The 281,810-nt window shown below is 44.8% G+C and overlaps 4 protein-coding genes and 1 pseudogene across 4 annotated transcripts in view; 2 read left to right on the top strand and 3 right to left on the bottom strand.

Annotated features, from left to right (window-relative positions):
- Positions 1–32,878: 32,878 nt before the first annotated feature.
- Positions 32,879–34,967, bottom strand: hes2.1 (hes family bHLH transcription factor 2, tandem duplicate 1). Its single transcript, XM_078559236.1, has 4 exons — positions 34,584–34,967; positions 34,375–34,470; positions 34,157–34,244; positions 32,879–33,548 (listed from the first exon to the last, which is right to left on the bottom strand). Exons 1-4 carry the CDS (start codon positions 34,680–34,682, stop codon positions 33,214–33,216), a joined length of 618 nt encoding a protein of 205 aa, XP_078415362.1. The 5' UTR covers positions 34,683–34,967; the 3' UTR covers positions 32,879–33,213.
- Positions 34,968–99,548: 64,581 nt separating this feature from the next.
- On the top strand, positions 99,549–265,651 carry espn (espin). The gene is made up of 14 exons (XM_078557879.1): positions 99,549–99,979; positions 111,139–111,332; positions 150,423–150,609; positions 152,566–152,748; positions 164,002–164,133; positions 170,348–170,585; positions 174,853–175,103; positions 193,315–193,467; positions 204,329–204,524; positions 227,217–227,353; positions 227,464–227,673; positions 258,510–258,589; positions 258,698–258,709; positions 263,939–265,651. The coding sequence occupies exons 1-14, from the start codon at positions 99,686–99,688 to the stop codon at positions 264,087–264,089; spliced, it is 2,418 nt and encodes an 805-aa protein (XP_078414005.1). The 5' UTR covers positions 99,549–99,685; the 3' UTR covers positions 264,090–265,651.
- Positions 245,555–249,544, top strand: LOC144690320 (espin-like protein). The gene is made up of 2 exons (XM_078557674.1): positions 245,555–247,269; positions 249,526–249,544. Exons 1-2 carry the CDS (start codon positions 245,555–245,557, stop codon positions 249,542–249,544), a joined length of 1,734 nt encoding a protein of 577 aa, XP_078413800.1.
- A 1,304-nt stretch (positions 265,652–266,955) lies between the features above and the next one.
- Positions 266,956–267,103, bottom strand: LOC144691307 (U1 spliceosomal RNA; annotated as a pseudogene).
- Positions 267,104–277,198: 10,095 nt separating this feature from the next.
- Positions 277,199–281,810, bottom strand: part of LOC144691135 (tumor necrosis factor receptor superfamily member 1B-like) — a 20,596-nt gene continuing 15,984 nt past the window's right edge. The window contains exon 4 of the mRNA XM_078559203.1: positions 277,199–280,548. Within this exon, the coding sequence (XP_078415329.1) occupies positions 280,406–280,548 (143 nt within the window). The 3' untranslated portion in view covers positions 277,199–280,405. The remainder of the gene's footprint in view (positions 280,549–281,810) is intronic.

The raw sequence follows: 281,810 nt of genomic DNA, 5'->3' as shown, positions 1-281,810 counted from the left end.
CAGTATATAGCTTCACTTGGAGAGACGCGGATTAACCAGGGATAGTCAGCATGGATTTGTTAAAGGAAGGTCGTGCATGACAGAATATAGCTGCACTTGGAGAGACGCGGATTAACCAGGGATAGTCAGCATGGATTTGTTAAGGGAAGGTCGTGCATGACAAATTTGATTCAATTTTTTGAAGAGGTAACCAGGCGTTTTGATTGAGGGTAATGCATTTGATGTGGTCTACGTGGACTTTAGCAAGGCTTTTGATAAGGTCCCTCATGGCAGACTGGTCAAGAAAGTAAGCCCATGGGGTCCAAGGCAAAGTGGCACGTTGGACCTAAAATGGGCTGAGAGGCGGGAAGCAGGGGATGATGGCAGAGGGATATTTCTGTGACTGGAAGTCTCTTTATAAGACTATAAGACGTAGGAGCAGAAGTAGGCCATTCGGCCCTTCGAGTCTGCTCTGCCATTCAATGGCTGATCTCAAGCCTCAACTCTACTTTCCTGCCTTCTCCCATAACCCTTGATTCCCTTACTGATTAAAAATCTGTCTATCTCAACCTTGAATATGCTTAACGACCCAGCATCTACAGCCCTCAGTGGTAAATAATTCCACAGATTGACTACCCTCAGAGAAGAAATTCCTCCTCATCTCTGCTTTAAATGGGCGGCCTCTTCCCCTGAGATTATGCCCTCTGGTCCTACACCTGCCCACAAGGGGAAACAACCTCTCAGCATCTACTCTGTCAAGCCTCCTAAGAATCTTATATGTTTCAATAAGGTCGTCTCTAATTCTTCTAAACTCCAATGAGTACAGGCACAACCTACTCAACCTCTTCTCATAAGAAAATCCCTCCATACCTGGGTTTCAACCTAGTGAGCCTTGTATGGACTGCCTCCAAAGACAGATAAGGTGACCAAAATTGTTCACAGTATTCAAGGTGTGGTCCAATGGGATTCCACAGGGCTCGGTGCTGGAGCCCTTGCTGTTTGTGGAGTACATAAATGATTTGGACTTAAATGTAGGGGGTATGATCAAGGAGTTCATGGATGACATAAAAATTGGTAGGGTGGTAAATAGTGAGAAGGATAGCCGTAAACTGCAGGAGGATATCAATGGACTGGTCAGGTGGGCAGAGCAGTGGCAAATGGAATTCAACCCGGAAAAGTGTGAGGTAATGCACTTGGGGAGGGTTAACAAGGCAAGGGATTACACTATGAATGGTAGGACCCTGGATCAGAGGGACCTTGGTGTGCATGTCCACAGATCCCTGAAGATAGCACAGCAGGTAGATAAGGTGGTTAAGAAGGCATATGGGATGCTTGCCTTTAGTAGCCGAGGTATAAAATACAAGAGCAAGGATGTTATTCTGGAACTGTATAAAATGCTGGTTAGGCCACAACTGGAGTACTGCGTGCAGTTTTGGTCACCACATTATAGGAAGGATGTGATTGCACTGGAGAGGGTGCAGAAGAGTTTTACCATGATGCTACCGGGGTTGGAGGGTCTGAACTATGAGGAAAGATTGCATAGGCTGGGGTTATTTTCCTTGGAGCAGCGAAAGTTGAGAGGGGACCTGAAAGAGGTGTATAAGTTTATGTGGGGCATAGATAGGGTGGATAGGAAGGCATTTTTTCCATTAGTAGAGGGGTCAATAACCAGGGGGCATAGATTCAAGATAGAAGACTAAGAGGGGAGTTGAGAAATATTTTCACCCAGAGGGTGGTGGGAGTCTGGAACTCACTGCCTGAAAGGGTAGAGTCAGAAACTCTCACAACATTTAAGAAGTATTAAGATATTCACTTGTGTTGCCATAGCCTCCAGGGCTATGGGCCAAGGGCTGGAAAATGGGATTAATGTCGTCAGGTATTTGTTGACCGGCGTGGACATGATGGCTGAAGGCCTCCTTCTGTGCTGTATATGTCTGAGTCTATGAGAAGCCAAACGGAGTCTCAGTTTAACATCCCATCTGACAACTCAGTACTCCCTCAGTACCGCACAGAAGTTTTAACCTAGATGGTGGTGAGCCACCTTCTTGAAGTGCTGCAGCCTATATGATGAGGGTACTTCCACAGTGCTTTTAGGCAAGGAGCTTTAGGGTTTTAACCCAGTGACAATAAAGGAACGGCAATATATGTCCAGGGCGAATGGCTTGTGACTTGGAGGAGAACTTGTGATGTTGTTCCCATGAACCTGCTGCCTCCTCCTAGATAAGGATGGTTTGGAGATGCTGTTAAAGAATCCTTGGCATGTTGCTGCAGTACATCCTGTACATAATATATGCTGCAGCCTTAATTCAGGAAGTAAATGTTTAAGGTGAACAGCCTGCTGATCAAGTGGATTGCTTTATCCTGCATAGTTTTGAGCTTTTTGAATATTGTTGGAGCTGCACCCATCCAGGTAAGTGGAGAGTATTCTATCACACTCCTGACTTGCACCTTGTAGGTTGTTGTCAGGAGATGGGACACATTGCAGGCTGTACGACCTCTGACCTGCCCTAGTAGCCACAGGATTTATAATGACTTGTCCATATGAGTTTCTGGTTAACGGCAAGCTCCCCTACCCCGCCCCCTCCTTTCCAGAATGTTGAGGGGGGTTCAATGATGCCATTGAACTTTAAAGGAGGGAGGTGGCTGCACTTACACTTTCCATGTCATAGAATTTTTACGTATACCAATATGAAAAAGCATAATTCCATTTGTCTAAATGACTTTGTGATCTGACTAGCTGTTTAGATCACTCCACAAATTGTATTTATTTAGCGCTTTTCACATAGTAAGATCCTGAAGTTTCCCAATTTGATTGATGTTCGGTGGGCTTTCCAGTTTCTAGCATCAATGTACAGTGCATGGCAAACCATTAGCTGCTTCCTGTAACTAATGAGCACTGCATGATCTATGGTTGTGAAACCTAAATCAGGGGCTAGAGCAGATAATGCAGGACAATATGAATGCTGAAAAAAGCCTCGCCGATCATGTGAGTAATATAATTGGGGCCTGATGTTTTACTCGTCTCTCAGTTAGGTCTCATGCTGCTTTAGATTAACATTTCAAACACTTTTCTAATTTGCATAATTAGCTGTTCTGACAGTATTGTCACTATGTACCTTAGGCTATTGTGATATAATTCAGGAACAGTTCAATCCCATACATAAAGCCCCACAACATGCCAGAGCTCGCATCCAGACACATTGTCTGCTTCTGTGCAAATTGTTTTACTCTGTCGATTATACCAGTCTATTTTTATTACACTTTCCCAATGTCAGATCTCTCCATACTGCCCCCAGGGCCACACACATCCTGCAGCTGTGAGATCAGCCAACCAACCTGTTCCTGGATCTCTACTAATTCGGCCATAAACTAATCTAAAAGGTGCATGACAGCAATTGGACATGGTTTACCTTTCAACAATTGCTGATCCCTGCAATGATGCTGCCCTACAGCGAAGCAGCCTAGATTGGCAACTCACGAGCAGCCAGAAATAGGACCTGCATCCCCTACTGCTATGGCTCAAATGTACATTACATTGTCCAAGTCCTAATCAAGGAGTTTCATGCATTATCTACGATGATATAGCAGTCCACTGAAGGAAAGCTGCATTGTTGGAGGTACTGTTATGATTCCCATACAGACTGATAACTTTTAAAAAGAAATTAATTTCCCAGCAACTGATGGAAAGAGCTTAAGGACAAAATTTCATACTTTAAGACTTTTACTGTAACGAACCAACTAAAATCAACTGATTAAATATTAATTAACAGGCAACTAATTCATCAGATGAAAAAGATACTTTCTCATGAACTAACTAAGGTAACCAAAATATATCTCAAGAAATACTTTCTATGCAATGCCTTGCTTCTAGCAGATATGTAGCATTACAGAAATAGTCCCTTCCAGCTCTCCAGCAGGCTCACTTCTCCCTGCCATGATAGGTCAAAACTTTGAGTGTCCTTTGACAATCATTCCACTCAGCCCGAGTTTTCTGAATCAAATTATCACCAGCAAGACATATCTCAACAACTTTCCATTCCTTAAATCTCCAAGAGCATCCTCTACTGTTCCCTTCCTTTGTAACAGAATCCGAATTCTCACAAGCATCCTGCTTGGTTGTTAACACAAAGTAATTCACCTGCTTACCCACAGCAGTAGCTTCTTTGTTTCCTGCACCTCAAACAGCAGCTGTTCTTTTTCTGTGAATTTTTGTGAAAGTTCTTAAATCTGACGCCTGATACTCCAGTGGGCTCCTGTTTTGAGTTTCCCTCCCCATGACAACTGGACCACACAGGCGTCTCTCTGAGTGAAATGCAGAAATCTCTGTTTTACGTTGAGTTGAAGGTACGTTTCAAAACGTAACTGCCTTGTAAACTTTTTCCTTCATGACAGTACCATCCTTCAGATGAATTGGCTTTCGCACCCACTTGCTCTGTGATCCAGGTGCATGTCAAAGATCCCATGATACTGTGTGAGGAGGGAGTCCTCCTGATATTCAGGGGGGGGAGAAATTCTTCCCTCAAACAGCATCAAACACAAGCAGATAAACTAGACATTCTATCTCATTGAACTTTTGTGGCGTGTTTCTGGCCACCTTTGTCACTGAACTCTTTTATATTAGAGGATATTTTCCATTTTAGTGCTCTTATTAGCCAGATAATCTCAGATAAGTTATCATGTATCATCATATATTATCAGTTCGAGCTGCTGTTCCTGTGCGGAAATTGTCTTCCCCTTTTACTACTTTAAAATAGTGAATGAACTTCAAAACAAAAACGTATTTCACTGGCTCTAAAGCGCTTTCGAGATTTCCTGTGATCATGAAAGACACTACAATAAGTGTGAGTTTATGTTCTTTCTTCCAGCACATGTCAGGTGTGCATATCAGAAAATCACACCCAGCGTGTGATGTTTCCATTCATTAAAATGTTGGTCAGAGGCTTGGGGTGCTATTTTGCCAATGTGTTCTGTCGGTGTACATTGTTCATTGAAACACAGTCTCCCTTTAACTCAGTGTGAAAAATATTTTGAGATGTTTCAGGTGCTATATGAATGCAAGTGTTAATGTTGTATTATGTTCACCTCTTTACGGGTGATGCTATCCTGGCAAAGTACGTTGCTAGCTAGTTTTCGCGTGACTCAAATGTTGTTATTAAATAGATTCCACCAAACAATTTTAACGCACTCAGGTAGCTAATACAAACCACTGTGAAATCTATCCCTTAGCTCTAATGTAGGAGCACCCAATTGTAAATGCAAAACTGCCCACTGGCATATTGTGCATCTAACGTGTCCTGAGAGTTGGGATAATTTCCTCAGCCTTGAGCTCAGAAAAAAATTTTGCACCCTAAATTGCCGGAACAGGATTTCTAAGATCTTGCTTAATGACAGAACCAACAGCCTATCTCCTTCGCCTATGAAATTTAAAGATAGAGAAAGAAACAAAGGAATGACAATGGGGAAAAAAGGGAAAACTAGAGTCAAGTTAGATGCAGAAAGAGGAATAAAGAGAGGGGGAAATTATATTAATAGAAGACGGAAATGACGAGTCAAGAAAACAAATTACATTTTCAAATTTAAAAAGACTCAGGAACAATTTACTACCTGCAGGAATTAGATTCTGCAGCTTCAGTGATTTCCTCTCTAAGCTTCCGAGATTGAGTGGTATAAATCGGGACGATAAATTTTGCCATTAACCAGGTACAATTGCAATGTTTTTTGAACCTCGGTTTGAGGGACCTGCTATTTACATGAGGCTGACTTCCAGCAATTTGTACATTTTGCAACTCCTGGGGTATCTTTTCCTCACCTCAAATTGCTGGGGATTTTTTTTACACACTAATAAAGCCATGAGCATTAAACTTGCCATTATTTTTCCAGCTACTTCTGGGCCATTGAAATGTTCAATAGTCTTTAATCAGAGAACTGATGAGAAAACAAGAGTCTGGTAAACTCTATGCTGCTATTTATATTTTGACCACAAGATGTCACTGTTCTTTCCAAAGTACAGAACTTGCATTTCAGTACCTCAGAATTCGCAGTGTCAATGAAGAGCCCTTGTAGTGTAAGGAAACGCTGCAGCTAATTTGCACCATAGCAACAGTCTGCTAGCAGCAATGAGATAATTGTCGGAAAATGTGTGAATGATGTTGGTTGGGAGAAATGACCCTGTTATTAATTGAATAGTTCAGTGGGATCTTCCATGTCCATCTGAGAGACCTGACAGAGCCTTGGTTTAACCTCTCATTCAAAGGATGATCCCTCCAAAAATGCAGCACTCCAGAACTGCACTGAAGCGCCAGTGTAAATTTTGTACTCAAGTCTCTAGAGTAAGGATTAAACCTATGATGTTCTGATTTTAGGTGTGTGTGTGTGTGCCACCATTGAGAAACGGTCAATTATGTTCTGTTTTTCTAGAAACTAGACAAAAAAAAACTATTTAAAAAAAATTGTAGTTGGCTTCTACCTGCTGTTCTTGCTTGTTAAATTTATATACATCAATATGGACATTTACAATTGATCCTCTGTGAGTTTCAGCATTTTTTTTAATGTGTTGCTGCCTGGATCTAAGCAAACTTCAAAAATGTAACATTTAATGTTATGACCTACATCTGGCATGGTATTAATGACCTCAATGCTTCCACAGCTTTTTTAAAAAATTATTCTTTCATGGGATGTGGGTGTCACTGGCAAGGCCAGCATTTGTTGCCCATCACGCCTGGCTGAGCACTGATTTGCTGCTGAGCTCCCTAGGTTACAACAGTGACCACATTTTCCAATGTACTTCAATGGCCTTAAAACTCTTTGGGATGTTCTGAGGCCATGAAAGGCTCCTCATAAATGCAAGTCTTTCTGTCTTAGCAGTTTTCTTTAAACTTAAGTTATTTTACTGACATCCCAGCACACGAAGATCAAGGTTTTAGATAAATTACTATGTTCAATTAGGTTTTCTTGCAAATATATTAATGTTTATGAAGAAGTTTTTTGATAGGTGTTTACGACATGTCATGAGTTTGCTTTTCATATTTATTGAAATCCTGCTTAAGGACATTTAAAGGGATTTTGTCATTTTTTAACAAAACTGAATTTATACTTGTAAAGAATATGTAAAAAATACATGTCTAGATCTGCCCTCTGTGCAAAGCAAAATAGTGACCCATCTCATCCATTGTTCAATGAATAATAGATACTCTGCGTGTCTTGATGTGCTTTGCTGGGACAAGCCCAAACATATTTCTGCTCTGTCATTGCAAATCTAACAGGGGCAGAACTCAAGGTAAACCACTTTTTCTCGACTATTTTTTAACTGATTCTCCCCTCCTGCCAGTTACCTGTTGCCAATCTCTTCAGAATTGTTTTCCCTGTTAACTGAATATGAATAACTGTTGGTGTCAGCCTTGCTTCAGTGGTAGCAGAGTCAGAAGATTGCGGGTTCAAGACCCAGTCCAGAGCCTTGAGCCCGTGATCTAGGCCAACACTCCCTGTGCTTTAGTGAGGGAGTGCTGGGCTGCTGGAGGCACTGTCTTTCAGACGAGATGTTAAACCCAATTTTTTCCTGCCCTCTCAAGGTGAACGTAGGCTGGTCGAGATATGTTGATAGGTTCAGATGAAGAGGGGTAGAAGGAGGCTTGTGTGGAGCATAAACATCTGCATGGACCAGTTAGGCTGAATCACATGTTTCTGTGCTGCAGACACTATATAATTTTCAGGTAATATAATCCATAGCACTATTTTAAAGAAGAGCTGGGGAATTCTACCTGGTGTACTGGACACCATTACCCCACAAAACAACTTCACTAAAACAGATTCTCTGGTAATGCATCGTAACGCTATTGTGAGGGACCTTGCTGTGCACATATTAGCTGTCACATTTCCCTACATTACAACACTGTGTAGCAAAGTAATTAATTGGTTGCAAAACACTTAGGGCTGTCCTGAGGTTGTGAAAGGTGCTATTAAACTGTAAGTCCTTTCCTTAACTCATTCGTTCTGTTTCTTTTATTTTCTCCCCACCTCTCCCTTTTATTGGATGACAATTCCAAGAGCATGGGAAGCCCTTCACCTGTGAGTCAAGACAGTGAATAACATCAGCCTATTTGGTCATGGAAGGCATCACATCTGACATCCGCACCCAAGATGCCAACGCAAATCGCTATGTGGCAATCACAAAGGTGGCTGATTTCATTTCCCTCACTGCCTTAGAGTGGGTCAGGTGTCAATTTTTGCACCTAACGCCTGTTTGAGGTGTGTGCCCTGGATGCCTAAGGAGAAGTCCGAACCAAAAAGATGTGTGGTACTTTTCAGTGCAGAATGGTTGCAGACCATTGCCCACTATATTAGACCTTTAGCCAACCAATCTGATTTCTAGGCCTGCAACATGCAATACTTCTCTCTTCCCGCGAAGTCTACCAAACTGCAACATCAGTAATCAACCACATGGACACTTTTCAGGCAAAGTCTCCATTCCTGTAGTGGACTTTCAGGCAGGGCAGTGTAGGTAAAAAAAAACCTTTGGCATCACTTAATGAACAGCTTGACTCTATCACGGGGGATTAACTTTATGGGTTTGCTCTGGATGTATGAGCTAGAATGGGCCAAATTACCTTCTTTCTCTGGATATATCTTGTGTCCTGAAGCCAGAAAGAGGGAAGGTTAAAGCAAATTTCCTGATTGCATACTTCTGGAATGGAGTCTCGCTTGAAGTGCACAACCTCTTGTATTCCATGCAATGGCTCCGAAATGCATTGATACTGGATAAAGCTTCCCACCAAGAGAATGCAACTGGAGAACTGTCCATAATTTTTAAGAAACCTCCTGATGACATTAGAATAGGATTTTTATTGCAGAATGATCAGAGGTGGTTCATCAGGTGAGGCACTGTAGCGCTTAAATTTTCAGCACAGAAGGTGTAGTTGTTTCTCACACTCAAATTGACTAATGGTTCTACATTGTATTATGTGGTATTTACAGCACTGAAACAGGCCATTTGGCCCAACATGCTTCACACAAACCTCCTCCCACCTTTCTTTATAAAACCAGATCAATATCTCCTATTCCTTTATTTTTTAAAATTCTTTCATGGGATGTGGGCATCGCTGCGTAGCTGACCTCCACCGAGCACAACCATCTTCCTTTGTGCTGCGTATGACTCCAACCAGTGGAGACTTCACAGAATCACAGAATCACACAGTGCAGAAGAGGCTCTTCAGCCCATCGAGTCTGCACCGACAGACGAGGTGAGAAACACCTGACCTACCTACCTAATCCCATTTACCAGCACTTGGCCCATAGCCTTGAATGTTATGACGTGCCAAGTGCTCATCCAGGTACTTTTTAAAGGATGTGAGGCAACCCGCCTCCACCACCCTCCCAGGCAGTGCATTCCAGACCATCACCACCCTCTGGGTAAAAAGGTTTTTCCTCACATCCCCCCTAAATCTCCTGTCCCTCACCTTGAACTTATGCCCCCTCATGACTGACCCTTCAACTAAGGGGAACAGCTGCTCCTTATCCACCCTGTCCATGCCCTTCATAATCTTGTGCACCTCGATCAGGTCGTCCCTCAGTCCTCTCTGCTCCAACAAAAACAATCTTAGTCTATCCAACCTTTCTTCATAACTTAAATGTTTCATCCCAGGCAACATCCTGGTGAATCTCCTCTGCACCCCCTCCAGTGCAATCACATCCTTCCTATAATGTGGTGACCAGAACTGCACACAGTACTCCAGCTGTGGCCTCACCAAGGTTCTATACAACTCCAACATGACCTCCCTACTTTTGTAATCTATGCCTCGATTGATAAAGGCAAGCCTCCCATATGCCTTTTTCATCACCACACTTACATGCCCCTCTGACTTTCCCCCTGATTCCCATTGACTCCAGTTTTGCTAGGGCTCCTTGATGCCGCACTCGGTCAAATGCTGCCTTGATGTCAAGGGCAGTCATTCTCACCTCACCTCTGGAGTTCAACTCTTTTGTGTATGTCTGAACCAATTTCTCCTTCATATGTATATTTACCTTCCCCACAAATGCATCAGGGTTACCACCACTCCAGGGATTGGTCAGGAGTTTTCTGAAGTGGGACATGGATCTCCTGAGCACTGCTTCAAGCTGTTAACAAGATGCTCACGTTTGAATTTCCCATCTCACTGCAACCCACCAGCTCCTCATCACCCGTCACTCTGAGAGGTCACTGGCTGATGCCACAGAGAGTCAGGACTGGCTGGTGTTCAGTAAACAGTTCAGAGGGGGAGAGAACTCAAGAGTTGGGAGGGGAATGAGGGGTCGGAGGGAGAGAGTGACTGGGGAATGGGGAGGTCGGAGGGAGAGGGCGACGGGGGAATGGGGGGTCGGAGGGAGAGGGCAGCCGGGGAATGGGGGGTCAGAGGGAGAGAGCGACTGGGGAATGGGGACTCGGGGGTGGGAGGATGACTGGAGAATGGAGAATGGGGACTCAGGGGAAGAGGGTGACTGGAGAATGGGGACTCAGGGGGGGAGAGGGTGATTGGAGAATGGGGACTCAGGGGGAGAGGGTGACTGGAGAATGAGGGCTCGGGGGGGGAGAGGGTGATTGGAGAATGGGGACTCGGATGGTAGAGGGCAGCCAGGGAATGGGGGCACGGAGAGAGTGGGCAGCCGGGGAATGGGGGCTCGGAGGGAGAAGATAACTGGGGAATGGGGGCTCGGGGCGGGGGGAGAGAGGGAATGGAGAATGTGGGCTCAGGGGGGAGAGGGAGAATGGCAACTCGGGGGGTAAAGGGCAGCCAGGGAATCAGGGCTCGGAGGGAGTGGGCAGCCGGGGAATGGAGGTTCGGAGGGAGAGGGTGACTGGGGAATGGGGGCTCAGGGGGGGGAGGGGGAATGGGGACTCGGGGGGTAGAGGGCAGCCAGGGAATGGGGGCTCGGAGGGAGTGGGCAGCCGGGGAATGGAGGGAATTTGGAGACCTGCATTTCCCACGGGTCAGTGAGCAGCAGTGACTACATAATGAGTGGGAGCAGCAAGGTGAGAGAAAGTCAGGAAAAGAGTGAAACGTGTGACATCTTACCCTGTGCAAAGTGTAAGATTGTTTCCATTGTTGGGTTAATGAGGGATAAGGTGATGGAGGCAGAGAGTTCACACAATGAGAACCAAAGGGAAGGGGAGGTTCTTGGTCTCAGGGTTCAGGAGATGCGTCACCTCAGACGGCCGTTGAAATAGACCAGAAGATTTATTTGAAAGGCAATGAGATAACAATTTGAAAAGGGGGAATGGGAGAGTACTTTTGGAAGAGTGAGGGTGCAGGAGAGAGTGCCAGCACCAGCACAAGGGACCGAATGGCTTCCTCCTGTGCTTCACTTTGTGCCATTGATGTGGGATTTAGCTGTAAAACCTACCCCACAACCAGTGTCCACAAGGTGGCCCATGGAAGCATGTGTAATGTTGACTGCAACAAGCAGTTTCAAATGCTCTAGGAGGGGATGAGAGATTGCACAGTACATTAGCTATACTGAGCTATAGATCAATGTCGAGCACTGAAGACTTGCTACGTGGCTGAGGTTAGTTTTACGTGAAATAATTATGACACTTCAAAATGAGATTAAGTGTCTTTCATAAACATGACCTACAGCTGCCTTATAATACGTAGCCATGTAAAAATACACTGAACAAAAACAAAAACAAAAATGCCTGGAAAAACTCAGCAGGTCTGGCAGCATCGGAGAGGAGCACAGTTGACATTTCGAGTCCGAATGACCCTTCAACAGAACTAAGTAAAAATAGAAAAGGGGTGAAATATAAACTGGTTTAAGGGGGTGGGGGGTTGGGACGAGAAGAGCTAGGTAGAGGGCCAGTGATAGGTGGAGATAACCAAAAGATGTCACAGATAAAGGGTCAAAGAGGTGTTGAAGGTGGTGATATTATCTAAAGGAATGTGCTAATTAAGGGTAGAAAGCAGGACAAGCAAGGTACAGATAGCCCTAGTGGGGGTGGGGTGGGGTGAAGGAATCTAAAAAGGCTAAAAGGTAGAGATAAAACAATGGATGGAAATACATTTAAAAATAATGGAAATAGGTGGGAAAAGAAAAATCTATATAAATTATTGGAAAAAACAAAAAGGAGGGGGAAAAAACGGAAAAGGGGTGGGGATGGAGGAGAGAGTTCATGATCTAAAATTGTTGAACTCAATATTCAGTCTGGAAGGCTGTAAAGTGCCTAGTCGGAAGATGAGGTGCTGTTCCTCCAGTTTGCGTTGAGCTTCACTGGAACAATGCAGCAAGCCAAGGACGGACACGTGGGCATGAGAGCAGGGTGGAGTGTTGAAATGGCAAGCGACAGGGAGGTCTGGGTAATGCTTGTGGACAGACCGAAGGTGTTCTGCAAAGCGGTCACCCAGTCTGCGTTTGGTCTCTCCAATGTAGAGGAAACCGCATTGGGAGAAACGAATGCAGTAGACTAGGTTGAGCTAAGTGCAAGTGAAATGCTGCTTCACTTGAAAAGAGTGTTTGGGCCCTTGGATGGTGAGGAGAGGGGAAGTGAAGGGGCACGTGTTGCATCTTCTGCGGTTGCATGGGAAGGTGCCGTGGGAGGGGGTTGAGGAGTAGGGGGTGATGCAGGAGTGGACCAGGGTGTCACGGAGGGAACGATCCCTACGGAATGCCACCGGGGGGGGGTGAAGGGAAGATGTGTTTGGTGGTGGCATCATGCTGGAGTTGGCGGAAATGGCGGAGGATGATCCTTTGAATGCGGAGGCTGGTGGGGTGATAAGTGAGGACAAGGGGGACCCTATCATGTTTCTGGGAAGGAGGAGAAGGCGTGAGGGCGGATGCGCGGGAGATGGGCCGGACACCGTTGAGGGCCCTGTCAACTACCGTGGGTGGAAAACCTCGGTTAAGGAAGAAGGAGGACATGTCAGAGGAACTGTTTTTGAAAGTTGCATCACCGGAACAGATGCGACGGAGGCGAAGGAACTGAGAGAATGGGATGGAGTCCTTACAGGAAGCGGGGTGTGAGGAGCTGTAGTCGAGGTAGCTGTGGGAGTCGGTAGGCTTGTAATGAATATTGGTGGACAGTCTTTCACCAGAAATTGAGACAGAGAGGTCAAGGAAGGGAAGGGAAGTGTCAGAGATGGACCATGTGAAAATGATGGAGGGGTGGAAATTGGAAGCAAAATTAATAAATTTTTCCAGGTCCCGACGAGAGCATGAAGCAGCACCGAAGCAATCATCGATGTACCGGAGAAAGAGTTGTGGGAGGGGGCCGGAGTAGGACTGGAACAAGGAATGTTTCACATACCCCATAAAGAGACAGGCATAGCTGGGGCCCGTGCGGGTACCCATAGCCACACCTTTTATTTAGAGTAAGTGAGAAGAGTTAAAGGAGAAATTGTTCAGTGTGAGAACAAGTTCAGCCAGACGGAGCAGAGTAGTGGTGGATGGGGATTGTTCGGGCCTCTGTTTGAGGAAAAAGCGGAGAGCCATCAGACCATCCTGGTGGGGGATGGAAGTGTAAAGGGATTGGATGTCCATGGTGAAGAGGAGGCGGTTGGGGCCAGCGAACTGGAAATTGTTGATGTGATGTAGGGTGTCAGAGGAATCACGGATGTAGGTGGGAAGGGAGTGGACAAGGGGAGAGAGAAGGGAGTCAAGATAGCGAGAAATATGATAGGGTTCCCCTTGTCCTCACTTATCACCCCACTAGCCTCCGCATTCAAAGGATCATCCTCCGCCATTTCCGCCAACTCCAGCATGATGCCACAACCAAACACATCTTCCCTTCACCCCCCCCGGTGGCATTCCGTAGGGATCGTTCCCTCCGTGACACCCTGGTCCACTCCTCCATCACCCCCTACTCCTCAACCCCCTCCCACGGCACCTTCCCATGCAACTGCAGAAGATGCAACACGTGCCCCTTCACTTCCCCTCTCCTCACCATCCAAGGGCCCAAACACTCTTTTCAAGTGAAGCAGCATTTCACTTGCACTTAGCTCAACCTAGTCTACTGCATTCGTTTCTCCCAATGCGGTTTCCTCTACATTGGAGAGACCAAACGCAGACTGGGTGACCGCTTTGCAGAACACCTTCGGTCTGTCCACAAGCATTACCCAGACCTCCCTGTCGCTTGCCATTTCAACACTCCACCCTGCCCTCATGCCCACATGCCCGTCCTTGGCCTGCAGCAATGTTCCAGTGAAGCTCAACGCAAACTGGAGGAACAGCACCTCATCTTCCGACTAGGCACTTTACAGCCTTCCAGACTGAATATTGAGTTCAACAATTTTAGATCATGAACTCTCTCCTCCATCCCCACCCCTTTTCCGTTTTCCCCCCTCCTTTTTGTTTTTTCCAATAATTTATATAGATTTTTCTTTTCCCACCTATTTCCATTATTTTTAAATGTATTTCCATCCATTGTTTTATCTTTACCTTTTAGCCTTTTTAGATTCCTTCACCCCCACCCCACCCCCACTAGGGCTATCTGTACCTTGCTTGTCCTGCTTTCTACCCTTAATTAGCACATTCCTTTAGATAATATCACTACCTTCAACACCTCTTTGACCTTTTGTCTGTGACATCTTTTGGTTGTCTCCATCACTGGCCCTCTATCCAGCTCTACCTGTCCCAACTACCCCCCTTAAACCAGCTTATATTTCACCCCATTTCTATTTTTACTTAGTTCTGTTGAAGGGTCATGAGGACTCGAAACATTAACTGTGTTCCTCTCCACCGATGCTGCCAGACCTGCTGTGTTTTTCCAGGTATTTTTGTTTTTGTTTTTGTTTTGGATTTCCAGCATCCGCAATTCTTTGCTTTTATAAAAATACACTGATATGCCTACTTTCCTGGAGATTGTGTTAAAATGCATTATCGGAGAGAGGAAGAAAGGCTACATTTAACATTTTCTTTTGCATAATTACATTTAGTTAACCTCGAAGTGCTGCAATGAACACGGGTAAAATGCTGCAAATCCACAGCAGCCATAACACCATCCAAAAAGGGAACATGTTATCACTTGGGAGGTAAGCAGAAACCCTATATGGGGGGCGGGGGATCAGAGTGAAGAGCAGAACAAATGAAAATCAAAACTCAAGCTCAAGTTCCCATCTATGGTGGGAACACAAGTAGTTGAATTGTCGGTTGCGCTCTCGTAGGAACAGAACTAGGCCATTCGGCCCTTCTAGTCTCTTCCGCCATATTTTCGTCCCGTTCACTTTGTTCATTCTCATGCTCCCACTTACCGCCCTGCTTCTAGCTATGACCCGGAATCTGCACTGAAATATTAACATGCCTTGTTTTTCTTTCGGGTGTTGACTGACCGGCTGTTATTCTGTGAGGGTTGTTGGGTGGAGGGGGCGGAATACGGTGGTGGGCGCGCAGTTGACCTCGGATTTCCATTATTTGCATTTTTTTTTTAAAAATCGTAGCAGAATAACCGAGAGAAGTCAAGTAGCATTTCTTTTTTCAAGATTTTCAAGTTTCTGTTTTGCAAATACATTCAAAATATTGGGGATAGAGACAGTTTGGACTTGTGCAAACTCGGCATGAGTGAAAGGACAACGACTTTGTTGAACCGATTCAAAACGTCGAAGAACTTGTTAAACTAAACTTTCAATAATAACAGTGATATATTTCATAGTGTAGGCTGCCTGACCACAGGGCTTAGTTAGGCTGCGTCTTAATAAGCGGTGGAAGCATTTTTGTTTTTGAACAGGAGGCGTTAATGATTAAATTTACCAAATGGTTTTAATTCAGCCTTTACGAGAATGGTGTGCTGGGGGATGGGGTGGCGATGTGTCGGTTTCTTTAAAATACTTGGCTGTGCTCCTCCTTAAAATGGGATCACAAGCCTGATGCTTGATTCAATTGAGTTTCCTTAAGCTATTTAAAAAGTGCTTGCGGTCTCGAAACTGTTAGTCCCGTTTCGTGTGTGGCTGCTGGGAGCAGTTCAATGAATCTTTGTCCGGCCCTGGGAAAGGTGCTGCAAGCAGGGGATGGATATGTTGCGACTTGCAAGGGAGCTTGAACCCACTTTATATCTCCCAAGCACCGGTTCAGCCCCTTTTATAGGTTTTAAATCAAACATCGTGGCGGCTGATTAAGAAATCTTTAAAATAGAGGCAACGTCCGTGCTGTCTGAAACACCTTAAATGGCACGGGTGAATCACTGACAACACTTTGCACATTTCCAACCCATGCATCAAGATATTAAACTCCACACAAGGAAGTTTGGTTTCGGTAACACGCCCTGTTGCTTTGAACAATATAAACCTGCTAACCTCTAAAGATGAGGAGTAACGCTGCTCTTTATCTTTTTCAGTATCTGAGAATTTCTGCAAGGTGAATGTTATTCAGTGTGGTGAAATATTATATGTATGTTAAGGATACTCGCCTGGTGCTGCTAACCTTGTTAAGTGCTTGCTTTCCGCTTCTAACGATCGACAGCAATTCCGTACCTTCCAAACCACAATAATTCTGCGCAAAGAATTAAATCCAACCAGACCTCCACTCATAAAACTAAACAGATCCCAATTCTCCCGATGGCCTGGTCCCACTTGGTATGATCCCGATTTTAACTCTATGGAATAGGAAGGATCTTGAATGAGTTCGATCTGGCCCACAAGCAGGAATCGCGGAATAACATTTACAGGTGGGAACCCTCCAGAGAATGTGAGTCATGGGGCAACTGTGGAGCATCCCCCTCTCTCTCTCTCGACTCATCAGTCCTGCCTCAGTTGGTAGCACTGACTTCAAATCCCACTGCAGAGAATTGAGCCCTGGAGAGGGAGCACACGGTGTCTGCCGGCACCTTCGAGGCCTTCTGTGCTTGGTGGGCGCCACAAGGACTGGGGTGTTTTATTGGCCCCTTTAATCACATTTTGATTTCATGTTCGTAAGTTTCTTTTAAAATTTGCCTTTGTTTTTGCAGTTTCCCTTTAAGGGGCTGCCTTTTACTTTATCCCTGATTTTGTTCATTCAGTTTATTTGTTTGTAACCAAAAGAGTTGTAGAGAATTGAGCACAAAATCCAGGTTGACACTGCAGTGCTGGTACTGAGAGGTTGCTGCACTCAGGTGCTGTCTTTCAAGTGAAGCCAAGGCCTTGTCTGCTCCCTCAGGTGGATGAAATTATCCCATGGCACTATTTCAAAGAAGCACAGTGGAACTTTCCCCGGTGTCCTGTTATCCTTCAACCAACTTCACTAAAACGGCTTTTAAAATAAAAACAGAGAGTAATAGACAACATTTAGTAGGTCAGGCGTCTGTGGAAGCAAAAACCAGAGTTAATTTTCAGGTCAATGACCTTTCGTCAGAACTGGGAAAAGTTAGAAGTGTAATAGGTTTTGAGCAAGTGAAATGAAGAGAGGGTGGTAAAAGTGCAAAGGGGAAGGTGTGATAGGGTGAAGGGCATAAAGGAGTTGGTTGTGTCGGACCAAAGGGAGTGGTAATTGGCCAAGTAAAAAAACACAATGTTCAGATTTGCTGCCACGTTGTCTCTCTCACGGCAGTGATGATACTTCAAAAGTATTGGCTGGAAAGCATTTTGACAGAGTCCTGAGGTTATGAAAGGCAGGACTCAATCTAAACTAAGGTGGTACATGGGATGCTGATCAAACCTAGACACCGCAAACAATAACAGCACACCCAGAGATAAAAACAAAAAAACTACTGCGGATGCTGGAAATCCAAAACAAGAACAGAATTACCTGGAAAAACTCAGCAGGTCTGGCAGCATCGGTGGAGAAGAAAAGAGTCGATGTTTCGAGTCCTCATGACCCTTCAACAGAACTGAGTGTAGTTAGGAGAGGGGTGAAATATAAGCTGGTTTAAGGCGGGGGGGGGGGGGGGGGGGGGTGGGGGGGAGGGGAGAGAAGTTGAGGATGGGGTGGTTGTAGGGACAAGCAAGCAGTGATAGGAGCAGACTTTGATTATCTGCTCCTATCACTGCTTGCTTGTCCCTACAACCACCCCACCCTCAACTTCTCTCCACCCTCCACCCCCCCCCCCCCCCCCGCCTTAAACCAGCTTATATTTCACCTCTCTCCTAACTATACTCAGTTCTGTTGAAGGGTCATGAGGACTCGAAACGTCAACTCTTTTCTTCTCCACCGATGCTGCCAGACCTGCTGAGCTTTTCCAGGTAATTCTGTTTTTGTTTTGTTAACAGCACACCCAGCCCTGTCGACCCTGCAAAGTCCTCTTTAGTAACATGTGGACAAGAGAGCTGAACTCCCGAGGTGAGGTGAGACCTCTGCCCTTGACATCAAGGCCACATTTGACTGAGTGTGGCCTCAAGGATCCCTAGCAAAACTGGAGTCAATGGGAATCATGGGGAAAACTCTCCGCTGGTTGGAGTCAGACCTAGCACAAAGGAAGATGATTGTGGTTGTTGGAGGTCAGTCATCTCAGCTCCAGGATATCAGTGCAGGAGTCCCTCAGGGTAGTATCCTAGGTAGAGTCATAGAAACGTTTAGTTGTTGGCTGTGGGATAATTGGTCAGGACAGCAGGGAGAACTCGGCTACTCTTCTTCAAACTAGCGCCATGAGATCTTCGATATCCACCGCAGAGAGTCGGCAGGACCTGGGTTTTAACATCTCATCCGATAGACAGCACAGCACCCGGCACTGAAGTGCCAACCTAGTTTGTGCGTTCAAATCCCCGAAGTGAAACTTAAACCCACAACCCCCTGACTCAAGAGGCGAGAGGGTTACCAACTAAGCCACAACTAACACCGAAGTGAATGCTCCCCCCCACCACCCCCCATTAATTTGCGTACACCACAAGTAGCGTTCTGACTTGTGATTGGTGAATTAACCAGGTAGCAGTGCTGAGGAAAGCCATAAAATTGAGGCAGAACTAAAAAACAAAGAGTGAGGCTGGATTGCGGGGGGGATTGGTATGACATATTGCATAGGCTGATTTGTAATTGATCGGTGGGAAGTAAGAGGGGCAAGAAATGTGAGAAGAGTTACAAATGGCAGCGAGTTAAGAACGACAGGAGGTGGCAAGTCAATCCTGTGGGTGGAGGTGCATGGCCTCTGGCCTTGTTTGGTGAGGTTTGGTTCCCTAACGTGTGGAGCCATGAACTCGGCTGCCTAGGCGTGCGTTTGCGATGCAGGTGTTGTAACATCTGGCAGCTCCTGTCTCTCCGGCGCGTGGGAAATTGCACCGAAACTGCTTACTCAATGCAAAAGAGTGTGGGCGGTGAGCTGGGCAGACTGCAGGCCCGGGCTCGTTCACACTAGTCAGGCTGCACAGGCCAGGGTGTATGAGTGTGTGTGAGTGTGTGTGTTTAGTTGTTGTTGTAACGCACCCATTGTTCATTGTTCCAGTCCCTCCGCCGCAACACTTCTTTTCTAACACTTTTTTTTTGGTTCCAAATCTCATTCCTATGTGGCACACGTAAGGCTGGCGAAGGCGTCTCCCCGTCTTAAAGGGATTATGCGTCCACACTGCAGAGTCAGCAGGTGAAGATATTGCCTTTCTTCAGCCCCGACACCCTCCATCTAAAAGCAAGGCCTCGCGAGTTTAACAAAGGAGTACTTTTTTTTTATATTTTAAAAAAAAGGGGACCCTAGTTAAAATGAAATTGTTCGCCCTGGACAATGCAGGACGTTGTGGAAAGGATATATTAAAATCCTAATTACCTGGCAAAACTACTATTTTTCCAGGTAATTCTGTTTTTGTTTTGGATTTCCAGCATCCGCAGTAGCTTTTTGTTTTTATATTAAAATCATAGCGGGATGTCGCCGAGGTTCACTGGAATTATACTGAGAGGTTAGGGATGAAAAATAAGGAGAAGCTGTTCGCCATGGCAGAAGGGTTCAGTGATCAGAGGACACCGATTTCAATATTGTCCACAAGGACAATATTTACACAGCGAATTATGACCTGGAATGCATGGCCTCAAAGGTTGGAGGAAGAAAGTTCAACCGGAGCTTTCAAAAGAGAATTGGTTAAATACTTCAAGTGAAAAAAATCACAGTGCCATGGGGAAAGAGGGGGGGTAGTGGATTGAACTATCAAAGAACCGACAGAGCCATGATAGGGCCAATGCAAATTGTTAATTCGTAGAACAGTACCAGTATGGTCTGCAGTAGAAGTTGTGTTTGCAGGCCAATCTCAGTCAGCTGCTAGATTTCTTCAATCCGGCCTCACCATTCACCTAACTGATGCAAACTCCATCTTACCCACAACTCTGCTATATACATCCTATTCCTTATCAAGTCTCACTTACCTATTACCCACCCTACTTGTGTTGACCTCAAGTGACTCTTCATTCTCCAATGTATTGATTTCGAAACTTCTGTTCCCATCTATAAACCTCCCCTTGGCTGCAATCTTCTCTGCACCCAACTTTGCTGTTGGAAGCCTGAACGACAATCTGGTTCCATCCCTCCATATGTCAGAGGCTTCTGACAGGTGTAGCATCAGGACAGGAACGCAAAATAGTAATATGAGAAATGAGGGTCAGAGAATGGCAGGAAGGGACAGAGAGAAGTAACCTAAGAATACATTAGCAGTCAAGACTAGATGTTACAAAGGTAACAAAAAGACAAAACTGAAGGCTCTCTATCTGAATCCACGGGGCATTCATAACCAAGTAAATGAATTGATGGCCCACATTGAAGTAAATAAATATGATCTGATAGCAATTATGGAGACATGTCTGCAGGATATTGAAGGATACATGACATTCAAGAAGAATAGGAAGCTAGGTAAATGTGGAGGGGTAGCACTGTTAATCAAAGAGGGCATTTGTGCAATATTTAGAGATTAACTTGGTTCAGGAGACCAGATGTAAAATTGGTTTGGGTGGAGATGAGGAATAGTAGGGGAAATAAGTCATTAGTGGGAGTAGTCTACAGGCCCCCTAACAGTAGCCACAGTATAGGAAAAAATATTCAAGAGAAAGTATTGTGTGCTTGTGATAAAGGGATGACAATAATCGTGGGTGATTTTAATCTACACACAAACTGGAAAAATCAGATTGGCAGTAGTAGCCTGGATGAGGAGTTCTTAGAACACTTTTGAGATAGTTTCTTAGAGCAGCATGTTCTGGAATCAACCAGAGAGCAGGCTATATTAGATTTGGTATTTTGTAACATGACAGGATTAATTAATGACCTCAGAGTAAAGGCCCCCCCTAGGAAGCAGAAACCACAATATGATTAAATTTTACATCCAGTTTGAAAGGAAGAAGAGTGGGTCTAAGACTAGTATCTTAAACTTAAATATGGGCAACTATGTGTGGATGAAAGCTGAGCTAGGTGAAGTGAACTGGGAAAATAGGCTAGAGGATAGATCAATAGAGAGGCAGTGGCAGACATTTAAGGGGATATTTCAGAGTATTCAGAATAAGTACATTCCTACTATAAGGAAAAATTCTAAGAGGAGGACCCACTATCCATGGTTAACTAAAGATGTTAAGGAAAGCATCAAACTTAAGAAAAAAACATACAACTCTGCAAATATGAGTGGCAGGACAGACGATTGGATAGAATATAAAGAACAGCAGAGAATGACTAAAAGGTCAATCAGGGGAAAGAAATTAGAGAATGAGAGGAAGGTAGCTGGAAATGTAAAAATGGATAGCAATTGTTTCTTAGGATATTTAAAAAAGAAAAGAGTAAGTGAAGTGAGTGTTTATCCTCTAGAGATTGGCAGTGGGAAGTTAATAGTAGAAATTAAGGAAATGACGGAAGAAATGAACAAATATTTTGCTTCTGTGTTCACTATAGAGGATACAAAAAACATTCCAGTAATAGCTGCAAATTAGGAGGTGAATGGGAGAAAGGAACTTGGTGAAATTGAAATCACTAGGGAAATGGTACTGAGCAAATTGATGGAGCTGAGGGCTGGCAAGTCTCCAAGTCCCAATGGACAACACCCTAGCATCTTAAAAGAGATGGCTCATGAGGTAGTTGATGCGCTGGTGTTAATCTTCCAAAATTTGCTAGATTCTGGAAAGGCTCTATCAGATTGGAAAGTAGCAAATATAACCCCTCTATTCAAGAAGGGAGGGGGGCAGAAAACAGGAAACTATAGGTCTGTCATGGAGAAGTTATTAGAATCGAACATTAAGGAGGTTATAGCTGGGCACTTAGAAGAGCTCAAGGCAATAGGGAAAAGTCAGCATGGTTTTGTGAAAGGGAAATCATTTTTAACCAATTTACTGGAGTTATTTGAAGGAGTAACATGTGCAATGGATAAAGGGGAGTCTGTAGATATACTGTACTTGGATTTCCAGAAGGCATTTGATAAGGTGCCACATCAAAGAGTATTACAGAAAATAAAAGTGCATGGTGTAGGGGGTAACATATTAGCATTGGCTGGCTGGCAGAGAGTATGCATAAATGGGTCTTTTTCTGATTGGCAGGATGTGACGAGCAGACTCCCACCGGGGTCCCTACTGGGGCCTCAACTTTTTACGACTTACATCAATGACTTAGATGAAGGGAGTGAAGACATGGTAGCTAAATTTGCAGATGAGACAAAGATAGGTAGGAATGCATGTTGTGAAGAGGACATGAGGAGGTTGCAGATCGATATAGATAGGTTGAGTGAGGGGGCAGAGTTTGAGCAAATGGAGCTTAATATGGGAAAATGTGAAGTTGTTCACTTTGGCAGGAAGAACAAAAAAGCAAAGTATTACTTAAATGGAGAACAGCCACATAATTCTGAGGTGCAGAGGGATCTAGGTGTTCCAGTACATGAGTCACAAAAGGTTAGTATGCAGGTACAGCAAGTAATTAAGAAGGCTAATGGAATGCTAACCTTTATTACGAGAGGGGTTGATGTTCTGCTTCAGTTATACAGGGCACTGGTGAGACTGCACCTCGAATACTGTGTGCAATTTTGGTCTCCTTAACTAAGGAAGGATGTAAATGCATTGGAGGTAGTTCAAAGGAGGCTGACTAGATTGATACCTGGAATGAGTGGGTTGTCTTATGAGGAAAGGTTGGACAGACTGGGTTTGTTTCCACTGGAGTTTAGAAGAGTGAGGGGTGATTTGATTGAAGTATACAAGATCCAGAATGGCCTTGACAAGGTGGACATTGAAAGGATGTTTCTTCTTGTGGGTGAGCCCAGAACTAGTTTAATAAAGAAAGAAAATCTTGCATTTATATGGTGCCTTGTATGGCCCCAGGAAATGCCAAAGCACTTACAGCCAATAAGATACTTCTGAAGGGTAATCACTGTAAGAAATCCATCAACTAATTTGTGCACAGTAAACTCCCATAAATAGCGATAAGATAATAATCAAATCATCTGTTTTGTAATGTTGGTTGAGGGATCGTTACTGGCCAGGATACCAGGGATTACCCCACTGTTCTTCTTTGAAAAAGTGACAAAGGACATTCTCCAATATCCTGAGAGGGCCATCTTATCCAAAAGACCGCACCCCCTAAAACACTAAGTTAAAAGCAAAATACTGCGGATGCTGGAAATCTGAAACAAAAACAAAAATAGCTGGAAAAACTCAGCTGGTCTGACAGCATCTGCGGAGAGGAACGCAGTTAATGTTTTGAGTCCGGATGACTCTTTATCACCCCTTAAAACACAACTGTCCCTCAGGACTGTGCTGGGGTGGCAACCTTAACTTTTGTGCTCAAGACTGGGGGCAGATCTTGAACCCACAATTCTCTGTCTCAAAGGTGAAAGTGTTATCAAATGAGCCATAGCTGATTAATAATTTTATTTATTCTTTCATGGGTTGTGAGAATCACTGACAAGGTCAGCATTTATTGCCCATTCCTAATTGCTCTTTGAGAGGTAGTAGTGAGGTACTTTCTTGAGCCATGAGTTTTTCTGTCCCCTGGGAGGGAAGAGGGTTTAACATTTCATCCAAAAGACAACATTCCAACAAATGCAGATCTCCTTCCATACTGCAGTGAAGTGTCAGCCTAGAATATGTGCTCAAGCCTCTGGAATGGAAGTTAGACCCTTAATTAACCAACTCAGAGGGGGTAACATTGACACCTTGCTCTTGTGATGTGGATTGCACTAGCAAGGCATTAATTTCAGCTACAAAACAAAAACAGAATTACCTGGAAAAACTCAGCAGGTCTGGCAGCATTGGTGGAGAAGAAAAGAGTTGACGTTTCGAGTCCACATGACCCTTCAACAGATGCTGCCAGACCTGCTGAGTTTTTCCAGGTAATTCTGTTTTTGTTTTGGATTTCCAGCATCCGCAGTAGTTTTTTGTTGTTATTAATTTCAGCTACTCTGATTACATGTAATGTGGTACTGGACTCATGTGTAGCCTGGGTCAAAATCTATACCTAACAGTATTGTGTTGGCACCTTCACAGCATGGATTGCAGTTTTCAAAAAGAATAAACTCAACACCTTTTCATGGGCAAACAGACATGTGCATTAGATGCCAACCTTATCAGCAATAACACAAACCCAATGGAAAGAAAGGAAAGACTTGCATTTATATCACACTGTTCAGGACCAGCAGATGTCTCAAAGTTCTTAACAGCCAGTCAAGTACTTTTGGAGTGTAGTCACTTTTATCATGTAGAAAATGTGACAGCCAATAGGTGCACAGCTAACTCCCACTGACAGCAATGTGATAATTACCAGATGATCTGTTTTCATGATGTTGATGGAGGGATAAATCAGCTCAGCCTTTGGCCGACCGAGGAAAAGAATATCTGAGGACCAGGATCTCAAACCCAAGACTAATTTCATTGTTTACTGGGCAGCAGTTATCCCCATGCTCCTATTTGTTTTGGAGGCTTGGACAACCCACAGGAGACACTGCAAAATGCTGGAGAGGTACCACCAGCAGTGCCCTTGCAGGATCCTCCACATCCAGTGGAAAGAAAGGAGGTCGAACAGCAACGGCCTCTCCCAAGCCAACTTACCCAGCATCGAGGTGCTAATCAATCAAAACCAGTTCCGCTGGGCAGGACATGTCATTCGTACGCCTGGCACCAGACTCCCGAGGCAACTGCTCTACTCAGAACTTAGTCACAGCAGGAGACTCCCAGTGGAAATGCTTTAGGGATGTTCTCAAAGCATCCCTGAAGAGATCAAAACCTCCCACCAACATGGGAGCTCCTGGCTTGTGGCCAATCAAAATGGTGGAAGTTCATTCGGGAAGGCACAGAACACACTGAGAGACTTCATCAGGAACATACAGAGGGGAAGTTGAGGCATTGGAGAGAGCGCACAAAGCTCCCAAACACCTCAGCTGTCCACCCTTCAAACACCACCTGCCCTGCATGTGGCAGAGTCTGCAGTTTGCACATTGGACTTCTCAACTATCTCAGAACACATTGAACTGGAGTGAAAGTGAGTCATCCTCCAGCCTGAGAGACTGCCTAAGAGGGAGAAAGGGACACTTATTGCCCTGGACACTGGGTTTAACTCCCCTGTTCTTCAGCATAGTGCCGTGGGATCTTTTACATCCACGGTCCAAGCAGGCAGATGGGGCCTCAGTTTAGCACCTCATCCAAAAGATGGCGCAGCCAGCAGTGCAGTGCTCCCTCAGCTCTGTACTGGAGTATTAGCCTAGACTTTTGTCCTCAAGTCCTCCAGCGGGCCCTTAACCTGGAATCTTGTGACTTAAGAGGCGAGACTGCTACCAGCTGAGACACAGCTGACAGTGGGGCGTGGGGGTATGCGGGTGGCATGTACCATTCCCTGAAAGAGACATTGGTGAACTCATTGGGTTTATTCAACAATTCACATTATTCATGATCTTGACGTTTTTTTCTCTGGTGCCAGACCACAAACTATCACGTTTATTCAATTCAGCTGAGTTATTGACGCAATGCCAAAACCGCGTGGCAAACCTCCCAGCTCTTTGTAAAAGGAAGGGAACGACTTCAATCTTCCGGCTTTTAAAAGTCAAGCAATCCTTCATCTTTTCCCTCTTTCACCCCCTTTTTGCTAAACTAGAGCAGCAATACTGTACGCACCGATACTCGAAGGGCTGGTGTCGCTCATTGTGGATTGTGTCAGATATATGCAAATGACATCCGCTGAACTGGAAATCATGTTACTTCAGGCAAATCTTACAAAACCCTTGCTCCCATAACGACATGTGCAGGTGTACTCCGAGTTAGTAACAGGCTGCTCAGCGCTAAGGGCGACCATTGCGGACGTGACACCTGTAACTCTTAACCTGCACTTCACCCTCATACAATTCGTTTCGCCCAGGAGCTCACGCATGGATAGTCTTGCTGAGCTGATTGCATAAAACTGGTCCTAAATCATAAAGCAGATTTCCAATCTTGCGAACTCACACATACACCGTGATGTCTGGCCGCAGAAAACAAGCGTCCCAGTGTATAATTTTAACATAGTTATCAATGAAGAAGAATTGAACTCCCCGAGATGTTATTCCCTGATTTTACATGTTCCTTGACTATATTTTCTTTCTCTGGTGAACTGCCTCTGTTTATCGTTGTTATTTGGCGTTGAATATTCTAAGTTGGGCTTTGAGGAAACCCATTGCGAACGTGGTTCTGAATTTGCACACCTGCCCTGTGCTGTTTCCCTCACTGAGACTAACGCTTGGAACTGTCTGCTCTTTATTTAATCAGTGAGATCAGTTATCAGACAGCACTCTGCTATCAGTACCCACAGTACAGGGCATCACTGTCGATCTACATGATATGCAAAATGAATTCATGCAGTTTAGGAATCCGATTCATTACCCCTCTATTCGACAATAACAAATATATATCATTCTAAGTGCCTCAGTGTGAATTTTAGTGACGTTTGTTGCTGGGGGTACCTGGTGACTGAAAAGTGTAAACCATAAAGATAATATTTGAAACTGAGTTGACGTTTAATTTACTCAGACTGACTATGGCCTGTGTAGAAACATTTGTGGTTTTTATTAATATAAATACTTAAATTATACACTAAAGATAATATATTGCCAGTTGACTTGTGTGTAGTGTCAGCAAACCAGACAGTCATATTGAAAGTTTCCCACACGAAATTATGTGTGAAATTAGCTTGGGGTTGATACAGTAAGTGTCAGCCTCCTTGCTAAGCAAGATACAAACGAAATTCTGACACCATCGCACACAACTATTTAGAGCCATCTGAAAACTATACATCTTTTAAAAGATAAAGGGTCCAGAGAGACCAGACGATCTGAATCTTATAATGCAATGTAAACCCGTCAAACCGAACTCTATATAGGGATGTGAATTCTAATACATTGCATTATACTCATAAAGTGCAATCACATCCAGCTATGCAGAGAGATTAAAAAAGTACACAGGGATTTCAATCCGTCCTCACCACACTTTACACTGAATCCAGTCTTACCAAAACAACATAAAGATTTTAGTGATGAGGATTACTTTAAGTACTTATATACATTTTAAAATGCTAGTATGGTGAACAATATATCAGGTTCAAACATCAATTTCTTATAAACATTTTAAGTCATATTTTGTGACTATATCTCTTTATTCTGCCATTTCTGCACTTTAAAGGTGCTATATAAAGGAATGGTGTTTTAGTTCATTGTGAAGTGGTGCCAGAATTAAAGCTCTCTCTCTTCACATCAATTGAACTTTCATAATAAACAAAAACACACACTCTTGTGATAGATATTTCTGGGGCAAGACCATTCCATATCATCTCTCCATCATGGAAAAGTTTGTGGAACCCCGCCCCCCCCCCGCCCCCCAAACCCCCCACACATCCATCAGGCACACACATCCTCAAGGCCCTGAGAGAAAAGATGGAAAATCCTGCCGGATGGTTCCCTGAGCAGCCTGCCAAGGTCATGGCCAGAACTTACAAGCAAGCACCAGGCAGTGCTTGTTCAGTGGTGAGAAAGGCTCTCCCTATCAGATCCTTCCTGCATGCTCAGAGTATCAGCCCTGCCCTGCACTGCCCTTGAGACAGTTGTGGTGGAGAAGAGACTGCCATTCACCTCCTTTAGAATGTGCCTTTGCAAAGAAAATTTGGAAAGAGATGCAGTGATTTTTTTAATGCTCTATGGGCTGTTCTCAAGCTGCACAGTGAGACTAATAGCTGCTGCTGGAGGACCACCAACTCAGTGAAAGATGCTCTTGATGGCCCAACTCTTGATGGCCTTCCAGTGCAAAGAACCGTACATGATCAAGTGTTCGGACTGGCACATTCCAAGGTGCAAGGCTACATGTTATGGGACATACTGAAGCTTGGAGCAGCCATTGCAATGGCTCAATGGGGAAAGGCCACAGCCTGAGGCCCTCCCACCATAATACACTGGGGATCTGGAACCTGTGCAAAACCCACTCAACCCGCATGCACTAGAGAATATTTCACATTAAATGCATATTGTAAATATAACCTGTAATTGTAAGGGTAGCGAGGTAATGCAGAGTTTGCCAAACTGTATTGAAAGAAACTTAACTGTATTGCATTATTTGTCATGTCAAATTTGAACTACTATATAATTTACTTTTGCAAATTTTATGAACAAAGCAATTTTTCTGAAAAAAATATCTTGCGGGACAAGATCCTTGCCATTAAAAAGTTAAAGATTTTGTTTTCCATTTCATTCAAAATGGGTGTTATATTGGATAATTTAGAATATATTTGCCAGAAAATTTGCTAGTTTTTAATAGAGAGAATGATGCAAATCAACCAAAGAAACGTTAAGGACTAGATTGAGTGAACACTTTCATGTTACAGCACTGATTGTCCATCACTCTTACAGTACTGTTGTACTCCTATGTTGTATTTAGCTGCTATGTTCCAGGGCACAAAATCACTGAAGTTCACTTGCAACAGGTTGTAGGTCAGTTCTTCCAGGCCTGCAAAGAGTTTGGACTGACAATCAGCATCAAGAAGACCAAAGTTATTGACCAGGACATAGAGGCTCCCACGTTCCAGCAATATTGACAAGCACACTCTGGATGCTGTCAAAGCTTGGATCAACAATTACCAGCAACCTGTCCCTTGGTTCGAAAATCAGCAGCAGGATTGCCAAGGCTGCAGCTGTCATGTCAAAGCTGAGAAGTTGAATGTGGACCAATAGCAAGCTAACTGAAAATGCAATGCTCTTCATGTATACCAGACTTGTGTTCTTAGCAATCTCCTTTACAGTCGTGAGGCATGGACAACTTATGCAAACCAAGAAAAGTGACTGAACAGCTTCCACCTCCGCTGCCTCAGATGAATATTGGGCATCTCAATATGGAAAATGGAGGTACATGGAATTGAATATGGAAGTACACCAGAGTCAGCAGTGACTCCATTGGCTGGGTCATGGTGAGCTGAATGGATGACAGCTGCATCCCCAGAGAAATGCTCTATCAGGAACTTTCTAATGGCACCAGAATAACAGGTCACCCACCGATACAGTCTGTGATACAAGGATGTCTACAAGCTAGTCTTCAAGTTGATCGGAGTCGGAGTCGATGCATGGAAAGTCCTTGCTGCTGACCGGAGTACCAGGAGGCAAACAGTCAGGAAGGGCATGGAAAGATTAGAGGGCAGAAGAAATAACCAGATGGTGGAAAAGGGAGCCCACAGGAAGGAAAAAAATGTCAGTCGCCCTCGGATCAACGCTATTCATCTGTGCCAGCTGCAGAAGGGGGTGCCATTCAGAAATTGGCTTCTCCAGCCACAACAGGTGATGTTGCATATAGAAGTGATGGACACCGTGGGCAGTTCATCATTTCCCGAGACGGAAGGATGCCATGGTCATTGATAACGAGTGCATCAACTATGTCAGTAACTTAGCAGTGAGTTGGGGGCGGGGGGATAATGGGGGCACGTCAGGTAGGAATGAAAAACAAATATTTAAAATCGTTTTTTTTTTAACCAGGATCTCAACTGAGTTTGTTCTTTACTGAGTATTAACTGCGATTAAATAATGGATCGCAAAAGTAGCCCAGTTGGCAATCCGGACATTGACTATCAAAGGCTGGATTCTGCTGCAAACGAACTCCCAAAGAAGATAACTGCAGAAATCGTTAGAAGACAATTTTGTTCGTGACTGTAATATTGAAATAAGCTTACATTCATTTAATATGTGTTTTAAAACCTAGGTTAATACAATGTAGTCCTGTACAGTCCATTCTCCATTTAACAAGGATATTAAAAGAAGTTTCTCATTTTGAAAAATGTGCATCCATTTTTGAAATTCCAGTAATCTAGGAGAGAACAGCTTACTGTAAAGTACATCTATTTTAGTGAGAAGCGAAATTTGTCTAATCGGTGCTGAAGGGCAAAGTCATTGATTATAATTGGGCTTGGGCCATGTGGCCTTCCATAGAATGTGTTAACCCTGCTGATATGAAGGCCGCAGAATCGTATTTAAAATATTCTGTACAATGTTATTAAAAATGGATCAATTGAGTTTCTAAACATAATAATGATGAGGAATATGAGTATAAATAGGCAGGTGTGACCCATCTTAGGAGATGCAACATTTACCAATCAAATGCAGACTATGTTGATGTGTACCGTGTGATAACAGCCGTGGAATAGGAATGAAAAATTGGTATGTCCAACATTGAAAGGTGTTGGTTATATCTAGTATTGAAGGGTAGAATATGCAGCATCTCCTTCTTCTTGAGTTCTCTTCTTGAACCACGACCTCTGCTACAGGTAGGGCAAGGTCCCAAATCCATCCCAGAATTGAACACCATGCTGCTGGTGCTAACCTGATCCAGACCAGCTGTCCAGCCAGCCAGCCCCACCAAGGAGTCTGAGTTGCTGTGAAACTTACACTTTTACATGCATGTTCTAGTCTGCAACTATGGATAGTGATAGTGGAGGCTCCTATTTCTTTCCATCACATGGCTGACCAGAAATCCCTCCCACTCTTACTGCCTGCCATTGGCGTACATTGGAAGGGTTTGCAAGCTGATAATCAACCTTTTGGGCCACATTATGAGCACACCTTCCATGGGCATCAAGCCCTAGAATGCAACTTGAACCTGGAGCTTCTGGGTCAGAGGCTGCGATGCTACCCGCTCCACCACAAGATCTCCTGGGTATCTCCTATAGTGAAGGATGTAGGATATGTGGGGAAATTCTGTATTGCTCTGTGCTGAAAGGGGTAGGATAAGTGGTATTGGTCTGTACTGAAGAGCATAGGATGATTGGGTATACCCTCTATTGAAGGGTATAGGATATGTGGGTACGTCCTATTTTAAAGGGTGTGGAAAGTGCATGTTCCTTGGAGAACAGGAGCCTGAAAGGAGGCTTGATAGAAGTATTTAAGATCCTGAGGGGTCTGGACAGGGTAACTAGTGAGAAACTGTTCCCACTCAAGAGAACATCAAGAACTGGACCAGTCAGCCTGACATCAGTAGTGGGGAAAATTATAGAGTCCATTACAAAAGATTTAATAGCTGAGCACTTGGAAAACAGTGGCAGAATCGGACAGAGTCAGCATGGATTTGCGAAAGTGAAATCATGCTTGACAAATCTACTGGAATTTTTTGAGGATGTAACTAGTAGAGTTGATGAGGGGCAGCCAGTGGATGTGGTTTATTTGGATTTTCAGAAGGCTTTCGACAAAGCCCCACATAAGAGATTAGCGTGTAAAATTAAAGCGCATGGGATTGGGGTAGTGTATTGAGATGGATAGAAAACTGGTTGGCAGACAGGAAACAAAGAGTAGGAATAAACAGGTATTTTTCAGAATGGCAGGCAGTGACTAGTGGGGTACTGCAGGGATCAGTGCTGGGACCCCAGCTATTCACAGTAGTTGAGTAGTTGAGGCCAAAAATTGTATGTTTTCAAGAAGGAGTTAGATATAGCTCTTGGGACAAAAGGTGTCAAAGGATATGGGGAGAAAGCAGGAGCAGGCTGTTGAGTTGGATGATCAGCCATGATCATGATGAGTGGCGGAGCAGGCTCCAAGAGCTGAATGGCCCACTCCTGCTCCTATTTTCTATGCTTCTAACTAAAGGGCAAAAGGAGTAAATGTGATGTGGGGAAAAATGTTTTCACCCAGAGGGTGTTTGGAGTCTGGAGCAAACTTCCTGACAGGGTGGTGGAGGCAGGTTCGATCGAGGTATTTAAAATGGAATTGGATTGTTACCTGAAAAGAGAGAGTGTGCAAGGTTACGGGGATAGGGCAGGGCAGTGGGACTAGGTAGAATGTTCTTTCAGAGAGAAAGTGCAGACTCGGGCCCAATGGCCTCCTTCTGCACTGTAAAGATTCTGCGATTCTATGTCCTGTATTGAAGGGTATAGGATATGCCTGTATGCCCTATACTGATGCTGCAGTATATGTGGATCTGCCTTGCATTGAATGGTATGAGATAGTCGGCTATGTCCCGTATTGAAGAGTATCGAATATGCGAGTATGTCCTATAATGATGCTGTAGTATAGGCGGCAATGCCCCGTATTGAATGGTGTAGAATAATCGAAAATGTCTTGTATCGATGTTATCACCTGTGACTCAGTTGGTGGCACTATCAACTCTTGAATCAGAGGTTGTGGGGTTAAATCCCAATCCAGAGATTTGAGTACAAAAATCTCGGCTGACGCTATATATAAATAATTATAACATAATGGAAGAGAATATACTGTTGGGAGCCTCTAGTTCTTGCTGCACTCTGCTTCTAGCCTCACATTTAAGAAACGAGTGTCCAGGTAATGATCCCAGGAACGGACAACTCTGAGTGAAGAGGCTTATCTCTCCTCTCGATTTTATGCTAACAATTTTAAATGATTAATGACAATTGCCTTTTTTGATGGACGTGTAAGGCGGGGGTGGGGGACACTGGGTTGTCCCGGGGTCTTAATGACACGCAGCAGAGGGACAACTTCTCCAGCCCGGTTGACACTCGGCTCTAACGCCAATGTGACTACTCCCGCGGTTCTGTCCTGGATCTTGAAGCTTCCTTGTCCCAGCCCCACGACTGGGTACACTCCCTTCACAAAGTGACAGGAATAAAATTGCTGGGAAAATCAGAACACCCGAAGCCATCTCGTTCATTTAGTGTTTCGGTTTATTTTCAGCAATCTCATACAATCATTAAACACCTTTTATATTATCTTTGAATTTTCATATTTAAAATATATTCCCTTATATTACAAAAAAGTCGGCATGCCACCATAACAAAGTGCCCAATTATGAATCGATATTTAATCGGATCGAGGTAAACAAAGGCTTCTGTTTTGCATAGAAACTACAATTCTCAAAACTGTCAATGCCATCATCATGCAATGTAATTCCATATGTACACATTTTCTTTACAGTTTAATTCTGTACAAGGTATTTATAAGTGTTAACAGTCCTTTTTTTTTAATTCATTGTTCACGCCCACTACCAGGGCCTCCAGATACAGTTCTCCTGGTGGACTGCGATGTCCTGTGGGTTGAGGCGGGGGCTGACGCTGGGCGGTGATGGTCGGCGATCCGCTGGGCCCCCAGTCGGGTTAGGTTGGACTAAGCTCCGTCGTCCCTCTCGCGAAACCTCTGCGCCGGCCGGGCTCCTGGTGTTGTGGGAGTAAGGATAATAGGAGACCGAAGGCATGCACCTCTCCAGGTAGTCCGTGAGGCGATCGCAAGCTTCTGTTCCCATGAGCTTTGAAGGCGGGAGGAGGTTGCCCAGCTGAAGGAGGCAGGCACGGTAACCCTCCCGGTAGCTATCCAGGCGATCTACAAGGAGGGCAGAGAGAACATTGGTTATTTCCCACCTCTCTGCCTCTTCATCGTGTTAAAAGTTTAAACTGACACCTGTCCATAAACTCACTAGCTGGTCCCTTCCCGCTTGCAAATTTGCATTTGGAAAGAGAAGACAGAATCAGTAATACAGATTAGAGGATGGTTTGTCTGTATTGTTTTGTGTGTAAAGTAGCCACTGTATTAGCCTAGACAATACTTCAAAGGAAAAGCATTGGTTATAAAGCGTCCTGGGATGTCGGAGGAGATGAAATGTGCTGTATAAATAGTGCTCCCCACCTCCCTATTTATCATTGTCCTCTTGCAATTAGGCAGTATTTTAAGAATTGAATGTTACAAAGGAATAAAATCATGTTAAATGAGCAAAGCTGAAAATAGTAACGTTTCATCAGCTATTCTGATTAATTCTGCAGACAGAATCGTTTCTGAGGTTACCGTCCAGCTACCGTTTGTGAAAAGGGTTAAACATGCCCAAATCCTATTGACTAACTTCGAAGTTCGCTTTCGTTTCTGTTACCCATTCCAGCAGGTCCAAATAATAGAAGCGTTTTCCATTTAAAACAAACCGAAGCAAATGCACTCACCGTAAAGTGGTGTTTTCGGCAAATCCTGAAGAAATCGAACAGTCATTTCCAGAATATCAGCCTTTTCCAATTTGGAATACCGTGGACTCTGCCGGAGGGAGAACAACAAAGTTTTATTAATATAAACTCGTCCTCTTGTAGAACCGGATTGGGATGCTCGTTATTGTTCAAGGGTTTAAAAATAACCAGCAAAAGAGAAAAAAGAAAATCGCACTTACATCTTTTCCAATTAGAGGCAGAATCAGAGTCTTTAACTGGTTCAGACTGTCATTGATCCGCGCACGTCTTCTCTTTTCCATCAGTGGTTTCAGAGTCTGTAAGAAAATCAAATCAGATTTCAGACGACACAAACAGAGTGACACGCACTGAAGCGACAATTGTGTCAGGGCCTCTGGCTCCAAGATTCAGTATCTGGGACCTAAGTTACCTTTCTTAACTCGCTGGCTTCTCTCTTTTTACTTTTGCTCCCTTGTGCAGGGAGTTGTCCGTGCTCGGTAGTGTTCGACTCGTAGAGATGAGGAGACATGCTTTGCGTGTGTGTGTGTGAGACGGGTTTCTTTCAGAAGATGTTGGGCTAGAGCGATAAAGACTGTGCGTCCTAGAGTTGCGAGTGTGGGAATGGCTGTGTGACTCGGCTGCTGAGTGAACTTATAGAGGCTGGGAGTGTCCGCGTCCTGCCCACTAGTCTTTGTGCAGTGAGACGGAGACGCCTCTGTTCTCCTCAGCCACCCACCGAACTCATTACAATAAAGTTACCATCTGTCTCGCGATTCTCGACTTTCAATGTGCAAATAAAATTCTCGCAAGAATCGCAATTTATAGTCAGTAAAAGCAGACCCGAATAACACTCCTGTTTCAACATGTGGTGCGTGGTGAGTCTAAATTGAAAAAAGCTGCAGAAATCCGTCATTAACCCCACCGAATTCTGGGTGTATAAGTCAGTAAAATGTCAGCGAATTCAAAATAACTCCCCGTATTTTTATAGTATTTTTAAAATGATCTCTTCAATATGCACAATCCCAAGCACCTGACTTGCAAGTACAGACAAGCTAAACGAAAGTTTAAAACTTTTCAGAAAGTTTTTTTAAAACAAAACGAATCATGATTCTTTTCTAAATCCTGGCTGGTATAATATATTGCACAGCGCAAGGCAGTGATGTTTGTTGCTTTTTGAATTGCAAACAGGTGCATGTTTTGTAACGCCGATCTGATGCGGTTTTCCAATACTTCCACGATCTCAGGTTGAAAGCAAACCGGTTCCTAATTGAAAAAGGACAGCTTCCCAAGCCGAAAGCTACGCCGCCTCACCTCCCCTCCCACCCCCAAAAAAACACCTGTCTCTTCGATCTGCAGACAATGATTTGGGCATTTAACACGAAATATTTGATTAATACTAATACGGACTGGGATGCAGGCTAAAGGAAACTGGGTCAACATCATCAGTTCGACGTTGCCTGTGTTTTCACAAGCTCTTGTTTGGCAGCTTCAATGCAAATGGTATAGTTTTATTTATACATTGAAAATTCTGGTTGTTGGTTGTCCCCCCCCCACCGCCCCATTTTCCCCCCAGAAACAGGAATTTGCCTAGCCAGAGTTAGAACTGAGTGAAAGGTGCAGACATGTGCTAAGTCCCAGTGTCTGGATTCACTTTGCAAAGTGCTGTTTAACTAGGGTAAAGATATATATATATATATAATGTGTGTATAATATATGTACAGGGTCAATCTGAAATATATCAGTTGGAATTGAGAGTCGAACACGTTTTCTCTCTCCCTCGAGGATTAATAGGCTTGAATTGAAGCCACGCGTCAGGCACATGCCAACAGCAACCCACCAGCCAGGCATCACCCGAATAGAACCATTTCCAACTACCTCAACACCAAAGACGCGTTTTAGTTAAAAAAAATCTAAAAGAAACATATAAACGTGTGGTGCATGCAGTCTTTACGCGCGCAGAATAGTTTCATTCTAGTTTTAAAACTTCTAGAACTTTGCACTTGATCTGTGACATTAACACGTTCAACTGGGGGAATTGGGGAGCGAATCGATTAAACTGCGGTTTAAAATATACATCAGGAAACATGTTTTATTTTAGTTCCACTTGTGACGCACAATTGTCTGTATTTTGATACCATGGGGCTGCAATGTGCGATACAATTAACCTAGACATAGTTGCTGGATCGTTGAGGATTGACTTAATATAATGGGAGATTTTCTATATATAACATTTTATATTGTGTAAGGATTTCTATAATCGTTTATACTGTGTAAGGACCCCTCTCTCAGAAACAATGCTCGACCAGCCATAAATTATATTCTCAAATGTTTAGCGTGTTGTAGGATTACTGAAATGGCATCCAATCTGTCCCAGAATTAAAAGGGCGCGTTTATTTTGGCTTGGGAAGCTGCCTTAGATGAAACATCTGCCCCCCCCCGCAACCCCTCCACCCCCAAACACCCAACCTCAGACAGAGAGATTTTCAATTTAGCGGAGGGTGAGCCGCAAAGAATCATGTGATGTTAAAAGTTTTTAAGTAGAAGTCAACAGCAAACAGCAGCAAATCCTGTGCTCAGAACCGTTGTCAGCGCATGTGGTCCAACACCAGCCTTGTCCAAGCCGCAAACGGGCTTTTTCATTCCTTTATTATTGTCCCGTGGTTGTTAAATTCGAAAAGTCATTTCTTCATTTCCATTAAACCCCAAATTTCCTAGCGCTCGCCCTTGTGGAGGCGACTGCTCAATAATGTGGCAGTTTGATTTCAACAGAAAAGGTGCGCTGAGTGTTGTCGGTGAATCCAGTACATTCTTGTACATTGCTCTCTGTTTCTCTCTCTCTCTCTCGGTTGGGTCTCTGCGGGATTAATTGAGTTGAATTGAAATCATGCACTCAGCACGCGTCAACATCAGCTCAAAGAGGCTTGTGACTGTGGACCCTGGGCGCTTAGCCAGAGGATGGGCGATTTGAAAAGGAGTTTGCAATCTAGGTCTAAATACTAAAATCAGATACATTTTTACGTTTGTAATCTGTCCAGCAGATGTATTGAAAGGTATGAGTAATATTCCCATCAATTGGTAAATCGACTCTCAGTAAACCCATATTGGTCGCGTCTGAAAATAGATTTTTAAAAATCATAGAATTACATTTAATTTACAACACATCCCAACTGGTCTATGTCGGTGTTTCTGCTCCACACGAGCCTCCTCCCGCCCGTCACTTGTCTAACTCCATCAGCATAACCTTCTGTCCCGTTCTCCTGAGGTGTCAGCTGTGGCTCAGTTCACAGCACCCTCGCCTTTGAATCAGAGGGTTGTGGGTTCATGTCCCACTCCTGGAAACCAAGAACTGTGATTGTACTCGAAAGAGTTGCAATCTGTGACTGTTGATAACTCGAAAGAGTTTCCCGGAAAAACCAAGAACTGTGATTGTACTCGAAAGAGTTGCAATCTGTGACTGTTGATAACTCGAAAGAGTTTCATGTGTTCTGTAGCTTTCCCTTCACTGGATAGTTATTTGAGAATATTTTATTTAAAGTGCCTATTGGAGTTTTAAAACGCCCCATTGCAGTATAAATAACCTATAAGTCATTAGAATTTATTTTATTTGCTTTGGTTATGGCAAAATGCCCTTTAGATATTTGCCCCGTTGTGCCGTTTCTTTGGGCTCTTTTCACAAGTCCAGGTTTTTTTCTTCACTCTGACGTTACGAAACAGGCGCCGACTCTCCACACTTTTACTAGTTGAGGTTATTTGGGGAGTGAAGAACTTTGTTAGTCCCCCCTCCCCTCCCGCCCCACCGTTGACGTCTTTCGATTGCAACGTTTTCATTTCATTCAATCTAACATCCAGACGCGTCCCAAAGCTCAAACGAACGCTATCCGGGTGAAACATCTGCCCCAAAATCTACACCCATACACAACTGGGGTTCTCCTTATTTACTGTTTCACAAACAACAACAGAAACCCTCTAACTGCACACATTGTGGGGGTGGAAAAACACATTAAAGTTCACTGCTTTTATCATTAAAGAGTTCTAGACAATGGGAACATTTAAAGAATCGAGAAATTATGAATTATTTGTAAAATTATAGTTTTGCATAAGGAGCAAATGACTTGTTTTAATTTTAAGCTGAAGTGTGATATTTTAAATCGAGACATACCCGAACAAATTGCTGACCCTGTACATTTAATTTTACTTATGGTGTTAATTTTACCCCTCATAATCGCTAAAGTATATTTCTGACGAGCAGTTTGGTGTCGGGAGTTGGATGCATTCTTTTGTACCTTGCCTCTGATCGGGGTCATTGGGGGATTAATTGAGATGAATCGATGCCACGCGTCTGACACGAGCCAGTGAACAGCTGGACCAGGCAGAGGGTCCGGGAATGAGCGAAAGCAGTCAGCGCAGGGAGCAGCCCCTCTCTGCAAGTTCATACCCCTCCCATCCTCTTCTGAAAAGTTCCTTATTCCCATTTCGTTTAGGGAGGTTGTTGTGTCCCAAACAATTTTGGCGTCAGGGTCCCATATGCTCACCTCTTTGGTTGACATGGTGTTTGGGGAACAATGAGACTGACCCGCACGTGATGTGCAGATTCGGAAGGAGTTCGGAGCTGGTGTCGCCAGTAGTCAGTCATCAGCAACTGCATCGAGGTAAGGGCTTCCTCCAAATAAACACAGATTCTTTCCTTTTAACAATAGGTTTGTAGCTTTAAACAGTTTTGTTACGCCATCATTACGATTATTTTGTGATATTTTAATTTTAGTGACTGTAAAGTATATCTTAAAGCCATATTAAAGCGCCTTTATATAAAGGGACACCAAACTGCAGGTGTGCACTGTGCTACACTTAAGATTGATTTTTGTAACTGCCCACTCTCTATGAGCATTGATATAGACCCATTTAATACTGTTAGAGGTCAAATTTATGACTTAAACTTACATTAGTATAACTTTAGTTTTCTAGCGCGATATACTGAGTGTGAACGTTATAATTTATGTCAATTCTATGCGGTAGAGCAACTGGGCGTTCTTTAATGCTGCATCATTATTATTTGTAGTATGTATTATATGTTCTCACAGAAGGTGGTGTGAATATCCAGTTAGACTATTACATACCAGAGGTTGCCAGCATAGAGTATTGAGTAAATTACATGCCCAGAATCAGACACTGTAGTGCACTGTACTAGGAGTGAATTGGCATCAGAATATATTGTCATTGTATGTCATCTAATCAGCCCTTGTGACTTAATTCAAACACTTGTTAGACTTAAGAAGTGCGTTATGTTTTGTGAAGAAATTATGAACTTATTATCGTTTGATGTATTTGCACTGTTATCGATGCCCAGAACACTCCGGAAATAGCATGATATATGCTTCTTTATTCTTATTCTGTTTCCAATTATTCGCATTGATTAGATTTTAAATCCGTTATGCGGCTTTGATTCAGTGGGTGATGTCCAGCGGTCAGATGTAGATGCCACACTTCAGGTAAGAAACGATGACAATGGGTGGGTTGAAGGATACATAAAGCAGCTTCTTCCTGTGAAAGGATAACAGTCAGAGGATGCTCTCGGTGTGTGATCGAGATGTACCGTGTAAATGTTTTTTTAATATAAAATAATCAATGCCAATCAAAATAATAGCTTATAGCCCCTTGAATCTTCTCAATAAATCACATTTACAAACTAATTAAAGTATCTTAGGAATAAATGGCGTTTCAAATCAATTCTTGCATTATCTCTCTCGGTCGATTAGATTTGAAATCCCACGTCAGATGTTTTTGAATAATGGGATCATTGAGAATGGTTTTCTAGTCCGCTTCCCCATTGCCCAATTCATTGTACTCTCTGTCCTAGCTCCTGACGGTAAGACAATCATTAACTCATGCTTGCTGGTTGACGCGTGCCGCTTTTTTTTCCCAAATATTGCTGAGCAGCAGCAGGCCTGGGGAAAGATTGCAGTCAGTGAATGATCTGCTTCCCTACCCGCCTCTCTCCGTCACTCGATCCTTGCCTATTCATCTCCGCCCTCAGTTGAAGTCCATTTCTTTGTCGGAGTTTATTAAGGTTAACACCAACGGTAGTATGACATTAACTGTAAGGTAACACTTGCTGCAGTTTAAAAGCGCCGGAACTCGTGCCAATGCGTGAACCCAGTGGGCCATGTGTGTGAGATGGAAAGTCGAAAGCGAACTTCTTTGTAGCTGCGGTTCCAACTTTACGATAATGCACAAATAGGAAGAGAGAGAGAGAGAAAACCGCAGAAGTGAAAAAAATAAGCACAACAGAAAGTGTGAAAAAACTGAATCATAGAAAGAGAGTGAGAAAGAAACTAAACCCAGGAACGGAAGAAGTAAACTGAGAGGGAGTGGGCAGGACAGAGAGAGAGAGAGAGAGCAAGGAAAATAACACGGAGAACTTCAGAAAGTGAAAAATCCTTAGAGAGAGAGAGAGACCGACAGACTGCGGGACATCCGGAATAAGGAGACAGTCAGGAAGACCTGAACAATCCCTGGAATAATTTGTTGGGAAGGGAGACCGAAAACTTAGTCAAGGTCGTGTTTTTTTTTTGTCCATTTAGGGGATGTGGGCATTGCTGGCAAGACCAGTATTTGTTGCCCATCCCTAATTGCCCTTGAACTGAATGTCTTGCTAGGCCATTTCGGAAGGCAGGTAAGAGTCAACCACATGGCTGTGGGTCTGGAGTCACATGTAGGCCAGACCAGGTAAAGGCAGCAGATTTCCTTCCCTAAAGGACATTAGTGAACCAGGTGGGTTTTTACAACAATCGATGGTGGTTTTCATAGTCACCATTACTGAGACTAGCTTTATATTCCAGGTTTATTAATTGAATTCAAATTTCACCAGCTGTGGTGGGATCTTACTCTGTCCCCCGAGCGTTTGCCTGGGCCTTGGAGCTAGCCCAGTGACATTAACACTACACCACTGCCCACTCCCACCCCACCCCCACCTCCCCCCTTAAAGAATAGTGGGTGGTGGAGAGGTTTAGGAGGGAGTTGCAGGGAATAGGCCTGGGCTGCTGAACTCACAATTCCCATGGTGGGTCAAGGCCGGGATTCAAAAGAGGCCAGGTTTAGAGTAGTGGGAAGTGGGGGTGGGTGCTGGTGAGAGTCTAGGGCTGGAGAATATTAAAGATGCAGATGGATGAGGCCATGATGAAAGGATGTAAACATGAAAATGAAAATTTTAAATTTGAGATACCAAGGGTATCAGAAACCAATGTCAGTCAGTGAGGTAAAATCAGGAAATACTGGGAATATTGATGACTGCACAATGTTCAGAACCATTCGCAACTTCTCAGATACTGAAGTAGTCTGTACCTGCATGCAACAAGACCTGGTTATTAACTCACCTCCTGACTCCCCAAAGCCTGTCTACCATCTATAAGGCACAAGTCAGGAATGTGATAGAATACCCTCCACTTGCCTGGATGAGTGCAGCTCCCAAAACAAGCTCAACACCATCCAGGACAAAGCAGCCCACTTGATTGGGACCCCATGCACCAACCTCAACATTCACTCCCTCCACCACCAAGGCACATTGGCAGCAGTGCACACCACTTATAGGATGCACTCCATCAACTCACCAAGGCTCCATCGACAGCACCTTCCAAACCCACGACCTCGACACCCCAGGACAAGGGGGAAGATGCATGGGAGCACCACCACCTGCAAGTTGCCCCTCCAAGTCACATACACCATCCCGACTTGGAAGTATATCGCCATTCCTTCACTGTCGCTGGGTCAAAATCCTGGAACCCCTTTTCTAACAGCACAGTGGATGTACCTACACCACCTGGACTGCAGCGGTTAAAAAAGGTGGCTCACTACCATCTTCTCAAGGGCAATTAGCCAGTGATGCTCACATTCCAATGAACATATAGCAAAATAAAACCTCAAGAGGCCTGGCAGAACCTGTGGAGAGGGAAACAGGCTTCCAGGCGATGACCTTCCATCAGGACTGACATTCTGAATTCTGACAAAGGGTCATCGACTGGAAACGTTTATTCTGCTTCTCCTCCCACATGTCCCGTCAGACTTGCTGAGTATTGTAGCATTTGCAGGTTATATTTCACTTTTTAATTCAGGTTTCTAGCATCTGCAGTATTTTATTTTAATGTTAGGCCAGTGAGGACTGGGACATTGGATTTAGGGTAACATGGGGCAGCAGAGATTGAGATGAGTTGAAGCTGGGGCGTGGAATGTTTGCCAGAGTGGCAGAGTTAAGTGTGGAGATGACATAGGCACGGAAGATCAGTGGTAAATAGACTCAGGCGGGCAATGTTGCAGAGATGGAAATAGGCCGCCTTAGCGGTGAAATGGATATGGGGCCAGAAGCTCTGACAGGGATCGAATGAAATGCTGAGGTGTGAACAGTGTAGCCATGGAGCCCAATGATATATCACAGAGTCATGGACTCAGATTTAAAACTGTTAAAGTCACACTAGCAGCTAGACGTGTTATACAGTGTTGTACACACATAACCGTGCTATATACAGTGTTATATACAGTTGCGCATTCCCACGTTGTGTCACACAGCCAGTGTTATACAGTATCACAGAATTAAATATGAAACAGTGTGGCCTGCTCAGATACAGAAGTGATAAAAGCCACACAATGGGATCTAACGGTGCCCTACAGTGTCGCACATTGGATACAGCAGAGTCTCACGATCAGTTGCACAGAAGTCATATTTCAGCAGCTGTAGCGGGAAATGAAGCAAGCATTTGTGAGCATGTTGCTGGAAGTGAAAAAGGGTTTTTTTTAGCTGAAAGTTAAGTCTGAAGACCCAATGCTTCAGAAAGGATTAAATGGCGCTGGAAAGAAAACCAAGGAAACTTTGGCCTCTTAAAACAAAAAAGAAACAGCCGTTTGACTAATTGAAAGTCCTGACATGAAGCAGGGTCTCCTCCAGTGTACAAGAGTGACACAAATATTTACAAAGCACCCGGTGCTTGCCCGCTGTCCCGATAGATTTAAATGAGAACACTCCAGGTGATGATCATGTGGAGAAGGAGAGGGAAGGGAGTGGAGTATCCATCACTTTGTACGAATTCTATTTACGTCCAATTGGTCTTACATTCCTAGGGTTATATTTATGCATTAAAATTAGTTTTTAGTTCAGTTCCTCCACCCCCCCCACCCCCAATGTACTCAGCGCCCTGGAGGAAACCGTTTGGTTTAACTGAAACACATACGAGCAGAAATTATTTGACTGACTTGAAAGGCGCAGGTTTGAAACATTAAAATGAATTTTTGCCTATGGGGAATGGAGTCTATTTGCGCCCCTTGTGGGATTCATTCGGGGCAACAGGAGCCACCCGTTTGACACGGGGAAGAAAACCTAATCAGAACCAGAGTCTAGTCACTCTGCCAGGCCAAAGGGAGGCCCGAATAAACCGGGGGCTTTGATTCCACAACCAAGGGGAGTTAACTATTACCAGCATTCGCGGTTACCTGACAACCGAAGGTAACGGAGAATAGCATCGCCCTATTCATAGCTTGTTTCAAACTGACATAGAACAAGCGAGAAGATTTCGATGACGAGGTTATATCACAATCTTTAGATGTCTGTTTTGTGAGATTAGAGTGAGATTCGAAAAGTAAACGCCTCCAGCTTTAAAAACAGGGAAACTACCGGGGGTTGGGTAGATACCGCAAGTTTGAAAAAGGGAGATCTTTCAAAGCTTCTCCCCAAAATAAAGAAGACACAATGTGCCCCGAACCTCTTGAAAATTGGTTTTCTGATTATGATGCGTGGCTGAGTATACGTGGATTGTAATGGGCAGTGCATTTATATCCCAAACAGTTGTGAAGTAGAGGGTCATTTTTTTCGATTACTTTTGGTTGAATCCAACTGACATCAAATCTGTCCCAGGATGGAAGGACGGCTTCCCAAGCTAAAATCCACGCTATCAGAGCAAAACATCTGCCCCTACAGCCTGCACACAACAGCTTTCTGACTTTACATATAGACCTGGATGTCAAAACAACACCAAATTATACCAAACTTGTACTGAGGGACATAATGCGAAGCTTCTTATAATTAATCGTGCCTTTCCCAATAGGGACAATTAAAATCAATTAGTTCAAGCATTAAGCCAAAATTTCAAAGCATTATGTGTCCATCTGACTCACTGGGTGATTTAATATCAACACATTAAATATTTAGGATGGTCGATTCATAGGATGCTTAATTCAAAACAGTTTAATAAAACAAAAAATCCCATTTAAAGTATTGCTACTGAATGATCCGATTTTGAAGTTATATAATGGAATTGGAGTTATCCCCAGATTGTGGTTTATTGAAAACGTTAAGAGTTGACGACATTCTTGTACATTCTCCCTCTCTCTCTCTCTCTCTCCCTCGGTCTCTCTGGGACTCATTGAAATGAAAAGCACGCGTCAGGCACGTGTCAGCCTCCGCCTTACCAGATGGGAGACCCGCAAGTCATCAGATGTCGGGAGCAACGGCCCAGCCGCTGGAAAGCAGGTTGAGCCCTTCCTGTAACCATATTGATTTTTAATTCGTTTCATATCACTCGATCCGCGCGAAGCTATTAAGTGCCAGGTCTGTCTGAAAGATTTCGGGAAAGATGGTGTGGCCACCCCAAGTGCATATCTGTCTTCCAGATTTGCAGTATCCACAGTTCTCTGTACTTGGACATATTCTGCAGTCCTTGTTTTCAGCCCATTCGTTCATTATTCATTTTTTAAAAACATGATCTAAAGTCTGGAGCTTCTTAAACCATTTGGCCTCTCTGCCCCTTTGTCCCTACTTTAGGGGAACTCTTAAAACCTACATCTTTGGGTTGTTGGTCACCAGTCCTAAAATTTCCTTTTGTGGCTCGGTGCCAATTTTTGTTTGACATCGCTCGGGTGAAGCGCCTGGGACGTGTTACTACGTTAAAGGCGCTATATAAATGTAAGTTGTTGATGGTGGATTTAATTTTTGTGCGTACCGAAAGCGAGATTTTTGATCACAACAAAAACAGAATTACCTGGAAAAACTCAGCAGGTCTGGCAGCATCGGTGGAGAAGAAATCAGTTGACGTTTCGAGTCCTCACGACCCTTCGGCAGAACTGAAGTATAGTTAGGAGAAAGGTGAAATATAAGCTGGTCTAAGGTGGGGGGCGGGGGGGGGAGAGAGAAGTTGAGGGTGGGGTGGAGTGGTTGTGGGGATAAGCAAGCAGTGATAGGAGAAGATAATCAAAAGATGTCACAGACAAAAGGATCAAAGAGGTGTTGAAGGTGGTGATATTATCTAAGAAAAGTGCTAATTAAGAATGGCTGGCAGGACACTCAAGGTACAGCTCTAGTGGGGGTGGGGTGGAAAGACTAACAAAGTTTTAGTTTTAGATTTAAAAATAATGGAATAGGTGGGAAAAGAAGAATCTATATAAATTATTGAAAAAAAAGGGGGAGGGGGAGAAACGGGGTGGGGATGGGGGGAGGGGGAGTTTAAGATCTAAAGTTGTTGAATTCAATATTCAGCCCGGAAGGCTGTAAAGTGCCTAGTCAGAAGATGAGGTGCTGTTCCTCCAGTTTGCGTTGGGCTTCACTGGAACAATGCAGCAAGCCAAGGACAGACATGTGGGCAAGAGAACAGGGTGGAGTGTTAAAATGGCAAGCGACAGGGAGGTTTGGGTCTTTCTTGCGGACAGACCGCAGGTGTTCTGCAAAGCGGTCGCCCAGTTTACGTTTGGTCTCTCCAATGTAGAGACCGCGTGGAGATTTTTGATGTCTTGTCACATCCTTCCAGTTCCCTTGAAATAAAAACTGGGTTCCCTCTGTGGACTTAAAGCGGGCGGCCTGCTTCAGCAAACCCGCCCTGGACCAAACCTGTCCACTTATCGAGTGTCGGCCCCAACTCCAGCATGATCTGAGTTTAGGAGAAACTCTGTGCATGTTGGAAATGTGAGCTAGAATCTGAGTTCTGGTCGAGACCCACAACCTCCAACACTTAACCCATCTCTTCTCTTTCCAGGCGCCAGTGGACAAACTGTGGTGTTTTCTGGTCTTGTCTCACCACCAAAAAGCTAACAGGCTTTGGAAAGCAGATGGTGTCCGAGTTCCCAAGGAAAAGGGGAAGCTTTTTTTTTCACCCTTTTCATGGGATGTGGGCGTCACAGGCAAGGCCAGCACTTTCTGCCCATCCCTAACTGCCCCTTGAACTGAGTGGCTCGCTCAGCCATTTCAAAAGGCAGATAAGAGTCAACCACATTTCTGTGGATCTGAAGTCACATGTAGGCCAGACAAGGTAAGGACGGCAGATTTCCTTCCCTCAAGGGCACTAATGAACCAGATGGGTTTTTATAACAATCAATGATAGTTTCATGGTCAACATTACTGAGGCTAGGCTTTACATTCCAACCGCCAGGCTGGGATTTGAACCCATGATTAATCCAATGATATTACCGCTACGCCACTGATGCACAGGGTTATCTTCCCCCCAATTCTATCCATTATCCACTAAAGGCCTGATGCTATTCTTATGATACTTCTTGAAAACTTTCCCATTTATACACATGGTGTCTGAAACTGAACACATCCAGGCAATATACTTGCACGGATATTCTGAGCTACAGCCCCAAGGGTGTTATTGCAGAGCCCAATGCTCAGCCTCTCAAGACCTTGGTTACATTGAGAGCATTGTGGTCCTCTAGACTTCCCTTTCTTGTCTAAATGGCAGCATCAAGGTGTGTTGTCTGTCTGTGTGTTGTTGTCTGTGTGGTGTGTGTGTGTTTTGTTGGGTGGGGGGCGGTGGATGCTTGTGTTCGAGTAATTATAATTACTCCAGCCCCTCATTCAGCGAGGCTAATGGCGCAAGCTCCAGGAATGTTTGGCGCGGAGTCAATAATGGCCTCAATTGCCTATGCCACCATTCTCGGAGACTTCCGCAACTGAGGGATAGATGAACCTGCAACGGCGTGAGCGTTCAAGAAATTCTGGGCCAGATGGTAACTTTCCTTACGTTAGGAAAGGCTGGTGTTTTAGCGTTTGCGAGGGAAGGTGGGTGATACTTGGGATGGGGGCTCTTCTTCCACAGGGTCCTCCATATGTTCAAACCTATGGTTGCATTTTAACTGTTCTTCTGAGGGATGATCTGAGGCATCGTTAACCATTGTTAACAGAGACATTCGTTTATTAATTTGCCACTTTGCGTTATTCCTTTCTCTGGGATCTGATTGGTTAATGTCGGCCCAATATTACCCCCCTTCCCTAATTTTAAGTCACACAATCGTTTCTCTTCGATAACATTTCAGCCCGCCTGCCTGACTGACTTTACACCAATACTTGGCAGAACAAACTCCCTTCTCTAACACGCGAGGAGTTTCCGATAAAGATTAAATTTAAGGTCACCCTATCATAGAAACACATTTCTCGCAGCACCTTGGTCCTTGACTGGGTTCTGTGAAAATACTACTAAAGTAACGAATGCAGAACAGCGATTCAGGCAGAGACTGTTCAGTCATTGCCCCAATGTCCTTTCTTCAGCTCAAGGTTAAAAGAAAAATATTGCAAATGTTGGAAACCGCAGATAAAAATAAAAAATACAGGAAATGCACAGGAAGCCAGTCAGCTCCTGAAAGGGAAAGAGACAGGTTAACAGCTCAGGTCCAAATGGGTTCTGACAAGACGCAAACCAGCTCAGTAAGGGAGGATATATTATCTGAATCCGTGCCCATTGCAAGTGTCTATTGCAAAATCACAGGCCCAATGGGTGTAATTTTCCTTTCACTGATTTCAAAAGAAACGAGAATCAGCTCACAGCCAAGTTTCCAATACTTCCACACCATGATTGTTATTCACAAGCTTCTCATTATTTGAATTGTAATCTTTAACAACCTCTCCCAGTTTTCACCCTACAGCAACTTTCACTGATTCTGCCTTACACTTGTGTGGGATCTGAACGTTTCATGCCTTAGTTACAAACTATTTATCCACTTCATGTTTTCCCTTCCTCACTGTTCTCCTGTCTTCATGATTAATGTGCCAGTATTCTACTTGCCACACATATTATCCCTTCGTGCTATTGTTGCATGTTCATCAAAATGCATCTCAATGGCTCAGCTATTAAATACACTGTTAAATGTAGTGTTCAATGTAGTTCTACAGTCCTGGAAAAACCTATTTTTCTTATTTTCTTCCCCAGTCTTCTGAGTTCGCAGATCTGAACCGGGACAGCAGTAAGAATGAAATCATTGGCTTCAATGGAGTGGCCATGGAATAAATTAAGATATGAAAATCCAGTGGCTCACTGATTTATTTTTCACTGTGTCAGCTTTCCAGTGACCCTCATATTTGCTATGTCTCGCTGGTTTTCACTGTGTCTGCTATCCAGTGGCTCATTGGTTTTTCCTGTGTCTGCTATCCAGTGGCTCTCTGGTTTTTGGTGCCCGTGCTATCCAGTGGCTCAATAGTTTTTGTTGTGTCTGCTATCCAGTGGCTGTCTGGTGTTTGATGCCCCTTCTATACAGTGGCTCACTGGTTTTTCAATGCCCCTGCTATCCAGTGGCTCAGTAGTTTTTCCATGTCCCTGCTAACCAGTGGTTCACTGGTTTTTGCTGCACCTGCTATCCACGTGTGAAGACACCAGGTGAGGAAAGGCTTGAACATTGATGCCTCCATGGTTGAATATCCTTTTGACAGTTAGGAGGTTGCTGAAGACAAATGACTCATTGTAAACACACCCCAGAATCAGTCAGTGTCTTCGTCACTGCAAGAACATGGAGAGGAAAATGGAAATGTATCACTGCATCATTCAAAGATGCTTGCATCAGCTAGAAAGCACCTGCATTTATATAGCACCTTTCACAACCTCAGGATGTCCCAGCCAAAGAAATTCTTTTGAGCTGAAGTCATTCTTGTAGTGCAAGAAACAGCAGCTAATTGCGCACTGCAATGTCCCACAAACAACAATAAAATAATGACAAGCTGATCTGCTTTACTGATTTTGGTTAAGGGATAAATGTTTGGCCAGGACACTGGGGAGAAGCCCTGGACTCTTTCCCTGAACTGTGCTATGGGATCTTTGACATCCCCCTGGGTGAACAGATGGAACCTCAGTTTAATTCACTGTATTGTCAGGCTAGATTTTCTACTCAAGCCTCTGAAGTGGAGCTTGAACCCATAATCTCCTAACTGAGAGGCAAGAATCCTAACAGCTACGGCCGAAACCAGTTGTATGTAGTACAGTCATAAAGGTTGCAAGGGACTGTTTCTCTATTCCCCCCCACCCCCCAATGACTAATGCGGTGCCTCTTAGAGTTGGCCCCCAACACACACCAGTCCTGGTCCCTATAGCCTTTTCCAATACTTTGTGTAATCTGAATCTAGGAGCTTCCCTGGGAGATGTCAGGGCAGTTTACCGTTACCTGCCCATCGTAAACAATTCCTTCCCTAAGTGAAAGTGGAAGCTTCCACTCAACATCTCCCTTGAAGATGTAGCAGAAATTACTAACTTGGTCTTTGGGAATATGCTGGCTTTCATTTTCTGTTTGAGTGAAAATGTTTTGTATTATTTAAGCACTTGTGTGGTGAACATTTCTTAACTGTTTGCAAAATGTAAAGTATTTTTCCTACAGAATTCTTGCTGAAGCTGTCGCCAGGCACTATCATTTGCAAACAACTTTGTTTACTTGGTGCCCCACTCAACTTTACTTTTCACTGAGAAAATTTTGCCCCCCACTTTGCCATTTCTCCCTTCTGTGACCTCCATGCGATCATTACACCTTGGTGCACCCATTGCTACCATACTCCTCGGTACAAGAGCCCCAACAGGAAATATCCATTGCGAGGAGACATGATGGATTATGAAGTATTTATTAGATAATAGCCCAGTTTGGTAATGAAAAGCCTTCGGGAAATGGATGGGGAGACACAGCAAAATAATACAGAACAAGTGGGGCAAATATTGGCTGGCACGGTGAAATTGGCCCAGAATGGAGATTTTAAGCTATTGAAATTAAAATAAATTCTAACCCTTAAATGGAGGCACAAATGTCATTTTATCGACAAATTTGATAATTCTAAAGTTCAAAATAAGCAGAACTAACCCAGCTGACATTTGAGATGCCATGTTATGATTCTTATTAAATATGTTATCTTCTTCCTCTTGGATTGAGTTAAGTGTAAATGTGCAGACACGCACTCTCTCCTCTCTCTCTCTCTGTGGGCTCATGGTCTCTCTATTGGAATAATTGAGTTCAATTGAAGCCACGTGCCCTGCACAAGCCAGGAGCAGCTGCACCAGATGGGGGTCCCAGGGAGCATCCAAACAGCCTCGACAGACTGGCTGAAATTACCATTGACAGTTCCCCTTGTTAATCGGAACTAATTTCTGTCTCCTGGCACGTGCCATTTCTTCTCATTGTCTGACAACAGATGGTTCCTGCCCCTGAAATTCAATGCAATAATCAGATCCGAGTCAATGTTACATTTCGTCTGAATCTCTTTGTTCATTCACTTATTTTCTTGCAACAAATAGAATGTTATTCTACATTGCCCCTCTTTCATTACTGTACATGACCTTCTGACTTAGCTTGGAGACTGCTACCCACTAAGCCACAGAAATCTTTTCCATTTGGCAGATGCTTTTTTTTTTTATGAAGAACATTTTCTGTTAAGATTCCCCCTTCCATGATTCCCACTGACATTTGTTTCATCAGAAAATCACTTGTCATTTGACTATTGCACTGCTGGAGGTATTTTGTGAATCGTGACCTCTAGTGGCAGAAAATGAGATTGCGGCATATCCTTGAATAGTTTCTATCTTGGGCTAGATTACAAGGAATGTACAGTGCAGAAACAGGCCATTCAGCCCACCTAGTTTGTGCTGGTAATTATCCTCCGTACGAGTCTGCGCCCATGTCTTCTACCTCATCTCTGCCTGTTGGTATATCTTTCTATTTCCTTTCGTTTCGTGTGTTGTCTCACTCATCATGCACCACTTGTGGGTAGCAAATTCCACATTCTAATCACTCTCTGAGCCAAGAAATTTCTCCTCATTTTCCTATGCCACCGGGGATGTGATGGTATAGTGGTATTGTCACTGGGCTAGTATTCCAGAGACCCAGGATAATGCTCTGGGGATCTGGGTTGGAATCCCACCATGGCAGATGGTGAAATTTGAATTCAATAAAAACCTGGAATTAAAAGCCTAATGGTGACCATGAAACCATTGTCGATTGTTGTAAAAACCCATCTGGTTCACTAATGTCCTTTAAAGAAGGAAATCTGCTGGCTTTACCTGGTCTGGCCTACATGTGACTCCAGACCCACAGCAATGTGGTTGACACTTAAAATGTCCTCTGAACAAGGACAATTAGTGATGGGCAATAAATGCTGGCCTAGCCAGCAATGCCTACATCCAATGAATGAATAAAAAAAAAAATAGATTCATTAGTAACTATACCATATATTTATGGCCCCTAGTTTTGGTTTTTCCTATAAATGAAAGCATTCTCTCCACATCTACCCCATCCAACATTCATAATTTTAAAGGCCTCTACCTCTTAACTTGTCTAAAGAAAAAAAGCCCCAACCTGTTCCATTGTTCCCAATAACTGTAATCTCTCAGTTCTAGGACCATCCTTGTAAATCTCTTTCACACCTTCTTGAGTACTTCAATGTCCTTTTTGTAGATTGGAGAACAGAACCATACACAGTACTCTGTGTTATCTAACTAGGGTCCTATACAAGTTAAGCATAACTTTACTGCTTATGAGTTCAATACGTCTAGAAATAAATCTGTATTTTGTCATCATGTTTAAATGCTTTGCTGACTTGCAATGCTGTTTTTAATCATTTGTTCATCTATGCCTCCAGATCCCTTTGCTCATCTATCCCATTAAGTTTCTAATTTTCTAAGGTATAGGCAATGTTTTTCCTACCAAAACATCACACCTCACCGTTATCAATGTTAAAGTTTGCTGGCTACTTAACTGCCCAATCTACAAATTTTCTAATGTCTTCATGTATTATGTTGCATTCTTCCACAGTGTGGGCTACCCATTAAACTAGGTCCTGTCCATTCCCTCAAGTCAATATTAAAGATTCCATGGCTCTTGGGGGCTTGCATGAGAAACGTAGGGAGTCTACAGAGGTGGTGAAGAAAGAGGAAATCATGGAGTAAATGACAATGCCATTATTTACACCATGCCTACATGTAAATGACGTGCAAATATATTTGCAGGTTGGATCTTTTTGAAAGGTAGGTTTGTAAGCCTCATCATTATCATGTCAAATAAAGTATCATTAACAATTCATTTCATTTAAGTACATTTTTAACTGTAATTGTTTTTAAGCATTAATTGTTGCTACAGTATAATCGTTTTGAGATTGAGGTCTTGTGTGGCTATACCTTCCCACACCACTGACATCGAGATGATATGGAGTATAAGGCAGGAAAATGGTGTTGAGTGCATATGAGCCATAATTTAATTGCACTGAGTAGGAGGCTGAGGGGCTGAATGGCCTACACTTGCTCCTCAATTTTGAAACCATGACACAAAAAACTGGGCTGCAGGGTGCAGCAAAAGCTGTTCCAAAGAATATCAGTGGAAGTCACAACATTGATGGACTCTTCGCCCGAACTTTCCTCTCATAGTTAGATTAATATATTCTATACTTGTATGGAATGTTGGTTTCATGGATTTATTAATATAACAACGTTTGCTACACTTTATATTCAACATTAGAAAAGGCCTGGAATTAATTGGAGCCCCAACCTGCTTATATCCAAGGTTTTATGTTGTCTCCAGTGGTAATTGTGAAGATAACATCACTGCCCCCAAGGTGATGAAATACTTGAATCAAATGAATCCATCAAATTGCTGGTTAAAATAAATGATTGCACTGCTTCCAATTCATGCTGTCATGCTTGCTATGGTGCATTCTAATTAGAAACGTAGGAAACGTAGGAAAGCATGGAGGAAGTTATCAGCGGTGAGATTGGCATGTTAGATGGCAAAATTTACTGTGTAATGCCACAGATCTCACCATCGCAAGCAAATCTGGGCCATAGTTCACAGACTTTCTGCAGACATTGTTGATACAGAGCAAGGAAATAAGGAGCTGCATTCATCTAATACTTTATCACATGCAAGAGTTATACTGCTGGCTCTGTACAACTCCCTGGACAGTCAAAACAGCATTCTGACCTTGTGTCATGCCCCAGTATATTCTGAACTTCAAACTATTTTTTATATTTTTAAACTGGCCACAAAAGGCAGCCAAAAGTACACCTGACTTCTTTTGTGGATTGAAACTCCTCCCCTGCCTCAAGGGGAAACAAAAATAGCCTTCCAGGCTGATGTTGACTCAATGCGCTTTCCTGAAACTGATTGAAAGGATATTATCAATTGAATAGATCTTTCAAATACAAAGACACTGGCTGTTTCAAACTCACAAGGTGTGAAATCCACAGCACAGGATGTATAGTCAAAATAATCACCCAACTTCTTTGGAAAAGGAGTTTGAACTTGTGGAAATCACATAATGAGGAAATCATTTGTTATGGTATTTTAAAAAAGAACAGCAAGAAGCTGTTCTCCAGACAGAGTTCCATTAGAAAGCCATCAAACTAGTTGCAAGTCAACTAAACAGCCAAAGTAATAAAGAGTAATATCTTGAAAGTGAGAGGGGGACTCCACCAATGTGTCCCAACTTCAAGTTCACCTGAGAAGCAACCTCCTAGAAATTCAGCCACAAGAAGTCTTGCAGCTTACTGAGAATCCTGTTTTACAAGACCTTTACTTCAATCAAAGTGTCAACTCATCCAAGAAACTATAGGCCTACCAAGAAAGAGACTGAGATAATCTAAATTGCAACAGGATTGTTTTACCTTCATTTGTATGTAATCTTTGCGTGTGTGATAGTGTGCATGAGTCGAGTGAGTGAGGCATCGCATTTTAAACATCCGGGGTACGTGTGTGATAATAAATAACCTTTAAAACTTACAAACATCTTGCTTCTGGAATAATTTAATTGGGACAATCAATCTGAGGGTAAGAAAACACACATTGCTTATATGCAAACATATTGATCACGGGCACTAAAATGGAACATATAAATTCTGCCCATGACTCTTGTGACTGTGAAAAACATTCAGGGCTACACTCACTAGCTCTGAATCCCAGAGGACTCTTTAATATTGGCAGAAACGTCAATCCTGTTGGCTCTTTATGAATATTAATAAGATTTATTTATACCCTTCTTAAACCCAGTCTGGGTCTTAGGAGAGGAATACTTGTCCAACAAATGCATTGCAGTCTCCTGCCTACTTGATCTGACGTCTGTGCCAGCTGCCAAACTGTAACCCTTCTGTTCCTCAGGTGCTATTTCCTTATGCTCATGGATTTACACATGCTGTTTTGCACTGATACCATGTAAGCATGATACATAACACTGCAGGCGTGATGTGCTTGACCTGTTCAGCACATGCACGAAAAAATAATGTTAGAAAGCGAGGGATGCACATGTGACATGTATATCCTTCAAGTGTCAGAGGGGGAACATTTAGGAGACAGTGATCATTATATTGTACGTTTTAGGATGATGATAGAAAAGGACGATAGGCAATCCAGAGTAAGAATAATTAACTGGACGAGAGCTGACTTTGATGGGGCAAAAACAGAGCTGGGCCAGACAGACTGGAACGAAAGATTGGTGGGAAAAACTGTAACTGAACAATGGGCTACCTTCAAAAACAATTGGTTCGGTCACAGTCAGGGTATATTCGATCGAAAGGGAAAGGTAGGGCAAACAAATCTAGAGCTCGCTGGATGAACAAATAGATAGAAATTAAGATAAAGAAGAAAAAGTGCGCTTATGACAAGTGTCATGTAGAAAATACAATTGAGAACCAAAAGGAATACAGAAGGTTCAGAGGGGAGGTGAAAAAGTATATTAGAGGAGCAAAGAGGGATTATGAGAAAAGACTGGCAGCCAACAAAAAGGGGAATCCCAAAGTCTTCTATAGACATATAGATAGTAAAGGGATGATAATAGGAGGAGTAGGGCAGATTAGGGACCTAAAAGGTAATTTACACATGGACAAAATGGTCATGGCTGAAGTATTAAATGAATACTTTTCATCCGTCTTTACTGAGGAGGTAGAGCTACCCAGGCCATGGTGACAGACGAGGAAACTTTGTCACTAGAAGGGTTCAAAATTGATAAGGAGGAAGTGCTGAATAGACTGTCAGTACTTAAAAGTTGACAAGGCACCGGGACCGGATGAGATGCATCCAAGGATATTGAAGGAAGTGAGAGTGGAAATTGCAGGGGTACTGACCATAATCTTTCAGTCTTCCCTAGACTCAGGGGTGGTGTCAGAGGACTAGAGAATTGCAAACATTATGCCCTTGTTCAAAAAAGATTGTAAGGATAAGCCTAGCAATTACAGACCAGTCAGTTTAACTTCAGTCATGGGCGAGACTCTAGAAACAATTATTTGGGATAGAATTTGTAGTCACATGGAAAAATATGGGTGAATAAGGAAGAGCCAGCATGGATTTCTAAAGGGGAAATCATATTTAACTATATTGCTGGAGTTTTTTTATCAGATAACAGAAAAGTTCGATAAGGGTAATGCTGCTGATGTGGTGTACATGGACTTTCAAAAGGCATTTGATACAGTGCCACACAACAGACTTGTAAGAAGAGTAATTGCTCATGGAATAAAAGGGACAGTAGAAACATGGATGCAAAATTGGCTGAAAACTAGGAAGCAGAGAGTAGTGGTCAATGGATATTTTTCGGGCTGAAGGAAGGTTTGTAGTGGAGTTCACCAAGGGTTGGTATTGGGACCCTTGCTTTTCCTGATATATATTAATGATGTAGATCCCTGTGTGCAGGGGACAATTTCAAAATTTGCAGATGATACAAAGCTTGGGTGTGTTCTGAACTGCGAGGAGGACGGTGTGTAACTTCAAGAGGACATAGACAAGTTGGTGGAGTGGGCAGATGGATGACAGATGAAGTTCAATGCGGAGAAGTGTGAGGTGATGCATTTTGGTAGGAAGAACATGGAGAGACAATATAAAATAAGGGGTGAAATTTTGAAGGAGGTGCAGTATATTTATGTGATTTATATAAGACTAGTTAGACCTCAGCTGGAATATTGTGCACAGTTCTGGGTGCCCCCAAAGGAGGGATGTGAACACATTGGAGGGAAGGCAGAAGAGGTTTACAAGAATGGTTCCAGGGATGAGAAACTTCAATTATGAGGATAGATTGGAGAGGTTAGAACTGTTTTCCTTGGAGAGAAGAAGGCTAAGAGGAGATTTGATAGAGATGTTCAAAATCATGAGGGGGCTGGACAGAGTAGATAGGGAGAAGCTGTTCCTGCTTGTAAACAGATCAAGAATGGGAGGGCACAGATTTAAAGTGATTTACTAAAGAAGCAAATGTGACGTGAGAAACAACTTTTTCACACAATGAGTGGTTCGGGTCTGGAATTCGCTGCCTGGAAGTGTGGAAGAGGCAGGTTCAATCAAGGCATTTAGGAGGACATTAGATGATTATTTGAATAGAAACAATGTGCAGGAGTATGGGTTAATGGTCGGGCAATGGCACTAGGTCACAATGATCATTTGGAGAGCCGGTGCAGACACTATGGGCCGAATGGCCTCCTCCTGTGCCTTTAAATTCTGTGATTCTGTGATATGATTCTTTAAAGAGGAGATTAAAGCAAAAAATGTTTGGGAATCTCTGAACTGAGACAAAAGGATCTAAAACATTAAGACAATCTAGTAAACTAATTGGAAGTGTTTCTAAGCTGGAGAAATGATAAACCTATATACATTATTAAAAGTCATGCATATGGTACCAATTCCTTGGCCACAAATTAATTTCAGATGGGATTCCTGTGGAGAAGAATCACTAAGAATTCAGGAAAGCATAATGATGGGCATTGCCACACCTGGAGTGTGAAATATTCACTTCACGTCTTAGTTCCTTTTAAATTTGTTGCCAGTTTGCTTTGTTTGGTGGGCCTTCCAAACTGATTAGTTTTGTACCAATTAAGGCACAGTTTCCCCATTCTCCATCCCATCCTCTCCCTCACCCAAGCACTGACTACTGATCTTTCCCCTCCTTCTCCACACTGGTCATCTGCATGGGATCCACCTTCTCCTCCCTTGACCCTTCCTCATCCAAATTTCTGATCACTCTATATGTTTTTTTTTTGCCTCTGTGTTTGCTGATATGAATTTGGTTTGGACCCCCATCATCACCATTATCAGCTACCATTATCAACCCTAACTCCTCCATCCTACTCAACTACTACTCATTATCTCCATCTCCTCAAGTCTTCAAACTCATTACCTCCATCTCCTCGAGCCCTCAAACTCATTGTTGCTCTAAAGCTCCTTTGTTGTTTTATGGCATTGTGTTCAGAAATGACAGGTCAGATGCATTTCCGTGAAATCATTGAGCCTGTCATATTGAAGGCATGATTGGAGATAAATCCCTGAAGACGTAAGATGAGCAGGTCTGTGCATGCAGGATTAGTGGTAGTTGTTGTAGGCAATGACTCACTCGCTTATGTGTCAATAATGCTGTTCTTTCCCTCACACTGCAGTTGGTTTGCTGAGTAAATATCTTTCAGTTATACCACAGAATTATTCAAATAACCTTAGCGCAGCGTTGAGGTGAATCTCTGTTTGCTGGGAATGTGCAGTGAGATCATTTTCCTGAATGGACCATTTCAGGCCACAGCATAACCACGCAGAATCAGAGTGCCACAGCTCCACAGGTCCTTGCTTTTGACTTGCAAACCAGGGCTATGTGAGTTCCCATCCTTGGGTTGGGTTGGATCTGTCAGTGAGCAGAGGCCAGGAGATTTCCAACTGAGAGGAACGGGAGAATTGGAGAGTGAATCATCCACGTCTGAGGGACCTATTATTAACAAGCTAAAGTATAACTAGGTGGTAGCTCAGGAATCAGGCCAACTGCCTTTGCAACAGGGGAATGCTAGGTGAAACCTACAGAGAGGACTATGCTGGCAACATTGGGATTGTAGGTGGTGCACATGATGAATACCAAGATTCCTGAGTCAGTTCAGGAAGTTTTAAAAGTTTTCCTACTTCTTCTCAGATTCCAAACATCAAGCCATGAAGCAGGCTCTTCTCCAGCCAGTTCTGGGGCATGCAGTGCAGAAATCCAGATGGAAAAAAGATGCAATCTGACTTATTTCCCTAATCCATTTATTGACTTATTTGCCCTTATTTTTATTCATTCATGCAATATGAGTGTTGCTGCAAGGCCAGCATCTATTGCCCATCCTGAATTGCCTTTGAGAAAGTGGTGGTGAGCTGCTTTCTTGAACCATGCAGTCTATGTGGTCTAGATACATCCACAGTACCGTTGGGAGGAAGTCCCAGGACTTTGACCCAGTGACAATGGAGGAATGGTGATATTGTTCCAAGTTAGGATGGTGTGTGAATTGGAGGAAAACCTGCAAGTGGTGGTGTTCTCATGTGCTTGCTGCCCTTGTCCTTCTGGGAGGTAGAGTCACAGGTTTGGAAGGTGCTGTCAAAGGAGCCTTGATGAGTTGCTGCAGTGTACCTTGTAGATGGTACACACTGCTGCAACTGTGTGTTGGTTGTGGAGGGATTGAATGTTTAAGGTGGTGGATAAGGTGCCAATGAAGCAGTCTGCTTTGTCCTGGATGGTGTCGAACTTCTTCAGTGTTGTTGGAGAAATGTCCTGGGCCTGTGATAATTGTCTTCCAACAACCACAACAATTTTCCTTTGTGTTAAGTATGATTCCAGTTAGTGAAACATTTTCTCCCTGATTCCCATTGACTTAGGGCTCCTTGATGCCACACTTGGTCATATACTCTCTTGATATCAAGTGCTGCCACTCTCACCTCACCTCAGGAATTCAGCTTTTATTAATTTGTATTTCAGATTTCCAGAATCTGCAGTATGTTAGTTTTGTCTCCTGGCCATAATTGGATCAAGGCTGTAGTGAGGATTGGGGCTGAGTGATCCTGGTGGAACCTAACCTGAGTATCAGTAAGCAGGTTATTGGTAAGTGCCGCTTATGGCACTGTTCACAATACTTTCCAGCACTTTGCCGATAATTAAGAGTGAACTAATGGGGCAGTTAAATTGGCACTTGAACTGAATTGGCGAGACTGAATTTGTTTTGCCTTTTGTAGACAGTACATACCTGTGAAAATTTCCAATTTATCAGACAGATGCCAGTGTTGTAGCTGCACTGGAACTGCTTGGCTAGGGATGTGGCTAGTTCTGAAGCACAAAGCTTTGGCAATACAGCTGGGATGTTGTCAAGGTGCATAGCCTTCACTGTATCCAGTGCACCCAGCTGTTTTTTGATATCATGCGGAGTGAATTGAATTGACTGAAGACTGAAGCATCTGTGTTGGGGATGCTGGGGATCAAAGAAAGAGGCCAAGATGGATCAGCACTTGACACTTTTGGATGGAGATCATTGTGACTGCTTCAGCTTTCTCTTTTGCACTCATATTCTGGGCTCTGCCATCATTGAGGATGGGAATATTTAAGGAGCCTCCTCCTCTAATTCGTTATTTAATTGTCCAACAGCATTCACAACTGGATGTGGCAGACCTGCAGAGCTATGGTCTGATCAGTTAGTTATAACATCACTTTGCTCTGTCTATGGCATGCCCCTTCCACTGTTTAGCATGAGTGTAGTTCTGTGTTGGTGCCTCATTTTTAGGTACAGCAGGTGCTGCTCCTGGCATGTTGTTACACTCCTCATTGAACCAGGATTGGTCACCTGGTTTGATGATAATGATAGAGTGAGGGATATTTTGGGCCATGATCTTAAAGATCATGGTGGAATACAATTCTGCTGCTGCTCACAGTGTCTCATGGATGCCCAGTTTTTAGCTGCTAGATATATTCTGAATCTAATCCATTTAGCACAGTGGTGGTGTCACACAACACTATGGAGAGTCCTCATTGTGCAGTTGGGACTTTGTCTCCACAAGGACTACGTGGTGGTCACTCCTGCCAATACTGTCACTGTCATGGATAAATGCAACTGATAATTAGGTTGGTGGGGACAAGGTCTGGTAGGTTTTCCCCTCATGTTGGTTCTCTCACCCCTTACTACAAATTCAATCCAGCAGGTATGGCCCTCTTAACTGTCTCTCACTGTGCTGCTGCCACTTCTGGTAGTGCCAGTGGGACAGGACATAGCTGGGCTGGTAATGGAGAAGCCTGAGGTGTTGGCTGAAAGATATGATTCTGTGAGTTTGATTTTGTCAGGCTGCTGCTTGACTCGTCTGTGGGACAGCTCTCCTAATTTTGGCACATGCCCTGAGATGTCCGTGAGGAGGGTTTTGCTGGTCTGACTGGGCTGGCTGTGCCTTTGTCTTGTCTGAGTCCAATGTATACATCGATACTGGGTGGTCTGTCCAGTTGGCAGTCATGGTGGGAGGAGGGGAGCAGGGAGGAACATATAAGCACTTTTGGTGGCCTGCAGACAAAGGATGCAATGGGTAAGTTTAAAGGGAAGTATCCACATAAGGTAAATTGTTACTATGGAAATAAGAGCCTTTAAAACAGTAAAAATTACAGCAAGGCAGCATTTAATACCCATTCCTAATTACTCAGGACAATTCAGAGTCACCACATTGCTGTGGGACAGTTGTCACTGTTAATTGGAGAGGGTGGCACAGTGGTAATGTCCCTGGGCTAGTAATCCAGAAGCCCAAGCTTATGCCCTGGGAGCATAGGTTCAAATCCAACATAGCAGCTGATGAAATTTAATTCATTAATAAATCCGATTACTAAAAAATCTGGAATTGAAAACTAGCCTCAGTGATGGTGACCATGAAACTCACCTGATTCACTCATGCTCTTTAGGGGAAGGAAACCTGTTGTCCTTACCTGGTCTCACCTATTTGTGACTCCAGACCCAGAGCGATGCGATTGACTCTTAACTGCCCTCTGAAATGGAACAACAAGCCGCTCAGTTGTAGCAATTATGGATTCGCAAAAAAGATGCTGGCCTTGCCAGCAATGCTTGCATCTCATGAACAAATATAAAAAAAATTAAATAAATTAATGTTAAAGGTTACACTTGAGGCCTTTGGTGACCAATGGGCACCACAGGGGCTGGAATACATCATCGACACTGGGAATGTTATTTTAATTTGTTAAGTTTCCTTTCACCATTTTTTGTTACAATAATCTGAAACAACCTCTTTAAGGGGTTGGCCTTTTGTTTAACAGTATTCTAAAGAGACACTTATTGACGCTAGTGGTGTGTTGTACAGTTAGGAGCGATACATTTGTAATACCTCGCTTGGTGAATAAATCTAAAACTGAGTAAAGATTGACTTCTGATCTTCTGATGGATTGGCTATAAGAGATTTAACATTTACGTGTAGGCCAGGCTGCCTTAGGACAGCAGGCTTCCTTGCCTAATATTTGAACCTTTGTTAGGGTGGTTTGGGTAACAAAAATGTATGTGTATGCATCAAGTTTGGAACAAGTGTGTCAAGCTTCCGCCAATCCCAATGGATAGATAAAGCTGCATTGTCCAAGTCTAACATGAGTGTTCTTCCCTAAAGGGCATTAGTGAACCAGATGGGTTTTTATAACAATGGTTTCCTGGTTATCATTAGACTTTTAATTCCAGATTTTTATTGAACTCAAATTCTACCATTTGCCATGGTGGGATTCAAACCCGGGTCCCCAGAGCATTACCCTGAGTCTCTGGAATACTAGTCCAGTGACAATACCACTATGCCACTGCCTCTGGATTACCCTGGGTCTCTGGAATACTAGTCTAGTGACAATACCACTATGCCACTGCCTCCTCTTTGTGCAAGCTAGCCACTGGACTGAGTCAGTATGATTTCACTACACATCAGAAAGATGAAGAAAGACTTGGATTTACATAACATCTTGAATGATCTCAGGATGTCCGTAGCACTTTGTACACAATTAATCATTTTTGAAATGTAATCACTGTTATGATGTAGGAAATCCAGCAGCTGATTTGCATACAGGAAGGTTGCATAACAGCAGTTAAACAAAATCAGATGACAGTTGGTCAAAATGTTGATTGAGAGATAAATATTGACCAGGACAATTGGGCGAATTCCCCTGCTCTTCTTTGAATACTCCCGTAGGATCTTTTACATCCACCTGAGAGAGCAGATGAGGCCTCAGTGTTTACACCTCATCCAATATACAGCACCTTGGATAGTGCAGCACTCCCTCAATCCCGCACTGGAGTGGTACATTAGATTTCTTGTGACCATGGAGTGGGACATGACTTACAACCTTTGGACTGAGTCCTTGTGCCACAAATGGCATTGTACCTGTTTCAGCCACTGTATTGGCCCATAAAACGTGGCATCCACCATTAAGGGCTTCGCTCCTTCTCTGTGCTGCCTCTGTTTGTTGGTTTGAAACCCAGACAGGTGCTGGCATCACCTGAAATGAAGTCACCGAGAAGGTGCGCCCCACTGTTCTGAAATGTCGCTTCTGCTGTCTGTCCTAAAACCACATAAGTCTGTAACTCAATGGAACAGCCAAGTTTTTATGCCTTCAGGCAACTGAACGTATGACAACAAGCAATGCCTCGGAACCACCGCAGGGCTTCACCAGTACACTGGAACTCCACTGGTGTGGCCCGTGACAGCCTCGACTCCACCCACATCCCTTCCTCACAAGCAGCACTTTAGATAATTGGTTTATTTGCTTTAATTCTGCTGAATAAAATTAAATTTCTTGGCTGCACAATGCCTGGTTTAACGACAGAGTTCACATCCACCTCCAAACATGGCTCGTCTCTGCCCTTTCCTCAGCTGCAGCTGAAACCCTCGTCCATGCTTTTGCTACTCCCTAGTCTCAGCTATTCTGTCTCCCATCAGCTATAAAAGCGAACTCCTCTAAAACTCTGGTGCCCGTACCCTAAATTGCACCGTGTCCCATTCTCCCGACATCCCTGTGCTCACTGATTCCCGGTCAGGGAATGCTTCAACTTTAAAATCCTCCTCCTTGAGTTCAAATCCCTCCACGACCTCCCCCATTCCCTATCTCTGTAACCTCCTCCAACCCTCTGAGATTTCTGTGTTCTTCCAACTCTGGCATCTTGTGCAACTCGGTCTTCCTTTGCCCACCATTGCCAGCTGTGATGTCAGCTGCTTAGGCCCTGAGCTCACGAATTCCTTCACTAAAACTCCACCATTCCCTCCTTTAAGATGTATCTTAAAACCTACATCTTTGACCAAGCTTTTGCCTGAATGTCTGCTTCTTTGACCTGGTGCTTTTTTTTTTGTCTGATGATGCTTTTGTGGAGTACCTTGGTGTGTTTTACTATGTTAAAGGTGCTATATAAATTCAAGGCGCTGTTATTAACTGGCCATGATTTTAATGGAAAAGTGTTTGTCTAAGTCACTGTCATCGGTAAAAATGACACTGTCAGGCTGCTTAATTGTTCCTAGGTACAAAGTTTAATCTTTCCCAGGCTAAAAAATGTGAAGTCTGTGTAATGACAGAGCCATGCTTGTAGCTATTGATTTATCATGGCAGCTATTCACATCTAGGGAACTTTCACTTCTACTGAGATCAATCGATTAATATTAAAAACAGGTAGGGATCTCCCAATGGCAGCTTGTGAGTGGCTGAGCCATTAAGACTGGGAAGGGTCCTGGTCCAAGTTAGCTGATTCCAGCCAGTGTGATAGTAAAGGGGCCAGGAGGATTTAACCCAGAGCAACTGGGCTGTGGAAGGGAGCAATCAGCTTTTCTTTGTTACCCAGTAACCCCCTGCCGGAATGTGCATGTGTGGGCACTGAGTGAGGATGGGGCCAGGCTCGAATTTGAAGCCTCCCATGGTCAATTAGCCCATGTCGATGCCGACTGTTTAATTTCACACTTCAAGGGTGACCATTGGATAAGATAACCAATGGTGATCAGTGTGTGTAGAAGTGGACCCTGGCACAAGTTAGTGCCTTCACAGGGGAGATGATTGCGTAACAGGGAAGGTTGCAGTTGGAGACAGTGAGACATTTTGTAATTACTTGAAGTTAGAAACCTGCCCCTTTAAGGTGCATGAAGTAACTCGTTACTAAACATCTCCTGTTGAAGGACCAGGTTTTTCTAGTTTGCTGAGCAGTGTGGGGTCCAGCTGTTCACACAAGTTTCTCTCTCCTCCTCCTGGGCACCACTCCAGGTATCAGTCGAACAGGCTCAGTCACTCTGCGGCTGTTCAGCAGCCACACTGCTAGGCTGTATGTACACTTCCAATTATTAAATCAGGTAGCAAAACTCCTTCTCCTCCCCTGTGTGTTAGCAGCTAACTAGAGCCAAGGTGATGCATTTAAACAGGGAGCCAGCTCCCGCCGCAGCAATGGAAAGGAAGAAAATCCTACATTTATATAATGCCCTTCACAACCTCAGGATGCCCCAAGGCACTTTGCAACCAGTGAGGTGTAGCCACTATCGTGATGTAGAAAAAGTGGCAACTAATTGGTGCACATCAAAATCCCACAAACATACAGAGAGATAATCCGTGTTAGCGATGTTGGTCGAGGGATATATTTGGCGAGGATGCTGGTCTGGAGAACTGCTCTTCTTGAAATATCTTTTATGCCTACCTGAGAGGGCAGATGAGCCCCCTGTTTAACGTTTCATCCAATAAGTGATATCTCTGACAGTGCAGTGCTTCCACAGTGCTATACTGAAGAGTCGGCCAAGATAATTTGCTCAACTCTTCAGAGTAACCCACAACTTTCTCTGACTCAGAGGTCAGAGATCTATCAACTGAGTCATGGTTGCCATCCTGTATAGAACCTTACCTTATCCTTCAGTGTGCCATAGTGAACTACTTTCTGCAGTGTAATTGCATAGGCAAATAGAGTAGCAAATTCTAGCAATTCCAATTAATAACCAGTTGGTCGGTTTTTGGTTAGAGCTCCAAGATTTGGATAGTACCTTGGGGTCCTTTACACCCACTTGAATATACAGACAATTTATTCACTGTCCATCACTGACACTTCCCTTCCCTTCCTTGACCTCTCTGTCTCAATTTATGGTGATAGACTGTCCACCAATATTCATTACAAGCCCACCGACTCCCACAGTTACCTCGACTACAGCTCCTCACACCCTGCTTCCTGTAAGGACTCCATCTCAGTTCCTTCGCCTCTGTCGCATCTGTTCTGATGATGTCATTTTCCAAAACAGTGCTTCTGACATGTCTTCTTTCTTCCTTAACCGAGGTTTCCCACCCACTGAGGGTCCTCAACTGTGTCTGACCCATCTCCTGTGCCTCTGCCCTCACACCTTCCTCTCCCTCCCAGAACCTTGATAGGGTCCCCCTTGTCCTCGCTTTTCACCCCACCAGCCTCTGCATTTGAAGGATCATCCTCTGTCATTTCCGCCAACTCCAGCATGATGCCACCACCAAACACATCTTCCCTTCACCCACCCTGTCAGCATTCCCTCTGGGACACCCTGGTCCACTCCTCCATCATCCCCTACACCTCAACCCCCTCCCACGGCACCTTCCCATGCAATCACAGAAGGTGCAACACCTGCCCCTTTACTTCCCCTGTCCTCACCGTCCAAGGGCCGAAACACTCCTTTCAAGTGAAGCAGAATTTCACTTGCACTTCCTTCAAGTTGGTCTGCTGCATTCGCTGCTCCCAATGTGGTCTCCTCTACATTGGAGAGACCAAACACAGACTGGGTGACCGCTTTGCGGAACACCTTCGGTCTGCCCGCAAGCATGACCCAGACCTTCCTGTCGCTTGCCATTTCAACACACCACCCTGCTCTCATGCCCACATGTCCACCCTTGGCCTGCTGCATTGCTCCAGTGAAGCTCAACGCAAACTGGAGGAACAGCACCTCATCTTCCGATTGGGCACTTTACAGCCTTCCGGACTTAACATTGAGTTCAACAACTTCAGATCATGAACTCTCTCATCCATCCTCGCCCCTTTTTGATCCCCTTTTTTCAATATTTATTTTTTTAATTTTTACATATATATATATTTTCCCACCTAGTTCTATTATTATTTTTAAAGTTTATTTCCATTCATTGTTTGATCCCCACCTTTTAGCCTATTTCGATCTTTTTTCCCACACCGTCCCCTCCCCCCACCCCGCCCCCACTAGGGCCATCTGTCACTTGCTCATCCTGCTTTCTACTCTTCATATCACCATTAGCACCTCCTTTAGCCAGAATCACCACCATCAACAACCCTTCAACCTTTTGTTTATGGCACCTTTTGCAACCTCTCCTTTGCCTCCACCTATCACTGGCCTTCTATCCAGCTTCACCTGTCCCACCCCCCTTAAACAGTATATATTTCACTACATTTCTACTTCTCTTTAGTTCTGAAGAAGAGTCATACGGAATTGAAATGTTAACTCTGTCTTTCTCTCCACAGATGCTGTCAGACCTGCTGAGTTTTTCCAGCAATTTTTGGTTTTTGTATCAGATTTCCAGCATCTGCAGTATTTTGCTTTTATCAATTTAATCTCTCACCTGAATGATGGGACTGTTGGCAATGCATCGTTCTGTCATTACTGCACTGAAGCACCAGCCTTCTGACTCAGCGGTTAGAGTGAGCCAAGCTGATACTTGAGCTGTATGTGCCTGAACACCACAACCGGCATCACAACTGAGGGCCACAATCCACGGCATGACTAATGGCACAACCAGTACCACAATGGCGGTCATAACTGACGATGACATCACTCACCAATTAGCAGGGCCAGCTTCAGCTTTGCCAAACATGAGCGGAAGTCTCTGGCAGGGATGAGGGGCGAGGCTGCCAGCAAAAATGGCTGATGTGCCGAACTGTTGAATAATGAAGAGCTCGGGTCTTGTCTCTGATTTAAATTTTGTTTTGTTGTGTGGACTGGGATCCACTGCAGGTAGTGTGTTTAACAGCTCTATACCAGGTAAACCCATTGTGCATTTAGTGCCGCACAGCTAGTGGTGCAGCCTCCTCGTTCATGTGGGCAGAATATGGCGACTAGGCTGCACGCCAGAATTCCCAGATGCTCCCAGCTTTAGATGCTTTTCAAGGAAGCAGCTGAGAGAGCCCTCAGGGGGCAAAATAAACAAATAAGATTGGCACAAATGTCTTACCACCAACTATAGAGCAGATACCTGCAGTAGTGTTCATGTTTTTCGCTGTCAGTGCTGTGAATACACCTCCTTTTAATCTGGCTTTTTCACTTGTAAAGTGGGTAGCAACATTTGCCATTCAGTGATGTCATAGTAACATCCCATATATACCACAAGGTTAAGTGAGACACACACTCATTAACCAGAGTATTGTTGTTTTCCAAACATCCACAGTTGCCCAGAACACTTTATCTATATAGAAAGTATTTGTATTTGAATAGTGACTTTCACAACCTCAGGATGTCCCAAAGCAGTTTACGGCCCAGGACATCACTATTCCAGGATTTCACTGCAGGGGTTCCTCAGGGTAGTGTCCTCGGCCCAACCATCTTCAGCTGCTTCATCAACGACCTTCCTTCTGTCATAAGGTCAGAAGTGGGATGTTCGCTGATGATTGCACAATGTTCAGCACCATTCACAACTCCTCAGATGCTGAAGCAGTCCATGTCCAAATGCAGCAGGACCTGGACATAATCCAGGCTTGGGCTGACAAGTGGCAAGTAACATTTGCGCCACACAAGTGTCAGACAATGACCATATCCAAGAAGAAAGAATCTAACCATCGCCCCTTGACATTCAATGGCATTACCATCATTGAATCCTCCACTATCAACATCCTGGGGTTAGCATTGACCAGAAAATGAACTGGACTAGCCATATAAATACTGTGGCTACAAGAGCAGGTCAGAAGCTAGGAATCCTGTGGCAGGTAACTCAACTCCTGACTCCCCACAGCCTGTCCACTATCTACAAGGTACAAGTCAGGAGCGTGATGGAATTCTCTCCACTTGCCTGGATGGGTGCAGCTCCAATGGTACTCAAGAAGGTTGACACCATCCAGAACAAAGCAGCCCACTTGATTGGCACCCCTTCCACAAACATTCACTCCCTCCACCACTGACAGACAGTGGCAGCAGTGTGTACCATCTATAAGATGCACTGCAGGAACTCACCAAGGCTCCTAAGGCAGCTCCTTCCAAACCCATGACTGCTACCATCTAGAAGGACAAGGGTGGCAGATAGTTGGGAACACCACCATCTGGAAGTTGCCCTACAGGTCACTCACCATCCTGAGTTGGAAATATATCACTGTTCCTTCACTGTCACTGGGTCAAAATCCTGGAACTACCCCCTTAACGGCACTGAGGGTGTACTTACACCACATGGACTGCAGCGGTTCAAGTTGGCAGCTCACCACTGCCTACTCAAGGGCATTTAGGGATGGGCAATAAATGCTAGCCTAACCAGCGACGCCCATATCCTATAAATGAATTTTTAAAATAATTAATTTTGAGGTGTAGTAACTATTGTAATGTAGGAAACAGCCAATTGTGCAAAGCAAGATCCCACAAATAGCATGAGATAATGACTGGATAACCTGATCAGGCAATGTTGGTTCAATAGTAACTGTCTAAATGGAATTAGATATACTTTAGAAGTGAAAACAAACTGCTGGGTTTTGGGGAAACGAGTAATGGAACTAAATGGTTGGTTCTTTCAAAGTGCCAGCACAGGCTTAATGGGTTGAATGGCCTCTTTCTATGCTGTAAGCTTCTATGATCTCACAGTTCTTCCAAGTGTTGGGCTTAAAATTGACCATTTCCCTTGACCAGGACACCAGGGAGAAATTCCCTGTTCTTCAAATAGTGTCAATTGATCTTTTATGTCCCCTTTTTTTTCCAAAAATATACTTTATTCATTAAAAAATTGTAAGATTACATTAAATAGCAGTTCAAATTGGACATTACCAGAATTGCAATCAGTTCAATTTCTTTCCATACAGAATGTATGTTAAACTGAGACCCTGGGCTGTATCATCCCAGATTTGCACTAAGTGCAGTAGCGGGTGGGTAAAACGCATTGCTTGCTGCAATGGTGGCTTTTCATGCCATGTCGTCCCAAACCCACCAGATTAATTATGCATTCCCGGGATACATGCAGTTTCGATGGTGGGCGGGCTCTGATTCACCTGTCACACCATCACCTCATCACGCCAGGTACCACATTTAAAGTGTAGCCACGCTCAGTGCTTCCAGCCCAGGACTGCAGCAAAGAAGACATGGCCATGAAAAGCAAGAAGACTGCAGTCTTGAGCGCCCTTTGGACGCTGTGCAGGCCCGCTGTGATGTCCTTTACCCCTGCTTTGGCTGCAGGAGGGGCAGCTACATCACCACTACAGCTTGGTAGGCAATGGCAGTGGTGATCGGTGCCATCCAATGCAGAAAGAGGGTGAATGATCTCATCCATGCAGCCAGGGCAACCATCTCATCGCTCTAAACTCACACACTCAAGCCCATCACACATTCACTGGCATCTCACTCACTGCCAGCTCAAGGGACATCACCACCCATTCTCACAAAAATACCCTCACATATCCATGTGGCCTCACCTCCTCTGGAGGCTGCCTCCTCAGCCCTTATCATCTTGAGGCCACTTGCACAGGTCAACATGTGTCCCCACATACACCCTGGAATACCCCCAGTCCCCAGTATAGCTCTCATCCTGCAGCCTCTTCCCTTGTCTGAGGCCACTTCTCCCCCTTCCCCAAACATGACCTGCCCTGCAGCCATTGAAAAGCCACCCACATATGGCTGATCTGGTAGGTAGAGATCTACCCATGAGGCCCCTTAAAAGTGATGTGGTGCCGTCTCTGAAGCCTGGCGCTGATGACTGAGTGCTGACTGAAGCAAGGTAGGCAAACAAACCTTGAAGTCCCGAGTGAAGTGCAGCCCGCCAGGTGCACGCCTTATATATGCTGTTGTGAAACACGGTGTGTTTTCTCGCCGACTTGGACAGATGATCCAGCGAGAGGGGTGGATGAATCTAGCGGGCTGGCCTTATAATGATATGCTGATGTATTACAATGAGGTTCCCGACCACCGGTAGCGGGGAAAGCAGCCCACCATCGGCAGGTGGAGTGGACGATCGCAATCTGGTTTCACGACATCGTGAAACCGATTTTTGCCCTTCTAGCCATATTGTCCACTCACACCACCGAACATGCCCGAGGCCAGTGGGCACAGAAAATCCCAGCCCCAGTCTTCCCTCTGACTTGGATGTAAAAGAGCCTATGGCACTGTTTTGAAGGAGAGCAGGGCATTTATCCATGGTGTCCTGCCCACTAAATAATTAAAATCACAACAAACAGATTATCTGATCATTATTACATTATCGTTTGTGAGAGTTTGCTGTGCACAAATTGGCTGCAATATTTCCTATACCACAACATTTGGGTGGTTGTGAAAGGAGCAAATAAAAAACAAATCCTTCTTCTTCTTTTTAGCATTGTCTAGTTTGCCTTTTACTAGTTTGAACTTGTGTTCCCCCTTGTGCCCACTGTCACGGTACAGATTGATGTAATGTTCTGGATCCACCCTTTCCATAATAATGACTCTCTTATATACTATTATACCATCACCTATGAATTACTACCTTGCAAGGCTGAACTGCCTAAGGCCTAGGTGTTCAGATTACTCAGTGCCCTTATATTGGGTACTAAATGGCCTCTTGAATCTCTAACATGTTGGGTAGGAAGCACATGCTCATTACGAACTGGGGGTATGATGCCTGCGTATTGGTAAAGGCCAAAATATTGGTGCCTTGGATCCATGACTTTAATAGACACATTGCAGGTGCAAATAAAGGAGCTTACTCCTGTTTGAGACCCACTCTGAAAGATTGTTTTACCCTGAAGGAGCTAGTGCTGATCATTATTATCCCACATATCCACTATTCTTCTGAACTCAAACTTGCTCTCAACTGGTTTGCTTAATACTCACGGCCATAGTTGTGCAGTGATATTTCAAGTTAAATAATTTATTTCCATCCATTTTATCTATTCCTTTTAGCATTTTAAAAAATCTGGATCATGTCTTCTCCCAATCTGCTTTTCTCCAATGAAATTAAATTCCGCTCAACATGATTTTTCATGGTTTAGCTCCCTACATCCCAGAAAAATCAATGCCATGCTTCCCATTATCCTCTCCATCTCAGCAATGTCCATTAGAAGATAGTAGGAATCCCCACCCTAAGCCTGTCCACTTCTCTCTACTCCTTTAGGGCATCCCTAGGTCATTTGCCTTAATATCATCTTATGTGCTCGGTATCAAATTATGTTTGTTAACACCACTGTGGAGCAGTTTAACTAGTCGACCATGTCATAGCACCTTTGGATTTCTTACTTTGTTGAAGGCACTATATAAATGCAAGTTGTTGTGGTTGGTAGAACAGGTGAAATTAGTCTTAGCGGGGGAAGTGCAAAACAGACAATAATAAATCAGCAGCCTCTTCTACATCCTGCCTGATTTTCTTTTCCATTGGCTTCAATACAACAATTCGCTGTCACTCATTTTGTGTGATACCGTCAAGGACCAATTTCACCCTCAGAATTCGAGAAGTAGGTTCCCATCAATAATAAGTCTAAACTGAGTTTAAACATGGTTTGACTTATAGTCAACTGAGTTTGGGATTCATCCCATGATTGATCTTGGGGATAACGGTTCTACATTGACTAGGAGAAGAGGACTCTTGCTTATAACAATCTAGCAGTACCAGAAAGAGGGGACTATCCCTTCAGATTAAAGGACCTGGGCCTTGGGACATAACTGTGGTACATGGCATTGGCTCTCACCTACATGGTTAACAGAGGATCAGTGATCAACATCAACTACTGCTGGAGGACTACCAACTTGGTAAAAGATGCTCTTTGGCCTGCCCGAAACTTGTTGGTCTTCCAAAGAGCTGTCAGCAATTGAGTATTGTGGTCTGGCACATTCCAAGATCCAGGATTAGATGCAGAGGACTACACTAAAGCTTGGGGCAGCTGCCACAAAGCTGCAATGGGGAAGGACCACTGTCTAAGGCCCTCCTGCCATGATACACTGAGGGGTTGGAAACTGTTGTAAAACCCCTCAGGCTGTATGTCTGATATGTGATGAATATTATAAATATTAAATGTAATTATAAAAGTAGTGAGTAACATACAGTATTGATAGAAACTGATCTGTTTTGCACATTATGTAATGTCAACCTCGAACAGTCATGTAATGTACCTCATAAATTTTAAGAATAATGTTTATTTTTGGGAAAAATAATCTCAGAGGCCAGTGGTATCCTAAGTACTTTTGTAGTTCAATGCTACTTTGCTCAGGAGCTGACTTCCTTCTTATCAGCATTCCTACTGACCCAGTCTCAGATTCATTGCAGGGAATGTCACATCAAGAATCATAGAATTGTGCAGCATCGCAGGAGACCATTTGACCCACCTTTGAAAGAGCTGTCCAATTAACCCCACTCTTCTCTTTGCTCATAACCCTGCAAATTTGACCTCTTCGTGTACTTAACCAATTCCCTTTTGAAAGGTCTATTGATGCTTCCACCTCCCCTTTTAGGGAGTGCATTCCAGATCAGAACTCACTGTGCAACAATATTTCTCCTCATCTCCCTTCTCTGGTTTTTATCCAATTACCTTTACAATCTACTTCTACTTCTCCTTAGCTCTGAAGAAGAGTCATACAGACTCGAAACGTTAACTCTGTCTTTCTCTCCACAGATGCTGTCAGACGTGCTAAGTTTTTCCAGGGATTTTTGTTTTTGTTTCAGATTTCCAGCATCTGCAGTATTTTGCTTTTAACCTTAATCTGTGTCCTCTGACCTTCTTGCCAGTGGAAACAATTTAACCCCATCAAGGCTATGGGCCAAGTGCTGGTAGATGGGATTAGGTAGGTAGGCCAGGTGTTTCTCACGTGTTGGTGCAGACTCGATGGGCCAAAGGGCCTCTTCTGCACTGTGATTCTGTGAGTTACTCCACCAAAACCCTCATAACAAGTAACTTTAAAATGCAGTGTTTGTCATGTAGGCAACAGAAGCCATTTTATAACTTCTCTTAGATAACTATTGATATGGTCGACTAGTTAAACTGACTTTGAGCCAGTCGCATGATAGCGGTAGTTGAGGGAAAATGTCATCCGTGACACGAGGGGAAATCCTGGTTATTTTCCTACATTAAGCAGTGACTACACTTCAAGAGTACTTCATTAGCTTTGATCCTAAAGTTGTGAAAGGTGCAATAAAAATGGAAGTCTTTCTCTTTTTCCTTTATTTTGGAAGTAGCATGATGGGATCATTAATGTTCACCTGAACCATTCCCCCTTTCTAGATGATTTCCCCTCTGTCCAAAGGATGAGAACTGTAATAATGTCATACTTACTCAATACTGCACTGCAATGTCAGCATTGTTCTCAAATCCTGGATTGGGACAAGAGGCAAGAATGTCGACACATTGTGCACTTGCTGCAAATTGATGTGTCAAATGTAAGATGAAAGGCTCCTGTTCAATTAAAGTACAAGCAATAAGTGATTCGTGGCAGACGATGACAGATGTGTGTGCTAATTTTCTTGGTTCCAACCGATGACTCATCTATCCTCTCAGATTCAGGTCTAGTCAGGAGGTTTCTGTACAGACAATAGCTCCTGGGCAGTGGAAAAAGCTGCCAAAGCTGCTGATTGTGTCTGTGCCTTTAACTCTGTTTTCTCTCTCCCTCTCTCTTTCTCTCATTCTTTCTCTTGCTCTCTCAGATATGGCAAACTGCTACCTAAGATCAAGGCTCATGAATTTGTGAACCACAGAATGAAGAAGATAATTTAGAACACTTCCACCTGCAAGGATACTTGGAGGCCATATGAACGTATGGAGCAGGAGTAGGCCAATTCAGCCCCTCAAGCCTGCTCTGTCATTTAATAAGATCATAGCTGATCTGATAGTAACCTGAAACCTGCATCCCATCTACCGCCGATAATGTCCCTTAGAGAAGGAAAGTCCTTACCTGGTCTGGCCTACATGTGACTCCAGACCCACAGCAATGTGGTTGACTCTTAAATGTCCTCTGAAATGGCCTAGCAAGCCACTCAGTTGTAACAAACCGCTACAAAGTCACAAAAAAAGAATGAAACCGGACAGACCGCCCGGCATCGAACTAGGCACCAGAAACGACAACGGCAATCAGCCCTGTCGACCCTGCAAAGTTCTCCTTACTAACATCTGGGGGGCTAGTGCCAAAATTGGGAGAGCTGTCTCACAGACTAGTCAAGCAACAGCCTGACACAGTCATCCTCACGGAATCATACCTTACAGATAATGTCCCAGACTCCACCATCACCATCCCTGGGTATGTCCTGTCCCACCGGCAGGATAGGCCCAGCAAGGGTGGCGGCACAGTGGTATACAGTCGGGAGGGAGTTGCCCTGGGAGTCCTCAACATCGACTCACGAACCCATGAAGTCTCATGGCATCAGGTCAAACATGGGCAAGGAAACCTCCTGCTGATTACCACGTACCGCCCTCCCTCAGCTGATGAATCAGTGATCCTCCATGTTGAACACCACTTGGAGGAAGCACTGAGGGTGACAAGGGCACAGAATATACTCTGGGTGGGGTCTTCAATGTCCATTACTAAGAGTGGGTCAGTAGCACCACTACTGACTAAGCTGGCCGAGTCCTAAAGGATATAGCTGCTAGGCTGGGTCTGCGGCAGGTGGTGAGGGAACCAACAAGAGGGAAAAACATACTTGACTTCATCCTCACCAACATGCCTGCCGCACATGCATCTGTCCATGACAGTATCGGTAGGAGTGACCACCGCACAGTCATTGTGGAGACAAAGTCCCGCATTCACATTGAGGATACCCTCCATCGTGTTGTGCGGTACTACCACTGTGCTACATGGGATAGATTTTGAACAGATCTAGCAACTCAAGACTGGGCATCCATGAGGCACCATCAGCAGCAGCAGAATTGTATCGAACACAATCTGTAAACTCATGGCCCGGCATAACCCCCAGTCTACCATTACCAACAAGCTAGGGGATCAATCCTGGTTCAATGAAGAGTGCAGGAGGGCATGCTAGGAGCAGCACCAGGCATACCTAAAAATGAGGTGTCAACCTTTTGAAGCTATAACACAGGACTACTTGCATGCCAAACAGCATACGCAGCAAATGATAGACAGAGCTAAGTGATTCCACAATCAACGGATCAGATCTAAGCTTTGCAGTCCTGCCACATCTGGTAGTGTATGGTGGTGGGCAATTAAACAACTCACTGGAGGAGGAGGCTCCACAAATATTCCCATCCTCAATGATGGAGGAGCCTAGCACAGTAGTGCAAAAGATAAGGCTGAAGCATTTGCAACAATTTTCAGCCAGAAGTGCCAAGTGGATGATCGATCTCGGCCTCCTCCGGAGGTCCCCAGCATCACAGATGTCAGTCTTCAGCCAATTCGATTCACTCCACGTGATATCAAGAAACGACTGAAGGCACTGGCTACTGCAAAGGCTATGAGCGCTGACAATATTCCGGCGATAGTACTGAAGACTTGTGCTCCAGAACTTGCCGCGCCTCTAGCCAAGCTGTTCCAGTACAGTTACAGCACTGGCATCTACCTGGCTATGTGGAAAATTGCCCAGGTATGTCCTGTACACAAAAAGCAGGACAAATCCAACCTGGCCAATTACCGCCCCATCAGCCTACGCTTGATCATCAGTAAAGTAATTGAAGGGGTCATCAACAGTGCTATCAAGCGGCACTGGCTTAGCAATAATCTGCTCACTGGTGCCCAGTTTGGGTTCCACCAGGGCCACTCAGCTCCTGACCTCAGCCTTGGTTCAAACATGGAGAAAAGAGCTGAACTCCTGAGGGGAGGTGAGAGTGACTGCCCTTGACATCAAGGCAGCATTTGACCAAGTGTAGCATCAAACAGCCCTAGCAAAACTGGAGTCAATGGGAATCGGGGGAAAACTCTCCACTGGTTGGAGTCATACTGAACACAAAGGAAGATAGTTGTGATTATTGGAGGTAGTCATCAACGCTCCAGGGCTTCAGTGCGTGACTTCCTCAGGGTAGTGTCCTCGGCCCAACCATCTTCAGCTGCTTCATCAATGACCTTCCTTCCATCATAAGGTCAGGAGTGGGGATGTTCGTTGATGATTGCACAATGTTCAGCACCATTTGTGAGTCCTCAGATACTGAAGCAGTCCATGTCCAAATGCAGCAAGACCTGGACAATATCCAGGCTTGGGCTGACACTTGACAAGTAACATTCATGCCACACAAGTGTCAGGCAATGACCATCTCCAACTAGAGAGAATCCAACCATTGCCCCTTGACATTCAATGGCATTACCATCACTGAATCCCCCACTATCAACATCCTGGGGGTTACCATTGACCAGAAACTGAACTGGAGCAGCCATATAAATGCTATGGCTACAAGAGCTGATCAGAGGCTAGGAATCATGCGACGAGTAACTCACAAGACTCAAGTCAGGAGTGTGATAGAATACTCCCCACTTGTCTGGATGAGTGCAGCTCCCACAACACTCAAGAAGCTGGACACTGTCCAGGACAAAGCAGCCCGCCTGATTGGCACCACATCCACAAACATTCACTCCCTTTGCCACCGACGCATAGTAGCAGCAGTGTGTACCATTACAAGATGTACTGCAGGAATTCACCAAAGCCCCTTACACAGCACCTTCCAAACCCATGACCACTACCACCTAGAAGGACAAGGGCAGCAGATAGATGGGAACATCACCACCTAGAGGATCCCCTTCAAGTAACTCACCATCCTCATTTGGAAATATCGCCATTCCTTCACTGTCGCTGGGTCAAAATCCTGAAACTCCCTTCCTAACATGGGCTGTAGTGGTCAAGAAGGCAGCTCACCACCACCTTCTCAAGGGCAACTAGGGATGGACAATAAATGCTGGCCCAGCCAGCAAAGCCCACATCCTGTGAACGAAGAAAAAAAAATGATCACCCCTTTGCTTACCAAGAATCTATCCACCTCTGCCATAAAAATATTCAAAGACTCTGTTTCCGCTGTCTTTTCAGGAAGAGAATTCCAAGGCTCAAATCCTCTGAATGAAAAATATTCCCCTCATCTCTGTTTTAAATGGGCGACCTCTTATTTTTAAACAGTGACCCCTAGTTCTAGATTCTTCCAGAAGAAGAAACATCCTCTGCTCATCCACCCTGTCAAGACCCCTCAGGATCTTATAGGTTTCAATCAAATCATCTCTTACTCTTCTGAACTCCAGTAGATACAAGCCTAGTCTGTCCAACTTTACCTCACAAGACAACCCACCCATTCCAGGTATTAGTTTGGTAAACATTCTCAGAACTGCTTCCAACGCATTACATCCTTCTTTAAATAAGGTGACTAATATTGTACACAGTACTCCAAATGTGGTCTCACTAGTGCCCTGTACAACTGAAGCATAACCTCCTTACTTCTGTATTCAATTCCCCTCACAATAAATTATAACATCCTATTAGCTTTCCTAATTACTTGCTGTACTTGCATTCTAGCCTTTTGCGATACATGCACTAGGACACCTAGATCCCTCTGCACCTCAGAGTTCTGCAATCTCTTACCATTTAGGTAATATGCTTCTCTTTTATTCTTCCTGCCAAAATGGACAATTTCACATTTTTCCACATTATACTCAAGCTGCCAGATCTTTGCCCACTCACTTAGCCTATCTATATCTAATTGTAGCCTCCTTACGTCATCTTCACAGCTCATTTTCCTACCTATCTTTGTGTCATCGGCAAATTTGGCAACCATCCCTTCATCCAAGGCATCAGTCACTTGAGGATGTGATTCAGCTTTTCCTATATTGAAGCTGGAAGATTATAAAATACAACATGCTTGATTCTGTCACAGCACTGTTGTCTCTGAATCGGAAGACTTGGTTTCCAAGTCCAGTCCAGTGTCCATGCACATAATCTAAGATAAAATTCCAGTGTTATAGTGGGGGAGTTTCTCCCTGTCAGAAGAGCTGTCTTTCAGATGAGAATATTAAACGAGGCTCTGCATGCTGATTCATGTAAAGGATCCTGTTTGAAGAGGAACAGGAAGTTCTCCTGTTAACCGGGCCAAAATACATCCTTTTAACCAACAACCCAAAGAGGGAGTGTTAGACTTTTGCAGGCGTCGTCTTTCAGATGAGACGTTAAGGTGAGATCCTGTCTGCCCTTTCAGATAAACGTAAACTTATTAGGGCACAATTTTGAAGAAAAACAATGGAGTTCACCCCGGTGTCCTGGCCAATGTTTATCACCCAATCAATAAAACTAAATTAGATTAATTGGTCATTCATCTCAATTTCTGTTTGTGGGACCTTGCTGTGTACAAATTGGTGGCTGATGCTTTAAAAATATACTTACTGCGGGTTCCATGAATACCTTATTGTTTGGCCCATCATCACGCCATGGCAATGCTGGGAGATTATAGGCAGGGTCACCAGTTCCCATTCTTATAAGAAGTGCTGCATTTTTTTTATATCAATGCTTTGTTAGGGGTAATCCAATTCTGCAATTCTATGCACTTGCCTATAAAAAATGTGGGTTAGTGGCCTTGGTCATAAGGATAAGTTAAATGGTCAGATCAAAAGTTCTGAAACAAGATGGAAACATAGAACCTTTACAGCATAATAGGAGGCCATTCAGCCTATCATGAAAAACAGCTGACCAGTGTAATCCCACTTCCAACCCTTGGCCCATAGCTCTGCAACATTTCAAATTCACATCCAAGGGCTTTCTTTATTAAATGCAACAAGGGTTTCTGCCTCTACCACCCTTTAAGGCAGTGAGTTCCAGACCACCAATATGCTCGGGGTGAAAACATTTCTCCTTGAGTCCCCTCTAACCTTCTGCCAATTACTTTAAATTTGTGCCCTGGTTATTGGTGTACTTACCGAGGGAAATAGATTCTTTCTGTACACCCCCTTGAATTTTCCCCTCATCCTCCTCTATTCCATACAAATAACAACCCGAGCCCATTCAATCCTTTCTCATCACTAAAATTCTCCAGTCCAGGTAAATCCTCATATACCTCGCCATACACTCTGTGGTGCAATTACATCCTTCCTGCAATGTGGTAATCAGAATTGTGCACAGTATTCGAGCTGTGGCCCAACTAGCATTTTATGCAATGGGAAAAGCAGAAAATGCTGGAAATGCTCAGCAGGCCAGGCAGCATCCATGGAGAGAGAAACAGTGTTAATGTTTCAGGTCGATGGCCATTCATCAACATTTCGTACAGGTCTAACATAACCTCCCTGTTCTTATATTCTATGCCTTGGCTAATAAGGGAAAATATCCCATATGTCCTCTTGACCACATTATTCACCTGTCCTGCTATATTCAGGGATGAGTGGGAATGCACTCCACTGCTCCTTTACACTTTTCAGTTTCCGACCATTTATTATGTGTTCCATTGCCTTGCTTCCCCTCCCCAAATGCTTTACCCCACACTGCACCAGGTTAGACATCTGTTTGCCAATCTCTTCTGCCATTGATAGCATCCTGCAGTCCACAGCATTCTTCCTCACATCCAACCATGTGGCTAATTTTTGTATGATCTGCACACCGCTTAATTATGTCCCCTGCATTTAAGTCTAAATTATTGATATACACAACAAAAAGCAAGGCACCAAGTATTGAGCCCTGTGGAAACAGGGGATCAATCCTGATTCAATTAATTCATGCCAGGAGCAGCACCAGCCATACCTAAAAAAAAACACAAGGTGTCAACCTGGTGAAGCTATAACACAGGACTACATGCGTGCCAAACAGCATTAGCAGCAAGTGATAGACAGAGCTAAGCGATTCCACAACCAACGGATCAGATCTAAGCTCTGCAGTCCTGCCACATCCAGTTATGAATGGTGGTGGACAATTGAACAACTCACTGGAGGAGGAGGATCCATAAATATCCCCATCTTCAATGATAGGGGAGCCCAGCACAGTAGTGCAAAAGATAAGGCTGAAGCATTTGCAACACTCTTCAGTCAGAAGTGCGAGTGGATGATCTGCCTTGGCATCCTCCAGAAGTTCCCAGCATCACAGATGCCAGTCTTCACTCAATTCAATTCACTCCACATTATATCAAGAAACGACTACAGGCACTGGATACTGCAAAGGCTATGAGCCCTGACAATATTTCGGCAATAGTACTGAAGACTTGTGCTTCAGAGTTTGCCGTGCCCCTAGCCGAGCTGTTTCAGTACAGCTACAACACTGGCATCCACCTGGCTATGTGCAAAATTGCCCAGGTATGCCCTGTACACAAAAAGCAGGACAAATCCAACCCAGCCAATTATCAGCCTACTCTCGATCATCAGTAAAGTGATGGAAAGGGTCGTCAGCAGCGCTATCAAGCGGCACTTGCTTAGCAATAACCTGCTCATTCACTTTGTTTATCCTGTCCAATATTTCACACTTGTCCCCCTTAACTACAATGTCTGCATTGCCCCTCCCCCCCCCCATCTTTTATGAAGACAGATGCAACCATACCCAACCCTTCCACACAAGAGTTATCTTTTTGGTCCCTAATAGGCCCAACTCTTGATTTCCTAACTTCCTTTTCAATTTTGCCCCTGTGCTTTCTATACGCTTTCCATGGCCCTGTGCAGTTGGATGAAAGACACTAGTCTTGAATAAAAAATGCGAGAAATACGCAGGAGATCAGTCGACATCTGAAAGTAAAGAGCAAACAAAGTGAAATGTTTTGGGTTGAAATCCTAGGTGTCTTTCCCCAAAATCTTTCCTTTTTTTTTAACGATGCTGGTGGGCATCTGCTCTTGTTTCAGGTTTCCAGCATTTGCCGCCTTGTGGTGCAGAGCCTGATGGTTTGAACAGTTAAGGTGAAAACATGGAAGAATGTTCTGGAGTTTTGCTTTTATTGCTTGTGGGGACCAGGGAAGCCCTTGTACAGAAAATCCCTCAGATTCAGCAACTGAGCTGGAGTCCGCAATAGGGTAGGTTGGTCCACGGGCTGCAGAAGAAGCTTGATGATCTGAATGACATGCTTCTGTTCCCATGTTCTGGAATTCAAAGAAAGGCTCGCATTTAGATAGCGCCTTTCAAGACCTCAGAACATCCCTAAAGACCTCGCAACCACTGAAATACTTTGGAAGTGATGTCACTTCAGTAATATCAGTAATGTGGGAAACTCAACAGCCAACACATTCACAGTAAGATCCCGCAAACAACAACTAGGTAATCACTAGATAGTCAATTTCAGTGATGTTGATTGAGGGAAAAATATTGACCAGGACCACGGAGAATTCTTCAGCTTTTCTTCCAATAGAGGCAGTGGGATCTATTACTTCCACCTGAGAGGGCAGATGCGGCCTCATTTTTTAATGTCTCATTTCTAGGGTGTTAGCCTAGATTTTAAGCTCATGGAGCAGATCATTTTTTAAAAAAAATTATTCGTTCACAGGATGTGGACATCGCTGACTAGGCCAGCATTTATTGCCCATCCCTAATTGCCCTTGAGAAGGTGGTGAGCCGCCTTCTTGAACTGCTGGAGTCCATGTTGTGCAAGTACCCCCACAGTGCTGTTAGGAAGGGGGTTCCAAGTGATGAATCCAGAACCTCCTGACTCAGAGACAAGAGAGCTCCCCTGGGCCAAAGCTGACACAGCAGTTACAACAGACTGTTCTTTGTATTCAAGTTATCAGAGGGGAAACTTTGACATTCTGATGACCCATATATGTGTCAAATTGAGGTCATCATACTGTTAGGCGCACTTGCAACATCATAAATATTCTTAAAGAGACAGCATCTCCCTGTAACAGTCTTGGGAGAGCCATTTTTGTTTTAAGAGGGACCCGCAGTTTCTGTTTTGGTTTCATGCTATTTTTCTCTCAATAGCATCATGCTCTGGTTTTTTGTTTGTTTATTCACAGGATGTGAACATTGCTGGCCAGGTCAGCATTTATTGACTATTTATTGACATTGCCCTTCAGAATGTGGTGGTGAACTGCCTCCTTGAATAGTAAGTACTGAGTAGTTTGCTGGATCATTTCAGAGGGTAGTCAAGAGTAACCACATTGCTTTGCATCTCGAGTCACATGTAGGCCAGACAGGGTAAGGAGGGCAGATTTTTTTCCCTAAAGGGGATTAGTGAACCAGGTGAATTTTCATGACAATCCAGTAGTTTCATGTCACCAGTGCTGATACTAGCTTATCTAGATTTATTTAATTTAGTGAATTTAAATTCTCCGGCTGCAAAGTTTAGCCCATCTCGCTGGATCATTACCACAGACCTCAGGATCATTCGTCCAGTAACATAACCACCGTGCTACTGCACCATTTAGTGACATGATGATGGGTTGTGATAAGCTTCTGTAACTTCATTACATGATTGTGATGAGAAATGTACTTAATGTCGGATTGTGGATCCAGTATTTGTGTGTGAATCCTTCATTATAAGAGTGTTGTAGGGTGGCCAAGTTGTGTTATTAATGATGGAGTTGATCTGCAGACACTTTTTGGGGTGGAAAACATTGAGTTTATTTACAATATACTCAGCAGCCACTACACGTGTGCTTTCAACTCCAACTCTATCTCTACACTGACCACGGAGGTAGCCCGTGCTACTCTCCTATTGGTTACTACAGATCATGTGATCTTTCCTAACATGTATTATTCTTAAAGGTACATTACTACATTCCTGTCCCTTTAACTTGGCTATACACATTATAATTACAAGTACATATTTTTCAAGAAACATAATATTTACACTGGGTGAGCAATTTACAAGTTCAGTCTTTCAGGTGGTTTCCTGGTACGTGTGGAATGTCACAACTCCACAACTTCAGATTCTTTGTCAGGAACCTTCTTTTCCGGAGTTGCCTGAACATCAGGTGCTTTGTTGGGCACTTGCAGTTCTCAACTCTTACAGGAACATCAGACATGTCAGTCCTGGGTTGAATATTCTCAACAGGAAACATGATCACTGGTGGATCCAAATCTTGGTGATTTGTCTCTCTCTTCATTAAATGCTCCACATGTTTATGGATGACCCGGTCTTCCACCTCCATGTGGTAAGATAGTGGTCCAGTCACCGCACTTATTTCGCCCGGTAACCACTTTGGTCCTGCCCCAAAGTTTTTCAGGTATGTCGGCTTTCCCACTGTAAATTTCCTCTTGCGACAATGCCAGTGATGTCTAGTTTTCTGGCTTCCCTGACTCCTTTCCACCTTCCCCTCTAAATTCAGCGTTATCAAGCTCAATCTCATCCTGAGATGTTGTTTCAACAATAACTCCGCAGGTGGGACACCTGTTGTGTGAGGGATAGTCCTGTAATGAAGAAGAAAGTGTGCTAGCTTGTTTGCCAAGGAATCACCAGTTAGCATTTTCATGCCTGCCTTGGACGTTTGAACTGCCCTTTCGGCCAGTCTGTTTGAGGAAGTGTGGGTACGGTCCAGTTTTCACATGAGTGATACTGTCGAGGCTGATAAACCATTGAAACTCAGCACTTGTAAATGCCGTTATCGGAAACGACTACTTCTGGTAGTCTGTGAATGGCAAAAACTCTGACAAAGTTTCTCAATTGTAGGCCTGATGTTGGTGACGTCACCTCATATACGTCCAACCATTTTGAATGGGCATCGACAATGAGCAGAAACATTGTTCCCAGGAAATATCCAACGTAGTCAATGTGTAACCGCACCCAGGGTCTACCTGGCCACTCCCACGGGTGTAACGGAGCTGTCACTTTCAACGTTTGCAGTTGCTGACATTGCACACAGCGCTTTACTAAACTCTCTATTTCACCATCCAACCCAGGCCACCAATAAATAGCTGTGTGCTATGGGCTTCATTCAGGAAATTTCTGGATGGCATGGTGTAGTTCAATTAAAAGTGGCTCCCTTCCCTTTGGAGGAACTATCACTTGTGCTCCCCACAATAAGATGCCATCCTGGCTGGTATATTTCATGTCTTCTGTTGAAGCACAATTTCATTTCGTCAGATACGGGCTCCTGAGACCAACCATGAATCACTTGTTCTCGCACTTGGGATAGGACTGGGTTCCGACTTGGCCAGTCTCTGATCTGTCGAGCACATACCGACGAGGAACCTAAGAAATTTAACAGTAAAACAAGTTCCTGTGGAACTAGGATGTGCTCATCATTTTCTCGTAAAGGCAAATGACTAAGGACATCGGCGTTTGCGATTTGATTGCCAGGCCTATGTATGAAAGAGTATTCGTACACTGCCAGAATTAAAATCCTATTAGTATCTCTGTATCTTCTTTCTAGCGCAGGCTTTAATCTCGGCCTTCTTTTTGACTTCACTACTGGCCAGACTTCTCTCAGATGCAAGCTCAACTTGTCTGAACTCAGTGACTGTGTCTCCCAAAATTTCATTATCTGTCTGATTCTTGGAAAATTCTGCAACTTTTGCTTCCAAAGCCTCTTTGGCTTCATTTAGCTGATTCTTCAGCTCTTCCGTCTCTTTTTTGTATTGTTTGCTGCCTCCTGCAAAATTGAGCATTGATGTGTCTCCTCTGCCAACTCATTCTTCAGTTTGTTCAGAGAAGTGCTGAATTCTTTCTGTTTCTCTTCATACTTTTCCAGAGGTACAAACTTTGACCTGAGGAAATCTTGTAGTGTGTGAAGGTTTTTCAACAGGTTTTCTTTTTCCCTGAGAAGGTTGCACACCTCACCTCGAACTCTGTCATCAAGCAGGGTCTCTTTGAGTTCCTTCCGCTGTTCTTCCAGATTTTAGTTTAAGACAGCCTGCATTTCTTCAGGTTGTTGAGTCCTTACACACTCCTTTTTCAAAACAGGAACACTTCCAGCTTCCTTTTGGAATCTCAGTGGCCAATCAAGGTTGATTTCCCCTAGCCAATTTTGCCCTAGAAGGCTTGGTCCTCTGCCTCTCAATACCAACACTGGTAGCTTTGCCAATTGGCTTCCATAATGGACAGTTACTCTGCTTATGCCTTTTGCTTGAATGTCCTCATCTGTATAAGTTTCTAGTTTGACAGCTGTTTGTTCCAAACCTAATTGATGTTCACCATTATTAAAATATCTGTATGTTCCCCAATTACTATAGTGGAAGCTTCCGTGTCTACTTCCATTCTAACAGGTTTGCCATTTACTTTCACTGTGACAAATATTGGTTCTGTCTTTCCAACTTTCAGATTAAACAAATAAATGTCAAAATTTGTTGTTTCAGGCTCTTCTACATTGTAGATGTCATTGGGCTTCTTCTTTTGTGTGCAAGCCAGCTTGAATCTTTCCTTGCACTGCCTCATCACATGTCCATTTCTGTGACAATAGCAGCCTTCGATTTTGCGTAGGCTGTTTTCCGCTTCTCGGCAGAGTCTCACTTTTTCGCACCACTTTCAGCTGAGGTTTCCTGCCTGATGTGGAGGACAGCGCCATTTTGCGCACCCTGTATTGATTTTGAATCTCTTACTCCAGTGCTATCTCTAGCACCTTCTTGAAATCCAGATTCACTTCAGACAATAATCTTTTCTGAATAGAGTCCTCTTTCACACCACACACTAAATAATCTCTGAGTGTATCGTTAGGAGTTGTACCGAACTCATAATGTTCCGTTAGCTGCTTCAAATTTGCCATGTAGCATGCAATTGACTTACCCGGGGCTCTATTTTGCGAATTAAACCTGAACCTCTGCATCGTGACTGAGGGCTTGGGTTGAAAGTGACCCTTTACGAGGTCCACCGATTTATTGACGTTTTTTGAATCTGGGGCATTGGGTGCTGTTAAGCTTCAAATCAAGCCGTAGGTTTTGCTCCCACAAGTACTCAAGAGGATTGCTCGCCTCTTCTCTTCCCCATAATCTCGTTCGCTTGAAAAAGGAACGTGAGGCATTCCATGTATTGAGACCAATCATCTGTGGCTGGTTCAAAAGGATCAATTCTCCAAAATTGTGGCATTTTGAGAGGGGATAACTTCTCCAATTCTAACAGAGCTTGCTACTTACAATCACTGGGCGAGGTATAGTGCCGATTTCTTTTTAACTTGATTTCTTCTTTTCAATTCTGTTTTATCCTCATTGCCAGTTTGTTGTAAGGTTGTAAGTTGTACTATTAATGATGGAGTTGATCTGCAGACACTTTTTGGGGTGGAAATATTAAGCTTATTTACAATATACTTAGCAGCAACTACAAGTATGCTTTCAACTTCAGATCTATCTCTACACTGACCGTGGAGGTAGCCTGCGCTACTCTCCTATTGGTTACTACAGATCGTGTGATCTTCCCAAACAAGTATTATTCTTAAAGGTACATTACACACTAAATAAAACCATAATTACTACAAAGAGCAAAGTATAACCAGCACAAGCCAGTGCATTTCACTTGTAAAAGTGATGCATAGAGCATTAAGGGTGCCCTCACTCGTAATGGTGTGCACTTGATGAAGCCTGATCTTCCCCAAACACCCATTGTGTAAAAGCACCTTCCAGTACTTTGGAAAGATCCCAGGTACGTTTGCTACTCAGCATTGAGTTGTCTGACCTCAGAGGGGCAGCAGTCAGAGTTTTACACCTGACCTCAGGGTTCCTGTGTGAGGGAAGGATAAATCGCTGAGGAGTGACTGCTATCGAGCCATATCACTCAGGAGGGCACATGTGTGGATGAGATCAGCACTGGGCTTTGTTTTGAAGTCACCTGCTGTTGAATAGCTTAGAATCACTTTCCCGTCTCAGCTGACACACAAAGTAAATTAAACTGGGTGGGATTGGCGGGGTGGCTGTGAGGGATGTTGTGGCCGCCACAAATCATGGAACAGTACCCCAATGAGAGTCATCATCTTCACAGGGGCACAGGGGAGGAAGCTGGGAGGAGAGATGTTTAAAAAAGGGCTGCAGAGTCAGAGCAGCACGCCCTCTCTCATACAGAGAGCAAGTGCATCCCTGGGCAAGCAGTGTGCTGAATCAACATGCTGGGACAGGAGAGTTTATCTTTCAGTTTACTGACACAGAGGGCTGGGCAGTTCCTTCTCTATAGGTGACATCATGTGAAGAAGCCTCTGAAACAATGGAGAGAGAGTTAACCCCATCAGAACCACAGAAAAGTTGAAGGTTTTTGCAACATGTCTAGGCAAATATCTGGGTGTTTTGAACATGTGCAGTTCTGAAAATCCCGGGTTATAAATGATTACATTTACCAAAATGATAGCAGGCAGTTCAGCCTGAACATTGACAGGTTAGGCTGAGTTTTCACCTTACAGACAGGAAACATGAGGCGGGATTGTTTGCAGATCCCGAACCCATCCATGTGGGGGAGTGGGGGGGGATGGGGAAAGAGCCAGGGACTGCCTCAGGGAGCCAAAGGGTTTTAAACTGAAAAATGAAGATTCCACAAATAATATAAACATGTCCCCACATGTGACTCAGTCACATGACGAGGGACATGTTAAAAATGATTTTAAACTCAACCCGCCCTCGGATGAGGTTTCGCAAAGAAAAGCAAAGTCCGCCTGGCCTATTCCCCACCCGCCAACTGTAAGGTTGGACGGGAAGCGAAATATTCTACTTAATTGCTCGCTTTAGGGCCTTAATAGGCCTCTTAATTGTTAGCAGGTGCCCTACCGACTGCAATATTGTGCGAGTGCGCGATGACATTGGGACGCTGGCCTGATGCCATCGAGCACTATTTTACTCCTGACTGGGTCAGGCACCCACCCACGGGACGAAAAATCCTGTTCTGTGTACGTGTGTGTGTGTGTGCTCAAGCGGGCAGGCACTATGTTGGGGAGTCCCTCTACAGGGTGGTCTTTGACTGCAGGAAGAGGAAGAGCCTGTAGGCCTGGCTGGAGTGCTGAGGTCCTGGCACGCCACCAAGTTCCCAACTCCAAATATTAACCTGCTCCCCATCACAGCAGGAAACTGGAGGCCGACTGGAAAATCCTTTAATAAGGTTCTTAATGAGCCTCATTGGCTGCCTGCCTCATGGGGGGGGGTGGGGGGGGGGTGGGGGGTGGGGAGTGGGTAGCCCAAACCCACCTCGGCTAAAGTGGCCAACGCCGGAAATAGGCTCGGAAAATTGGCACTCTGGCCGGTTCCAGTAATTTTGGCCCTGACCACCACCATTCCTGTCCTTAGCAGGGCCCGAATATCCTGCCCTTAGTGTGTGTTTGAATAGAAAGGGATTTTAGAGTGAGATTATGGGCCAGCAGAATTGTTTTAAAGGCACAAAGAAGGGTATGGATTGGGCCTTTACCCTCTGTGCGGTTTAAATCCTGGTCTCTTTCACCCTCCAAACATGGACAGCACCATTAGATTTGGGTGTCTACCCAATGGTGGTGCGTTATAGTTCATTCAAGGAGACCATGTTGCTGCAGCAACATGCCCTTTTACATGGAGCTATGGATAGTGATGGCAGAGGGGCCAACATTCTTTACACCACATGGCTGGCCAGGCATCTCTCTTACTGCCTCCCATTGGTGTGAGTTGGAAGGATTTACAAGTTGATACTCAAACCTGTTTGGACGCACTTTCCTTGGCCTGGGGTGGGACTTGAACCCAGAGCCTCTGGCTCAGAGACAGGGTCGCTACCCATTGCACCACAAGACCCCCTGAGTAGCACAATAGGTTGGTCTTCTCCATTTGTCTATTGAAAGGCCAACATCAGGTAACAGACAGTAAGGAGATTTTGGTTGTGACTCTCCACTCTCCCAGCTCCCTGCAAATTACACTTGGGAAATAAAGGCTTCTTTTGAGGGTAAAGCCATACCCAGTGTATGAACCCATAGAAACTCCCAAGAATCTAAATTCAACCCGAATCTATACTAAATTACATAGGAACAGGAGGAGGCCATTCAGCCCCTCGAGCCGCTTTCACCATTCAATTCAATCATGGTTGATCTGTACCTTCACACCTGGAGGATACCAGGGCCCACAATAATAAATGTTAGCACGTACTTTTTTAGGCTCCTTGTGCCATTCTCATGCTGTGCAACAGACAGTTAAAATGAGTTTGATGCATGTCACAGGATAGGACCCTGATATAGAAGCTCCCGCTTGAACCAGCATCGTCACCAACAATTGGGGGTTTCAACACTTCACCTGATGCCCACAACCGCCCTGCCCTCACACTCTGCCATTGGTCACCCAACAGCCAATTGAAAAGCAAACCAATTGTTCCTTACTGTTGTGTTCTTTCTGTCTAGTTGCTTTGCTCAGAGAACACGGTTGCAGGCCTATCCACTGGTGAGTGAGTTGGCAAACAATATACTGCAGATGCAGAGATGTAAGATGAAGCACATGTGGTTTATTAACACAAGTAACAGAGCACTAACACACGTGTGCTTCTCCAACTAGGCCCTATTCCAAACTACCCATTAACATTGTAGCCTGTGCCTCACAGCCATTGGGTAATACAATCACATGGTCAATCTGCTCACATTCTCTTAAAGGTGCACTGCACCTCAGATTACCACACTTAACCAATCAGATCATCCTTAACCACCAATCAAACAACCTTTCAGCCGCCATCCCTGATATTTATGGCTAACAAACAAAACGTGTTCAAAAAAAATATAAGAAGCACACAATTTTAACACCAGCACCACACCCCCCACCGCCAGCCCCACCTGCCCATGAATTTTCTCCCAGGTGTTTACTCAGAACAGTGTCTAGAGATTAATCTACAATTTCAGCAGCCTTCAGGACAACCCTGGAGGGTTGGCAACCTTATGAGTTAGGCAGGCCCCTCAGATGGGCCACTAGACTCATGGCACTGGGAGTGGGAACAAGGCCAGGTCAATCCGCCCATCTCCATCCTTCTATCTCCATCTTAGCTCTGCCCCCATCTCGCTCCCCATTGCTTCTGGGCTTGTTACCTTGGCGATGGTGGGTGCAGCATTGATTGCTAATTGACTGTTGCCAGGGGAACATTTGTTTATTGTGGTTAGTCTTCAGCGCGTGGGCGCGAGGAGGAAAGTGTCAAAGCCGCCGAGTGTCACTGTTACACCCATCCCAGAGAATGAAGCAGACCTGGGGGGACTGTGCCTTTAATGGGCATTCCATCGTGAACTGAGCAATTAGAGAACGTGAGCAAGGAGAACTCTCTTTCCAAGTCATGTTTCCCCATCGTAAAATCAATAGAAAGCCAAGATGCACAGGTACAGAGTGACTGAGAATTACTTAAAATACAACTACACACAACAAAATATCAAATATGGATCCCCTCAAGAAATTAACCTTTCCTGAAACCAGAAAGTGAAGATTTTGGAAATATTCTGTCAGAGAAAAGGCAGAATAACATTTTCAGTGGGACCTTTTTGTCCAAACTTTGCACCAGAGTGATTTTTTTGCTAACTCTTTTTGACTACGAACCTGCTGTTCACTTGCAGCATTTTCTGTATTAATTTCAGATTTCCAACATTTGCAGTTTATTTGATAAATACAATGTATATATTATATATCTTTCTGCTGTTCTGGTTAAGATTGTAAACACCCTCAAGCTCCTTGGAGGATACTGCCACTCAGTGGTGAACTTTAGTGACTGCAGGCACCCTTGATATCTGCACACGACTTTTCAAAGGTTGCTTCCAAGGTTTCCATAGAAACCCAGCAATTGAATCTACCTGCAGCATTGCACTGAGACGCTGATGTGATCCTTTAAGCACTGAACATTATAAGTAACTTAAAGCAAGTCCCTCATTGTCAATCTTTGAGAAGAGGGCAAAGATTAAATTCTTAAGAGGCCTTGGCTGGGTGGATGCTGAGTTTCCCTGGCTGGATAGTCTAGAACGAGGGTCATATTCTCAGGATAAGGGGGCAACCATTTGGGACCAAGATGAGGATATATCTTTGGGATTCTTCAGGCAGAAGATCAACCACGATCTTATTGAATTGTGGGGCAAGCTTGAAGGCCATAGTGCCAATTCCTGCGCCTATTTCTGATGCAATGAGCACATCTTTCCTTGGCCAATTTCTCTTGACAAGAGTGCACGTGATTAAACCAGCAAAAACAAAACTGCACACTTGCTTGCTGACAATCTCTTTGTGGAGTAGAAATTTTCCGGATGGAAAACAAGTGCAAGAAATGCCAATTTCACAGGGCAGTGCCCTGTGCCCTAAGGATGCCTGATAAACATCCGACCCCATTTCGGGCATCTGGGAAGGCTGCCTGAAACAGGCGTTAGGCCCCTTGCATATGTCAGTTTTCCGGCTCCCCAACACTAACATAAAACTCCATTAATAAATAAAGCTTACATTTACTGGCATGACCAAATGTTACATATCAAGGAGTGATGAGAAAGGCGCATTCTTCAGTCAGCCAGCCTGAAACAATGATTATCCCTCTTTAGACAGCGACTCTTAAACAATATGTGTATGTGGATCAGTTATAAGTGCTAGTTAGTATAGTTAGTTAGCGCTAGTTAGTATTGAAACATTCTAGATGATGTGCTGCACTAATACAATAGACAAATGGTGTTAACCATTTGCCAGTATCCTAGGAGCTCCCATGTATTAAGCATGCTGGCTGTTTCAAACAGTTCTTTGCAGCTCTTTGACTTGCTTGGTGCTTGGTGCAGACTGGCGCTTCCCTAGGCCACTAGAAGAATGGAATGGATTCTGAATCCCAACACCAATTAGTATTTTCATGACCAGCAGGGTTCACAGAGGGTGGAGATTGGCTTCCAGTGGATAAAAGTGGTAAGACCAATGCACCCGCTATACACAGTAGGGACCGTACTCAACCACGAAGGTTCTAGTCTCAATTCCTGGCCTGTACTCAGTTGTTGATCTCAGCTTGGGAACCATAACTGACCGCAATTCCCCTGGGAAAGGGAGACAATGTGGTCAGGAGGAATTCCTGCATCACTATACAGGAACCTGAGCACAAAACCTCGCCTGACACTCCCTGTACGGTACTGAGAGAGTGCTACACTGTTACAGGTGGCATATTTCAGCTGAGACGTTAAACTAAGATGTTAAATGTCTGGCCTCTCAGCTGGGTGTAAAGGATCCCATGGCCCTATTATGTAGAGAGCAATGGAGTTCTCCCCAGTGTCCTGGTCAATGTTTATCTCTTAACCAATATCAATTAAGTACATCATCTGCATGTAGTATCAATCACCACAAAACTGAGGAATGAACTCTCCAATCAGACTGTGTATCAATGTTAATGGAAAACCATCTGGGCAGATATTCTAATCAGAGTTTCATACCTAACAGTTTTCATCACATGGACAGCAGCGGTTCATGAAGACGATCCACTACCACCTTCTCGAGGGCACCAGGAAAAGGTGATAAGTCCCAGCCTTGCTGTCAATGTGCACATCTTGAGAATGAATTCAAAAAAGTAGCACTTCGTTTTCCTGGCCACTCTTCTTTTTTCTGCTCCTGAAGGGTTCAGTCCCAGAAGCTCCAACCCTACGGTCCCAAGAGCCATCCTTCACATGTGAATATAATCAGTGAATGGCAGCAGACTATCTGCTGGCTAAAGACAGCACAGTTAAACCTAATCCTGCCTCTACATGACTTGCACATGCATGCATTATCCAACAGATGGCACTGGTTAGCAATCAGGCAATGGTGGGGGCCGCAGGCTGATTTTTCTCAGAATGATTCTGTTGTAACCATTTAAAGCTCTTCTGGACCCGTGTTTCATTTTTGTACGTGTCATTATCACCCACTTTTAGCTCTGTACCATGATCACTTCTATCATTTATTCCCCCCTGTTCTTCACCCTATTCCTTTGTTCAATGCTCCAGCATCCCACCCCCTTTCCCCTGGCTGTGAGATCTGTAATTTCTTTCAGTCCTGATGAAAGGTCATTGACCTGAAACGTTGACTCTGTTTCTCTCTCCACAGGTCCCGCCTGCTAAGCATTTCCAGCATTTTCTGTTTTTATTGCAGAATCACAGCATCCGCAGCATTTTATTTTTGTTCCAATGGTACTCAACATTGCATTAATTTGGTCTACATTATAACACAGCGGTAAAGGCTATTATTACCCATGTAAAACACAGTCATAAAATCTATCATTAACCTTGTGTAAAACAGAACTAATTCCTATTTTTGCTGCAGGATGCTACAAAGCTAAATTATTGCTGAATATACCACAGGTCATTATTATCCTAATATATCGCCAGACTAAAGAACGTTATTGCCCCAGTGTATCACAATTCTACTGCTTGGGTCAGGTGGTCAGAAAGTGGCAATTGGAACTCAATCCAGAAAAGTGTGAGGAGAGACCTTGGAGTGCATGCCCATAGATCCCTGAAGGCAACAGGACAAGTCAATAGAGTGGTTAAGAAGGCATATGGGACTCTTTCCTTTATCAGCCAAGGCATAGAATAAAAGAGCAAAAGGGATTTTGCTAGAAATAAAGACTTGCATTTATATAGCCCCTTTCATCACCCCTTGATGTCTCGACATGCTTTCCAGCCAATTAAGTACTTTTGAAGTGTGCTCAATGCTACAATGTAGGAAACACAGTAACCAATTTGCACACAGCAAGCTCTCACAATTAGCAATGTGATAATGATTAGATAGCCTGCTTTTTTGTGATATCAATGATGAATAAATATTGGCCAGGATAACAGGGATAACTCCCCTGTTCTTCTTCCGGGTGGTGCCATGTGGGGATCTTTTGTGAGGGCTGCCAGGATTCTCAATTTAATGTTTCATCAGCCAGGTGGCACCTCCCATACTGCAATGCGGTACTGTCTTAGGATGCAACACTGATTAGATCACAACTACAGTACTGTGTACAGTTCTGGCCACTGTGTTACAGGGCGGATGTGATCGCATTAGAGAGGTACAGAGCAGATTTATAATGGTGTTTCCAGAAATTTATAAATTTAGCTACGAGGAAAGATTGGATAGGCTGGAGTTGTTTTCTTTGAAAACAGAGGAGGCTAAAGGGAGACTTAATTAAGGTGTATAAAATTATGTGGGGCCTAGTTAGTGGATTGGAAGAACCATTAGCAGGGGGGTCAAAAGCCAGGGGGCGTAGATTTAAAGTCATTGGCAGAAGGATTAGAGGGAAGTTAAGGAGTTTCTTTTTTACCTAGAGGATGGTGGTGGTCTAGAGTTCAAAGCTTTAGGGGTGGAAGAGACAAAAATCCTTGTCATATAGCTCGGTCCCAGTAGAGACCACTAACATTTAAGAAGAGATGAATTGCCCAGTGACCAGTAGAAAGAAGAGCAGGACAAGATTTTACATTTTAAGACTTTTACTGTAACAAACTAAAAGCAACTTTGATGAAACATTAATTAACAGGCAACTAATACGTCAAGCTAATAAAAAAGATAAAATTTGCATTAACTCATTAACACTTCGTCACTGACAATAGGCCAGTTTTTGTTGCCCATCCCTAATTTCCTTTGCAACTGAGTGGCTTGCTAGTTCATTTCAGAGGGTAGTTAAGAGTCAACAGCATTGCTGTGGGTCTGGCATCACATCTAGGCCAACTGGGTAGGAATAGAAGATTTCCTTCCCTAACGGACATTAGTGAACCAGATGGGTTTTTACAACAATTGATGATGGCTTCATTGTCACCATTACTGAGACTAGCTTCATATTCCAGATTTATTAATTGAATTCAAGTTCCACCAGATTTCAACCTGTGTCATCAGAGTATTAGCCTGGGCCTACCGGATTACTAGTCTAGTGACATTAGTCTCCACTAATATGTCTTACGAAACCCTTTTGCTGGGCACTGCACTTCTGGCAGATCTGTAATATTACAGGAACAGTCTCACAATCACTCCCAGCTCTCCAGAAGGTTCACTTCTCTTCCCTACGTTAGTTTGAAACCTCCACTTGGCCCGTGTTTTCCTGGATATGTTTAATACCAGCAAGGCACACCTTGCCGACTCTCCGTTCCTGAAATCTTCAAGAGCCCTGCCTGTTCTGTTCCCTTTCTTTCGAACAGGAACCTAACTCACACCAACACCCTGGTGTAAATAATAAAAGGGTGGTAAAAGAAAGAGTAGGGCCAATTAGGGACAAAAAAGGGCACTTGCATGTGGAGGCTGGAGAATTAGCAGAGATGTTGAACGAGCACTTTGTATCTGTCTTTACAAAGGAAGAACTTGCTACCCGGGCCGAGGTGAGAGAGGAGGTAACTGGTGCACTAGAAGAACTTACAATTGAGAGGAAGGAGGTGTTGGAAAAGCTATCTTTACTTAAAATAGATAAGGTACCAGCACTGGATGAGGTGCATCCAAGGGTACTGAGGGAAGTGAGAGTGGAAATAGCAGAGGCACTAGTGATAATCTTCCAGTCTTCCTTAGACACAGGGGAGGTGCCAGAGGACTGGAGAACTGTGAATGTTACACCCTTGTTCAAAAAGGGGTGCAAGGATAAAGCTGGCAACTACAGGCCAGTCAATTTGACCTCAGTGATTGGCAATCTTCTGGAAACTATAATACGGGATAAAATCAATAATCACTTAGACAAGTGCAAGATAATTAAGGAAAGCCAGCATGGATTCATTAAGGGAAAATCATGTTTGCTGGAGCTTTTTGAGGAGGTAACAGAGAAGGCTGATAAAGGAAATGCTGCTGATATGGTGTATATGGATTTTCAAAAGGCATTTAATATAGTGCCACACAACAGACTTGTGAGAAAATTCTAGGTCATGGAATAAAAGGGAAAGTAGGCTCTTGGATAAGAAATTGGCTGAGTGACAGGAAACAGAGACTAGTGATAAATGGTTGTTTTTCAGATTGGAGGAAGGTTTCTAGTGGAGCTCCCCAAGGGTCAGTGTTGGGACCCTTGCTCTTCCTGACATATATTAATGACTTAGACTGTGATGTGTAGGGCGTGGTTTCAAAATTTGCAGATGATATGAAGATTGGAAATGTTGTCAACTGTGATGGGGATAGTCTTGAACTTCAAAAGGACATAGACATGTTGGTTTGGGCAGACAAATGGCAGTGAAGTTCAATGCAGAGAAGTGTGAGGTGATTTGTTTTGGCAGAAAAGATATGGTGAGATAGTATAAAATAAAGGGAGAGCCTCTAAAGGAATTGCAGTAACAGAGGGACCTTGGTATATACGTATATATGGTCATTGAAGATGGCAGGGCATGTTGCAAGAGCAGTTAAAGCATATAGTATCTTAGGCTTTATTATAGGGGCATTGAGTACAAGAATGAGGAGGTTATGCTGAACTTGTATAAGACACTAGTTAGACCTCATCTGGAGTACTGCATTCAGTTCTGGGTGCCATACTTGAGGAAGGATATGAAGGCGTTGGAGAGGGTACAGAGGAGATTCATAAGAATGATTCCTGGGATGAAAAACTGTAGCTATGAGGATAGATTGGAGAGGTTGGGACTCTTTTCCTTGGAGAAAAGAAGGCTGAGAGGAGACTTGATAGAGGTATTCAAGATCCTGAGGGGTAAGGACAGGGTAGATAGTGAGAACCTGTTCCCACTCAAAAGAGCATCAAGAAGTACAGGACACAGATTCAAAATAATTGGCAAAAGGAGTAAATGTGATGTGAGGAAAAAAGTTTTCACCCAGAGGGTGGTTGGAGTCTGGAACAAACTTCCTGAAAGGGTGCTGGAGGTAGGTTCAATCGAGGTATTCAAAAGGGAATTGGATTTCCACCTGAAAAGAAAGAATGTGCAAGGTTAGGGGCCTAAGGCAGGGGAGTGGGACTAGGTGGAATGCTCTTTCGGAGAGCCAGTGCAGACTCGATGGACCAAATGGCCTCCTTCTGTGCTGTAAAGATATTGTGATACTGTGGTCAGTAGCTCACAATAGCTTACCTGTCTCCCCACAGCAGCCGCTTTTTTGTTCCTATGTCTCAAACTGTAGCTGTACCTTTTTTGTGAAATACTGTGAACAAATGTTAAAATTGGCATCTGACACTGAGTCAATGAGTTTTTGTTTGAATTTCTCTCCCCATGGCAACTGGATCACATGGGCATGTCTCCAGGCTGAGATATTTATCCACAATTCTCTGTTTTACTTTGAGTTAAAGGTATATTTCAAAACATAACCATCTTGTAAAGTTCAGCATTCATGACAGTATTAAAAAAAATTTGGAAATGCACTTGAAGTGCCATAATCGACAGTGCTATGAAACAGGAGCTGGAAAGGGGGATTAGGCTAGATTGCTCTTTTTTAGCCTGAACAGAGACAATAGGCTGAAAGGCCTCTGTCTGTGCTGTAAATTTTCTACATTTCTATATTTTTACGCAATTATTATCTGACAACAACTATAACTTACATTTATATAGCACCTTGAACATCATGAACTATCCCAACACACTTCACGGGAGTTTTATAAAACAAAGAATGACACCAGGCCACAAAGGAGATGCTGGATCAGATAACAACAAGTCTGGTCAAAGAGGTTGGTTTTAACAAGCGTCTTAAAGGAGAGTGAGGTATAGGCAAAGAGGTGTAAGGAGGGTAGCCCAGAGCTTAGGGCTTTAGTGGGTGAAGGCGTGGCCACAATGATGGAGCGATTAAAGTTGGGGATGCTGAAGAAGCCAGAATTAGAGCAACACAGGTACCTTGGATGGTTGTGGGGCTGGAGGAGATTACAGAGATAAGGGAGGGATTTGAAAACAATTTTAACACCAAGACGCTGCTTGATCAGAAGCCAACTCAGTCAGTGAACAGAAGAGTGATAGGTGAACAGGGCTTGGGGAGAATTAAGGACTTGGCAGCAGAGGTTTGGATGACCTCAAGTTTATGGAGGGTAGAATGTGGGACACCAGCCATGAGTGTTTTTGAACTGTCAAGTCTAAAGGTAATGAATGAGGGTTTCCACAGCGGATGAGCTGAGAAATGGATGATGAGGTTGGATGATATTACAGAGGTGGAAATAGGTGGTCTTAGTGATGACACAAATATACACCGTAATAATACATACCCCGGTGTACTAAAATGCTAGTGTACTTCACAGAGAGGTAGTCAAACAGAAATTGACACCGAGCCAAAGGGATACTTGCCTTTATTAGCCAAGGCATAGAATATAAGAGCAGGGAGGTTATGCTGGAACTGTATAAAACGCTGGTTAAGCCACAGCTAGAGTATTGCGTGCAGTTCTGGAATCCGCATTATAGGAAGGATGTGATTGCAGTAGAGAGAGTGAAGAGGAGATTTACCAGGATGTTGCCTGGGCTGGAGAGTTTTAGTTATGAGGAGAGATTGGATAGACTGGGGTTATTTTCCATGGAGCAGAGGAGATTGAAGGGGGACATGATTGAGGTGTATAAAATTATGAGGGGCATAGATAGGGTAGACAGGAAGGAACTTTTCCCCTTGGTGGAGGAATCAATAACCAGGGGGCATAGATATAAGGTAAGGGGCAGGAGGTTTAGAGGGGATGTGAGGAAGAATTTTTTCATCCAGAGGATGGTGGGAATCTGGAACTCACTGCCTGAAAGGGTGGTAGAGGCAGAAACCCTCATAAGATTTAAGAAGTATTTGGATGTGCACTTGCGATGCCATGGCATACAGGGCTATGGGCCTAGTGCTGGAAAATGGGATTAGAATAGTTAGGTACTTGTTTGACCGGCGCAGACTCGATGGGCCAAAGGGCCTTTTTCTGGGCTGTAGACCTCTATGACTCTATGACTATGACAAATAGGTGGTCTTAGTGATGACACAAATATACACCGTAATAATATATACTCCAGTGTACTAAAATGCTAGTGTACTTCACAGAGAGGTAGTCAAACAGACCTCTATGACTCTATGACAAAGTAGGAGATGTTAGGACACGTGACTGAAGATTTGGTAAAAGAGGCAAGATTTAGGAAGGGTCTTAGAGGAGGAGAGGTTTAGGGAGAGAATTCCAGAGTTTAGATGAAGGTATAGTCACTGAAAGGCGGGAGATACATGGAGAGTCCAGGGACGGAGAAATGCAGAATTCTGGAGGGGTTGTAGAACTGGTGGGTGGGGATTTGAGCAGGATGGTGCGAATTTTAAAAAACGAACGGACTTGTTGGTTCCATGGTTTGCTTTCCCGAAGGGACATCAGCTGAAGGTGGTGCATTTACAATTTGAGTTGGAGGTGTCAGCTGTGGCTCAGTTCATATCACACTCACTTTTGAGTCAGAAGGTTGTGGGTTCATGTCCCACTCCCGAAAAAAAGTCAAGAACTGTGAATGTACTCGAAAGAGTTACAATTTGAGTTGGATGCACCCGATTCTTTTAGCACAACTGAACCATCTCCCGGTGTGCAACTGAAAGTGAGAATTGTAAAAGGGACAGTTCAGTGAAGCCAAACATTGAGCAGTTGTAAGGGAACAAAATTGGGAATCGCCCCTCGACAGCGGCTCCCTGGTCACTGTAAACTTTAGCCAGGTAACGCTGAGCCGAGGAGAGCCAGGGATTGTGTGTGGATCTGGTACCGCCTCTCTCATAGATTATTCAAACCTCCTGGAATTAAATATTCAGCATGGTAAAACCCAGTGGGATTTGCAAGGGAGCAGTCGCCAGTGTAAAATGGTCACGCGTAAGAAGGTGAAAGAGGGCAAGAAAATCTGGGAATTAATGATTTAAAATAAAAACACACACACACCCGGAAAATGGTTTTGGATCGCGCCCTGGTCGCTGCCAAGAACGGCGATGTCCAGACGCTGCAAGAGTTACAGAAACTGGGGCTGATCCAGCAGAAAGTGACCGACCACCTCGGAGCTTCTCCGGTCCATCACGCCGCCCGCTCCGGCAAACTGAACGCTCTGAAATTCCTGGTGGACGAAGCGAAACTCCCCGGGAATAAGAAAGCCAAGAACGGGGCAACTCCGGCGCACGACGCGGCGGCCACCGGCAATTTGGTCTGTTTGCAGTGGCTGCTCAGCTCAGGGGACTGTCAGCTACAGGTAGGGAGGAAATGGGGCTGGAGCCCGGGGGCAATGGGGCTGGTACTGGGGGCAGAGGAGCTGGAGGCAATGGGGCAGGAGCTGGGGGTAATGGGGCAGGAGCTAGGGGTAATGGGGCAGGAGCTGGGGGCAGAGGAGCTGGAGGCAATGGGGCAGGAGCTGGGGGTAATGGGGCAGGAGCTAGGGGTAATGGGGCAGGAGCTAGGGGTAATGGGGCAGGAGCTAGGGGTAATGGGGCAGGAGCTGGGGGCAGAGGAGCTGGAGGCAATGGGGCGGGAGCTGGGGGTAATAGGGCAGGAGCTGGGGCCAGTGAGGTGGGTGTGTGGAAAGGTTCTGGGGCACTGGGACTGCGGACATGAGCACTGGGGCATAGATGGAGAAGAGTAGTGGGGTTGGCTGCAGTGAGACTTGGGTGTGGGGAAGGGGGTAGCGGGGCTGGGGTTGGGGCACTATAGCTTGGGGCTGGGAGAGGGGTGTCTGGGGGCTGGAAACTGATTGCTGGAATATGGCTCACTGGATGGGGAGATGTCACTCAAACTTTTCCAAAAGGCCTCTGATCATAGGAGTTAGCACCAAGGGATGGTGATGGATCTATTGATGGGAATAACTCTCTACACAGTTCTAATGTTTCCCAATTATCATAATCATGCAGCTTATAGTTCTGAGAACAGTAAAATCATATGCTGGGTAAAGGCGAATTGTTACCATTTAAACCCAAACGCCAAGATTTGAATGTGCTTCATAATAATTTTAACTGTGTCATGAATGATTTTTTTCAATGTACAACTAGTAGAGCATGAACTGTCTTGACGGAGCCTACATTAACTTTGGAAAGAGTTGGGAACATTAAAAGTTGGGTAGTTATTCACAAACTTGCTTCTCCTGTTAATCTCATTTCAATGGATTAGTGTTTGGTTTACAAAGTACAAAACAAATACAATACCTTTCACAAGATTCAGACTTCTGGAGTCTGTGACTATAGGATCTGAGCTCCTACACTGCAGTAAAATCTGGGAGAAATTGAGTAACCGCCCCTCTTTATTCCTTGTGCAATCTCCTGCTGCTTCCCATTATTCTTTACGTTACTTTCTCTTGCATTTCATTGACCCTGGTACAGTTTGATCCTGTGTTGCATTTTTCTATGTGTAATTGCCTTTTGGAATCAATTTCCCTATGTAATTCTTTTTTCTATCCTGTTGATCTCCATGTAATGCTTTCTGAATTTTATTAGTCTCCTTGTGACTCCTCCAGCTGCCTTACAAATGTTTCCTCCTACCTAATTTGTGACCCCAAACAACCTTCCATTATTCTTTGTACAATTTTCTTTAACCGGTTAATTAGCTCCTTTATCCTCTCCTACCTGTCCCTTATTTTATGCAGTTCTATCCTTCAATCTTTCTTCCTACCCCTCTTCCTATCCCTCTGTAATTTCCTCCTGCATTTCCATTTTCTCTTTGAACCTCCCTCTCGCCTTCTGGTTCTTTTCTCTGAAACATCTTTATGTCTTTATTATTCTCTATCTTCCTCCTCCCTCAGTTATTTATTCTGTAACTACCGCCTACAACAAAGAGGACAAGGGGGAATCATTGAAGTTAAATAGAAAGATTATAAAAAAAAACATGCTTTAGTGCAAGAATATGGACTGATTATAAATTAGTATAACATAGTATTCACTGCACAGAAACAGACCATTCAGCCCAACTGGTCCGTGCTGGTGTTTATGCTCCACTCCTCCAAGCCTCCTCTCACTTTACTCCATTTAAACCCAATCAACATGTCCTATATTTTTCTCTCTGAGGTGCTGAGCTAGCTTCCTCTTAAATGCATCTTTCTATTCACCTCAACAATTCCGTGGTCGTATGTTCCACATTCTAATGACTCCCTGGGTCTTTGGACTCCCCACAAGTGGAAACATGTCCTCTCACCTAATCGCTCAAACCCTTCATAATTTTAAAGACCTCAATCAGGTCAACCCTCAGCCTTCCCCTTTTCCAGAGAAAAAATAACACACAAGCTCTCAGCTCTGGGATCATCCCTGCAAATCCTTTTTTGCATCTTCTCTAATGCCTCTATATCTTTTTTTGTGATATGGAGAGAAGAATTGTGTAAAGTATTCCGCGGTTGGGGTTTAAGGCATTTCGTTGAGTCAATGTCGTGGGCCCTGCCCTCTGCATCTGATAGACCCGCAAGTGCTCTTTGTTAGGAGCTTTAAATGGGAACACAATTCTTTCCATCTTAATGGTGAGCTGTGTGGTCATCTATGAATGAGATTTACCATGGAATCAGAGTTTTACACATATTTTCCCCGTTCCCTTAGGCACAAGGACAAGTGGAAATTACTGATGATGGGTTATCTCAAAACACTTAAGGGCTTGAGTTTTAGCCCCCACCTAAAAATAGTGCTGCCGGCCTGCACGCTAATTCCCCAGCTCTGTTCTGTCCCTGATCGGAGGTGGTGGCCTGCACATGATAGGTAGCCAATCCAACTTGTTAAAGGCCACAAGGCCAAGTGAAGGTGGCCAGCTGGGATTTTCCCACCGGCCTCTCGGTTCCACAGGTGGCGGGGGCCAGTTTAGCTGTCTGGAGGTGAACTCCCGGCAGCAGACGGGCAGGAGCTGAGCCAGCATTCCAGACAGGCCTCAAGCCTCCGTGCCTGCTGGTGTGCGGTAACAGCCACAGGCCACCCTGTAGAGGGGTTCCCCCGCCCAACCCAGTGGCCCTGCTTCAAAACTCATGTTAAAAATTTAAACTTTGAAAAAAAGTTGGAGAGAGGGCCCCTCCATTTTAAAGTGCCGTCTTCCTTACTTACCTCCCTCCCATGGCATCCTCGTTTCGAACTGGAAGGCCCCTCAATGGCCCTCCAGCTTTAAGAGCCTTAATTGGACTGCGAACCTGCCCTTAGGCCATTTATTGCCCCCCCCTCCACGAGGGAAAATCACAATCACTGTTTCCCACAGTCGACTGACCCACATTTGAACCTGACAGCAGGGGTCAGAAGCCCACGGGAAAATTCCTGTCCTCAATACGCTCGTTCCAATTTGTTTCTTAACTCCTTCAAAATCGGTTTAGTTATGGAAACAAAAAGAAAAGGCAGGGCCTGGGTTCAGATCCAGGCTTGTTTTCATGGAATGAAAATTTCCTTCATTCACTAGTTGCAAGGATCACAGGTGAAAGGAATTTGGAGTAATTTTAACCCATTTCTTTTTAACGTTGCACAAATCTGAATCGGTTCAGCGTTTTATTGGCAGCTTCATTTGATTTTATCTACAGGATGTTTGCTATGGCAAATAGTAGTTTCACACTGGAACAGGATGGGCTGGTAATCTGAAGATTGTGGTTGAACACAAAAGGCACCCTGGAACTCATTTTCCCCAAAAGGCTGTTGAGGCTGTGGGGGAGGAAGGGTGGGGGTGTTTCAATTGAAAATGCTGATTAATATTTGTTAGATAAGTGTATTCAGGGGCTTGGAACCATGGCGGGTAGCTGGCAGTAAGATACTGGTCAGCCATGATGTATAATTGATTGGCAGCGGATCAAGCATGAGGGGATGAATGACCTCCTCCTATTCCCCTTTCCTGATAAGCTTTACTTTGTATCAAGCCTGACCTGGGAGTACTTGATGCTGACATTGGGTGACTCCAAGGGGAAAGCATTCCGTTTCTCAACAGCAACATTCTCAAATGCACAAAAAGTAACTAAGCTGGCTAAGCCCAGTAGCCAATTTGCACGCAGTAAATTCCCACAAAGCACAATGTGATAATTGCCAGATAACGTTTTTGGTTGAGGGACAAATGTTTACTCGGGTGCTGGGGATAATTCCCCTACTCTTCTTCAGAATAGTGCCATGGGATCTTCACGTCCACCTTAGTGGGAAGTCAAGGCCTCAGTTTAACATCTTGCCTGACAAGTGCCGTGCACCCTCAGTACTGGCACTGGGAGTGTTGACCTCAAATGAAGGCTCAGGTTCCGGGAGTGGGACCCAAACCTGTGACCTTCAGTCTCAGAGGCAAGAGTGCTACTTACTGAGCCAATGGCTGAGGGGATTGTTCTGTGGATTTATTGGCAATTAAAACTGTGCTTGTGCATGGTTTATGTGATTGCAGCAAAGTCACAAAACACTGTAATGCATGCAAAATTGGTGCAAAATCACTGCTGTGACTTTACCATTCTGTGCTGCCTTCAGAGGTACTCCACTGCAGGTCAGCAGTTGTCGATCTTTCTTTATGGGCTAAGGGTTGAGCTGGGCTGCAGGTCTGTGCAAAATGGCAACACAGCACCAAATACTACCCATGTCTGTTGTGTCTTCTGGAAGTATTTGGAGAGACCAGGCAAATGTCTCCATTTCAAGGGCTTTTGGTCTCTATTGATGAAAGTGTGTGATCATTTATACATCAATGATGCCACTCTTGCGTCATTAGCCTTCCCATGTCTTAGAATTGTGCCCTCTTGCCCTCTTTATATATTACAGATCATCTGTAAGAGGAAATGATCTGTAATATATAAAGAGGGCACAATTCTTAGACATGGGAAGGCTAATGACGCAGCTGTAAAATGTGTTAGTTTGAGTATAATTTCTTTTCCCTTTTGAGCAGGCTCGATGGGCTGAATGGTCTACTCCTGTTTCAATTGTAGTCAACTAAATACAGCCCACGAAAGCACCAGTAGTGATTGCCTACCTGTTGTGCCTGGAACACTTGCTGGATTTCACAATATATTTTGTTATTGAAATCCCAATGGGATATTATGACTTAGCTCGATTAGAAGAAGCACTGCGGCCTAGGCATGAAATAGGTGGTGAGCCTCTTTGTAACTCATTGTCCGGCTCCAAAACATAATTTTAGAAAAACTGTTCTTTGCGCATTGAAAAAAAAGATCAAGGGAGTTCTGCACTGTTGGGGATGGTGTTTTTCGGGTAAGATGTTTAGCAGAGGCCTCATTTGCCCTCTTAGGTGGGATTCAAAGATGCCAATGCGCTATTCAAAGAAGAACAGGTCATTTTTTTCCCACTGTTCTGACCAATAGTCATTCCCCAACCAACACCTAAAACAGGTTCTATGATCGTGAGAGCATTGTTGTTTGCTGTGCACAATATGGCTGTTGTGTTCCCTATATTACAAATATAAATGCAAACCTATCTTTTCTTATGATATCCCAGCCTCCTGTTCACAGCTTTGTAATGACTGGAAAACTGTAGTAATACAGAACGTATGAAACAAAGCATATGGAAACAGGTAAAGTTTCCACCAGCAACAAAAGTGGATGGGATGAATGGGCCAGTCCTAACCCCAGGACAGGCTGGAAGTCTCCTCCCCACTAGGGGTGCAGACCTGGAAATTCTGGGAGACTTTTGCTCAATGAATGGAAATCATGGGCAAGTGTGTACCCTCAATTTGTGGGTAAGGCTCCCTCTACTGGGAGTGCAAACTGGCAAAATCAACCTGGATATCTGCACCTCCTACGTGAATTCAAAATGAGGGCCAAAAACTTTCAGTGGCCGGGCCAATTTTAAGAAATGGTGCTTGTGAGTTAATAGCGTACAACAACCCATAACAAGCGTTGCCATTGGTTACCTTGATTATATGCCCAAGAGACAAACAAAGAAGTTGCATTTATGTAGTGCCTTTCACAACCTCAGGGCACCCCTGAGACTTTACAGCCAATTAAATACTTTTGAAGTGTAGTACATTGTCGCATCATTGCAGCGAATTTGCGCACAGCAAGCTCCTCCAATCAGATAATGCCCAGATAATCTGTTTTTAGTGATGTTGGATGAAGGACAAATATTGGCCAGAATTCTGGGGAGAACTCCCTCCTCTTCTTTGGAATTGTGCAATTTTACATCCACTTGAGTAGGCAGAGGGAGCCTCGGTTTAAGGTCTCATCTGAAGGAGGGCACTCCAGGCAACGTAGCATTCCCTTAGTACTGGTGCTGGAAGTGTCGGTGCAGATTATGTGCTCAAGGCTCTTGAAACCACGAGTGAAATGTTGGAACAATTTCACCGCCTCCATACTTTGCTTGGTGCATGCTCATTCTTGCTGGGGAATATAGGGAGAAACAATTAACAAAGCGGGAAATTTACAGAAGGTAAAAAGAATGGAGAATCTGACCATTACCTGGGAAGTGCTGAGATTTGCTTCTTGTGTATAGTTATTTAATAAGCATCAGATGGCACAAGAATTGCTCCCCTGAAATTAAATTTCTGCTTATCGCTGACGAAATTGGAACTGCTGTAAGGTGCCCCAGGGGCCAGGAGGCAAACACAAGGCTAATTGGAATCTATTTGCGGTCTCGTCAAGATCTTAATTGTATTTTTACGTGCTGTCATCTAAAGCCCTCATTCCCTGGCGCACAACTATGGTTATTACAACATGGCCTAGTGAGGCGGGAATGCCAAGATGTTAAATATTGTGACTGACTTTGATTCCCTAAATGTTAACACTTTTTGATTCGTTACTGTCTCAAACATTATTTCAGAGATAGAGAATCAATTAACCTTTTTAATTTGCTGAAGCCTCGGCATTTGGGGAGAAAAATTAAACGAGTAATAAAATTCGGCAAAAATAAACTCTGCACTACTGGATAGTCTCAGCTCATTTAATTGTGGCGTACACAGCTGGGTGCGTGTGTGTGCGTGTGTGCATGTGTGGTGAACTTATTAATGCACCCTCTATGTCCCAGTCAAGAACCATTTATAGCTGGGAGAAGTAGGTCAATCTGTGTGATGAAGCAAAGTCGAGCTACTGAATGTAAAATGTTTTGTCAGCAGCGGTTTGCAGATGTGTAGCGCCTTTAAGCATTGGAAAATGCTAAGTAGAAGTAGAGCTGGTCATTGAGAAGAAGGTTGGGACTATTTTAATGGGCAATCAAGGGTCAACACAATTAATGCTCTGTTTAAGGGCATTACTAATACAACAATCAGACTAGAAGCTCAACATAAGCAACAAGCCCAACATAAAAAAGGGAAAAGTCGGTTTTGAGGAACAAAAAGACTTGCATTTATGTGGCAGCTTTCATGACCACCAGATGTTCCAAAGCATTTTCAGCCAATGAAGTACCTTTTGAAGAGTAGCCACTTTTGTAATGTAGAAAACACAGCAGCTACTTTGTGCACAGCAAACTCCTGCAACCAGCAATTTGATAACAACCAAATAACCTGTTCTAGTGATGTTGATTGAGGGAAAAACACTCCCCTGCCCTTCTTCAAAATACTGCCATAGCATCTTTCATATCATCTGATAGGGCAGATGGGAGCTCAGTTTAACATCTCATCTAAAAGACAGCACCTCTAGGCTGCTAACCTCAATTGTTGTATTCAAGTAAATCTTGAATTTACAGCCTTCAGACTAAGAAACACTAGAGTGCTACCAACTGAGCCATGGCTGATATACAAAGGTGGATTAAAAATGGGGAGAGATGTTTCAAAATTGGTTCAAACTGTTTATAATTTACTTAATTTTAATGAATAGTAGATTGTGAGTGTTTCAGTGTGATTCCTGGGCTATTTTGCTAGATACACGATTGAGTAATAAAACTACATCAGGCATGGGTTGTTAGTTAGTGTAATCCAGCAATAAACTGCTGTGATGTAGTGGCAGACTTAGAGACGTCTATATTTAGCTAAAGTAGATTACAGACGATGCAACAGTGCAGCATCAGCACGTCGGATGGACTAGAATACACATCTAGATGGTGGGGTACTGGCGTTTTAATACTGTAACAGGCCTTATAAAGCCCACCATGTACCAGAGTCTGAGTGTCTGCATGTGTGTGTTTGCCTATGGTACTGGTGGAAGAGTTGTGAATTTAAGGTCGGGCAGAGTTGCTGTGTAGGTAGTTATGTCAGGTGCTGCCAGATTTGATCCCCTCCAATTTTGTGGCCTTTTCTTCAAAACTCTCTGAAGTGGTTTCTCTTTGTATCAACATTGCAGTTGTAATGTAGATGCAGCCTGGATCTAACAGCTACGTGAGAGTGCCTGGATGATGTGGTCACTGGTACTCTCCACTTTGCTTGGTGTTGAATTTGGGCCTTGACCTGATTTGCAGTCCGGAGGGTAGAGTTTCTGCTTTGGGTCCAAACGGGAAATTGCATCCAAAATGCACTTAAAATTACATTTTTTAATGTCTGAACTATGTAACAGTTCAAGTTTTAGAAAAAACTCATTCAAATAATCACAAATGGAAACTTTTCCATTAGTCAGTGTAATTGGTCAGCATAATGGAACATAATTGTTTCATTTTTTTCCATTAGAAAATATACTTTGATGTATTTAAGAGCAATAATTGGGTACAGTCATATCAGTACAGCTGAAAATGGACTTATCTCCAAAAATAAATATTTTTAAAAGGTGTGTCCAGTCCTCAGTAACCTGAATTAAAATCACTGAAGGTTACTTTAGCAAACTATACTGAATGGTTTAATGGTTTTCTTGGTGTACACTAGTCAGTTTACTTAGCAAATTAAATTCTTTGTTATGGAGAACTTTTAAAACATGGCCTACCTGTGCCTATATGGAAAAGGAAATTAAATTTAAGGGTCTTCCCAAACCAGTGCAATCTGGAATCTGGCAATGTACACCTGGAGGCCGGGCCAATTTTGTGGACAGGGACTTATCCAAGCAAATTGAATCTTTCACCAATATCATGGAAAGAAATGCAATTAAATTTGGCCGCAGCTCAATTATACTTAAACATGCATGATCTTTGGACTGGTTCAGTCAATTTCTCATGGATTGTGCTGATATAACTAGAATATAACTAGTGGACACTCTACCCCCAGGTTTCTGCTCTACATTAGTACTAAACTTGAGGATGTGAATGCAACTTTAAATTCTGTCTCTTGAGTTTTTTTTTTTGCTATGGCACCATTTTACCCCCATTTTCAAAAGCCAGTTCAAAACTTGCTTCCTTGACCGTGCTTTTAACCACCTCTCTGAAGGCCTCACCTACTAATGGGACGACCTATATAATAGTGCTTCAGGATGTTTTCCCATGTGGAGGGGACGGGGTGATTGTAAATGTCAATGATGCCATTTGGTGAAGCTGCCAGCCTGTGGGCAGTTTTGTGCTGTGGGCGTGGAGCCTATAAGAACATGGAGTATCCAGAATGATCTTTTGTAGGCCTGTTATGGCCACAAGAGAGGAGAGATTCTTTTTTTCCCAAACTTATACTTTATTCATAAAATAATTTACCAAAGTACATTACATAAGAGTTCAAATTTGACATTTAATAAGGTACAGTGCAGATCAGTTTCTATCAATACAGTATAAGAGGTGCCTCACTGTACTCGCCATTACAGGTGATATTTACGATGCACTTTTACATTTCATGTCCGACATTCTCTGGTGCATACAGCTTCAGGGGTTTCACTTCCTTGGTTCCAGCCCCTTGGTATACCATGGCGAGAGGCTTCAGATGGTGGCCTTTTCTCATTGCGCCTCGGCGACAACCCCAAGCTTCAGTGTCTCCCTCAGCATGTAGTCCTGGACCTTGGGATGTGCCAGTCTGCAACACTTGGCCATCGACAGCTCTTTGCTGTCAATGGCCAAGTACTCCGCACGCTTGGTAGGATTTATGAACATACAAACAATGTCAGACAGGAAAAAAGCTGCTGGTCCATCCAGTATATCTCACACAATGAGTATCACAATGCATACACTCGCTAACCCATCCAAAACCACTGGACATTACATCATGTACTGGAACAGGCAAAAAAATAGACAAAAGTGCTGACCAATATTGGGATGGGATGGGATGGGGCGAAGAAATCTGAGAAATTCGTCTTCTACCCCTTTTGGTGATTGAAACTAATCCAAGAGAGCACTCTGCCCCTGGATTTTATTACATCGTCTTTTAAAAGATAATCTCTGCTCCAGTCAGAAACAAGCTTAGGTTTTGCCTGGGTGCTATTGTATGTCAGCCATGGCTCTGTTGGTAGCACACTTGCCTCTTAGCCCTAAGGTTCCCAGGCTCAAGCCCTACTTTAGGGCTTGTGTCTGAAAAGCAAGGCTGACACTATGGTGAAGTTCTACAGGAGGCATTGCACTGCTGAAGGTGTTGTCTTTGGGGTGAGGTGCTTAAACCAAGGCTGCTCAGATGGATGTTAGATTCCATGGCACAGTTTCAAAGAAGAATAGAGGGTTTTATTCCTGGGGAATATCAGCATGACCAAAAAATAGACTATCTGGTTGTCACCACGTTTCTGTTTGTGGGAGATTGTTGAGTTGAAATTAATTGCTGTGTTCCCTACATTACAGTACTTCAAAAAGGGCTTCATTGGCTGTAAAGCACTTTGAGGCATTAGGAGGTTGTGAAATGTGCTGTATCAATGCAAGTGTTTCTTTCTCTGAGGAAATTCAGCAAAATAAGCATCTACTCTAAGAGTCGACTGCCATATAGACAAAAGCAAAATACTGTGGATGCTGGAAATCTGAAACAAAAACAGAACATGCTGGAAAAACTCAGCAGGTCTGGCGGCATCTGTGAGAGAGAAAAACAGAGTTAAAGTTTCGAGTCCTAATGACCCTCCTTCGGAGCTGCTCCTGAAGACCTACTTCTGAAGAAAGGTCAAACGGACTCGAAACGTTAACTCTGTTTCCCTCTCCACAGATACTGCCAGACCTGCTGAGTTTTTCCAGCATTTCGTGCTTTCGTGTCGACTTCCACATGTTCACTATTCTCTGGGAAAAGCACCATCTCCTGATGTCTAACCTAGATCTGCCCTGCATCCTGCTTAAAATTGTGTCCTAGTCCTCCCAATTCCTATTTGCATTGACACAACTGGTAAACTTGAACTGAACGGGCGGAATTTTACAGCAGTGGGATTTTATGTGCCCGCCGAAGTCAGTGGAGTTTAGAATGGCTCGGTAACATTCCGGCCAATCTCTCCATCTTCTTATAATTCTCAAACAAATCACCCCCAATTTACACACCTTCAAAGTGTAGGGTTCCAGCTTCTTTAGCTTAGCTTTATAACTAAGATTCTTCGAACTGGAATTGAATCCAGTGACCTTTGTTTGCATCCAAAGCCTCAATATCACCCACCATACGAGCAAAAGCAGACACAGTATTCCAAGGCCATTTGTTACCATTTTTGAAAATAGCTTTCAAACACTACAAGGATCTAAAAGACTGATGCATTTCCCTTTTCAATCTCCGCAGGATAAAGACAGTTCCGGAGCTACGGTTCTACACCTCGCTGCGTGGTTTGGGCATCAAGATATCACGGAGTGGTTATTAAAAGGTAGAGACAGCGACCCAACAGCAGCAACAGACACCGGAGCACTTCCTGTGCACTACGCTGCTGCCAAAGGTGACCTCCCATCACTACGACTGCTGCTCGGACACCGTCCCAAGTAAGTAATAGGAACGATCGAGCTGGGCTGAGCTAGTTGCTTGGCGCAGTGTGTTTGAACCAGGTCATTGGTTACAATATCCAGGCAGCTACTTCCTGCATTTTGTGGAGAAGCGAGCAAAGTGAGCTCAAGTGGGAATATTTTCGGATCCTTGAAATTTGGGATCCATTCGAATGCCAATTATCCAATACAGGATTCAACCCAGAGAAAAGAAAACCAGCGCAGAAAAGTGCCACGTCTCTCCATGCCTTTAACTTTCCTGGTGTGGCTGGAGGATTTTATGGACTTTATTTCTAGAGAGATAGTATTGAAAAGTAGGCAAGTTACGCTAATCCTCTATCGCACCTTGGTTAGACAACTCTTAGGGGAGAAATTTTAGCTCGTTAGGCCAGCGTGTGCCCGACCCGACCGAGCGTAAAATGCCGCCTTATATTTTGGTTGGCAGGTGCACGCCGGAGTTGGCAGTGCGCCCGCTGACAATCAAAAGGTCTATTAAGGCCATTAAAAAGGCAATTGAAAGAAATTTTTCGCTGCCTGTCCAACCTTACGGTTGGTGAAAAGGCCAAGCGGCCTTTGCATTTTTTAGGAAACCTCATCCACGGGCGGGATAGGGTTTCCAACAGCAAATAAAAATAAAACAAAATCTTTTATAACATGTCCCTGCTCATGTGACAGATAGACTCACACGAGGAGACATGCATTATAACATTTCAGAAACCTTTATTTTTTATTTTGAAAAATGTTCATCTCCCATGAGGCAGCTCTGTGCCTCGGAGATTTTCAAGTGCCCACTTGTACTCTCGCCCTCCTCACCACCACACACACACCTCCCCCCCACCCCCCGCCAAACCACAGGCAGCGCTGCCGCTCATGTTTCATGCTGGTAAATGCCACCGGCGTGAAATTGCAGTTCGGCCCCGATCGCGGGCGGCAGTCAGCTTCTCAAACCCCGCCCCTGCCAAGCTCGCCCAGAGAGGGAAAAATCCTTCCCTCAAAGCACTGGGTGCAGTATAAGAAGGACACGGAGGCACTGGAGAGGGTGTGGAGAAGTTATATAAAGATGATACCGGAAATGTGTGGGTATACGTGTCAGAAAAGGATTGACAGGCGGAGTTTCCTCTCTTGAAAAAAGGAGGCTGAGGTGTTTTTAAAGTTATGAAAGGTTTTGCCTGAGTGGATACAGAGAGAATGTTTCCACTTGTGGGGAAGAGCATAAATAGAGGCCAATGGTTTAAAATATTGTGCATGTCTTAAGTTACTGCCCTGTTCCCATCAGAGCGAATGAGAAAAAGTGTTGAGCTGTGGTGAGAGAAAGGAAAAGCCTTTAGCCAGTGTTCAGTGTTGTTTTTGTGAACTTTGAGGAGGGGTCGCCAAGTTAACATCAGTAATATCTTGTGAGAAAATGGAAACTAAAATAAGTTTAAATTCTGAGATAAAGAGCATCAAAACAGCAGTGGCCATTTGTCCAGAAACATATTGTGCCAGGAGTTCTCTTGGAGCTGCTGTGGGCCCCACCACTTCCTTCACCAGAAGTGTGCCTGAACAGGCTCCTGCTAAGCTTCCAGTGAAGTTACAGTGGCAGAGCGGGATAGCTCCAAGGAAGATCCTGGCTGTTGCTACATATTTAGACTTTTACCTTAAATATTTTCCTCAAATTATCTTTCTAAAGGCAATTGGATAGACACTAGAAATTGCAGGCCTATGAGGAAGGAGCAGGGGTGTGGGACTAATTGGATAGTCCTTTCAAAGAGCTGGCATTGCCATGATGGATTGAAAGGCCTCCTTCTGCACTGGACAATTCTATCATTCTATGTTTGGTATCCAAAATCACTCTCATGAGCGAGTTCTTGTTTCCTCTGAATTGGAGATTGACTTTATTTGTCATGTATTTGGATAATTGTAGCGAACCCAGAAGTTGAACAGAAACCCTTGTTACTATGTTTTGGCTTATTGTATCAACTGATCTCCTTGACTTCAGAAAACCGTGGAATAAATATATTATCACAATTTTGGTTATGCTATTAGCCAGTGAATGTGTAAGTGACATACAGGTATCTATATAATTGGCCCAGGCAGCCATTTTATGCAGGAAAAATGGGGCAAAGATGTTGAATTAAGCAAGGCATGCCAAGGACACATAAAAGATATCCGATACTGTACAACCTTGTACAATTTTTATCCATCTGGGGCGGCCACCTAGTAAAAGTCCTGCAGCTAACCTGCCCAGATTTTCCGAGCTGACAGCATTTGGACACGTGACCAAATCTGCCCAGGTCTTTTTTTAGCATGTGTGTAATTTGGGCTCCAGATTTACCAGAGTTGACGGATCTGTTCAGTGCGAGAGAACGCATAGCAAAATGCATTTGTCTGATGGAGAGCAGACGGATGTAAGTGAGAGACAGAGTATGATGCATGAGAGATAGAGAGAGAGGGAGGACTAGCAGAGTGTTTGGGGGAGAAGAGCAGAGCTGGAGCATGTGTTTGTGTGTATGTTTGTGTCTGTGATAGACTGTCAAGAATGTGCATGTGCGAGAGATGGAGCGAGGATGTGTAGTGGGGGAGCATTGTCAGAATGTTTGTATGAGAAGCAGAGCTGGAAAATTCCACTTGTCAACAAGCCAGAGGTAAGCTACTTTGTCACTTTGCTAAGCTGGAACATGAAGTGATTCACTAACTCGCAAGTGGCGTCTGCTTTGCTTGTTGCAAATAATTCTTTCTATGGCCTGTAACCTACAGACAAGGCTTATGGTTTTCACAGGAAAATGAATCCCACCCCAAAATATGGCAAAAACCTGGGAATGTTCTCAATAAGAACATAAGAATGGATTTATCCATTCACTGTGTAATTTGGCCTGGTCCCACTGACCTGCTCCTTAATTGACAAGGTCGATGCCTATCTTTCATTCCTATTTATGATTAATTTCCTTTGAGAAAAGCTCAAGATCTCATCCAATGAAATGTAGAGAGGGAATATTCCCTGTTCAAAGTGTGTCTGTGTGGGCCCCTAAGGGGTTTTGGTGAGGTTTCCTAATCACAGGCCCTGGTTTTGGCAGAAACCCCAGAGATTTTCCGACCATTTACACCCCATTTCTCCAGGGTTTTCACTGAAGTTACTATGGACAATCATGAGAATCCTTGTGGGAATTGATGTTAAACATGTTTTTATTGCATTCATTTACAGGATGTGGGTGTCGCTGGCTAGGCCAGCAATTATTGCCCATCCCTAATTGCCCTTGAGAAGGTGTGTAGTGAGCTGCCTTCTTGAACTGCTGCAGTCCCTGTGGTGCAGGTACACCCACTGTGCTGTTGGGAGGGTGTTCCAGGATTTTGACCCAGCGACAGTGAAGGAATGGCGATATATTTCAAAATCAGGATGATGAGTGGCTTGGAGGAGAACTTCAGGTGGTGGTGTTCCCATGTATCTGCTGCACTTGTCCTTCTAGATAGTAGCGGTCCTGGATTTGAAAGGTGCTGCCTAAGGAGCCTTGGTGAATTTCTGCGGTGAATCTTGTAAATGGTACATACTGCTGCTACTGTGCGTCGGTGATGGAGGGGTGTCAGTCAGGCAGGCCGCTTTGTCCTGGATGGTGTTGAGTATCTTGAGTGTTGTGGGAGCTGCGCTCATCCAGGCAAGTGGAGAGTATTCCAACACACTCTTTGACTTGGGCCTTGTAGATGGTGGACAGGCTGTGGGGAGTCAGGAGATAAGTTACTTGCCACAGGATCCCTAGCCTCTGACCTGCTCTTGTAGCCACAGTATTTATATGGCTAGTCCAGTTCATTTTCTGGTCAATGTTAACCCCCAGCATGTTGATTGTGGAGGATTCAGTGATGGTAATGCCATTGATTGTCAAGGGGCAATGGTTAGATTTTCTCTTGTTGGGAATGGTCATTGCTTGGCACTTATGTGGCGTGAGTGTTACTTGCCACTTGTCAGCCCAAGCCTGGATATTGTCCAGGTCTTGCTGCATTTGGACATGGACTGCTTCAGTATCTGAGGAGTCGTGAATGGTTCTGAACGTTGTGCAATCATCAGTGAACATCCCCACTTCTGACCTTATGATGGAAGGAAGATCATATATGAAGCAGCTGAAGATGGTTGGGCCTAGGACACTACCCTGAGGAACTCCTGTAATGATATCCTGGAGCTAAGATGATTGACCTCCAACCACCACAACCCATCTCCCTTAGTGCTAAGTATGACTCCAGCCAGTGGAGAGTTTTCCCCCTGATTCCCATTGACTCCAGTTTTGCTAGGGCTCCTTGATGCCACACTCGGTCAAATGCTGCCTTTAAGTCAAGGGCAGTCACTCTCACCTCACCTTGTGAGTTCAGCTCTTTTGTCCATGTTTGAACCAAGACCGTAATGAGGTCAGGAGTTGAGTGACCCTGGCAGAACCCAAACTGAGCATCAGTGAATATGTTATTGCTAAGCAAGTGCTGCTTGATAGCACAGTTGATGATCCCTTCCATTACTTTACTGATGATCGAGAGTAGACTGATGTGGCGGTAATTGACCGGGTTGGATTTGTCCCACTTTTGGTGCACAGGACATACCTGGGCAATTTTCCACACTGCTGCATAGATGCCAGTGTTGTAGCTGTGCTGGAACAGCTTGTTAAAAAAAATTTTCAAATGTATATCTCCACTCAGATCCCCATGATATCAAGAAACGGCTGAAGGCACTGGATACTGCAAAGACTATGGGTCCCTACAATATTCTGGCAATAGTACTGAAGACTGGTGCTACAGGGCTTGCCGTGTCCCTAGCCAAGCTGTTCCAGTACAGCTACAGCACTGGCATTTAACCGGCTATGTGGAAAATTGCCCAGGTATGCACTGTATACAAAAAGCAGGACAAATCCAACCTGGTCAACTAACACTCCATCAGTCCACTTTCAGTAAAGTGATGGAAGGGGTCATCAACAGTGTTATCAAGCGGCACATGCTTAGCAATGACTTGCTCACTGACACTCAGTTTGGGTTCCGCCAGGGCCACTCAGCTCCTAACTGAGTTGGTCAGTCTTGGTTCAAACATGGACAGAAGAGCTGAACTCCCGAGGTGAGGTGAGAGTGACTGCCTTTGACATCAAGGCTGCATTTGACCGAGTGTGGCATCAATGAACCCTAGCAAAACTGGAGTCAATGGGAATCAGGGGGAAAACTCTCCACTGGCTGGAGTCATACCTAGCACAAAGGAAGATGTTTGAGATTGTTGGAGGTCAGTCATCTCAGCTCCAGGACATCACTGTAGGAGTTCCTCAGGGTAGTGTCCTAGGCCCAGCCATCTTTAGCTGCTTCATCAATGACCTTCCTGCCATCATAAGGCCAGAAGTGGGGATGTTCACTGATGACTGCACAATGTTCAGCACCATTTGCGACTCCTCAGATACTGAAGCAACCCCTGTCAAATGCAGCAAGACCTGGACAATATCCAGGCTTGGGCTGACACTTGACAAGTAACATTCACGCCACACAAGTGCCAGGCAATGACCATCTCCAACAAGTGCGAATCTAACCATCACCCCCTGACATTTAATGGCATTACCATCTCTGAATCCCCCACTATCAACATCCTGGGGGTTACTATTGACCAGAAACTGAAGTGGACTAGCCATATAAATACTGTGGCTACAAGAGCAGGTCAGAGGCTAGGAATTCTGTGGTGAGTAACTCACCTCATAAATCCCCAAAGCCTGTTCACCATCTACAAGGCACGAGTCAGCAGTGTGATGGAATACTCTCCACTTGCCTGGATGAATGCAGTTCCAACACTCAAGAAGCTTGACACCGCCCAGGACAAAGCAACCCGCTTGATTGGCACCACCTTCACAAACATTCACTCCTCCACCACCACCGCACAGTAGCAGCAGTGTGTACCATCTACAAGATGCACTGCAGGAACTCACCAAGCCTCCTTATATAGCACCTTCTAAACCATGACTAATATCATCTAGAAGGACAAGGGCAGCAGACACATGGGAACACCACTGCCTGGAAGTTCCTCTCCAAGCCACTCACCATCCTGATTTGGAAATATATCGCCGTTCCTTCATTGTTGCTGGGTTAAAATCCTAAAAACTCCCTCCCTAACAGCACTGCAGGTGTACCTATACCACAGGGACAGGAGCATTCAAGAAGGCAACTCACCACCACCTTCTCAAGGGCAATTAGGGATGGGCAATAAATGTTGACCCTGCCAGCGAAACCCACATTCCATGAACGAATGAAAAAAAGATCAGCCATCCCCCTTCAGCCACTCCAAATACAGGAAGGATGAACATTCCCCTTTATTTCTGTTGGGTCTTGTACTTGGGGTTCCACCTAGAATGCAAATCTTGGAGAAGAAAACTAAAGATCACTGTATTAGTCAGTTAGTCAAGGACTTTCTAGGCTGACACTCTAGTGCAGTACTGAGGGAATGCTGCACTGTCAAAGGTGCTGTCTTTCAGATGAGTTATTAAATTGAGGCCCTTTCTGCCCTATCAGGCAGATGTGAAAGGTCCGATGGCATTATTTGGAAGATGAGCAGTGGAGTTCTCCCTGGTGTCAGGGCCAATACTTGTCCCTTGACCAACATTATGAGAAACAGATTATCTGGTGAGAATCACATTGCTGCTTGTGGGAATTTGCTGTGTGCGACTTGGCTTCCGCATTTTCTACACTACCTCAGTGACCACACTTAGGATATGTTTCATTGCCTGTGAAGTATGTTGCGATGCCCTGAGGTTTTGTAGAGTCTTTATTTCTTTCTCCCAATCCAGGTTAAAGTGCTGATTTACATGGCAATGAATGCACAGCTCATGGTGACCCCAGTGAAATCCTGCCTTATTTGCTAATTCTTGTCAAAGACCAGATTTATGCTGGATCAGCGCTTGCCTTTATTGAATGTAGCAGGCTTCCTGTGTAGTTGCCGCTGGCTAAACATAAACTATCTCTGGGACTCTGCCACGCAAATGCCTCATTGAGTCCAGATAATAGCAACTTCTGAGTTTCAGCACGCCTCCTTGGGAAGGAAAGAGTCGATGGGAATATCTCCTGTTACAGTAGGAACCAAACAACATTGTTAATTACTTCCTGGACATCAATATTCCCATTGCTGCAGTCCAGTGCTGATTAATCTGCGATCAGTGACTGCAGAGCACTTGTGGTGTAGGGTGATAACAGTACCCTCTTTGTTCATGCTTTGGTTATGTAAACCACTTAATGCTTCTACAGGGAAGGGGCTGCTTGAATATGTGAGAGGTCCAACTTTCTCACAGAACTAGCATCTACTATAAAGGACTGAGTGAGGATGATTTAATTTCACAACCCATCGACCTGACTGATGCACAACAGATGTTTGATTTGGTGTGTCACAGCACTTTTATGTACCTTTATGGCTCTTTATTTTGGCCCCTCTTTGTACCTTTGAGATGAATGGATTCACTTTCATTCAGAATTGTCTGGTTTACAATAGTCACTTAGCAATTCAGTGTCCCCTTCCAACCTGCTAATCTTATCCTACACTGGTATCAACTGTGAATAGCTGATACCTCAGTACTAACCAGTCCTGACCCTGAGATTGCCAGCTCTAACCTGATTCCAATCCAAAACTACCAGTTCAAACCTGGACTCTTGTCCCCACCTGAACTTGATCTGTAATCTCCTTTCCTGTTTGCTCACTATCTCATGGAGGTATTCAGCACTCGTTCACTAGAATGCAGGGAAGCGTGGCTTTCTATAATGAATTCTTTCCAGCTTGCAAGGGCAAAATGGGAAGACCGATGTGGTTAAGTCAATATGAGATGAGTTCATATGCTTGGGGTCTAGTTACAGTTGTAACACTTGATGTGAGCTCATGGTAGACTTGGAAGCTTGGATTGTGTCAGGTTAGACCAGGTAATCTCAGAGTCAGGGCTGGTTAGCATGGGTGTTTCTGTGGTATGATCTATTCATGGCCGATATCATTTGAGTGAGGACAATTTGCTGTATGTAATCTCAGATTGGTTACAGGAGGGCTGAGGTTATTGAACACAGTGTATAGTAAGGCATGCTTACAGCAGCTGATACTCGGTGTGGTTTATGATTAGGAGGTTGCATTAGTCCCTGGTGGCAGAATGGGACTAAAATATTTTACCTGGGACATAACCTTGCACCCACTTCACTGCCATATCCTTACCAGAAGTGGGAGATTACCTCCTTTGAGGTGCGTTATATAGAGTCCCCACTGTACTTCTGGTGAAGTTATGGTGATGAAGACGGAGCAGTTCTGAGGAATTTCCTGGCTTTAATCAGGTAGAGAACAGAAAAAATCAATTCTTCTCAGCAAACACTGCTGGGTCATGGGGGTGTGCAGTTGGACGGAATCTGCTATCAGGTCTGGTTAGTGGTGTGTGATGTAGTGTGGTTAAAGAAGCAGACAAACGTTCAGGATTTAGCAAACTGTTCAAATTGCCTCAAATGGTTTACTGCCTAACCTGAAGCCTTCTACCAGGTTGAAGCCTTGTAACTACACCATTTTATTCATCTTTCTGCAGCTTGTCATATATTGTGCTGGACGGTGCAGCCAAGTTTCCCAAACCAGGTGTCACCCATCTGACTGCAGGCTAAGAAATGGTGCTTCCTAGCAGCCGATCCTAGCAAATCTTTGGTTTATAGTTGTCTTGAGAAACCTGGTGGTGTTAGCAATGGTCTTAAACAATATAAAAGCACTTCCATATTAAAGGTATTTGATCCTGCCCTGCTACATTGCAGTAAAAAGCATTTTAAAAAATTTATTCACGGGATGTGGGTTTTGCTGGCTGGGCCAGCTTTTATTGCCCATCCCTAGTTGCTCTTGAGAAGGTGGTGGTGGAGCTGCCTTCTTGAATCTGGTGGATTCTTGAATCCCTTGTTGAATCTGGTGGATTCAATCATTTTTAGATATCCATTCATCCTTATGCAAGATTCCTGATATTAGCTTTATCAGTTTAAAATCAGTCTAATGCGTTGTTGATCCATAGTCTAGGAAAATGTCAAGCTCAATTCCTAATCGGAGCTGATCTTCAGCTAGGCAGAAGTTGAGGACTGTGAGAATGCAGAAAAGACCCAGAAGGTTTGGCAGCAGCTGTGGAGAGAGAAACAGTTAATGTTTTGAGTCTGTATGACTCTCTTCAGAGCAGGACTGTAGTTGAGGACTGCAGTTGGTTGTAAGGTGCTTGGGCGATGATAGGCCAAATCAGGCAGTACTCCTGCTGCTAATTACTATGCATTGTCCCAAAGTGTGATCAGATGTAAGATGAGGCTAAGCTGAGACTTGGTTATAAAATCCTGCAAAATTTCCAGTGCAATACAGAGGGAGTGCTGCACTGTTAGAGGTACCGTCTTTCAAATGAGACATTAAACCAAGGCCCTGTCTGTCCCTTGAAGTCGATGTAAAAGATCCCATTGCAGTAGTTCAAAGAAGGACAGTGGAGTTGTCCTGGTGTCTTGGCTAATACAAAAACAGATTATTTGGAAACTGTCATGTAACTGTTTGTGGAAGCTTGCTATACACAAATTGGTTGCCACATTTCCTACATTGTAACAGCGACTACACTTCAAAAGTACTTCATTGGCTTTAAAGCGCTTTGCAAGATCCTCTGGTCATGAGAGGTGCTATAGACATGCAAGGCTTTTTTTTTCATTTTTAGATAGCCTATAAATCCAAATGCCATGCTGAAGTTAGTGCGCCTCTTATATGTGACAGATTGAGTCTTTCTGGACCTCTATGAAGGAAGCAAGAAAATGAAAAGCGTGAGATCAGTGACCTTCATGATGGCCGTGACAAAGCTCCAGCCTCATTTATAAGCAAATCCATTGTTTTTTTGGGAAAAACAAGCAGGATCACAGAATGCAATCCCCAAAGCATAATAATATTGGAATTTGACTCATTCAATCACCATAAGACATAAGAAACAGGAGCAGGAGGAGACCATTTGGCCCATCGAGCCTGCTCCACCATTCAGTATGATCATGGCTGATCTTGGGTTTCAACTCCACTTTCCCGCCCACTCCCCTTATCCCTTGATTCCCTGAGAGACCAAAAATCTCTCTATCCCTGCCTTAAATATATTCAATAATGGCACATTCACAACCCCCCTGGGTAGAAAATTCTAAATGTTCACAACCCTTTGAATGAAGAAATTTCTCCTCATCTCAGTCCTAAATGAGTGACCATTTATCCTGAAACTATACCCCCTTGTTCTAGATTCCCCAGCCAGGGGAAACAACCTCTCAGTATTTACCTTGTCACGCCCCTTCAGAATCTTGAATGTTTCAATCAGATCACCTCTCATTTTTCTAAAGTCCAGAGAATATTGACCCAGTTTACTCAGCTTGTCAACATAGAGCAACCCTGTCATCATAAGGTGAACCTTAGATGTACCGCCTTCAATGAAAGTATATCCTTCCTTAAATATGGAGACCAAAATTGCACACAGTATTCTAGGTGTGGTCTCACCAAAGGCCTGTAGAATTGTAGCAAGACTTCGTTATTCTTCTTCTCACCCCAATCTTCTTGCAATAAAGGCCAACATGCCATTTGCTTTCCTAATTGCTTGTTGTAATTGCATGCTAGCTTTTGTGTTTCTTGTGCGAGTATACCCAAGTCTCTCTGAACATCAACATTTACAAGTTTCACGCCTTTTAAAAAATACTCTGTTTTTCTATTCTTACGACCAAAGTGAATAACCTCACACTTCCTCACATTATACTCCATCTGTCACTTTATTGCCCGCTCACTTAATCAGTCTATATCTCTTTGCAGCCTCTTTGTGTCCTCCTAACAGCTCACATTCCCACCTAGCTTTGTATTGTCAGCAAACTTAGATACATTACTCGTTGTCTCTCTGTCTAAGTCATTATTATAGATAATAAATAGTTGAGGCTACAGCATTGATCCTTACGGCACTCCACTAGTCACAGCCTGTCAACTTGAAAATGCCCTATTTGTCCACTATATATCTGCTTCCTGTCCATTAAACAATCTTCTTTCCATGCTAATATATCACCCCAACTCCATGAGCCCTTATCTTGTGTATTAACCTTTTCTGTGGCACCTGATCGAATGCCTTTTGAAAAACATATACTACATCTACTGTTTCCCCTTTATCTACCCTATTACATCCTCAAAAAACTCTGATAAATTTTTCAAACGGGATTTCCCTTTGATAAAACCAAGTTGACTTGTTCTAATTATACTTTTCTAAGTGCATTGTTATGACTTCCTTAATAATAGATTCCAACACTCTTCTAATGATTGATGTCAGGCTAACTGGCCAGTTTTCTCCCTCCCTCCTTTCTCGATTAGCAGTGTCATACTTGCTAACTTCCAATCTGCTGGGACTGTTCCAGAATCTAAAGAATTTTGGAAAATCATAAACCATAAACCATTGCCCTTGATTATAAGTGAAGGAGCCTCACATCAAATATAACTTTAACAGTAACTCAAAGGCATGGTGGAACAGGCTGCCAGTGTGCACAAGGCAATCTAAAAAGAATTAGACATTATTATTGCAACAAGGAGTAGAGGGGGTTTTGTACCAAGGTGGCCCACAGACAGATAACATTAAGTAGAAGTCTAAAAGGCAGACCAAGATAGAGGAATGAAATGATCCTTTGATTAGTTTCTGGTGAATAAAACCTGGAGTTGAGGCCATATCCATTTGGTGCAATGGGGTTTCAGATTTTTAAAATTTCAATATGCTACTAGCTAAGATCAGGTATGGTTTAATCTTATTTTAGCCTCCCTCTTGGTAAAGAAATTAGATAAATTATTCAATGATCAGTCAGTTCTGCTGCTTCAAGCAGCTGTGACAGGATAGCTCCAGTTACTAGACCTGGAAACCTGAGCTTGGTGCCTCTCTCTTTGCCTTGTGTTTACCAACAGTTGTGCAAACAAGTGTGTGATCACATTAATCCACTCGGCATAGTTTAGGTTTATGTGCCGAACATGCTGGGAGTGGTGCTTAATTAAAATATGTTAAGCTGCTTGAGCTGTATTTGGAAATCACTTGTGCGTATACCACAAGAGGAGCTTGTTTAAGTTGCATTTATAAATGAATAGTGCAAGTGATAACTGCACCTTTTCTTCATTGTATAATGGTGGTACTTTGCATTGTAGCCTAGTTTGAATGATTAAGATGGTTGAATCCAGTCTTCAGTCTCTTTAAGACAGCAGGTTGTGTGCCACCAATGTTGACTCATTAACAATTAACTAGCCTAGCTGGAGGTTTGCAGCTCTTGGTCGAAGCATTTTCCGCATGGTATTGTTTGCAGAGGTTGCTGTAGCAACCAGAAGGCCCTTACCTGGTGATTCAAATTCAGGTTGTCCATCTATCACCAATCTTTTGTGTCCTGTTCAGCACAGAGAGGAAATGATGACGTTAGGAACTATTTGTGCCAGCAGACTTCCTGCCTAAGAGTAAGTGAGGGCAAGAAACAGTAAACACCATTACTGTCAGTGCAGTATTTTAGGAGTGCTACATTGTAGGGTAATTCATCTTTCATGTGAGACATTAGATTGTGATATATTCTGCTGGTTGAGATGGACATAAAAGATCTTGTGACATTATTCAAAGAGCCAAGGAGTTCTCCTGGTATCTGGGCCAAAATTTATCCCTTGACTAACACCACTAGAACAGACTGACTGGTACTTCGTCTCTCTGCTGTTGGTGGGAGCTTGCTGTGTACAAACTGATTGCTGTGTTTGCCAACAACAAAACAGTGCCTGATGTCATTAATTGGTTGTGCAGTGATTCGAGATGCCCCAAGGACATTAAAGATATTTCAAGTTTTTGCTTCTAAATTTTTGTTACTATTCTTGGGAATTTTCAGTTCAACTATGTGTGGAAGGGTACTGGTCAGGATGGAGTTCTTTTCTCATTATAGGCACCAAATGTGGGCAGATATCATGGCTCTGTCACAATCCTGGAACCCCCTTTCCAAATGCACTGTGGGAGGACCTTCACTACATGGACTGCTGGGGCTCAAGAAAGCGGCTCACCCCCACCTTCTCAAGGTCAATTAAGGATTGGCAACAATGCTGAAAAGATAGGTATGTTTCCAAACCATTTCATCTTGCACTCACCAGGACAAACGCAAGAATGCCAAATTTCAAACTATCACAACTTATACTACAGGAGAGAAGAATGCTGACTGGTTGGCATGTGGACTCTGATTGGCTGAGGTGTTGCAATAGAGACAGAAATGGGGTAATATAGTCCCTCAAAGCTCCCAAGTAATTCAAAAAGATCTTATGATAATCATTGGCGCTGGTAATGTGGCTCATTTATGCTTGCTAGAAGCAACATACATTCACACATAGGGGCCCATTCTCTGCAAACAAAAGGAATATGTTCAAACATTGCATATTTTTGAATTATCTAGGAACTTGGGGAGACTCAGCCAATCAGAGCCGACTTGCCAAACAATTAGTACCCTTTCCTCCTTAGGATAAGTTGTTGTGATCGAGATACACACCATTTGTCAAAGATGGTGGAGAGGTGGGAGTCATGTGATGTAGGCCTCTGCCTTGTGGAACAAGTACTGTTGCCTTGCTGAACTGCATGATCTCAGTCAGCTGTTTACCATCCAACTAGCAGCATCACAGACAAGGAGCTCTGACCCAGGTTAGACACCTGGCCCCATCTACCCTGCCTCTGCTAGAAGTCTGTACCACCAACTACACGATTGATTTATCTCTGCATGCCTATCGTGTGAAGTCAACACCACTGGAAAAGTGAATTATCCAGCATCGGCTTTTAGCCCACTGTGAAGGAATACCTCATTGGATTTTGATTCTGGACTCTGGAACCCACATGAAACAATATTTATTTTCTCTGTGGTCTCTGTAATGTAAATCTTTCTTTTCTCTATCCCTCTCTTTACTATCTGAATACGAGGGGGATGTTGCGAATACTCTTTCACATTTTGAGTGTGTGCGGATAAACTAACTCTCTGAGTTCATTCTATCTCAAGTTTGCTGTGGGGTTATTAATAGAAAATTGGATTGCACCAAAACCAAGGGGTTGGGGAATATGCCACTGCTAGTAAAGAGGGAAACAAATCAAAGCACTTTTGTGTTTATGGACGAGTGGTAAGAGGAGAAATTAGCGCTGATTAAATTAGCCCCTCCTGTCCATAACAGTAACACTGCAAGTTCTTGGTCTGATATGTACAGTAGTTGGAAAGATGTAAGAGGAACCTGGACATATCATCACTTGAAAAGAGAAATTACTGGAGAGGGAGTCACACAAACTAGTCGTATGCACTTTCTCAGCACCCAGTCAGGAGTGACATAGGAAAAGGCCAGAGTGCTGGTTGTCTGCCCAGACTCCCAATTGGATATGATGTGTTACTTTGGGAAAACATAAGCAGAATAATTTTTAAAATGCCACCCATCTGGAAAACCCCTGGGCGATAAACTGGTTTGCACTCATTTTTGGGCATGAACCAAATGACCGGCACACTGCACATGTTAGAAGAGGCTGGCTGGAGGATCATTTGAAATTGGTCCTCGTGCCTCCTCTTAATATTTTACACTGCTGAATTTTACTAGCGGCGGTCCCAAGAGATGTCTCATGAGGAGGGAAAAGCAGCAATGCGGAGAGTCAGAGCAGAGGCAGGGTAGTAATTTTGCTCTTTCTCCATCTGGTTATGTGCAATTTTCTTCTTAGAAAAAACCTTCCCTTCTGGTGATGCTCCCTACTTAGAATTCCAAGTGGGGTACCCAGTGAGGTGTAGAATGGGCGAGCAATTTGCTACCACCAGTTTTTCACCCCCCTCGCCCCCACCCATAAAACTTAAAATTACTCCCTGCAATACTTAAACTACAGTGCTCCCTGCGCTGAAATTTCAGCCTGGCTTATGTGGTGAAGTCTTTTAAGCCTTCTAACTCAGAGTGAGTCACTGAGCCAAGGCTGACGGTGGATCTTTCAGATGTTGGTTTCTGGTCTAAGATGCTGCTCATGTTATTGCTGTGTTACTGTTAGGCAGGAATTGGGGTCCTGTGTATGGTCCTGGGCTTGTGGTGGGAAAAGTCTGCCTGGGCTTCTTGCCCCTCACAGCTTAGAATCCTTCTGGAAAATGTGTGTACATGGATGTTAAATAGGTCAGAACTTGGTGGACGTGGAAAGGATGTTTCCTCTTGTGGGTGAGTCCAGAACTAGGAGGCACTATTTTAAAATTAGGGGTCGCCCTTTTAGGACAGAGATGAGGAGAATATTTTCCCTCAGAGGGTTGTGCGACTTTGGAATTCTCTGCCTCAGGAGGTGGTGGAGGCGGGATCATTGGATATTTTTAAGGCAGAGGTAGATAGATTCTTATATGAAGAGAAACTTCTTTAGCCAGAGAGTGGTGAATCTATGGAATTCATTGCCACAGAAGGCTGTGGAGGCCAGGTCATTGAGTGTATTTAAGACCGAGATAGATAGGTTCTTGATTGGTAAGGGAATCAAAGGTTACGTGGCGAAGGCGGGAGAATGGGGTTGAGAAACTTATCAGCCATGATTGAATGGCGGAGCAGACTCGATGGGCCAAATGGCCTAATTTCTGCTCCTATGTCTTATGGTCTTATATAATATAAAAACAAAATACTGTGGATGCCCTGAAAATGCTGGAAAAATTCAGCAGGTCTGGCAGCATCTGTGGAGAGAGAAAAACAAAGATAACGTTTCGAGTCTGTATGATCCTTCTTCAGAGATAGATAGATTCTTGTTAGGCAAGGGAATCAAAGGTTATTGGGGTTAGATGGGAACGTGGAAATTGCAACACAAGAAGATCGACCATGATTTTATTGAATGGCGGAGCAGGCTCGAGGGGCTGAATGGTCTATGCCTGTTCCTATTTCTTATCTTCTTGGTTAATGCCCAGTGATGCGCTGTACATTTTAGTGATCAGTTGGGTGATGTACCAAAGATCTGCCAGTGTCTGTAGAGCTGTATTCCAGCAGGAGTCAGGAGAGGAAGGAAGAAAAATGGACAATATTGGGACAGGAGGAAATATTTGCAAAATAAAATAAGAGATGAGGCTTGGCATTGGAATTGGGCAAAGTGCCTTGGCCAGTAGAAGGACAGGAAATTGGATTTTAGAGTTTGGAGCTCGAGAAACAGAATGCCATGTACTGAGAGACAAAGTGGGGTAAAAGTGGGAATGTCAGGGAGGATCAGAAGGTTACAAGTCGTCTAGAAAAAGAGGCAGCCCACAAAATAAGGCCATTGTGATAAAACCATGAGGTCAGAGAGAACTTGATCTTGACATTGGATATGTAAAAAAGCAGTGCCCCATTTCCTAAAGCTAACGTCCTTCACCTTTTTGGCTGTGTGGAGAGGAGGTGAATATATCTGGATTACAGGATGCCTGGTGGTTTCCATAACTTGATTTTACTAGCTGATTGGGTGGTTAGCCCTATTAATGGGGAAAGGTTTTAGGGATCCCAAAACCCACTGATGTTCTCACAGTGGGCAGGAGGGGAAAAGCTTATATTATACTCGATGCCAACCAAGAATTTAGAGTCGGAGCTCCAGTCACGAGCTACGAGGAAGCGATTTCAAACCTTCCACCTGTTGACTGAGAATTATATTGTGGTCAGGGGAGGAGAGATAAACTGAAACCTCCAAATCCCTTTCCTTCTGTCCGTAATCAGTGTGGTTTATTTTTGTAAAGGTAGACGTGTGCATTTCTAAGCCCCCTGTTATTGTGTGGTCAATTTAGCAACAGACTTTCCTGGGTTTAAACAAAGAGGATTATTTATTCACACATTCACCCCGAAAGGTCTAAACACCACATCAGTCACACAGCACACACTCAGTAAAGATACAGTTAAAGAAGGTAGGGCACTTTTACAATTTTAAACCACAATAATAGTTAACAGTTCACGTGGCTTTGTGAGTCCAATGAAGATGGAAGCTCTTCCCACTCTGGAATTGTAGTTCAGGTAAGTTCAGATGTCTGGCGGGTCGGATATCAGGATTACTTTGAAGAGAAGCATGTTCAGCAGGTCATGAAGTCAGGCACTCATGGCTGCTGTATCAGGAGGTCCAGTTGCTTTACAGGTGAACTGGGAGCTTTGGAATCAGGCTTGGAGGCTTTTTAAAAGCCCTTTAAGCTTCCTGGTTCCTAAAAGGCAAAGGCGGCACATATTTTTTCTGCAGATGTTGTCTTGTCAGTGTTACTCTGCAGACTGGCCCATGTTTCTTCCGAGTCTTGGGTTAAAAAGATTTCAGTTTGTCAGAGAACCAGTTTTAATCACATGGTCAGTGGCTATTGATATGGAATAGAAGGTAGATGGTGATCTTTCACACTTAGCTTGTGGATAACTGGTCTCGTCAGCTTTCCTTTGTTACATTGGAAACACAGGCCAGGATTTCCCAGCCCCGCCGTGGGAGATTCGGCAACCCAGCCAAAGGCCCATTGACTTTTGGTGGGACCGGATGATCCGGTGGTGGATGGGGCTGGAAAATTGCACCCATACAGTCTAGGAGTCGATTGACTCTGTGTCTTGGAGTGAGCTTTGAACAAGGGCAAGCGTGAATTCCACAAAGGAGTGCTGCCTAGGCAGGTCCATGCAAGGGAAGGCCCCTCCCCCACCCAGTATGATTCAATTTGGAGTTTGCTGGAAGTTTGATATTCCAGGGTGAAGTTGCACCTGATCCCCTTGGCAGCCACCTTAACAGTTCATCAGTGTCAATTTTCAAATAAATAAAGGCAGTTCCAGAAGCTTCCACACGAGCACAGCCCATGTTTTAAGTTATGAATATGACATGCCTTTTACTGAGCATGATTTAAGTGGATTCGCTCTAAAGTGGTGTTTGTTTTATGTCCCCTTTCCTTGTTCTAAGTGCCGATCTCCGCTATAGCGTTTTCTCCTGGTTAGCATGTCATCGCGTCCCGTCGGCTTGCGCCATTGCACTGTGGAGTGGTCCTGTATTTGAGGCAACATTGACATTTTTTTTTTGGAGGGAAAAAAGAGGCATCCATAGCCAGAGCTTTGGGTGAGATTTTTAAATCACTTTTAAAGTTGTACTTTTCGAACAAAAAGTTGGAAGATTTAAATTTGGTTTAAGTTTTGGAGCTGCGCTGTGGGTGAGACTTTTAAATCACTCGTTAGCAGGAGTGAGGAATGCCCAGTGAGTGGTGGTAATGTGCCTGCTGCTGCATAGAAAGCAAGAAAAGCCATCAGCCTAGCGGTGAAATTGGATGCTTTATAATGTCTTGAGGCTGGAGAACAAGCAGTCGATATTGCTGGAGTGCTTGGGTTACCCCCCGACGTCAGTGAGAACAATCCGTAATAGCGCTGACAAAACCAAACAAAGTGCGCAAAGTGTCACACCTTTAAGTGCTGGGAGGGGGAGTCGGACTAGAAGCACCACAATGGAGAACATGGAAAGATGGCAGTCTGGATTCAAGACCAAAACCAGCACCAGGTGCCTTTTAGTTTGATGGCCACCCAAGAAGAAGCCAAACGCCTGTAAGTATGAAGACTTACAGAATGAGCAGGGCGAGAGCTCTCAGTCCGAAAGGTTCAATGCTAGTCGTGGATGGTTCGAGCGTTTCGAGAGGCTTTCCTATCTGCACAACGTTCAAACATCCGGAGAAGCAGCGAGTGCTGATGCAGAAGTGGAGAATGAATACCCTGCCCGCTTGAAAAAGATGGCCACTCACCAAAGCGAGGTTTTAATGTTGATGAGGCAGGCTTTTTTTGGAAACACGCCACAGAGAACGTACGTTTCGAAAGAGGAGGAGACGATCCCAGGATTTGAAGCTGCCAAAGATTGTCTGACTGTTCGCTTGGTGGAAACACTACAGGAGATTTTAAACTTAAGCCCTTAGTGTTGTATCAGTCCAAGACACCACAGGCATTGAGGGGTTATTCCAAGGAACATCTGCGTGTCATTTGGTATTCAAATAAGAAAGCCTGGGTGATGGGAGCACTCTTTCAAGATTGATTCTCTCTGTATGCCATCCCTGCCTGGAGGGATATTGCAGCAGAGAAAATCTCGCCTTCAAGATATTGCTCCTATTGGATAATTGCTCAGGTCATCCTTCCAACCTTGATGGATTGTCTGAAAATGTGAATGTAATTTTCCTGCCACCCAACACAACTTCATTGCTACAGCTCATGGATCAGGGAGCAATTGTAGCACTCAAGGTTTACTACCTACACCGTACCTTCTCCCAGCTTATCGAGGCAACAGATGGTGAGAATGTGCCAGTCAGGGAGTTTTGGCATGGCTACAACATCCTCAAGGGCATCAGAATATCGTTGATTCATGGGATGAAGGCACATCATCTTGTCTGAACTGTGTGTGGCAGAAATTGTGGCCCGAGTGTGTCAGTGGCCATAGAGACTCTCACAACATGGTCTCCGAGGTTCAGTGTGAAACCATCACCTTGGCAAGGGAGACTGGCTTTGATGAAGTGTATGAGGCTGCCATGGTGGAACTGCTTGCATCCCATGGAAAAGAATTGTCCAACGAAGACGTAATGCAGCTAGAGAGTCAAAGGGCTGAAGGGGAAGACTGTGCTGAAAAACCATCCCCTTGAGTTTTATCAACAAAACGACTGTCAAGAGCTTTCCAGCTCATAGAAGAGGCAAGGGAAATCATCACATAGAATAACCCAAACAGAGAGCACAGTGCCAAAGTGAACAGGGGGAATCAATGCTGGCCATTAAGCACCTATCTATTCTAATCCCATTTTCCAGCACTTGGCCCTTTGCCCTGTATGCTATGGTGTTTCAAGTGCTCAACTAAATACTTCTTAAATGTTGTGAGGGTTTCTGCCTCTACCACCCCCCTCAGGCAGTGTGTTCCAGTTTCCAACCACCCTCTGGGTGAAAAATTCTTTCCTCAAGTCCCCTCTAAACCTCCTGAGCCTTACCTTAAATCTATGCCCCCTGGTTATTGATACCTCCGCTAAGGGGAAAAGTTTCTTCCTATCTACCCTATCTACGCCCCTCATAATTTTGTACATCTCTACCAGGTCCCCCCTCAGTCTTCTCTGCTCTAAGGAAAACAACCTCAGCTTACCCAGGCTCTCTTCATAGTTGAAAAGCTCCAGCCCAGGCCACATCCTGGAGAATCTTCTCTGCTCCCTCTCCAGTGCAATCTGAAAGACAATTCCTCCAGTAATCCAGCAATACTGCGCTGAAGTATCAGCCTAAGCTAAATGCAAAGCCCGAAGGGGAATCTCTTGGTTCAGGATGTGTGTTTAGATCAATTCAGACTTCAATGTTTGTCTCTTGCAAGCAGATGAAATATTGTAAATATTGCTGTTCATCTGAGAATTGTAATATTGGAGAGATTTACATTTGCTCTGAAAACATGCAGAATTTTTGAAAATGATTGATAATATTATAGGGTTGTTCAGATTGGCTCAGTGGTAGAATACTAGCCCAGGGATTGAGCACCTAATGTAGGCTGACACCTCAGTGCATTATCGAGGGAGTGCTGCAATGCCAGGGGTACCACCTTCAAATGAGACATTGGCTGAATTTTACTGCAGGATCCAGGAACCCGATATCAGGGTGAGAATCTGATTCCGGACCCACACTTGCTGGTGGTAGGATTAACTCAGCGGTTTTGCTGCAGGTGGCTTCCTCGTTGATCGCCTGCGGGACCACCGTTCAGTTAAGGATAGCGGGCGGGCTCCCCCATCGGAGGGCGGTATCTCTGAAACTTCAGTGGGTCCCGCCGGGAGAGGTGGGCATTGCTGAGGCAGCTAGGAGACCTCTGGGCATCTCCAGGTAAATAAAATAAAAATGTAATGGGGCCAAGAGTTTTGGCGGGGGCGGGGGGGAGCCTTGCTGGGACAATGCAGGCTGCCATTCTTGTCTGCGGTCCCCTCTTCATGCCATGGAGACCCTGGTTCCAGTGGGTCCCCAGCCTCTGCAGGGAAGCCCACCTCCATTAAGCTTGCAGCCTCCTACCCAGCGGACGTGGGGTGGGGTGGGGGGAGGAGGAGGAGGGGTGTGATTCAGCCCGCCATTGGCAAAATCCCAGCAGCTTCAAACAATGGCCCTTAACAGCACCTTAAAGTCTGCAAATCAGCTGCCACTTTCCTGAAGGCTTGGAAAGCTCCCCGGTGACAGGACTGCACCAGGGAGTCAAACTGACCTGACTCCCCGTTACTTCATCACCGCCCCCCCATCTCCACCCACTTCATCCAACCCCCGCCCCTCTGTTCCTGCCACCTGGACATCAGTAAAATTCCTGCCCATTAAATCAGTGCTTCATCTGTTTGTTTGTGGGCATGAGAGATCCTGTGGTACCTTCTTGCAAAGAATAGCAAGCTTCCCAGACGTCTTGGTCAACAATTCTCCTTCAAACAATACCGGCAAAAAAAACAGGTGAACAGGTCTTCCATCTCTTTGCTGCTTGTAGGGCCTAGCTGACAACAAAGTAGATGCTGTGCTCGTCTACATAAAAGTGACAGGATTTCAAAGGGTAATTAATTGGCTCTGGAGCGCTCTGGAGTATCCTAAGGACATGAAAGGCCCTCTATCAATACAAGTTCTTTCATTCTGCCCGTAGCGTTCAAGGGTCAATTGAATATTCAAAGCCTGGCAGATGCTAATGCACCCGATTAACGGTTTCACTATCCAATATGTTGACACCTCTGCTTCTATTGATAACAGTTAAGTAGCAATGATTCTACTGTGTTCAGCCTTATCTGAATCTGTAGAAGGAATTAATCATCGTCATAAAGAGGAGAACAAAACTACCATGACTGGTACAACAGCAAACTGTTTGAAAACACCAAATCCAACAAGAAAGGAAAAAGAATATCGCCATTCGACAGTTGCTGTTTAATTCTGTGAGTGATTTGGACATTATCTGTTCTGAGTATAACATTCACACAGTAAATGCTGTCAGTTTAATGGGACAGGATGTTTTACAGCCCAAACTTGCACAGGGCTCATAAAACAAAAATCAACAAGTTCCATTGGCAACTTCTAGCTCCATCCCAGGTTTGGAAAATCTCCAAAAGGATTTGGTTTACCATGCAGTTCAGAATATTCCTGCATATTCTGCATTGTGAAGTGGGCGCCTACAGAAAGCATTTTGGAATAATACAGCCCTGTCACAGGCTGCCTCGCTGGACTGTCTAAATACATGCCAAACCTCTGCACTTAATGCACAGTCGCCATTTTCAGGACAACTTGTGTACCTTAATGCATAGAAATCGGATTAGCTGCCAACTCCCCACCGAAGCATCATTCCCAGCTCCTCCACTCAGCACCATTCCAGCCTTTGCCCCTCCGCCATCCTTAGCCCTACTCCTGGCTGCTCCCCTATGCATTACTATTGGTTGGTCCCCTCTGCCTCACCCCAGGCTGCTCCCCTCTGCATTACTCTTGGTTGGTCCCCTCTGCCTCACTCCTGGCTGCTCCTCTCTGCATTACACCTGGCTGCTCCCCTGTGCATTACTCCTGGCTGCTCCCCTCTGCATTATTCCTGGCTGCTCCCCTCTGCATTACACCTGGCTGCTCCCCTGTGCATTACACCTGGCTGCTCCCCTCTGCATTACACCTGGCTGCTCCCCTCTGCATTACTCCTGGCTGCTCCCCTCTGCATTACACCTGGCTGCTCCCCTCTGCATTACACCTGGCTGCTCCCCTCTGCATTACTCCTGGTTGCTCCCCTGTGCATTACACCTGGCTGCTCCCCTGTGCATTACTCCTGGCTGCTCCTCTCTGCATTACACCTGGCTGCTCCCCTGTGCATTACTCCTGGCTGCTCCCCTCTGCATTACACCTGGCTGCTCCCCTGTGCATTACTCCTGGCTGCTCCCCTCTGCATTACACCTGGCTGCTCCCCTGTGCATTACTCCTGGCTGCTCCCCTCTGCATTACACCTGGCTGCTCCCCTGTGCATTACTCCTGGCTGCTCCTCTCTGCATTACACCTGGCTGCTCCCCTGTGCATTACTCCTGGCTGCTCCCCTCTGCATTATTCCTGGCTGCTTCCCTCTGCCCGACTCCTGGCTGCTCCTCTCTGCATTACTCCTGGCTGCTCCCCTCTGCCCCCCTCTTGGCTGCTCCCCTCTGCATTACTCCTGGCTGCTCCCCTCTGCCCGACTCCTGGCTGCTCCCCTCTGCCCGACTCCTGGCTGCTCCCCTCTGCATTACACCTGGCTGCTCCCCTCTGCCCGACTCCTGGTTGCTCCCCTCTGCATTACTCCTGGTTGCTCCCCTCTGCATTATTCCTGGCTGCTCCCCTCTGCCCCCACTCCTGGCTGCTCCCCTCTGCATTACTCCTGGCTGCTCCCCTCTGCATTACTCCTGGCTGCTCCCCTCTGCATTACTCCTGGCTGCTCCCCTCTGCATTACTCCTGGCTGCTCCCCTCTGCATTATTCCTGGCTGCTCCCCTCTGCCCGACTCCTGGTTGCTTCCCTCTGCATTACTCCTGGTTGCTCCCCTCTGCATTATTCCTGGCTGCTCCCCTCTGCCCCGTCTCCTGGTTGCTCCCCTCTGCATTACACCTGGCTGCCCCCCTCTGCATTACACCTGGCTGCCCCCCTCTGCATTACACCTGGCTGCTCCCCTCTGCATTACTCCTGGCTGCCCCCCTCTGCATTACACCTGGTTGCTCCCCTCTGCATTACACCTGGCTGCCCCCCTCTGCATTACTCCTGGCTTCTCCCCTCTGCCCGACTCCTGGCTGCTTCCCTCTGCATTACTCCTGGTTGCTCCCCTGTGCATTACTCCTGCCTGCTCCCCTCTGCATTACACCTGGCTGCTCTCCTCTTTGTCTCCAGAACTGAATCATTCTGCCAACATTCACCATCCAGGTTTTCACAAGAAGATCAGTGAGAGTCAGTGCTTTCTGGTGAGGAGAGGGGAAACCTGGGGAGAGAAGGGCATTTCTGCCCTGCCTGGGATAGATTGGCATTCTGACTCTGAGAGACTGTAAAGACGATAGTTTGGGAAATAGACATATTGTACTGGTGCAGTCGGGAGTGCTCCACAGACTTGAGATCGAGCCTAGTTGTTGGACCACCGAAGCTTTGCCATGCATGTGTGTTTGGTGCTGAAACTAAGTTGCTTAAAATAGCAAAGTATTTTGCATTCTTGCAGATAAACACAAAAACACATTTCCAAAAATGTTTGTCTCCCTAGTTAGCCAGGTTAACACTCCCATGGTAATGATGAATATACCTTTGTTCAAAAATAACAACTATCGTTTGAAATGTGCAGTGAACCTTCTGCAAGTTAGAAGTGGAATTGTGGACTCAAGTGGTTGACACCCAGAGCTGAATTTTGCGCTTGACGGGTGGGCGGCCAATTGCTGCTGCTGAAACGGGCCGCGCCGCCATTTTGCGCGAGCGGGCCAGCGACTCCCGTGTACTTCGGGAAAATTAAATCGGCGGCGGGCGTGTTCAGACCGCCGGTTCCAATGGGAAACCGGCAGTCTGTGTAAAGAGCAGCCAGGCAGCCTACTTTAGGCTGTTCACCATGGCCAGTCATAGGGCAGCACAAGATCTGAGGGCAGAGGAGGAGGAGGAGGGTTCAGGCTGCAGGGTAGGCCAGTAGGGGGCCACTGTGCCCCTCGGTTCTCCAATGCCTGCCTTGCTGTCCTCCTCCAAGAGGTGTCCAACCATCGGGATGTCTTGTTTCTGGAGGATGAGAGGAGGAGGGCCCCCCCATGTCACCAGGCAGGCGTGGCTGGAGGTGGCGGAGGCAGTTAGCTGTCAGGATGCTGTGCGACGCACCGGAACACTGTGCCGCAAGCGCTTCAATGATTTGCTATGCTCTGGAAGGGTGAGTACCATGTCAGCCTTGGCCATTTGACCCAGCAGGTAGCCTTAGCCTTTGAGCACCCACCCTGCCCCACGTCTTAGTGCCGTTACTGCATTGGGCATTTGGCGCAGGCTGGGTGGGCAAACAGATAGTGACCATGCTTACATCAGCCTTAGTGTTTGAGGAGAAGATGAGTTCTCCCTGCAGCATATGTTGCTGTTTGTCGCATTTGAGTAGTCTGGGGGCAACCTGCAGGGGAGGCAGCTAGACACATACTGAGAACTCCAACACATGTCTTATTGATGGTGATGAGATGGTGGAAGAGGAGCCTCAAGGTGTCGTGGCCAAGAGCCATCTGCTGGCCTCAGCGCCGCACCTAGTTGCGCCTCCTTGCCATGGGTGCTAAGACTCGTGTGTTATTCAAAGTGATGGACGCCAAATGTGTCCAAAGTGTCCGTTGGGGAAAGGGGTTGGGAGCAGCCGTACTATCTTCTGGGGACTGATCACCAGTAGTGTGGACAGGAGCCGCTGGAGGCCTCAGATGGGCCACTGTGGTTGGGGTGCGGCGTGCACGTGCAGAGTACATGAGCGATCAGCCCCAATAAATGCTCTTCTATGTTCTGCAGGCAAAAACTGAGAGCAATACCCAGGAGCGTCTGCGGACTGGTGGTGGGCACGCCATGCTGCAGCACCTCACCATGTATGAAGAACAGGCTATGGAGCTGGGGAGGAGGCAGGCGGCCAGGTTGGCAGGTGTCGGCGAGGCTGGGGTGCAGCGGGCAGATATTTGAGGGCCACAATCCCATCCACTCTGTCTCCCCACCATCCAAAGCACTGATGGTTGCTGCAATCGTTAATGCAGCAACACTGCTCATTCACAGACTGATACACTCAGATGTGTGGGTTATACACAAAGGTCCCTCGGCCCCTTGAGGATGTGCGTCTCTAGCACCTTCCAAAGTCACCTTATCCCATTTGTGACCATAATCCCCATAGCCTAACATGCCATGGCATTGCTGCTGCACATCCAAAGACTTATTGCATCTTAGGAGGGTTTGTACCTCCACCACCCTTTCAGCCAGTGCGTCCCACATTACTCTGTCCAAAAGGTGCTCAGCACCTCACCTGTCAACCTCATAGCACTCAACTTAAATAAATGCCACCACATTAGTCATCCCTGCGCCAAGGGGAAATGTTGCCTTCTGTTCACCCAGTCTATGCCCCTCATAACGGTATGAAGGTCAATAATGTGACCTGTCAATCTCCTGTGTTCCACAGCAAATATCACAAGTGTATGCAATGTTTCCTCATAACTCCAACTCTCCAGGCCAGCATGCATCCTGGTCAGGAACCTCTGCACTCTCTCCACTCCAATGCCATCCCTCCCATGAAGCACAGGTCACAACTCAACGCAGAAGTGTAGATGTGGCCTCGACAGCGTTTTCTGCACTTGCAACATGACCTCCCTTTTCCTACATTCTATTCCTTGGTTAATAAAGGCAAGTGTGGCTTCGACCTTGTTAAACGCCTTATGTTCCTCTTCTGCTACCTTAACGGTCTGCCCAGCAAAGTACCTGTAATTGTTGTGACTTCTCACGGTCCTACCATTACTCATGTAGTCCCATACCTTGCTTGTCTTGCCCAAGTGCTTAACCGAACACTTATCTACATAAAATTCCATGTCGCATTCCTTAGGCCATCTGACCAGCCTGTCTGTAGGCGCATGTAATGTTTGGGCCTCCTCTTGACTATTTACCACCCCACCAATGTTCATCTCCTTAGGCTCTTGAAGGGTGAGCAACTTATGAGGCTGGGGGGGAAAGGGATGAAAGGCGTTACTGACTGAACACTAACTGATGCACTGTCCTTGTTGTTAATTTCAGCATCACCACCGCATGGCCGCCCCCAACACGTCCAGAGTCCCCCCTCCACACCTCAGGGCCAAGGCTTGCAATTAGCGTCACGTCCTTTAAGCAAGTCAGGCACCAGCGCAGTGACAAACACTTCGGTGGGGATTATGACGTCGGCTAGTGTCCCGGGGCACGGTGGAGAGGGCACTTCACAATCGCTGGAGGAGATGGCATGGACAGAGAGTGCCGATGGCGCCAGCAGCCAGAGGACTGCAGGGGACCAGGCACATGCTGAGTCCGGCAGTGATGATGTGCCTCCGGAGATGTCAGCCATGCAGCAGCTGCAGGACAAGCGGCAGGGTGCGCGGGAGCATCTGGCAGGGTTGCATGAGGGTGTGCTTCACTTGGTCTCTGTGGTGGAGGAGTCTTGGCAGAGTGTCAGTGATGGCATGAACCTCAGGACAGAGCTTCAGGCTTCCTCCATTGAGAGATTGGCGACTCTCATGGAGAGGGGCTTCCAGCGGATTGAGAATCTTCTGATTGGGTTACGCTCTGACCTGCAAGCCCTCACAGCGCTAATGGCCACAGGCGGTCATTCCCAATGTGGGAGATGTTCTGGGCACCAAGTGTCGGCGCTCGATGCCCATCCATCTGCGGTGAGCAGGGAGGTCCAATGTGACCTCATGTTGGCGCAGCAGCTGCCTGTCGTCTCTGTGGGCTCCTCTCAGGGCGCTCCGGATGAGGGCAGCAGCTCCTCCACCCCTCTGCCAGTAACCGTTGCATCCGTTGAGGCTGCGACAACTGGGGAGGTGCCAGTTCTGGAACTGGCCACTCCCTCCCAGGTGGGGCCAGCACAGGCCAAGGTCATCGAGGCCAACAGGACAGCAGAGTCAGCAGGCTGTCTCACAAGCCACTCCGAGCGTTGGGGCGGCACCAAGACTGGACACCTGCAAACGTAAGCATAAGGCACGTTAGGCACTCCACGGGTTTGTCACTGGTGATTTTGTGTTGGCCCTAGATTAGGGAATATATCATTATGTACGTCTGAACGACGTTTGTGGTTTATTTTGGTGGGAATAAAGTCCACTTTTCTGACCATGGCTGAGGGTATTTCCTTTGTGCTGCATTTGTATGTTTCACAGACATCTCATGAGTGTTTGAGTGGACATTGATGTTTCTGTACTAAGCCCTTAGTTGCAGCTGATGAGGTGGAAGATGTCGTGCCTAAGTGCCACATGTGGAAGTGCCAGGCAATGCTGGTCATGCTGATCCATGTGTGTGGAGCTAGCTGAAAGTTCGTTGGATTAAAGTGTCCCGGGTGTCCCTGCCTCGGTGTAGTAGCTGGTCGGTGTGCTGCCCCTTATCATTGCCCTGTGCTTCCTCATCCTCTGAGCCTCTGGCTCGCTGTATCTGAGTTGCCTGGTCACAGCGGAAGTGGATGAAAGTCAATGCCCATCTGAACAGAGCATCTGTGACCTGCTTGAAACAAATGTGGACAGCTGATTGGGAGACACCGCAAAGATCACCCACTGAGCCCTGGAAGGAGCCAGAAGTATAGAAGTGGAGGGCAACTGTGACCTTTAGAGCTGCTGGCATGGAGTGTCCATCCACACAGTTAGGGGAGATCTCAGGGCCAATCATCTGACAGATATAGTTGACTGTCTCCCTTGAGAGACGGGGCCTCCTTTGGCACTGAACCTCAGACATATTGAGGTAGCTGCTTTGCCGCCTGTAAACCCTGGCAGCAGGATAGAGGCGTCTTCTGTGGCCCCTTCCACCTTGGACAACCTCTTGGCCCTGCGCCCCTTGTGCCTGTGCCTGGTCTCCCAAAGGTGGCTCCCCTGGAGGCTGATTGTCCCGTCCTGACCTCCTCCTTATTCTATCCCTCCCATCCTCCTCAGAGGAGCTGCCTTCAGTGGAGATGTCAGAACCCATACCCAGGCTAAATGGAGGCCTCCGGAAAGCTGCAGGCCTGATAAAGATTACTGTGTGCAGACTGCTGAGCTGAAGCTTCAAATACATAGAAAGCTATTGGAAATCGATCTGAACTGCTAACAATCACACAGGCAAGTTTAAAACAATTTCAGCATTAAATACTTCAGAAAAAACATGAACAACCCCTCTGAGCCCACATATCCCGTCCGTGGATGAGGTTTGTTAAAAAATCAGTTACCCGCCTGCCCGTTGGGCCCGTGCGCGGAGCCGAAGATCGCACGGGCGCCTCAAAATCGGCTTCAATTGCCGAGTCAAGGGCCTTAACAAGGCCTTTAATTAATGGCGGGCACGCGTCGCGCTTCATAGTGTGCCCGCCCACCTCAATATCGCTCGCGCGACATCAGCGCGTGACATTTTCAGCGCTGATGTGCGGGCTCCGCCACCCGCGCATCAGCCAGAAAATTCTGCCTCCAGAGTAATCTACCAGGCATAATGAGCATTCCTGTGGTTACTGAGACAGTATGGCATTTCCACAGCACATCCCCCCACCCCCCCTCCACTTTGAATTAGCACAGCAGGTAGCAAGGTAAGATACTGGGCCTGCTGCAGCATGGTAACAAGCTTCAAACTCACCGCAGGGAATTGGCCTGTTCGTGAGTGTGAGTCTGTAAATGTCAATAAATTTGCTATTAAAAAGCAGAGCAGGTTTACAGCTTCATATGTAGAGGTATAGAGTACAAAAGCAAAAAAAGTTATGCTGAACCTTTATAAAGTCACTGGTTAGGCCTCAGCTGGAGTATTGGTCAATTCTGGGCACTGCACTTTAGGAAGAATGTCAAGGCGTTGGAGAGAGCACAGAGGTGATTTAGTAGAATGGCATGGGGGGATACGGAACTTCAGTTAATGTGGAGAGACTAGAGAAGCTGGGGTTGTTCTCCTTAGAGCAGAGAAGGTTAAGAGAGTTTTAATAAAGGAGTTCAAAATTATGAGGGGTTTGGTTAGAATGGATGATGATCAACTATTTCCAATGGCAGGAAGGTTGGTAGGCAGAGAACATAGATTTAAGGTAATTGGCAAAAGAAACAATTTTTACACAGAAATATAGTTTTTAGACAGAGAAATATTTTCCACAGTGAGTTGTTATGATCTGGAATGCACTGCCTGAAAGGATGGTAGAAGTAGATTTAGTAATAACTTGCAAAGGAGAATTGGATAAATATTTAAGGAAGAAAAAAAATGGAGGGCTGTGGGGAAAGGGCAGGGGAGTGTGACTAATTATATCGCTCTTTCTAATCGCCAGCGCATGCACAACGGGCCAAATGGCCAGAGCTGTATAATTGTCTGACTCTGTAAATGTTCAGAGGGAGCAGGTGCAGTTCTATGGTCAATCCTCTTCATTATACCCCTTAACCTAACGGCAAGAGCAGCACTGAGAAGGTCAATAGCATTTAAAACTTTGAAGTACACCACCCAATATGAACCCAAACCAAGCAGACTATGAAGGTCCCAGATTCGACTACTAGAGCTGTTAGCCGACAGTTGGAAGAGCATGAGAAAAGGTTACTCAGTGTCCCTGTCCTGGACTGCTGTTCCTGTGAATATTTTGTAAAGTATCGTCTAAGATTCACCTTGGCTGAGAGAAGCTTGTGGGCTCAAACCCCTTCTGAAGACTGAAGGACCTAATCTGTCTGATACGTCATACAGTGCTGATGGAATGCTTCATTGCCAGTGGTGCTACCTTTTAGCTTACCTCCCTGTTCAAAGTTCAATGTTTAAAATAAAAGCAGAGTTCTCCTGGCGATCTGGCCAACATTCACCCCTGAGCCAATGCCAGTGAAAAAGATTATCTACTCAGATCTCATTTGCTGTTTGTGGGATCTTGCTGTGTGTAATTTAGCTGCTGTGTTTCCTTATATTACAGCAGTGACTGCACTTCAAAAGTAATTTGTTGGCTATGAAGCACTTTGGATGTGAAAGGTGCTGTACAAATGCAAGTACTTTTTTTCTTCTCTTGATGATCCCCAGAATTCAACATTCTCTTGATGTTCACCGTCTGGCCAGAGATGGACTGGCACTGATAGAACTGGATCCCAACATGATAGAACTGTGTAGCTGATAGAACTGGATCCCAACATGATAGAACTGTATAGCTGATAGAACTGGATCCCAACTTGATAGAACTGTATAGCTGATAGAACTGGATCCCAACATGATAGAACTGTATAGCTGATAGAACTGGATCCCAACATGATAGAACTGTATAGCTGATAGAACTGGATCCCAACATGATAGAACTGTGTAGCTGATAGAACTGGATCCCAACATAATAGAACTGTATAGCTGATAGAACTGGATCCCAACATGTTAGAACTGTAAAGCTGATAGAACTGGATCCCAACATGTTAGAACTGTATAGCTGATAGAACTGGATCCCAACATGTTAGAACTGTAAAGCTGATAGAATTGGATCCCAACATGATAGAACTGTTTAGCTGATACCAACAAGACGTTCCAATCAGGAGAGATAGGGAAACATTCGCCTGCTTATGCCCAGATGATCTCAGTGTACAACGAAATCTCTGTCCATAAGGATAGATTAGAACTGCATTCTTGATACACAAGCCTTTACAGTTGCAAGTTTGCATTGTACAGGATTTGACAGCCATATTGTAAAGACATTGTTGGGTATTTAGTTCAGAGAGTCTGAATAACACCTTTCTTGCCTGGTGCTCCAATCTTCAGGGCTACTGTACACTTTGATTCATTCTGCTGCCCATTCGGTCCCTCTCTACAGTCCCAAACACTAATCCAACTCATTCCTTTCACAACGTTTGCCTGGCCCTCCTGGAGGATGAAACCAGAATCTGTGGGTGTTTTTATTTATGTGGATTCTCACTGAAGGGATTAACGTCAGGTCAACCCAGAGCCTGGTAACTGGTCAGACATTCCAGGATCAATTTTCCAAGTCTACATGTCGCAGCAATTTTATAGCCTGGGTTAATGGATCCTTCACTGACCCGGAAGCTGAAAATTCGGACAGGGTCAGAGGTGCCAGGAAGTTCCTTCACTTCATAAATATCCCCAAATTTTTGAAAGATGTAAGCTTCAGTTCAGTTGTTATAGCAACAGATTTACAACGACAACAGCAATTAATACGTTTATAAAGGTCAGTTTGCATAATAAAACATCCCAAGGTTGATGTCAGAACTGAAAGGGTATTTCTCATGAAAGAGTGAACAGGCTGGGAGTTCTTTTCTCTAGAGCGGAGAAGATTGAGAGGTGACCTGGTCATTATGAAGTTATTCGATAAGGTAGATGTAGTCAAAATAGTCCTCCTCGTCGTGGGGGGGGGGGTGAGTCTAAAACTAGGGGCCGTAAATATGACAGTCACTAATAAATCCAAAAAGGAATTCTGGATAAATTCTTTACACACAAGTGGAACTCACTACCACATGGAGTTGTTGAGCGTAGGCACATTAAAGGAAAAACTAGATAAGCACATAAAGGAGAAGGACTAGAAGAATATGTCGATCGGGTTAAGCAGAGAGTGTTGGGAGGATGCTCATGTGGAGCATAAACCCTGCATAGACCTGTGGGGCTGAATGGCCTGTTTCCATGCAGTACATTCTATGTCATTCTGTGTAAACAAAGCAGTATTATGAGTAGAATTATAAGTGGCTGATAATAGAGTAGCAGTTCGTCACCAGGTTCATTTATTTACATATAACTTGACACAAGAATTTTCCTTTAACAGCTATGTAGACTAAACAGAGTGGAATATAACATTACTGCCTTCTCTCCTCACTTCTTTTTTCTATTTTTATTCATGTGCTAACTCCTGAGCACTTACACTACCTGTAGTAACCGAATCTGCTGTGAATCACGTTAATCCACATCAGTCCATTTGATTTTATTATATATTAAACGCAGCATAAACTAATAACTAAAGAAACATTGTAAATAATTCAGAGAATTGAGCCATATTTCATCACACTCACTGACTGATTAGTCATTCAGTGCTCGAACACGATTGACTATTCAGTGCCATCATTGACAGGGGATAAAGTACTGTCACTGAGCCTGACTGTTCAGTGCTGGTGCCAACTGATCAGTTAGTGTCCCTCATCAATCAGTTACAACACCGACCAGCCATTCATTGGGCAGAATTTTATTGCCGGTGGGATTTTACGGTCCAGCCAAAGTCAATAGGCGTTTGAATGGATAGCCGCATTTTACGGTCCTGCCCCTGCTCCCACTACGATGGGTCCATAAAATTCCTCCCATTATCTTTTACGATGTAACTCTTTCGAGTTATCAACAGATCTCATGTAACTCTTTCGAGTACATTCACAGTTCTTGGTTTCCGGGAGTGGGACATGAACCCACAACCTTCTGATTCAAAGGCGAGGGTGCTATGAACTGAGCCACAGCTGACACCTCCATTATCTTTTACAGGCTGACCAATTAGTGCACACTATTAATTGACCAATCAGTGTCTGTCACCGACTGACCAATTGGCGATGCAGCTAACCTGTCATTCATTTCTTTGAACAAATTGATCAATTAATGTATATCAAAACAAAACAAAAACAGAATTACAAGGAAAAACTCAGCAAGCTCCCAATGCGGTCTCCTCTACATTGGAGAGACCAAACGCAAACTGGGCGACCGTTTTGCGGAACACCTGCGGTCTGTCCGCAAGAAAGACCCAAACCTCCCTGTCGCTTGCCATTTTAACACTCCACCCTGTTCTCTTGCCAACATGTCTGTCCTTGGCTTGCTGCATTGATCCAGTGAAGCCCAACGCAAACTGGAGGAACAGCACCTCATCTTCCGACTAGGCACTTTACAGCCCTCTGGGCTGAATATTGAATTCAACAACTTTAGATCTTAAACTCCCCCTCCCCCCATCCCCACCCCGTTTCTTTTCCCCCCCACCCGCTTTTTTTTCAATAATTTATATAGATTCTTCTTTCCCCACCTATTTCCATTATTTTTAAATCTAAAACTAAAACCTTTAGTCTTTCCACCCCACCCCCACTAGAGCTGTACTTTGAATATCCTGTTTTCCATTCTTAATTAGCACTTTTCTCAGACAAAGACCACCACCTTCAACACCTCTTTGACCCTTTTGTCTGTGACATCTTTTGATTATTATCTGCTCACACCACACCCTCAATGTGTCTCTCCTCCCCCCCCCCCCACCCACCTTAAACCAATTTATATTTCTCCCTTGTTGAAACTATGCTGCAGTTCTGCCGAAGGGCCATGAAGGCTCGAAACGTTGACTGATTTCTTCTCCGCCGATGCTGCCAGACTTGCTGAGTTTTTCCAGGTAATTCTGTTTTTGTTTTGTTTTGGATTTCCAGCATCCGCAGTAGCTTTTAGCTTTTTGTTTTTAATTAATGTATATTACTGATTGATAAATCTATGGCTGAACCTAATTAAAGATTTAATGCTGTAATTAATTGATCATTCAGTGTTGTTTGTGATTGGTCATCAAGAGACAGCATCAAATGTTCAAACGGAGTGGTTACTGGTGGCTCAGTGTTCAGTTATATATAGCAAATTTCACAAGGGAGAGAATACAATGTGTGTTTTTGAGTCCTTTATTCTGAAAGATGAAATCTCTTCACTGCTGCTTTGCTTGATTGGGGCCAATATAGGGGTCGATGCTCCTTCACAATAAGACACAGTTTCAGAGTGCAACAGATTTCCATTACTGCCTTGAATTATTGAACTGTTTGTGCTCATTATCAGAAGGCATAATAACTAATGCTCTACCTGCTAAAACATTCAGCCGATCGTGTTTTTATTTTGAATGTTCATGTTTGCATGTTCTATAGTAAGTAGCCTGGTGAATTGTAGGATTGAGTCTTTTCACTTATGGACCTTCAGGTATATTCGTAGATGATGATGGTTAAGTACAGAGACTTCATTAACTTCACAATTATATTTCTATTACATTGACTACATTATGATATAAAGCAGAGTTCTCTCAATGCTGCTTTTGGAGCTCATCAAAAAGCATATTATACTCACCCAAAAACTCAGTTGTTCATGCACTAGCTGGTGTGGAATCGATCCACACATATTGTCAAAGGAGGCTTTTTTAATATATTCTTCACACCAGTGTTCTGCTCTCATCAGTGACAATAACCAGGGGGTAATTTTCACCATCGCTGCCTGGGCAGTAACCTGGCGGAAAGAAACCCCCACCTTTTGTGGAACCTTCCTGTTAACCATGTCATTGAAACCGCACTTTCCGTAGGGAACATAAGTATCTAACTGAAATGCCACTTCCAACCTCTTTAAACATTTTCAAAATGTCCTTAAGCCAACAGCTATAGCATGTGTGCAATGCAGTTTTGCTTCACACTGACACTACAGGTTTATAGTGTGAGCCTGAAGTTCGGGCCTACCTGGACTCCAGAGTGTGAGTCTTTCCTCCAGGGAATCTCAGTGCACTCTGTGCTGGAGTTGGTTGGACACTGACTCTTGGTATAAAGCAAAAAGCACTTGCTGTTGATGTGAAAGCCATGTACATTCAACATGAGTGAACATATAAAACAGAGAGTTTAGAGACTGGCTTTTCTACTCATATTCTTTTCTCATGCTCCTGGTTTAAGTATATGCTCAGCAGGATTTCTCGCTACAGTGTTAAATATTCCTTTTCACTGAAACAATGAATGACTATTGGAGAGTTACATGGAGTCTCAATGTAGACAGGGCCTGTTGGGAGCAAGCACCTGAACACTGGTGATTTTAAGGATTTGCTTTACCTGATATGGCAGCAGCTCAAAGAATTTCTCTAATCCAGGCCATCTGGAATGTTCTTCATCTCCAGCTGAGAATTTGTCCGTTGCAATGCGTAAGAAGATTATAGTTTCTCTGAGTCATAGGTGCTGAGTGCTTGGTTAATGCTGAGTCTCAGTTGGAGGTCATTGTAACAGATATGTGGTGTGTAAATATCACCATGAATGCTATAGTCAACATTGAACATGTCCCTTCAGTAATTAAATAACGTCATGGGAAAGAGACAGGTTAATCCAGAGCAACTCCTTTACCCAGAGACTGCTTAGGTTGTGGAGCATGGAGGAACTGAGGCAAATAGCATAGATGCATAAAAGGGAAAGCTAGATAAAGATATGAGGCAGAAAGGAATAGAAGGTTATGCTTATAGGCTGATATGAGCTTGTGTGAAGCATAAATACCAACATAAATCAGTTGGACAGGGACAAGGACCTTGAAGGAAAAGGGCATGGGGCGTGTAGGAACACCTCCACCCCTAGGTCACCACACCATCCTGACTTGGATGTATTTCACCGCTCCTTCACCACCACTTCTGACTCAGTGGTACCTTCACCACAAGGACTGCAGCAGCTTGAGAAGGCAGCTTACCACCACCTTCTCATGGGGAAGTAGAAATGGTCAATAAACACTGGCCTTATGAGCAAATCCCACATCCCATTAATTAATTTATTTAAAAAATAACATTGGGCTGAGTGGCCTGTTCCTGTGTTGTAAATTCTATGTAATTTTATTTCATTCTCTGCATGATTAAGCGCTACAACACTACTGCTCCAGAAGTGTGACTGCTAGTGAGATTCTGCATGGACAGCCGAACCCCTCACAATGACCCACCTGAAGTTGTGTTTTCCCTATAGTGATGCTATGATGGGATCTGATTTTGTTCCTGGAGTTCTCGAGTGGAGATATCGGTTAATCAAGTAAATTTATTATGGCAGCAAATGAAACAAGAACATTCAAAAGTCATAACATCAGCCCCTCCCCTGAATTAGTTTGTCTCCATTTTGTCCTGTACGTATCTAACTTCCCCTTAGTCTGAGCTCTGCAAGCAATCTTCAAGCAACGGTCCACAGTGAAACCTTGTGAAAGTACCTCAAAATGTCTCCTCACAGTCTGCCTCTGGCATGTATAAAACATGACAACTAGAGATACTGAGAGACACCCACAGCTGAATTTTCCTGCTCATGCGGATACGGGTTTGGAGGCGAGACCAGGGAGCCAAATTGGAGAATTTCACTTTCAGGCTGCTCCCTGACACGCTCCCCTCCAAGTGGTTTTGCCGGAGGAGCTGACTGACCAGCACTGGCTACCTCCACCTTGTGGTTCCTTAATGTCCTCCTCCCTACATTAGCAGTGCTCTCCTTCCCCAGTGGATTCTCCCCAGCCCATCATCTACCACCTTGGCCCTTACACCCTTATGCCATCTCACCCAGTATCCACCATGGGCAAACCTCAGGAATTTGGAGTTGACGTTACATTCAGATTAGCAATGATCTTATTGAATGGTGCAGTACGTTCAAGGGGCTGAGTAGCCTACTCCTGCTCCTAATTCATATGTTTGTATGTATGTTTGCATGTTCATATAACTCATTGGAACTGTCAGGAGAGCTGTCAAAAAGCAACTGTCAAAAGTATCAAAAGCAATTGTCAAAAGCAACAGTCAACCTGTCAAGGCATTTATAACTCCTGCCCTTTAAATCTTTGAGATTATCAAGAATCTGTCTAGCTCTGCCTTAAAAATATCCAAAGACTCTGCTTTCACTGCCTTTTGGGGGAGAGAGTTCCAAAGATTCATGGCCCCCTGAGAGAAAATAAATTCTCCTCATCTTGTGTCTTAAATGGGTGACCCCGTATTTTTAAACAGTGACCCCTAGTTCTAGATTCTCCCACAAGGGGAAACATCCTATCCACATCCACCTGTCAAGATCCCTCAGGATCTTATATGTTTCAATCAAGTTGCCTCTTACTCTTCTAAACTCCAGCAGATACAAGCCAAGCTTGTCCAACCTTTCCCCATGAGACAACCAACTCATTCCAGGTATTAGTCTAGTAAACTTTCACTGAACTGCTTCCAATGTATTTACATCCTCCTTTATATAAGGAGACCAATACTGTACACAGTACTCCAGATGTGGTCTCACCAACTGAAGCTTTACTTTTGTACTCAATTCCCTTCACAATAAACAATAACATTCTATTAGTTTTCCTAATTACTTGCTGTACTTGCATACTAACCTTTTGCGATTCATGCACTAGTACACCAGATCCCTCTGCATTTCAGAGCTCTGCAAACTCTCACCATTTAGATAATATGCTTATTTTTTATTCTTCCTGCCAAAGTGAACAATTTCACATTTTCCCACAATATATTCCATTTGCCAGATCTCATAGCCTCCTTATATCCTCTTCAAAACTTACTTTACTACCTAAATTTGCATCATCAGCAAATTTAGCAACCGTGCCTTCAGTCCCTTCATCCAAGTCATTTATGTAAATTATAAAAAGTTGTGGTCCTAGCACTGGTCTCTGTGGCACACCACTCATTACATCTTGCCAACCAGAAAATGACCCATTTATGCCTACTCTGTTTCCTGTTAGCCAGCCAATCTTTATCCATGCCAATATGTTACGCCCTACACCATCAGCTTTTATTTTCTGCAATAAGCTTTGATGTGGCACCTTATCACATGCCTTCTGGAAATCTCTCTCTTTAAAACATCTATAGAAACTCTTACTTCTTACTATAAAAAGTTTATACACTTTTTACACACATTCATTTCCACTTTTAACAATCGCAAAGTGCACCTTACTTCTCCCAAAGGGCACCTTATTGCTTCCAAAAGGGCACCTGACCTCCCCCAAAGGTGCCCTGGGACCATATCCAAAGGGGTACCTTCCCTCTCCAAAAGGGTACCTCATCTCTCCAAAGGACTGCACAAAGTTTAGACTTGCTCCTACCAGATCTAATTTGCACACGCCATGTTTCCCACTCCTGGCTAACAAAAATCAGACAGGACTGGAGGCAGCTGCTGTTTTATATGGGCAGCTGCCTCCGGGAAACAGGCGTGTGCAAATCCTGATCCAGCCCCATTCCTGCCCCCGCATGAAAATGGTAGGTGCCGTGTTTGGGGGCGGGACATCTGGATTTCAGCCTCCTCCACCATTTTTGCAAAGGGGAGGCTCTCTGTCATTGTGAAAATCCAGGCCTTTTGTTCAGCGATAGCAATCCAGCCTCTTAAGCCAGCAGCTGAAGGGTTTAAGCTGAACTCCAGACATCCCCTGGGGAGTGCGGACTACAATCTGGTCTCTAAATACTGAGTTGACTTCCATTGGGATACTTGCGTCTAATGAGTGCGCTGGCCCCCTATTGTGAAGGGTAGCTGGGGGTCCTTAACCTTAGTTGCAGCCCACCTTGGAAAGGCACTGTGAAAGTTAAAGGCAATGGGGAAATCACCTGAGCTACTGCCCCCCAGTAAGTGCTTCAGAACCTCATGAGCTCGGAGTGTGGCAGAACACAATGGACAGAAGTAGCTGTTGCCACTAATTTAATCGCAGTATTTAAGAGGTTATTACATAAAGACTTCAAATTTTCATAATTCTAAATTAGGGGGAAAGCGAAAGGGTATGGGATTAAAACTCTAATGTGAAACTGTGCCGCACGACACAATGGGCTGAATGGCCTCCTTCTGCCCCTCCATTTCAATGATAGTATCAAAGAAATTTTAAAAATGACATTTCTTTTTCTCCTTTCAGTGTTGTAAATACACAAATGAAAAATGGTGCCACTCCCCTGTATTTGGCCAGCCAGGAAGGCCACCTGGAGGCTGTCCAATACCTTGTGAAGGAATGCGGAGCTGATCCACATATACGCGCCAACGATGGGATGACTGCACTCCACTCGGCAGCACAGATGGGACACAATACTGTAATTGTCTGGCTGGTAAGTTACATTCTTGGGAAGCCTGGCTGGGGTGGGCCAAACTGGGCTGATTAACCACTTTCGCGTAAACTGGTCTGGTTTGTGCTGTCCTCAGTTTGGTGGTCCAAGTTGTGGATCGCCCCAAAAATGTTCAGATGAATTTTCAATCTATAACACGTCGCCCAAATGCTTATGCCAACCACTATGTGGTGCCTTTACTGCAAAGCATGTTCCCAGGCATTTCTTTGTCTTTTTCAGTTCTCCGCCTGAAGGCAGGTCCAACCTGCAATATTGCGACTTCCACCACGGGTAGGGCAAGGACACAGGTCCAGGATCCACCCCAGCCAAAATGGGGATCGAACCATGTGCTGTTGGCACAAATCTGACCCACATCGGCCGTCCAGCCAACTCGGAGCAATGGACAGTGATGGCAGAAGCTCCAATTTCCTTTCCACCACATGGCTGACTGGGGATCCCTCCTGCTCTTACCACCTGCCATTGGTGTATGTTGGAAGCATTTACAGGTTGTTCCTCAACCTGCTTGGCCACGTTATGATCGCCCCTTCCTTTGCTGTCAAGTCCTGAGTGAGACTTGAATCCAGAGCTTCTGGCTCAGAGGCAGAGACGCTTCCCACTGCGCCACAAGACGTCCAAAGCATTCCCTGGGTAGGAAAATGGATCTTGAGCCCAGACTGTTGAAATTTGAAGGAGTAACTGAAGGTTTTGAAAGGAAGAGAGAGGGGAGTGGAAAGATTTAAGAAGGGAATTCCAGAATATGTGGTTCAGACAGCTGAAAGTTGTTCCACTAAAGGATTAATGAAGGAAGTTAGAGTTTACACAAAAGGCACAAGCTAGAGAACTGGAGTGTTGGGAGGAAGGCATTGAGGGCTGGAGCTTTTAAAGATCGGGTAGGCGGAAGCCATGGAAAGATTTAAAAGCGAAGACACGGATTTTAAATTTAATGTGTTGAGTGTTGACAGGCCAATGTAGTGAGGATAAGGGTGATGGGATTTGACCACTGGCACCTTGTGAAGAATATCTGTTTTTGAGCCTCAACTCTTACTTCCATTTCAACCACCATCTATGCACCAGACTGCTATATACCTCCCTATCAGTGCTGGTGTGCAGAATATCAGAAGATTCCATTTTGGGGGACTGATCAGAAGACCTCTTCTCCTCCATGAGGTGCCATTCCTTTCCTGAAATGCGCAATGCAATGGTCACTGCTTAAAGAGGAGTTCTTGATCCAGATCATTGTTTTCTCCAGGCAGAGAGGGTCATAGGTTGAAAGTCGAACTGGTGCTGAATACTGGGAGTGAGCGTAGCTTATAACCAGTAAGTGAAACCCAAGTGGATTTCCTTAGAAGCAGCAACTTATAAGATTCAAAGATAGTAATTACTTCCACTTGTGTGGTTCCCTTAACCATACCTTATTGAAACGAGAGTGGAAAGAGCAGCAGAGGGTGCCATGGGATGATGGGACATTAATTTGAGCGTACAACTGGCCAGATGTTGGCGAGTGCCTGATGCCCTGCCTGCAGTGAGGAAGGATACACTGGAAGGCTGATCACCACCACGAGTTCCTCTCCTTGCACTCTGGAGGCTGTTTGTATGCCACAGGCATAAAGCTAGGAATCAGTTTGCTTTCCTGCTTGACCTGGTGGTCAGGGTATTATGTGGGAAACTTAGAAGTAGGGGAAAGGAGTGACTATAAAATGACTTAGGAAAAGGAAACATAAGGGAACGTTTGCATTTACTGTATTGTACCATAACTACTGCAGTCCTGGGTCTAAACTCCAGTGAATTCCCATTGAACCGATCGAAGATTAAGGCCATTCTTCCTTTAACGACAACCTAGTTAATGAACAGAAGACAATATTCTTGTAATTTTAACATGGCCCCCCACGTGAGGTGGACAGATAGTTTTACTCTGGATCATTTTGCTAACTTCTGTTTCCTTCCACCTTCTCCGCACAGGTAAGCTTTTCGGACATTAGTCTGTCGGACCAGGATGACGAAGGGGCCACAGCTATGCACTTTGCTGCCAGTCGAGGACATGCCAAGGTTCTCAGCTGGCTATTGCTACACGGAGGTGAGATCGTCACAGACAACTGGGGTGGCACCCCATTACACGATGCTGCAGAGAATGGGGAACTAGAGGCAAGTTTTGCAAATTTGTGATAGTTGAGTGTCAGTTAAACATTGGAACGTATATTCAATGTATGGCTTTCGCAAATCCATTATGCTAGCACAGCATGCTTCAGAGGACATTCAAATGTGTCCTTGACCAGATTCAACACCACTGCAATCAAAAATCAAGGATCCTTTTGATTATATCAGCTTTATGCAGGGTTACTCAAGGCTGTAATCGGAATGTCATATCATCTGTGTCTATTATGAGATATAATATTAAGGGTGTATCTTACAGACCACCCCTCCAGGTTTAGTTGTTAAATGCACTGGATGGTGTGGGATAATGGAATTGAACCCCAAATTCAATTCCTAAATTCACTGTATTAGTCAGTCTTCGGTAGGACAGCAGTAAGAAAATTATCGTTTGCCTCAACATGGCCGGAGGGGAGATATCACAAATGGTTTCTGCTCGTGATTACTTATACAGCAATGTCTGGGAATAGTCAATGTAGACGTAGTTGCCCAGTGATGGTGATTGTATACATATTGTCCAACAACACTCACGGCCAAGGTCCATGTGTGGAGAGTGGACGCTGAAGCAAGATATTGGATGGTTACCTCTTGCAGAATCAAGCTTTAGGAGAAGAAAGACAAAGACATAAAAGTTTGAGATGGAAGTTTGAGGCTTCCACTCGCATGCATTGTGCTGCACTGTTATTTCAGTGGAATGGCTGTTTCTGGGTTTTCCGCATCCTTATCATTCGCTCATGGGATGTGGGCGTCGCTGGTGAGACCAGCATTCATTGCCCATCCCTAATTGGCCTTGAGGAGCTGGTGGTGATTCTTCAACTGAAAGATGGTATTGAGACACAGTCTGTGAACTTATCCATCGCCAGTATTATTGTGCGTAGTGATAGGACATACAGGCTTTCAAAGCGGAAAGCTCTGCTCTTGTTGGGATTTGGGATATTCCCATCTTCCGATCAAATTCACCAAGGGTCTGAATACCACATTGCAACGAAATCCAAATTATATGGAATTTGCCCCGTGCCCAGATGGCTTGAGCAGCAGATGAGCACAAGTGAATACCAATAAATATAAACCCGTGTGCTAATGAGCCCTGAAATTACACTGTGTGAAGTTGTGAATGTTCCCATCATTTTTGTGAAGTAATTAAGGTGTTTATTTTAAAATAGCAGAGAAATGAATTTCAGAAAAAGAAGTTGTGTCCGTCCATGCTGTAAGTTTGAGGTTCAATTCTTTTGCCCTTAGTCCTTGCCAAAGAATTGTTAACAGATCAAGGAGATAGATGAAAATGAACATGGACATTACAAAGCTTGGAGAGGAACATTTTCTAATGTTGCTTCCAGTCACTTCAAGGTTATTAAGTTAGCAATTAAACAATTATTTTCTTACAGTGGAATTCTTAAGAAAAGAGGGACAGGAGTAGGCCATTCAGCCCCTCATGCCATGCCGTGCCATTCAGTTAGATTATGGTTGATCTGTCTCTTAGCGGCATTCTGGAGTTCTGCACCAGAGGAAATCATTTCTCTTTATCTCCCCTATCAGATCATTTAATTACTTTTAAAAACTCAATGGGATCACCCCTTAATGTTCTATACTCTAGGGAATACTAGCCACATCTAAGCGACCTGTCTTCATAAGTTAATCCATTTATAGCCTTGGTATCATTCTGGTGAATCTGAGCTGCAGCCCGTCCAAGGTCAATGATTTTTGGCTCTTAACTCACAACGAGCAAAACCCTGATGATGCACGGAATCCCTGTGCACCCCAGAAAGAATCACTTTGACCATTCACTTGGGGAGCAGCTACTTCAGGCCAACAATCCTCAAGTGACCACAGCATGAAAAGCTGGAAGCAGCACTAAGTACCCAGCTGGCCCTGGCATTTCCTGGCACAGAGGAAGCAAATTAGTGAAACAAAGAGTTGTTCTTTCTTTTAATAGCACTGATGGCACAGCACTTTGTACTCCCTTAGGCATCCCTTCCCCTTTAAAACTTGCGTTCTATGGCCTACACGAGGCGAAGTCTGCACATCTGTGTCATCCTTCTTCTCACTCTTCCTGTTGTGTACTTCCTGCTGCGATCTTGTAAATGACTGTCATCCTGTCCCACGGTAACAGGTGCCAAAGCCATAATTGGGCAGGTTCGAGATACATAATATTCCTGGAGGAGTAGCCCTTGGGGACTGACTATTTTCTGGGAACAGGTGTCAGAGGAACATCCAACGCATGCTACATCCCTGTAATAGTCTGTGAGGTAGAGCTCAATATTGGAGGTGGACATAAATACCTTTCATGAATTCAATAAGCGAAACGAGTATGGGCTATATGGTGTAATTTTATTGCAGGACAAACATCACTGCAGACTGGGACACAAGGCACAATGTGACTCCCTTTTGAGTCCATGTGACACATTATCACTTCAGTATGAATTAGCTGTTAGAATTTCACTGCAGCCTGGCTTGTGACTTGGCGCTCGTGTACTTGATGGATTTCCACTCTGGTTGGAGTTATGTGGGAAAGTGGGACTCCTGTGTGAATCACAGCATGGCCAATCCCATTTCAACTCGATAGAGTTACAAGCACCTGCTTTCTTTTGAGATGGAGCTACTTGGACCATGCTGAACGTTCTGTGGGCAGCTTGAGTCAGCTGAGCAAATGAGGTACTCCTGCAGAGAGAGAGAGAGAGCCACCGGCCAGCCCCATACTACTACAACAACCTGAATTTATATAGCACATTTAAAGTAGTAAAACATGAGAGAAGTGGCTGGTTTTAGGGAGAAAATTCTAGAGCTTTGGTCCCCGGCAGCTTGGGGGCATGGCCAGCAATGGCCAGGCAATGTGAGTCAGGGGTGCACAGGAGGCCATTAACCTTGCAAGCTCCAGAGGGCGCTAGTGGACACAATCCCACTGTAATTGTGAGGATTGTGGATGGTGGATTCTCTGCCCCTTTGTCCCAAGGTGACAACACGCTTGAGCCAATCAGAGAATTCCAATGTGAGGAAAAATCTACAAAGACGCCTGACAATGTGAAGTCTCCCATCGTTCATGATGGGGGCGGGGACACCTCATGCACAAGCTGTCCACATATAAAATAATCTTCCTTACTTTTTAACCAAAAAAATGTGAAAAAAAAATCCACAGCCAATGTATAAGATGCTCCATCAGTCAGTGTGGCTCCCTGTAAGTGTGAAGTCTGATTTTAATGTGAGCTGAGTGTAGGTATGAGAGACTGAGCTCCTGGGAGACTGGAAAGAGACTATATAATTCAGGATAAAAATGATAGCAGGCTAGGACCAGGAGCGTGTGAACTTCAGGACTATCGGCCCCATGACTCAAGTACAGAATGACCCCCCCCTTAACTTCAACTCCCACCACCCCCACCTGCTAAACAGTGATTTACATTTCTAGCCAGTATGTACAAGAGGCTGGAACAAGATCTTTCCACCTTTTGAGTTTATAATCCAACAAAGAATGAAGGCTCTAAAAATCCCACAGGATATTTCTAGTTGTCTTTTGTCCAAAGATGCAAAACTGCCCCTAAGTTTAGCACAAACTTGGAAATCTTGCTGAGATAATTATCTCAACAGGCAGGGCTTCTCAGGAGAATTATCTGCTTAAATCAGTGTGATGTTTGACATGGGAGCGTTTGATGCTGACACTCGGTATCCAAACTGGAAAAAGCATTGTCTTAGTGACAAGGATGGCTTCATGGGAAATAGAACTGGCACATCCAGAGAACAAGGGGTAAGACGTCAGGTATTTGGGGAACACTAGAGATTTATTCTGCATCTGATTAGCCCAGTACTTGGTCTGAGAGAATCTGATGATGATGCTGAGTATTAAAACTAGGAAACAATTCCTCAGCTTCAATGTGGTGCGGACACTCTAAATCCCAACCCCCTCGTGAAAGAATAAACCTCCCACCATGAGATAATGACATTTTTTTGATATATTTGGTTGTCTGGCATCTTTTTCCAATGGGAAAGCACAATGAGGTACAGAAGATATTATCAACCTCAGATTTTAGAGCCCCTTGCCCCCTCTTAGTGACCCACCTACAAATATGTTTTGTTATATTGCAATAGCTGATAGGGCAGATGTTGGACACCTTCACACTTTTTGGGGTGGACCCCAAATTATCACGCTTGGGTCATTTAGTTTCATATACCTAATATCCACTCTTCTTCCCTGTTAGCCAACCTTTCTCCATGAGAAACCTTCTACTGAGAATCGCTATTGTGGCATATGTCACTAAGCAGTGAAATACCAATGGGAAACATTCCAAGCAAAATAGAGTGTTCACCACTATTTTCTTGTAATTGGACCATTTTCAGTTGATCAATTAATTTGCCTGCAAATGTTAAACAATCTGTAAGGGTATCCTCAAGGGAGTTATTCATCCTTCAGTCTTTTATTTCACAAACAGTGGACCAAAAGCACATGTATAAAATCCTCTGTGTAATAATATGCAAATGCGCATCTGCCTTTGAAGCCATTATTTGACAACAAAACAGTGTGTGCCTTTAAAAGCGAGGCAAGGAGCCATCATCTGTGCTGCAGGACACCACGACGTTTAGAGAGAAGATGAGGCAGACCCGAAAGTAATATTTTAGCGAGACTGCTCTTGCGTTTTAAAAGATTGTACATTGTAGGAGGAGAGGGAATACCGAGGGAGATAAAGACCAGGATTTTACAATCGGCGTGAGGGGCTGGGCCCAACACGCCAGTGCATAAAATGCCGCGTGATGATGTCGGGCGTGTGTCCTGACGGCACTGTGCGCGCCAATGCGATATTTCTGAAGGCGGGCACTATGAGCGCGGATGCGCACCCGCCATTAATTAACAGGCCTGTTAAGGCAATGGGCAGTAATTGATTATGATTTTGTGCAGCCCGTGCAATTTTCAGGGCGTCGCACGGGCGCAATGGGCAGGCGGGTAGGCCACATTTTTAAAAACCTCATCCGCAGGCAGGAGAAGAGGGGTGAGTGAGCTGGCTAATGCAAGTTGTTAGTACTTTAGATTATAACTTACTGCTGCCTGCTTGTGTGAACAGGACAACTTCATTTTGCTTCAGAGCTGCTTTGACAGAAATAAGAGGCCACTTGGGGCCTTCCAGGTATCAGGCAGCCTTCCCTTATCCTGGGAATGGGGATTGTGGTCTCTGCTGGAGGCACCTCCTCTGAGGAGGAAGAGAGGGCCAGAAGGTTGAGGAGGCCAGGTGTCCACATTCAGCCTCCAGGGGAGCCACCTGTGGGAGGACTGGCGCAGGCACAAGGAGCGCAAGGTCAAGAGGAAGTGCAAGGTGGAAGGGGCTGCAGAAGACGCCACTATCCTGCTGCCAGGGTTTACGGGCGGTGATGCAGCTACCTCAATATGTCTGAGGTGCAGTGCCGAAGGAGGCTCCGCCTCTCAAGGGAGACAGTCAACTATATCTGTCAGATGATTGGCCCTGAGATCTCCCCTAACTGTGTGGGTGGGCACCCCATGCCAGTGGCTCTGAAGGTCACGTTGGCCCTCAACTTCTATGCCTCTGGCTCTTTCCAGGGGTCGGTGGGTGATCTGTGTAGAGTCCGCCAATCAGCTGTCCACAGTTGTGTCAAGCTGGTGACAGACGCTCTGTTCAGGCGTGCATTGACTTTCATTCATTATCGCACAGACGAGGCCAGCCAGGCTGAGTGAGCCAGAGGCTTTGCAGTGATTGCTGGGTTCCCCCGTGTCCAGGATGCAATAGACTGCACACATGTGGCCATCAAGGCGCCAGTGGGTGAGCCCGGTGCCTTTGTCAACAGGAAGGGATTCCACTCCATGAACGTGCAGATAGTGTGTGATCACAGGATGCTGATTCTGCAAGTCTGTCCAAGGTACCCTGGCAGCTCCCATGACGCCTACATCCTCAGACACTCCCAGGTGCCGAGGCTCTTCAGTACACCAGCCCAGCTGGATGGATGGCTGCTGGGTGACAAGGACTATCTCCTCAGAAGGTGGCTCATGACGCCTCTCTGCTATCCAAAAACAGAAGCTGAGCAGCGTTACAACAGAAGCCAGGGCACCACAAGGGCTGTGGTGGAGAGAACCATCGGTCTCCTCAAGATACACTTCCGATGCCTGGACTGTTTAGGGGGCGCACTGCAATACCCCCCAGAGTGGGTGTCGCTGATAATGGTTGCATGTTGCGCCCTCCACAATCTAGCGCTGGAAAGGGGGGATTCAGTGGAGGAAGAAGATGTTGACGCAGCTGCTCTGGCAACAGACGATGAGTCCAGTAGTGAGCCCGAGGACGAGCACGCTCTGGAGAACGCTGAGGGGATAGACGCTGACCTGGGCAACCTCCAGAGAGACAGGAACACCCGGGAGGTTTTGATCCAACGCTCCTTCAGCTAGCCTACCAAAGATGAACCACCACTACATGCCAGAGCTGCAGGCTCCATACCCGATACCTGACAGGAACATTTACTTGGTCAACAACATGCACTATGTGCCATTGCAACAAAGCTCAATGACAAACAAGTCACTCATAGCACCATGGGTTCCCCTTCACCTGCAGAACTAATGAAGCACCCAGAGGCTTGTTGAAAACAAACATATTTACTGGAGAGGAGCCTGGCATACAGAAATCAAATTAAATGTAAAGGTGTTCAACATCACACCAACTTAAAAAGAACTTAAAACTGGGGCAAAGAAAGAACACCAGTGATAAGCCCATGTTGAGCCTAAGGTGATTTATATTTGTGTTAGCGGGTGCTGTGTCTAGGGGCTTTCCCCTCATTCCAAGCAGCCAGGACTCGCCCCCTTGACCAGGGGCTGCTTCATTGACATTTACCACTCACACTCTAAGAACTCTGAGGTCTGGGGGAGGGGTGGGGGGTGGGGGGAGCGGAGTGGGGGGAGCGGGGTGGGTGGGGGGAGCGGGGTGGGGGGTGGGGGGAGTGGGGTGGGTGGGTGGGGGGAGTGGGGTGGGTGGGTGGGGGGAGCGGGATGGGGGTTGGGGGTGGGGGGTGGGGGGAGCGGGGTGGGTGGGGGGTGGGGGGAGCGGGGTGGGTGGGGGGAGCGGGGTGGGTGGGGGGTGGGGGGAGCGGGGTGGGTGGGGGGGGGAGCGGGGTGGGGGGTGGGGGGAGCGGGGTGGGTGGGGGGTGGGGGGAGCGGGGTGGGTGGGGGGAGCGGGGTGGGTGGGGGGTGGGGGGAGCGGGGTGGGTGGGGGGGGGAGCGGGGTGGGGGGTGGGGGGAGCGGGGTGGGTGGGGGGCACACCTAACTGTTGAGCTAAGTGACCCAATGCAGCACGGTGCTCACCCTTCCCGATCGCAGGAGGTTATTAAAGTGCGTGCAGCACTGCACCCGTGTGTGCCTCACCAGGTCATGGGAGCTGACCCTGGATGTCACCTCCTCCTGGGCAGGTCTGATTAGGTGGGGGGGAGGATCTCCTCCTCCTCCTGTCCCCCGGGACAAGGATATCCCGATGTGCTGCCACCTCCTCCATCTGAAAACCTCGGGGCCGACTGCCCCGCTGACCTGCCCTCCCTCCTGCCCTGTTCCCCAACAATGTTCTACCTCCGTACGGCTCTGCAAAGCCAATGGCAGCCTTAGCGCGGCTGCTGCACCGTGTTTGAATAGGCCGCCGAGTCGCCATTGGACCAGGTGGACATTGAGCTCCCGCCCACCTCTTCCTGCTGATCTCGGAAACGCGCATTACGCTGGGCGGGTCTTAATTGGCCTGCTGGCGTAAAATGGCGGAGTGGACCTGATCGCGGGCGCTGGTCGGGTTTCCGATCGCTCCCGCCTACTCCCGCCTGCTCCCACCTGCTCCCGCCCAATGCGGAGTTCCAGAAGTTTGAGGTTACTGGAAAGGGAAGAGCTACAGGACAAGGTGGTGCAGTGAGTCCGGACTTCAGCATCTCGAAATGAAGAGTGTGTAAGTTGACTTTTTAGGAGCATAAAAGGAAGAGGAGGAAAGCCAGGTACAAAAAGGGAAATAATAGAAGGTTTCTCATGGAGAGAGGTTGGCTAATAGTGAGAGAAGGAGTTCGGGGGGAGGCGATGGTAGTGATATTGTCACTGGACTGGTAATCCCGAGACCCAGGGTAATGCTCTGGGGACCCGGGTTCAAATCCTGTCACAGTAGATGGTGGAGTTTGAATTCAATAAAAATCCGGAATTAAAAGTCTGACGATGACCATGAAACCATTGTCGATTGTTGTAAAAACCCATCTGGTTCCCTAATGTCCTTGAGGGAAGGGAATCTGCTGTCCTTACCTGGTCTGGCCTACACATGACTCCAGACCCACAGCAATGTGGTTGACCCTCAAGCTACTCAGTTGTATCAAACGCTACAAAGTCGGGAAAAAGGAATGAAACTGGACGGACCACCCAGCATCGACCTAGGCACCGGAAAGAACAACGGCAAACTGGACCCTGTTGACCCTGCAAAGTTCTCCTTACTAACATCTGGGGGCTAGTGCCAAAATTGGGAGAGCTGTCTCACAGACTAGTCAAGCAACAGCCTGACATAGTCATCCTCACGGAATCATACCTTACAGATAATGTCCCAGAATCCATCATCACCATCCCTGGGTATCCCAGACCCAGCAGAGGTGGCGGCACAGGGGTATACAGTTGGGAAGGAGTTGCCCTGGGAGTCCTTAACATGGACTCTGGACCCCATGAAGTGTCATTGCATCAGGTCAAACATGGGCAAGGAAACCTCCTGCTGATAACCATGTACCATCCTCCCTCAGCTGATGAATCAGTGCTCCTCCATGTTGAACACCACCTGGAGGAAGCACTGAGGGTGGCAAGGGTGCAGAATGTACTGTGGGTGGGGGACTTCAATATCCATCACCAAGAGTGGCTCAGTAGCACCACTACTAACTGGCCAAATCCTAAATGACATAGCTGCTAGGCTGGGTCTGAGGCAGGTGGTGAAGGAACCAACAAGAGGGAAAAACATACTCGTGCATGAATCCCAAAAAGCTAGCATACAAATTCAGCAGGTCATAGGGGAGGCAAATAGAATGTTGGCCTTTATTTCAAAGGGAATGGAGTATAAAAATAGAGAAGTCTTGCTAAAACCATACAAAGCACTAGTTAGACCACACCTAGAATACCGTGAACAGTTTTGGTTCCCTTATCTAAGGAAAGATATACTGGCATTGGAGCCAGTCCAGAGAAGGTTCACTAGCTTGATTCCGGGGATGGAGGTATTTTCTTATGAGGAGAGGCTGAGTAGGTTGGCCCTGTGCTCAATGGAGCTTAGAAGAATGAGAGGTGACCTTATTGAAACATATAAGATTCTTAAGGGGCTTGACAGGGTAGATGCTGAGAGGTTGTTTCCTCTTGTGGGAGAGTCTAGGACCAGAGGACATAATCTCAGAGTAAGGGGGTGCCCACTTAAAACAAAGATGAGGAGGAATTTCTTCTCTCAGAGGGTAGTCAATCTGTGGAATTCTTTATTGCAGAGGGCTGTAGAGGCTGGGTGGTTAAGTATATTCAAGGCTGAGATAGACAGATTTTTAATCAGTAAGGGAATCGAGGGCTATGGGGAAAAGGCAGGAAAATGGAATTGAGGATTATCAGATCAGCCATGATCTCATTGAATGGCAGAGCAGATTCGATGGGCCGAATGGCCTACTTCTGCCCCTTTGTCTTATGGTCAGTCTACTCTCGATCATCAGTAAAGTGATGGAAGGTGTCATCAATGGTGCTATCAAGCAGCAACTGCTTAGCAATAACCTGCTCACTGACACCCAGTTTGGGTTCTGCCAGGGTCACTCAGCTCCTGACCTCATTACAGTCTTGGTTCAAACATGGACAAAAGAGCTGAACTCCAGAGGTGAGGTGAGAGTGACTGCCCTTGACATAAAGGCCGCATTTGATCGAGTGCAGCATCAAGGAGCCCTAGCAAAACTGGAGTCATTGGGAATCAGGAGGAAAACTCTCCACTGGTCGGACTCATACCTAGCACAAAGGAAGATGGTTGTGGTTGTTGGAGGTCAGTCATCTCAACCCCAGGACATCACTCAGGGTAGTGTCCTCGGCCCAACCATCTTCAGCTGCTTCATCAATGACCTTCCCTCCATCATAAGGTCAGAAGTGGAGATGTTCACTGATGATTGCACAATGTTCAGCACCATTTGCGACTCCTCAGATACTGAAGCAGTCCATGTCCAAATGCAGCAAGACCTGGACAATATCCAGACTTGGGCTGACAAGTGGCAAGTAACATTCACACCACACAAATGTCAGGCAATGAGAGAATCTAATCATTGCCCCTTGATGTTCAATAGCATTACCATCACTGAATCCCCCACTATCAACATCCTGGGGGTTACCATTGACCAGAAATTGAACTGGACTAGTTATATAAATGCTGTGGCTACAGGAGCAGGTCAGAGGCTAGGAATCGTGTGATGGATAACTCACCTGCTGACTACCCGAAGCCTGTCCGCCATCTACAATGCACAAGTCAGGAGTGTGATGGAATACTCCCCACTTGCTTAGATGAGTGCAGCTCCCAAACACTGAAGAAGCTGGACACTGCCCAAGACAAAGCAACCCACTCAATTGGCACCAAATCCACAAACATTCACTCCCTCCACCACCGAGGCACAGTGGCAGCAGTGTGTACCATCTACAAGATGCACTGCAGGAATTCACCAAGGCTCCTTCGACAGCACCTTCCAAACCCACAACCACTACCATCTAGAAGGACAAGGGCAGCAGATAGATGGGAACACCACCACCTAGAAGTTCCCCACCAAGTCACTCACCATCCTGATTTGGAAATATATCACTGTTCCTTCATTGTCGCTGGGTCAAAATCCTGGAACTCCCTCCCTAACAGCACTGTGGATGTACCTACATGACGGGGACTGCAGTGGTTCAAGAAGACAGCTCACCCAGCACATTCTCAAGGGCAACTAGGGATGGGCAATAAATGCTGGCCCAGCCCGCGAAGCCCACATCCCATGAGTGTATAATAAAAAAAATGTAGGTGTTTTAAACAAAATGTCACAAACATGTACTTACGTTCTGAAAAAAACACACCCAGTGTATGCTTTGTACTTTACGTTGTTCACATTTGTACTTTGTCATTTTCTAGTGTGAATGCAATAACTGCATTCCGTGTCTAAAGCATGGACTGAAATTGTAATAGTTATCTGTTCGGAGAATTATCAAGCAGTGTGTTGTAACCATAGCAGTAACATCTATTATACTTTGCTACAGGTATGCCAGATACTTACTTTTACCCTTGTTTCACCAGTGTTGTCAAATCTTAGTGGTCAATGGTGTAGACCTGGCTGTTCATGATCATGATGGCTACACATCTGCAGACCTAGCTGAGTACAATGGACACAGTCAATGCGCCAAGTACCTCAAGACCGTTGAGAACATGGTAAGAGAAATACAAGAGAGAAGTGTTAACATGTTTACATATTTATGAGGGAGTTCCTGCGAATAATTGTACAAAAAAGGCAGTTTCAGTTGGAACGACGAATTTATCGTTCCCCTTTTATTTTTCTGTTTTCTTCCTAACGGCAGCAATGTGTATTTGGGTATAAATTCAAGAGACACAGGTGGCTCTCTAATACTTGACTTAAGTGTCCATCCCGTGAGTCTAAACAGTGATGATTCCACTGTGAGCTATCAGGGTGAAGCCTTGTCCTCTCTTGAGTGCTCACACATGTTTGTGACCGGGGTGGGGTAGCTAAACCTTGGCCAATGTTTTCTTATCTTTTCTCTCCTGTACCGCTGAAGGAATTGAAATGGTGCTTCAGGTAAAATCAATAAACCCAACATCAAACCTGGGATCGGTCAGGTCTGTATAATTTACTACATTTTCCCAGTTGGCCCATCAAGGGATATAGGATTTTTTTCATAATTAAATTCCTTCTGGTTTACATGTGACTGTTAATCCTAAACATTTCTTCAACATTTCAAAAAACCTGTGGGTACAAGTGCCATTTCCTTGTTTTCTGCCAGTGCGTAAGGGATACAGAAAGAAAGGTTATATCTTCAGCTCACACACTTGGGCAAATAACTAAGGTGTTTATTTCACCAATGAAGCCCATAAAAGTGTCCTCTACAGCTGCTGGGTGTATAAGGATAGTAACGATAGCACAGCCCAGAGATCCAATTATACCTGCACTTGATAAATACACAGTTGGGTCTTCATGGTGCTTTCCAGGATTGGACTCAATTGACAAGAGTCTCTTTGCATGTTTAGGCTGATAACTAAGCTGTTTACTTTACCATAAAAAAGACCATTCTCATTCTGTATAGCTCGATTGTACGTTGAAAGTTGTTTGTATTGTCATTGGATATTGTGGGAATGAGAATCTCTAGTTTCATTGAAGATACTTCCATTGTGGTGAGAGGGGAAATTTCTTTCCCACAGAATGGGTGAACATTTGGGATTTAGGGATTAAGGACAAGTTACCAACATTGGTTAATGTTATGCAGTGGATGGAGAGAATGTGCTTCCTGTGCCAGTCATTGTGCCAGTTTAGATGGTGGCATTGGCGTAGATTGGAGGAAGGGAAAAACTCCATTCTCTCCAGTCAGTTATATCGATATTGATGAACGGGTGCATAGGAAGTTTGGAATCGAGGAACTCAGAATCAGCCTCTTATTAGTGTATTCTTTTGAACCAATTAACTGTGGGCTTGCTCTAAGATAGTCAAGGTAAGCAAAATCCTTTTAACGGTAGCCACTATGATTCCATCTTGTGTTTAACCACAGTGTGACCAAAATATTCTTTTCATGTACAAGAGCAAAGATTGTGCAGTGGGGAAAAACAGCCAAAGAGCCATACCATGGGGATCTGTGCTAAGTCCCATTGACCGTATCTGGGACAGGATTTGGTGTGGCAAAGATCTACTTCACATTAGCATTTGTAGGGGATGAGTTAGACCAGAGACGAGACTGAAGAGAGCCAGTATTATTCCAGCTTCTAACCATGGCAATAGCTGGAGATCCTGTCCTTGATATCACTCATCACACGGGAAGCACTTCACACTGGCATCAGCCAAATGGCAGCAAAAAAACAAAGTTTTAACCAAATGTTCCCACTGAGCATGAACAGTAACCATGACTAAAGGCCAATGAAAGCTATAGATCGCTGGAAAGGCTTTATCCAATTCTGGCCAAAGTTCAGCAAGAGTGTAAGAGAAAATAATTATCATGGGTCAGAAAATGGGGCCTTAGTGTTGTCTGCATGAAGCAGATGACCAGGATTAGCTCATGCAGCTAGTCTTTTTCTCTGTAGATGCAGCCTTGTTGCTGGGATGTGGCCTTGTTGCTGGGATGCGGCCTTGTTGCTGGGATGCGGCCTTGTTGCTGGGATGTGGCCTTGGTGCTGGGATGTGGCCTTGGTGCTGGGATGCGGCCTTGTTGCCGGGACGCGGCCTTGTTGCCGGGACGCGGCCTTGTTGCCGGGACGCGGCCTTGTTGCCGGGACGCGGCCTTGGTGCCGGGACGCGGCCTTGGTGCCGGGACGCGGCCTTGTTGCCGGGACGCGGCCTTGGTGCCGGGATGCGGCCTTGGTGCCGGGATGCGGCCTTCTTGCTGGGATGCGGCCTTGTCCACCAGGAGCACCTATTGGAAATTTCTGCTCTTGCGATGTATGATTTTGCTTGTGCTCAAATCTCCAATATTTACACTCAATGGACAAGCCTCCCTGCAGGTAGCACAAAGTCATAAAATTCCTTACATACCCGGCAGGCCTGGAGCCATATCCTGGAGTTTTTACCGGATTAGAACACAGGAACAGGAAGAGGCCATTTAGCCCCTCCAGCCTGTTCATGGCTGACCTGTGATCTGACTCCAAGTACCTTCCTTTGCCTCCTATCTCTTAATGACTTTGGATCGCAAAAACCTTAACAATCTCAATTTTAAAATTAACAATTGACCTAGCACCAATTGCATTTGCAGACGAGAGTTTCAAGTTTCTGCTACACTTTGTGTGAAGAGCTGTTTCCTCGTTTCACCCTGGAAAATTCTGGCTCTACTTGTTTGTATCTGCTACCTAATCCTAGACTCCCCAGCGAAAGGAAATAGCTTTTCCTGATCGACCCTACCTGTCCCGTTTAGTATCTTGAGAACCTTGGGTCTCAGGGAATGACTTCCTTCGCGAGTTCTACCTCAGGGATGTCCTCGGCCTACCTCAGATTACCCTGGAAGGGCAGAGTATCTCAAAAATTTGAGCAACGGGTGAAGCTAGCTGTTTCACGCTGCTACTAGGCAGTAGCAACACGAGTGGTATTCGGCACTAACAGGATGCTGCCGTCAAGCCAAAAGGACATTCTGCCTATCACGCAAATGAATAATGTGGTATATGAATTTCAGTGCCAGTGTGATGCTAGGTACATAGGCTGTACATCCCAAAGCCTGGAAGATCATATCAAACAGCATGTCCCTTCCCCTGTTCACAATGGGCAAGGTACAGACTGTACCCAACCAGCCAGTGCTTGTAAAACTCAAAACACAGTGTCCAACATTAGATATGATTCCATGATTGGACAACATTTGCTAAATAATCCTCAATGTGCTAAGAATTACCCTGACAACCAATTTAAGATTGTCAGTTGGGCTTGCAGTGTGGTGCATTTGTGTGTGCTGAAAGCTACATATATTAATACACGGGGCCCTGTTCTTTACAGACAGAAAGAACATGTACACACATCGTGCCTGTTTCAGCTAAACAAAATAAATTGCAGCCATTCACTGACTCATTACTCAGGGCAATGCCTTGACCAATCAGGGTCACATTGCCTGGTTTAAATTTCAAACAATGCTTGGCAGTTAACCATCAGTCACCATCAGTGGTGCATTCTCCATAGCAACACCACTTACCAACCAATCAGCACTCTTGTCACATACAGTATAAATTGTTGTATTAGTATTCTTGCAAGTGTCCTGATGAGTGCAAGACAGAAAGTTTCGACATGTCTCTTTTTTCAGCAATACTTCAGAGATTTCTATTCTTGGAGATTTGTTCTGTGTTCATTCACTTCCAACAGTATTTATAATATGACAGCTTGAGGGAGTTGGTTTTGATACTTGGTAGGTGAAGGCACCCTATGGCCATACAGGTAAGAAGGTTTAAGCCTTCATTACCAGCCTGTGACGGTTTAGATGATCTCAGTTGGGCAGATTCTTTGGTGCTATAATAGTTTTAACCCAACCCCAAGGCAGGTAGAAGGGGAAAATAAATTAGTCTTTGTTTCCACTCCTTTACCGTTGCCCGGTAAACCCCGCTGAACATGGGTGCCCAAAAGGAAAAGAATTATTCTCGTCTGTGATGACTTCTCTGGTTGAATAGCAAGTTGCTACTTCAGGGACTAATCCACGAGTCTGCCCTCCCACCAAGAAGCCGCGCACACAGTGACGATCAGAGCTGGAACTGGAGCACGAGCGTTCTGATTCTGCAACTCGAAATCCCCTGGGATCCCAGCTCCTCACGGTGGGCCCTGGCACTGGGGACGCTGGCAGCTGCTGCTCACACAATCATTGCCCAGCAAAAGCCATTGAAGAGGAAATAGGGAGCGAAGGTTGCCCCTTCTCGTTTAAAGACTTCCCCAGGTTTTAACATGCAAAGCCACGTTGCACTCTCTACTCCTGTGCCAAGTGTACTGTTTGATTGTGGCGTGGACAAAGGATTAAAGCAAGGGGAAGTGCGCGACTGGAGAACGGAACCAGTCTTTGCACCGACCAATCGAAATGCTGCGTCGGTAAGTAGCCAAGCTGCAACTATTTTTTTTAAGGGTCCACGAGAGAGTTAAGCAGCCTGGTGCCATCTGCAAAAGGCAAATTGTGAGGTTTGTCCTTTAAACTGTGACAGCCTCAGCAGCGATGGCGTTAATGAATGGAACTGGTCATGTGGTATCTGAAAAAAGCCGAACAAAAAGCCTAATTATTTTGCCACGAATCCCGAAGGGAACATTGTGTGCGCTTCCTGAGGATATACAGGTGATTGTCGCCTCTGCGCGCACACACACACACACACACACGCACACACACGCACACTCACACACACACACACACACACGCGCACACGCACACACACACACATATATATATAATCTCTAACTCCAGCCCGGACCATACGAGATTGCAAAAGGAACGCGATTTCTCTTGCAAGCTTTCCGTATTCAGCGTATCATGGGCAACGTAAGCAACTTTTGTCTGAGCTATTTATTGGGGTAGTGAAGATGGTGGTACTTTTTTGGAAATAGTTTAGTGGACACAGAAAAGGTAGGTCGCTTTAACTTTAAAAAGATCTTTGTTCTTTCAGCTAGAAATGCGGAACTCGGACTTAGTATTTTTAAATCTTAAGACTGAGAGAGCAAGCCTGTTTGTGTAAAGTGGTGGTTGTACAGCGCAATGATTTAAGGCAAATCTCAGCTCTGTAACAAAGCCTACATTGACTTGATGTTAATTGCTGGCTGAAGCATTGGCAGCTCCTGTATATGGAGCCTTCCACCATTATTCCAACTGTGGTAAGGCTTGAGAAGGATTTTAATTTTAAGCAACTGTAATATTTTGTGATCAGGTATGGAATGGAGATACTTGATGTGTCAGCATGCAAGGTTGGTCCAGGGTCTGCTCACAGGGAAGCTATTCTCAATGTTCTGGCTCATATTTATCCCTCCGTCAACATCACAGAAACAGATTATCTGGTCATCATCACATTGCTCTCCGTGGGAGTTTGCTGTGCTCAAATTGGCTGCCATTTATTTTTGTACATTACAACAGTGGCTACCCCTCAAAAGTGCTTCATTGGCTGTAAAGCATTTTGAGATGCCAGTGGTTGTGAAAGGCGCTATATAAATGCAAGTCCTCAATTTATTAATAGTTTTGAAGAAGAGTCATATTAGACTCAAAATGTTAACTCTGTTTCTCTCTCCAGTGATGCTGCCCCAGACCTGCTGAGTTTTTCCAGCATTTTCTGTTTTAATTTCAGATCTCCAGCATCTGCAGCATTTTGCTTTTACCTCTTAATTGATTTGATTTTGTTTTAAACGTAGTGCATGTATTTACACCGCCTGCTGCTTCTGCAAGTTGAAAATGGCATCGGCACAATACATAGGGCTTTTGTGCATTATGCTTTCAAGCCCTGTATCTAACTGCTTATCCCCTTAGCTGTGGGTGGACCAGGAACTTGCCTGTGTTGCTGTACTTGAATTCACCAAGAATGTGCTTGTCTCGTGGGTTTGCCAACAGGGAGGCCCATGGTCAAACCTGGGCCTTTACTTAGTTAGTTTGTTAGCAGCAATTGGCCTCAAAGCCCCATGGTAAAACCCATCAGGATTCCCCACTCCTGGTCACTATTCAGTGAGGCAGCCATCCTCTTCCTCTGGACAGTTATCTAATGGACTCTCTTTCCATTGTGAGTCCTGTCAGAAAGTGGGTCTATGCGGATGTGAGGATTGGACTCGACCACGGTTGGTTCATTCAGATACACAGGTGAGGGATGAAACTACCCTGACGTGAGTAACTGAGCGAGCGAACGCATCCAGAAAAGGATGGGAAGCAGCCAAAGAAACCTTGAACTGTACCGTAACTGGCGGCCTGAATTATTGTCACCACAACCTTGTGTCTTCTTTCAGAGTGTGGAGCACCGGGTCTTGTCTCGGGACCCGTCCGTGGATCTTGAATACAAGCAGACCGACTCGGGTATGTCGTCCCCCTACACCACCATCTCGTCGCAGCAGCAAGCCAGGTTTGACCTGGGCTCACCGCCCAGCACCCTGTCCAACTACGACTCCTGCCACTCGAGCCAGTCCAGTACGAGAGAGAAGAGGAGCAGCCGGCAGGGCCAGAGCCAAGGGCAAGAGCACGGACAAGGTGATGGTCAGCACCACGTCCCAGCACAAATTGTTCCCATCGAGTGGCTGAATCGGCTGGACTACTGTGTTCAGTTCTGGGCATCACACCTTAGGAAGGATGTGAAGGTCTTGGAGCTAGTGCAGAAGGGATTTACTAGAATGGTACCGGGGACAAGGGACTGGAGAAGCTGAGGTTAGCCAGAGGCAATTTGATAGAGGTGTTCAAAATTATGAATAGTTTCGATAGGAACGAGTAAGGGGGAACGGCAGAGGGGTGGAAAACAGGAGGACACAGATTTTAAATGATTGGCAAAAGAACCAGAGGTGACATGAGGAAATATTTGTGTTTACACATTGAGTTGTTGTGATCTGGAATGCACTGCCTAAATTCAATGATAACTTTTAAAAGAATTGGATTTATACTTGAAGGGGAAAAATTGTACAGGGCCATGTAAAAAGGGCAAGTGAGTGGGATTAATTGGATAATTCTACCAGGGCTGACACAGGTGTAATGGGCTGAATGTCCTCTTTCAGTGCTGTTAGATTCTATCACTCTAAAAATTCCTTTGCAATTATTGAAGAGTTAAAATGTGCTAATTATCGTTGGCAAACCACCTTGTTCTCTTGTGTCCGCTGATGCACATTAGTGTATCTGATTTGCACAAAAGAAAAAAAATGCATTTAGGATCATCGAAATCTTGCTCTGCAAGGTGGCAAAGACAGTTAGAAATGCCTCTATTAAATGTCCACCATGTCATTGTAAGGAAGTACAAAAAAAAACGCTCCTGTGATTGGACAGTGAAGCTTTGATGACATCTAATGGTAGCATGAAAAATTACATACGCCACCATTCTCTCTCTGAGTATAGTCTGCTTATATTCATTCAAAGTTGTTTCGTGCTTGAAAATAATTTGAATGATTTAGTGTGAATTGAATGATTTAATTAAATCAGCACAGAATACATTTTTTTGGAACAATTTCCATTTAAATGAACGGCAACTCTGAACAGTGAATTGAGGTGCCGACCTGGTCACAGCATCCAACGATGTCATTCTCACTGATGTTAAGACTGTACATACAAATTGACTAAGTCCCATTCACATTCTCCTACAGAGTGGATACAGGCATTTCTGTATTCAAGTAATGTTATCGCATTGAGCCTAGTGCCTTCAGGATTCATTCTGATCTGGCAGCCAGCCCTCTCTTTCCTCCCTCTGGTTTTAGCTATGCCTCACACTTGCTGTATATACTCATGTAAAAGTCGAGTTTCTAAGACTAAATTTTTAGCCAAAAAGTAGAGGGTTGACCTTCACACGAGTAAGATTTTTGAGGGGTTGAAATCCACCCTCTCCCATTCCGTTGTCTCATTATCGCAGGAGTTGCCAGATCGGAGAATGTTCCCACCGACCCTGCCCTCAAAAGTAGTGCAAACCATAGAGATCTTCCTCCAATCTCCAACCTTATTCTCCGATACCTTGAATACTCGGCTGCGGCAAAAATGACTTGCCTGCTCTGCAGTCTCAGCGACCTTGTGTTTTGAACTGCGCTGTGTCCCTGTGCTTCCTCCTTGATACCGTGTTGGCTTTTAAGAGGGCGGGATTGGCGGGAAGACAGTGAGCACCAGTGAGCTGGCAGCCGTGACATCGCATGTTGACGTACCCAGACACGAGGAGCCGAACAGCCACCTTCCATGGTGTGCCGCTCTGTGGTGTGCACCTGGCTATGTTTCATTTCAGCGGCGAGCAGGTGGTAAGTGCAAAGAGTTTGGGATTTTTTTGGCTAAAAGTCGAGGAGTCGACTTAAAGACGAGATCAAACATTACTCGAGTGCAAATGGTAGTAACTAAAATTTTTAAAGCTGGTGAAAGTTGCAATGCTGGACGTAACTTTGAATAAGGGTGACAACAGATCTCTAACATCTTTCACTGTGCATTAGCATAACAGAAACGTTCAATTATTAAACAGGAAACATATTCGTCTGAATAGTCAGCTCAGTGTCGGAAAGGGAGTTTTGTTTCTTCCATCTTTCGTTTGCTGGCTTCCTTTCCTTATCTCTGTTCTACTGACGGTAGTGGTATACGCTGGGGCCCAGTTCCACAGTCAGTATCAGTGTCAGTAGATCATTGAAAGGGAATCACACCACAGCTCAGCTCTACCCTTGCCTAATATCCACATGTACAGTTCCAGCTTGGCTTGCTGGATTCCTACCAGTAGCAAGAGCCTTGGTGGAGTTTATTTCCCCTCTCCCCAGCTCCCCCCTCCCCGCCCCCCACCCCTTCTCTTGTTTCAGGAGAATACAAAGCTAGTTTTTTATTTACTCATTTACAGGATGTGGGCGTCGCTGGCAAGGCCAACGCCTATTGCCCATCCCTAATTGCCCTTGAGAAAGTGGGGGTGAGCTGCCTTCTTAAACCGCTGCAGTCTGTGTGGTGAAGGTGACCTCTCAGTGCTGAGGAAGGGAGTATTATGATTTTGGCTTCTGCAGCCAGTGTATCTGAGACAAATCAGAGATCAAATTCCTGAGCTTGCTTGTCTCCACAGTTCACTAGTGAGACAGACGTGCTTTAAATGGGAGACTTCCCTGTTCTTACTGACATTAAGGAAGAGTTTGAATTTATATAGTGTCTTTCACAACCCCTAGAATGTCCTAAAGTGCTTCACAGCCATACAGTACTTTTGAAATGTAGTGATTGCTGTAATGTGGGAAATACAATATCAAATTTGCACATGTAGAAAGCTCCCACAACCAGCAATGAAATAAATGGCCAGGTTATGGTGTTGGTTAAGGGAAAGTTATTGGTCTAGACGTTAGGGAGAACCTGAGGAGACAGACAGAGCTTTTGTTTAAGATCTTATCTGAAAGACAGCAGCTCTGACAGTGCAGCATGCCCTCAGTGCTGAATTGTCAACTTAGATTACATGCTCGAGTTCCTGGAGTTGGACTTTTTAAAAATTCATTTATGGTATGTGGACATCACTGGCTGGACTAGCATTTATTGCCCATCCCTAATTGCCCTTGTTCAGAGGGCAGTTAAGGATCAACCACATTGCTGTGGGTCTGGAGTCACATATAGGCTAGACCAGGTAAGGACAGCAGATTTCCTTCCCTAAAGGACATTAGTGAACCAGATGGATTTTTACAACAATCGACAATGGTTTCATGGTCATCATCAGACTTTTAATTCCAGATTTTTATTAAATTCAAACTCCACCATCTGCTGTGGCAGATTCGAACCCGGGTCCCCAGAGAACATAAAACCTTCTGATTTGGAGGAGAGAAAGCTGCCCACTTAGCCTAGGCTTTACAGCATGTTTTATAACTGCATTTTGAGAGTCAAATAGGGGGAGCAGACACTTAGTGAGAAACCCTGTCTTCAACAACAACTGGGAGTTGAGGAGTGCTGCTCATGTCATATTAGAGGGAGTTCTACTCAAAATGTTTGCTCCCAAAATTCCTCAGATTGGGATTACTAACACATAGTGGGGCGATGGTGGTTTAGTGACAATTTCACTGGCCTGATAACCCAAAGGTTCAGGCTAATGCTTTGGGGACATGGGATTTGAATTCAATGAATAAATTTGAAATACAAAACTAGTCTCTGTAATGGTGACCATGACAACTATCATCAATTGGTGCAAAATGCCATCTGGTTCACTAATGTCCTTTAGAGAAGGAAACCTGCCATCTGGCTTGGCCTACATGTGATCCCTGCCATGTTTTTATAATGATATAAAGGCACCAATCACTCATAAGGCACTGGGTAAACATGTTGTGGGTTCATTTATTGAGACTCAGCACACGGGAACATTTATACAAAGGTATAAAGCTTGAAGACACCTGCTGTATGCTCTACTGAAAAGCAAAAGCAAAACTTAAACCGGATCACGTGACACACTTCCTTTCTAGTGATGCCATGTTGCAATCCCTTAAAGGCATACTACAACATTTCCAGACCCACAGGCAATGCGGTTGACTCTTTAACTACCCCCTGCCTAGTCAGCCACTCTGTTTAAGGGCAATTAGGGATGGGCAACAAATGCTGGCCTTGTCAGTGACACCCACATCCCATGAAAGAATAATAAACATAGAAAGATTGAGAGACATCAGTATGTGCAAAGTGATATCACTTGTCGCATTTCTAGCAATTAAGACGAAGCCTCTTTAAATAGGAGAAATAAACACAGTTGGTGGATTCCATGTGCAATAAAAGCCTCTAATTATAGTTTGTTTTTTTCCATGACATCCATTATTCTCTTGGATCCTGATTGAATTCCCGCGTTTGTCAGACATGGACACCTACATGGACATGTTGAATCCAGAGGGGAGCCAGCGGAAGAACATGGCAGCTGGAAACAAGGTTCCTCCACCACCTCCCACCTTCCCTGCACCACCTCCGCCAGTGACCTCCGACCCTCCGCCACCCCCCCCAGCCTACCCGGCACCAGTCCCCCCGGAGGCAAACCCTTCTTCAGAAACGAGCGTGCAGGCGAGGAGTGATCTTCGACGCGTCGACAGTGAAGCGCCAAAAAGACACGAGGTGAGGGCACGGTATTAGTTACCATGGCAACCAGACAGCAAGGCACCTCTTGATAGAAACATGCTGTATTCAGCCAAGTAAGCAGGAGGCTGACACACGGAACCCAACAGCACCAGCAGCAACGTATCTGACTGGAGATGCAGGTGGCAGGTTAAGAGTTAATGTGGGCTTCCATTGAGCATGACCCTCATGGTCTGTTAGTATTCCCTTTTTAAGACTTTAGCAAAATATGTAAAGTACATGATTATTGTCTAACAAAATACCTGAATAGAGCATTATTCATAGGAACAAAGGGTTAATCTGAAGAGAGGGTCCGGTGGCCACAAGAGTACCCGAGGGATCAGGCGCTTCTGAGAGACTGGCTTGAATAATTACCCCGAGGGGGAGTGTGTAGAGGAGGCAGCCAAGACTAGATCGTGGGGGGCAGTGCAGGAGACAAGAAGAGACACCATTGCTGGAAATGTTCTGGCTGCAGTCACATGAATAAGAGTGGAACCAAGTGAGGTCTACCTGACTGAGCTGGACAACAGGAAGAGGCTGTGGGAGAAGGATGGCGTGGCTGACTGTGCCAAAGGTTATGGAGAGGTCAAAGGGGACGCTAGAGCATCATGGTCGCAGTCGCAGGGGATGCGACTTGCCCTTGGTTGGAGCCATTTCGGTGCTGCGGTAAGGCCAGAAACCTGGTTGGAAAGGTCCTGACTATCGCAGGAAAACTGGACACACATTTGAGAGATGACAACACTTTGGAGAGGAAAGGGAGACAGGAGTTGGGCAGTAATCTGCAAGGAGAGAAGTGTCAAGGGTGAGGCTTTTGAAGAGAGATGTGACGATGGTGGTTTTGAAGCCAGGGAGGGGGATGGGGGGAACAGCACCTGAGAAGTGGGAACCATTTATAATATCAGCGAGCGTGGGGGTGGGGGGTGGGTGGTGAGACAGGAAGGGGGCTTTGGGTGGTTTTGTGGGAATGGAGTCTCGTAGACCAGGTGAGCTCAGAGGACATGAGGGAAGATGAGAGAGAAATTCGAGAGAGATGCAGCTTTGGGACTCAGACTGGGAACGTGCTGTGGGGAAAAGGGGAGCTAGCAGAGACAGCTGCATGAAAGATGCCAGTGAGCTCTGTGTGTTGTTGGAGATAAAGATTGAAGGGAGCAGAGGAGGAAGGTTTAAGGCAGCGGTTGTTGTGGGGAGAGGACTCCCAGTTTATCTGGTCTACAGGATAATCCAGGAGTGGTTAATGGTTTAGACGGAGGAGAATGAGGCCCTGATGGTCCAGTCAGGTCTGGTGATGAAAGGCTAAACCAGTTGTGCACCAGATACACAACTGAAGTCTTGAAGGAGCAAAGACTGGGGGCAATAGTGGGGGATTGGCTGGGTTGCGAGAGAGTAAAAATTTTGGCGGGGCATCAAGGTATAGGTCAAAGACTGAGCAAATTGACAGCTCGAACAGTATTGTCGCAGCTGATGTTTGGTGATCAGATGTTACAAAATAAGTTGTTATGTTGCAATTAAACTAATTATAAAAGCAGCAATCACAAATTCCTTTTTGCAGAGGCAATCAGCCTTGATTAATTTTGTTAGGTGTTGAATTATTTCTAGGTCCTCCCCATTGTCAGGCCCTGGTCTCACTGGTTGTCTTTAATTTCCTCATCAGTGGCATTGACTAACCTGTCCAATTGGGAAAACCTACGCTGTTTAATTAACATCAAACTGGTGCAGAAGACTGTGCTATTGTAACAAAATAACTCATTGCATTTAATAATCAGCCATGGGAATGTCGGCTGTCTCAGTCTTCCCATTGATTAAAGGGCCTACACTGGCTACATAATTTTTTAGGCAGATTGTGCGACTTTATATTGTTTCAAGACAGGACTTACACGCAAAATCAATACAGCAACAACTCAATTCATGTAAGAAAGGACTTGAATTTACACAGTGTCGTCACAACCATATGACATTCCAAAGTGCTTTACAACTGATGAAGTCATTTTGGAGTGTAGTCACTGCTGTAATGTAGAGGAAATGTGGCAGCCAATTTTCACACAGCAAACTCTCACAAACAGCAATATGGTAATGGCCAGATAGTCTGATTTTAGTGATGTGCGTTGAGGGACAAATATTCACCAGGGCACTCCTTTTTGAATAGTCTACCCATCAAGGGGTATGGGGAGAGCGCGTATGGCGTTGAGATAGAGGATCAGCCATGATCTTATTGAGTGGCGGAGCAGGCTCGAAGGGCCGAATGACCTACTCCTGCTCCTATTCTTTGTGTTTCTATCGAGGGCAGACAAGGATTTGGTTTAACATGGAAGTCGGTGGCCCGTGGTCATAGCCGCAAGGAAATAAAGTGGGTGTGCCCTATCTGCCAGCTCACTACCAGCGCTCTGCTGGACCTTTACCTGTTACAGTCACCTGCTCCACTTGGGCCAATTTAGGGGAAGCCTTAGAAATGCCAGAGTAGAATAGGCAAGGGATCGGGAGTTGACCATCTTTTCCTTCAGTGTTTTCCACGATTCAGTTATCCCGTTGTCAGCCCAGACCTCAACTCTGCTGAATGTGGGACCTTGCTGTGCACTATTTGGCTGCTGTGTTTTCTACTTTACAACAGTTACTACACTTCAAAAATAAAAGCTGTAAAGTGCTTCAGGGCATTCGGAGGTCGTGCAAGATGCAATATATAAACACAGGTCTTTTCTTTTCTTTTACGAGGCAGAGGACAAGTCACAAAGGTGTTGGTTATTGTAATCTCGTTAGCAGGAAGGGATGTATTTCTGCATCTCCCCCTTCTTTGCGAACACTCTACTTGATTAAAAATCCACTTGGAAAATGATGTTTGGTCAAATTAGTTTGTAGCCTGTTATCTGTTTTCTGTCTGGCTGAGTATTTCCCTTGTGATCCTGCCTGTGGTTCCAGCACTCTTGTCAGCTCATTAAAAATTGAAGCTCCCTTCTGCAAGTATTTGGTGACAATTCATTATTCGGGGAAAAAGATACTTTCAAATTGGGTCATTAGAGAGAAAAGCTGTGCAAAGTTAGGAGGCAAAACAAAAACAGAGAGGGAGAGTGACTATTGAAGGAAAATGAAAGGGTAAGCAGAATAATTATGTACTTTCTAGAGGACTGTTGCCCTAAAAAAAAATGATAAAACCCCTTTCAGCCATCAAAATGGGGATTAATAGCACAACAGAACCTCCTCCTTCTGTCTGTATTTACTAATTTGTAGGAAAAGTTTTGCTTGCAGTTTGCTAATACAAGAACAACTTGTATTTATAAAGCACCTCTAATTAATAAAATGTCTCGAGGCTTCTTCACCGGGCCATTATACAATAAAATACAGCATCAAGGCACGAAGGGGGATATTAGGGCAGATGACCAAAGGCTTGGTCAAAGAGGTATGTTTTAAGGAGAGTCTTAAAGGAAGGGAGCGAGCCAGAGTTAGGTGGAGAGGTTTAGGGAGGGTATTCCAGAGCTTAGCGCTTAGGCAACTGAAGGCATGGCCACCAGTGGGGGAGAGTGACTAAATTAGGGACATTGTAGAGGCCGGAATTAGAGGAGCGTAGATACCTTGAAGGGCTGTTGGGGAGATTACAGAGATAGGGAGGGACCAGACAATGGAGGGACTTGAAAACAAGGATGGGAATTTCAAGCATGGGGACAGGCGATGTTATGCAGATGGAATTAGGCGGTCTTAGTGACGGTGCAGATATGCTACTAAAAGCTCATCTCGGGGTCACATGTGACACAGGTTGCAATCAGCCTGTTTCAGTCTCAAGACTGTTGCTAGGTGTGCCAAATCAATATTGGTCATCTTGTGCACATGCAAGTTTCCTTTGACTAGCCATAAATAGCCAACCCCAATGGAGAAGATGGCAATCAACCCCTCTCACCGAGCAGAAGGGTGAAGGAATTAGTCGCAAGGAACCTGCCAGTCGAAAGCTGGGTCAACCCATTGTCAATTGATCTTTCAAGTGGGAGTTTACATGAAACCAAAGCTTGTGTATGAAAAATCCCAGTGCATCATTCAAAGAAGAGCATAGAGTTTTCCCCATAACCTGATCAATATTCCTCCCTCAGCCAACATACCGATTACCTGGTTAGTTGTTTAATTTTGCAGGACTAAGAGTGTGTAAATCGGTTGCCTACTACGTAACATTAGTAACTCCATTTTAAAAAGTAATTCACTGGATACGGAGCAGTTTGAGACAGACTGATCAAATATTGTGTAAATGCAAGTTCCTTCTTTGCAGATACACCAATCGTGTGATTGGCTGCGTTCTGGAGAGTTGCATGGTGCACACACTCAGTTTTACCTAAAACTTTGTGGAAATACGTTTCACCACAAAAGTCCATTATTTGTTTTCTGTTACTGCACCGTTTTGGTGGTCATGATGTTCTCTGTTCTTTGTACCTGTCAACAACAATTCCTTGGCGTTTATGGAGCAAATTTCCCCAAATCAGTTCACAAAGAAGAACCCAACACTTATCAAGAGTTTGAGAGGAAGGTTAGGAGATGGCAGAGTTAAAGATGTAAGTTTACAGGCTTTTGGGAGTGGGAAGAAACATGACAAGGCGGAGAGCTTGAAGAAGGATGTTCCAGCGAGATAGGATATGATAATTGAAGACTCAGTCACCACTGAAGCGTAGAAGGAAGCATCACAGTTGGAGGAATGAAATCAAGGCGCAGAGATTTTGACTGGGAAAGTTTGCAGAGGGAAGGGTGGAACAAGACTGTGGAGGGATATCTGGGCACAGGTAAGGATTTTGAAATTAGTGTACTAGGAAAGGAATAGCCACAGGTCGTTGGCAAGGGCAGGGCTGATGACGGAGAGGGACCGAAGGACAAGGTGTTGAATATTCTAATGTAGCATGGAGAGTGGGAAGTCAATGGATTGGAGGTGCCAAAGTCAAAGGATTTCAAGGATGGGGACTGGAATATTTTTTCCACTTCTGTCACCCAGTGGCAGCATCTAGCAACCTATCCTCTCCCTTCCCTAGACACCAGTAACTGTCTTTATAGTTCATTCAAGTTGTCAGTCTTCATGTGTGTACCAGCTCAGTGCCGATAGGCTATTCAACTTTGAGGGCGTACCTGTGGAGTCTCACTTATTGTCCTTACCTAGCACCCAAACAAAAGAAAGAAAGACCAGCATTTGTGTAATGCCTTTCACAGCCCAGAATGTCTCAAAGCCCTCAGCAGCCATTGAAGTACTTTTGAAGTGTAGTCACTGTTGAAATGTAGGAAATATTGCAGCAAATTTGCACACAGCAAACCCCCAGAAACAGTGATGCAATGATGACCAGGTAAGCTTTAGTGATGTTGTGTGAAGGATAAATATTGGCCAAGGCCCCAGGGGGATCCCCCACCTCCTCTCCTTTGAATAGTGCCATGGGATCTTTTACATACACCTAAGAGGGCACACACAGTTTAACATCTCATCCGGCACCTTCGACAGTGCAGCACTCCTTCTGAAGTGTCAGCCTGGATTATGTGCCTAAGGCTCTGGAGTGGGACGTGAACCCATGACCTCTGACTCATAGGCAAGAGCTGAGCCACGTGCACACTTTCCATTAAGAGGCACTGCAGAGCCATCAAGAATGATAACCCTGGTTTATTATTTTTTGTCCCTCAGAGCTGTTGAGGCTATTTGTTGCTTCTTAGCCCTCTTGCTGAGAGGGGTGAGAGTGCTGTCAAACGGGGAACTTTCCTCACCCTGTTGACTCTCATCCACAGTGGCGGGCAAGATTTCTCAACTTTGGTATCAAGGGAGATTCATTCCTCATTGTATCCATTCGTGTTAATGTCTTGTAATTGGCTTTTCGCTGCATACTCTCTGATCTTAGCTTCTACATGTTTTGCATCAGTGAGGTTGTGTGTGCGCTGGGACAATAACCCAACCATCACTTATTGTTCAATATGTAAAGAAAAACCCACACACAAGCGCAGAGGAACTCGATTGGGCAGCAAGTACGAATGATGTCATTGATTTTTCAGCTGATAGGTTTGAATAATTTATTTAGGGTCATGGTAATAGTAGCAGGTAGCTAGTGTGTAGCTGGTGTGTCAGGTATCAACTGTGGATTACTGTGCAATCCTCCTATTTACTGAAGGATCAGTAGGTTCTAGACTGTGCCCATGCAACCTCAGGTAAGTGAAACATTTCAGCTATCAAGCCTGATACCTGTTTAACATTGTTGATGCCTGTTTTAGATGCAGAAATATTTTAGCCTTTGTGTTTGGAAGACTTGATGAATGAAGTCAGATCTAACTGAAATAGAAAAAAAAAACTTGTCTTTACAAAGAAGCATTCAAACTGAGGTACTATAAATATGAATTAAAATAATCATTTCGGTTAAATTGTAATTGCTCTCCTTGTTTCTGTATGTCCTTTTTTCACTTTCTTACTTTATCCTCATTGTACAAAGACTTCCCTTGTGACATAAGGCTCCTTGTCACTTCTATATTTAATAAAATTATTTTCTGCACGATCATATTGAGCTGGATGAGTTTCGGTTATAGGGCCAGTGAAGAATGTGGTAAATGAGATGCACTAGAGTGTGGAATGCAGTAGGTTTTTCTGAAAACTGTTATTATGGACACGGTTCTTGATAGAGGTATTTTTTTTTGCCTTCGTAGTTTTAACTCCCAATGACTTAATGAATGATAATCTTGATGTGATTTCCGTTGGAATGTAAGCTATCAATGGGAAAGGGAATGGTGCGTTATTTTATGCAAAATGTGGCTTTGGCTGAATATAGGGTTCCTGTTGGTGAAACAAAAAACATAGGAGCCCTTTTCTTTATTCTGGACAGACCTTATCGCCCGTCATTCTTCCATCCGGGTAAGATGATGGACAGGCAGAGAATCAAATCCATTGGGGTTGGGGTAGCTTCATGGGGTGCACTTTTGCTGTTTGTTGAAGAACCCAATCCATGAGGGACATCAAGGGAGTGTGAAAATGTCCAAAGCTTAAAGGAGTGATGACTCATTTCGGCACGTTTCTCGGCCCTGAGCTGGGTGGCACGCTGGGCGTACGCAGCAGAAGTTGAAAGCCTCAGACTTGCCTGTAACTGCGCCGTGGGCCCCATCCATATCTTGCCGGTGAGTCGCTGATGTCAGTCGATTGCTCAGAAGCTGCTTGCTGGTTCCGCAAAACGGATCCAGATTCAGTAGCGCCTTTCAAAACGGAATTGGGCCCTTGGAGAGCCGAGGGTTAGGCCACATGTAGACCCGGCTATCCTGAATGCAGCTGACCCGGCGCTGGATACCCAGTTTCAGGGAGGGGCCCCTCAAGCAGGGATTCAGGCCCTCTGCTTGCAAAGGGCCTAACGCCTGATTCAGGCGCAGACCCCGACCACTACACCGGAGCTTTTGCCAAGTTGGCAGGCACGGTAGTACCAGAATGGAATCTCGGCATGCAAGCCATATTGGACACTCAGGCATCCATTTTACACCCAGGACAGCGATCAACAAATTTCTGGGACAAACTGTTGCAAATCAGCCACCCATTCCTATTTGGCAAAATTGGAATTTGTAGGTCAAAGTCAGTCAGCGTTACATTTACAAAAACATTTTAGTGACTAACATTGAACCCGAGGCGATGACTGATTCTCCACTGGAGGCTCCTTGGACAGACAGATCTGCAGGTGTATGTAAATTAGCCTTTTAAAGCAGATCCTCCTTTGTGAAAGCCGGATGTGCCATGATCCCAAAGACTGACACATGGAGCAGAGCAGAGACAGGCAGGTGAGAAACTGTTGCTTTCATTCCCCTTATTGTTGGCTGAAAGGAACAGTTTTAACAACTAATTTTCCATTTCGAACTGATTTTGCTTATATAGTTGCTCTGAAGACGAGTTTGTGATTTTCGAGCCCTGATTCTAGCCTTTCCTATTCAGAAGGTGGAGGGAAGCGTTGCTCTGACCTGGGATGCGCTGTAGAAAAGGGCGATTGACCAGATCCAGTCGTAGCTCTCAGACTCTCAGAACGGAATTGGGTAAAGACTTGGAAAAGGGCCAAAAGACGCTGGGCTATGTGGAAAGGGCCAGAGGAGTGAGACTCATTGGATAGCCCATTTCAGAGAGCTGGCACAGCACGATGGGCCGAATGGCCTCCTCCTGAGCCGCTTGATTCCAAGATTCGATGATTACTGTGTCAACACCGCACTGCTGGCTTGTCCAAGCAGGCAGAGCCCGAACAATAATCACTTATCTCGGCCACCTTGGGCGGAATATTTTTGCCCCTGTCACGGGTGGGCGGGTGGGGGGGTGGGGGGGCAAGGGCCATCAGATGTGGCGAGCCGTTGAAAACTCCGCTGACTCCGGCAGGAACGTAAGATCCCCCCAGTGGGAGGGGCTGTAAAATTACCCCCCCATCATTGGTCCCCTTCAGCTAACAAGGGACCCCCCCCCCTCCCAAACAGAGCGATGGGCCCGGACTGATGTCACATCACCCTATTTAGATCACCAAAAGCAGATTGTCTGCTCGATTACCTCAGTGCTGTTTGTGGGAGCCTGCTGTGTGCAGATTGGTTGCTGTGTTCCCCACATTACAGCAGTAGCTACATTTCAAAAGTACTTCACTGGCTGTAAGGCATTTTGGGACATCCTGAACTGGTGAAAGGTGCTATATACAGGTGCTAAATGCAGGTCTTTCTTCTTAACTGCTTCCAATTCTGAATTTGTTGTATTGCTGCAGAGTAGGCTAGGTATTGTGGAGCCTGCAGCTGTGTTTGTTTTAACATAACAAACCCCCACGCTCCTTGTTTTAACCCTTCGAATGTTCTAAGCAGCGCGTGCAACAGACCTTTTCACCAGCTAACACCTGTAGATGTAAGGCTAGATACTGTATTGCAAACTCGAATAAAGGGAAGTGTGCAGTGTTTCTGAGGAAATCCTCTGACCAGCCTCTTTTACTACCCCAGTCTGCTCCACTCCTCCTCTTGAAAATGCTGAAGGATGCTGTGGTTTGTCTTCATGGGTCAGTCTAGACGGACCTGAGCCAAGTTGAACCCTTACCTCATGTGATGCTGACATACTTGCATGCTTAAGTAAAATACCATACGTAACGATCAGGATCTAGTTTGTTGATACACCAGAAATAAAGGGGGTGCCGCAAATTCAGCAGTGGGACCAAATACCGGCGCAGATTCGGTGCAGGACAGCACACTGCTGAGTTGGTATGCTCCGGCCTGTTTCACACTCAGAAACGAGCACATCACATAGGAGTTTCTACCCCCCCCGAGCCTTCCCTGGAGCTTGGATTGCCAGACTGGGCTAAATATAACAAACCCAGGACGATGCATCCACTGGTTTCTCCATGTGGGCTCCCGGTGCGGAAGGCTTCACACCGGAACTGCTCAGTGAAAACCGACCCAACAGCCCCTCACCAAAGAGCGAGCGAAAGATTGCCCTGGATGTTTCCTGTTAATCACATGGCTGTTTGTGGAAAGTTGCCGTGTGCACGTTCCCTACATTACAGCAGCACTTTGGGATTGCTTTGTCCGGTTGAGAGGGCTGACAGGATTTAATGTTTGATGCAAAAGATGGAACTCCCAAAGGCGCTGCACTGGAGTAGCTGCATGGATTGTGTGCTCAAGTGCCCTGGCGGTGCCCCCTGATATTCAAAGGATGGGGCGATGTCGAGGTTAACAATCCATTCAGCGGCTTCAGCCGGCACAGTGTGAATGGTTGTATTGCCGCTGGAATGGATCTCTCAGGCCGGAGGTTCAGTACACGGGTGATGGTCTGACTTGGATGGCCACAATCACAATTATAGTCGAACTGTAACTGCTTCCCCCAGCCATAGGAATAAAACAAAAAAAAATCAAAGGATAGAGCGCACTTGGAAAGCTAAGTGAAAAGAAGGAATATGACAGTAATCACTTCCGTTTCCGAAACATTTGAATGAAGTCAAAGTCAATGTCAGTGAAGGGGGCAGGTTTAATTTCTGCAGTTTCTCAAGTGAGCTGCTCCCAGTGCATGAAGATAGGAACAGGAACAGGCCATTCAGCCCCTCAGGCCTGCTTCCTCACCACCCTGGAACGATTCTTGCATTGACTCCGTTTACCTGCCTTAGTTCCATATCCCTTGATATCCTCACCTAACAAATATCTACCAATCTCAGTCTTGAAAGCTCCAATTGGCCCCCCAGCATCCACAGCCCCTTTTGTGGGAGAAAATTCCAGATATCCACTAGCCTTTATCTGGAAAAGCGGCTTCCTGAATTCCCTTCTTATTGGTGTTAATATAATTTAAAAATGATAACCCCTCGCACATGATTCCCACACCAGAGTTTATCTGTACGTACATTAACAAAACCTTTTAATATTTTAAACACCTCAAACAGTTCACCCCTCACTCTTTTATAGTCAAGGGGAAGCAGGCAAAGTTTGGGAAGTGCAGATATATATTCGTCATTTTATAAAAAGGATACAGAGACACTGGAGAATGAGCAGAGAAGATTTACAAGGGTGATACCAGAAGTGAGTGAATATAAATATCAGGAAAGGATTGACAGGCTGGGTCTCTTTTCTTTGTAAAAAGAAGACTAAGGAATGACCTAGTAGAGGTCTTTAAAATTATGAAAGGTTTTGATAGAGTGCAGAGCATAACTAGAGGCCATCAATATAAGACAGTAATCGATAAATCCAATAGGGAATTCAGAAGAAACTTCTTTACCCAGAGAGTGGTATGGAACTCACTCGGGTGTGATTGGAGAGTATGGTGTCGATGCAAATAATGGGTAACTACACAAGCATTATGAAGCAGAAGGGAATAGATGGTTGTGATGATTGAAGGTGGGAGGAGGCTTGATTGGAGCTGGATGGGCTGAATGGCCTGTTTCTGTGCCCAAATCCTTTGGGGAGGATTTTCCCCTCATCGGGCAGGCAGGGCCTGGGTGTGTGGGGGGGGAGGAGGCCGAGTGCGGAAGTCAGCGCATGTGCGTGAGGCTGCACTCCCTGAAGGCACAGAGCTACCTCAGAGAGCTGAAGCTTTTCAGCAAATAAAGATTTTTTAAATTAAGGAAAAGATGTCCCTGCTCATGTGACTCCGTCGCATGAGCAGGGGCAAGTTAAAAATGAGTTTTAAAAGCTTTTATTGGTATTTTTTAATCAATGGTCGAAACATCATCCCGCCCGTGGGTGAGGTTTCGCAAAAAAATGCAAAGGCCGCTTGACCTTTTCGCCCACCCGCCAACCGTAAGGCTGGACGGGCAGCAAAAAATTCAATTCAATGAATTGATTACGGGCCTTAATAGGCCGTTTAATTGTCGGCGGGTGTGCTGCTGACCGAAATATGGCGTGAGTGCGCGATGACGTTGGGACGCTCGCCCGACCTCACCGTGCGCTATTCTACTCTCGTTCGGGTTGGGCCACGCGCCCGCCCGACGAGAAAAATTCTGCCCTTTGTAATGTGTGCAAAGCTTTTAAGGTATTTGTTCAGGGTTTTATATGAGCTGTTTCACAGAGGTTCTGCTGTTTCTCAATGCTGCCCCCTTGTTTTTAAGGTTATCTGACAATTTTCTGCTTTCGATGCTGATTTCTCCCAACCACACTGGTGAAAGTGAAATTTATTTAAAGTCTTTACTCCTGTTGAGTCTTGTTGGCTTTTCACTCATTATCGTCAGAGACTCCACTCTCTCCTCCAGCACTAAATCTTTTTTGCTACTTTCCCTGCAGAAGCATCTTAAAAATATCTTAAATTATTTTTTAAAAATTCACTTGCATCGGTAACCAGGGGAGTGGACCAACCTCTAAAACTAGAAATCGGTGTGTCATAGTAACATTAAAAAAAGATGTTTCATTTAAAATTTATTTTAGAAAAACATGTGAAGTATTGCTGAGGAAAGGTTAATAACTATTTAAAAGGTAAACTCTCAGGAGTCTAGTGAAGAGCCCTCACTAAGATTTCAGTAAAGCATTTCGCTGGGCTTGTGGTGAACCTGGTTGGTATGTTAATAAGATTCAGACTAGGGGCAGAAGTTAGACCGGAATGATGTGGGTATTCACTGAATGTCCATAACGTACAAGCGAGACACACAAGATGAGACAGAGTAGTACGGGTGACGTGAGGGAACTATGCAGTGAGGCTGATTGAACCTGGGGCTGTAGAGAAAAAAAGAGCTTGCATTAAATAGCACTTTTCACAACCTCCGGGTAAAACACTTTACAGTCACCCCTTGAAGAGTAGTCATTGTAGAAAATGCAACAGTCAATTTGCCTACAGCAACATGGTAATGGCAGATAATCTGTTTAACTCGATATTTATTCAATAGTAACTTTCAAAAGGGAATTGGACATATATTTCAGAAGTAAAAATTCGCAGGGCCATGGGGAAAGAGCAGGGAATTTGGGCTAAATGGATAGTTCTTTCAAAGAACTGACAGAGGCTCGATGGGTCGAATGGCCTCTTTCTGTGCCTCATGATTCTATGATCCTGTCAAATGCTTGGCTCAAAATGACCGATTTTCTCTGTGAACACCCCACTCCTTCCACACATCAATCCAAAAAGAAGGTCCATCCAAAATTGACGGTGTGAGCAGCCATTCGGGCATTCCTCACACCTGGAATCTCACTCCCGCATTGTGTGCTGAGATCGGTTTGTTCAAGCACAGCTGCAGCCAGTCCCATGGAGCAGCAGCCCCGAGCTGCACAACCAGAATCACAGTATCCGTGCCTACAACCTGTAGTGCAGTATAACTGTAGTCCAGAAGTTAGTAAGGAACTGTGGCAGCAAGCCCACTGTAAGTTTCACCGTAAATCTGATGATGCGGAATCTCAGTGTGCAGCTTGTTCTGAAGCTGAACTTCCTTTCCCACATTGGTTCCATTGACAAGATCACCTCTTCGTAACATTGCCTGTCTCCGCCCTGTTGTCACCAATACTCCCATTCGTTCCTCTATTCACATTATTATGACCAGTCCCCGGGCGAGGTCCCCCAATTTATTATGATCCCGGATCAGGTATCCCAAGTTGCTATGCTCCCAGGTGAGGAGGGATGAACTGACTCCCCTTCTTTATTCAACCCTCTCGGTTGGCCGCTACAAAGTTAATTTTGAAAAGGATCCCTTCCCTCCTGGATACCTTTTCCCAGTCCAAATGTATTTATGTTTCAAAAGGAACCAGGCTGGCTTGAGTCAAAGAGTGAGTTTATTAGTTACTAAACGCAAGGAAAAATAATAAAAATGCAACACACATACACACAGATTAAAAATGAGAAATTGAGTCCAAAAAAAAATAAAAGTTAAAAAGATATACAAATCAGTGCTTTGGCTTGTCCGTGAGGAGTAGATGGTGAACCATTACGGCCGTTAAGTTGGGGTGATTCCGGTAGTGATGACTTTGGCAGTCGAGCAGTAGGTTTGGAGATTCTTGGTTCTGCAGGTTAGCTGAAAGGACTTGCCCTGTTTCCTCTTTGATCGTGGCTTTGTTGATTTGTGACTTGCTTCCAGCAATCAGAGAGAGAGGACGTTTTACCTGCAAGCGCAGAGATGCCAAGTTGGTGTTCTTCAGCTGCGACCTTCACAGCACACACACACCAGAACAGAACACCAGACTAGCACACAGAACTAGGTTTGCAGTTGGCTTTTTTAAACCCTTACTTTGTGTATTCCTGGAAGGGAAAAAAACAAACATATCTTTCGCCCAGATATGTTCTCTTTTCAACTCAGTTCATGTTCACAGTCTGGGATATAACTCAACAGGAGAGGGTTTTGGCTGAGATGGTAATCATTTTCCATTATCTCTGCAACCACAGGAGATCACAGTTTAGTTTGCATTGTATCTTTTCTTTTGAAGTGCCTCTGTCTGAAGTAGGCCATGTCACATCTTTTAGGTGCAACATCCTGTTCTCTCTGAGCTAGTTGGTTAGATAATCCACATAGGAATTTTCCAGCAAGTGGTTACCTTATAGTCTAAGCCAGCTTTTGCTTGTATGTCCTTTTTTAAAAACACATGTCTAACTTAAGAGTTCAATATGTCCATAAGTAATTTGGGGATAGGATCTGTGGCCATGACAACATCAGGGCTTAATTTTTCAAACTCTGTTCTTGCTGACCTTTCGACCTCCACCCTCCACAAAGCCCAACTCAGCCAAACTGCTGCTGTTTGTGTTGTTCCTACCAACAGCCTCTATTACCCTGATTCTCAGCAAGTTGCATGGGTTCCATGTATCTTTATGAATCATTTTCAATATCCTCATTCTCAACTATAAACGCTTCCGTCATCTTGCCCCACCCGAGTACAATGACCTCCTTCAATCTTATGACCTTCCGACTCTTTTCTCCTCTGACACTGGTTTACTCTTCATTCCTGATGCTCCTCGTCAATTACAGACATTCCTTCAGCCTGTACGCTCCTGCCCTCTTGAACTCTCTCCCAGCATCCCTTTATCTTGAATATTCCCCCCATCCTTGCTTTCAAAAGCCAATGAAGATGTCTCAACCTTTTATTGGGGATTGCTCCTTCATCCGTTCCAGCAAATCTTATCCATCCTGCTGAATGCTTATTTTCATTTATCTACCTATCATTAGGGATCAGAGTATTTGCACAGACCTTCACCTCTGGTGATTTGGGTACAATGACAATTTTTTAAGAATATAATCATTGGCTAAGTACAAGCATGTATCATGTGATTTGATAAGCTAAAAGACTGCTAGGTTTCAGGATAAATGTTTGGTTCATTTTAATTAATTCATTAATTCATCAATATGTAATCTTTACAGCTGAAATAGCTACAGTTAATGTAGAGCTTTGCTTAAAACCTGGCCTCTCCTGACCTCTCCTGACTGCATTACCAGATCACTGTACTGTGATGAATTCTCCCACCAGCACTAAAGAGGAGAGCTGCCCTTTTTTTTCATCACAGCTCCCCAAATGCGCATTGCGACGTTAGACGGATAAGTTTTACGTGTTTGTGCTCATGGTGCCCTCCAGCTTTAAATTGTCCCATAAATTTTAAAACATTGTGAAAAAGGAGTTCACTTGCGAGAGGGAACCTTTTATAACTGTCATTTGCATGCTTCGAAAAGTTGCTGCCCGGGCTGAAGGACTGGGCAAGAGCATTCTGATCGGCTCAGGAGGGAGCTGTCAGCTCACAGTATTTTGCAGGCATGTACCTAACTCCCCATCCAGGCTGTTGCATCTTAAACCTTTGGTGTGTGCGCATAGGCTCATGCGATAACTCCAAACATTGCAAGCAGTTTCAGGCGAGTTTCAAAGCATTGCTCAGAAACTCCAGCGCTCTGCTCCCCAACCATATGGCAGAAAGAAATAGTTATCCCCAAAGGATTCAAAGAGTTAATCTGTCATTTTGAAACAACACTGTTATTTAAGACCTGGTGTCAATTATACCAGGCAGCCTGCCTAAAACTCATAAGATGCAGATGATGCAAGTTCAGATTTCTGATTTCATTAATTACATCTACAAATTCAGCACGATGGGGCGCCCGATTGGTTTGAATCGTGATCTTTGCAAAGCTTTAGCGCCTCACCAGGCCAGGTTTACATAATGTATTTTTACTTATCGTCTGAGGTTTCCTCCTGGGATTTATGATTTGCCACCAGTTTTCAGGCATTAGCCACCAGAAGGGACTGATGTTTTTTTTTCCATTGAATGATAAAAATTCTGCAATCGCTCCCACACATCTCTCCGCCTCGCTCTGTTTTTTCCAAAAATCGCAGTTAATCACATCAATATTTTAATCTGGATTCTTGGTCTTAATTTTATAACAAATTAAAGTGACCCACTGTGTAGACCCAAGGTGTGACTCTCATCTTGTGGGCACCAGTTCCTGGTTTTCTGATAAGTGTTGATGACAGGTGTGGCTTTTCACCCCTAGAGCAGCCTCAGAAAATGACCTCCTGAAGATGGTCAGTGCTGTAGAATCCCCTGTGGGGTAGGGTTCCACAGGCAATGGCACTCCTCTGGCCACACCTTCCAAGTTCCTGCGCTTCATGTGTGGGCCTGGAGAGTGAGTGTGAGCAGGTTATAATTGAAAAGCAGGGAAGTTACGTTAAATCTGTACCTAACCTTAGATCCACATTTAGGGTACAGGCCTGGTCTCCAAATTACAAGAAGGAGTTAGAGGCAACGGAGGAGGTAGGAGAAAAAGATTTACAAGAATGATACCAGAACTGAGAGGTTTCCCCTATCAGGAAAGATTGACTAGGCTTGGGCTGTTTTCTCTAAAATGGAGCAGCTGGGGGAGGTGGGGGGTGGGGTGGGTGGGTGGGTGGGGGACTGACCTAAAAGAGGCCTTTAAAATTATGAAAGGGCTTGATAAGATAGATGTCTAGACAATGTTTCCAATTGGGAAGAGTCCAAAGGTGCTAAATATAAGACAGTCACTAATAAATCCAATAAGGAATTCAGGAACCAGGAAGTGATTAGAATGTGGAACTATGCTGCCTTACGGAGTAGTTGAGTCGAGTAGCATAGATTTATTTAAGAGGATAAACACATCGGGGAGAAGGAAAACGAAGGCTATACTGATGCGTTTTTGTGAAATGGAGTGGAAGGAGGTCTGTATGGAATACAAACACTGCCACTGATCAATTGGATTGAATTGCCAGTTTCACTGCTGTAAATTCAGTGGCCCAGATCTTCGTTCTACAGAGGGTTGTGCCCCAGAGATATCCTGGAAGGTGTGTTTAGGGACCCCTCGGAGTCCCCAAGCAAGGACTGAATGGGAATTGCCCAGGAAGTTTCAACTTCCGATGGGCAAATTACCCTATGTCCAAAGAATTTTTGGGCAAAGAAAAGAGTTTAAGGGGAATCTTAAAGAGGTGGGAGGAGGGGAGTGGAAAGACTTTGACACAGCCAGCACCCTTTCTTGAACCTGTTCTTCCCAATGCTGCCTAAAAAAAGGCCTGACTGCAATAAACGCTGTCAAAGGAGGAGCAAAGCAGCCTATCAATAATGTAACACAATGCCAGCTCTTGCCAATTCCAGCCCAGTAATCACTTACTAGAATTCACCCAGGTCAGAGGAATCGTGCGATGAGTAACTCACCTCCTGACTCCCCAATGCCTGTCTACAATCTACAAGGCATAAGTCAGGACTATGATGGAATACTCCCCACTTGCCTGGATGAGTGCAGCTCCCATAACACTCAATAAGCTTGACACTATCCAGGACACAGCAGCTTGATTGGCACCACATCCACAAACATTCACTCCCTCCACCACGGATGTAGAGTAACAGCAGTGTGTACCATCTACAACGTTGCACTGCAGAAATTCACCAAGGCTCCTTCGACAGCACCTTCCAAACCCACAACCACTACCATCTAGAAGGACAAGGATAGCAGATAGATGGGAACATCACCACCTAGAAGTTCCCCTCCAAGTCACTCACCATCCTGACTTGGAAATATATCGCCGTTCCTTCACTGTCGCTGGGTCAAAATCCTGGAACTCCCTCCCTAACAGCACTGTGGGTGTACCATGGACTGTAGCGATTCAAGAAGGCAGCTCATCGCCCCCTTCTCAAGGGTAACTAGGGATGGGCAATAAATGCTCGGCCAGCCAGTGATGTCCACATTCCACGAATGAACACAGTAAAAAACTACAGGAGCAGAAAATAGCCATTCCAACAAACGCACCTTGGTCAAAGAGGATACAGCTATATAATGGTATACTGCACCAATTACACAGAGGTCATGAGTTCAAATCTCACAATGGTCAATTGAGAAATTGAGTTCAATGCGCCAACTGGTTTGTAAATTCCTTCAACTATGACAGGTCCTAGATGTTGTTTTGGGGGATGTGTACAGGTCAGGGCACTGGGAGAAATATGCTCTTCTTCGAATAGCGCTGTGTGATCTTCAGAGGAGAGAACTTGCTTTAGTTGACATGTGGCTTCTGTCCCGCGTTGAGTGGTTAACTCATTATTCTCTCTGAAGTGATTACTTAGTTGCAAAACAGTCTCCTCAAAGCTAACCCATCTTCTAAAGACAGGCAGGGGGCAAGAATGGACAATGAACATGACAGTGCCAACAGCCTAAGACCAAATTGAAATAAAATACATAAAACTTACAGCTGTTCCATATCTGAATGCAGCCAGTCATTTACTTTTCACTTTGGAGTACAGCTGTGCGCAGTCATACTTTACAGTAAATTACCTTTGTGGACTGACTGTAGTAAATGTACCTTTGCTTGCGCTTTATTGATCTTCTCTCTCATTCTTTACCTCTGTCCTCCTTACCTCACCATACAGTTAAACCCCAATGAGATAAATCCAAGTAGATTGCGGAGGGTAGAATCAAATCGGAAGTCAAGAAGTTTCAACAAAGAACCCAGCACAGCAGATTACTACAAGAGTCTAGGAAACGGCACAGTGGAAACCAGTCGGATGGCACCCAATGAGGAGGTGAGTTTTGTCCATTATGCAGCTAAACAGGATAAGAGCATAGGAAATGGGAGCAGGAGTAGGCCATTTGGCCCCTTGAGCCTGCTCCACCATTCATCTAGACTGTGGCTGATCGTCTACCTCAACACCATTTTCTTGCACGATTCCCATATCCCTTGATATCTTTATCTACCAAGAACCCCTGATCCAGAAACGATTGTAGGTAACCTCTGAGTCAGACTAGTAAACAAAAGCATAATACTGCAACAAAAACAAAAATAGCTGGAAAAACCCAGCAGGTCTGACAGCATCTGCGGAGAGGAACACAGTTAACGTTTTGAGTCTGTATGACTCTTCAGAACTGATGAAAAGCCATACGGACTCGAAACGTTAACTGTATTCCTCTTCACAGATGCTGTCAGACCTGCTGAGTTTTTCCAGCTATTTTTGTTTTTGTTTCAGATTTCCAGCATCCGCAGTATTTTGCTTTTATCTTAGTGTTTGATTGACTGCCATAATACTTCAAAACCTGAAATGCAGACAGAAAATGCTGGAAACACTCAACAGGTCAAGCAGCATTTATGGAGAGAGAAGCAGTGTTAACTTTTCAGAACCGGGTAAACCCTGATCCAGATCAAATTCTGTACACAGTAACTCTTCACTAATTTCTCTTTCTCCAATGGATTCACTGATTTTCAAGTTCTGCACAATGCCAAATTAAGGTTGAAATTTATTTTTCTATTCACAAAAAAAATACAACTTCATTTACAGCCTACATTGTGAAGAAAACAACAGCTGCCTGGATTTTGCACTGTGCCAATCTGTGGCTGGAATTAAACACAAGAGCAAAGTAATGCAATTCACAACCTGACTGAAATCACCTTGTGCAATATTAGTAACAAGTACATGAACATGTTTGTGTGAAACTCTGTCTGCTATTTTGCAGGCTTTACCTCCTTCTGTAATAACACATTATGTATCTATTGGAATATCATTAATTTAGTAGCAATGAATTACGTTATGAAACTGGCACCAGCATACTATGATGGGCCGAATGGCCTCCTTCTGCGCTGTATCATTCTATGATTTTGTGAAGCGTAGCTAGGAAAGACAGGACACTTTTTTAAACTAAGCAACCCGGGTGAAAGGGTGCAAAGACCAGATGAGGTAAATGGAGATTTAGTCTGTCACCAGATTTGGCTGGAGCATTGCTGCACTTCCTATCAAATCCTATTACTGTCCCAGGACTTCCTGAAAAGCAAAGACAACTCACGGTTCATTTTCTCTCTGACAAATGCATCTTCATATTCCTTCCATTTCCCTCGTCCCCTCTCACCAAGTGGGAGGAGCTACCTGATGTCACCGTCTCCACTGCCCCTGTGGTTACAGCAGCGACTGCTTTCCAGCTGCCCACCGAACCCACCCCTGCCCCCGCCACCACAGTTGCCCCCAGCCATGATGTACTGCCTTAACCAGAGCTGAGATTCAAATCCCATAGCCTATCCACTGCCAAGATCATTCTCCTCTCCCTCCGCACCATTCTACCCTCACCCTATCTCATTCCTGCCAAAACCCCTCTCCACATTTTCATCACCTTTTGCCTTGCTCTCTCACATGAGAGTGCCACTGCTTCCAATTTGGGTAAGTAACCTTCAGCGTGTCTCCAAGTCTGCCAGGATATTGTGCATTGCTATATTAAATGGAAGGAGGGCATTCATGGACACATTCTTAACAGTTAAAAGAAGTCAGATTTCACTGGTATAAAGCTACATGCTCATTATTACGTACTGTCTTAATACATTTTCTGTAACCTTTTGCTGCCACATTTCCAACGTTATGATCGTGACTACACTTCAAAAATGCTTCATTGGTTGTCAAACGCTTTGGGAGGGCCTGAGATCATGATACATATTATATTAATGCAAGTCCTTCTTTTAAAAAAACTCTCAATAAGTTGTCAGTCAGCTACACTCAGTAACTGATGGATGACCAGCTAATAACAGGGAAGCAAAATCACCAAGGGTTTCACCTTTCTCTTCTCTGCAGCACAGTTTAGTGGTTGGGTAGGCAAGGTGACATTTCTCCCAAGGTGACCCATCTCCCGTGCCTCTGCCCTCACACCTTCCTCCCCCTCCCAGAACCATGATAGGATCCCCCTTGTCCTCGCTTTTCACCCCACCAGCCTCCGCATTCAAAGGATCATCCTCCGCCATTTCCGCCAACTCCAGCATGATGCCACCACCAAACACATCTTCCCTTCACCCCCCCTGGCGGCATTCTGTGGGTACCGTTCCCTCCAGGACACCCTGGTCCACTCCTCCATCACGCCCAACACCTCATCCCCCTCTCACTGCACCTTCCCATGCGACCGCAGAAGGTGCAACACCTGCCCCTTTACCTCCTCCCTCCTCACCGTCCAAGGGCTCAAACACTCCTTTCAGGTGAAGCAGCATTTCACTTGCGCCTCCTTCAATTTAGTCTACTGCATTCGCTGCTCACAATGTGGTCTCCTCTACATTGGAGAGACCAAATGCAGACTGAGTGACTGCTTTGCAGAACACCTTCGGTCTGTCCGCAAGCATGACCCAGACCTCCCTGTCTCTTGCCATTTCAACACTCCACCCTGCTCTCATGCCCACATGTCCGTCCTTGGCCTGCTGCAATGTTCCAGTGAAGCTCAACACAAACTGGAGGAACAGCACCTCATCTTCCAACTAGGCACTTTACAGCCTTCCGGACTTAACTTTGAGTTCAACAAGTTCGGACCATGAACTCTCTCCTCCACCTTTACCCCCTTTTTAACCCCTTTTTTCAATATACATTTTTTTTTAATCCACTTATTTTTATTTTTATTTATTTTCATTTTCATTCATTATTTTATCCCCACCTTTTATCCTATTTTCGATCTTTTTTCCCGCTGCCATCCCCTCCCCCCACCCCACCCCCACAAGGGCCATCCGTCACTTGTTCATGTTGTTCTTTCCAGAGTGCTTACCCTTGTCCTGCTATTACCACATTCTGCTTTCTGACCGTAATGCCACCATCAGCACCTCCTTTAGCCAGTATCACTACCATTAACACCCCTTTGTCCTTTTGTCTATGACATCTCTGGCAATCTTTCCTTAGCCTCCACCTGTCGTTGGCCTTCTATCCAGCTTCACTTGCTCCACCCCCCCCCTTAAACAGTATAAATTTCATCACATTTTTACTTCTCTTTAGCTCTGAAGAAGAGTCATATGGACCCGAAACATTTACTCTGTCTTTCTCTCCACAGATGCTGTTAGACCTGCTGAGTTTTTCCAGCATTTTCTGATTTTGAGATATTTCTAAAGACTTCCATGAATAGCCACTCCTATTCATAACCCAGTAGCTCTTGAACTTTCCTATGTAGAATGCCATGCAAATATTGGGAAAAGAAAACAAAAGACTTGCATTTATAAAGCGCCTTTCACAACCACAGGATGTTCCAAGGTGCTTTACAACCAATGTAGTACTTTAGCAGTGTAGTCAGTATTGCAATGGCAAGCAATATGCACACAGCATCTTCAACAAGCAGCAGTGTTACAATGACCAGATAATGTTAGTTGAGGGATAAATATTCCTCAGGATACCACGGATAAGAAGGGTCATACAGACTCGAAACGCTAACTCTGTTTCTCTCTCTACAGATGCTGCCAGACCTGCTGAGTTTTTCCAGCATTTTCTGTTTTTGTATCAGGGATAACTCCCTGCTTTTCTTCTGTGTGTCAATTTAACTCGCTCACTAAACTGATTTAGAATGCCAGATTAGTTTAAGGAATTTGCATAAACTTTACACAGGGTAAAATGTACCTGCTTGTTTGAAAGAGCAAGAAGAATAGAGTCATTCTGGCACAGAAGGAGGCCATTCAGCACATCAAGTCCATGCTGGCTCTCTGTTGAGCAATCCAGTCAGTCCCATCCTATCCCCATAGCCCTGCAGGCTTATTTCCCTCAAGCGCCCATCCAATTTCCTTTTGAAGTTGTTCATTGTCTCTGCTTCCGCCCTTGTAAGCAGAGAGTCCCAGATCATTACCATTCGCTGCGTAAGAATGTTCTTTCTCAGACCCCTTGTGTCTCTTGACCAAAACCGTAAATCTGTGTCCCCTAGTTCTTGTACGACCAGTTAATGGGAGCAGCTGTTCTTTTTTTCCAATTTATCTAAACCTTAATCTTATATACCACTCTCAACTCTCACCTCAATCACCTTTGCTCCATATAGTGCTTACAAATAACAAATAATTCTGATTCAAGGTTAGTCCCACATTTAGAGAGCAGGTTGTAGGTCACACCCGACCTCCCCTGACCCTCCGATTCCCACCCGACTCTCCGACTCCCCCCTGACCCTCTGACCCCCCCGACCCTCTGACTCCCCTCGACCCCCGACTGACTCCCCGTCGACTCTCTGATTCTCCCCAGACCCTCCTCCTACCCCCTGACCCCGATTCCCCATGTCCCGACCTGATCCAACCTCACCACCCTACCACCTGACACCCTTTGACTGTTTATTTTGTAGTTAGCAACACCTAACCAATGGCTACAGCCTTCCTTGTTTATTAATCCACCAGTGCACACACGTCTACCAGCTCTCACTTAACAACGCAAAAAGATTCAACATTGTTGTGCAAAAAGTAACCATTTAGGCTAACAAACAGTAATTTTAATATATCTTCTGCAGTTTAAAATAATTAAATCTTACATCAATGTAATTTATTCATAATAAACCATGCAGTTATTTTTGTGATTGATGGGATTTAGAAAAGGATTACTGGATGAAAGTTGAAATGTTAATATTTACATAATTATTTAGAACAAAAGTGATTATGGTGTTGAGAGTAATGACCCAGATCTTCCAGCCTCCAGATGGTCAGAGACTGGATGTGCCCCAGAAGATGCGCTACGGGACCTCACTGAAATCCCAACACAAGAACCATGTAGGAATTGCCCAGGAAGTTTCAGTTTCCGGTGGACAATTCCCCTGCTCCCTGGGACCCTTCAAAAAAGTCTCCAACTCTGAGTCAGAGTCAGAGACTTTGGACATTTCTGACTCATTTACCTGGATAGTTACCTAAGAAATGTCAGACTGAAAAAGACATGTCGAACTCCTGGGTACCTATACACACTCCCCTGATTCCTCAATGACCCTCCACCCCTCCCCAGCTTTCTGACTCCCTCCAACTACCTCCCCTGACCCTCCGGTTCCTACCTGACCCACCTGACTCCCCACTTAATCTGCTGACTCCAACCCTGTCCCTTAACTCTCCCCCGACCCTCAGACTCCCCCCCCGACCCTCTGGCTCCCCTTGACTCTCCGACTCATAGGGACTCAAAACGTCAACTCTGTTTCACTCTCCACAGTTGCTGCCAGACCTGCTGAGTTTTTCCAGCATTTTCTGCTTTCATTTCAGATTTTCAGCATCCGCAGTATTTTGCTTTTACCATTCTACCCACCCTGCCACCCTACGTACCCTGCCACCTACCAGCTACTACGCTACCCACCCTGCCACCAACCACCCTACTTGCCCTACCTCCCTACCCACTCTGCCACTTGACCCAGCTGGTGCCCTACGCAGCTGGCACCCTGCTCACCCTACAGCCCTGTCACCTTGCCTCCCTGCCTCCCTACCCACTTACCTCACACACTCATTCACTAACACATTGGGAACCTATTTAAATGTCATAAAGCTTTTCACTGTGTTAGTGAATGAAGACTTACCGAAATATGACAGCTAGTGCCGTAAAAAGGCTTATCTTCCCTCGAGGTATTAAAGATAGCAAAGGATATGGGGATAGTGAGGGAAAATGGCGTGAGGTAAAAGGTCAGCTAGGATCTGGTTGGACGGGCTCAAGGGGCCGAAAGGCCTACCCATGTTCCTATTCCCTATGATATTATGTTGCTATGACCCAGCATTACAAAGAAGGACTCCGAGAACAGGTACGCACTGCATTTCTGAAGAGGCCCAGTTCGGAAGAGCGAGCCAGAAATGCGGAGCTTCGGTGTTGGGTAAGAAAATAACAGTGGAGTGGCAACCTGATGGCGATTGCCACTCCTTGGAAGGTATGACCCATTGTTTCTGACAGGAAAAGTGTCCATCTGGGATCCAGTTAGGTTTCTCTTTCGTGCATTTCTGTAAAATTTCAATATTAAAGGCACATGATTCAACCTTTACAAGTTGAATTACATCTGCAACTAGGGTTGCCAACTGTGATTTTACATGTATTCCTGGAGGCTTCATCACGAGTTTCCCCCACACTTCAGCCATTAGTCGGCCAACACACCCTACGCCAATTGGAAAGCAAAAAAAGACTCATTACCCAATTGGATGATGCTTGACTGTCAGCAAAACAGCCTTTTTTTCGCCCCATTTTCAATATTTTTATATCTGGTGAAGAGAAATGTTGAAAGAAAGTGACAGAAAAATTTTTTTTTTTATTAATGTACTGATGCTTTTTCTCCAGGATTGTACCCAGCAATGCCCTGGAGATTGATCTTCAACTCCAGGCCAATCCTGGAGAGTTGGCAACCCTACCTGCTAGTTGGTTGCTTTTCAGATCAGATGTTAACCTGAAGCCTGAGTGGGCAGACGTAACGAATCCCCGGGCATTACTCAGTGAGGGTAGTTCTGACCTGGCCAACATTTATAGTACTCCTATGTTGGAAGAACATCATAGGCCAATTGGCCAGTGGTACTTCCTGTCCATGAGGAGAAATGATTGGAGGGGTTGCAAAGTGCTCACTCTGTGCAGAAAGAGTTTAAAAAAGAGAATTTGCTAGCCTTTTTTGTAGTATAAGGGTCTAGCACATAAAGGGTTAATTTGGGGACTGAGTACAGTACCGCCCACACGATGCTGTAAGAGAACACATGACCCACACCTAGGAGCCAATGTAGTGTTGGACAGAGCCGTGTGTAGAAGCAATCATGGAGACAGCTCCTGGTCTCGACTTTTACTCCACCTATGTATATCGTTTCTAGTGTTAATAAATGCTTATTGTTGAACTACCTAAGACTACAAATACCTTCATAAGACCTACCGTACACACAACATGGTGGCAGCGAAGGGCACAGCTCAAAACCTCAACATAAACTGCAGAAGAAAATTAAAATCCTGGAAAACTGAAGGAAAAATCAAAGAAGCATTCTGAGCTGAAGAAAAGCTCAAGAAGTGAAGGCACAGAAGGAAATTGCCAGAGAAAAGCTCCAAAGAAAGGCTTGGAAGCTGAAGGCTGAAACAAAATTCCTCACTGCACAGAAGACTCCTTTAAATCTCATGAAAGTCCAGCTTCAACACCCAGAGTGTGCAGAGTCAGCAGACCTAGCAAGGGTGAGCTAAAAATGTTACGTTCCTGGACAACACAAGTTCTGAAAAGGGTTAGATACTGCAGTGGTTAGAAACTGCCATTTAAATCACATTCCCAAAAATCCGATTCCTGAGTCGACGGCTGAACACATGGCAGCCAAGCTCGTTCCAAACAAAAGAACAATTAATTAAAAATTAATCACAACTGAGTAGGCAGCTTTAAAAAGCCAGCAAAAGCCAGGATTCAACACTTCCAGGACCTGAGAACATTGCGCTAAAATGGGGAAGGTTCTAACCAGTCAGTCCAGGCAGCCATTGTTAAAAAAATTTAAACCCTGACATCACGAACGCCAGTACTGTGGGAGCCCACCAAAATCAGCAAGCATGGGAAAACCCTTTGTGAAGAAGCGTATGGTGGTGCCATCTTGTACTTTTGGAAACCTTTTAAAGTTGAACCTGCATTTTAAAAATTTTAACCATGGATCAAAAATCAATTCTTCCGAATCAATTTGGACTTATCCAAGACCCAGATCAGTCACAAAACTGGAGACTCTGGAGAAAGAAATTCCTTAGCTACATGATTGCTTCAGGTTTGGATAAAGGGATAGAAGCTGAACAAGTTAACACGCTGCTTTATTCGGTAGGCCCAATAGCTGACGATATAATAACTAGACAAAGAATTAACGAATCATCTGCAAAATTTCATGGAGTTTTAAAATCATTCGATGCTTATTTTAACCTCAGAAGCAACAAAATCCTAGAACGGGCTAAATTTAATAAATGTGTCCAGCAGCCAAGAGAACCTGTCAACTCCTTCATTAATGATCTGTACAGAATGGCTGAAGGCTGTGATTACGGAGACCTGAAATCTGAGCTAATCAGGGATAGAATAGTTTTAGGAGTGGTGGGCAATGCACTCTCAGACATGCTTCAAGCAAAGGAAGAGAAGATCTAACCCTTGAGAAGCCGTCCAAATTGTCAGGCAACCTGAAATCTGTTTGCAACAGAGATCCATATTAGGGGGAGAAAGCAAACCGTGGTACAAAGTAGACCCCATTGTCCAGTTAGTGAAACAGCACAGAAACAGGGACATTCCAGGCTAAGAGGAGCAATACCCTAACCGACCAGTAGAGTGACCATCCAGTACTGTGGAGCAAAGCACCCCACAGGCGTGATTAATGTCCAGCAAATTCAGCCCAATGCTTTCAATGTAATTGAATGGGACACTTCGGAAAGCTGTGCAAAGCCAAAACATCGAAACACACAGAAGACCCTAAGAGGATTCACAAGATCAAGACCGCACACCAAGAGGACACACCACCATGCTTCTTGGGTGAGGTCAAAGATCCTGGATTCTCATTCTAGAATGACATCCTGGTTAATAGCCATCTCACAAACTTTAAATTGGACACAAGAGCTAGTGTTATAGTCCTATCATACAAGGAACTGTGGCTGAGAGACCTCTGGCTACGGACAATAGACCCACCACTTTATGGGCCCGGAGGAATCTGACTTCCGTCACAGGCATGATTCTGGAACTGCTAAGGTACAACAGCAAAACCATCGAGTTGATGTACGTCATTCATAACCAGTCGTCTTCTCTTTTGAGCAGAGATGCCTATGTAGCCCTGAATATCCTCAACATTTACAACCACTGTGGTAAATTATACAGAAGTGCAAGTTCCTGAGAGCTCCAACTAGAAAGATTCTCTCGCCTGGGACTTCAGCCTCGATTGCCTTCTCTCTTTGCAGAGCAGGTTTGTTCACTTTCGTTATGGGCGCCAGAAGCCCCTCATTGGTCAGACCAGCCAACCACTCAGAGGGTTACCACGGCACCTCGAGTAGATGACAATCAAGAGAGGAACCAGCAACGAGAAGAGCCCCAACCTCCGGCTCCAACGGCAGTTGGAGAGATAAACCCTAAGACCACAGAGCAGACTCTGCAATCCCCAGCCAGCATGACAGTGCCACAAACAATGCTAGGGCTGAGTAGCAGCCGCCCATTGACAACAGCACACCACACAGCCAAACGCAGATGTGAGCTTAATACCAAGTCACACCCTCACAATAGGAAGAGCCATCTTCCACCCCAGTGTGCATCACACCGAGCTACATGAAGGAAGAGGAGGGAAAAACACTGTAGAGACAAGCCCAGGGTTCGTCCACCCTGTAAAGAGCAGGATAAGCCAACTGCCATCTATCACGACAATTGGGGAATCGACGAAGAGAGATTCAATGCCAAAGAATGGAAAGCAAGGATGGAAAGATACCTAAATGCCAGAACAGCCTCCAATTCAACTAAGCTTACCTGCAGCAACAGAGCCTACCACTCCTCCGATAGTAATGAAAATAAAATATGGAAAGGTTATAAGGTCTCCTGACTGCCTGAAACTATGAACTCAGACTTGAAGGGGGGAGATGGGGTAGTAATAATGATGTAATTCATGGAGTAAACTGGGATAACTTGTAAATATGTTGGATAAAAACTTTTGGGTAGGTGTAGTATAAGGATCTGGCACGTTAAGGGTTAAACATGGGACTGAATGCAGTACCGCTCACACAGTGAGCTAAGAGAACATATGAGCCACACCTAGGAGTCAGTGTAGTATTAGAACTGCATCCTAGCTTGGACCTTTACTGTATTTATGCATGTAGTTTCTAGTAGTTAATAAATATATACTGTTGAACTACCTAAGGCTACGAATATCTTAATAAAACCTACCGAACTACCCCCCAACACCTTACAACATTATTTAAATGAATACTGGTATATTTTAAAAATACAGGTTATATTTTAATGATAGAAATGTGGGAATTAAAGTTATTGTAACACAGTCAGTTGAATGCCATTTGCAGTGGGACAGAAATCTCCTTTTGTCTGGTGGTTATTGGTACTCTTGGTTTTGACCATTTTTAATATCTGTTATGAGTCTCACTGGCATTGAAGGCACTTATTGCCGGTCTCTAGTTGGCCTTGAGATGCTATTGGTTGGTCATCTTCTTGAACCACAGCAGCCCATATGACCAGTGGTTTGATACAACTGATAGACTGGCTTTGCCTCTACAGAGGACAATTAAGGGTCATCTACATGGATGTGGGAGCAGAGTCACATAGAGGGCAAACAAGGTGAGATTGGCAGGTTTCCTTTCCTGAAGAACATTATTGAACCAGTTGGATCTTTACGACAGTCTGACACCTTCATGGTCACTTACACTGAATTTTTATTTTATTTTCCTTGATGGAGTGGATGGGACTGACAAACCAACATACTGGGCTACAATTATTTATTTACAGATTACTTAAAAATTCAGTTTCTCCAACCTTGATGGAATTTGACCTGACATTCATTGATTACTTGTCAGGTAAGGTAGCCGCTATGCTACTGCACTTATACCTTACTATGGGAGATTAAAAGTCAGAATTACTGCTTTGTATCAGTGCATCAAACCCTGGAATTTGGAATCCTCCATGACAATTGAAAAAGAAGCAGCTTAGAATTGTGTTACACATGGTAATTGTGACCTGCAGTATTTTTAATCACCGTTTGTTAATTATTTTCAATAGGGTTCTTTTGTACCTCAGGAGGTGCTGAGGAATGGAAGCGTTCCAGAAAACCAAACAACCAATGAAATACCTGCTCCTCCACCCCCTCCCCCACTCCCTGAAAGCGGGCCAGTCCCTCCACCTCCACCCCCTCCATTGCCAACAGAGACCCCGCAGCCCAGCAACCATCAGCGCAGGCCTTCATCATCTGGGGGAAGTAAGTATCCATGCTTATTTTGCTTTGCCGAAGTCTTATTACCACTTTGGATAGATTATGTGAAAGAGTTGGGGGCTCCTTTCTCTAGGAAAGAAATGGCTGAGGGAGGTCGGTGGGGGCGTGGGCAGTCTAATAGAGGTCTTTAAAACTGTGGGAGGATTCGATCAGGTGGACATAATGAAGACATTCCCACTTGCGCAGGAGTCCAAAACTAGGGATCATAAAGAATTCAGGAGACGCTTGTTTTCTTAGAGAGTGGTTAGAATGTGAAACCTGCTACCAAATGGAGTAGTTGCGATATGTAGTATGAATGTCTTTAAGGAGAAGTTGGATAGGTACACGAGGGAGAGAGGAACAGATGGAAATGCAGATTGTATTAGATGAAGGAGAATCGTATGGAACATAAACACTGACATAGACCAGTTGGGCCAAATGGCCTGTTTCTGTGCTGTAAATTCTGTGTAATTCCATAATAAGGAACATTTTGTCATTGTTTAACTTTTCCCTTCTTAAAATGACCAAAACCCAGTTTAACCAATACATTGACTGGTTGGATCTTTTTGTTTTATCCTTTCACAGGATGTGAAAGAATTGATCTGGAGACATTCAAAGCTATAGCTATAGCATTGAAACTATCCCTGTATGTTTCTGAGTTAAAACCTGAGTTCAGGATTGAGGTGGCTTGACATCAAACTAAACTAAGGCTCCGCGGCCTTCTTCAATTCTGGTCATTTTATTAATGTGACAACACTGATAACAGACACATTGGCCTTTACCGTTAATGCAAGGGGTAATTTTGAGAGACGAGGTTCCCACTATGAAGTCTCGCTAGTGTTGCATGGGATAGTGGAGTTAGTGCTACAACATTGCGGCCCCCATTTTACAGTAGGTGCAGGCTGCTGGTGGAGCTGTATGCCGTGGATATGATGTCTGAAAATTACTTCACTGCACAAATGACTGTGTAGATCTGGTGGAGTCAGCATTAGGTGAAAATGGGGTACTGTGAAACATGTTGAGAACAGTATTGTCAAGCTGCATTAAACAAGTAAACAGAAACTCATCTTGGCCTTTTCATTTGTTAATGAGTCACTATTGTCCATTGATATATCCCTGTATTAGGAAAATAAATATTTCCCTTTGCGTATTGAATATCTTTTTTAGAATGGCATGCTATTGATTTATGGTATGAATACACAAGGGCTTATCTGACATCTCTTAACAATGGCTGATTGGCAAATTCACGAAAGCTGAATCTATGATTCAAAGGAAAGCTTTACATAAATGTTTCCTCCATCTATTCTCTTCCCGCTACCAAACAAAAAGTTGTCCTGTTATCACGAAAGTGAAAAAATTAAGCCAGATTCATTGAGGCAAGTGAACACAGCAGCAAACACACCAGAGGAACATGCTGAGGAGGCAGATTGTCAAAGTAGAAAATCCACTGAAAATAATTGTTTTTCCAAAGTTCCTCAGACTAATTGCGATGGTTTGCTATTAGATTCTTGCAATAAATAATATGTACTGTTATGATTTCATGTAAAGAAAAACCTAGCCAGCAATAAACCAAGAGTAAAAGTCCTTCACGAATATTGAGCCAATGAAGTAATTTGTGTGTCTGATGTGGCCATTTTATATAGGCCCATGCGGCCATTTTGTTTAGGCCCATGAAGGCATATTCGGTTGTTCTTCTTTCTTGACCTTGTTTTATTTACAAATGTTCCATTTATGTGATGCCTCTTTTCTGTGTCCTAGCATTACCATAGTGGGTATTGGTGAACTATTGTGAGTGTTTGCAATTACAACCACAAGAAAAATGATTTTCTTATTGTTTTCCAATTACGTTATTGCATGGCAGGCTGAAATCCTTATGGTGTAGTGGGAGCTGCCTTAATAGTGTCATTCTACTGACAGAGTATGTTGCAAGCACTTTGGAAAATAAAGCCTCTGTTGTTCTGTAATTTCTCATCTCTGGTAATTTAACATGGGTATAAAATGCCAGACACTGTTATAATAGAATGTGTAGCCATACACAATGGAAGAGTATCAGAAATGTTGTCCTATCTATAATAGGAGGGGTATGTCATTAATAGCCCGCTTCATGTTCACTGTCTACCCTGGTGGTATGCCACTTTGGAATGCCCACCTTTCCTTGCCTGGTACAGTGGGATGAGCTTTGCCATGTGTTCTCTGAGAGTGATGCTCTGCACTATACACTTCCATTTCTGCTGATTAACACTGACATGGATTTACTGCTTCCTGACCCTTGTGTGCATGCAATGCTTATGTGGACGCATCTGCAGCAGATGAAAAGTAGAGTGTTGATTTCCCTATAATGGACAAAACATGCTTTTGTGTTGTAATTTTAAGCATCTAACTATGAAAGATTTGTAAAATCTCACCAGGTGAACAATTGGTCCATTTCGTGCCAATCCCTGATGCATAATAAATTAACTAAGGTGTCTTTCACTCTACTTTTACTTTCTTTGCAATGCTGTTGGCAAATGACAGTAAGTTATTAATACTTATGAATAGAACCAAGGAGATTCCTTTATCCACTGTAAGTCTAAGGTTTTTTAAAAAATGTTTTTTCACTGGGGCCGTAGAGCTTTTTTTTTCCCATGGAGTGCCCTGGGCAATAAACTGGGGCTCCACTAACACCACACTAATCTGGCTGCTAGGAGATGCAAGTACAACTCTCCATTATATTCTCTGTCCCTCGAGATTGAAGCTGGGATGTTTGAGGCGGACATTTTGAAGAGGCTGCTGAAGACAAATTTGAATTTTTAACTAATGGCATATGCAATGTCACTGACTCCTAACATTAGAATAGCGCATGTTGCTAAACTGTAGTGAGGTACAGGACTGGAACCGCAAGAAAAAGGTTAACTCCAAGGAATTTTGGGGATGCACATGAAACTTGGATCCTTAGTGCTCTGTCGCAACATCTTTTAATGTCCTAAATAGCACAAACCGCTAATAAGTTTTTGAAATAATATTTGAACAAGTTTGAGCTTCAGATACTTGGAATATTTAAACAGCATTTAATCTAATCTTGAAACCATACTGGAAATTGTACTCACATTTATTTACTTATATTACAATAGTAAATAGACTTCCAAGCATTCGATTGTAGATTAATTGCTTTGGAACATTCTGAAAAATGAGGCTCTACCTAAATATAATTGGTTTCCTTTCTTTAATTCCCTTCTTTTATTTCTGAAAGAATATCTTTGTTTGAAAAGAATACGACCTATAAAACAAAAAAGCATTCAAAAAATCAAGGGCAGGATTTTTACCTTGCTGACTGAGCGCAGCGGGTGGGCCCAGGAGCGGTTGTGAAACTGACTGCCGCCTGCGATCGGGCCCCGTCCGCCATTTTCACGCTGGCTGGTCAATTAGCGGGCAGCCGGCGTCAATCGCGCACTGAAACGCTCAGTGCTGCCTGGGTCGGGGGGTGGGGGGGTGGGGGGGGGGGGGTGGGTGGGTGGTGGGGGAGAAGGGCGAGTGCGGAAGGCAGTGCGTGCATGTGGGTGCACCCAGTGGAAGCTCCCTGAAGGCACAGAGCTGCCTCAGGGAGCTGAAGATTTTTGACACGAGAAATAAAGACCTGGAAAATGAGGAAAACATGTGCCTTCATGTGACTCCGTCACGTGAGCAGGGACATGTTAAAAATGAGGTTTAAAAGTTTTTTTTTTAAATCAATGGTTGAAACCTCATCCCGCCTGTGGATGAGTTTTCGCAAAAAAACGCAAAGGCTGCTTGGCCTATTGACCGTAAGGTTGGACAGGCTGCGAAAAATTCAATTCAATTAATTGATTAAAGGCCTTAGTAGGCCTCTTAATTGTTGGCGGGCGCGCTACCGTCTCACGCGCGCGCCCGCCGACCGAAATATCGCCTGAATGCGCCATGACATCGGGATGCTATTTTTCTCCCATTCGGGTCAGGCGCGTGCCTGGCCCGACCAGGGAAAAATTCTGCCCCAAGGCAACTTGCCGTGAGGTGTATTTTAGTGATCTCAATCCTGCCCTCACACGATATCCATGAACATACAGAAGTGACAATCCTGAGCTTTTCTCAATTTTTAGCCCAAGGTTGCTGAACCTAATTGCGCTGTCACCGCTAACTCAGCAGTGGGCAGATGTAGAAAACCACAACTTCCTATTCAAAGTAGAGAAGGGAAGTTCTCCCCGACTTCCTGGGGCTGATATATTTCGCTTCGCTACCATTACTAAACCTGGGCATTTCTCTTTGTGGGAGTTTGCTGTGCACAAATTAGCTGGCACATTTTCCACAACAGTTGCTTCACTTCATAAATAATAGGTTGTAATGTGCCGTGGAACATCTTGAGGTTATGAAAGAGGCTATTTAAATTCAAGTTTTTCCTTTACATATAAAGGCCAGTTCATCAAGGCTGCACTCCTGGTTTATAATGGACCAAAATATGATTTCTGCACCTGTCCAGTGAGAATTATCTTCAGGAATTCACGGAATTTAATTTTTACCCTGTTGTCAGAAACAAAGTACTTCACTTGTGGGAACAAACTGTGCTGTGATTAAAAAAAGCAAAAGCTGGACACCTGCAATACAAACAGAGAATACGGGACATACACAGCAGGTGTATCTGCGTGTGAAAGACGAAGATGGGTGAATAATGCAGGTGTGTTCTGATGAAAAGGTGACACATGAAACATTCACCTGCATTTTCTGTTTTGACAGAGATGTGCTGTTGTGCGCAATTCATTTAAACTTTACAACAAAGACCTTTTAAAACCCATTCTCAGGTTGTGGGCAGTGTTGGCAAGGCCAGTATTTTATTGCCCATCCCTAGTTGCCCCCAGAAAGTGGCGGGGGGCCTTCTTCTGAAGTCGCCAATAGCGATTTTGATGCAGCCGGGTGGCTTGAGGCCACTTCAGAGGGTGCATAAGAGAGACCCATGTCTGTGTCCAGAATCATAGGAAGGGCCTTAGGATTTCAGTAGGAGCTTTAGGAAGTCACGGCTGAGCAGTCATCCATTGAAAATTGGTTATAAGATGTGAGGTCCGGAATCATATCGAGGCCAGACCTGGTAAGGACAGCAGACTTCTTTCACTAAAGGACACAAAGTGAACCAGTTGAGCCTTGACATGTGTGAACAGCTGTGGGGCGTGGTGGCCCAGACTGCCCACCTCCCCTCTTGTCAGCTTGCGATTTTCTGCCCATCAAGAGGAATGAGAATTAAAATACAAGTGGGCGAGAGCAGAACAGGAACGTCGCAATGACCGAGACACATCCAGGGAGATGATGGGCAGAATCTTTTCCCTTGTCGGGTGGGCATGCGCCTGACCCCAAATGAGAGTGAAATAGTGCACGGTGACGTTGGGCGAGCTCCCCGACATCATCGCGCACTTTTGCGATATTTCGCTCGGCGGGCACGCGTGGCTGCTGGGACAGCGCCCGCCATTAGTTAAACAGCCACTTAAGGCCCTTAATAGTGCAATTGTCTGATATTTTTCAATGCCCGTGCGATTTTCTGCTCGTCACACGGGCAAAACGGGCAGGCAGCCAGCTGACATTTCCTCAAACCTCATCCAAGGGCGGGATAAAAAGGGCCAGCAACATTGCCAGTTGGCTAGTGAGCAATTTTGGAGGCAGTTTGTTGCTGGTTGCTTATTGGTACTTGGCAGCTTCATCTCTGTTCGGGCCTTCATTGTTAGCATTTCCAGGCCTCATTCCAGGACTCATTGCTGTCCGCCAGGCTCCTGGAGGATTCTGCCCTTGTGGACCCTTCCAGGTATCAGACAGTTTTCCCTTACCCTGGTAATGGGGATTGTGGTCTCCGCTAGAGGCACCTCCTCTGAGGAGGGAGAGGGACAGAAGGGAAAGGAGGCCACGTGTCCCTGTGCAGCTTCCAAGAGAGAGACCTGTGGGAGGAGAGGCGCAGGCACAAGGGGCGCAGGGTCAGCAGGTAGTCCAAGGCGGAAGGGGCCGCAGAAGACGCCACTATCCTGCTGCCAGGGTTTACAGGCAGCGATGCAGCTACCTCAATATATCCGAAGTGCAATGTCGAAGGAGACTCCACCTCTCAAGGGAGACCATCACCTCCATTTGCCAGATGATTGGGCCTGAGATCAGCTCCGACTGTGTGGGTGGACACCCCGTGCCAGTGGCGCTGAAGGTCACAGCAGCCCTCAACTTTATGCCTTTGGCTCTTTCCAGGGCTCAATGGGGGATCTGTGTGGAGTCTCCCAATCAGCTGTCCATAGCTGTGTCAAGCTGGTGACAGAAGCTCTATTTAGGCGGGTCCTCACCCTTATTCTTTACCGTATGGACGAGGCCATCCAGGCTGAGTGAGCCAGATGTTTTGCAGTGATTGCTAGGTTCCCCCGCGTCCAGGGTGCCATCGACTGTGCACATGTGACCATAAAGGTGCCAGTGGATGAGCCAGGTGCCTTCGTCAGCAGGAAAGGATTCCACTCGATGAACGTGCAGATAGTGTGTGACCACAGGATGCAGATTCTGTAAGTCTGTGCAAGGTACCCAGGCAGCTCCCACAACGCGTACATCCTGAGACCCTCCCAGGTGCCGAGGCTCTTCAGTGCTCCAGTTCGACTGGATGGATGGCTGCTGGTTGACAAGGGCTATCTGTTGAAGAGGTGGCTCATGACGCCTCTCCGCCATCCAAGAACAGAGGCAGAGAAGTGTTACAATATGAGTCATGCCTCCACAAGGGCCGTGGTAGAAAGGACCATCGGTCTTCTCAAGATGCACTTCCGATGCCTGGACTGTTCAGGGGGAACACTACAATACCCCCCAGTGCAGATGTCACTGATAGTGGTTGCACGCTGCGCTCTCCACAATCTGGCACTGGCAAGGGGGAATCCACTGGAGGAAGAGGATCTTGACACAGCTGCACAGGCCACAGAGGATGAGTCTAGTGATGAGTCGGAAGAGGAGCACGGTGAGGAGAACGCTGAGGGTATGGAGACAGACCTCTGTGTCCTTCAGGGAGGCAGGGACACCGGGGATGCCTTGATCCAATGCTCCTTCAGCTAGGCTGCCAAAGATCAGCTTCAACCACATGCCAGGGCTGCCTCCTCCATCCCGAATGTCTGAAAGGAGCCTTTCATCTGAACACAAAGAACACTCAGTGCCTGCGCAATAAAGTTCAGAGCCACTTGCATCCAGCATTACATACTGGTGTTCCCCGCACCAATGAAATAAAAAGCTGAAGCATACTCAGGTCATAATGACAAAACCAGATTTATATCATTTTGACATATACAGACTATTTACATCAATCTCTCTGGTCTGAAGTCCCAGACCAGTATACATTAACTGAGCATAAATGAACAGAAAATCACCCATGAACAGTCCCTGTTGTGCACATGGTGCCTTTAACTTATGTTTACGAGTGATACATTGTGGTGCCCTCCCCCCACTCGCTGGAAGTGGCATTGGAGACAGCTGCTGACCCTGCTGTCGTGTTGGCCTTGATGACTTTGGTGGTTGTCCTCTGGCCAGTGGAGCTTGTGCTGGCCCCGCCTGGGAGGGAGCGGCCAGTGCCATGGCTGGCATCTCCCCAGTCACCGCAGCCTCATCAGATGCCACGGTCACTGGCAGAGGGGTAGAAGAGCTGCTGCCCTCATCCGGAGTGCCGAGAGGAGCCTGCAGAGATGACAAGTAGCTCGTGCACCAACGTAAAGTTGCTGTAGACCTCCCTGCACACCATTGATGGACGGGCACCTAGCTGGGATACTGGGTGCCTCGCCAATCTCCCACACTATCATTGACCACCTGTGTGAGGGCTGCAGGTCCAAGCGCAACCCCAGGAACCCCTCATTCTGTCCCTGGAGCTGCCTCTCCATGAGAGTTGCCACTCTCTCAATGAAGGAGGCAGTGCGCTCACCCTTGATGGACAACACAGTGCTGACACTCCACATGGTCTCCTCCATCACTGAGACCATGGCACGCAGACCCTCATGGATCTCCGCTAGATCCTCCCACCCATCTCACAGCATCTGCCAGCCTAAAGGACTACTCTAGAGGCTCATCATCAGCCTTCGACTCAGCATTGTCCTGGTCCCCAGCAGTCCTCCAACTGCCAGTGCCCTGGCACTCTCTGCCTCCACCTGCACATCAAGCGAGTGTGTAATGCCCTCACCGCTATGCATCAAGATACTAGCTGCCGTTCTAATGCCCACCAAGGTGCTGGTATCTGCACTTGGTGCCTGCTTCAGAGAGCGGGTGTAACGCAGGTGCAGATGATGCCTGATGGTCCGCTGGCATCAGGGGTGGTCCTTCGGTGTCCTGAGAGTGAGTGCGAGTGCGTGCTGGCGAAACTAAAAGAGAGAAGAAGGACATGTCATCAGTTTAAGTCATCACACTGTCACTGTGCCAGGCACCCTGGTGAGACAATGGAGATGTGCATCACGGTGCCATCATCTTCCAATGATCAATGGGGACTCCAGGTTCGAGGCTCATATCAAGGAGGAGACTACACTAGAATGGTTGCACAATTCGAGAGCCTCACCTCTGTGCACTGTGCCCTTACCTTCGTCTGACAGCCCTGCCTCTCCACGCCCAATCGCATGGGGAGAATGCTGGCTCTCTAGCTCAAGGGCATCCTGCTCGAACCTGGAGAGCAGCAGCAGGTTGGGCTGGCCTCTGCCTGTTCGTGCCCTCTCTGCTTGGTTATGGCTTCTCTTCTCCTGAAACAACAGAGGAGCATGGATTAGCCCACTGTCTACCTGCAGCGCCATTGCAGCCTGGCCAACCCCAGCTGAGGAACACCTCCCAGGGCACATCCAAGTCATAGCCCTCGAGCCACAAGGCACTCAGTCCAAGCAGCCAGGGCTCAGCCCCTTGGCCAGCACTGGCATGATTGTCAGTTGGCAGTCAAACTCTAGCACCTCTGAGGTACATGGGGTGGGGGGACAGCCAGACCTTAAAACTTCTGCACACTGACCCACGCCAACACGGTACTCACCCTTCCTGACCGCAGCAGGTCACTGAAGCGCTTCCGGCACTGCACCGATGTGCGCCGCACCACGTCATGGCTGCTCACCTGGGCTGCCACCTCCTCCCATGCTCTCTTGGTGAGGTGCGGTGGCCTCCTCTGTCCACCTCTGTAGACAAGGGTGTCCCTCCTGGCAGCCACCTCCCTGCAAGAGGATGGCGAGACATTCATCGGAAAAGCGGGGGGTGGGGGGGGTGGCGAGTGCCCACCCGACTTCCCCCTTGCCCGGGTTTTGCTGCCGCGCTTGAATGAATCATCCAAACGGCAGCCACGCTTCCTTCTCTGGCAGCCTTCCTAGCCTGCCTGGGTCTTCTTTATACCGGCCACCGGGTCGCCATTGGAGCTGGTGGCCAACAGGCCGACGCCCCCGTTCAGCCCTTTCCTGGCCAAAGGCCCAGCGTGAAATCACGTTCGGGGCCTGACCGTGTGCAGCAGTCACTTTCGGCCCGCCCGCTGTGCCCGCCCAGCGAGGGCAAAATTCAGCCCTAACTCTGGAATGACAGCCTGCGAACAGCCCATTGAATCAGTGTCAGTGGAAACATTGAGAGACATTTTCCATGGCAACAGCAGCAAATTGTCAGAACAGGTTAGGATGAGGTGGGATTGCAAAGTGACAAAGATTGTTTTCTAGTTTAATGGTTTGATGTGAATAAATCTATTTAGTTAATTGCATTTTCCTTGGCTTCAGAACCTCCACAATCATTTTGATAATTGTGTAACTTGTTATGTTGTGCTTTTGTGTCTTTGACCTTTCTAACAGCTTCTCTTTTTCTCCTTCTGCTGTCTCTTTTGTTTCTCTCTGTTGTTGTGGAACTGCTCTGTCCCTCCTGCCTGCTGTCTCTACACTGTACTGACAAACAATGTTCCCTCGTGTCATCATTTGCTTGGATCACGGCAACACGTACCTCCTGCCATGTGATTTCCAATTGTGTAACATTTCTGTCAATGGTCGGTGTGCACGGGGACCGGCAATTCCCTTGCCCTGCCTGCTTCTCCCCCCCTCAATGTTTCTCTCCATCTAGGAGGCAAAGGGCGGAGGCTAATTAAGGGTAAGTAATTGATCGTAGTCCTGCCTACAAGCTAGTTAGTCCTCGGTAAGACGGTGAAAACCAGGTGAGATCACGCTACAGAACTGGAGGAAACGCTGATTTAAAGCAATCTGTCCTGATCTCCTGTTACACCAAAGGTGGGTGGGAATTAATTCAGACTTTCTACTCTTCATTCTGAACTTACCAGGTTTTCACTGTTCCAGTATTGTCTCGCTAAGTAGCTTCAGTGCAAAACCTGTATATATGGCTTTAACTTGCAGAAGATTAGTTTTTAACTTGATCTGCGTTCACATTTTTAAGAAATGCTTGTGTGTTGTAATGTGTTTACTCTAAATGCAGCATAATCTGTATTTTTAGAGTAAAGTGCCCTGGGTATAAGGACTGTTTCCTTCATAAATTCATTTTATATCAGTGCTTATTCTTGTTCCAAGTCCAAATTCAAAGACAGATAATATAAAGAGAAAAGAAAAATTAGAGTATCTGCTGTGTATTGAGGTAAGCATAATGTGTGGCAACATTATAAATCAGTCATGAAGACTTCCCCTGTTGAGTGTTCCGTAAACATTATTTTAAGATCAGAACATAGGATTTCAGTAGGACTGTTAGGAAGCCACTGCTGAGCAGTCATCAATTGAGAATTGTTTATAAGAGAGTGAGGAGAGAGTTCAAAAGAAATATATTTACGCAGATGTTGTTGGAGCTTGGAATATTTTGCAACAAGGAGCGGCTGAGTAGTAGACTGTTGCATCTCTTAAAGAAAGAAATGGATGAATAATTGGAACGAAAGGGAAGGGTGCAGGGCAATGAATTGAGTTTTGGACTGTGCTGACAAAGAGAATAGAATGGGCGAAATGCCCTCATGCGTTACTGTAAGCTTCTATGATTTATTATACTGAATTGCAAATGGAGGAATCTTCATAAATGCATTTGAAGGCTGTGTCACTGACCACAGGAACCAGAGGAATCCTTATCCCATTATTGGATAATAATGGAGGTAGGGTATGATGTATAAATGTTACATTTGTGTAGACTGCCCAAGATGGAAACTAGATGCGGTCATATCAATAAGATGGACTAATGAATTTCCACGGAAATTTGTCTATGCACTGATGCTGTATGAAAGGTTTTAATTTGAAGCAAGTTTCCCCATATTTCATATGTTTCCTGTACGACACAGTGTGAAATGCACTGAAATTTTGCAGCTGTTTAATCTCCCACCCACTCTGCTCAATTGGAAATTCAGAAGCGGCCATTCCCAGATGTGACTTATTGGTTCAGCACTGCTCTGGGATAAGTGTGCAAGCTGTGTGAGTGTATAGGTCAAATACAGGAGGGTATGCTCTTTGGGCCCATTTAAAACAGTATTCGTTTTGTAGTCTTGTTTGCCTGGGCTACGGAGTGCCAATAAGGTTCAATTTTGGCCCACACCCATGTTGAATGAGGAAAGAGTGCTTGGGTCACGAGATTTCTTCAAAAACATGGACAAAGGATCTAGGACAGTTTGTGAGAATAATTGGGTTCTCTGCACACTCTTAAACTGGATAAATACCTAGGAAGGGAACATAGTCTGCGACAGTATTCCAATTCGGACACTTAACTTGTTGCTGCTAATCCCTAAATTCCTAGGCCTTTAGCTCTGGAATTTCCATGCTAAATCTATCCACCTTTCTCCCACTCCTCTTTTAAGAAAATCCTTAAATACTATGTCTTCAACCAAGCTTTTGGTCACCTGTTCTAATTCCTCCTTATGTGGCTTGGTATCAAGTTTTGATTGATAACACTCCTATGAAGCAACATTGGGACACTTTCCTATGTTAAAGGTGCTATAGAAATGTAAGTTTAATTGCTGTCTCCCCCTAGTGGCTTTGACTAGATAATTCATAAGGAGAGAACACCTTCGCCCCTCCTATTCTTCAACTACATGCCACCCCTCAATAACATCATCCAAAGGTACAGCATTAATTTTCACATGTACGCTGATGACACCCAGTTCTATCTTACCACCATCTCTCTCAACTCCAACACTGTTGCTAAATTGCCAGCACTGGATGAGCAGAAATTTCTTCCAATTAAATATTGGGAAGATTGAAGCCATTATCTTCAGTCCCCACTCCAAACTCCGTTTCCTAGCTCCTGACTCTACCCCTCCCCCTGGCAACAGTCTGAGAGTAAGCCAGTCTGTTTGCAATTGTGATATCACATTTGACCCCAAGATGAGCTGCTGATCTCATTAATGCCATCACTAAGACCACCTCTTTTCACCTCCATAACATTGACCTGACTTCGCCCTTGCTTCAGCTCATCTCAGAAATCCTCATCCATGCCTTCACTAGCCATAGACTCGACTATTCCAACAACCTCCTGGCTGGTCTCACACATTCTGCCCTCCATTGAGGTCATCCAAAACACTGCTGCCCATGTCTCAACTTGCAACGAGTCCTGTTCTCCTATCGCCCCGGTGCTCGCTGACCTACATTGGCTTCCGGTTAAGCAATGTCTTGACTTTAACATTCTCATCCTTGTTTTCGAACCCCTCCATGGCTTCTCCCCTTCCTATTTCTGTAATCTCCTCCACCCCCACAGCCCTCTGAGGTATCTGTGCTCCTCTAATTCTGGCCTCTCGTGCATTCCCAATTCTAATCGCTCCACCATTGGTGGCCGCGTCTTCAGTTGCCAGGGCCCTAAGCTCTGGAATTCCCTCCCTACACCTCTCCACCTCTATCTCACTTCCCTCCTTTAAGACACTTCTTAAAACCTACCTCTTTGACAAAGCTTTTGGCCGTCTGGCTGAATATCTCCTACATGGCCTAGTGTCAAATTTTGTTTGATTACGTTCCTGTGAAGTGTCTTGGGTTGTTTCATGATGTTAAAGGCACCATATAAATATAAGTTGTTGTTGTTCAGGAGCCATTTTCATGTTCCCACTGAAAGACTGGGCAATCGGAATTCCAGAGAGGCATTCTGCATTTCGCTTCTGCGCTTCTTTTCCTTGTTTCTATTAGACACGTCCTCCATTCTTTCCCTTTTCCTCACAATCAGCTGTGAGATTCAACTGTGCCCCGCTAAATAATTGCTCTATTCAGCCACTAAGGTGGTTTCACGGAGGCCAAGCCAATGGTACCAGCTGGACTATCAGACAGTTACATGTTGAGAATATAATACTGATGTATGATGTAATAAAATGGGCTTTAAAAGGTTTCTTAGCATGCTTGAATGGATGGTCCTTCTCAGGAGAGCAGCTTGAGTTATGTTTGGGATTGGGGTTTCACAATATCAGATCCGGAGGGGACTTCTTAGGGTGGATACCAGGAGGATGTTTCCTGTTTTGAGGGAGACTAGGACTGAGGAGCACAGTTTAAGAATAAGGGGTCTCCCTTTTAAGGTAGAGATGAGGAGAATTTTTTTCTCTCAGAGGGTTGTTAGTCTGTGGAATTCTCTTTCTCCAGAAAGCAGTAGAGGCCGGATCATTGAATTCATTCAAAGCAGAGTTAGATGGGCTTTGATTGACAAGGGAGTCAAAGGTTATGGGGGAGGGGCAGACAGGATAGCGGAGTTGAGATCGCAACCAGATCAGCCATGATCTTATCAAATAGTGGAGCAGGCTGGAAGGGCTGAATGGCCTACCCCTGCTCCTAAGTCCTGTGTTCCTAACTGTTAAGTTTGTTATGTATGCTATGGAGTAGTTTCCAAATGAGAACTGGGGGCCATTGTCTCAGCTAGGGATTGACCATTTAGGGCTGAGAGCAGGAAAGGTTTCTTCACTCAGAGGGTTCAAATTTTCATAATTATGTACTCCAGAGAGCTGAGGATACTCAATTGTTGAATACGTTCGAGGGGGAGATCAATAGATTTTCGGACACGAAGGGAGTCAAGGGATACGGGGATAAATCGAGAAAGTGCTGAGCTCAAAATCTTATTGAATGATTGAGCAGGCTCAAGAGATCATGTGATCTACTCCTGCTCTTATTTCTTGCACTCTTAGGCTACTCGTTGTATTTTATATTTTTTTATATTTTGTATTGTCAGCCGTGGCTCAGTGGTAGCATTCTCATCACTGAGTCCCCCTCAGGAGGCTTGAGCACAAAAACCCAGGCTGACACTCCAGTGGAGTATTGAGGGAGTGCTGCACTGTCAGAGATGTCATCTTTTGGATGAGGCTTTAAACTGAGGCCCGTCCACGCTCTTAGGTCGCATGGCACTATTTTGAATAAGAGCAGGGGAGTTCTCCCTGGTGTCCTGGCCAATGTTTATCCCTTGATCAACATCGCAAATAAAACAGACTATGTGGCCATTATGACATTGCTGTTTGTGGGAGCTTGCTGTGTACAAATTGGCTGCCAAGTTTCCTACATTGCAATAGTGATTATGCTTCCAGAGCACCTCAATGATTGTAAAGTGCTTTGGAAATGTCCTATGAAAGATGGGATATAATTACAAGTTATTTTTCCTTCTTTCTTTCATCTTTGATCGATAGGGTTAGCCAACAACTCTGTTATCATTGTTTCATGGGATTACCAGCATGGTAGAATTACAAGTCATTTTTCCTTCTTTCTTTCATCTTTCTTTGAATCACTATTGCAATGTAGGAAACGTGGCAGCCAATTTGTACACAGCAAGCTCCCACAAACAGCAATGTCATAATGGCCAGGGAATCTGTTTTATCTGTGATTGTAGGTGGTAGATGGCATTGGGTGGATATTGGTCTTTTATTGTCTAGTAATGGATGAGGCATCAGAAGGCAACCAGTGGAACTGTTCAGGACCCCAGCAAGAAGCTTCAGGAGAAACAGTGTGACATTTGGAGAAAGGAAAACTTAAAAAGAAACGCAATGCTCAGTTCATGCATATGTGTAAGTAGACACAGAGCTGCTCTTTTCCTGATGAAATGGCACTGTGCAGCTGGCAGTATAACTCAGTGCTGCCAGTTTACACAGAGCAACAGGCACTAAGCCTTAGTTAAGTGGACTTGGCAGGTTGTGGGTTCAAGTCCCACTTCAGAAAATTCAGCACAAAATCTCTGTTGATACTTCAGAATAGTACTGAGACAGCGCTGCACTGCTGGAGATGCTGTCTTCTGGGATACACTGAGGCCCCAACTCCTCTCCCAGGTAGGCTTAGAAGACTCCGAGGCACTATTCAAAGAAGAGCAGGAAAGTTTGCCCTAGTGTCTTGGCTAATATTCATCACTGAAGAAAAGATCATCAAGCCATTTAGCTCACCACTATTTGTAGTACCTTGCTGTGTGCAAAATTGCTGAAAGTGCATCATTTACTGTAAAGTCCTTTGGGATATCCTGAGGTCGAGAAAGGTGCTTTATAAAAATGTATTTTTTTTCCTTTTATTTCTCCCTATACCAAACCCATACCTGCAGAATAATAAGGCCACTGGATACAATAAAATACTCTCAGGCATCATAGGGTTCAGCCCTTGCACTTCTAGCACACTTCTAGCTGTTAGTACACAAATGAATAATTAATACCTTAAACACTCTCAAACGGGACATTCAAAGCAACCTGGTGCCTGCCTTAATCTCACAAGAAGTTGCTGCATTCATACAGAATAAATTTCATTTATTATTTACTGGCCCAAAGATTGAAAACAACCGCTATCTATACGCATTATTTCAGAAGCTTTTGCAACAGATGGCCAGCCATTCAATGTAACTCTGAGCTATACTGTCCCATAAATAACAAGAGGCACAATCCACAGAAACAACACACAATGAATCCAAATAAAATATTTATTGGCTGAATTGTAAATGCAGCTTTGCCTGACTTTGAGGTGGTGAGTTAAGTACAAATCTTACAGTTACAGCTCGAATCGTGGCTCAACGCAATAAATATTACAAAAGAATATTTTTTTGCCACTTTTCCCTCCAGTTCCCCCCCTTTTCTTTCTCCCAAAGGCCCCTCACGAATATGATACTATTATACTCTCTGTTACTTTATCAAGCAACCATTGTACAAACCCGGAGAGTTGGTTTTAACAAGCTGTTCAGGAGTGGAGAACATCAGATTTTAATCCTATCCTTGTTCCGTACCTAATTATCACCCATTCAATAAAAACTGCATTTATATAGCACTGTACAAGGCATTGGTGAGACCGCACCTGGGGTACTGTGCACTGTTTTGGTCCCCTTGAGGAAGGATGTAGTTGCACTGGAGGCGGTTCAGAGGAGGTTCACTAGATTGATTCCAGAGATGCGGGGCTTGTCTTATGAGAAGAGATTGAGCAGTTTAGGCCTATACTCACTAGAGTTTAGAAGGATGAGAGGAGATCTAATTGAGGTATATAAGATGCTAAAGGGGAAAGACAAAGTAGATGTGGAGCGGATGTTTCCCCTTGTGGGACATTCCAGAATGAGAGGCCATAGTTTTAGGCTAAGGGGTGGTAGATTTAAATCAGAGATGAGGAGGAATTACTTTTCTCAAAGGGTCGTGAATCTGTGGAATTCACTACCTCAGAATGCAGTGGGTGCCGGGAGGGTGAATAAATTTAAGGAGGTGATAGACAGATTTTTAATTAGTAACGGGTTGAAAGGTTTTGGGGAGAGGGCGAGAAATTGGAGTTGAGGCCGAAATGAGATCAGCCATGATCGTATTGAATAGCGGGGCAGGCTCGAGGGGCTGAATTGCCTACTCCAGCTCCCAGTTCTTATGTACTTATGTTCTCTAACAAAATAGATAGAACACCTCAAGGCACTTCATTGGAGCACTCTTGAACTTTATTTTAACTGAGCCACATAAAGGGGAGGATCTTCCGGTCGGCGAGCGGGAGGCGGGGCCCACTTGCCAGCGCGTAAAATGACGCGAGATGATGTCGGATGGAATTCCCGACATCACCCCACGTCATTTCCATTTTCAGGTTGGCAGGGGTGCAGCCGATCAGCTGTGTGCCCGTCAACCTGTCAACGGCCTATTGAGGCCATTAATAAACCAATTTGGGTAATTGACAGGGCTACCCATCCGACCTTAGGGTTGGTGGGCAGGCCAGGAGCCCTGGCGGGCTTCAGAAAAAGCTTGAAACCTCATCCACGGGCGGGATGAGTTTTCATGAGCGTTTTTAAATATCTAATAAAGGTTTCAGTAAAAGTGATGGACATGTCCTAACTCATGTGACAGTGTCATGTGAGGGGTCATGTCAGGGAAATGTTGCTTACCATTTTAAAATTTGGAGCCAATCTCCCTGAGGCAGCACTTAGCCTCAGGGAGATCAGTGCGTGTGCACTCCGGCTGAGGGAATCCCCACCCCGCCCGCACAGGGAGCGCATAGCACTTCCTGGCAGACGTAACAGTGAGCAGGCCTTAATTGGCCCACCCACATAAAATGGCGGCGCACCCCCAATCGGGGGCGCCAATCTGAAGCGCACCTGCCCGTACCCGTTCCTGCACTCCCCCCCCCCCCCCCCCCCCCCCCCAATGGGGGCAAAATTTTCCCCAAAGAGATATTTAGACAGGTGTCCAATTGTTGGGTCAAAGAGGTAGGTTTTAAGGAGTGTCTTAAAAAGGGGGAGAGAAATCAGGGGCAGAATTTTCCCCCCGTTCAGGGGGAAGTTTAGGAGCGGGCGCATGGAGGCGTGCCTCTGATCGGCGCCCCTTATTGTGGGGCGTGCCGCCATTTTACGTGGGCGGGCCAGTTAAGGCCTGCCCAGCGTGACGTCCGCAAGGAAGCGCTGTCCGCTCCCTGTGCGGGGTGGAGGGAGTTTCCTGAGCCGAGAGTGCGCTCTTTTGCACATGTGCATGAAAGAGCGCACTCACCTCCCTGAGGCTAAGTGCTGCCTCAGGGAGATCGGCTCCACACTAAAAAATCTGAAAAATAGAGAAAAAAAAATTTCCCTGACATGTCCCCTCATGTGACACGGTCACATGAGCTGGGACATGTCCCTCACTTTTAAATACACTTTAATTACGTTTTATAAAACCTACATGAAAGCTCATCCCGCCCGTGGATGAGGTTTCATGCTTTTTCTAATGCCCGCCAGGGCTCCCGGCCTGCCCATCCAATCTTAAGGTTGGACAGGCTGGTCCATTAATTAGTTTAGCGACTTTGTCAATGGCCTCAATTGGGGCCGGGTGACGTCGGGAGTTCCGCCCGACATCATCCCGCGTCATTTTACACATCAGTGAGCGGCCCCCCCCCCCCCCCCCCCCCCCCCCCCCCCACTCACCGACCGGGAAATCCTGGCCCAGGTGTTTAGGGAGAGAATTCCAGAGCCTAGGGTCTAGACAGCTGAAGGCACGACCCCCAATGGTGAAGCAATGAAAACCAGGGATGCACAAGATGCCAGACTCAGAGGAGCGCAGATATCTCAGAAGGTTGTATGGCTGGAGGAGGTTACAGAGAAATGGAGGGGGAGAGACCATAGAAGCAGTTGAATACAAGGATGAGGGCTTTAAAATCAGGGCATTGCTGACCGAGAGCCAGGATAGGTCAGTGAACACAAAGGCCCAGAGCTGGTGTCATTGGTTTGGAAAGGGGGTATTTTTGAAAAGAAGTAAAACACTACTCCCATTCAGTATGGAGCTGAATCCTGTTGGAAAGTATGTAAGTGGAACTCAGTTGAAGACAAAATCAAGCCCAGCTTTGTTGTCCCCTCGATTAGATAATTCATACATGAAGAATGACCATCTGTCCGACTTATTGAAAGGCACTCAGTGTATATTAAGCCACCATGCCCAGCAAGTAGGCAGTACCTTCAGGAAGGGGAGGGAGAGAGAGAAGTGGGAGCGGGGGTGGAGGGGGAGTAGATCACCGGGAGATTGCAGTGGCTTTCCTTCAGGGATCTCATCAAAGATGAAAGAAAGAAGGAAAAATGATTTGTAATTCTACCATCCTAGTAGTCCCATGAAACAGTGATAACTGAGTTGTTGGCTAACCCTATCGATCAACCTCCCATTCGTCTACAGCAGATCCAGACACAAGTAAAAATCCCGGTGGTGGAGAACTTTCGGAACCGTAGGCACCTTTTTCCTCCCAAGCATGCTACACTTAGTACATGTCCACCCCCTAATCCAGAGGTGTCAGTAAAATTGTAATTCCCTTAGTCTGCTCTCTCTGATATCAGCACGAATCAGGAATTGAACCTGAGATATCCTAGTGCGTGCTGAATGGTGCACAGAACGGTACCTTTACTAAATCAGGTTCAATCCTGATTCGTGCTGACTTCAGAGAGAGCAGACTAAGGGAATTACAATTTTACTGACACATCTGGATGGTTCCGAAAGTTCTCCACCACGGGATTTTTACTTGTGTCTGGATCTGCTGTAGACGGAATGGGAGGTTGATCGATAGGGTTAGCCAAAAACTCAGTTACATCTCTGTTTACATAGCAGCTCAGAGTTGCTGCAGGCTGGCAGCCATTCAATGACTGTTCCAATTAGTGCTGATTCTCAATAGATTGGATCATAAAACTCCCCCTAATGACTTCTCCTTTTCCCCTGAGGGTTGGTGTATCAGTCATTGTGCAACAAACTCAGCTCTGCTGACATTTACCTTACGTTCTGAGATACTTAGGAAGGGGCCTGTCTAGAAAACTGTCACTGTTTGGATACAGAGTTGACAGTTGAAAAAAACCAATCTGACAGCAAGGTATTTGATGATATGTATTCATTTTGTTTTTGCACCAGCCACGGCCAGCAGCAGTGTCTCAGCAAGAAACGACTTGCATTATCGTTACATAAAATCCTGGGCTGTTGAGACAGAATTTTAAAAATAGTCTTCAGACCATTTCTCAACTTCTATTATGTGGTCAGATGAAAAGGCTTCCTGTTTCAAATCTAGCTTTCCCAGAAAGAGTAATCAATCGTTTAACCTGTCTTCCCATTGCCTGAAGACTTTCTTTAATACTTATGTTCACGAGTTTTGTTTCAAATGGACTGAAGGTTTGCAACAAGCCCATAACTGGGGCATGCTGTTTAATTTGCATTTCATTCCTCAAATTAACATTTAACAGCTCATTAATAATCAATGGGTTGAATAACAGTGTGAAATTTATAGTGGACACACTAATGTGCTTGTATGAAATGCTTATGCTGACGATTTTAGCAAAGGCTGTATATTTTAAATAGATTGGCATCTTCATTAATAAAGTGGACTTTCATACGGACATAGTGAACGCACTAGGATTTCAACCCATGGGTTTTATAAAGTTATATAATTACCTGTTGTCTGGCCCGGTGTTAACTGACTAAACTGTCAGTGACATAGCCTGTTTGGTACTGAGTCTACTCATGACGTGACACTGATTAACATAAAACTCTTAAGGGTTGAACCAGTTTCCACAAGGATTTAAAATGTTAAGCCCCTGGATGTAAAGCTGTCAAAGTGCTGTAACTCCTTTCCCACAGCTCTGTGGAAAAATTCCTTCTAATTGTACCTACTGCATCTGCCATGTCGTCACAGTTTAATAGAAATCACACACACTAATGTCACAGAACTTGCTTTCTTTTGTGCCCTTCTTAGCCTTTTATTCTTCCTTTGGTTCAAAGTTGTGGAAAAAAAGGCTCAAATGATTTAACTTATTTGCACTGGAGAAAAGAAGATTTTGGGGAAATGTGATGCATTTCAAAATAGTGAAAGATGAGGTGAGAGTGAGCAAGATATTTAACTCGGACAATGTACATAGAGTGAGCAGACACGAGCACAAAATTCACAAGTTTTGAGCAAGGTCAGAGATTAGATAAAAGCAGTAACACACAGGATACTGGACTTGTGGAACAGATTTCAGGAGAAAGCCATGGCCAGCTGAATTACCTCAGCAAGAAACAACTTGCATTGCAGTTTGTTACATAAAATTCTGGGTTGTTGAGACAGAATTTTTAAAACATTCTTCAAACCATCTCTCAACTTCTATTATGTTGGTCAGATGAAAAGGCTTCCTGTTTCAGATCGGGCTTTCCCACAAAGAGTAATCAATTGTTTAACCTTTCTTCCCAGTTGATTCAGGATCTGTTGACTCCTTTCAAAGAGAGCCAAATTGCTACCTGTTGATGAAGGGATTTGGGGTTCTGACGCTACTTGTCATTTTTTTCAGGAGAACATCGTGGAGAGAGATTGACGTTGCTTTAGTATAGGGTTAACAGATGCCATTGAGATTGCTACTGTATGGTTGCCTTAAAAAATACTAGGGGGCGATTCTTAGCCTCGGATGGGGATGTCCCCAGAGGCAGATGGGCACAAAAGCCCATGCTGTTGGTGCCAGCTGCCTGGCTCTATCCAGCCCCTGGGCTATTTTCCCAGAGGTGTTATGGGAGGCTACTCGCCCGCAAGCAGTGGATAGGCAATTTATCCAATTAATGGCCTATGAAAACCTATTGTTGGATGTTGACAGTGTCCTCGAAGGCATTGGGTGCCTGGAGATGGCCTCCAGCTGTCAGATTGGGTGGATCCAGCACTCCAGGCTGGCTTAGGGATCCCTTTCAACAATGGAGGCCTGGCTGCCAAGGCCGTTTCTCAACTTAAATTTTAAAGTGCTGGAGAGAGGGTGTCTCCATCTTTGGGTGCCCTCTTTCCCACCTACTTGGAAAGGCATCCTACTGCTTCTCTCAACCTGGAGGGCCTCCTACCTGGCCCTCCAGCTTTGAGATCCCACCCGCCACCCTTAAAAGGATGGTAAACCTGCTTTCCAGCCACTAATTGGCCAATTCAGGAAAACAAAATCACACATTGTTCCCCACTCAGTGCAGGCTTCTGAGTTCCATTTGAACCTGGGGTTCAGAAGCTTGTAGGGAAAGTCCTGCCCACAAAACGATACATGATAATGCACAAAAGTAGGCCATTTGGCTTATCGTGCCTGTGCCAGAGATAATTTGGCATCTAACTATCCACACCTTGATAAATTGCATTTCTATAGCATTCCAAGTTGTAAAATAGATGGGGAATTTTCACACTTAGACAGGGGAGGTACATACTTCCCATGTGAGGTTGTAGAGCTCCTCCTCGTCCTAGCCCACAAAGGAGCCTACCTTACAAGGCCTATTCAGGGGTCTGACTGTATTCCTACTGGCAGGTGACCACTGCATTGACTCAGTTGCAATGGTGACATGAGACACCCAGCTAACCCAGGTGGGCACACCATGTGCCTGAAAAAAAAAATCAGGCGTTTCAATATCGTTCCAGATCAGGAATTGAGGGAGATTTAACTGCTCCATTTTAACACTCCCTTCAAACTCAGTTTCTGCCAGGCAAGGGTAATTAAAGCTATTTATAAATCATATGACTATCTTAAAATGCACCAAAAATAAAACCAAAACAAAGGGTGTGGACATTGTATGTTAAATATTAAAACTGGGCTTGAGCAGTGCTGGATTCATTCCTACCAATTGCCCCAGTTGCTTATGTTTCCATGGAGCTATTTTGGCCTTGCATGAAAGGATGTTCAGGGGTTTATGCCAGCAGCACAGAACGAGCTTGTAGCACATTGGCAGCCTGTCAAACTCGGCACCAATTTTTATTTTCCACTGACTTGGGAAATGTTGCCAAAGTTTTTAATTTCAAATCAAATAAAAGTGACAGTGAAGCTTGGAAACGAGAAAGGACGTACACCAGGAGTTTTAACCGTTTGAAACCTGTCGTGAAAATGTTGAATGGTAAAACTGCTCACAAAGTGTCCTCCGCTGATGCCCGATTTTTTTGCATTTGCTTCACACAGGTACAAAATCTTTCAACATGATGTCCCCTACTGGTGATAACTCTGAGTTACTGGCTGAGATCAAAGCTGGGAAGAATCTGAAGCCGACTGCGCAGAGTAAAGGATGTACTGTGGTCTATGCAAGCTCTGGGACAATAGTAAGTAATATCAGAGAGGAAAGATGTTGCATTGACCATTGGAGAGCCGAAATCTAATAAAAGCTCAATGCCTCACCAAACTTTTCTTTGTTTTGTTTATTGCACCACAGCCTCAACACCCGAGCACAAAGCATCAGGGTGCCAGTCCAACTGAACTGGTTCTAAATGGCATTGCAATGCCGCAAACAACTACGTTGGATGTTGAGACTCTCATACCGACTCACGACGAGCAGGGAGCCCCGATCCCAGAGTGGAAGAGGCAGGTGATGGCGCGGAAACTGCAGGTTAAGATCCAGGAGGAGGAAGAACAGAAACGTAGGGTGAGTTTTAAGAAATACACACCCTTACTGCATCTTTTGTGGTTAGTGCCCTCTTCACTATGTTTTTTGATCGACTTCAAGATTGACGATTTTATCAAATTGGTTGCACCAAAACCTATTGAGTTCAGAGAAAACTGAGGGGAAAAAAGCTTAGTAAAGAGGGCTAACATGGCTGAAGTGAAATTTCTCAAAGTTATGCCAAGCAAGATTACAAAAATATCAAATAAGTCTTGTTTCTTAGTGTGCAGTTAAATACTTAGATGTTACTACATGAAAATAGGCCTTTCAGCCCAACTAATTTGTGGCACCGTTTACTCACCACCCGAGCAAATAGTTCTAATTATGTTTACCACCCCTCCACCATTTCCCATTTCTCTTCAAACACTTTTCCTTCATTCACCTGTTCAACCTAATCTTGAAACTTGCCACAGTTTCTGCCTGAACCACTAACCCTGGAAGCAAATTCCAGAGGATTACAAGTCTTTGTGTGAAGAATATTTTCCTGCCTTCTGATATAAGTCAACATGATGGAATACACTGCCTGAAAGAGAAACAGATTCAACTGTATCTTACAAAAGGGAATTGAATATATCCATGAAAGGCAAAAGTTGCAGAGTTACGGGAAAGGAGCAGGTGAGTGGAATAATTGGATAGCTCTTTCATAGGGCGTAAAACAGCATGGGCAGAATGGCTTCCTTCTGTACTGTCTGACTGATTCTATGACTTTTCTTCCAGACTGACCATGGATAACTTCTTCTCTCTGCTGGCTGTTAAGTTCTTCCTAGTCACTACTTTAGACTCTGCTTGTAATACAAGACCACAACTTAGTGGAACTGGTTTGAAGGGTTGAATGGCATCCTCCTATTCCTAAATTCCTATTTGGAATCCTAGCTTGATCTGAATGAATGCTGAATGCAGTTCTACTTTCCTGCTGCCTTTCTCAGGCCCACCTCGCTCTAGAAACTTGCTCTTAACTTGAGGTTGCCTTTGGTAAGTTTCCTTCATTTCAAGGATCTTCACATCTTGATTGTGCACATTGAAATATCAGTAGGAAGAAATATGCATCACACGTGAATCCTTGGTCACCCATCTAGGTGGCAATGCCAACTTTCTGCTTTTTTGAGACTTTGGTGATAATCCCAAACTTTCTGCAGGCATTCCATTTCTCAGTGCTACCATGTCTCATCTTACTGGGATTGAATCATAGAATGGTTACAGCACAGGAGGAGGCCATTCAGCCCATTGAACCTGTGCCAGCTCTCTGCAAGAACAATTTAGTCATCCCCACTCATATGGAAATACAGTCCTGAAGATCCTTCTGTACAAGTATTTTTCTCTCATATTATCCCTACTTACAACATATCACGAGCTAGGCTAATAGGAGTCAGGTCTTTAGGTTCAGATACTTTTCTCAGCTGCCTGCTGTAACCTCAAGCCAGGTCTTGTGTGCACTTCTAGTAAATTTCCTCACTCACTTAGGAGTCAGGTTGTGTCAAGGATTTGAGCCTGGTACAGGGCTGTACAAAATCCATTCGGAATAATATAGACCATACAGAATTCTTCGGGACACTTCAACCCAGGCTGCTTCCTTTGCTGGGCTGGTTTTAACTGCCATATTGCCATTGCTGGTCTGGTTCGGGATTCTGGTTGGGCATTTTGTTGGCAGTGACTTTCTAAACCAATTGTGATTGTCTACAAGAGCAGAATGGGCCCTTCGTTGTTGTAGATAACCCAGGCACCACTGTGTTGTGAATGCTTCTCTGTGCAAAATGGAGACCCAGATTTTGGCCATGACGGAGAGGCTCTCCGTTGTGGTGAAAATCCCAGAAATGGTCGAAAATTCTGCCCAGAGACCCAGCATTTCCCATCTTCGCAGGGGGCAGGAGTGAAGTCAGGCCAGGGTTCGCATATGTGCAATTCGCAGAGGCAGGAGGCCAATAAAATAACCAGCTGGCTCCAATGAAGTGGAATATTGGAAGTCCTGGTGAGCAAAACCCAGATTGTGCTGGTTAGAACAGGTGGATTTGTTTAGAGGGGTGAGGTACCTGTTTGGATAGGGTCCTGGGACACCTTTGGGAGAGGTAAGCCATCCTTTGGGAGAGGTAAGGCACCATTTGGGATTGTTAAAATTAAACATTATGCACTTTTTACGACAACATTGAAACTGTCAAGTTGTCAAAGAACTGTCCAGCTGTCAAGGAACTGTTCAGCTCTCAAGAAGGTGTCAAAGAACTGTCCAGCTGTGAGTGAACTGTAAAGGAAGTGTCAAAGCTGTCAAGGAAGTGTCCAAGGAAACTAAGTGAGTTGGCATGAAGGGAGTGAGGCAAAGGGTGGTGGGTGGGGGACATTAATTGGCATAGTGGGAATGAGGGGCCTAGAGGAGTGGGTAGAGGGGAATGAGGGTTTGAGGGGCCATGGGGGGTGGGGGTCATGGGTTGTCATAGGTTGGTATGGATGGGATATAGGGCGTGTATTGGGGGAGTTAGGGATGAGAGCTGGAGGGCTGTTTTTCTTCTTTTAATCTTATTTATTTAAACACAATTCCAGTGCATAGAGGTAGGCCTTCCGCCAAGCCTGCCTCTGCACCTGTACTTGTTCCTGGGTCTCCCACCCTGACTCCTATTTTAGTCCGCCCCCACTGACTGACAATTCAACCTGCGGGCGGACATTTTTGAAGATTGGGTTCGCAAAGCTGGGAAATCTACTGACTCTGCGCACCCAGCTCGGGGACGAACATCCAGGCCAAATGTTATGCCTCTGGCTAGATGTGGCCCTGAATTTCCTAAATCACTCTTTTGCAGAAGTTACACCAAGATTTAAACCAATTCTGTGCCAAGCTTACTGCCGGGAATTTACTGCAGAGCCTATTTGGCTAATGCCTGAATGCAAAACAAGTGAAAGTATAGTGCCATCAATAGGGGTAGTAACCAATGGGCTGTTGGCTTCTCACTCTCAGAGCCTCTTGCTTCTGTTGCTTCCCTTCTTACTCTATTTTCTGTGCAGAACAAGGGTATTCCCAACGGGAAGACCAATCCAGCTAAATAATCCTTCCAAACACATGACAGAGGGGGCTCCCAAAAATCTAAGATGCTCTGAAACTGACAGCACTTTGGTTAAGTGTGGGCAAACCTTGGTAAGAAATATTCACCGAAAGAAGTCACGGGTTCGAGAACTCTGAGGAAATTCACATGCAACGGCATTTCAGTGTAAAACCCACATAAGCCAATTACACTTAAATTTCCTCAGTAAAAAATGCTACCCCAATCGTATACTATGGCGTTATGACACAGCAGATGGTAAATGCTGAGCTGTTCAAGTCCCAGACAAACAACTGTCACAACTTGTCTTGCAGTTTGTATAAATTTCGAGATGCATGCCTTGAATTCAGTAGTGATAGGACCACCAAGTCTTATAGGTTTTTATAAAACTAAATTAAACATTTATTGATAAGAGAAATGATTTTAAATGCATACATAGATCTGCAAATTACTACTATGATAACTTCTAAATCCCCTAATCAACCTAACTCCCACTTTCGTTAAGGCAGCAGCAAGACCCATAGATTTTGAAAGACCCAGTCAGAGAAACATGATACCCTGAGCAAGTTGAATCCCAAGTGAGTTTTCTTAACTTTGAAAACAGCAGCTTGAGGCATAGATGCTGAAGGCTTTTCATACTTGTAAGATCTTTAAAAAATGCCTTTTCTTACACACAGTCCTTCCTCCTTCTTTACACATATCTTCCCCTTTGAATGCAAATACCCATTGTTTCACTATGTCTTTGGACTTTATCTCCCTGATAATAAAACTCTCTCATGGCACAAAGTTTTACCAGTAATCTTTGGGAAAAATAAACACACTTTCTAAATTTCACCTGGCTAGGTGCCACATTTCACCTCCTTTGAAAGCACATTTCACCCCTCCTTTGAAAACAATCTAGTCTGGTTTATTTCAAAATGCAAATGTTCCTTTGACACCCATGTTTCTAAACTTTTCCATGTCTATCTAATTAACATTTCAAACCTATCCTCTCTTAGATCAAAGCATGCAGACTAGCTGCCTCTAATTCAATTAAATCTCTCTCACACACACACACACCAGACACATAGTGACCCATAGACACATCCCATTATTACTGTATTTTATAATAAATTCCAATAACATTATGAGAATTATTATATATTCTTGACATATGGTTACACCAAAACTTTCCAGGAAATTCTGTTCCAATGTCCCTTGTTTTTTGTACTAGAAAGTTATTCACAGGGTGACTTTTTTTTAACTGAAATTTAGCATTCCTTAACATTTTTTGATTGGCCTGTGCCAATTTAATCTGGATACTTTTCACAGACTTCCAAACATCCAGATTTCTTTTGTCTTTCAGACAATACTATTAAATGGATACATTAACCGAATTATTTGGAAACTATAATCTACTCGTAGTATAAACATGTGTGGACAATAGGGCTATCAGCTGAGAATTTATTTGATAAAACTTGCTTGGCTTAGCTAGTGTGAATTGGATTGCTGTGTATGTGTGTAACATTTCAGTGATTAGATATATATTTTGATTATTGGACTTCATTAATTATAAGTTGCAAGCAATAGGATCAGCTTGAATCCATTGTACACTAAATTATTGACATTCAACTTTCTCAAAATATATTCTGTATGTACCGGTCCTAATTCATCAACCAAAAAATGTATTGTGCCTTTTACAAAGTATTGCTTAAGGGACTAACCTAAACTCAATGTTTAAAGTTTATTCAAACAGTGTAAGCTCTTCAGATGCTGAAAGCACTATTCATTCATCAAATTATAAAATATATTTGAGTATTAGAAATGTAAGGAAAAATCTTGGCTGTTTATAGTTGATGCGAGCGCAAAGTTTAATGCACTTTTTCACAATATGATGGTGTTGGGAGCACATATCACACAATTTTGCACTTCAAGAGCAGGATATCTTGGCACATCCCAGGAACTGGTGCCCAGAATTTAAACTCTGATATGAGAAATGGTAACTGCATTCAGGCTGATTAAAAAGCAATTAAGAAGTTAGCCCAAGGAACAGCATATGGAGTTTAATGTAGATAAATGTGAGGTAATACGTACAGGAATAGAGAAAGCAAACATGTGTGTGATAAAGGGGTATCAATTAGTAAAGGTAAAAAGGATTGGATGTGATGAATAATCATATGCCGACATTGTCTTCACAATATAAAGCTGTTAATAATGAACCTAATTGAGTACTGGAATACCTATCAGGAGTATTGGACTCTAAACCAAAAGGATTTCTTTTAGGTTTGTGTAAATCAGTGGGAAGCTACTTTTGGAATTGTGCATGGTCCTTTGATTAAGAATAATTCCAGGACCTAGGCTCCAAGTTTTTGAACTGAGACTTTTAGAACCGGACTTATTTTCATGGAAAAAAATAACACTGGGGAGAAACGTAATTCAACTCTTTGAAATACTGTGAGGTACAAATGAAGCAAATGAAAGCTTATTTGTTGAATAGTAGAAGAGTAAGAATAAAAGGATTGGGCTCTGATTGTGGGTGTGACATGTGATGCTCCCCAAGGATCTGTACCAGTGAAACCGGAGTTTTTCACCACGTACATATGGAATGTATCAACCTGCAGGTGCAGAATGGTTTAGCCTCAGCTGGAGTAGTGTGTCCATTCTGGGCATTGCACTTTAGGAAGGATGTCAAGGCCTTGGAGAGGGTGTGAAGGAAATTTGCCAGAACGGTACCGGGGATGAGAGACTTCAGTTATTTGGAGAGATTAGAGAAGCTGGGATTGTTCTATTTAGAACAGAGAAAGTTAAGGGGCGATTTAATATAAAGGGTTTTGATAGGGAGGATTTATTTGCACTGGCAGAAAGGTCAGCAACCAGAGGACACAGATTTAAGAAAATTTGCAAAAAAATCCAAGGTGAAATGAGAATTCTTTTACACAATGAGTTGTTGTGATCTCCAGTGCACCAACTGAGAAGGTGGTGGCAGCAGATTCTACAGTAACTTTAGAAGTAAGTATCACTAATGTCCTTTAGGGAAGGAATCCTGTCTCCCATCCTTACCCGGTCTGGCCTACATGTGACTCCATACCCACAGCAATGTGGTTGACTCTTAACTGCCGTCTGAAATGGCCTAGCAAGCCACTCAGTTCAAAGGCAATTGGGGATGGGCAAGAAATGCTGCCCTTGCCATTGATGCCCACATCCCATGAAAGATTAAATTTAACAACGTTTTGGGCACCAGCCCTCAGGAAAGATATTTAGCCCCTGAGGGAGTAGAGTGCAGATTAAACCAGAATAACACCAGGCCTTAAAGGGTTAAATTATGAAGACAGATTGCGCAAACCTGGCTTGTGTTCCCTCAAGTTTAGAAGATTGAGGGGTGATGTAATTAAGTGGCTTAAAATTTTAAAAGGATTTAAAAGAGTAGATATAGAGAGGGTATTTTTTCCAGTTGGGGAATCCAGAATGAGGGAACACGATATTCAATTTAAGCTAGGCCATTCAGGAGAAGTATCCGGAAGAATTGGTTGACACAAAAGGTGGTGAAAATCCCCGGAAGGCTATGGATACTGCATCAATTGATTGAGATCAACAGATTTTCATTAGATAAGGGTCTCAAGGTAGGTAAATGAAGCTGAGGTACAAAGCAGCCACAATATTGAATGGCAAAATAGGCTCACGTGGCTGAATGGCCAATTGCAGTTCCTAAATTCATAAATATTTGTTTGAAAAATGAATGGGAGGGTTTTAAGTGGAGCTATAGACTGATATGGTCAAATACCCTACAGGTTATACAGGTTCTTGAACTGTCGGCACTGGGATGGAAGATGTTGTCTGTGGATCATAAGAACATACGAAATAGGAGTAAGAGTAGGCTATTCGGCCCTCAAGCCTTTATTTTTATTCTTTCACAAGATGTGGGTGTCACTGGTTAGGCCAGGATTAATTGCCCATCCCTAATCGCCCTTGAGAAGGTGGTGGTGAGCTGCCTTCTTGAACCGCTGCAGTCTGTGCGGTGTAGGTACACCCACAGTGCTGTTAGGGAGGGAGTTCCACAATTTTGACCCAGCGACAGTGAAGGAACGTTGATATTTTTCCAAGTCAGAGTGGTGTGTAGCTTGGAGAGGAACTTCCAGGTAGTGGTATTCCCATCTGTTTACTGCCCTTGTCCTTCTTGGTGGCAGAGGTCATGGGTTTGGGATGTGCTGTCAAAGGAGTCTTGGCAAGTTTCTGCAGTGCATCTTGTAGATGGGACACACTGCTGCCATGTGCATTGGTGATGAAGGGAGTGAATGTGTAAGTTGGTGGATGTGGTGCCAGTCAAGCGGGCTGCTTTGTCCTGGATGGTATCGAGCTTCTTGTGTTGTTGAAGCTGCACTCATCCAAGCAAATGGAGAGTGTTCCATCACACTCCTGACATGCGCCTTGTAGATGGTAGACAGGTTTTGGGGAGTCAGGAGGTGAGTTACTCGCTGCAAGATTCCCAGCCTCTGACCTGCTCTTGTAGCCACAGTATTTATATAGTTAGACCAGTTCAGTTTCTGGTCAATGGTAACCCCCAGGATATAGATAGTGGGGGATTCAGTGATGGTAATGCCATTAAATGTCATGGGGGAGATGGTTAGATTCTCTCTTATCGGAGATGGTTATTGACTGGCACTGGTGTGGTGCGAATGTAACTTGCTACCTATCTGCCCAAGCCTGAATGTTGGTCAGGCCTTGCTGCATAAGGACGTGGACTACTTTAGTATCTGACGAACTGCGAATGGTGATGAACATTGTGCAATCATCAGCGCACATCCCCACTTCTGACCTTGTGATGGAGAGAAGGACATTGATGAAGCAGCTGAAGATGGTTGGACGTATAGAACACTACTCCAAGGAACTCCTGCAGTCATGTCCCCAGGCTGAGATGATTGGCCTCCAACAACTGCAACCAATAAACAGAAAGGCAGAGTATTTCTTAATCGGTGAGCAGCTGGGAAGTGTTGATGTCCAAAGGGACCTGAGTCTTCCCATTCATGAATCAGTAAAAGCAACATGCAGATGCAGCAAGCAATTAGGAAGGAAAACGGTATGTTGGCCTTCATCACAAGGGGGTTTGACTACAGGAGTAAAGATGCCTTGCTGCAGTAGTTTCGAGTCTTGGTGTGACCGCACCAGGAGCACTGTGTACAGTTTTGGTCTCCTTATTTAAGGAAGGATATACTTGCCGTGGAGGAAGTGCAACAGAGGTTCACCAGACTAATCCCTGGGATGACAGGATTGTCTTCTGAAGAGAGATTGAGGAAACTGGGCCTGTATTCTCTAGAGTTTTGAAACTTACAGGACGTGACAGTGTGGATGTAGATAGAATGTTTCCCCTGGCTGGTGAACCTAAAACTGGGGGACGTAGTCTCAGAATAAGGGGTAGGCCGTATAAGATTGAGATGAGGGGGAATTTCTTCAATCAAAGGGTGGTGAATCTTTGGAATTCTTTACCCCAAAGGGCTGTGGAAGCTTAATCATTGAGTACATTCAAGACAGAGATCAATAGATTTCTGGATACCAGTGACATCAAGGGATATGAATTAGGAGCAGGAGTAGGCCACTCAGCCCCTAGAGCCTGCTCTGCCGTTCAATAAGATCACGTCTGATTTGAACGTAACCTCAACCCCACATTCCTGTCTACCCCCGATAACCTTTCACCCCCTTGTTAATCAAGAATCTATCTAGCTCTGCCTTAAAAATATTCAAAAGACCCTCCTTCCACTGCCTTTTGAGGAAGAGAGTTCCAAAGACTCACAACCCTCAGAGAAAAAAATTTCTCCTCAGCTCTGTCTTAAATGAGCAACCCTTTATTTTTAAACAGTGACCCCTAGTTCTAGATTCTCCCACAAGAGGAAACATGCTCTCCACATCCACCCTGTTAAGGCCCTTCAGGATCTTAATGGTTTCAATTAAGTCGCCTCCTACTCTTCTAAATTCTGGTGGGTACAAGCCTAACCTGTCCAGCCTTTCCTCATAAGACAAACCACCCATTCATTGTATTAGTCTAGTAAACCTTCTCTGAACTGCTTCTAATGCATTTACATCTTTCTTTAAATAAGGAGACCAGTACTGTACACAATGCTCCTGATGTGGTCTCATCAATGCCCTTTACAACTGAAGGATAATCTCCCTACTTTTGTAATCAATTCCCTTCACAATAAATGATAACATCCTATTAGCTTTCCTAATTACCTGCTGTATCTGCATACTAATCTTTTTTGATTCACGCACTAGGACACCCAGATCCCTCTGAATCTCAGAGCTCCTCAATCTCTCACCATTTAGATAATAAGCTTTTTTATTCTTCTTGCCAAAATGAATGATTTCACATTTGCCCACATTATACCCCATTTGCCAGATCTTTGCCCAATCACTTCACCTTATCTATGTCACTTTGTTGCCTCCTTACGTCTTCTTTACAATTTACTTTCCTGCCTATTTTTGTGTTGTCAGCAAATTTAGCTACGGTCGCTTCATCCAAGTCATTTATATAAATTGTAAAAAGTTGAGGCCCCAGCACTGATCCCTGTGGCACACCACTTGTCACATCCTGCCAGCCTAAAAAGACCCATTTAAGCCAAATCTCTGCTTCCTGTTAGCTAGCCAATCTTCTATGCATGCCAATATGTTACTCCCTACACCATGAACTTTTATTTTCTACAATAACCTTTGATGTGGCACTTTATCAAATGCCTTCTGGAAATCTAAGTACAGTACATCCACCCCTTTATTCACAGCACATATGATTCCTTCAAAGGACTCCAATAAACTGGTTAAATATGATTTCCCTTTTACAAAACCATGTTGACTCTGCCTGACTGCCTTGAATTTTTCTAAGTGCCCTGCTATAACATCTTTAATAATAGTTTCGAACATTTTCCCTATGATAGATGTTAGCATAACTGGCCTATAGTTTCCTGCTTTCTGTCTCCATCCCTTTTTGAATAAAGGAGTTACATTTGCTATTTTCCAATCTAATGGGGCCTTCCCTGAACCTAGGGAATTTTGGAAAATTATAACCAGTGAATCAACTATCTCATTAGCCACTTCTTTCAAGACCTTAGGGTGAAGTTCATCCGGAACTTGGGATTTGTCAGTCCACAGCCCCAACAATTTGTTCAGTACCACTTCCCTGCTGATTGTAATTTTCCCCGAGTTCCTCCCTCCCTTCCATTCCCTGATTTACAGCCATTTCCGGGATTGTGCTTGTGTCCTCCATAGTGAAGACCGAAGCAAAATACCTCTTTAATTCATCTGCCATCTCTCTACTTTCCATTATCAATTCCCCAGATGCACTCTCTATAGGACCAAAGCTCAGTTTGTTAACTTATTTAAATATCTATAGAAACTCTTACTATTTATATCACTAGCTAGCTTTCTCTTATACTCTAATTTTTCCCTCTTTATTAATCTTTTTGTCATTCTTTGCTGTTCTTTATATTCTTTCCTATCTTCTGACCTGCCACCAATCTTTGTGTAATTATATGCTTTTCCTTTAAGTTTGATACTGTCTTTAACTTTTTTAGATAACCACGGATGGTGGGCCCTCCCCTAGGAATTTTTCTTTCTCATTGGGATTTATATATTCTGTATATTCTGAAATATCCCTTTAAATGTCTGCCACTGAACTTCTATTGACTACAGTAACCAGATTCATTTAGTTAACTAATTAACTACTCAGCTCCTGTAGCTGAAGTGAGTTTACCCGGTCTAAGCTGCAAGAAAGAAAGGATTTAGCCAGCTTACACATCACTTTCCAGTTACTGCTAATTACAGACTAGATTAGATTTTAAGAGCAAAACTTAAGAACAAAATTAACTCTTAAAACTCCTCTCTCACCAAACTCCAAGTCTTCACTCAGTTGGTCAGCTGCACTCCATTTTACGGAGATAGTGGAGAAAAGTGGCATTGAGGTAGATGATCAGCTATGATCTAATTGAATGGTGGAGCATGCTTGATGGGCCAAATGGCCTACTCCTGCTCTTACGTTCCTATAGGTATGACTCCAACCAGTGGAGAGTTCTCCCCCTGATCCCCATTGACTCCAGTTTTGCTAGGGCTCCTTGATACCACACTCGGTCAAATGCTTCCTTGATGTCAAGGGCAGTCACTCTCACCCCACCTCTGGAATTCAGCTCTTTTGCCCATGTTTGGACTAAAACTGTAATGAGGTCAGGAACTGAGTAGCCCCAGTGCAACCCAAACTGAGTCAGTTTACAGGCTGTTTATGAGCAAGTGCTACTTTATAGCACTGTCGGTGACCCCTTCCAGCACTTTGCTGATGATTGAGAGTAGACTGATGAGGTGGTAATTGGTCGGATTGGATTTGTCCTCCTTTTGTGTACAGGACATACCTGGGTAGTTTTCCACGTTGCTGGGTAGATGCCAACGTTGTAGTTGCACTACTGGCTAGGGGTGTGGCTAGTTCTGCAGTGCAAGTCTTCAGTACTCTTGCTGGAATAATACTGCTCTGCCATTCAGTGAGGTCATGGCTGACCTGGGTAACAGACCAGGGTTGAATAATGGAGGTGCGCAACAGATAAATATTTTGGAGCTCTAGCTTGGTTATCTTTGGAGACAAGGGGCTATTCATGTGGGACTTTCCATGAGAAGATTAAACACACATGGTTGAACCTATGCTGTGTGTATAGGGAAGAAGTGGACTTGATGAGCCAAATGGCTGTTTTATTCTTTGGGGAGTTGAATTTTCACGGGAACTCTCCAACCCAACTTTGTAACTTTGGCAAAGGAGCCAAAGAAACCTAGGAGAAACACCAAAGTTATGGCAGGCAAGCAGGAGGGAACCTCTGCAGAAATTCAACCCCAAGTCTTGTTTTTAATATTTGATGGTTGCGTTGGCTTCTTCAAAATGGCCATTAGCGTAACAAAGTAGCGAGCACTTGTTTACTAGTTGCAGGCCTCAGACTCTACCGGGTCTGGAGGAAACTCAGTGTGGTTTGAAAGGTCATCAGATTTCTGTCCATCCTTTGCCAGATTCATAATACTTTTACTATTGACGTATATAGAACTTGCAGTATGGAAACAGGCTATTCAGCCCAATTGGTCTTTGTTGGTACTTACGCTCCACATGGATCTCCTCCCACCCAATACAGCTCAGCTATCGCTATAGATTTGTACAAATACAATACCTTTTATGTCATGGCTAGGTGGCCATGCACGTCTGTTGGAAACTATTACAAGGAGTCCCTGCGAGCATGTTAATATTAGCAAGGGGTCCCAGGGAGTGTGTGAGCCTTTGCAGGGGCTCCCTGGAAGGTGAAGACATTGGCAGGGGCTCCACATTCTGGAAACCACAGATCTAGAGTTGCACTGGGCAAAGACCCAGTAACTGACTCTTTGCTGGGGGTTAATAGTGCGTGCTATAATGATAAAGACGTTGAGCTCGCCAGCAGCAGTGTGCTGTGAGATATGAACACACATTGTGGCAGCGAGGGGGTCAGGTTACATCTGCACTGGATGTAGCAAAATTGTGCACCTGTTCATTAGAAACCGGTTTATGATTTCACTCTGCCCAGCATGAACTGAAAATCCTCCCTGCAGCTTCACTGCAATATTCATAAGGCTGGTCAGCAGGCTGACAAGTCACTTTAAAAGACCAGGGAACTGCCAGAAAGAGCAAAAAAGACAGGATCTCTTTCAATTTTGGAAGCTTAAATGCTTCCTCGGGAGACCAAAAAAGAGTGATGGGCCCTGGTCTGCAGTCAATTCGGGACCCTGTTGGCCATGAAAACAAGACAGTGCGCACCAAAACAGGCTGCTCCATGTTGAAAACAACAGCCTTGGGACTGACTTAGATCAGTGCCAAATTAAAAACTATGTTCGGTAAACACTGGTGCAGGTTTGGTCACCAGCACTGGGCCAGTTGTTTTTGCTTAGTTTAATTAATAATACCACCTGGGGCATGTTTACGTGGAAAAATCCACTGGCAACAGGAACAAAAATAGTGTGCTCAGCTATTACTACTACTACAACAACTTGCATTTAGATAGCACCTTTTGACCAGATGCAAGACAGTGTTTGAAATTGCAGATTGGTTTGCAGCTGTGTGTGCGGCCTACTCCTGACACACTGCATGAATTTTGAGAGAGGCAGCCAGAAGCCAGATGAAATAGTCATAACTAACTTGCCCGTTTGCCCTGGTGAATAAAGTGGAGATTGGAGTGTAAACAAAGACTTTCTTCCATTCTGTAACTATTTGCTATGTACATTTATTATGTTTGTTCATGACATTGGCTTTAATCTTCTTAGTTTACTTTCTTTAGTTTTTTTTTCCCCTCACCTGAAAGTGCTCACTCAGTCTGGAAAATGCTCAGCAATCAGGGGCCTATGTGGTGACTTTTTGTTTGCACACCTACTCAGTCTACATCAGCGTACACTGCGTGGTATTCCCACTCATGTTTTAACAGGGTTTCTTGGAGAGCAGCAAGGAGCAAGATGCATGGCTGATGTTAGGTGAACTGAAGCAAATATAGTGCTCTTCCTGCCACTGCTCTAACTCAGGGTGACTAGTCTAGCACAAGTCAACATTCAAGCCTGCCTGTATGGCTAAGTCCTTCATGAGATCAATTGAGCCACCTTGACACAAACCTATATGCTTAACACTGAACGCATATCTAATACCCTCCACCTTTAAAAAGCACCTCAAAACTTGCTTTTTGACCAAGCTTTTGGTCACCAGCCATATATCTCCCTATGAGGCTCAGTGTCAAATCCTGTTTGATAATGCTCTTGTGAAATGCCTTAGGACACTTTATTATGTTAAAGGTGTTACATAAATGCAAGTTGTTGTTATGAGAGGATGTATGGAAGGGTCAAGGGGTTTAGAGAGCGAAGTGGAGATTGCAGAAATATAACGACTAATGGTTCAGCCATGGACAGTAGAGGACAGGGAAGGTAATGTTTAGTAGCCCAGAGATGGAAAAGAGTGGGGCTTGAGTAGGTTGTAGATGTAAGCTGTTTGATTGAATGATAATGGTGTAATGAGGAAATGGGCGTGTTGGTACTCTGGTAGGATGAGATCCAACACGCCAAGAGTCTTCTTCAAGATCTGGGAAGATGCCTTTGCTGATTCCATGCTCCCTGTTATTGCTCTGGGACACTACCATCTGCACCAACAGCCCAACTGAGATTAAATAACCTAGCATAAGCTGGGGCTGGAAGTTGAGATGATCCCACTATCAGGAATGACTGAAAAGACTGGGACTCTTTTGTTTAGAAAAGAGAGGCCTGAGGGGTGAACCTGGGGTCTTCAACATTGTGAAGCAGATCAATAGGATAGCTATAGAGAAGATGGCAAGATGTTCCCTTAGGCCTCAGGACTCCAATGACAGGATGAATTGGATGTCCTGGGCCTGTACTTACAATCAGCAGGACTGGTTCAGCTGGTGGGGGAATCCAAAATCAGGTATCAGGCATTAATAAATTCAAGAAAGAGTTCAGGAGAAACTTGTTTCCTAAGAAAGTTTAGAAGGTGGAATCTAATACTACAAGGAATAGCTGAGGCAAGTAGCACGGATGCATTTAAGGAGAAGCTAGATAGGTACATAAGGGAAAAAGGAATAGAAGGATATGCTAAGGGGGTGAAATGAAGAGGGGTAAGAGATGGCTCATATGGAGCATAAACACAGGCACAGACCAGTTGGGCCAATTGGCCTGCTTCCGGGCTGTAAAATTCAATGGAACATTTAATATAGTAATTAAACACAATCTCCTGAAAGACTGAAGGCTGCAACACTTCCAATGTAAGTTTCCTTAACGTTCCATTGAATCTGGTATAGATAATTCACTGTAAGTTTCTGTTCTCTTAAAGAAATTGATTGGGAACTATATTTTTATACTTTTATAATTTGACATAACATAAATATATTTGCATTCTCCAGGGCTTTTGATATAGAATGCTTCTTGGAGGGGTTTATAGATTCCCAAATCTCTTAGACACCTGTCTGCTGTGAATTTGCTGCTGTAATTCAAAACTCTTCCGAAATCTATTCTTGGTAGACTCCCCTAATTCAGCTCCCAGCACAGAGCTTACCAGAGTGGGGTGCATATTGGGAAATTGCTGTACAAAGCTCACAGTTTTTCCACCTTTAATTTGACAGGAAATAGTGATGGGGCCGACAGTTTCCCATAACGCGCCTCCAACAGGCAAGGCCTAGCCTGGAGGGCTGCCTGCATTAAACTAACCCTCAGATTGTATCGTTGGTTAAATTAAAGCAACAAGAACATCCGTGCAATTTCTCCAAAGCTGCCAGCGGTAGTTTTTTGAGAGGGACCGGGAACTGTTAATAAGTACGGTTCCCAACTCCAGTCGCATAGAGATTTCGTCAAACAGTTATTTCGCCCTCTCCTCTGTTTGCATAACTACTGTAACTAACAAAAAGATCGAAAGAAGATTAAAAATAAAAACTTTTTTCCCCCAACGCCCGTATGAATTTTCTCCGGGATTGCCCACAGTTATGTCCAAGAGATTATAAGTTTTAATTTCTAGAGACTCCAGGATGATCCTGGAGGGTTGGCAATCCTATAATCGGGGGCTGTTTTAGACAGGGTAAGAAATGTTGGAATGGAGACAGGGAAACTGCAAGATGCATTCTCCTACTACCCATTGTCTGCTTCACATTTTCTCTTCAGATGCAAGTGTGTATCACTTCAGCATCTATTTTATCGGCAGTTGTTAAAATCAAATTGTGTGTGTTTGCATTGCATGTGTTTGAGGGTTTGATGCTGTTTGGAGTGTTGTTAAAATAAAGTTGCAGTATCCGTTTTATATTATGCTACACATGGCCTTCCAGCATTTGGCTTGTTACTTACTTCATCCATCATTGTGAAGCCCCATCAAACTTAATGGTCAAACATTGTTGACGCTGACTAAAAGTGACCCTGGAAGCAGGACAACAAATTAACCATGATCGTGATTCCTTGACCATTACGCTGCAATGGAAAGGAGGGAGAAACAGGGATGGTACAATGCTGTGTGGGTCTGCTTCCATTTTAGTGTGTGGGAATGCATCATCATACTCTATCAGGGCCTCTACCTCAGTGAGTTCCCACACTAAAATTTAGCTTTAAAACTTTACAAGGCAGACAAAAAGATTTTCTTGACCTTTGTCCCCAGGGAACGTCCAGTTCCTTGAGGGATCAGAATAGGGCAGAAACCCAGATAACTGCATCGCCACCTCTTTAATTTAGTGCTAGGACTGGTGGGGCTTTCCTGGTAGAGGAGCCTAGCCAACATCTAGGCGACCAAGGGTGTTCTCAGCCTCCTGCCTCATTTTCTAGTTCACTTCCATTCAGGACAATGAAAAAAACTACAAGTACTAGCACAGTATATTTCCCATTGTCCATTAAGCAGAAAAACCATGAGCAACCCTCATACTTTGTGAAACTTTAAAAAAACACTTGGATTTTTCAAAACATGTAGTTCAAAAACTCTCATTGCACATTCTTGATGCTCCGTGGTCTGGATTAGGGTTGCCAACTGTGATTAAACATATTCCTGGAGGTTTCAACACATGACTTGCCCCCACACTCCAACCGTTCGTCGGCCAACACATCCATCCTTGTGACGCACTGCCTTCCTACACCAATTGGAAAGCAAAAAGACTCATTATCCAATTGGATGATGCTTGAGTGTCAGTAAAACAACCTTTTTTCTCCTCCATTTTCAATAATTTTTATATTTGGTGATGAGAAATATTCAAAGAAAACGATCAAAAGAAAAATTCTCCATGATTGCACACAGCAGTGTCCTGGAGATTAATCTTCAATTCCTGGAGACCATTTGCCAGACCTGGAGGATTGGCAACCCTAGTCTGGATACAGGAATTTTCGACTCCGAGATTCAGAGACTGTCCCTTTCTGAATATAACTTTACTTCTGTTTAATGCATCCACAAAGGCTGACACTTCCACATTGCACTCTTATGTGTACTTTACAGTATTTTGTGTTAAATGTATTTCCTCTCTTCACTTGGGTTATCAAGCACTGTAACTTTCTGATAGGTGATTCTTGGGGACCCATTGGGACTGAGAGTAATGATGAACAATTCTCTTTGGAATAGCTGCCATGTTGTTTGCTAATGCAACTGAAAGCCCTAAAGCTCAAATGGCCAGATAGTATTGATTTGAAATGTGTGCAAAGTTAGAATTCACCCCATTGTAAGGGATTACTTTTGCAGTAGGTTGTGGGAAGGACAGCATCAGCGATTGGCATAGTATGAACTCAGATCATAATGCAATATGCTTGCAGCACACCAAGTTTTAATTGCTTAATATTTCAGGAGAAAATTGCAGTGTGCTTGCTCATCCATATAGAAATACAAAAAGGGTACTGCAGCTTTAAATGCTTTTACATGATCAGTGGTGCAATGAATGTTTTTATTGGCAAACCATATTTCTTTATTCATTGTTGATTGGGTATCAGTAACTTGCTTCTGATAGAACATTATCTAAAAGGTCGTAAAATGTCTTTGATTGCATTACATGTAATGAACAATCAATTGGAACAAAAATGGCTAATTGAGTTATAGCTAACAGAAAGTTGCATTTAAGCTAAGTTAACTTAAATTAGACCACGCATAGCTAAACATGGAAACAAGAAATAGATGTGTAGATTTTAACCCCATTGCACCACTAACCTGTGAAGGACTGAAAATGTAGAGAAAGAAGAGAGAATTGGCTCTTTCATTTGCTCAGAGAGCTATGTTTGCCCTGTGCTTTCTCCTGAGGCAGTTTCACGACAGTAGCTATTGCCAGCCTGAGGGGTGGAGATACTCCCATACACACAATGCTATTCTGGGACCATTTGGAGAACTTATGACGGAAGACGATATCATCCGTATAGAAAAGCAAATCGAAAACCTCCAAGTCATGCACAAAGTGCAGAAAGTGGAGACAGAACTAGAGCAGCTAGAGCTGGAGCTTCAGCAACTGCTGCCTGCGTCTGCTGCACTGGCCCCTGAGCATTTTACTGTGAACCCGAAACAGGTACATGGACAGGCAGATGACCTGCCCGCTTGGTGCAACAAGATTTCCACCCTGCTGAAGAGCATGGCTATCCTTTTGGCCACTTTAGGTGGGAAGGAGATAGACATTCTGGACACATTGCCTTCCCGTGACCAATGCAGAGGGCCGGTGGCTGAGCCAGTGAAGGTTTCTCCAGCTAAGGAAGTGAATACGAATATAGGAAGGTCTCAGTCATTCAGTTCGACTAGAGAGGATGTTCAGAGAGAAATCCTGCAATGCGGTGTGTCAGTCAAAAACATAAAAGCAAACTATGAGTTGCAACTGCAATCAAAAATGGCCAATGATATTCAACACAGAGCTTATAAAAGAAAGAGATCTTTACCTGTTGTACCTCATGGTACAGAAACTATTTTGGAAGAACCCCATAATTTTAGTATCAGTGAAACTCGAAGCACTCAGTACAGAGTGCAACAACAGTATCAAGGCAACCATAGGCCACTGATGGTGGAAGAGCCATTAATCGTGCCAATGCATGCACCATTAACGTATTCTGGTTCAACAGACAAGAATGATATAGACCAATGTTTAAATCTAGACAATGAGACTTTATTTAGTCCAGACCTCATGACCAGAAGTCTCCCAGTCCAGACAGACCTCAGCTGCGTACAACAATACATAGACATGAGGAAGGAACGCATTGTGTTCCTCTTCCTTGAACACTGGAGGAAATGGACATTTACCGAATCCTTCAGACAAAACCAAATGGTGTCAAGTATTTCAGGTGCTTTAGCTGAGGATTTCAAAGACATTCAACATCCTGATGGGCTATTGTATGATACATCGGAATTACAGTCTGAAATGATGAGAGGAAGAAGCGATGATGATCGGCTTCTTTACTTCATGAAGCAAAGGCAAGTGGTTGGCAAGCTGATAGGCCACTGGAGGACAATTATCGCTCAGGTCCCCACTCGGCAAATAAGGCGATTGAGCCGGCATCACGAGATGTACTGGCCTGAGCATTTTCTTCCTCACGTTAATGGTGCTCCTGTTGATTACAATAGCTTGAGCCTTGATCTTTTCATGCTTGGGTATTTCCAGTTGTTGGAAATGAACATGACTCGCGCTGAGCGGAAATTCCGACACATCCTTTGCTACGAGATGTTTGACCGCCTGGGAAGCCACAGTTGGGAACTGATTCGGAAATTTCACAAAGTCGTCATGGAAGAGATTGAGTCTGGAAAACGAGATTGGGTGGATGGATTTGAAGATATTAAGCAGGAGTTCTTTGGAGACAGGGTTGACATAGTCGAGCTTCACCAGCACAACGCAACAACCCAGGAGGAGCAGGGAGAGACAGAGCCTGTGGAATTGTCTCGACATGAGTCATTCTTGAGTAATTCAGACAGTTTTCCGGTCAGTGATCATACAGTAGATGAGCAGAGACGAAGGAGCAAAATTAGAAAAGAATCTATTCAACTCATCTCTGAGCTTGGAGAATTCTGCAATGAAGAGATATGTCGATACATCGATCGAAGCTTTTCATTCTGGAAGGAGAAAGAAGCAGAGTTATTCATTATTTAAACTGATAAATCCGTGTTTTTAGGTTTTGAGGCTAATACCTCTTTGGCGTCCGAGGGGCGGTAACTACTTTTCAAGAGACAGATGAGATGCAAAGGTGTTGTAAGTGCTAGCAGATGAGCTCCAAACCAGTTTACATTGGGTTATCACTGGGCATGACTGAACTGAATCACCAGACTTTGGGGCACATCATTTTCAAATATTGATTTATATGTAGTTGATTAACTGCTTGCATAGAGATAAGTGAGAACAAATATTGTAACTGTTGCAAAGTGTATTTGGTATATCCTTGAGTAAAAAATAATATTGTGATTTTACCTCCAATCACTGGCATCAATTGGAATGTGTGTTTTCAGTTGTCAGTGAGCCAAGAAACCAAGCACCAGAACTAAGATATCCAGGTTTACAATCATTGTCAGTAAGTGAGTAAAATTCCTCATCGGTTTGCTGTCTTTGAGAGAACCCAGTCTCAGTCCAAGAATATATTTTGTGCATGGCTTGAATTTCTTTGGCAACCTGGCTTCTAATCCATCATTATTCTAGTTATTTTCCCCGCTTGTTCAATAATTTGGCATCATGAATACAGTGAACTGCTTGTCTGGGTGTGCTTAAATCTTTTTAATTTGCTTTCATTGCAAGCGTCCAGCTGGATTGCACTGCCGCAGGGCCCCAAACTAAGAGCATCCAGCTATTTATTCCTGTCGCATTTTGGAGTAAAATTCATTGCTTCTTGTTATGAAGTACAAGATTGTGGTATGCTATATATTTCTAACCAAGATCTACAGGAAAGGTGCTGCATTTGAGAACAGTGACCAGAGCCCTGGCCTCTGAATACTAGGCTAACATCTAGTGCGATATTCTTGAACAACGGGAATGAAGTGGCAACTCCTCCCACCCTCCCTTTATAGGTAACCAGTTATCCTGGGAGAGAACTGTCAATCAGTCTAACAACCTGGCTGCGGCTTTTTAACAGATAACAGTTGTTCTCAATATGCAATAGACAGCAGTTTGTTTGGTTCTCTTGTGCTATTAGCTGGTAGGTTTGAAACTCCAGCTGTATTAAAATATTCTGACATTAGGAAGTAATCACACTTTGTGCAACTTTCCATTCCATAATCTTGCAAAGCAGAATTCCCCATCTGGAAAGGTGAAAGCAATGTCTAACTGTATTGATGGTCCGGTGTTATAGTTCTGACCTCCCACTGGCACTGATTTAATGCGTTTTTTTCATTAAATAGCAACCCTTATAACATTTTTAACGATAACTTTATTTGGTTTGCATATTTGTTGAAGTTTGAATTAGCTCTTCCTTTATACAGAAGGTATTGTATGTTTCTGATGCAGTCTACTGACCTTACACTAATGCACTCATTTGTCAAATACATGAGGAAGGTCTTCTGGGTAGAGAGCTGACCTTATGTTGTGCAAAAAATGGTAAAGTCCCTTGATTCAGCCTGAAAGTTTCTTAAAGTGTCAGCCTTCAGTTGGCTCTGCATGGTAAGTGAAGTGTACCTTCAGTTGATTAATGCTGACAATAGCATCTAAAGTTAAAGGGATAAAGAAGTAGCGTTGATGTGAAAATAATTGTTAAAAGAGCAAGCAGTCTCTCCCAATGGCTCAGCTGTGTGAAGGGTGGGTGAGAGTGGGGTTACTCTTATCCGGGATGTACTTTGTAACCTGCTAAAACTCCTCATCCATTTTCTCACATGAGCCAACAAGTTACGAGAGGGTGATTTGCTCCCCATAGCCTATGCCTTCAGGAGAGAGAAGGGGGGAGATTTGAGGAAAAAGCAGTAATAAAGAGAAAAAGGAGCAATTAATGCCATTATTGCAACAAAAATAAGAGATCGGTCTGCAAAGGGTCAGAGTTCACATACATTTAGCTGTCTCTGATTTTTATCCCTTGTTTCACCCTCCCAATGAATGACCCATTCACACCTTATCTGTAACACATTGCTGAAGATTTATAAAGCATGTTTGGATTAAATGAGCAACTTTAGGAAAGCAATGAAAGAGAACTCTCCTATGTTTGCATTCAATGCCTGTCTTACATACTCTTTATATATGTCTTATATATTACTTTTTTGCATGTTAGTAATCATGTCTGCTTTCATTGAAAACGCAGCCAAGCCTATGAGCTTAACTTTCGAGTCATAACTTGGCTGCAAGTTTATTCTGATTTTAAGCGGAATCCTTTGTTTGGAATTGTTTAGAAGTTTATTTAACCATCATCTCTTTTAAAGCTTGTTCAACTTTGGTTGAATATATATTTTGCTTTTTTCAAAAATATGTCCAAAGAGTCATCATGGAATATGAAACAAATGCAAGATTGATCATGTACCATCCAAATATTTTGCCTCATTTCTGGATTTTTCTCCTGGTTCAACCTGGTTCATATTTGGCACAGTTTTCTTTTGGCCTAATGCATTCTAGTGATCTAAGTCTCTGTCAATGATGCAATGAAGATTACTTTTCAGCCTTACAAAGCCATCTGCACAATGTTTTGAGTTAGATTTTGGATATGGAGTAGGGCGGGAAGGTAGAGTTGAGATAGATGATCAGCCATGATCATATTGAATGCTGTGGTAGGCTCAAAGAGCTATATGGCCCACTCCTTCTCCTAACTCCTATGTGTCCTATGTTGTGGGTTATGTACTGGAGGGGCAAAGATTTGAATCCATTCCAAATAGAAAATAGATAAAATCTTGAGTACTGTTGTCTGGGCCCGTTGTTGTGTTGGGTAAATTCTGGCCAATCCCACCCAAATGACCATTCTTCAAGTATGAGACTGAGTTGTGTGTCGGCTGCTATGGATTGGGAAATCATGGGCAGAATTTTTTGTCGGGCGGGCGGGCGGGAAAGGCGGTAGCGCGCCCGCTCGACAATTAAGAGGTCTATTGTAATTAATTAAATTGCATTTTTCACTGCCCGCTCAACCGTTTGGTTGGCGGGCGGGTGGGCGAATAGACCAGGCGGCCTTTGCATTTTTAATGAGACCTCATCCATGGGCAGGATGAGGTTTCCAACGCTTACTAAAAAAATAAAAAATTTTTAACATCTTTTTTAAATGTCCCTCTTCATGTGACTGAGTCACATGTGGGGACATGTTTAAATCATATGTAAAAAGTTTATTTTTTATTTTAAAATCCTTCAGCTCCGAGGCAGCTCTGTGCCTTCAGGGGGCTGTCAGTGCGCGCTCTCCCGTGCATGCGCAGACTTCAGCGCTCGCGATCCTCCCGCCCCCACCCCGGCAGCGCTGAGGCTCTTAGCACGCCTTTCACGCTGGCTGGCTGTTACTTGGCCAGCTCGTGTGAAATCGCGGTCGGCGATTGGTCTTGCGGCCATTCCCAGGCCTGCCCGCCGTGCCTGCCCGACGAGGAGAAAATCCTCCCCCTTAACTTTATTTGAACCTGTCGTCATCCAGTGTCCCCATTTATACCTTTTCCACTAGCGTCACTAGATACTAGGAGTGGCTTTGAGCTAAATCTGTTCCTCCTAACCCAGGCAATTTGAGGGCATTTATAGTGCCACTGCTGCCACCCAGTGTTTTTCTTTAATCATTGGTTTAGTTTCTACAATGTTCTGTCATTGTTATTAAAAACAATGTGCCCTGTAGCATTTGTGAACAGCTGCTTCCACAAAGTGATAATGATCCGTAAGGCCTGGGATCTGAAATATCTGGGGCCAGAGAAGGCAGCGGATGAGCACGTCGCCTGTCTCTGCAGGATTTGTGGTGGAAACCAGTTTTGCTGGTTTCCATCCCATTCAACTTCCACCCTAAATTCTAGTCAGGGTCCCTTGGACGCGATGATGCAGGCGAGACTTGTTGACCATCCCTCCCTTCATCAAGGCCGCATGTCTGGGAGAGTTCTCAGGGTTCCATGGAAACCATGCCCACGATGTCCTTGTAAGGCTTCAACACAGCTCTCACCAGCTGCAAACTGACTTGGATTCCATCGAGGCCTTTGGAAAAGCTGCAGAATGTTCTAACTGATCCCGGAGAGGATTGGTTACCTATATTTAAAAGCTTAATGACTCCCTCAGGATCTGAAGGAGAATTTATTTACTGCTTGCTTCAGTCCAGGAAGGACCTCAGGGTTTTGTGAGTAGAGTTGGCGTGGAATATTCCAGCCCTGGTGCGGGCTGCCCACCCCTGACAATATTAATAACCTCTGACCCCATCAATTGAGTCAGGGCCTGGGTCTTTTTCTGTGGGTGGGAGGGGAGTTCTGCTCTGTCGCACATCCGCTAGCAGACCAGAGCTCCCAGGATTTTGGCACCCTGCAATTTTCCTTAACTGGTTTGATGGCAGCAGAGTAGAGCGTTCCCTTTGACCTTTCACCTTTGGTTAATCACCTCCCCAGGGAGATGAAGCAAATGTGAGAGAATCCCTGATAGCGCAGATTATAAAGAATAAAACGTGCATTTATATAGCACGTTTCACAACCTCAGGACATCCCAAAGAGCTTAAAGATGAACCGTTTCTGACATGATCACTGTTGTAATGTAGGGAACAAGGTTTCACGAACGGCAATCTGATAATGACCAGATGAGCTATTTCAGTGCTGGTGGTTGAGGGATAAACAGTGACCAGGTCACCAGGTGACCAGACTGCCACTGCTCTTCTTCAGAATCCTGCTAGGGGATTTTTTTATTTTTTTAAAAAAAAAATCTCCTTTCAAAAATCAGGAAAGAATATTCTTCAGGAAGAGGAATTTCTAACATCATATGTGAAAAATTTCCTGGTTGTCTATATTTATGGAGAACAGAAGTGTAGTGCTAATGTTACTGGACTGATAATCCAGAAGCCTGGACTAATGCTGTTTGGATCTTTTGTTTTGTTATGAAAAGGCGGATGTTTGGGTTTTGGAATACAACCCCACTACATGTCCTACCTGTCTCGCTGCAGTCATGAGACCTCTGCCATGAGGGAAGCTCAGCACTGCTGTCTTTGAACTCAAAACAAATGCTCTGAAGACATGAGTTTAAATCCCACCATAGGAGCTGGGGGAATTTAAATTCAATGAGTTAATAAATCTAGAATTAAATGTTGGTCTCATTAATAATGATCACGAACCTACTGGATGGTTGTAAAAATCCATCTAATTCACAGCCACCCTCACCCGGTCTGGCCCACAGGTGACTCCAGTCCCACAGCATATTTGACTCTTAACTGCCCTCTGAGACGACCTAGCAAGCTATTCAATTGTAGGCGGCTCACCGCCACCTCCTCAGGGGCAATTAGGATTGGGCAATAAATGCTGGCCTTGCCAGTGACACTCACATCACAAGAGTAAATAAAGAAAATATCCACAGTGGTAATCTATAGTATGATTTATAATAACTTGCAGTACAATAGGATTTGCTAACTATATCATTTACCCCATCAGCCCTATTAGAATCAAATCCATACTTAGTGATTTAATACATCTGTCAATGTGATTACTCAAGGTCAGCACGATTAGAGAACTGGTCTCTGCCTAACTTGACTGGTGTGTAATAACTGCTGTTTATGGCTGGAACTAGTTAGGTTTGTATTGTGCGCAGTGAGCTCTGGCAGTGAATAAGAAAAGTCTGCGTTTGTTGCCAATGCCGTACATGCGCAGTTTTAGTGTTTACTACCTTATATCATTGCGAGTGACAGATTAGACAGCAGCCATAAATAAACAAGGAACAACACGGCGGTGCTTTTATTCAGCTTGTTTAGGGAAACGAAGGTCAGGGTACTGGATTGTTCCTCCTCTCTTCATCCTCTTTGTGGAGAAGCCTCTGCCTCCCTCCCTCCGCCCTCGAGCCTGCCTTCAGTGCCCGAGTGAAGTTCACCTGAGAGCCTCAAAAGCCTCAAGTTAACCTGTTACCAGGGCAGGGGGAAGGCTGCACCACACGCACAAACACACCCCCTGGTCACCCAGCCCTGGACGAGGCCGCTCACCTCAGCGCTTTCTTAAAAAAAAACTTGATTCAGGACAACTTAACGACTGAGGCTGAACTTGATAGCTTGAGCGCTGCCCCTGCCTCCTGCCCAATGGCTCCCTGCCTCTCCCCCCCCCCCCCCCCCCAGCCCAACCAAGTCTACCAATTGGTCGAGATACCTGTCGATCAAACCCTCGCCATAGCATTTTGTCTCTTGTCAGAAAAGGTTTTCTGTTGGGCTGGCTGCAGCAGAGCGATGTCGTTGGCTTTGTTTTCTGCGCATGCACCGAGAGGTGCGAATGTGTAGATGGGTATCAGTGGCCATCTTGCACAGCAATCTTGCATTGGCAGCAGACAGAATCGTAAGAAAAACATTTTTAAACAACTTAGTATGATGATTGATACATTATTACCTATCTGACCAGTGCCCTGAATCCCATTTGTTGATGAGAAACTGTGCAGTTCCTCCTTGAAACCCATTGTTTCTTTTTTCATGAACAGTACTGGAAATCTGCTCCACATTCTTACCAGCTTTGTTGTAAAACAAGATCCTCCTGCATTTCCTGTTTTCTTTTGTCAGTCTTAACTTATGCTTAAATTTGGCACAGAGCAGAAAAGCGCTATTGGATCCAGCATATCCAAATCTCTCATTATTTTAAACACTTGTGTCATATCCCATCTCAGTCTTCCCTTTTCTAGTGGGGAAAGATGCAAGGTAGTCAATCTTTCCTCGTAAATCATTCCCAGGTTCTGGGATACAGAGTGAAAGGGACTATCTACAGCAAAGACCGGCCATGGAAGGAACATGGAAAGGGAAGGACCTCCCCAGCAGATCTACTTACGGAGAGATCATTGGCAGGACGGAACACCTTGAGATGGTCCGGTAGAACGGTTTATAGAAAGAGCAGCTAAAGCAAGACCACCTTACCAGAGGAAATGTGGAAAGAAGCAGACCACATGGAGAGGATCAAAGTAAACATGTTCCATCTTACCGAGAACTTCAGGGGAAAAATAGTGCCCAAACAGCTTGGTATGGTTCAAATCCTACCCAATCCTGGATTTGTTTGGTATTTGAGACTACCACGTGAAAAATGACACATAAGCCGAATAATTTGCTTATATGACCGGAAAATATGCCAGGCAACAGTGGCTGCAGAAAACACTTGTCAATGGTTTTCATTTAGCTGGACCTCCTCGCCATGTAAATCATGAAGATAAAAGGCACTTACATTACGAGCATATGAATTAGGAGCGGGAATAGGGCACTCAACCTCTCAAGCATGCTCTGCCATTCAATAAGATCACGGCTGATCTGATTTTAACCTCAATTCCACATTCCCACCTACCCCTGGTAGCCTTTCACCCCCTTGCTAATCAATAATCTATCTACCTCTGCCTTAAAAATATTCGAAGACTCTACTTGCACCACCTTTTGAGGAAAAGAGTTCGAAAGACTCACGACCCTCTGGGAGAAAAAAAATTCTCCCCATCTCTGTCTTAAATTGGCGACCTGTTATTTTTAAACTGTGACCCCTAGTTCCAGGTTCTCCCACAAGAGGAAACATCTTTTCCACATCCACCCTGTCAAGACCCCTCAGGATTTTATATGTTTCAATCAAGTCGCCTCTTACTCTTCTAAACTCCAGCGGATACAAGCCTAGTCTGTCCAATCTTTCCTCACAAAACAACTTGTCCATTCCAGGTATTAGTCTAGTAGCCTTTCTCCGAACTGCTTCCAACTCATTTATATCCTTCCTTAAATAAGGAGACCAATACTGGACACACGTCTCTAGATGTGGCCTCACCAATGCCCTGTATAACTGAAGCACAACCTCCCTTCTGTTCTATTCAATTCCCCTCGCAATAAATGATAACATTCTATCTAACATTCTATCTACATCACATTCTATTTGGAGAAGCAAATCGGTAATTCCTAATAATGCCGACAATTTCTTTTTTCTATAGGTCACCCGACTCATATCTACGCAGAACTGCCGTAATTTCTTTTAGGTGTGAGCTGGTGTTCTACATTGCCTTGACTGGACTCCTGGTGCCATAGTATGGAGCTCCATGTAGGAGTCTCCAGGACAACTGTGAATGATTACACTCCCCCTAGGAATAATGCATGGACTTCTCGATCTTTACCATGAATTAGGCCTATGGATCCTAGAATTATAACCTATCTCTAGCCTCCCTTTGTCAGTCCAACGATGTAGATGTAATAGGACAATGTGTTCATCCATTTGTCTCTACCGCTCCACTTCCTATCAATATAGTTTATATTATACAAATAACAAAAAGTAAGATTAGCAAAGAATGGTTTTTATTTATTTAGAAATCAAAGGTGTCTTACATTCTTTGAAATCTTCAAAGTCTATTAGACTAAAAGAAATTGAGGGACCTGAACATAACAAGTTTGTTGGTAGGTAGGCCTGGAGTCCAAGCTGGAAGCTGTTGATTGAGGGATAAATATTGGCCAGGGCGCTGGGAGAACTTCCCTACTCTTCTTTGAATTGCAGGATCCTTTACCTTCACCTGGTTTAATGTTTCCTCTGAAAGATGACACCTCTGACAGTGCAATGCCCCCTCAGTACTGCATTGGTGTCATCCACCTGGAGTGGGGTTTAAGCTCACAACTTTCTGGAGGTGAGAATGCTACCATCAGAAGGCTGACATCTAAGTAATAATGATTGATCCGGTACTAATACTCAAGGCAACCTTTTGTGGAGCATCAATTTTCCACAGTCGACTGTGATCTTTAGGGATTTTCTTAAGCAAACTTGTGAAAAATGAGAATATCTCTTCATAATCAAGATATCCCATAAATGAGAGAATGATAGTGTGGGTCAGGTGAGTTATACAGTTTAAGCAAAATGTATCTTTTCAGGAAAGGAAAATTTTCATTTAACTAACAACTTTGGTTCTAATTATATAGTAGCATTAATTAAATGCCTTGCTGAAGTTGTATGAAGAATTATTATTCATGATGTTTTGTAGCAAACTGGCTGTCACGTTACTTGACGTAGCAATGGTGTGTAACTTGCATTTTGAAATAAAGTACTGCCTATCTGGTGGCCTTTGCCAAGCTGCTCATGGTCGTCACCCGTGTCTTTTTTTTACATTACCTCAATTCCCAGGGGAATCATTAATTATTGAAACCCCGGCTTTTCTTACTGGAAACTGTAAATTAATCCATCAAAATGGAGTCGGGACACTCCAGGTCTGATCGCTGCAACACCAAGGTGGAGTCATTCAGCGCTCACAGGATGATGGCTTATCACCCATTTCTCATCTTTCAGAAGTGTCTCATTAATTATAGTGTTCTCTATTATTTAGGGCATTTATAACACTGTAATGGCTTAACGTTCATATATACCACACTTTTGAAATGAAAACACAATGAGTTTGGCTAAATTGCATTATGTAACTTAATATATTTAGTAATAAAGGTGAATTAAGTTTAGAGTCAGCTCAGTACAGATCTTTGTAGAGTCTCCAGTGTTCCCTCATACTTTATTAGCTAATGATTCAGTAACAAAACTATTCACAAAATAAGCTTGCACTTGGGAACTAGATAAAACAGTGCAGCAGAAAAGGAATATTGTGTGCAGGTATCTTTGTCTCTTGGAATGCTTGGGTTTATTGTGCAAAATAGCTCAACAAATTCTAACTTCCTGGTGTCAAAACAACACTTTAAGAGCTGTGCCTGTTCTCAGTGTGGTGCGGGGTCCTGAGTTATGTAGCTGAATCCACACTGACAGTGTGGAGTAAAGTTATTTAAATGGAGCTCTACTAAACAATGCCCAAAGGCAAATATATTCCGAAAGTTGGAAAAGTGTTTACAGGACGGTTTAGTTGTCAGCTGTGAAACAGTGGATAGAACTCTTGCCTCTAAGTCAGAACATTGTGTGGGTTTAAGTGTCACCCCAGCGACTTGAGCAAAAAATCTAGGCATTACTGAGGGGGTGCTGCACTGTTGGAGGTGCTGTCTTTCCGATGAGATGATAAGCAGAGGCCCTGCCTACTGATTAAAGTGGATGTAAATGGTCCCACTATACTATTTCAAAGAAGAGCAGGGGAGTTATCCCCATTGTTCTGGCCAGTTTTTAACCCTTCAATTGACATCACTGAAACAGTTTATTTGGCCATCATCACATTGCTGTTTGTGGGAGCTTGCTGTATGCAAATTGGCTGCTGCATTTCCTGCATTACGACAGTGACTTCAAAAGTACTTCATTGGCTTTGGGACATCCTGGGGTTGTGAAAGGTGCTATATGAATGCAAGTTCTATCTTTTCTCAGTTGGGTGTTTCGTGACATTAGAAACTTCTAATCTGGTGGGCCACTTGGGAACTTTTTAAATCTTTCGTTTTGGAGAGCTTTGAGAAGCTCATTGCACAATTTGCAAGTTTTGGTCAGCCTGTTTGAAGCCAAACCTTGTTCAAGTAATCTCACACCAGAGAAAAAAAATTCAAACTCTGTCTGGTTACACTGTACAGAATTACAGCACTGAGAAGCTGAAATTGCTTTGCAGCGATGCCAAATGTGCAGTATAACTACTCACTATAATAGGGCTTTACAGATAAGAAAGAAAACATTTCCACTTATTTAGCGCCTGTCATGACCTCAGGACAACCCAAGTCCCTTTACAGCCAATGAAGTTCTTTTTGAAGTGTGGTCACTGTTGTAAAGTTGGAAATGTTAATAAAATGTTATTACAAATTCAAAATACTGCAGATGCTGGAAACCTGAAATAAAAAACAGAACATGCTGAAAAATACTCAGCAGGTCAGGCAGCATCTGTGGCTAGAGAAACAGAGTTAATGTTTCAGGTTGATAACCTTTCGCCAGGAGTGGATAAAACATTAATAGATAGATGGTCTGAGATGTCAATGAAATAACAGCTATTTTGGCCAAAAAATGAGAAGGAAGGCTAAGCAATTGGGTCAACACATTACAGGCTTAGACATTTGATATTTTAAATGTCTCCGGATATAGGCAGAAGAGTTATATAAGGTAATTGGCAAAACAAACAGAGAGGAAGTGAGTTTTTGTAATGCAGCAAGTTGTCATGATCTGGAATGCACTGGCTGAAAGAGCTTTGGAAGCAGATTCAATAGTAACCTTCAAAAAGGAATTGGATAAGAACTTGCAAAGGGAACATTTGAAGGCTAATGGGCAAAGAGAAGGGGAATGCGACCAATTGGATAGCTCTTTCTAAGAGCCGGCACAGGGATGATGGGCTGAATGGCCTCCATGTTTCAGTCAAAATAAAAGAAAGGCAACATTAACCTTGTCTCAATTTTTCTGTGCAGGTAGACCAGGAAACAGCTCGTTTCGCTAATATGCCGGCATGGAAGAGAGATATAGTGAAAAAGAAACTGGATGAAGAAAGGTGCATGTTCTTGAGATGTTAAGAGATGCATTTGTCTAAAATTTTAATCCATTTGAAACATTTTGCAACATCTAACTTTATGTTTTATTTTCTTTCACTTTCTCCCAGGGAGCAAAAGAGGTTAGTGTTCATTTACTAATTTTCTGCGTTTTAATATAAAATATTAAACAGAACATTCGTTGTTAAAGAGGTAAAGTCACTCTTGGGGATTTGTTTGTATTGATTGCATTTCCTTTCCCTGCTAACCCATAATACATCAACAGGGGGCAGATGGCAAACTTTTATTTGTTCACAGAGTGTGAAGTCCGGAGATAAGATGTATTGGTTTTGTCACAATTAATTCACAGGGATGATGCACAATGGTTTGTTTTAATGTGATTTACACCATCGAATTGTGAATTTATAAACTAAAAAAAAATTGCCATTTGTCTTTTTCATAATAAGGTCAAGGTGGTTAAGAGAGTGAATGACTCTGTATTTCATGGGAAGTGGGCATCATAAGACCATAAGACATAGGAGCAGAAATTAGGCCATTCGGCCCATTGAGTCTGCTCCGCTATTCAATCATGGCTGATAAGTTTCTCAACCCCATTCTCCCACCTTCTCCCCGTAACCTTTGATCCTCTTACCAATCAAGAACCTATCTATCTCGGACTTAAATACACACAATAACCTGGCTTCCATAGCCTTTTGTGGCAATGAATTCCATAGATTCACCACTCTCTGGCTAAAGAAATTTCTCCTCATCTCTGTCCTAAAACATCTTCCTTTTACTCTGAGGCTGTGCCCTCGGGTCCTAGTCTCTCCTACTAATGGAAACATCTTCCCCACGTCCACTCTATCCAGGCCTTTCAGTATTCTGTAAGTTTCAATCAGACACCCCCTCATCCTTCTAAACTCCATCGAGTATAGACCCAGAGTCCTCAAACATTCCTCATATGTTAAGCCTTTAATTCCTGGGATCATTCTCGTGAACCTCCTCTGGACCCTTTCCAGGGCCAGCACATCCTTCCTGAGATACGGGGCCCAAAATTGCTCACAATATTCTAACTGTGGTCTGACCAGAGCCTTATAAAGCCTCAGCAGCACTTCCCTGCTTTTATATTCTAGTCCTCTCGAAATAAATGCCAACATTGCATTTGCCTTCCTAACTACCGACTCAACCTGCAAGTTAACCTTAAGAGAATCCTGGACTAGGACTCCTAAGTCCCTTTGCACTCCAGATTTCTGAATTCTCTCCCCATTTAGAAAATAGTCTATGCCTCTATTCTTCCTACCAAAGTGCATGACTTCACACTTGCCCATGTTGTATTCCACCTGCCACTTCTTTGCCCATTCTCTCAACCTTCTGCAGCCTCCCCGCCTCCTCAATACTACCTGTCCCTCCACCTATCTTTGTATCATCTGCAAACTTAGCCAGGATGCCCTCAGTTCCTTCATCTAGATCATTAATGTATAAAGTGAAAAGTTGTGGTTCCAACACTGACCCTTACGGAACTCCACTAGTCACCGGCCGCCATCCTCAGAAGGACCCCCTTATCCCCACTCTCTGCTTCCTGCCAGACAGTAAATCTTCTATCCATGCTAGTACCTTGCCTCTAACACCATGGGCTCTTATCTTACTGAGCAGCCTCCTGTGCGGCACCTTGTCAAAGGCCTTCTGGAAGTCCAAGTAGATAACATCCATTGGCTCTCCTTTGTCTAACCTTCTCGTTATCTCCTCAAAGAATTCTAACAGATTTGTCAGGCATGACCTCCCCTTGATGAAACCATGCTGACTTTGCCCGATTTTACCATGCACTTCCAAGTATTCTGAAATCTCATCCTTAATAATGGACTCCAAAATCTTACCAACGACCGAGGTCAGGCTAATCGGCCTGTAATTTCCCGTCTTTTGCCTCACTCCCTTCTTAAACAGGGGGGTTACATTAGCAATTTTCCAGTCCTCTGGGACCCTCCCTGACTCGAGTAATTCCTGCAAGATCACCACTAACGCCTCCACATACTCTTGAGCTATCTCCTTCAGAACTCTGGGGTATAATCCATCTGGTCCAGGTGATTTATCCACCTTCAGACCTTTCAGTTTTCCTAGCTCTTTCTCCTTGGTAATGGCCACCATACTCACCTCTGCCCCCTGACTCTCTTGAATTTTGGGGATGTTACTCATGTCTTCCTCCGTGAAGACTGACGCAAAGTACCTATTCAGTTCCTCCACCATTTCTTTGTTCCCCATTATTACTTCTCCAGCGTCATTTTCCAGCGGCCCAATGTCCACTTTTGCCTCTCTCTTTATATATCTAAAAAAACACTTGCAATCTTCTTTTATATTACTGGCTAGTTTACCCTCATATTTAATCTTCTCCCTCCTTATTTCTTTTTTAGTTGTCCTCTGTTGGTATTGTAGGCTTCCCAATCCCCTGGTTTCCCACTGCTCTTCGCCGCACTGTATGCTTTCTCTTTAGCTTTTATGCGGTCCCTGACCTCCCTTGTCAGCCATGGTTGCCTCGTCCTCCCTTTAGTATGCTTCTTCTTCCTAGGGATGAATTTTTGCTGTGTCTCCCAAATTACTCCCAGAAACTCCTGCCATTGCTGTTCCACTGTCTTTTCTGCTAGGCTCATCTCCCAGTCAATTCTGGCCAGCTCCTCCCTCATGCCTCTGTAGTTGCCTTTATTCAACTGTAATACCGTTACATCTGATTCCAGCTTTTCCCTCTCAAATTGCAGGGTAAATTCTATCATATTATGGTCACTTCCTCCTAAGGGTTCCTTCACCTAAAGCTCCCTTATCAAATTTGCCTCATTACACATCACTAAATCTAGAGTTGCCTGTTCCCTAGTGGGCTCCACCACAAGCTGCTCCAAAAAGCCATCTCGTAGACATTTCACAAATTCCTTTTCTTGGGATCCACTACCAACCTGATTTTCCCAGTCTACCTGCATATTGAAATCCCCCATGATCACTGTAACCTTGCCTTTCTTACACGCCTTTTCTATCTCCTGGTGTATCTTGTGCCCCACATCCTGTCTACTGTTCGGAGGCCTGTACATAACTCCCATTATGGTTTTTTTTACCTTTGTGGTTCCTCAACTCTATCCACACAGATTCTACATCATCTGACACTATGTCGTTTCTTGATATCGATTTAAGTTCATTTCTTACTAACAAAGCAACCCCACCCCCTCTGCCAACCTGCCTATCTTTTCAATAGGATGTATGTCCTTGGATATTTAGCTCCCAGTCCTGATCCCCTGTCTCCGTGATGCCCACCACATCATACCTGCCAATTTCAATCTGCGCCACAAACTCATTTACCTTATTTCATATACTGCGTGCATTCAGATACAACACCTTCAGTCCTGTATTTCCCGTCCCCTTTCTCATTGTCGTCCCTTTATCCTGTGTCTCCGCTCTCCTCGTGCTCTTTTATCCTGTGTCTCCGCTCTCCTCGCGCTCTTTTATCCTGTGTCTCCGCTCTCCTCGCGCTCTTTTATCCTGTGTCTCCGCTCTCCTCGCGCTCTTTTATCCTGTGTCTCCGCTCTCCTCGCGCTCTTTTATCCTGTGTCTCCGCTCTCCTCGCGCTCTTTTATCCTGTGTCTCCGCTCTCCTCATTCTCCTTTATTCTGTGTCTCCGCTGCTCTCCTCGCGCTCTTTTATCCTGTGTCTCTGCCGCTCTCCTCGCGCTCTTTTATCCTGTGTCTCCGCTCTCCTCGCGCTCTTTTATCCTGTGTCTCCGCCGCTCTCCTCGCGCTCTTTTATCCTGTGTCTCCGCTCTCCTCGCGCTCTTTTATCCTGTGTCTCCGCCGCTCTCCTCGCGCTCTTTTATCCTGTGTCTCCGCTCTCCTCGCACTCTTTTATCCTGTGTCTCCGCCGCTCTCCTCGTGCTCTTTTATCCTGTGTCTCCGCTCTCCTCGCACTCTTTTATCCTGTGACTCCGCCGCTCTCCTCGCGCTCTTTTATCCTGTGTCTCCGCTCTCCTCGCGCTCTTTTATCCTGTGTCACCGCCGCTCTCCTCGCACTTTTTTATCCTGTGTCTCCGCTCTCCTCACGCTCTTTTATCCTGTGTCTCCGCCGCTCTCCTCGTGCTCTTTTATCCTGTGTCTCCGCCGCTCTCCTCGCACTCTTTTATCACTGGCAAGGCCAGCATTTGTTGCCCACCCCTAATTGCCCTTGAGAGTGGTTAAAGTCAACCACATTTCTGTGCGCCTGGATTCACATGTAGGCCAGACCAGGTAAGGATGGCAAATTTCCTTCCCCAAAAGACATTAGTGAACCAGATGGGTTTTTACAACAATGGACGATTGTTGCCATGGTCACCATTTACTGAGACTGGTTTTATGTTCCAGATTTTTTAACCTAAGCACCATTTGCTGCCATTATGGCATTTGACCCCATGTCCACACAGCATTAGCCTGGGCCGCTGGATCACTAGTCCAATGACATTACCACTACACCACCATCTCCCCTCAACAGGCATAAACTTAATTTTGCAATACGGTTGCACAAAGATTAGGGCAAGAGTTACAGGGGTAAAATTACATCCAGGGTTCATGTAGCTAGTCATTGGGAAACGTATATGTAAAAATATTGGGTAAAGAGAGGACTCAGCTAGGCTGGGGCGTCACAATGGGCTGGAATTAACGGAGCCCACCAGAGCAGACTGTGTGGTCGGCCGGCTTGCATAATCGTGGGGGAGGCCGCATGTCCCATTCCTGCCGGCGGGAAAACTGACCCCCAAAAGTCAGTGGCGGGAGTGGGCTGATGCTGGGAACCCGCTCACTGGGATTTATGAGCCACTTAATTATCCTTGAGCCCACTGGGATTTAGTGGTAGCTCACATGGGTTTTCCATGCCATCTGAATGCCACCCTGTTGAGTTTGTTAGCAGCCTCCCAAGGGTGAGCCTCTTTCAAAGGCACTTAGTGCCCGATGGAGGAACCTGGCATTGGGAAAGGGGCTGTCTGCTGAGAGCCACCATCCTGCCTTAGCATCCAAACCTCTTACCCTTCTCTCGCCGGCAACCCCCTTCCCACGAACCCCATCTTTGCCCTTACTCACCTGTGGCCTAGGTCCCTCATCTGCCCTAGGCCTCTGGTGAATCCGTTACCAACATTGGCTCCCAGTGGCACTGACGGACAAAGGTGAACTGCCAACCTCTAATTGGCTGGCAGTTCTATTGGGCGGGAGTGAGAGGTGTTGGGGGAGGGATTTCTGCCACCAGGGTCCTAATTCCTGGACAAGGCCCAACTCTAGGTGTCTGATGGGTGTCACAATGGGGCTGGATTTGAAGTCCACCAGAGCAGACTATGTGGCGGGGGTACACATTTTAACACATTTTAACCTCTAATTTAGGAAAGAGGAGGAGAAGTTGAAGAAGGATGAAGAAGATAAAATGAAGGAACAGTCGGAGAAACTGCGGACTCTTGGTTACGACGAATCGAAACTGGCACCTTGGCAACGACAACTCATCCTGAAGAAAGGAGACGTAGCAAAGCAGGAATAAGACACCCTTGGAGTATTCTTCCACTTCTGCTGTAGCGTAGATTGTGCTGTTCAGTAGGAGACGGGTCTGAAGGTTTAATTCACTGCTAAACATGCTGGGGCAGCGCAGCAGAGCCAATTGCTAGTTAGAAGCTCTTTCTTCAGGTCGTATCACCCCATGTAATTCACAAGCCAACATTCCCAGTTTGAGGAGATTCTTTCATGCTTTAACCTGCACTCGCACCTCTGTCACACTTGTCCTATTATTCCCTACTTATTCCTCAGCATTCCCTTGTTAATTGCTTGGGCACAATGATTTGTGTGGGACGAATGATCCAGAGCTGTCTACTATTGTGGTGATAATAGTCTGTAGATCTGCAATCCAAAAAAAAACCCAGTTATGATACGATGTTTTCCAGGTATAATATCAATCCTTTTTCCATCAGTAAAATGACAGTGCAATTTCAAATTATGGGGAGCGTTAGATAAACTGGTCCAAAGTACAGTGTTGCACGTTAAGCATATTAGTTAATTGATTCAGTGTGTGTTTGTCAAAGAGCAGGGTAATGTGAAGGTTTATTAACACACGCGCTGACTCAGTTGGCGAGTGCACCACCCGACTGTAGTAGAGAGACAAACAAGCCAGGGCGATTCCTGGCCCAGTCAGTGGTGTGCTAGCTGATCTCAGCTGGGTCTGCTGTAGGTCACACTGCTAGGGTTAGACTCAGCACCTCAGGGATGGTGATGGAAAAAATCAGTTGGCTAGGTTTCCAACTCGTGATGCCTCTTATAGACGTTGAGTGTGCACCCGAGCAGGATTGGTTGCGATGCCTGCCATGGTCTGTCACTACCTAGGGCCACATATGATAATGGAACTGTAGCCATGCATGAACCTAGGTGGTGAGTAAGGATGGACTGTATGACTGCAGCTGCATCTCAACCCATGTGAGGAGGGTGTCTGCTGCCTGTGGCTCCATGCCTCGGAATCAGCACTGACAGGACAGGAGAAAGATATCAATCACCAGACGATATGTGAACTTGTAATGCACTTCTTATTTCAGTACAGCAGCCTGAAACAAGTTAATTAAATTGAGAAAACGTGAAAACCTTACTGAACAGCACTACTCGCTCTGTTAGACATCTAATAGGATTGTACGATGGAATGGTTTACCTCTGAGCAACAATGACATAATAGACAAACACAATTGTAGGAACTCCTCTCTGAACCCTGGAACATTGCTTATCTATCAATCTTGTATATAATTGAGGAATGACCACTTAGTGTTCCCAATGTTGTAGGATACCTGTTCTCCAGACATTATTGTGTACACAGGGGATGTATCTCTTGTAAAGAAATGCGCCTGACGTTATTTACAACACAGTTCGTGGAATGTTATATATTTTCTTGGATGCCATAACAATGTAATGGAAAGAAGTGGTGCAGATGTCATTGCCATTAGCCTATTTTCCACATCTGAAGATCTTTGTGCGCCCATTTTATTTCCATCCCTGTGCAGTTAGTTTCTCAGCAGCTGTGTCTCCATTTTCTGAAAGGTCTTAACCATTTAAAATAAACCATTTAAAAAAAAAAACTTTCTGATGAGCATTTTGTTTTTGCGCCGTTTTTGCTGCAATTCAACAGAGAGTGAAGGGAATGAGGGATTTTACTGAGGTGGGTATTAAATGTTCAATACACGGCAATCACCAGACATTGCTAAAACACATGACCTGGTCGGTACAGCATTGCTGTTTGTGGAATCTTGCTGTTTGCAAATTGGCTGCCACGTTTCTTCACATTTCAACAGGGAGTCATTTCCAAATGACTTCACTGGCTGTAAAGCACTTTGGAAATGTCTTGAAAGACACTATGCAATGTAAAGTCTTAATGCTCATTGACTCACCAATAGAGTTCAGGAGAAATATTTCGGCATAATCTTGACCCTTCAGTACTGTACTGTTCTATTAGAGTGGGAAGGGAAAAGATAGGATAAAAAGAAAAGGGGGATGGAACTGCCATAGAAGAGGGCAGCCTATTGGATCCTATCCTCTCCCCATCCATACATAACGCTTACCAGCAGGTGACAGTAGATGGTGCTGGGAAATGGGAAACCTGGCTGATTTCTTTCCTCCCTAGCCCAGGAGGCACTGAGGTTAATTATGACATCTATATTATTATTCCCAGTTGAGGTTTCCATGGATACCCCACCCCAGCATGAGTTAGAACCTTGAGGAGAAAAAATTGGAGAAATACTCAGTGCTAAAAAAACATTTTTTTTAAGTTTAACTATTAGGATGAAGTCATTAGATTTGAGAGGTATACTTATTATAATTAAATGCAATCCAATTCTTCCCTCTTGCACATTCCCAATTTTCTTCATTGGTGTTGTTCTTAGGCCGTAAGCTCTGGAATTCTTTCCCTAAAGCTCTCTGTCTCTCTACCTCACTCCATTTAAGTGTCACATATTGTCATGATCTCTTCCCTGCTAGGTAAGTATACTGAGGGCTGGTACGCTCCAGCTCCTATAAATCACCTTGGAACATTTTAATAGGTTGCAGGTGCTATATAAGTGCAAGCTGTTGTAATAATCATAAGAGATTAAAAAAGAGCAATACCTGAAATTTGAAGTAAAAGCTGGAAGTACATAAAAGTTTATGCTTAAAATGTGGGTCTTCCTGATCTGAGCACTATAACTCCAGGGAACCCTGGGTTTTGTCAAGGATGGCTTTCGGTGAACACCTACTTCCCCCTGTTGGAGAGGAGTGGTATTGACATGGAAATGAAAACACTCAGAACAACAATTGCGAACGTGATGGCAACTTTGCACCATTAATACTCCCACTTAATGTATATAATGCAGAATTGGTTCGATCTATTGTTAGCGATAAGCCAGGGGAAAGCGCGAACGCAGTCCCCCACTACCAAAAATTATGCAGTCAAGTATCCCACATTTGGGGACATCGCAGGTATCAGCGCACCCAGAGTGCAATGAGTTAGCCTCCCCCTGGAAGAACGACCTTTTTTTTTTGCAAAAATATACTTTATTCATAAAATATCTTCAATCACATTCCAAACTATTTCAAAAACACCATTACAAGGGTACAATCCGGTTCAACTTTTGCAAAATGTATCACCAGGTGCATCAGTACAAACAATATTACAATCATTTACAGCCTTTCATTTTGAGCTGTACAGCCCGAGGGGTTCTAAACAGTTCCCAGTCTGTCGGTGCACTGTGGCAGAAAGGTTTTAGACAGCGACCCTTCCCCATTGCGCCTTTGCGGCGGCTGCCCCAAGCTTTAGTGCATCCCTCAGCACGTAGTCCTGGACTTTGGAATGTGTCAGTCCGCAACAATCGGTCGGGGACAACTCTTTGTGCTGGAAGACCAACAAGTTTTGGGCAGACCAAAGCGCGTCTTTCACCGAGTTGATGATCCTCCAGCTGCAGTTGATGTTTGTCTCGGTGTGTGTCCCTGGGAACAGCCCGTAGAGCACAGAGTCCTGTGTCACAGAACTGCTCGGGATGAACCTCGACAGAAACTACTGCATCTCTCTCCAGACCTTCTTTGCAAAGGCACAATCCACAAGGAGGTGAACAACGGTCTCTTCCCCACCACAGCCACCTCGAGGGCAACGTGCAGAGGGGGTGAGACTCCTGGTGTGTAGGAAGGATCTGACGGGGAGGGCCTTTCTCACCACCAGCCAAGCCACGTCTTGGTGCTTGTTGGAAAGTTCTGGCGATGAGGCATTCTGCCAAATGAGTTTGACAGTCTGCTCGGGGAACCATCCCACCGGATCCACCCTCTCCTTTTCCCTCAGGGCCTCTAGGACGTTACGTGCCGACCACTGCCTGATGGGCTTGTGGTCAAAGGTGTTTTACTGCATAAATCTTTCCACCAGGGACAGGTGGTACGGCACGGTCCAACTACTTGGAGCGTTCCGCGGCAGCGTGGCCAGACCCATCCTTCGCAACACTGGGGACAGGTAGAACCTCAGCACGTAGTGACACTTGGTGTTTGCGTACCGAGGGTCTACGCACAGCTTGATGCAGCCACACACAAAGGTGGCCATCAGTATGAGGGCGATGTTGGGCACGTTTTTTCCCCCTTTATCTAGAGGCTTGTACATCGCGTCCCTGCGGACACGATCCATTTTCGACCTCCAGATAAAGCGGAAGATGGCTCGGGTGATCGCCATCGCGCAGGAGTCTGGAATGGGCCAGACCTGCGCCACGTACAGCAACAGCGAGAGTGCCTCACACCTGATGACCAGGTTCTTACCTGCAATGGAGAGGGAGCGTCGCTCCCACATGCCCAGTTTCCTTTTCACCATAGACACTCGCTCCTTCCAGTTTCTAATGCATGCTCTGGTCCCTCCGAACCATATACCCAGCACTTTCAGGCCATCAGCCCTGACGGTGAAGGGGACAAAGGATCGGTCAGCCCAGTTCCCAAAGAACATGGCCTCGCTCTTCCCACGATTTACCTTGGCTCCCGAGGCTAGTTCAAACTGGTCGCAGATGTGGATCGGTCTGCACACCGATAGCGGATCCGAGCAGAAGACGGCGACGTCGTCCATGTACAGGGAGGCTTTGACCTGAGTGCCTCCAATGCCTGGGATCATCACTCCTCTTATGCCCTGATCCTTCCTGATGGACTCAGCAAAGGGTTCTATGCAGGAACCCTGGAAGAACCTTTTTTTTTGCAAAAATATACTTTATTCATAAAATATCTTCAATCACATTCCAAACCATTTCAAAAACACCATTACAAGGGTACAATCCAGGTTAAACTTTTACAAAATGTATCACCAGGTGCATCAGTACAAACAATATTACAATCATTTACAGCCTTTCATTTTGAGCTGTACAGCCCGAGGGGCTCTAAACAGTTCCCAGTCTGTCGGTGCACTGTGGCAGAAAGGTCTTAGACAGCGACCCTTCCCCATTGCGCCTTTGCGGCAGCTGCCCCAAGCTTTAGTGCGTCCCTCAGCACGTAGTCCTGGACTTTGGATTGTGCCAGTCCGCAACAATCGGTCGGGGACAACTCTTTGTGCTGGAAGACCAACAAGTTTCGGGCAGACCAAAGCGCGTCTTTCACCGAGTTGATGATCCTCCAGCTGCAGTTGATGTTTGTCTCGGTGTGTGTCCCTGGGAACAGCCCGTAGAGCACAGAGTCCTGTGTCACAGAACTGCTCGGGATGAACCTCGACAGCAACCACTGCATCTCTCTCCAGACTTTCTTTGCAAAGGCACAATCCACAAGGAGGTGAACAACGGTCTCTTCCCCACCACAGCCACCTCGAGGGCAACGTGCAGAGGGGGTGAGACTCCTGGCGTGTAGGAAGGATCTGACGGGGAGGGCCTTTCTCACCACCAGCCAAGCTACGTCTTGGTGCTTGTTGGAAAGTTCTGGCGATGAGGCATTCTGCCAAATGACTTTGACAGTCTGCTCGGGGAACCATCCCACAGGGTCCACCCTCTCCTTTTCCCTCAGGGCCTCTAGGACGTTACGTGCTGACCACTGCCTGATGGGCTTGTGGTCAAAGGTGTTTTTCTGCATAAATTTTTCCACCAGGGACAGGTGGTACGGCACGGTCCAACTACTTGGAGCGTTCCGTGGCAGCGTGGCCAGACCCATCCTTCGCAACACCGGGGACAGGTAGAACCTCAGCACGTAGTGACACTTGGTGTTTGCGTACTGAGGGTCTACGCACCGCTTGATGCAGCCACACACAAAGGTGGCCATCAGTATGAGGGCGATGTTGGGCACGTTTTTTCCCCCTTTATCTAGAGGCTTGTACATCGCGTCCCTGCGGACACGATCCATTTTCGACCTACAGATAAAGCGGAAGATGGCTCGAGTGATCGCCATCGCGCAGGAGTCTGGAATGGGCCAGACCTGCGCCACGTACAGCAACAGCGAGAGTGCCTCACACCTGATGACCAGGTTCTTACCTGCAATGGAGAGGGAGCGTCGCTCCCACATGCCCAGTTTCCTTTTCACCATAGCCACTCGCTCCTTCCAGTTTCTAACGCATGCCCCGGTCCCTCCGAACCATATCCCCAGCACCTTCAGGCCGTCAGCCCTGACAGTGAAGGGGACAAAGGATCGGTCAGCCCAGTTCCCAAAGAACATGGCCTCGCTCTTCCCACGATTTACCTTGGCTCCCGAGGCCAGTTCGAACTGGTCGCAGATGTGCATCAGTCTGCGCACCGACAGCGGATCCGAGCAGAAGACGGCGACGTCGTCCATGTACAGGGAGGCTTTTACCTGAGTGCCTCCACTGCCTGGGATCGTCACTCCTCTTATGCCCGGATCCTTCCTGATGGACTCGGCAAAGGGTTCTATGCAACACACAAAAAGGACAGGCGAGAGAGGACAGCCCTGCCTGACTCCAGATTTAATCGGAAAGCTATCTGTTTCCCACCCATTGATTGAGACTGCGCTACTGATGTTAGTGTAGAGCAGTTGGATCCAATTTCGAATTCCCTCCCCAAACCCCATTTTGGAGAGCACATCCCCCATGTAGGTGTGCGATATTCTGTCAAAGGCCTTCTCCTGATCCAAGCTGATGAGGCAGGTATCCACACCCCTGTCCTGTACATAGGCAATCGTATCCCTGAGCAGTGCGAGGCTGTCAGAGATCTTCCTGCCTGGCACAGAGCAGGTCTGGTCAGGGTGAATCACCAATTCCAGAGCGGATTTGACCCGATTGGCGATGACCTTGGACAGAATCTTATAGTCCACATTCAACAGTGAAATGGGTCGCCAATTTCTAATTTCCTCCCTTTCCCCCTTGTGCTTGTAGATGAGGGTGATGATGCCTTTCCTCATGGATTCTGACATACTACCGGACAGGAGCATACTCTCGTACACTCCTAGCAGGTCTGGGCCGATCAAGTCCCACAGAGCCGAATACAACTCCGCCGGCAAGCCGTCGCTTCCGGGAGTTTTACTCTTCTCCAAGGACTCAAGGGCCTTAGTCAGTTCGTCAGAAGTTAGCGGTTTGTCCAGGCTCTCCCGCGTACTGTCGTCTAAGACCTCCGTGATAGAGGACAGGAAGGACTGGGAGGCCGTGCTGTCCGTGGGCTTCACGTCATACAATCTGGCATAAAAGGATTTGCTGATCCTCAGAATGTCGGACCGTGATGACTTTACTGAGCCGTCTTCTTCCTTCAGGCTGCTGATCACAGAGCTCTCTCTGTGTACCTTTTAGAAGAAGAAACGTGAGCACGTCTCATCCTGCTCCACGGAGCGGACTCTGGAACGGAAGATGATCTTGGAGGCCTCCGAGGCAAAGTGCGAGGCTTGCTGGCTCTTCACCTCTTGGAGCTCCTCCTTGACATCCACCCCCATCGACTGCAGCCGGAGCAGATTCTGCATCTTCTTCTGGAGTCAGGACATTTCCCTCTGTTCCTTTCTAGCTTTCTGGGTGCCTTTGAGGATGAAAAACCTCTTGATGTTTCCCTTGATCGCTTCCCACCAGTGTGTCAGGGACTCAAAGAGGGGTTTCACGGTTCTCCAACCTTTGTAATCCCTCTTGAGCTCCTCAATGTTCTCTGGGGTCAGCAGTTGCACATTTAGCTTCCATGCCCCCCTGCCCACCCTCAGGTCCTTCTCCAAGTGGCAGTCCGCCAGTAGGAGGCAGTGGTCAGAGAAGAACACCGGCTTGACCTCGGTGGATCTGACTGTGAATGCACGGGACACAAACAGGAAGTCTATCCTGGAACGAATGGACCCGTCTGGCCGCGACCAGGTGTATCTACGCTGCGCTCCGTCTGCAGGGTTGCTGAAGACGTCGTGCAGCTTGACATCCTTAACTGTTTCCATCAGGGATCTGGACGTAGCGTCCAATCTGCTGCCGGCCCTGCTGGATCGTCCAGCCGCATCGATGATGCAGTTGAAGTCACCGCCCAGAATGACCGGCCTGGAGGTCGCCAGCAGCAGTGGGAGCTGCTGAAAAACCTCCAGCCGCTCAGCCCCTTGTGCCGGGCCATACACGTTAATTAACCGGAGTGGAGCGTTCTTGTACATTACGTCTGCTACGAGGAGTCGCCCGCCCACCACCTCCTTAACCTTGGAGACGGTGAAGTTGCCTCCCCGCAGCAGAATACCCAGGCCGGAGGAACGAGAGTCGTTTCCGCCCGACCAGATCGATGGCCCATGGGACCACCATCGTGACCATTGCCTGTAGGAGCTGAGGTGCGGTATCGCACACTCCTGCAGAAACAACAGGTCAGCTTTGACCTTGGCTAGGTAGTCCAAGGTCGCAACACATCGCGTAGTAGATTTAATGCTACGCACATTTATGGATACAATCTTTAAACCCATTTTAAAGCATTTATTCTCCTACCAAACCCACTGTCTCTAAGAGTCCCAGACCTTTAGTCTGCTCCTTCATACCCGTAGTGAGCTCAAATTCCTTCACTTTGGATGGGCTGAGGTAGATCTCCTTGGCAGTGTTCTGCTCAGGTGGCATCTGGAGGTTCACGTAGAACCCTGGAAGAACCACCTTCCTGATCATGGTCTCTCCCCTGCTAGGTAAGTATACTAAGGGCTAGTACACTGCAGCACCTAACCTCTCTCACTCTCTTTTACATCAAAGGTGACTTACCTCATTACTTTGACACTGATTCCTTCACTTCAATTGAGGGCAAAAATATACTATTCCAAATCCTGCAGTTATGTACTTTCCAATTTTAAGAAAATGCCTCTTGTGAGAGATTAGCGATAGTTTTGCATATTGTCCATAAAATATATTTGACCTTGTCGATGTTTCAAGCTGCCCGTGCTGGCGGTAAGCACATTATTCCACACTGCTCCAAAGGGAGGCTTCAGAATTCCAATTAATCCACTTTCACGACTTCATCGAATGTTGCACCCATAAACAGAATATTCACCCATCCCTCTCCATCAGCGTTTTTACTGCATGAGCTGCCTCATCTACTCACACTCCTGCACGTTCCCCATACCCTTAATAGTCTTTATTTTTGAGAAGTCATTTAATTCCCCTACAAAAGTACTGATGAATTCTACCTTGAAAGTAATATGTGGTAAAGAATCTTTTTCAGAGAAAGAGCTTTCATTTAAATAGCAACTTTCACAACCTTAAGGTGTCCAAAAGTGCTTTGCAGCAAAATAACTACTTTTGAAGTGTAGTCACTGTTGTAATATAGGCAACGTGGCAAACAAATTTTGGAACTCTGAGCTTCCATAAGCAGCCATAAGATGCAGCTAATCTGTTTTGAAGTGATATCGATAGAAGGATAAACATTGGCCAGGACAAGAGGCAGGGTCTCCACTGCTCTTCGTTGAACAGGGCCGTGGGATCTTTTACATTCGGAGAGGGTAGACCGGGCCACCAGTTTAACATCTCATCCAAAAGGCAGCTGCTCCGACAGGGCAGCACTGAGCGTCAGCCTAGGTTTTGTGTTCAACTATCTGGAGTGGGACTTAGACCCGCAAACTGCCGACTCAGAGACAAGGGTGCGACCCGCCGAAGCAGGGTGGACACATAATCAGGCCAAAGCACACTAAAAAGAAACACAGCAACAACAACTTGCCTTTATATAGCATCTTTAATGGAGTAAAATGTTCCAAGGCACTTCACAGGAGCATTATCAAACAAAATATGATATCGAGCCAGATCAGGAGGTTTCTTAAATTCATTTAGGCCAGCATTTATTGCCCATCCCTAGTTGCCCTTGAGAAGGTGCTGGTGAGCTGTCTTCTTGAACCGCTACAGCCCATGTGGTGTAGGTACACCCACAGTGCTGTTAGGGAGTTCCAGGATTGTGACCCAGCAACAGTGAAGGAACGGCGATATATTTCCAAGTCAGGATGGTGAGTGGCTTGGAGGGGAACTTCCAGGTGATGGTGTTCCCGTGTGTCTGATGGCCTTGTCCTTCTAGATGGTAGTGGTCGTGGGTTTGGAAGGTGCTGTCTAAGGAGTCTTGGTGAGTTGTGAAAAAATAAAAAATAATAATAGAGGTTAATGGACAGGAAGCAGGGAGTAGGCATACATGGGGTATTCTCAAGTTGGCAGGCTGTAATTCATAGCGTGCTGCAAGGATCAGTGCTGGGGCCTCAGCTATTTACAATCTATATTAATGACTTTGACAAAGAGACAGAGAGTAAGGTGTCTAAGTTTGCTGGTGATACAAAGCCATGTGGAAATGTAAGCTGTGAGGAGGACACAGAGAAACTGTAAATATATATAGACAGGTTAAGTGAGTGGGCAACAAGGTGGCAGATGGAGTTAAAAATTGGGGAAGTATGAGGTTATTCACTTTGGTCATAAAGAACAGAAAAGCAGAATATTTTTTAAAACTTGTGGAACTTGTAAATGTTGATGTAATGTGTTCCTGCAGGGAACTCAGAAAGTTAGCATGAAGGTTAGAAAGTCAAATGGTATGTTGGCCTTTACTGTGAGGGGATTGGAGTACAAGAATATAAAAGCCTTGCTACAATTGGAGTGTGCTTTGGTAAGGCCACACCTGGGCCTGAATTTTTCCCTCCATCCACGGGCCCGGGAGCTGTGGGGAAAGGGGTCCCGACCGCGATTTCATGCTGGCTGACCAATTAACGGCCGGCCGGTGTGAAACATGCACTGAAAAGCTCCGCACTGCCAGGGAGGAGGGGTGGGGGCAGGAAGAGGGTGGGCGATGACGTCACCGTGGGTGGGGGGGTGAGCGCTTCGACAGAGCCCCCTGAAGGCAGGCAGCTGCCTCGGGGAGCTGCATACCTGCAAATAATAAAATAAAGCACAACAAAGCTGCAACAAAACGTCTTTGCGGCGCAGTCAAGTGCCCTGAAAGCAGACCCCATAAAAATGCTGTCCCCCGATCTTTTTATTTCCTAACGGAGATTCCATCCTGCCCTTGGACGGGAAAAACGTAAAGGCCGCCTGGCCAATTGGCATGTCCGCCAACCATCAGGTTGGACGGGCCGCGAAAAATCTGGTTCAATTGCGCCACTAATGGGCTTAATCGTCAGCAGGCACGCTTTTGACTGCCACACGCACCTGCCAAGTTAAATATCACGCGAGTGCGCGATGACATTGGGGTGGCTCGCCCGACATCATCTCACGCGATTCTACACCCGATTGGGCCGGGTGTGTGCCCGCCTGTGGAATGCAAAATTCTGCCCCTGGAATACTGTGCGCTCTTTTGGACTCCATCAATAGGGAAGCATATTCTTCCATTGGAGGCAATACAGCAAAGGTTCATTAGATTGGTCCTTGGAATAGGAGGGTTGGCCTAGGATAAGAGGCTGAGTAAGTTGGGCCTATATTCTGTGGAGTTTAGAACAATGAGGGGTGGTCTCATTGAAACATGCAGAATTCTGAAGGGGCTTGACAGGGAATTTAGAACAGGGTTGGAAGCACAGTCTCAGGGTGAGGGGGTCGATCATTTAGGACCGAGAGGAGGAGAAATTTCTTCACTCAAAGGGTTGTGAATCTTAAGAATTCTCTGCTCCGGAGAGTTGTGGATGCTCCATGGTTGAATGCATTTAAGGCTGCGATAGACGGAATTTTGGTTTCTCAGGGAATCAAGAGGTATGGGGAGTGGGCAGAAAAGTGGAGTTGAAGCCCAAGATCATCCATGATCATATTGAATGATGAGCAGGCTTGACAGGTAGTATGGTCTACACCTGCTCCTGTCTCTTGCGAATCAAGGTTAATTAGGGATGGGCAATAAATGTTGGTCTTACCAATGAGGTCCACATCACATGAAGTAATAAAGGATCCTGACCTTCAGCAGCTACAGTGCACAGTAGTTTTTAATCAAATGTTAAAGAGAGCAAGATTTGCATTTAAATAATGCTTTTCATGACCACCGGACATCTCAAAGCATTTTACAGTCAATGGAATACTTTCAAAGTGTGGTCGGTGTTGTAATGCAAGAAACACAGCAGCCAAAATGCAGACAGAAAACATCCAGACCAGCAGTGTAATAATGACCAAATAATCTGTTTCTGTGATGTTGACTGAGGGATAAATATTGGCTAGGGAGAACTCCCATGCTTCTTCAAAATAGTGCCATGGGATCTTTTACATCACCCGAGCAGGCCAACAAGACTCTGCTTAATGTCTTACCAAGAGGACTGCACCTCTGACAGTGCAGCACTCCCTAATTGCCCTTGAGAAGGTGTCGTTGCTCAAATGGGATCCAATGTAGGTCAGCAGGCACAGGGATGATGGGTGAACAGGACTTGGCGTGAGAAAGGACACTGGGATGGTTTCAAGTTTATGAAGGGTGGGAGGCTGCCCTCAAGTGCAATATAACAGTCAAATCTGGGGGTAACAAAGGCATGGGTGAGGGTTTCAGCAGCAGATGAGCTGAGGCGGAGGCAGAGCCAGGTGTTACAGAGGTGGAAATAGGCAATCTTAGTGATGCTGTGGATATGGGATTTGAAGTTCATCTCGGGATCAAACATGATACCGTGATAAGTAACAGTCTGGTTCAGTCTGACTGTTGCCAAGGAGAGGGGTGTAGTTGGTGTCAAGGGAGCAGAGTTTTGTAAGGTCTGAAGACAATGGCTTGTGATTGTTAGAACGACAGGAATTGAAATGAGACAAAGAGGTGAGGGGATTGTGGCAGAGAGTGAAGGGGAGGAAAGGGGAGAAAGAGAATAGTTGAGGTGAAGCTACCAAGTTAAAAAGCAGTTTGCACTTGTGCAGGTAGAGGGTGATTTTGGCATTTGAGAAATTGGATAAGGTGAAGAACGCCAGCAGGTTGTAGAGTCTGACATGATGGCTTTGGCCGGAGGAATAGTCTATTTGCCAGCATCCGCAGTTTTTTGCTTTTATCTTCGTGTTTGGAGCTAGTGAGCGCAAGCAGAGAAAGATGGAAGTGACCCGGAAATGTGAGAAGCAAGGAAAACGTGAATGTGGAAGAGAGACGCAGAGAGAAATGAAGTCTCAGAGTAAATGATATTTCAGAAGAAAGACAAAATACAGCAGATGCTGGGAATCTGAAATATCAACAGAAAATACCCAAAACATTCATCAGGTGGCGATAATGTTTCAAGTTGGTGATCTTTCAGAGACATTAAGAGATTCGTTGGACTGTGTTGTTTGCTCACTTACTCTACATTCTTGATTTAGATTAATGACACAGTACACATTAATAACAAAGTAATTTCTTCAAATTTTATTTCAACTGCATAGCAGTTCATTTTTTACATTATTTAACATTGTGACCTCTCACAATCCCATTGAACATGTGTTTCCTCCCCCTGTTCCATTTTATACACAGCAAAACAGTCAAACGTTATGCCAGTTGAACATTTGGATATTTCCTGTGGTGAGCCACAGCAAAACACTGGCAGGACAAACATTGCTTAAAAATGTTGGGGTTTTAGACAAACTATATCAGTTTTTTTTTGGGGGGGCGGTGCCTAACAGCCCCTAACATAAATTTTCCACAGTAACAGTCTCATTAGAGAAAGATCAAACTATTTTGTTACTTTGGGACCTCCCAAATCCACAACCTTGAAAGGCAAGGGCAGAAGGTGCATAGGAATACCATAACCAGCTTCCCCCCTGCAAGTCATACAGCATCCTAACTTAGAAATATATTGCAGCTCCTTCTTCGTCACTGGGTCAAAATCCTGGAACTCCCTCCCTCAAAGCACTGAAGGCATCACAGAATCGTTATGGTGCAGGAGGCGGCCATTTGACCCACCGTGTCTACACCGGCTCTCCGAATGAGTATTGTGACTCAGTGTCATTCTCCTGCCTTTTCTCCACAACCCCGCACATTGTTTCTATTCAAATAATCATCTAATGCCCTCTTGAATGCCTCGATTGAACCTGCCTCCACCACACTTCCTGGCAGTGCATTCCAGACCTGAACCACGCACTGTGTGAAAAAGTTTTCTCACCGCATTTGCTTCTTTTGCAAATCACTTTAAAACTGTGCCCTCTCATTCTTGATCCTCTTACGAGAGGGAACAGTTTCTCCTTACCTACTCTGTCCAGCCCCCTCACGATTTTGAACATCTCTATCAAACATCCTCTCAGCCTTCTCCTCTCCATGGAAAACAGTCTCAACTTCTCCAATCCATCCTCATAGCTGAAGTTTCTCATCCCTGGAACCATTCTTGTAAACCTCTCCTGCACGCTCTCCAACGCCTTCACATCCTTCCTAAAGTGAGGCATCCAGAACTGTAAACAATATCCCAGCTGAGGTCTAACTAGTGTCTTAGAAGGATCTTCTTCACATGAATTGGAGAACGCAGTTCACTGCCACCTTCTCAAGGGCAATTAGCAATGGCCAATAAATGCTGGCCCGCACCCACATCTTGTGAATGAATTGAAACTCCACATCTACCTCGCTGTATAAATGGCTCTCCTTCATGCATGAACCCACATAATTGATATCAGCCACTCTTCAAGTGCGCTGCAAAATCACAACTTTCCAGCAGGTTAGCCTTCGGAATCAGTAATGGGAACCCTGCTTGGGTTCACTCCCTCCACAGGGCTCCATGTGAAAATAGTGGCAGACCTCGTATCCCAGTCCCCGACCCCAACTACTGTGGCTGTGATCAACTGGGATGACAGGTTTGGAACCAGAAATTGCTACAGAGTCAGTCTTTCAGAATGATGCATTAACAACATTCGTCATTAGCAATTCATAAAAAAAAACAAAATCCAGCAATTTGTGGAGTAAAAGGGATAGGCCATGATTTCTCATTCTCTGCAAATTGCTGGACAATTTGCAATTTTCCACCCTGAGCTCCGCCAAATCCGATAAAAGTCCACTTGGGTCATGAGGGCTCCCAATCGAATTACTGCCGATTGCAGTAATGATTTACGCCGTCATAGAAAATGGTTCTCACTGCAGCCATTTGGGCAAGAAATGAATGTCTTACAGAGCCATGTTCATTCCATAATTTTATAATCCTGACGTGCCACTCCAGCTTGGAGGCCCATAAAATTGGAGCGGGAGGGGGAGGGGTCTGCAATGCAGAAGTAGATTCTCACTCCAGCAGGTATCGAATTGTTCCTGGATATATTTTTTAAATTCTTTTTATCTGTCTTGGCACTATCTTTTGATGCCACTCCTGTCATCCATACTCCCGGTAGTGTCGATTGATAACTAACTTCAGGACGCAAAACAGTTTCAACACTCAGAGTCACTCATTCAAATGCAAATTAGATAGATTTCTTTCAGGAAATAACATTTTGGGAAACAGTGTAGGAGTAATTTGAGCTATGATGTCTAGGGAGGAGGTGGCAATGTGGTATTGTCACTAGATGAGTAATCCAGAGACTCAGGGTAATGCTCTGGGGTTCTGGGTTCAAAATCCCACCATCATAGACAATGAGATTTGAATTCAATGTCAATTGTCATTGAAAATCCATCTGGTTCACTAATGTCCTTTAGGAAGGGAAATCTGCTGTCCTTACCTGGTCTGGCCTGCATGTGACCCCAGACCCACAACAATGTGGCTGACTCTTAAATGCCTTCTGAACAAGAGCAATTGGGATGGGCAATAAATGCTGGCCTAGCAAGCGACACCCACATTTCCAAGAATGAATTTTTGTTTTCAAATGGGCAGGCTAGGGAGGAACTGATGGTTCCCTAAACTCTCCACCACTGGGGATTTTCCCCACCCCAAGTTGTGGACTAATTGATAAGCGATTGGTTGCTATAATGAGTCACATTGTATCTTGTACCTACAATGATGGTTAAGGGGGCTTAAGGTTTTTTTTTAAAAAACAGAACAATGAACAACGCCATGGTGCACTGGGTGTTCCACCGCTCATGATTATGATGAATTTGAATCATTTCTCCTGTACACGAGTCAAGGCTGCTTGTGCATTATCCTCAACTTGTGTCATTCACTCTAATTGTTCATGGACTAACACAGTAATTCCTGTTACATCATTCTCTTCTGCTGCTTGCTTTTTAAGTTTTTCTCAATATTCATTTCAGTCCCTTTCTTCCCATCTCTCTCTCTCACAGCATACACTTTCTTTCTGTCTGTCTGTTTACTCCTCTTTGTGCCTCTATATTTAGCCTGACTCCAATTTACATAATTTCCTTTGCCATCTTTCACTCTGTTTCTTTCTCTGCCCTTTCCTTTCATTGGTCAAGGGAGATAAGCCAACTGGGCGCGATGTTGACAAGGTTCCCGATGCAACACTGCAGTCGCTGAGCTATTATTGCTGCAACAATTTGCAGCTCGAAAACGTTAACAGTAGCATAGAAATCCAGCCTGTTTGCCACCAAACCCACCATTGCAGCAATTTCTCACCCACAGTGTCTTATCGGCACCTGAATAAACCCAGAGTCTGTCCAGGCGGGTCTTCCTCACATAATGCAGTGATCAGCAAGCACAATTTAGAGTAACATAGGTTTGTTCAATGCTCTTTCCCTCTTGGTGTGATAACCCTCCGCACTCCTGCTCTGGAAAGTGGATGCTGTAGGTGTCGTCCACCTGCATATTCAGATACCATGGACTCATATCAGCTGCCGTAGAGCAAAGAAAAAGGAAAGTTAAAATCGGAATGTCCCAACTGCATGGACATTGCTATTTACTCCCTGTAGTAACATTGTGATCAAGTTTGTGGAGACTTACTTGGTGGTGGTGTGTTTTGGTGACTCAGGGAATTAGAGTTCCTGTGACAGCATGCACTTTTTACATGCATGTTGTAGTTTGGAGCCAAGGATAGCGATGGTAGAGGGTCCAACGTTCTTTCCACTACATGGCTGACCAGGAATCTCTCCCGGCTTAACGCCTGTCATTGGCGTGTGTGGGAAGAATCTGCAAGTTGATTCCTGTTTGGCCGTGTTATGAGCGTGCCTTTCTTGGCCATCAAGCCCGGGGTTTTGGGGGGGGGGGAAAGAGAGAGAGAGAGAGAGAGAGAGAGAGAGAGAGAGAGAGAGAGAGAGAGAGAGAGATCTCGAACCCAGGGCTTCTGTCTCAGGGGCAGGACACCACCCACTGCGCCACAAGACCTCCCTCTTGCTTGGTGCTTCAAGCCAAATTGTGAACGTATGTTTTGATAGGTGTGTCCCCCTTATCATTTAGAGGCCATTTTACTGAATAATTTGTTTTTAAAAAGGCAACACAATTCTCTCTTATCCTGAAAGCTGTAGAACGGGTGAAGTTCTCCTGTACCTGGACCAGTGAACATTTTTTATGCAGGTGCACAGGCAGAATCCTAACTCCCTAAAACAGGCAGGTTGGGGTTGGGTCAAAGGCTAAAATTCTGAAACAGGAACCCAACCCATCTGCTTCCAGTTGTAACAGAGACAAGAGGCCAATGGGCTTGGAGGAGGCTATTTATTATAATAAAGCTGCATGTTTACGTTAACAGTCATTCCATTTTGCAGCTCATGTCATCTGGGGGTCCCCAGGCCTCGACAAACCCGCAGGCGAGAAGGGCCAAATCCATGAAGTTAGTGCCTTTATGGCACTGCTCCTGGGCCAGGATCAGCAGGAGCGTTCAGGCCCAACAAGCCTACCAGCAAACCACCACTCATATCCCTGGCCTCCTGGAATCTCTCTACTCCCCACCGGATCACCGTCAGCAACCCCACCCTTGCCCAGTTCTCACACTGATACCCACCAATCGGCAAGTGTAGCAGAGGTCACTGGATGGTGATCAGGAGACGGAACCTGAGTTTGAATGTTATCCCAGAAGCATTGAGGACAATGGCAAAACTCTGTTGCTATGGGTGAAATTAATTAAACTGAGCACAGATTGGGTACCAAATAGCCTGGAACC

The sequence above is a fragment of the Cetorhinus maximus genome, chromosome 15 (assembly GCF_964194155.1).
Source record: "Cetorhinus maximus chromosome 15, sCetMax3.hap1.1, whole genome shotgun sequence".
In the NCBI taxonomy this organism is placed as follows: Eukaryota; Metazoa; Chordata; class Chondrichthyes; order Lamniformes; family Cetorhinidae; genus Cetorhinus; species Cetorhinus maximus.
The sequence above is the reverse complement of the archived record's forward strand: the minus strand, read 5'-3'. Positions and strand labels throughout refer to the sequence as shown.

Coding starts and splice junctions, on each gene's coding strand:
- espn (XM_078557879.1), top strand. CDS start 99,686: ATGGTTTTGGATCGCGCCCTGGTCGCTGCCAAGAACGGCGATGTCCAG. Junction 111,333..150,422: donor CTGCTCGGACACCGTCCCAA/GTAAGTAATAGG, acceptor TTCTCCTTTCAG/TGTTGTAAATACACAAATGA. Junction 164,134..170,347: donor TCAAGACCGTTGAGAACATG/GTAAGAGAAATA, acceptor GTCTTCTTTCAG/AGTGTGGAGCACCGGGTCTT.
- LOC144690320 (XM_078557674.1), top strand. CDS start 245,555: ATGACGGAAGACGATATCATCCGTATAGAAAAGCAAATCGAAAACCTC.
- hes2.1 (XM_078559236.1), bottom strand. CDS start 34,682: ATGTCTCCTCATCTCTACGAGTCGAACACTACCGAGCACGGACAACTC. Junction 34,471..34,583: donor AAGCCAGCGAGTTAAGAAAG/GTAACTTAGGTC, acceptor ATTTTCTTACAG/ACTCTGAAACCACTGATGGA. Junction 34,245..34,374: donor TGCCTCTAATTGGAAAAGAT/GTAAGTGCGATT, acceptor TCCCTCCGGCAG/AGTCCACGGTATTCCAAATT.